Source organism: Gouania willdenowi, chromosome 9 (genome assembly GCF_900634775.1).
Source record: "Gouania willdenowi chromosome 9, fGouWil2.1, whole genome shotgun sequence".
Classification (NCBI taxonomy): domain Eukaryota; kingdom Metazoa; phylum Chordata; class Actinopteri; order Blenniiformes; family Gobiesocidae; genus Gouania; species Gouania willdenowi.
Window position 1 is genome coordinate 34285312 of NC_041052.1, and position 288358 is coordinate 34573669.

General features: G+C 36.5%; 11 protein-coding genes across 23 annotated transcripts in view; 7 read left to right on the plus strand and 4 right to left on the minus strand.

Annotated features, from left to right (window-relative positions):
* Positions 1-3896: 3896 nt before the first annotated feature.
* On the minus strand, positions 3897-14573 carry zcchc8 (zinc finger, CCHC domain containing 8). The gene is made up of 14 exons (XM_028457423.1): positions 14340-14573; positions 14227-14269; positions 14068-14142; positions 12048-12147; positions 11875-11952; positions 9070-9173; positions 8881-8946; positions 8736-8796; positions 8513-8643; positions 8280-8422; positions 7665-7774; positions 7403-7486; positions 7120-7231; positions 3897-4977 (listed from the first exon to the last, which is right to left on the minus strand). Exons 1-14 carry the CDS (start codon positions 14512-14514, stop codon positions 4085-4087), a joined length of 2175 nt encoding a protein of 724 aa, XP_028313224.1. The 5' UTR covers positions 14515-14573; the 3' UTR covers positions 3897-4084.
* Positions 14574-15643: 1070 nt separating this feature from the next.
* LOC114469958 (uncharacterized) lies at positions 15644-21263 on the plus strand. The gene is made up of 4 exons (XM_028457895.1): positions 15644-15884; positions 18947-19076; positions 19981-20114; positions 20204-21263. Exons 1-4 carry the CDS (start codon positions 15765-15767, stop codon positions 20948-20950), a joined length of 1131 nt encoding a protein of 376 aa, XP_028313696.1. The 5' UTR covers positions 15644-15764; the 3' UTR covers positions 20951-21263.
* Positions 21264-22787: 1524 nt separating this feature from the next.
* rsrc2 (arginine/serine-rich coiled-coil 2) lies at positions 22788-33191 on the minus strand. The gene is made up of 10 exons (XM_028457894.1): positions 33056-33191; positions 30462-30606; positions 30218-30258; positions 29182-29345; positions 27087-27221; positions 26865-26981; positions 26186-26271; positions 25831-26093; positions 23641-23730; positions 22788-23488 (listed from the first exon to the last, which is right to left on the minus strand). The coding sequence occupies exons 1-10, from the start codon at positions 33059-33061 to the stop codon at positions 23300-23302; spliced, it is 1236 nt and encodes a 411-aa protein (XP_028313695.1). The 5' UTR covers positions 33062-33191; the 3' UTR covers positions 22788-23299.
* Positions 33192-33964: 773 nt separating this feature from the next.
* On the plus strand, positions 33965-81512 carry kntc1 (kinetochore associated 1). The gene is made up of 61 exons (XM_028458297.1): positions 33965-34033; positions 35467-35632; positions 36875-36992; positions 37192-37307; positions 38330-38408; positions 40915-40992; positions 41074-41108; positions 41197-41298; positions 41646-41739; positions 42737-42789; positions 42865-42971; positions 43061-43115; positions 43196-43294; positions 44403-44446; positions 44534-44599; positions 45730-45805; positions 45957-46082; positions 46790-46956; positions 47034-47145; positions 47236-47379; positions 47463-47519; positions 48547-48618; positions 48736-48855; positions 49810-49953; positions 51302-51397; positions 51488-51591; positions 54975-55077; positions 55162-55296; positions 55383-55502; positions 56683-56755; positions 58043-58110; positions 58189-58490; positions 58564-58736; positions 61415-61515; positions 62811-62952; positions 63028-63084; positions 63183-63346; positions 63842-63946; positions 64043-64171; positions 64357-64473; positions 65225-65334; positions 67305-67524; positions 68537-68626; positions 68713-68878; positions 69985-70043; positions 70187-70403; positions 70498-70571; positions 70706-70916; positions 73207-73319; positions 73397-73455; positions 73547-73625; positions 74392-74516; positions 75923-76058; positions 77228-77323; positions 77471-77527; positions 77647-77701; positions 78721-78784; positions 79623-79752; positions 79845-79934; positions 81093-81247; positions 81362-81512. Exons 2-61 carry the CDS (start codon positions 35495-35497, stop codon positions 81450-81452), a joined length of 6588 nt encoding a protein of 2195 aa, XP_028314098.1. The 5' UTR covers positions 33965-34033; positions 35467-35494; the 3' UTR covers positions 81453-81512.
* A 4610-nt stretch (positions 81513-86122) lies between these two features.
* Positions 86123-140025, plus strand: hip1rb (huntingtin interacting protein 1 related b). The gene is made up of 32 exons (XM_028457035.1): positions 86123-86434; positions 110904-110967; positions 111055-111197; positions 113083-113139; positions 113205-113285; positions 113362-113438; positions 114551-114612; positions 116112-116252; positions 116335-116392; positions 117580-117655; positions 118571-118732; positions 118810-118865; positions 118939-119011; positions 122397-122580; positions 123501-123589; positions 123679-123795; positions 124407-124508; positions 125759-125953; positions 127650-127797; positions 127885-127971; positions 128082-128189; positions 129264-129400; positions 129638-129748; positions 130030-130088; positions 130316-130346; positions 131653-131715; positions 131802-131902; positions 133827-133932; positions 134998-135121; positions 135208-135269; positions 137849-138079; positions 139167-140025. The coding sequence occupies exons 1-32, from the start codon at positions 86342-86344 to the stop codon at positions 139173-139175; spliced, it is 3207 nt and encodes a 1068-aa protein (XP_028312836.1). The 5' UTR covers positions 86123-86341; the 3' UTR covers positions 139176-140025.
* A 1146-nt stretch (positions 140026-141171) lies between these two features.
* LOC114469492 (RILP-like protein 1) lies at positions 141172-151110 on the plus strand. Its single transcript, XM_028457036.1, has 8 exons — positions 141172-141620; positions 142812-142962; positions 144343-144461; positions 144551-144814; positions 146822-147010; positions 148094-148257; positions 148322-148414; positions 150285-151110. The coding sequence occupies exons 1-8, from the start codon at positions 141342-141344 to the stop codon at positions 150376-150378; spliced, it is 1353 nt and encodes a 450-aa protein (XP_028312837.1). The 5' UTR covers positions 141172-141341; the 3' UTR covers positions 150379-151110.
* A 1312-nt stretch (positions 151111-152422) lies between these two features.
* On the plus strand, positions 152423-159346 carry rilpl2 (Rab interacting lysosomal protein-like 2). 2 transcript variants are annotated; one of them, XM_028457456.1, is made up of 4 exons: positions 152423-152848; positions 154319-154467; positions 155931-156056; positions 158820-159346. In XM_028457456.1, exons 1-4 carry the CDS (start codon positions 152540-152542, stop codon positions 158839-158841), a joined length of 606 nt encoding a protein of 201 aa, XP_028313257.1. In that variant the 5' UTR covers positions 152423-152539; the 3' UTR covers positions 158842-159346. The 2 variants fall into 2 exon arrangements, with proteins under 2 accessions (XP_028313257.1, XP_028313256.1); XM_028457455.1 differs by having other exon boundaries at positions 154316-154467; positions 158820-159338.
* On the minus strand, positions 159184-167705 carry kmt5ab (lysine methyltransferase 5Ab). 2 transcript variants are annotated; one of them, XM_028457453.1, is made up of 8 exons: positions 167568-167705; positions 167310-167407; positions 165273-165420; positions 163935-164124; positions 163105-163192; positions 162938-162997; positions 161484-161674; positions 159184-159989 (listed from the first exon to the last, which is right to left on the minus strand). In XM_028457453.1, exons 1-8 carry the CDS (start codon positions 167575-167577, stop codon positions 159779-159781), a joined length of 996 nt encoding a protein of 331 aa, XP_028313254.1. In that variant the 5' UTR covers positions 167578-167705; the 3' UTR covers positions 159184-159778. The 2 variants fall into 2 exon arrangements, with proteins under 2 accessions (XP_028313254.1, XP_028313255.1); XM_028457454.1 differs by lacking the exon at positions 167310-167407 and having other exon boundaries at positions 167568-167680.
* A 1849-nt stretch (positions 167706-169554) lies between these two features.
* Positions 169555-172093, minus strand: mtrfr (mitochondrial translation release factor in rescue). The gene is made up of 2 exons (XM_028457978.1): positions 171674-172093; positions 169555-169827 (listed from the first exon to the last, which is right to left on the minus strand). Exons 1-2 carry the CDS (start codon positions 171938-171940, stop codon positions 169597-169599), a joined length of 498 nt encoding a protein of 165 aa, XP_028313779.1. The 5' UTR covers positions 171941-172093; the 3' UTR covers positions 169555-169596.
* Positions 172094-177623: 5530 nt separating this feature from the next.
* Positions 177624-185491, plus strand: LOC114470108 (ubiquitin carboxyl-terminal hydrolase 42-like). Its single transcript, XM_028458121.1, has 13 exons — positions 177624-177719; positions 177891-178017; positions 180478-180684; positions 180882-180992; positions 181809-181908; positions 182199-182266; positions 182557-182627; positions 182737-182819; positions 182916-183024; positions 183113-183253; positions 184038-184138; positions 184312-184450; positions 184553-185491. Exons 2-13 carry the CDS (start codon positions 177918-177920, stop codon positions 185489-185491), a joined length of 2169 nt encoding a protein of 722 aa, XP_028313922.1. The 5' UTR covers positions 177624-177719; positions 177891-177917.
* A 4624-nt stretch (positions 185492-190115) lies between these two features.
* The window catches only part of LOC114469240 (membrane-associated phosphatidylinositol transfer protein 2-like), a 108691-nt gene continuing 10448 nt past the window's right edge, over positions 190116-288358 (plus strand). For 2 of the 11 annotated variants that reach the window (XR_003674741.1, XM_028456529.1), the window contains exons 1-20: positions 190117-190706; positions 237643-237887; positions 248045-248259; positions 250672-250817; positions 252041-252274; positions 253845-254243; positions 260811-260906; positions 265085-265189; positions 266051-266115; positions 269322-269566; positions 270781-270970; positions 272017-272136; positions 272267-272478; positions 273540-273715; positions 275810-275980; positions 277731-277883; positions 281258-281422; positions 284818-285111; positions 285546-285694; positions 286407-286523. Coding sequence is in view for 10 of the 11 variants with exons in the window: in XM_028456529.1 (XP_028312330.1) it covers positions 237810-237887; positions 248045-248259; positions 250672-250817; positions 252041-252274; positions 253845-254243; positions 260811-260906; positions 265085-265189; positions 266051-266115; positions 269322-269566; positions 270781-270970; positions 272017-272136; positions 272267-272478; positions 273540-273715; positions 275810-275980; positions 277731-277883; positions 281258-281422; positions 284818-285111; positions 285546-285694; positions 286407-286523 (3330 nt within the window). In the remaining variant the exon portion in view is untranslated. Of the gene's footprint in view, positions 190707-237642; positions 237888-248044; positions 248260-250671; positions 250818-252040; positions 252275-253844; positions 254244-260810; positions 260907-265084; positions 265190-266050; positions 266116-269321; positions 269567-270780; positions 270971-272016; positions 272137-272266; positions 272479-273539; positions 273716-275809; positions 275981-277730; positions 277884-281257; positions 281423-284817; positions 285112-285545; positions 285695-286406; positions 286524-288358 lie in introns of all 11 variants that reach the window. The other 9 variants (XM_028456531.1, XM_028456533.1, XM_028456532.1 and 6 more) reach the window with 9 other exon arrangements.

Here is a 288358-nt window from a genome sequence, read left to right on the forward strand (position 1 = left end):
ACTACAAAGTTTTTTGGGTTTTTTTACATTTTTGGTTGGTGGTGTGCCTTGGGATTTTTTCCAATTAAAAGAAGTACCTTGGCTCAAAGAAGGTTGAAGTACCTTGGCTCAAAGAAGGTTGAAAAACCTTTATCTGATTAAAGATTAACGCAGCTTTAAATAGTTGTAGGGCCTATACTACAATTCTAGATGACCTCTTATTGTGCTCTTATTGTGCAACATTACTGATGGTAATCATGGATATGGACCCAGATCTATATAAACACTGGAAACAAAACTCAGACTGTGATTATTTTACGGAGACTGAATTAAATGTAGAAACCAAGAGTAAAAAAGGTCTGTCATTGATTCATTTCAATTGCTAGGTGGTGGGGTGATTAAGGATTACATTAAATTTAAATTCAAAGTGTTTATTGTCATATGTGCAGTTAGAAACACGTTTTCCTGTACAATGAAATTACTACCTTGCTTATGAACTAAGATATAATAATGTGTTTATACAAGTTAAATCTAACAGTGGAAAATACAACACTGCCAATAGAACTAACAACAGCTGGATTAACCTTGATGTAGAGACAAAACAAGCTGCAAACTTGTGTGTCCAAAAGAGACATTCCCGAGTGGTGACATTTATTTATTTTATTTATTTATTCAGTTTATTTCCGACATGGTTACATTCACTTCTCTTTTTTTGTACATGCCGAAAAAGGAGACGAGAGAAGCAGTTTGCTTATCCGGGTCCCGTCCCCTGTTTTACCATCGCAGATTTACATGGGTTTACATGTCTCTCTGGTCAAACATTCTTGATTTCTTCTGAACGTCCATCTGTAGTCAGTGTTGTCCTCTCTATCTTTGTTTGTGTTGGCTTTGTTCCCTGCCAGACGTTGTTAGCATTCCTCCAGTTCAAGAATAGTTCCTCTTTCGAAGGTGTTTGGAAGGTTTTTCCCTTTTCATCCACAATGTCACCTTGTTTTGTCTCTACATCAAGGGTAATCCAGCTGTTGTTAGTTCCATTGGCAGTGTTGTATCCTCCACTGTCTGATGATGGGATCAGATCCAACTTGTATAAACACATCACCACATCCCAGTTCACAAGCAAAGTAGTATTTTAATGTAATATATCTTAGTTCATAAGCGTGTTTCTAACTGCTGTTGTTAGTTTTATTGGCAGTGTTGTATTTTCCACTGTTAGATTTAACTTGTATAAACACATTACTATATCTTAGTTCATAAGCAAGGCAGTAATTTCATTGTATAAAAAAAAACGTGTTTCTAACTGCACATATGACAATAAACACTTTGAATTTAAATTTAATGTAATCCTTAATCACCCCACCACCTAGTAATTGAAATGAATAAATGACAGACCTTTTTTACTCTTGGTTTCACATTTAATTCGGTCTCCGTAAAATAATCACAGTCTGAGTTTTGTTTCCAGTGTTTATATAGATCTGGGTCCATATCCATGATTACCATCAGTAATGTTGTTGTTTAGGTGGATCCTTCGTATTTTCCCAAATTGTCCATCGTTTTGATAAGAACTGGTTTTCCGTCCTCTTCTTCCAGGATGTAAATCCTGCAGTTTTTTGACCACGTCTTCAAAATCTTTCCTTCTTTTTTTATTTGGCGTGCTTTCCATGCAATGCTTGCATTTTGTTTCGTCAGGTTTTCATTAATGTAAACCTTTGTTCCCTTGAGTTTATTTCTTTGCTTGATTATTTCTCCTTTGAATTTTATATTCGTGAAGGTTATTTTTACAGCTCTGTTATCATTTTTCTTTGGCAGGAGATGGCAGGAGTTGATGTTGTCAGGGTTCAGGACAATGTCCTTCGACTCCAGGTAGTCAATGACCTGTTGTTCAATCGATTTTGTTTCTTCGTCACTCCTGGGTTTTATCTTTAGGCCTGTGATGATGACATCTTTCTCTCTTTCCTTTAGTTCCAGCTGTTCAACCCTCGCGTTCAACAATTTTAACTCTTCAGCATTTCTTTCATTCTTTTCTTTCAGTACCTTTGTTTCGCTTTGTAGTCTTTCCAGTGAGTTTTCCAGCGTCTTTTCCAACGACTTTATCTCGGCAGATAGGTTTTGTAGACCCTCGCGTATCATCTCCTTGACCTCTTCCAAACCCGAATTGGGTTCTGAAGGGCCTCCCTGCGGTTTTTTCACCATTTTCCTTCAGTCTTGGGCCCAGTTTTTCAGGCTGTTCAGGCTGTTCAGCTGTAGCCAAGGTCGTGTTATCGGAGCAAAGGAAAACATGTCTGCTCTCACCAAAGACCAGAGAAGAATACTGTGTCGCATGAAAAGGGAAAAACCTTCCAAACACCTTTGAAAGAGGAACTATTCTTGAACTGGAGGAATGCTAACAACATCTGACAGGGAACAAGGCCAACACGAACAACGATAGAGAGGAGGAATAAAAAAATAAAATAAAAAAAAGACAACACTGACTACAGATGAGAATACACAAAAAAGGACTGTTCAGGACAACTCAAGAATGTTTGACCAGAGACATGTAAACCCATGTAAATTTGCGATGGTTAAACAGGGGACGGGACCCAGATAAGCAAACTGCTTCTCTCGTCTCCTTTTTTGGCATGTACAAAAAAAAAAAAAAAATGTAAAACAAAAAAGTGAATGTAACCATGTCGGAAATAAACTGAATACATTAAAAAAAATAAATAAATAAATAAATAACTTCCAGGATTTAATCAGTGTGTGCTGGACTACAAAGCTGGCTGGAGCTTAATCACCATAGAATTTATGCTGCACAGCTAAACTGGTCACGTCCAGGTTTTTCCCTGGCTTGGATGTTAGAGAGTCCTAAAGCCCCGCCTTTTTACCAATCAGATCTCTGAGAAAATAACCTGCCCATTGACAGAAGATCCTGGTTGGTGCAGATCTGACAGATTCTTTTAGGAAAGAAGATTATTAATGGATAAATGCAATGCTTTCATTTACTGATGACATCCTTTAGGAAAGATTTAGATTTATATCAAATGAACTGATCTACAGTCAGCTGATGAAGCCTGTGTGTCGATCCATGTCAATGGACGGCTGAAGTAATTTATTAATTAATTCACATGCTGACCACATCAGCACAACTATGCTATGTGTTCCCATCCCAGTGTGTGATAAATAGGTCTACTTGAATAGAACCACGTGTGTGCTGTAATAAAGTTTAACTCACAGCGATGTCTGTTTATCATCCAATGGATTAATATGAGTATTGTCACGCTGTTGCGCATTAACAATGTGAGCAGCTTCCTGCCTCAGTTATTTCATTCCAGCCTTTTCTGTACCAACAGTGTTATCTTTATTCTGAATTATGGATTTTAATCATTCATCAGTAAACTGGTCGGTATCAAGTTATGAAGTGGATCAGATCTGAGCGAGTATAAAAGCTCCGCCTCCTGGTTGCACTATTTCACTGTTGCTCTTCGCTGTCATCATGGATTTATATTCATTATATTTGTTTAAGATCATAAGCTGTTCCTCCATTCATTGTAAAGACACTCAGTCTGCCAGTTCTCTCCATTGATTGGTCAGAAGCTGCAATCTCCACCCCTTTCATGTGCACGCGCATGTACCGAGGCTGTAATCACTTGGTTTAAATTAGCATGTTTTGATCGACGTTTGTAGTAGAGCTTCTGTCTGAAAAGGAATGATTGGTTAGTTCAAGCCAGCTAACGGACATTAATCCACTCTAGATTCGTAGTATACGTCGCTTAAGTCCAATACATTAGTATGTTTTCATGATTGTTAATCTCTCTGCATTATCTTTCTATGGAATAGCAGTTTACCTAGTTTTTCCAACTAAAATAATCAAGTAAAAAAAATGATGCATTGATAGTTTGAATAAATCCAGACAAAAATAACTTGGAATTTATTGATCCAGAATTTTATTTGTGTTGCAGCCCCTAATTGGTATCCTCTAATCTGTTACAACTGGAATCTGTTTTTCAGTGTCATCTTAAGAAACTGTACAAAAAGACTCATAAGAAAAGATTAAAACAGAAAAAACAACAGAAAAAAACCCCAATAATTTTACGGTACTTTCCGTCTTGCCCCAACTCAACATGTGAAACTACTGTTTCTTCAAATTTCGAGGTGAGCATTTGAGTAAGTCTCTGATCCGCAGGTAGGTTCCTGTGGCTTCGGCCACTTCAGTGAACTCTGGCGTGTCTTCGAATGGAACGATGCCAGCTGCAAATTTACTGCGATGAGGAACACAACCTCCAACTTTAGAAAAATCTGAATCTGGACTCTTGGGTTTGTCATCCGATGATTTGATTGGATCCGGACTCTGTGGGGTGTCATCGAGCAGTTTCATTGGATCAGGGCTCTTGGGTTGGTCTTCTGGTGCTTTGATTGGATCAGGACTCTGTGGGGTGTCATTGAGGGATTTGATTGGTGCGGGGATCCCATTGCTGTAGTTTTCAGGTTTGACAGATTTAGGGCTCTGAGGGCTGTCCTCCTCCACTTTAATAGATGGGCTGTTTTGAGACAAAACCTCAGGATCTTCTCCACTTCCCCCGTCATTGGAGCTTTCTGTAGGCGTCGCTGTATCCACCATCTCTTCTCCGTCAATTTCTGAGTCAATTCGTGCTGGGGTGAAAACACTTGATGAGCTTCGTGCAGGCGTTCCCATTACAGGCGTCTCACAGTCACTACTAGAGGCTGTATCTGCATTATTTAGAGCAGCCCAGATTTGCCTCTGCTGCTCTTCCAGTTCCTCCAGTGTCATTTCATCCTCTGTTTCTTCTGACGTCTCATCGACTACCACGTACTTGGACCGCAGAGCTGGGGAGCCGTCATTAGGTGTGACTGGTGGTGTGCCTTTGGGCAGCGGGGGAGGCGTGGGTGTGGACGGGGGGGTGCCCCATGGTAAAGGTGGAGGTGAGGAGAAGCAGGAAGATCCAGGGGGCTGTGGAGGCTGGAACTGGAAGTCACTACATTGATCATATGATGTACCTGGATCTGAGTGGACGCACAATGAAAATAAATTAGAAAAGTGACAAAATGACACTAAAGTATTTAGCACGTGTCCATTGTCGACTTGTGTGAGGCGCAAAAACAATCCATCCAGTTACCCAACTCAACATCCATGTCTGAGCTGTGTTCAGAGTCAGATTTAACCTTCTTCTTGTGCTGGATGTCACTACATTAATCATATTGTGTACCTGGATCTGAGTGGACACACATTTAGGCCAAATTAGAAAGTGACACCAAACAATGTACATTTAGTAGGGGTGTAACGATTCGTTTTAGCAACAATTCCATTCAAATCACGATTCCATTCTAATAGCAAATGTATTCACATTTTATTTGAATAAAGTCCAATCAACACCTCAGTTTAAATTAACAGGATGTTGACTTTTCTGCTCTAATTTTCAATACTCAATAAGTTTTCAATAAAAAATACATGTTACGTTTACCCAACTCTTCTGCTTTGTTTTTTATACATAAAAAATTACAATATTAATATTTAAAATGAAGTGCAACAACATCTTTTCTAGTTAAATGAGCAGTGGTTGAACCTGATGCTTTTCATTTTAACATGATGGTGAGCCTGATGCTTCTGCAGAGCTAATGCTAACGAGCTAACGCTACATGTGCTGCTGCCGTGGACGCTGTCAGAAGGGCCTGGCGGAAGACAGTGTACACAGTGAGTGACTCCTTTAGAAGATCTGCGTCTATGTTCAAACCAAACATTAGACCCAAAGGTGGGACCATCCATCTCTCGCTCACAGGCCATGTGACCTCACAGACAGTAATGTCTTTAATATTGAAAGTGCTTTAAAAATACACCCATATAAAGTCCGCTGTGCTTAAATCCAACGCATTATTTCCTTGTATTGATACAATCGATTTTAGATCGATTAATGTCATCTGGAAGACCAACTTGTCGAGCACAGATTGATGTAGTTGGATCTTAGGAGTATATATTGATTAATCGATCTCAAGGACTAAGGCTGCATGATTTTGACAAAAAACCTAATTGTGATTTTTCTGACAGATACTGCAATTGCAATTCACGATTTAAAAAATATTTTATACATTTGAACACATGCATTTTTTATAGAAATAATCATTTTTTTCAGAAAATGTTAGTTTTGAACTCCTGTGAGAAAACAAAGTAAACAGTAATTACTCCCCCCCAATAATTAAACAAAAATGTATGTAAAAATTAAAGTAAGATACAATTAATAGGAAGATATAAGTTGTACTATCATGGATTATTTTGACTGCTCATTTTTAATTATTCATGTCATATAAAGATGTATGAGATCAGCAGCGTCACCCAATTTACCCTCAGGGATCAGTGGTTTACTGAATCTGATCAAGTTTATTAAGTTTTGAACAACTTAATTTAAATTAACCTAATTTAAATGATCATGATGACATCATTCCAGACCGTAATAATTAAACAAAAAACAACAACAACAGAACAACTTTTCCCACAGATGTTCTGTAGCTCTGATGAGATGTTTAAACACTGAGCAGGTGAAACTGATTAAAGCTGATCATGTTTTCACGGAGCGCAACAGACATGTTAAAATTAAGCGGGCACTGGTAGGCTCTGATTTAGGAGTCAATGATAATTTGCGTGGTTTTTTTTGTCAGTTTAGATGGAGTTTAAGTGGTGTTTGAAGTGGCCAGGATAAGAGTGTGATGAGGACGTCCTTTTCCTTACGGTGATGGCGTTTCAATCCAATTCTGTCCATTTCCGCATTCAACAGTAGATTCCGTTTTCATCGGTTGATTTTGTTAACGTGGATTCTATAGTGCCCTAGTGTAGTTGTTGTTAGCGCACTCAGAGACTCGCTGCAGCGCATACAAGCGTGTGTCTGGTAACCATATCTGAATGGCCAGCAGCCCAGGAAGGCGGTTCTCTGCAATTCTGATTAGTGAACATATATATCTCTCAAATGATGGAGATGTAAGAAAAAACCTCCAACATCTGAGGTTAGGTTATTGCAGTAGTGAAAACCTCAATATCAATGTGATTAAGGTTAATCTTTGAGCATTACAATGAATGAATCATTACACCCTTAGTATTTAGGTATTTAACACGTGTCTATTGTGGACTTGTGTGAGCAGCGTAAACGATCCAGTTACCTGATTCAATATCCATGTCAGAGCTGTGTTCAGAGCCAGATTTCATTTTCTTCTTGTGCTCCGAGCACGAGTCGGATTCCTGTCGCCTCTTGTTGGAGCTTGCACCTGGCGGCTTTACGGGGTGACACACAGGTAAAAAAGACTATTAAAAAAGATCACTGCTTCAGCTGAATGGCTAGTAGACAGTTGTATACTCATAGCTTTAACACAAAAAAGGACTGGCCGAGGCCTTTAACTATTTTAAAAAAATAACTCAAAACTGAAAAAGTTTGGAAATACATACCGAGGAAAAGGTGGACAAATAGGATGCATAGTTTTGCTTCATGTGGCTGATCTGCATTGGAACCGAACCGTAATGCATAAACTCCTGGATATTAGGAGCAAACAGAGACAAAGGGGCATATGTTAAAATATCCTACCTTAAAAACTAGAAAAACAAAGCTTGTGTTAAAGTAAAAGCTTACAAAAATCAAGATAATGTTTCATTTACTGACGTTCCTGAATACAACCAATATAAACCTCTTGTTTTTGCACTAACGTCTTACATCTTTCATTTTGTGCGGTGCAGCAACATTGAATCCAGGAAAATCCACCAGTTTGGAAATGTCGTAGGAAATGTTTTGCGACTCGTTTGTTGAACTACCGTTCGTTGGACCTGAAAAATAAAGAGAACACCTGGTTAATATCACTGCATTTCAAAATCTTTTACCTTTTTTAAGTTATTTGTTACATATAAGTGCTAGCATTAGCACAGGAATGGAGAACTGGCAGCCCAAGAGCTACATGTGCCTCTCTAGTTTTAGACTAATTTTGTTTAGCCCCCAAAGTAAATACACAAAATTAACATAAAAAACATAAAAAAATTATCAGTAAATACACAAAATGATCACACATTTCCACAAAACAACAAAAATACATAGAATGACAAAAAAATACAGAAAGACTCCAAATATATGTGAAACAACAAAAATGCACACAAACCCTTTGTTTTTACCTCTATTATTGCTTAGATTGGTCATTATTCTAAATTCTAATGTGTAAAATCAATTTTTAAAAGTTTGTTATTGAAATATATAATATTACCATGTGTGTTTGAATACAGATTTTCCCTTTTCATTATCCAAAAACACATTTTCATGAATATACTTCTTAAAATTTACTTTTTCCGTCATACAACGATAATCCAGAGTTTTCCATCTCGGCCTCCTTGAGCCATCCTGGTGGATATCCGAGCTGCCTCATGCGATAGATCAGAGGAGGGAGAGTGTGGTTGTCAATTCCCAGAGCTCTTAACAATTCCTCACTGTTAAAAACACAAGACAAGGCCCAGGGTTACACTCATTACACGCGTTTGGTAGGTCAGTTTTTTAGGTGTGGGAACCTAGATTCTTACCTAATGACTCCAGGCTTAAATTTAGCAAAGCGCTCCTCCACGAAGTCAGCATGGTAACGCTGGTTACTCGTCAGGTTGCTGCTCTGGTTGAACTCTTTTCTCCGCTCATTAATTGCAGCCATGTCTTTAGGCTGAAAAACAGAGCAAAAAGTCAAGGTGCAGGGGATGAATATGATTACTATGGTTTAAAGTGGGTTGAATTTAAAAGTGAATATAGTGTCACCTTTGGACAATCTCTGAGCTGATGACTGACAGAACCACAATTGAAACACATTGACTTTGGTCTGTGAAGAGAAATAAAAGCGTTACCCCACACAATGTCATGAAAAAACCCTCCAAAGACAAATCTTCATTGTTGCACATCCTACCGTTTCTCTTTCACTTCCATGTCCTGTCCGTCCGTTCCAATGACTTGGTTAAAAACCTGTAAATAGCTTTAGAACACTTAAGGAATTACAACTGTCAACACGCCAATAAAATCACATCTTCATTTTCCACACGTTCTCCTTTCTTGGAGGAGAAAACGCGGTCGATTTTGTTTCCTGATTGAAAGATACGTCGGCACATCCCAACCGTCGGTCAGCTGAGGATTTTCATTCACCAAAGGCTGCCCAAGTTTGTCAACACTGAAGGCAGTGAAATACAACACACTCCCCACCACCTGGAACAGATAAACAAGGAGCACACAATTAACATCTTTATCAGGGACATTTGTGCAACTCTCAGTTTACGACATGGACTCGACTTGGTTATTATGACCTGTAGAAGCATCAGAATGAGGAAGTGAATGAATGAGTGACTGAATGTGGCATGATGTGCCATGGTCCTATTTTAACCTGTGTGTCTGTGTGTGGTGGACAGGGTGGGTGTATTTTTTTACTTTGTTAAAGTACTTTGAGCTGCATCTTTTGGTATGAAAAGCACTTTTTTATAAATAAAGATTGATTTGATTTGATTGTTGGGGCCAAATATGCTGATCCCACTTTATTGGAATGACTGTGACTCAGTGGTAAGTCCAATAATAAAGGGTTGGGGGTTCGAATCCCGCTCTAGCCAATTAATTGTTGTTGCGTCCCTAGGCAAGGCACTTTACCCCGTATGATCATATGAATGTGGTGTGTGAGTGAGTGTTGGTGATGGTCGGAAGGGCCGACGACGCACTATGGCAGCCTTGCTTCAATCAGTCTACCCCAGGACAGCTGTGGCTACAATAGTAGCTTACCACCACTCAGTGTGGAGTGAAAGAATAATGCACATCAATGTTAAGTGCTTTGAGTGTCAAAGAAAAAGTGCTATATAAAATCCAATGCATTATTATTATTAATTATCACAGAGAATGATCAAAATGAACAATTGATGGTGAGTTCACACTGGTGGTGAATCCCGAAGGGTTTTTACCGCTTTAGAATTCTCGTGCCCGGAAAGTAGGATTGCACGATTATGGCCAAAATGATAATTTATTCATCATGTTAGGAAAAACATGTGTATTTTTAATTTAACTATGTTTTAAACAAACAATATAGGAACAGTTCAGAGTGCAAAAGAAAAGCTTTAAAGCAGAACTAAGTAACTTACGCTTAGCGCTCCCCCTAAAGGTCCCTTTTGGTTATGTCACCGTCTTAAAAACTCTGCACCCCCCGCTGCCTGCCCCACCCCACAGCTACATATGGACCTTTGCACTCCCAAGACGGTAGCAACCGATCACTGATAAATCTTAATACAACAGTGACACTAAGGGTGCTTTCACACATATAGTCCCATGTGACCAGTCTGAGGAAGAGAAACAAGTAAAATAAATGAATGATGTGGGAGTAATACGAAAGAGTGTGTGGAAGTGTGTGTGATGTGTTTGTTTGTGTGCTGACAAAGTTGCTCTGAAAATGGATGGATGGATGTGTGTGTGTGTGTGCTGGCTGATGGAGCGCTGGGTTGTGAGTGTGTGTGCATGCCTGTTGCCGTGACGACAGTGTGTGTGATTGCTGTGTGTTGCTGCTGAGCTGTCACTGCATGGAGTTGCTCCGTTCCTCAGACAAATGTCTTCTCTGCCTTTTTTTTTGCTGCTCCTCCATGATATAAGTTTGAGAAAAGCGAATTAATAGACAACAGTGAGCAGCCACGGGGCTGGTCATAATATAGCATTAGTTTGTATTAAGCTGCCACTGGGTTGGAGGCAGGAAAGCTGCAAGTGCGGTTTTCTGTCCATAGAAAGCAGGAGGAGATGAAATACCCCCCAATCACCACATAAACACTTATGTTACCCTCACAGGGACTATGAGAAGGATTTATTAAGGTGAAAAAGTTACTTAGTTTTGCTTTAAACAAGAATGATAATAAATACTATAAAATGTACCCAAGAATTAAACATTTTCTATGGGTTAACTAAAAATACACCATTACAGACTCAGAGTGCCACTCTTTGAAAACAATTACAGCTTATAAAGAAAAGTTAAGAACATTTGGCTTAAACCTACAAATTTTGAGCAAGAAACACCAGCCTGTCACCATTGTATGTCATGAGTGTCTGCTGGATCAATTAATTAATGAATTAATACTAACTAATTAGTACTTACTGTATGTCGATCAATTTATAAGGGCGTGTCGACACGTGCAACATGAGCGCCCTCCCCACTTCAAAACACCCCTAAAACTCAAGTTTTCTCAACAGGCTGTTGTGTGTTCTTCCGGCTTTGTAATTCTGAAAATCCTATCCACACTGTACCATCCGTGTTATAGTGCATCAAAAAAAAAAATCTGTCATTTTGGGGCGTTTCAACAAGTATGTTGTGAACCCAAACCGAGAAAAACTAAGGCGATTAAATTATCAACTGTTCCCCACCCTTTCGGGCCGAGTCCTGGACTACACTGATGTGGAAACACCCATAGATTGGTCTCCAACACAGTAGAGCAGCAGATTATTAAAAAAAATTGTTTACTTTGGTATAAAAGCATGAAATTTGGCACAAATACTCTCTAAGGGCCAATATTTTGGAAAGATGGCCGCCATTGCTATTTAATGGTTATTATAAAAACAAAAAATGCTCGGATCGGAACAAACGAGGTGTCAGCGGAATGGTCTGGCCGCCATCTTGAAATTTTGAGTTGCCAATGCCTTTTTCCAAAATAGTGGCCCTTACAGAATATCTGTGCCAAGTTTCATGCTTTTAAACCAAAGTGAACGATCCTCTTGAAATATGCAATTAATCTGCTGCACTACAGTGTTAAATATAAGCTGTGGAAAAATGAGAGAACTCTAAAAGCCTAAAAAGGTCTGTGTGCTCGAAAAAAAAAAAAAAAAACGCATCATCTCGTCTGTAAAAAATAAAATAAAAAATGATGATGCAAACATGAAAGCAGGAACTCACTTTAAAGGCTTCAGTTGTAGTTTGGACAGAGCTGGCCGCCTGCTGCGGGGGATCCTCTTCCAGAGCAAAGGCTGAAGGCTTCAAGTTAAAATACAATATTTAAGGTTATTTTTTTCTTTTTAAAAATGAATGTTTATATACTACTTTACATAAGATTAATGCAAAGTAAAAACCTGAGGTTTTATGTGAAAGGAGGATGTCTTCATGCTTCCTGGTTTTTGGTGCTGCAATATCACGCTGCAGATACAGTCCTCGATTTCTTGACGGCACTGCCTGTAAGGGGAGAAATCAATCAATGGTGAGGAAGTCACATCCTGTAGTTATAGAAAATATCATTTACTGATCAGCCATAACATTAAGACCATCTCCTTCTTAGCCTGAGGTCAATATCTCTGAAAACCTCAAAAGTTTGTGGTGGTATTTAAAAAAAAATGAAATATTCCCAAACCATCTAGCATTGTGACTGGGTTGATCATCCAGTGGGGAAAAAAGCCACTACAATCAGGTTAACCAGGCTGTTATATGAGAGACACAATCAGTCTGTAATACTTGGTTTAGTGTTACTAGGGTAGTTAAATTACCTTTCCCACAGACATACAGTAGTTCTGTCAGAACATTCCTCAAGCTTTACAAATCATTAGACCCCCTTTTCACAGCACTTCAGAATCAGAAATACATTATTTATCCAATAATTAATACAAAAACAAAAATAAACAGTAGAAGAAAGAGAAAGGAAAACCTAGATGATTAAGTAAAATACTGTTAATTAAGTATTAAATACACGTGCACACATTACAGTACAATTTTTTTTTAAATAAGATAAATAATAATAGAAATATACACATGGGGTACTCCAATTATTTTCTTTAATTAAAATAAAAAATTCTTATTAGCATCATATAGTGTATGGTTAAAGTAATCATTTCTGAAAAAATCGTACGTCTGCGTGCTGTCTGTGCCTTATAATTAAGTATTTTAGTTAATAAAACCACGGAAGACAGAATCTTGGCCGTCACCCCTTCCAGCTCCTTCTAGACAGGTGATCTAATGTTCCATTTCCCTATATTGTGTGTGCATCCTTTTGCGTTTTACCAGTAGTGCACGTTCAGCTCTCATGTGCGATTTTGTGCACTTCCAGACAGGAGGAGACTGGGAGGGATTATCAGAGTGGGGGGGCGAGATTTACTGTTTGAATTCAGCCATGCACCTCTGTCATGGTTCAAGATTCAAGCAGTGCAGCTTCAACTCAAAAGCAATGAAACAAACTGTCACAGTGACAGGAATTAGTTTATGGAATGTACTGCAGAAAGAAACCAAGAAAAAACATTAAATAACATCAAATCCACAATGTTAAATAAGTAGGAAAATTATATTTTAATATAAATAATATGATATTACACATTTGATTTGAGCAAACATGAAAACGATGGCTTTGTTTATTTTACATTTTCTTCTCTCTTTTTGTGAATATTGTAAATACGGCACATAAAAATAAATGCTTAAAAATATCTATAAATATTTAGAAGGTTGAATATTAATAGACTGATCCAAAGGTATTGAAAAGCAACAAAGGGGCAGATACTATAAGAGTAATCTTCTCCTCCGTTGTTGAGGAAAATTTAAAGTTTTTGTAAGAATTTTGAGTTTTATCAACTGTTTAACATTAAAAATTAGTCTCCTAAAGGCCAAATTGATGTGGACCCCAGGCCATGAGTTTGACACATGTGAGATAAGCGTATATGATCAAAAACGTGCATAAAGCCTTTGTTCTTTTCTGTTTAATGCTTAGCTTACCCATTAAACACTTGTAAAAGTAGATTAAAAACTCTTTTTTTTGCAACATTTTATGGTTACATGTCGATGCCAACTTTCAGTGTATCTGTTCGTTTTTATGTTGTGTTATCTACTTAATGAGGATCATTTTTGTGTACATGTTGAGATTTTATTCTGAATTTGTATACTGTTTTTTATTTGCAAGTGATTGTTGAGGTGACTTGTTCTTGACTGTGAAGCACATTGTGTTGCCTCTTGATTTATACAGTGGGGCAAAAAATGATTTAGTCAGCCACTAATTGCAAGTTCTCCCACTTAAAAAGATGGGAGGCCTGTAATTTTCATCATAGGTATACCTCAAAATGCAAAAACGAAACTGATTTACATAACTGACAGGAATGAGGAAATCAAGTCACTTACTTTGAAATAGTGTTGTTGGTAAACAGAATCTGAAGGAGGGGACCGTCAGTGTTTACGTCATCAATAGTGATCCCGCTGTTAGAAGCCAGACATTAACGTCAGTTGACGTAGACAATTTAGGGTTAACATGACTAACAATGTATTATTATTATTATCTACCTGGGACGTATCAGCGTCTTCAGCTTCTTCCTCAAAAGGTTATGTAAGATTGCATTCAGGGAAATAACGCACAGTGATAAACACAGCACAAAGAAATGAAAATGAAAGGATATTTTGCTCGGTGAGTCTCTGAATGTGGTCTTCGCACTCCTCCAGCCGGTCTCGGGACTCATTAGGATCTTTTTGCCCCGGTTCATCTTCCGTGAAGCGGATGTGTGTATTCGCAGGAGCAGTAAAATCATCAAGCTGCTCAAAAAGCTCAGAATCTCCAAAATCAACCTCCGCCATGTCTGAAGCTTTCTTCTTCTTCTTTATGGGGTTTATTGGAAGTTTGCACTCAGTTATAGGTGCATTACCGCCATCTACTGGTTACAAAAGTGACCGAGAGGCTTTTTTAAAAAATTTATTTCCGCCTTCAAATTCTTTAATCCTTGCCGCGGTGCACCATGGGAACTCAGAGGTCAGGCATCAGGCGACGTAATCACGTCACGGAACGTAAACATAATTTTAGCCCAGGGTTTGGTTTTACAGGTTAATCAACGTAAATTATGTTTTCTAATCATATAAACATTGATTTCTGGTCATTTCAAAAATATTCAATTTGGCATTATCTTGTTTGTTAGTTAAAAAAAAAACAAAAAAAAAAAAACGTACGTTTTCCAATAAATAAAAAGTATTTTTTTCTCTTCCTTTGCACAGAACTGATGTTATTAAAGATATTAAACTTATCTGGACATGATATTTGTGTTTGCTTATAAGGCTAAAAAAATATATTTTAAAGTTTTAAATAATATCTAAATTTTTTGGACTCTAATACAGTTTGGTCAGATTTGGTTTGAAAAAAAAAGATGAAAATAGAGATTTCTTTTTTTGAAAGCATCAGTTTAATTTTGGAAAATATTTATTCATAAATGTAAAATTCTAAATGTGTTAAAAATATATATATTTTTTAATAATTTATAGTTATTTCCTTTTAATCTTGCTCCTAAAATTTTCCACATTATTAGAAATTTGTCTTTAAAAGAGGTTATAATTTTGCTGGTGTTGTTTATTTTTTATTTTTTTGTAGATATATATTTAATGTCAATGAACACTGTAACTTAGCGATTTTACTCTCAGTATTTATATGTTCCTCCTATGGGTGCATTAATAATCACTTGTACCATTGTTAATTTTTAATCATAGGTTTTTGTCAAATAAATATTTTTAGATGACAATAACTAGACAATGACTAATTAACTAAAATATATTTGTATTAAAAACTGTCTCAAAACATAATTATATGTTTAATTAACTAATGAAAAAAATATTTTTTTAATGAAACTAAAACTATGACTTTAACTAATTTAAAAAATAAAAAAAAAAATGTCTGTCAAAATCTCTTGCCCTGCGAGACTGCGCTGAGGGAAACGTTAACCCACGGGCAGTTTCTGTCCTGTTTTCCTCCAGCATGGCCTAATATTACTGCGGATTCACAACTTTTGTGTTTGTACAGACACTTTCCTGTTTAAAGAGCAGTTCAGTCTGTACTTGTGAACATGTCAGGTGTTCTTAGTCCTCTATTAACCTTCCCACAATGTGAAGGAGGCTCACGGACCCTTCGTTTCATTTACCTGGTCAATTCATCCTCCTTCAGTCTGACTGAGGGTCCCCATAAGGTGAGTGAGCCCCTATATACTCACACACCTGGCTCTATAGTAGCAGGAACCACAAATCTATATGAGGACTATAGTTGGATTTCAAATATGCCCCAATTTAAGTTTTTCATGGCTGGGAACTGAAGTGCTGTTTCTATTTCACTTTGCCCTAATTTTAACACTTTCATTTCTATATAGCAGGCGGTTCTCAACCTGGGGTCAGGACCCCTTTTGGGTTCGCGTGGCACTGGGAGGGGGTCGCCAGGTGCCTTCAAGAAACTATGAATATTTTTTGAACAACTTGAGTCCATTTTTACTTATATTTACCATTTTTCTGCAACTACATCAAACTTGCCCTATTGCCCATTGTTCTCGTAGGAGTTCTTTTTATTATTTTTCCTTCCGCTACTCCTCTGTCTTAGAACTCCTCCTAGGCTATTAATGCAGCACTAATGACACAAACTGTATGTCATCTCATAAGAGCAATGTGAAGGATGTGCAGTCGATCTTTTTTGGAGCCAAAATGTCAAGGTCAAGGTTGCGTCAAAGTGTCAAAAACCAAAATTTTCTACATCTCGATGAAAATTTTTTCATACAAGTTTGATGCTTACGTTTATGAAAAACTCATCTCAAGTGGAGTATTTTATTTAAAGCAGTGGCTATCTGTACGGTTACCGTTTGAACATACCAACATTCTATCCATACGCAGCGCCCCTATTTGGCCAGTTGAGGTCACGTGACTAAGACTAAACCTTACCCTAAACCCTAAACCTGACCCTAACTCTAAGAATTGTGGCGATATTGGGTTATAACCTAACCATAACCTTGAGACGCTACGTACTTGTACTTTGGTAACCATACCAATAGCACCGGGGGTTGTCCGTACGGCAGCCGTACAAATAGACACTTTCTTTATTTAATTGGACTGAAGCTGTACGACCGACCAGTAAAAAGATCGGTAGGGGTCAAAATTCATGACGTCACAAAAAAAAACAGCCTAAAAAATACTTTTTTCCCGATAACTTGGCCACAAATTGAGATGCAATGCTCAGACTGGTACCATTGAACAACATTTCCTTTCAACATGTGACCTTCACCTTTGCTCAAGGTCATATTTAAGGTCATGGTCAGTCTTCTGTTTTTCCTGCATTATTACTTTCAATATCATTAATAAAAAGAACAAACTTGTCAACAAATCTAGAGACAGGTTGTCATTTTTGCCATTTTTTTCCATTGCCAAATACGTATTTGCCTTGCGAATACAGGTTTTGCCTAGTTTAACCTATTTTTGTCACTTTTTCTTTCATTTATTCCACTTTCAAGACATTTTCAGCACTCATAAACCCTTTTCACCACTTTTTCCACCTAATGTTGCATATGTTGACCCATTATTGTAACTTTTAACCTCTTTTAAACATATTTTATGCTTATTTGTACCAATTTAACCACATTCACATTTGTCATGCCCATAATTTTGCCAGTTTAACTTTTTAAATTACATTGTGTGTGATACTGTGTTTAACCATTTCAGGTACACTGAGGGTCCCCGGTATCTGGGGCCTTTATTTTTATTTACTTGTGCAATAAAATGGCAATTTCAACTTATTTTGTTGTATTCAAATTTGAATTTTTGGTCTTAAAGAATATCCTAGGTGTAAAACATGAAGTCCCAGATATTAGTAACTCCAGGATCTCTGACTTCAAAAGTCCTAAAATTTGAAATATATATATATATATACATATATATATATATATATATATATATATATATATATATATATATATATATATATATATATATATATATATATATATTATAAGGAGCACCGGTTTGTTGTTGTTGTTGTTGTTGTTGTTGTTGTTAATAATAATAATAATAAGATGCATTAAGCGAAACAAAATAGTCAGATACTGTAAGTCAAACTTTATTCAACTCATTAACAATAATTCTCAACAATGTTCAGGTTTAACACAAAATATAGAACATTACACTCACTTTTTCAGTTCAGTATGTTGAAGCACAGTACTGGTACATATCACTCCGTGAGGCGCCTGACTACGGTAGCCCTAAAGCGCCAAAAATCCATCAAGTGGTGCAGCTTCATAGTTTACCAAAGTTGTACTAAAACGTTTTGACATATTCATTTCATACATAAGGCGCACCTGATTATAAGGCGCACTGTCGATTTTTGAGAAAATTAAAGGATTTTAAGTGCGCCTTATAGTCCAAAAAATACGGTATTTGGAAAAAAACAACAACAAAAAGAACACATACAGATGGTTTACCCTTCTTTAGTATGGCTACTTGTTGTTTCCATTAAGAACAGCATGCTGGTAAATTACTACCATGGTCCATCCTGATGATTTAGGAGAAAATATTCTAAAGCATTTACAACTTTTTGTTATTAACCATGTTTGTATTCCATTGGTCGAGAATTGTTGTTAAAACTGCAGACAAAAGATGGCGAACAAAGCGGGTTACCTTCTAGCATTTGCTGACATTTTACGGTTACAGTTTCATCATCGTTAGGGTGATACAATCAGTATTTACTAGAAAAACTAAGGCATAAACTGAAGTGTGAATTTCATAAATGTATATTCATGAATATATTTACTTTGTTAAAGTCTGTGTTAAGCAGAGATAAATGTGTGTTATGAGTTTGTTACACCACAGAAACGTGTCATTGACCACTGAGCCAAATTAAGTATATAAACTTAGGTCTCAAAATCATGGAAAAACAAGAGAGAGAGAGCAGTGTGAAAGTGGCTCCAGTGCTCGGATCAGGCCAAACGAGGTGTCAGCAGAAAGGTCTGCTCCGCCCGAGTCTGAAAAAGTGCATCCCTCCCGGGTAGAGCCAGAACTGCGCGCGCTAGAGGCAAAACACATAATCGCGGTGCAAAAAAAGTGTTTATTTCATGAAAAATGTGGCGCCTGAGTCCGAATATGTGGTTAGTTTTCTACTAGGGATCAAATTGCGCCCCCTGGAGGCCCAGCAACTTTGTTGTGCTTCAGCAGCAGGGTCTGGAGTATGCTAATGATATTTCCATGAATATTTAATCATGTGACTGTTCTCTGTTGTCAGGACGGTGTGATGCCTCTCTATCTGGGAGCTGATCTCCTTTCCAACACCGAGATCCGCACAGAGAACCATCCCAGATTCCACGCTAAATTTGCTAAGAGAGGTCTTGCCACAAAAGTAGAATTTTCTTCAGGTAAATGCACACATGGATGTACATGCACAGCATATCACCTTTTGGCTTTTTTTTACATTTGAGTAACGCTGTCATAAGCATGAATAAGGTGTCATGAAGGCAGTCATTAAGTGGCGTTCACTAAATTATGACACCTTTGGAGCTATGTTGCCATTTTTTGGAGGGATCTATTGGAGTTTTTGTAAGTCCTGTAGGAGATCCGTAATCTTATTAATGTAGTGGTCCTTTAAAATACTGGTAATCATTGTAGTGTGGGACCAATTTTTACTGTTTCTGAATAGGGTTAGGGGTTAGGGTAACAAAGGGTTAGGGGTTAGGGTAACAAAGGGTTGGGGTAACGAATGACACTTATAATAGCCTTTAACGACACCTTCATTCATGCTAATGACAGGTGTCATGTCATAATAATGTCAGCCTTTATGCATAAAACTTCAAGTAAATTGTTACCCAGTTTTTCTAAGTGACAATATTTTAAATGCGACAAAAGAAATACATGTGAATGAAAATTATATAAAAACATATTGAAATTTTTGTTAACAAATAAAAACAAAATAATGTTCATATGGGATGAAATCCAATCAGAACTAGATTTAATTTTTGAAAGGTATCCAGTCAAAACTACTGGTACTTTAGTTGTGTGGAAGGTGGGACAGAACGGTAAATGATCCAATAGATTATTACGATCAATGTGTAAAACCACATCAGCCGTCTCACTAATGTGTGTGTATTTACAAACATTATAACATTAATACCATCTCATATCAGGTTGATCAATTATATTTGAATCTTTGAAAAAATGCATCAACTCTTTGAAAAAATGCATCAACTCTTACTCTTTTTATTTTAATCGACTATATTTGTAAAAGATTTAGTCGACTGAAATCTTAATCTCAATTTGTTGCAGCGTTCCGGTTCCAAGGATTAAAAGTGCCAGTTTCAAACAACAGCCTGTGGTTTTACAGCATTCAGGGACTTTTCCGTGTTGCTTTTGAGATGTTCAGCAAGCAAGAGCAGTTGGCAGTGATGGAGAAATTCCAGGTAATTCTGAGTCCTTAATACGGTATATTTTCGGTATTTATTTACCGAGTACAAGGCAGCATTTGCTCTGGACTGCTTTTTCCCCGCAGGATATTTGGAAATCCCACATAAATGATGGCCCTCTGAGCTCAAGTTACAGCCTTAATGTTCAGCTGGACGCGCGCAACACAACAACACAGACTGAAGTTCCACAGCTGAATGATTCCCACATTGAAAAGACATCTATGGAAGCTGGTGGCAGTGACGTATCAGCTGATGTATCTGCAGATCATGATTACTGTTCTTCGAAGGAGGACAAAGAACAACCACTCGTATCAGTTTTTAGACAAAAACTGCGTAGTTTGGATGAGCGACTCTCATGTGAACCTCCAGGTGGCACTGAGCTGCTGGACACCATCTCACTGCTTCTGGACATCACCAGTCAGTTTCTGGATGGAACTCTAGAAGAAAAGGCTGTGAGTGAAGCTGTGCTGGTGCTGTTGAAGGCTAAAGACTGGACAAGTGTGTACACCAGCTCTCTGCTAACCTGTGTAGCACGTTGGCTAGGTCAGCAGTTCCACGCAGCGTACAGCAGCATCAGTGAGAGGGTGGAGGGGTTCAAAGTGCAGCACATAGAGCGGATCAGTGACCTACCTCCTGCTGAGGAACTGGCCTCAGAGCTGTTCCCTGAGGCCATGCAGAAGCTGCTGCTCCACTGGATGGGGCTCAGCGACGACTCCACCCTGGAGAAGAGACGCAGCGAGTATCCCATTCTGCTCCTCATCCTAGAGTTCACCAACCACAACCTCATCACTGGGGTCGCCCATGTGCTCTACTCCAGCCTTATATGCAAATAAAAATTCTTCCCCTAGCCGTAGGAAAATTCTAGTATTGGATGAAGATGAGACTGGAGGAATCATTTGTAGCTTTGAAATAAAACTGTAAAAACTGATTTTCAATTTTTTGTGTATGTTATGTGACGTTAGACTAGGGTAACCAGACGTCCCGATTTACAGACTTAAGTCCCGTGTCCCAGTCGATTTCCCCCAAACCATTGATTTGTCCCGTTTTTCACAAGTTCAGTCCCGTTTGTCTCGTTTATTAAGACATCGTCTGTTGCCGCTGACAGAAAAGACCCTAAAAGCAGCAGCGCATTTCGCTTTAATAAAAATGTGATCTCTGTGGACTGTGAGCTGTCAATCCCAACAGTTGCAATGGTAGCGCTTGCAATATAAACTAATTAAAAAGCTCAAAAGTCTTCCACGAGTTTTTGATTATTCAAAACAGTTTCATGTTTTTTTTTTTTTTTTTTTTAACAAATGGCCACTTTTAATTTCAGCCGTTGCAATAACACATTTCATCCAAAAGAAAGAAATAACAAATGTCTTATGTGACCTTTTTTAATTACAAATAAAAGCATACGCAAATTATTTCTGTTGAAAATCTGTCGTCTTCTTTGGTTAAATTACTGTCCCAGGTTTGAGTTTTAAAAATCTGGTCAGATTAGGACAGAAACCGTCCTATTTATCTACCATTGATCTGAGTTGATAAAGCTACACAGTCTGTCAATCAGTCTGCATTCTTTGAAGATGAACTACTGACCATCATCCAGCGCAGGTCTTAGCAGCACTGTCATGCACACTCTCATATGTCACCGTTGTGCCATCAGTGATGATGCGTAAATTACACATCTGATCTGCTGATTCTGGCCAGACACGAGACTTTGACGGTCTAAACATCGAGAGAAAGGAGATCAATGGAGCAGTGAGTCTGAAGCGATATCGATCCATGGTCATATCCATCTCTGCGCACAGTGAACCTCTTTTTCTCACACACACATACACAACTGGAGCCTTTTGTTAATCTCTGCCGTGTTTTCTGTCCACATTTATTGCAGCAATGATCTCTGTGTTTGCACCTCCTTCTCAGTTGTACTATTTTTCCGTACTAAAATCATCACTGCAAACAATTCCAGATTTAATGAACCGCATTGCTCTCCCTAAATATTTGCATTTCCTCCTACCATATTTTTGCTCCCCCTGGGAGATCTGCCTACTATGCATATTCTTCAGAGGGACACGCTCTAAATGAATTGAGGGCGCATTGGGAAGCGCACCTCACGCACACTCTTGATCCCCTGCCCTTTGTACTCCTTAACACGTGGAGTGACGTTTGCACACGTTTTAATACCACTAAACCTTTTGTGAAACCACCTCTAAGTGTAGTCAATACGTTGGCCCTCATATGGGGGGAGATTGGTCTCAAATTATTCACAAATAGATCCTCATTCAACAACTTGTGTCGTACAACAGGACCAACGTGTGATTCATTAAACTTTCGTATCTGATCAATCCCAGCGTACAAACGATCGGGTGTTGATAAATGCGCCGACTGTATTTGATCGTCATTAACTTGTTACGCTCTTAAATCTTGACTGAGGTCTAAAAAGAAAAGAAGCGTTTCCAAGATCTAAGGTAATTTTAAAAAGATGTTTTGAATCTGTAAATTAAAAAAAATAAATTACTAAACATTACAGACAACCCTATTTGAATTCTGGGTGACCACAACCCCAACGTTGAAAAACACTGGTATAAATGCAAGGAAAAATGCGTTTTTAAACACTGAAAAAGTTGTTAATGGACCCACATAATATACAGTATATATTTCTTTTTTAAACAAAATTGAAATAAAACGTTTCAACACAAAACTAGTTTATTTCAAGAACACTTGAAACATGTTATTATTACACGTGGGTGCTTTAGTGCACCACCAAGAACCAAAGGTATAAACAGCTCATGTTACGTTTCTCAGTCTAAGGAGAACCATCAACAGGGCACGCTACATTGGCTTCTGATGCTTTTTACTCAGTGGATGTAAACAATGTTTACTTTTATCCAAATGATGTGTTTAAGCTCCACAACAATCCAATATATGCTCCAGTTGTCCTTTTGTTTGAAAAAGCTACCACATGAATGGACACGATGATCTGGTTAAATCCAGCATTAATCAGTCAGAGCGATACCTCCATCTTCAAAGATGTACAGATTAACAAACGCCAAGAGAAACTCAGCGTCCAAATATTCACACGACGATGTTCCGATATGTCACACTTCCATAAATAAATTACAGCTTGAAAGCAACATCCATGCAAGCTGGAGGGCTGGCAATAAACGAGGAGTCTAAAGACCAGGTGGGTGTTGATGGAACTACATGGAGTCCATTCCACGTGAGAACGAGGAGGAGAAGCCCAGGCCCATCCCCCGCTGGGTGTGTGTCTGAGAGCGAGCCATCTCATACTGGACGTCAAGGTTCCTGAACATCTCCTCTTGTTTCTGTAGAGTCCTCAAACCTTCATCATTAATGGGTTTAGAAGCTGCTTCTTCTTCCTCCTCTCCCTGAAAAACATACAAAAAACTTACAAAATTAAGAGAGTGACTGAAACCATTTTAAAGATTGACTTGTTTATTAATAATAATGTATCCTTTATCAATCACTGTAGTGAAATTCTCTCCCTGCATTTTAACCATTTTTCCTGAGGTGTACTCACTTTGATCCCCATTAGCTTTCGAAATTTCACATTTTGGTCCTTGTTTCCAAAGTTTAGCTTCTCCCACAGCTCAGCTGTCTGGGACTTGTCCTGAAATGTACAAAAATTGGTTAGATACAATATACTCTAGCATTAAAATACTGTACATAACACATGACAAAATGGCACATTTAGCAACACTCCTTATATACAGTCAGGGACGAAAGTATTGCCACCCCTGGAATTTTTCCAGAAATTACACCATTTCTCCCAGAAATAGTTACGATTACAAATGTTTTTGATATACAGTACATGTGTTTATTTGCTTTATGTGCATTGAAAAAAAAAAAAAAACTGTCACAGTCTGAGTTTCAACATTTTACACAAAACAAAAAAGACAAAATTTTTGGCACCCTTTTAAAACTGGATAAAACATTTTAATTCAAGCATGGTATGCTTATTTAAATTCACCTGGAGCAGGTAACAGGGGCTGACAATAAAGAAATCACACCTGAAACCAGTTATAATGTATAAATGTTGACTCAACCTTTGTGTGTGTGTGTGTGTGTCACACTAAGCATGGAGAAGAGAAAGAAGAGCCGAGAACTTTCTGAGGACTTAAAACGCAAAACTGTGGAAAAATATGAACAATCTCAAGGATACAAGACCATCTACAGACATTCAATTTATTTTTTCCACTGTGCGAAATATCATAAAGACGTTTATAACCAATAGAACTGTGGTTAATCTCCCTGGAAGAGAAAAATTGAGGAAAGAATTAATGATGCACCGATCGATCGGTGCCTATTTCCCTTATTTTGGGGGATCGGCCGATCCTTGCATATGAAACCGATCTTTTTCACCAATCTTTTCTACCTCTGCTAAAGTGTTAAAGTCAGCCACTGTCCTCTTCTGCTGAGTTGACCGACAGGCACGCCCACCAGCTCATGTGTGCATGTGTGAGCTTATGCTGCGTTCACACCGGATGCGTCAGGAAATGTCCATACGTCCAGTTTACATACAAAGTCAATGGATAGATGCGTCCCAGATGCGAAATCTTTCCTGTGCGGCGGGGCGGTGTGATCCGCACGTCAAGTGAGTTGGCCGTGGGAGCGCGCTCCCGGTTTTACGCATATCTGCAAGAGTTGAAAATATATACGCAGCATAACAACAACAGCTGGAGCAGTTCGTCAGTTTTACACAAAAAAAGAGAGCAAAGGATCACACTCTAATTCTTGTAACGCGGAAATAAGCCTTGGTGGAGCTGTAAACAAAACGCTACCTCATTCACCATTTAAGAAACCACCACACCGTTCATTATGCAGCATTTGAAGCTAGAAATCAACCCTCCACTAATGAACAAGTGACCGTAATAAGTGTGAGAACAACTAACCTGTGTCATATTCATTCTGTCATTACACGTTGACTTATGGAAACGTTACACATGATGCACTTTATTATTTCTGTAGAATGTTTGACTTTTAGCTTTTATCCTGTAGTTGTAAGTTATTTTTAGAATAATAATATTTTTACATTTAAATATCCACAAAGCTGCTGCATTTGGACATTTTTCATTTTTGCACTACAAGAAAACTTAAAACTCAGGACACTTTATTGGTCGTTTAAGTTGTTTTGTTTGTTTGTTCTGTAGATTATTATTATATCACCTACCCCAAACCCTGTGATTTTCTTTATTTCTAAAACCAAAATACTGCTGTGCACTTTATTTTTGTCAAAAAGCTCCAAACAGGTCTGCAGTAGAACCTGTTGGACAAGTTTAGTTTGCTTTAAAAATGTGAAAAATGAAAGACTATAGGAACTGATATATTTTAGTGTTTTGGACCATCAGGCCTTTAAAAAAAAAAAAAAAACAGTGCACCCCTAGAAAAAAATGTAATCCAGGATAGTTAGAATGATGAATAAACATGCTCAGTCAACTTCCACACAATTACAGACTCATTGTGCAAAAGTGTCAGCTCAGACCATACGTCGTCATCTGAATTAAAAGCAGCGCTATGGCAGGAGGCCAAGGAAAAAAAAGTCAGACTGGAGTTTGCAAACATGTACACCAAAAACATTTGCAATTGAAACTATTTCGGGGAGAATTTGTATATTTATATATACATATCTATATATATATATCTATATATATATATATATATATATATATATATATATATAAATATACTGTATATAAGATGATAAACATACCCCCTCCTTCTTCCCCTGCCATAGCTTCTTCCTCTTTTTCTCTTGCTCAGCAAACTTCATTGGGTTTACGGCGGACGCGTTGTAATAACTGGGGACAGCGATTCCAGTCTCTGCCAGGGTCTTTGCTTGTAAAGCTGCCATCTGCGCTGCCATGGCGATCTGTGGCGTCACCTGCGTTCCTGAAGCAAGCAGTGCTGCCACGTTAAGGACAGGGTTTGAAGACCCAGCCACCGCAGCTGCTGCTGCTGCAATAGGAGCTGCAACTGGTAAACAAAAAAATGTAATCAATCATATGTTAGTAAATGTTCACACCCACCATCATGTGTGAAGTTAAAATGAGGCAGCTTTTCCTTACCTGCAGCGATGTCCTGCGGTTGCAGATGCTTTTTCTCCAGAATTTCCTTCTCCTTCTGCTCCTGTAATTTCTTTGCTCTCTCTAACCTAGAAACACAGTTAAGCTGATTATCCAATATAAATTCAATTATTTCTTTGCTTTCTGTGTGTGTTATGCTAAAATACAAAATGAAAAATACTTAACAACAAAAAATACTAACTCTTTCTTTATCAACACTGAGTAGTTTTTTTTATTTTTAGACTTGCATAAAAGGATTAGGTAAGTGTGACTGGAGCTGATTATCCGTTTGGTTGTTTCACTTTTTGGCTCCTTTTGTCTATGCACTAGGTTCCCAAAGTGGGGTACGTGAAAGAAAATTAAAAACAAAGTGACAACATTGGAAACTAGAATATAAATAAATCGAGTGACAATTCTGAATAAGATGTTTTATTGTGTGCTTACAAATTATCATTTATGTTTAGATATTATTCCTCAACAGGATAGGTCAAATTCAGGGACAAATTTCACTGTAGAGCTACACTGTATATGGCATCACATCATTGAGTCTTTTAAGTGTGCAGGAGTAGGGGGTACATGGGTTCAGGTTAAATGTCTGAAGGGGTACGGGACTGTGAAAAGTTTGGAACACACTGATCTTGATTAGAAAACCACTGTGTGGCGTGCATTCTGAGGGCCACACCTTCTCGCCAGCGCCTCTTGTGCATCCATGGCTGTGTTACGACCCCTGAACGCAGGTGGATTAGCAGACCTGCTCCTACTCCTTCTGTGTACTTTTTCAGGTCTTTTCTTTCTTTCTCTGTGGAATTACCAACATAAAACACATTAAGGACACATGGTTTGTATCGAGGAAGGCCAAAGACAAAAAAAAAAAAGTTTTTGCTTGGTTAAAAATGTAAATCACCTGCTTTTACTGCGACTCCTGCTGTGGTGACGGTGTTTGGTTCGTGAGCCTGAACGAGAGCGAGCTTTCTTCTTCTTTATGTCTCGGCTGCGTGAGCGAGATCGCCGCTTGTCTCGGCTTCTGCTGCGATGTCGTCTGAGGGTAAAAAGTTGCAGCAGAGTTTCAAAATCTACATCCCGATATTCCACTGATCTCCTTTTAAGACTGTATTTAAGCCAGATGACTAGAAGTGTGCCAATACATCGATTATTAGATTAGTTGCGATATGACGCATGACGATTAGATTATGATTCATAAATGTCAAAAAACAATTGTTTTACATAATAACTAAATGACTCGTTGCAGGGCAGAATTAAAGTTAAAGACGCGGATGCCACTTGGACACCTGAAGGAATGGACCAGGGGCCTTGTCTACAAATGTCGAGCAGAGGAGGGAGGTGGTGGGGTTGTCAATTGACATATTGAAAAAAGGACTTCAAATCACTTCTAGAGCGCTTTAATACAAAAGTGTTTTATACTGAGTCACATTTACCTGCTCCACATTCCCACAGCCTGATTGATGCTCAGATGAAGGACAGCGAGACAAACATTAAGCCTGATGTGCGCGATCAGAACGTCACTCCCAAAAAGAAGGGTTGTCTGTTATGTTGCTCTCTCTCTGCCTAATATTGTTACTCAGTCAGGGACATATTTTGCAATTATCACTATCATCATTATTAAATATTATCATTATCTTTAGTAGTAGTAGTATTTTCAATCTCTTCCTACTTCTTAACACACCCTTATATAGTCAACTATTAAGCCAACTGTGTGTGTCTATATTAATTCAGGTATCTTCACTGTTGTAAGTACATTTTATTTATAAAGCGCTTTTCACAGATAAAAATCACAAAGTGCTGAACAAACATTTCAGTTACATCCCATCCAAAGAAACATGAAAAGACAATCACATATAACATGGGAAGACAAGAACGGGAAAACTGTGGGTTCGCCCCGTATTTAGATGAAAAGTGGGAGAACAACAGGAGTGGTGGTGAAGGGGAAAAAGCGGGTTTTAAACTGACTTCTCTATTGAGGAGGAAAGTATAAAACAAGGAAAATACCTCCTCAACATACATGCACCACGTTGAATCATCTCCATCATACATGATGCTGTCGGTCTAATAATGTTAGAAATCTCTTCTTTCCTGTGCGTGCAGTGGTAAGAGCAGTAGCTTTTTCTGATCATGCTGAGGGAAACCCCAGCGCCAATCTCATTTCAATATGATTTACATACGTAAATGTGGGCGTGGACAGGGAGGGGGTTTATGTGTGTGCACGTCCATGCTGATTCGGGTTTTCGAAGGATAGGTATGTGGAACCAGTCTTACGCACAGATTCATACATCTGAATTTTTACGAGTGTACGTCTGTCTCTGAATTGAGTCGTACGTTTATTTTGCGCCATTTGTCACGTCTTTGTACATGAAACCCTGGTCCTTTTCTTACACAAGAACTTGAAAGTTTACCATCCTGAGACTGAAGACAGTAATGATGAGTAGCTGTACATTTGCCTCTGCTTACAGTCCCTGGCATGATTTAATTATTCATTGTGTTCCTTTATCCATCCAGCTTTTATTTAAAAACCCAAATTCTACAAGTTCCAAAATTGTAGGTTTTATGTTTTTAAAGCTGCTTTGATTGTGCATAGCAAAATGTTTAGTCTCTTGTTGGATTTATGCTGCTCATTGAGGATTTAGTTTGGAGTGTAGTTATTTTTACTGAATAAGCTACTATTTTTTTCTTTTGTAATATGATTAATGTTGAATTTGGTGATTTGACATAAATAAAAGATACTAAGGTTACTTTAATTCATGGATACTGACACAAATACCTTGTTTAGAAGTATGAAGTAGTCACAAAGTGAGAAAAAAAATGCAACAAAAATCATGATAATCATAAATATTGTGAATTCGTTGAATAATCGAATCTTAGCACCCTGAATCGTAATCAAATCGTGAGGTTCCTTAGATGGCACACCTCTACAGTTGACCAACATCACTGAAATGCTTTGTTTTGTTTTTTAGCTTACGAGGTTACGCAGTAGCCGTACGAACCTCTCTTTGGAGTGAGACCTGGACAAGCTTCGGCCCCTTGAGGATTTTTTCTCCTTCCGCCTCCATCGCTCCTCTCCGTTCTCCGACGTCAGTCTGTCGTGATCCAGCGGCTCTTCAGTTTTTCTGTACGACTTTGGCGGCTTCTCGGAGTCCCTCCTTCGTGCCTGTTTTAAGAAGAAGTTGTCTCTTTCAGGAAAATAGTGCAACAAAAAGAGTTAGTACCACAGCTCATAGCAGGATGTCCGACAAGTTCATAAAAAAGAAACCTTGTCACTCAGAACCATCTGCAAATGTGTCACTGTCAAAAGCAACAATTGCAACACAATGGGCCTTTATAGGAAATTGTCTCTAATTACTTTACATTGATCCCAAACAAAAATTCATCAATATTAATTTTTTCCTCTCATGATGTGCACATGCAAAACCTTTAAAAAAAATTGTTCACTTCTCTCTGCATTTTTGTTACTTTGAATTTTGGCCCACAGAATAGTCTTACTTGGGAACTTACGGTACACTTTCTCATCAGTTTCTGCTACATTTATTTACATCACTTATGCCCATTCCGAGCTGCAAGAGATGCACGTGTTATTCTACCAACACAATATGAGACAAATAGGAGTTTGAATGGCAGATAGTTACCTGTCAGAGTAGTAGACATATTATTTTGCTATGTCAGCAGGGTCCTCTGTTCAGTCTCTTCGTGCATTAGCACGCTGAGTATGATTTATTGTAGAAATGTTATCATGTGATCTACACACAAGATTTTAACAAAATAAAAGAAAAAAAAACTACTCTTCACCATTTCATTTGGCTACATTTACTAACAAATATCCAAGGACTTAAACTTCCTCTGAGACATAAGAAGAAGAGAAGGACTCTTTTTATGAGAGTACCTTCCGTCCATTTATTTACTGCTACAAAAAACATAGTTACTAAAATACTCACCTTCACTTAAGACAAACTAAAAACCCTCACCTAAGACCTAAGAAATAACTTTAAATGCATCTTAAATAACAAAAAACAATGTATTATTTACCTCTTTGCTCCTGCTGCGACTTCTTTTATATTTTCTGTCACCTAAAAACAACAATAAGAGGAAGTTGACGTAAAACCAGCTAGTAAATCAGATAAAAGGACAATGAGAAAAACACAAACATAATAATATAGACTATACTAAGAGTAACTTTTGTTGAAATAAATAATAAGATAAAAACTTAAAATTGTTTGTTTTTATTGCACAACATTCTAATGGTATTTGTGTCGTGTTGCTGAATACTAACGTTTTCTTTCTCTGGAACGTGATCTCGACCGAGAGTGATGGTGTTTGGAGCTTCTGGGCGAACGAGATGACTCCATGTTGCGTTTTTTTCTGTAATGAATTGGTGAGTTTGCCCTTCTCAGGTCAACGGAGTCGCTGTCGCTCTCCTAGAACAAAAAAAGAAATTATTAGTCGACTATAATATCAGGACTTGTACAAAACATCTTCTATTTTAATCAAGAACCACAAACCTACATCCACACACAGAACAATTGGGAACCATGAATATTAATAACAATATTAAATATGTTAGTTGATCAAATGTTTAACATAGCAGATGTTTTCGGTAATTTTGCCAACTGTTTTCTTTTTGCTTGTGACACATTTTGATGAATTTAATTATGCCAAATGTTGCTTGTATATATATCATTTGAGATTTCAGCAACTTTATTCTTGAATATTCTTTTTACACTGTGGTCGAGAATTACAGTTGCCTTTTCTCATTTATTAGAGGCTTTACAGTCCTTGTTTTAATTAGTAGTGTTTTGTTTATTTGTCTCGAATCATACTTTGGGTATTATAAGAATTTGTGTTTATGTACAGTATATATTCTGTGTATTATACAGTATATCGTTATTCTTTCATATATCGCTTGATGTCTCGGTTATCGGCACTAAAATCTTCTATTAACTTTTTATGAACCCCAATATCAACATCGGCCCTAAAAATCCCATATCGGCCAGACTCTACCTTTATTAGCCTACATCAAATTTACTCAATTACAATTTCAATTAGCATATCATTTAGCAACTGTAACTTACTGTCACTCACAACCTTAAAATGTTTCAAAACTCCTGATAGCAGTGAATTAATAATAATTTCAGAGAAGGGTTTGAAGGAGCCACAGGAGAAGAAACTGAGCCTATAGATTTGGAAGTTAAGGTAAGATGAGTTCAATTTGTGGATCAATAAATGGCATCCTGCTGTGGCTAGTCTTTACGTTGCCTTAGGGCTGCTCGATTATAGAAAAAAATAATAATTTTAGTCATAATTGAAATCACAATTATTCAAACAATTATTTGTCAACCTTGTGTTGGCCTGCAGGCTAGCTTTGGCTTTGAAAGGGGCGGGGCAGAGGGGAGGAGCTTGCATGTGCGAGGATTAAACAACCTAAAGTTAGTATTAATAACATGTGTGGCAAGCTTTATTATTTGTAGATGTTCAAAATTGTGGGTTTGTTTTATTTAGCGAATAAAACATGTTAAAAATAATAACAATAATTTTACTTTAGAAATAATCATTTTTTCTCGATCGTGTTATTTTTTGTAATCGTTGGGTGTAATAATAAAAATCGTAATCGAATTTCAATTCATTGAGCAGCCCTACTTTGCGTGCATTCATTTATGTGTCAACGGATGATTTAAATGTGAGGGGATTTTTTTTTACAACAGAGTATTAAGTGGGGTTGCACGATTATGGCCAAAAAAATAATCACAATTATTTTCATCAATATTGTAATCAAGATTATAATCACATTTATTAATCATGTTAGGGAAAAATCTGTTTTTTTTTTTTAATCACACTACTTTTAAACTCACAATGTGTGTACAGTTTACAGTGCAAATTTAAGCTTTAAAAAACAATTATTATTAATTATTAATACCCAATAATTTAAAATGTACCAAAGACTAACTGAATAAATACACTATTACAGAGTCCAGAGCCCATATTTTAAATGCAAATATTGCAGACTATCAAGTTAATTTCATCGTGGCAACCAAAATCGTAATCACGATTAAAATTTGTTAAATTGTGCAGCCCTAGTCTGTTAGTTTAAACTCTGTGCTTACTTGGGATTTATGCTTATTGCTTAATGTTCTACTAGATAACTTTCCTTAAAATAGTGTAACATTACCAAACCTTTACTTTTATTACGTTTGAGCAGTGAATAATACACTATACTTGCATGTACTCAGTGTATGTGTGTGAGACCATTTAACTATTAATTATTTATTCATTTGATTTGATGAAAATGGGCAAAAAAATATGAATATATAACTCTTCTTTTATTTCTTGTTATTTAAATACATGAAGATTGATTTATTGAAGTGTATATATTGATGATTATTTACTGTTCTGTAAGCCTTGAGTGATTTTCATGTTTTTAATTTCTAGGAGGCAATGTATCTGATTACGTTTCAATCATTGAAGAGATTTTGGTATAAGTAAGAATATTTTAATGTATAATAAAGCTGAATACCTTGTATCATCTCTGATTTTAGATGATCTCTTTAATCATTTTTATAAAGACAGAAATAATTTTAATTCTAAACCTTACGGTGAATAACAACAGACATATCTACCATATCGTATTTTATGACTACAAGGTATATTCTAGATAATGTCGAGTACTTTTTTTTAGTATGACGAGGTCGGCCCAAGTGTCCTCTTCATTGGAAATCAAAATATGGTTACCCTAGCTTATCAGTGCGAAGCTAAGCTAAGCTAACGCTATCCGCCATCTTTGAAAAAAACAACAAAGCCTGCATACCTAGACTTTTACACAACAAAATCACTGCAACTCATGCGTAAACCTTAATAAAAGCGATAACCTACCGACATTATTCAAAACTACGGCTCAAATCCGTGGCCCGTAGTTTAGTAGCGCAGAGAAAGACTGAGGAACGACGATTCGCTGCTGCTCAGACACGACTCTGGTCGAGGTGCACCGGGTTGCCAGATTGGACGCATCCTTCCCGTTCGCCAAGAAGAGAAACGTTCCAATGGAGAATTCCAGAAAAGTATTTTTGAATTAATATTGAACTTTAAAATGTAATGTATTGTATAATAATAATAATAATAATAATAATAATAATAATAATAATAATAATAATAATAATAATAATAATAATAATAATAATAATAATCCAATCCACATACCCAAGCAGCAAAACAAAACAAAACACAAATAAAAGTAAAAATAAAAAAACAGGGGTCATTCAACATACAGCATTAGAACTTTCTGTTTCATAATGTTTTCAATTACATCAATACATTTTTAAGAACAATTTTAAAAGCTTTAAAAAATTTGAGATTTTATATATATATATATACATATGCATAAAATGTTTGCCAAATAACATCAAACTGTTAAATAGAAATTCCATAATAAGTATAAATAACGATCGATTTTCCAAATTTGATCAAATCTGGCAACCAGCATCATTTTCAAGCGCCGAGCCCACCCTACACAATTTTATTCCCTCTTCAGTGTCTGTCAGGCGGCAAATATGCCATAAAGACGCATACTTTATTCAGTATGAAAACGTATTAGCTTACATTAGAAAATAAAATAACGAAGACAAGTATTGTATACGGTTTATATGTATTTATTCCTCTATCACCTCAATGAAACTAAGAGTGAAGTTAACCAAGTAAAAAAAAAAAAGGAAAAAAAAGCAGATGCCTGAAAGACAAAGCTGAGGAGTCACAATGACCTGATGACTAGCAGCAGGCTAACACGACCCGCCAAATTGTGAATCTGCGGAGTTATGTCGACTCTCTGAGTTAAACCTGTTATTTTATATCACAGAGGTGAGTAACTCATTTTATTTACGTATCATGTTCACAGACACGTTGTCCTGTCTGTTGCCAGTTTACGTCCAGTTTGAAGATGTTGTTATGAAAACATGAGGCAAGACCCGGTGTGGAGGCTGATGTTTGTGGTTTTGACCTAAATACCGTAACAACCAGAGGTGTAAGTTACTGATATATCCTAGTACTCAAGTAGAAGTACTGCTACTTGATTCAAATTGTACTCAAGTACAAGTGAGTCATACATAAAATACTCAAGTACCAGTAAAAAAGTAGCTCAATTAAATAGTACTCAAATAAATGTTACTAGTTACTTTCACCCCCTTACAGTAAACATCTCATGTATAAACTTAAAGAGGTAGTGACGAAATCTTGCATTATTTGAACTTAATTTATTTTCCATAAAGTATAAAGTAAAAGGTTTGTCAAAATGTACAATTCTTTTCTTTAAAATAAATAAATAAATAAGATAACCTCAATGAATTAAATAAATAAGTACAAACTCAGGCTCTAAGTAAAGCTACATTTATGAACTCTAAAACAGTGCCACGTCAAGTGTGCCGTGTGGGTAACAATATAATAAGTGCTAGAAATACACAAACTTCTAAACTACCGTTTCTGTCAAAGATCCTTAAGAAGGTGCTCTGTGATCAGCTAACCAAATAAGATCTGAGTCAGCGGATTTGTTGTGTGGAGTCCCTCAAGGCTCCGTTTTGGGTCCTATCTTATTTTTGTTGTATTTTTGTCTGTGAAGGGTGCTATAGAAATAAATGTTACTTACTTACTTACAAAAGTGACTCCAATAACACACAAAACTACAATAAAAATATTCAAAATGACTCCAAAAAATATACATTTCAGAAAAATGCACAAAATGACTACAAAAAAAATACACAAAATGACTCCAATAACATAAAAACACACAGTTACTCCAAAAAACGTACGTTATAGGGACGTACACAAAATGACAAAATAAAAAATACACAAAATGACTTAAATAACACAAAAAACTTAAATAAGAACAGACAAAATGACTCCAAAAAACATAAATTACAAAGAAGTACACAAAATAACAAAAAAAATAATTACACAAAATAACAAAAAAAATAATTACACAAAATTACTCCTAGAAACCACAAAATAAACCAAAGAAAGTGACTGCGTATTGATCACTAAGAAAAACATATGGATTATGTTCTATGTGAGACCATGAAACAAAAATAAAAAAAATAATCACAAAGCATAATAACTTACTCAGTAACAGTTGGGTGTAGAAATGTAGCACATTACTTTATTTATTTGAGAACATACTTAAGTACAAGTAAACTTACTGATTTACAAATAGTCAAAAAAGTACAAAGTACCCATAAAAGCAACTCAATTACAGTAACGTGAGTACTTGTAATCCATTACTTTCACCTCTCCTTGCTCAGATCCTGATTTGAATCCTGTTTCCAGACCATGTGGAGTGACGTGGACGTACTGACCAGTGATGACACCGGTACAGCCCGCTTTGACAGCGTCTCCAGACAGGAGACCGGCAGCGGCCTCTATCAAGTGGACACCCTGGTTAAGATCTCCACTGCCAACAAGGAAAAGGTAGTCATTGTTTGTCAGTGTGTGCTGCAGTTAAAGCCTGAGGTCTGTCCTCTGCACTGTATTTGTTGTGGAGGTTTTGAATGGAATGAGACAAAGTCAAGTTGTAGGGTTACAGGTCAGATGCGGACACAGGGTTTATTTTGTCAAAGGGTTTTTTTTTGGGGCAGACCGGTCTGGGATTCAAAGGTTTTAGAGTGCTTTCACACGTCTCTTTGCTCCGCACCATGCTTTGCTTCCTCGGATACTCCGGTCTCTTTGTGATATGTGAAAGGTCACTAGAACTCTGAGTCTGGTGTGGAGCAAACAAGCGAACTCTGGTTCTCTGAAAAATGTAGGTCTCGGTTTGGCTCAAGCGAAGCATGGTGCGGTCTTAAATTAACCATTGGAGAAAGTAACCAGGACGAAACATTGGACTTTACATTGAAACACAATTGTAACGGAGCAACTCCATCAGTGACAGCAGCAGCAGCCACTGTGCCACTGCTGCTGCTGCTACTCTGCATGCCTGCCGTCACGATACAGGCACAAGCACACACTCACAACCCAGTGCTCCAGCAGCAACACACACAAATATCCATCCGTCCCATCCCATTCATCCATTTTCAGAGTCGCTTTGTCAGCACACACAAAAACACGTCACATTTCCTCCCACATTTTTCTCCCACATCATTCATTTATTTCACTCATCTCTGTTTTCCCAAACTGTTCACATGATCAGCGATGGCTGCACATTGAGAGCAAATTGAGAGAAAAACATACAAAACCACAACAAAAATACACACAAAATATAATCTTGTGCTGCTGTTTTACACGTTTTACCCTGGTTGTTTTTTGTTTTTAAATGATGAAAGGATTGTATCCTATTTTCATTGTAGTTTTGTGTGTTTTTTTTTTATTTGTTATGTATATTTTTCTCCCATTTTTTGTGTTTTTGTTATTTTAATTGATTTTTTGTGTGCTTTTGGAGTCATTGCTTGTCGTTTTACATATTTTGTAGTTATTTTTGTGCACAGTTGTTGTCCTTTTGTCTTTTCTTCATGAATTCGGTGAGTTTTTGGTGCCATTTTGTGTATTTTTTTTTTTGTCATTTTGTTGTGCCATTATCTTGAACGCTGCACAAAATAAGACCATATGGCTTTCACACACAAAAAAAGAGCAAATATTTTATTAGATTCACACCATTTAGGTTTATTAAAAGTGTTTTGTAAGTGTTTTGACTGTTGTTTCATTTGGTTCTTGTAGGTGACAGATCCACATCTCTCCTCCTCCAACGGCTCAAACTGGAGTATTGTTGTCGCCGACAAAACAGTCATTTTATTTGACGAGAGCTTTCAGACGCTCCTTCTGCTGCTTCATTTTGGTAGGGAACTAACTATCAATATGAAGTGTTCTTCCTCTCAAATATGAAAAGATGTAAAATTTTTATCTGTTGCCAAATCAGCCTATTTACAAATTTGTTAGAATGAATCACAAGTTTAATGTTTAATGTTTAATGTTAAGTCATAGTCGTCCAGACGTAGATGTAATAACACTAAATGCTGCTTTGTTTTCTTTCTCAGAATCAGATGTTGATGCCGTCAGTGTTTGCAGAGGCAGAAAGTTTTTGGTGGTTTGTGAAAGAAATGGAAACCTTCATTTGGTCTATGTTCCATACAAGAAGATCCTTCTCACCAGGGTTTGAGCGTTTTTATGTCTTCATAGTGTTTTAGGATGGGGCGCCGATTGTAAAGTTGCGCATGCTAAAATAAACAGCAAATTTTTTCACAACATTTGGCAACAAACCATGTTTAAAAAAACATGTGAATTTGTTAATGTTACTTTTGACCAGATTTACAGCAATATTTGAGGAATTTGTGATATTTACTTTTCTTGTAAAAATATAATGCCAATGGTAAATGTAAATGTAAAATCTAAATGTTACATTTAAATGCCAAATGTTTAATGTGAATGTTAAATATAAGTCTTAAATGTTAAATCTAAATGTTAAATGTTAAATGTTCCATCTAAACCTTAAATCTAAATTTAAATGTTCAATATAAATCTTAATGTTCAATCTTAAATGTCGTGGATGAAGCTACATATTTAGCTAATATGAAAATTCACCGGAAGTACCCAAATAAAAGCTCATTGACAGAATGATAGATGGTATAGATTTAGATTTATCATCTAATATTTAAATTTAACATTTATATTTAATATTTAACATTGACGTTATATTTTTATGGTGAAAAAATATCACAAATAAAAAATATAAAATAATATAATTTTTATTTTTTATATATAAAAAATAAAAATATCACAAATTTTACAAAGTATTAAAAAAAATAGAATGGTATGTTGAGTTTTTTTTAGCTTGAACAACTTTTAAATTGGCGCCCCATATTTTATGGATAGATGACATTACTATAACTTATTGCTATAGCACAACTGCCTAAAGACTGCACATGATACAAATTGATAGTTCACTCTTACTTTGTGTATCATGGTTATTTGGCTTCAAATTAAACTGGCAGGGTTTGGGACCTTTGCACTAACAGTTGTTTTGTTTTTATATTTAAAATGGATATAGAAGTAATGAAGACATTAAAAGCACTAATGAAAAGGTTAAGAAAGTGTAGAGGCTTCTTTGTTTTTGTAACATGATTTTTTTTACAACTGTGTACCTTGTGTTTTTTTTGTCCTTTTTCTGTACTTTAGGCTTTAGTGGAAAAAACGTCTGCTGGAGATAAGAAGACTTATCACTCCCTGATCATTGATGAAGATGAGACTTCCTCAGGTTTAACGTCTGCTTCTTTTAAAGGGATCCTCCTTTGTTTTTACAAATGTGGCCTAAAACCTTTGAAATGTACGTATTAGAAGATCTATGCCTTACAAAACTCATAATTTTTTAACCATATTTATTGTAATAACTTCTAAAAATGTGACTACATTACAGTTTTAGCGCCTTTGTTCCGCCATCTTGAAATCACGTGATTGATTATGTCCCAAGCTTCCATTTGCCTGTAAACATTCAATCGTTTCCTATTGGAGTGAAGCATTCAGCCTGAGTTTTAAATCGTTTCGCAGCTTTTTAGATCACTTAGTAGCTTTTTAGCTCAAAATGCTAATTAGTGCTGCTTTTTGTTGCTCTAAATAATCAGGAAAATGTAAAGGTGTCGATGGAAACCTCTTGTTTGTTGAAAGAGGATTGTTGTTACAGTTGTAATTCTGAAAAAAATCTCTGACAGCAGGGGGCGAGAGTTCTAACTCTGTGGTTTGGTAGTAGACAATGAAGCAGAGAAGAAGAGCTCTCTGAGGGACCGTTAGGCTGTGTTGTAAATGTCATACTAACGTACTACTCATATTAAGTCTGACATCAAAATGAGTTTGCAGTGCGTTCACTTTAGATAGTATGGAAATATTAAGTATTACGAAAGAAATACACGGATGGATACTATATGGGGACATTTTTTAAGTATGCACAGTGGGCACACTAGTCATACTTTACCACCCCATGATGCATTTCAAGCGGTACGTAAAATGGTCCTAAGACCAAAAATAAGCCTGGGCGATTTGCTTAAAAAAATCTCTGATTTTTTTAAAGAAAAATTACAGTTTTGATTCGATTTTCGATTTTTTATTTTCCATGCACTTAAAATGACTGTATACATCAGATATATTGTCAAAAGTGCTGCGATTTCAAGCTTTAGGATTTAAGAGGACGAACTAACCCCCCCATTTGACTCGTATAAATCCACCACAGAGATGCAGTGAATCTCCAGGGGTCCTACAGGGCTCTACATCTTCCCTCCCCTAGCTTTGCTGTCACTCTTCAACATGTTTTTAATTTTCTCCCATGACAGCTCCTTCATATTTAAGAATTTCTCTGCCCCTTTCACGATTATCTTAATTTATTCCGTTTTCTATTTGGCCTAGTCAGTGCAATTGATCACCTATGCAATAAATAAGACTAACTTATCCAAAGTAATGTTCCACTGATATCCTCCTTTCTCTGATTGATCACCATTGTTAGTTTTTCCCCTCTCCTCTCTCTGCTCCTGCACTTTGTTTTGCTTCTGTTACAATGTTTCACATTACCTCTCTCTTCTTTTTTCCTTCTGTACTCTTTTCACTTTTTCAGCATAGCTGATGTCATTAAATCTTTTTACTTTCTCCACTTTCTCTGCTTTCTTCCTTATTTCACATTTTCTGTCCTTAACTTGGTGCTCCCCTCCACAGTTGCTACATTTGGGCTGCAATAACCTTCAATGCATTCCTCCAACTTGTGTTCCTCACTGTAATTTGGACATTTCTGGCTACGGTAACCCACAAGGACGGAACGAGAAAAGGTCTGAAAAAAATGTGATGAGAAAATTGATTCAATCGATTTTTTTTGCCCAGCCCTAACCAAAAATCAAACATCCCCCTTTCAAAACAAAAGCATATCTTTCTGTCTTCCATTACTTTTGTAAATAGGGCTCTTGTTTTGAAGTTTTGTCAGTAGCATAAAAGCGGTTCTCCAAAAATTTCCGAAATGTCTGCATGAAATGTGTGTGCGTGAGTTTTATGGATCAAATGAGCATGTTGATATTCTACTTGGTCACTTTCTCACTTAAAATGTTTTCAGAACTTTCAAAGTAAAGGTGGAGAATCAACAGAGATATTTAGTCGTATTGTAATTCAGGTTTTTATCGTTCATAGGTTCCAAATGCATCTTGGGAAACTTGCGTGTATACTTCAGTGGGAACGGTGAATTCTAATCATACTAATAGTAAACAGTATATACTCCTTGAGTGTGTAGTATGTTAATATACTCTCCCTTAAAAAGTGTGCGGCTGACACTCTGGTAGCTAAAGTTATCAAGTAAATCACAGACTATTGAAGGACTCCTACTTAAAAGGACTTCTATTCTTAAGGTTTGTGTGCGTGATCAACCAAAAGCAGCACAAATTAGAATTTTGACCTGAAAAAGCTGCTAAATGATCTAAAAAGCAGAGTGAATGCTTCATTCCAATAGAAAACAATTAGAAGTTTACAGGGAAATGGGGCCATGTGACATCATCAATCACGTGATTTCAAGATGGTGGAACACAGGCTCTTAAACGGTAAAGTAGTCCCATTAAAAAAAAAAAAAAAAAAAGTTCATAAATCGAATATGGCACATAATTCATTTTGTTTATCATAGATCTTCTGATAAGTAAATTTCAAAGGTTTTAGGCCACTTTGTAGAAACAGTGGAGGATCCCTTTAGGAAGTAGGTTTAAGTAAAGTGAGAGATCTGATGTGTGAGCGTTCATTGACAGGGATGTACCACATGTTCCTGCTCCTCAAAGATGGATTCTTCCACATGACAAACCTTGCTCTGGAGAAGATTGAGATAGGTATGAAAATATTAGATTTGAACCGTAGTTTCTTGCCTCTTTGTGCAAAACTTTGCTTTATTATTGGTTTTTCTTTTGCAGCCATTGAAAAAATGGATATGGGAGCTTTGAAAGAAGTAAGCTGCAGCCGCCTCAGTCTACTGCAATTCTACAATTAATCATACTATAGAAATGAAGTAAATGTGTCATTTGTATGTGTTTCAGCTCCAGTCTCTGATCAGAATCAACTTCAGCTCCTGTAAAGATGACGGCTACAGCACAGCAGTGATGGTCAACCTGGGCCATGATCGCCACCTCATGATTGGGGTAAGTCTGTATATCAGGGGTGTCAAACTCATTTTAGTTCAGTCGGCCTAATACGGAGCAGTTTGATCTAAAGTGGGCCACAGATTTTATGCAGGAAAATGAGTAATTTCAACATTATTGTGCCAAAGTTTGCACTTCTACGTATACATAAAATACAAAATATGTAAGAAACCAACCATATCGAGCAATAAGTGACAGATATCAGTCCCGACAGGATCTTCACTTTAAATTTCCTAGATTTTGTGACCAATTTCTATTTAATTAAGGGAAATGTTATGTCAAAATTTGAGGAATTTTGAAGGACTTCATGCTTCCTCAACTCATAACTTTCTGATCATCTTTCACAGGGAAGGAAAGAGAATATTGTTTCTAACTGGAAGATGGGTCCTTGTGAGTCTAAGATGTGTTTTGCCGACTCCATTGGAAGTGGCTTGATTCCTGGTAAAACTCTTTGTACATCCTACACATTGTTGGTCTAGATTAGTCATAGATCAGAGACGGGCAACTTTTATCACAGCAGCGGCTGCAAAAATGTGATTGTCCGAACGCAGGCCCACATTATTAACACAGTCATGTCAATGTTTAAAATAATGACCAATTGGAACATTATTACAGGAAACAACAAAGGTTTTTTTCTTTGTTTTTCTGTGTTATTGTTGTCATTTTGTGTGTTCTTGGAGTCATTATAGTGTTTTTTGGAGTTATTATGTATATATTTGTGTCCGGGAGTCATTTTGTGTATTTTTCTGCAATGTATCCTTTTTTGGGCATCAATTTGTGTATTTTTATTGCATTTTTGTGTGTTATTGGTGTCATTTTGTGTGTTTTTGTTGCCATTATGTGTGTTTTTCGACTAATTGTGTATTTTTGTTGTTTTGTATCTTTTTGGAGTCATTTTGTGTGTTTTTGGAGTTACCGGTATGTGTATTTTTGTTGTTGGTTTGTGTCTTGGAGTCATTTTGTGCATTTTTGTTGTCATTTTATTTTCTGCATTGTATCATTTTTTGGCATAATTTTGTGTATTTTGTTTGTAGTTTTGTGTTATTGGTGTCATTTTGTGTGTTTCTGGAGTCATAGTAGTTTAGTCATTTTGTGTGTTTTTGGAGTCATTTCTAGTGTATTCATTAATAATTTGCGTCTTTTTTGGAGTTATTTTGTGTATTTTTCTGCAATGTGTCTTTTTAGCATAATTTTGTGTATTTTCCTTAATGGTTTGTATCTTTTTGTCATTTTCTGTATTTCGCTGTCATTTTGTATGTTTAATTTATTTATTTTGTGCATTTGGGGGCTGCACAATAGTACATTGAGGGTCACATGTAGGCTATGGGCCGCCCATGTCTTTCATAGTTGATTACAAAATAATCTGTTAATTCACAACTCATAGAGGCAGGAGCATTTTCATAATTTATCTTTATCCTTTTTGTTTTTTTTTTAACAGGTGTTAGAAAAATGGTGGCTGCTGAAAATCAATTATATATTTTGGACACTGAAGTGAGTGCAGTCTTTATTATACAGAGAACTGAAGCACCCATGCTGGATTATTTCTAAATGTTTCTTTTCTCTCAGGATGTTCTCAGTCTCTGGGATTTGCATTTCCTCCTAATGATTCACTGCTGGCCGGATCTTCTCATTCATGACTTTGAACTCACTGTAGAGTGCGGCTCTACCTCCAGGTTTTAATTAACCCTGTTTTATGTTTTTAATACTTCAAAGATTTCATGGTTTTACAAAATGCGAAGAGTCTGTACTTGTTGTGTTAAAGCCAAGACAAAAGCAGCATGAAGATGATCTCTCTGATGAAGCAGGACAACAACCAGGTAGCAGAACAGAAAATAGAAAAAAAGAGACTTTTAAAGTTTCTGCTTTAAAGTCATCTTACTGCGCTTTGATTTTTCAGATTTGTTCACTTCAAATACGATCTCTGCCCACGATGGAGGTTTGCTACTCACTGGACATCTGCTCAGTGTCCTGCCTGGTCCAAAGCAAAATCAACATGGTGAGAAATTATCTTCTGACTAAGGCAGCACAGGATTCTCACCAGGAATTTTTCACAGTGTAGGGGGATTGCTTTGCGCATGAGCTAGCGCCACATACACATTTTTATAGGGGGGTTTGGGGGCATCCCCCCTGAAAATTTAGAAATGTATAACCCTCTGAAACACTTTTCTGCATTTTGAGGGCTACATTTTTGAAGTGAAGCTAAAGTTTCATTCATTTTATGTTTTTCTATTGTTTTATTTAGTTGATTGTTTTTGTTTAGATTATGAAGCGCACTGTTTATATTGGACGGTGATTATGGATTAAGTCCCAAACAGAGCTTTCATGCTTGAACTCACCTGGAGCGCCACGCAGCGTAGTAGTTTCCATCCAGTAAAATCCTACATTTCCCACAATAATTAGCACTTCTCTGTAGTCCATGTACTTTTTCTGGGACGTGTTTTAAAGTTTCAGTATTTTTTTAGCTCATCTCAGCTCATCTCTAAGCTTGTCTCCATATCTCCTGCTCTGTTTCACCAGGCGGTGAAATACAGGTCGTTGTTGCATCTAATGTGGGTCAATTTGAAAAATACATGCTCAGCAGTGTTTCATATGATACAGCAGACGCAGTCATAAAATCTGAGCTTTGTACTTGATTGGCCTGACGGAGTCCACAATGTCCGCCTGAGTTTGTTTGAGCCTTTACAAAGCGAAGGACGCACACAGGCAACATTGGGGCAGCTAAGTAGCTGCTGGGGTCCTCGGGTTCTTCAGGTAAAGGCAGGAGTTTCCAAGCATTTTGCCTGTATTAAATAGACAGTGCGGCTGACGTATGTGTTTTTGCTTATGCAGATTAAAAAACGAGTTTAAACAACTAATGCACGCCTGGAAGTCCCTTTTGTGGCTAAGTGTGCAACAAATATTACGACGGTAACTATTACAGAAGGAAAAAAAACCCTACGCTGTGTTTTAACCGACATCACACCGTAGGGGATCAAAATCACAGCGTAGGGGCCCCTAAACTCAACTGTGCTGGCGAGAACCCTGCAGCAGTTCCCATTGTTAGTATATTGGCATATGATTGTTATATATTATATATTTTTTACAGGCTTTTCTTTTAATTTCAGGATACAATTTATTTAGTTGAAGGTGTCAGTGAAAATTCTAAAAGGTAAAATGTGCCCAATCAAAACAATCTTCAGATTTCCACTTGGTTCGTCTATGTTCAGTAATTTTGTTTTTTTTTTTTTTGTTTAAGCAGTCAAGCAGAGCCAATCACTTCTGTTGTGGTCAGATGTTTCACAGAGGCTCTACCTGAGAACCGGTATTTCTGTTTATAATTTTACTCTTTCCTCTGAAGATACAAAGATGATGTGTGTGTGTGTGTGTGTGTTCTCAAAGGAGCATCTGTAATTCATGCTTTACAGTTAGATTTGATTGATTTGATTGATTGAATTATTTCGACTATGTAATTAACAACTTAAAAACAGTATAAAATAAAATACTGTTTTGTTGTTATTTCTTGATGGTAATGTATCTTGCATCTTCAAATTTTTACGCATCTCAGTTTACGTAAACTAAAAGTAGTAGGAAGAAGTATAAACTTATTGAACCCCAACCCTTTTTTCAAGATTTTTAAACCTAAACAGTGACAATTTACTAACAATTTGATAACTATACTGTGAATAAACATTCAATGCAATGTAATACTCACACACAAACCATGTAATAATAGTTTACATTAACCAAACCTCATTTTCAAATAATGTACCATATCCCGCAACCTTTTACTTCAAATTACAAGTGAGCACCATGTGCTCATTATTTATCAACAAATTTCTGTAGAATCGTTTCTTAATGCTCTTTTTTAAACAGAATTATACTTGGAATTATTTTAAACTCAGTCTCAGATGGTAATACAGAAACTTTTTTATTATTTTACGAACACTGCAAACTTTTAGATTTGATTTCCCTCTTAGATTATAACCTCCCTCTCTTTCATGAAACATTTTGTGGACATTTTTTGGTAACGGATCATTCCTTGCTTTATATTTACTATTCACTTGTGCTGTTTTATGCTCCACCAAGTAAAACAAATTCAGAATTTTTGATTTTAAAAACAAGTCATTTGTGTGAACCCCAAAATCAACATTATGAAGAGTTCTGATTGCTCTTTTCTGCAGAATGAAAATGATTGCAGTGAAGTTTTGTAGGTGTTTCCCCATGTCTCTGTACAGTAATCTAAATAAGGCAAAATGAGTGAATTATACAGAATGTTCTGATCCAGAACCCTAGATGCGTCTTTTCTGTTTGAACGTTGTAATTAAACACTTGTTTTCACTTGTATGAGAGTAAATGTGGTCAGTCAATAACCTTGGTGTTCAGGGTGTTTTTGAACAATGTTTTGAAGGCGTTAGGTTGGATTTGACTGACTTGAATTTCCTCTCCATGCAGACTCAGCAGACTTCTTCACAAACACATGTTTGAAGAGGCTGAAAAGTTTGCCATTACATTTGAGCTGGATTTAGAGGTAAGACTGTGAATTAGACATGTTTACTCCCTAACTCAACAAGGTGGAGCAGTTTAAAATAATAATGCAGGATAGAGCGCTACTATATATAAAGATTATTTATCATTATAGATTAATGGTTGCCACTTCTAACAGTCTTGCTCTGGTTCAGCTTGTGTACAAGGTGAAGCTGGATTTCATCCTGGAGCAGCTGGCCTCAGCCTCAGTCGGTGGATATGGACATGACGTGTGGGCGGAGCTAGTAGATGAGGCTAAAACCAACTTGATGAAGATAACAGTGAGTCTAAAATTCCTTTCAAACTTTGCAGTTCATAACGTTGACATCCGACACAACATTCAGTCAATCATGTTATGCTTTGAGCAGTGCTGGGACTCTACTGCGTTAATTGCTGTGCTTTGTGGGCACGATTTCAGTTTTTAAAAAAACACCAGATGGAAAACAAAACCCCAGTTGTGTGCGAATTGTGCAAGAAAAAGTTTGCCAATCACCATAGCCCTTCCACTTCAATGCTAAACATGTAGCAGATAGCACTGACAGTTCTAGTTCGAGCAGGCAATGTCTCCAATCCACACTGGACAAGATCACAGGGTTCAGAGGCAAAATGATTAAGTCCATGAATGACAAATGAACAAAGTCAGTGGATAAATGATTGTAGTGTAATGTTCTGTATGAAGTGCTGGTTTTTTTTATACACAAAAACACATTTGTTTTAGAAAGTTTACAAAAAATCCTGAAAAGCATGAATATAGCTTAGTTAAATTTAAGTTTGTGCTTTGTGAACAATGTAATCATAATATTTTTTATTCAAATTACACATTATGTTAGGCTCAGCATAGGAATATTGTACAATTGAATCAGATAAATAATAAATTAATTAGAAGACGCTGAAGAAGAATAGATTCAATTAATCCAACAAGAACAAATCATTTTTCTTTGCTGGTATGGGATCGGGACACCCTTAGTTACTTCTTATGTGTTTTCAGGACGCACAGTACGTGGTGGACTATTGCCTGAAAGCTCCCTGGCCGACCTTTGAGATGGCCATGAAGATGTTAAACCACGCTTCGTCTCGATATTCGTGCATGCAAACCCAAGAAGCTATGGCTAGGCTGGCAACGTTCTACAGCCTGCACGGATCAGAAAACTTTAAGTAAGGTCAACGTTTGAGAAATGAGTGTTGTGTTAAAGTGTGTTTGATTCTCTTTCATCCTGCTGTGTTGTGTACAGTGCAATAGCCTGGATTGAGTTCCTGAACAACTCGGATAGTTTTGGAGAAGTTTTGACTCATCTTAGAGACGGAGATATGAGGGGCGCTCAACTCCTTTGGCTTAGAAACGAGGTGCGAAACTGTCAAAATATTTTCATCCACTCAGTATTTAAACATTATATAAGCATGAGGCTTAATGAACTTGTTTTTGTTTCATAACAGGGACAGATCGCTGCAGAGTTTGACGAGAACAAACTGGAAACCTTACTCAGCGCTATTCCTCTGGACCTGTCGTCCCGAGACTTGGGCCCCTGGTTCAGGAAAGTTTTGGTTCCTTTCGTGAGAAGAGTTCTTCCAAGAGGCCAGGTGGGACTCCTCCTTCTTCTCTCATCTATGAACACGTCTACATCATAGAACTAGGAGTGATGTAAATGTAAATGCCTCCACAGAGAGTTCTGGCTAAATGGCTTTGGCAGAAGGCGAGAGACTTGGAGCTCACAGAAAAGGTAAATATTAACAAGTGATGATAATAATAAATTGTGAAGAGGTTGAGATATTTTCATTATTGCATGTACTGTTTTATGTATTTTAAAGGAGCAAAGGACAGGATTTGTGGAAACCTAAACATAAAATAAAGTATTTTAAATGCTAATGGTTGATGAAGTGTTCAAACCCTAAAAGAATGAGCCCACACACATTTCTCCCTATTGTCTTGAACAGAGTGTGTGATGGATTTTGTTCAGCAATTACGGGCCCAAATTTCTCGCGTGGTTCTGCAGACATGACGTCACGTGATGCTGATGCGCATTCTCAATGGCTTGGAGACTAAAAGAAGGTGGAACAAACTACTGTTTGGTTCCACGGAGTTCTTGCAGTTAGAGTGCGGATCTTGCCGCATTCTTTTGTCCTAGCCCGACCCGAAACCGACAGTTACAACCTAATTTTTTCCTCATACAAATTACATACTTACGTTTGTTTTACTGGCAAGTCCATTTTTAATGACAAACAACTGATAATGTCAACATCAGATGAGCTCACGGAGTAACAAGCAAACGTCAAACACAAATGGGTGTGCATTGCGCGCAAGAGATCCAGTCGATCTATTTACATAATCCATGTTGTTGTGCAGAAAAGGATTGTGGCGTCAAAGTTGTTCTCTGCTCAATAGTCCTGCAGCGCTGAACCTGTGCCCACAGCTCCTCCTGCTACAGCAGGAACGGAAGAACACTATGTGACTGAACCTGACCACCAGTTTTAAATATCTGACCGAACCCGACCCGACTCGTTGGGTTCCATTGGGCTTTGGTCGGGTATCCATCCTCTACTTTCAGTAAACAGTCACGTGAACAGCGAGTAAATAAAAAGCCGTGTCACAGCATCAGCTGCTCTGTTGTGAAGAGTTTACGTGCCAACCTGGCTGATGGCTGCAGTTACACTAACGGCCGTCATGTTACTATGGAGTTTGTTTTCTTGATCCTGCCCCATGCTCTTTTAATTGTATATCTTGAGGAGTCATAACGTATTGTCTTTCAGGATTCTTGGCCACAGAATGGGTTGGACCTTGCAGTTCTTGGGGTGCCCTCCCTGTGGACATGGCTGATATCTGTAAGATTAATCAATATTCCCCAATAAAGTAACACATTATTGTATTATCATCTGTTTATTTTCTTACTATATTTTAGTTTAAAATAAAATATTTGTTTTTTTTCCCATGCATTTCAGGATGACAGTAGCTCTAGAGAAGAGGTGGAGAACCTGAAGTCTCTCGTATCGCATCTTCATCAGTTGCTGGATCTCCATCAGAAATACAACTGCAAGCTTTCACTCTCAGTCTTTGAGAAGGTGTGTGATTTAGCAAGTTTTCTTTTGTATTACATTTATTTATTTATTTCATTTATTTATTTATTTATTCAGTTTATTTTTCGACATGGGTACATTCACTTTCACATTTACATTTTATTTATGTATTTATTTTTTTTGTACATGCCGAAAAAGGAGACGAGAGAAGCAGTTTGCTTATCCAAGTCCCGTCCCCTGTTTTGTACACAGAAAATTTACATCAAAACTTGTCTATCTGGTCAAACATTCTTAGGTTGTTCTGAACACAATATCATTTCATTTTATTTTTTTTTTATTATTCTATTGCATTATGCCTGCTCACCCAGTGTATATTGTTAAAGATAGTTCTAGACCAGGGGTTCTCAACTGGTTTCACCCTTGGTCCCACATTTTACTACAACCAACCAAATTTTGTTTTTCAAAAATAGTTGTTGAAAACACATTTAATTTTTTTTAAAACATAAATCTATATATTTTCCTGTGCAACATACATTTGACAGCATATTTGTCAAAAGAAGTCCAACATGAGAGACATTAAGTTTTTTTTTTTTTTTTGACCAGATGTCCACGACCCACCAATTGAGAATTGCTGTTCTAGACAATATTAATATATTTTAAGGCAACATGAAATTAATGTTAATAGGTGAAATTTTAAGGAATTAGATATTTTTTTTAATAGTTTTAATTTAGTTTATATAGTTTTATACAGTAGTAGTACGAGCCAGTGTTACGCAAGTGCAACATGCTTGTTGGGTTTATCGATATAAATGTGTAGATATTATTATTATGTCATTTATTCTATTATTTTGTTATTTCTTACTTCATGTGAAGTTGGTTGGAAATTGTCATTAGGCTAATAGTTACTTGTTTGTAGAAAAAGGCATATCTTGTCATGTAAATAAGTTGAGCGATGTTTATGTGCAGAGTTCACAACGTCACTTTTGTTTGTTTAAAAAGGGCAATATTTCTAGCGTGGCCTTTTTCATGCTGGACAAAGTGCTGGCTCCGCAGCTGATCGCTGCCACGGTGGAAAACGCCATTGTGCCCTACACGCAGGAGCACAACATTCCTTTTGATGAGCTGCTTCTACAGTACATCAAGGTAACAATTAAAGTCTTTACAAGGCTCAATGAGGGGAATTAATTGTTTCTCAATTCATCAATATCATAAAGATGTTCAGAGTTCTGATGGTTCATGTCTCTTTAGCCGGGTTTTCTCAACCTGGGGTCAGGACCCCATTTGGGGCCGCCAGATACCTTCAAGAAACCTAGAATATTTCTTGAACAATTTGAGCCTATTTTTGCTTATTTTTACCCTTTTTCTGCCACTTCACCAAACTTGCCATATTTTAACCTATTTTCATCACTTTTTGCATTTTTGCTACATTACTCTCATTTCTGCCACTTCTCCATCAAATTTCTAAGCTTTTTTCTACAAATTTTTTCCACATTTTCAGCACTTATAAACCCTTTCCACCACTTTTCGCACATAAAGTCGCAGATGTTGACCAATTATTGTCAGTTTTAACCTCTTTTCACCATGTTTCATGCTATTTCTGACAATTTAACCGCATTCACGATTTGTCATGCTCATTATTTGCCAGTTGAAGCTAATTGTTCAGACTAATTTACAATATCCCCCTGCCCCCATTTCTGCCACTTTGAAGCCAATACTGACACTTTGAGCCCTTTTTACTACTTTTTCTGTCTGTTTTTGGCCACTCTAATTTGCAACTTTTAACCAATTTTGGTTGTTTTAAAATCCCATTTCACCACATTTTCCACAATTTTTGGTCACTTTTAACCCATTTTATTTCAGATTAAAACAAGAATTTACATCTTTAAGATGACTATAAACTATGGCACAAAATAAATAATAAAAGTCTGAAAAGGTTGAGAACCACTGCTATTTAGGACACTCATTTTAATATCCAGAAAGCCTGACAATGGTACAATACAAACTGCCGACTGCCCGAAAGATGCCACAAAAAAAGGAATTTGGGGGAGGAAAAAGAACTTTAGCAGCAGGGAAGTTAAAATACTTTTAAATCAAATCAAACACAGAAACATTTTTAAATTTTAGAGTGTCAGTACCGGCACAGCAAGAACAGAGCATTGGCAAAATGTGTGCAATGCTATGAATTTAAAAACACTTTCTTTAAAAGTATATGATAATAAAAGTTAGTCTATATCATGTGGGTTTTTTGTTGTTAAATCATGTTATTGTTCATTGGATAAACATTTAGGCTATGATGTTTTTATCTTATTACGAGAGTTCTGAACCACTCTTAGAATTTTCTCTTACCTCAGAGAATTTGTAAGATAAGAAAACATTGAAGAATCCCAAAAATAAAGTTACAAAAGATTTTTCTCGTTATTTAGTTTTTCATATTGCTTCTTCTTGCATGAGGCCCAGTGTTTTTTCTGTTTTCCATTCCGAATGTGACTAGGATCTGCTGCAGCGCTGCAGTTCTCGGACAACAACACTGTTCACTGAGTGGGAGGCCAAAGCGGTGGCTGTGCTCAATTGTATGACGGATGCGGATGTAAGTACTGTTGCAGCCAAACTGGCTTGTTCTGAGCATTTATAAATGCAAACTATTAAGTTGTGGTTCTGTTGTTGTTTCTCCTTGCAGCTGAAGGTGGATGCTGTCCTGGAGATCATGCAGAAAGCTGTGGTGCCGTGGAGCAGCGTGGTAGAAAAGCTGGTTCAACAGTACCTGGAAATGGACGGGCCAAAGTAGGTTAATGCAGGAAAACATGTTGTTACAAGATTACAATTAAATTTATCAGATGCTTTTATTACAAAGCAACGTTTAACACGAGCTGTTTAACATCCCACAGTGGTGACCCGGGTTGGATTAGAACCGGTGACCGTCCGATTACAAGCCCTGTTAGAGCCCCATATGTAACAACAACCACAAATGTAACGAGAACCTCTGAAACCCGAAATGTAATAGCTCATCACGATACTATTCACGATATGCATGTCATGATACGTTATATCCCGATACTAAATACGATAGTCATCACAACGTATCACAATATCAATAACTACAAATTTCAAGTACAAAATAAAATAAATAAAATGAATTGAGGTGTGAGATAGTTTAACAAGGTCTGATGCGGTTCACTGACACCTAGTGACTGGGCGTTTACGTGCTATGCATATGTTGATGCAAATACATTTTTTTGTTAAGAAATGTAACAAGATGCTGAACTTTCTTTCATTATTACATTATGGGGCAGGTGAAACATTTTTTCCCTAATAGTGTAATCATTTTATTACATTATAGTGAGTCAGTGATTTATGGATTAAATGCTTCAGTGTAGAGAGTGGTATCATAAAAAAATGCATATGTGTAAATATATATATATATATATATATATATATATTAGGGATACAGCGATATCTAAATTTCACGATTCAGTATAATTATGGTATTAACCTCACGGCACAACATATATTGTGATATTGTAGGAAAGCTCACGGTTCTACAGGACGGCACACAGTTGGCAGCTATGCTAACAATAACAAGAATGATTACCATTGAGAAATTGTCTGTTCACCATTTTGACACTATTTATTGTCATACAAATATATATATTTGCTTATTTATAAATTGAATACTGCCTACTATCAGATAAAACCATCAACTAACCGGGCCAAACGGGTCATCACTGCGTGTCGGGAGGAGGGGGGGTACAAAATACCCCCAGCCTGTGAGCCAGATAGCAAAATAATAGGTGACATGTAGGAGGTAGCAGCGCACATTTGGATAAGAGATCATCTATGCTCAACAGAGCTCAGAGGGAGAGAGGAAAGGAGTTTATGAGACAGAAAATGGCGCTACGTACAGAGTTGACGTTCCCAGCAGCGCACAGCAGTGCACAGTCGACCAGAGCATGTGTGGAATTCATGGATAATGTGGCGATGCTGAGATAAAACCATAAAAAAAACAGGGCAAGCAGTGACACTGTATGTCGGGGAGGAAGAGGAAGTTGCGTGTGTGCAGACTGACGGGAGAGAAAGTTGGAGGAACGCCAAAATACAGTAAGAAATCCATTCAACTCTGACATAGATAGTGTCAGAGTTGTCACTAAAGCAAAAAAAAAAAAGCTTTAAAGGGGGCATATCATGCTAAATCCACTTTTTTAGCCCTTAAATGCATTTTGATGTATATTTAGAATGTTTAGAAGTACAAAAGTTCAAATTAGTCTCTTCAGGTGCTCCGTTGATATCTTTATATTCTGTTTTGGTCATATTTTTCAATCTTTTTCATTTTTTCGATTCTCTATTATGTTTATTTGAACAATGACGTCACAGTATTTGCAGCGAAGCTGCCAAATTAGGACATCGACTCCAGGCCCAACACTTTGAGCAATCCGCCATTTTTATTTCTCGCTGCGATTTTCTAGTCCAAGCTCAAGGATGCCGAAGTTACGAGAGGAGAAATCAAAATGTTCGGTTGTTGGATGTACAACCCACACACTTCATTACACTGTCTCCCAGCATCAGAACCTTTTTGAAGTGCCTGGTTGAGTTTTATTTTTAATGGAAATGTACCCACATCTGTGGGTAAGGTCATTTTTGTTTGCGCGAAGCACTTCAAGGATGACTGCTTCAGCAACCTCCACCAGTATAAAGAAGGTTTTGTCGAAAGACTTAGTCTGATTGAGGGGTCAATTCCTTCTATCTTTGGAGACGACGAACAGAGCACTTCGGTAAGCTGTAAATAACGCTAAAAAGTGTGCACCGTCTTCAGAGTTCATATGTTAGCGCTGTGTGCTCGTTTTAGATCATTGATGATATGGCCTACGTGATATAATTTAAGTCTAAAGTTTTCATTAGTCATTTCATTTTGCTGTTTTTGTCTTTGAAAAGACTGTGTTAAAATGCATTTCGTGACGTTAGCTTGGCGCTAGCGTTAGCTCAGTGCTTGTGTTAGCTCATTTGTTAGGGTTCTGCAGGTTCATCATCTTCATTTAATTAGTATTTTTTATTTTTTTCAATAGTTTTACAAGAAAAACAATAATGGGTCAAAGTCAGTGGAGAAAAGTGCCACAAAGACCCTTTTATTAATAACTAGCAGCACAAAAACAACATTTTGTGTCACTTTTGACTTTTTCCTTCATTAAGGCTGAAATGTGATTAAATTATGTAGTGTTGCTTTTTTCAGGGCAGCTCTGAGTTGTTGAAAGTAGTTTTTAAAGTAAATCACATTCAGGACACTGTCTCTTTAAGAATGTGTAAACAGCCCCGTGAGCTTCAGCAGCAGCAGATCTCTGCTACAGCACAGTGACAGAGAGTTAGTTATAGAAAAGAAACACATGCAGTGTTTTCTCAAACATATTTCAGTGCTTTAACACTCACAACTGATGGAGTTTAACAGACAGACAGACATCTGCACTCAGCCTCTGACAGACAGTCGCTAACACGGAGTAAGCAGCAGAGCTAACTCTGTGTCTGTGCACTGGGGGGGAGGAGGAGCGGAGCGTACTTCTGCCCTGTTTAAGCGCTTAATTAATCCTAATTAATGTCTGTAATGCTGACATGCTGACTAGAAGATGGTATGATTTGGCAGAGAAAAAAACCATTGGATGTTCTGTGTATGGACCACAGACATATGACGCAGACACGGCACCGCAAGGGTTAAAATGTGAACTACAGACGGTTCTACGATCTCCGTGATTTGGGAGATTGTTGTCATGTTGAAATCCTTAACGATCTAATATCATATCGCACACCCTTTATATATATATATATATATATATTTCATATAAAAAAAGTTTATGTATATAAAAAAAAAAGGCAAAAACTTTTTGCATTTTGTGCTCATCATCTTGTTACATCATTGACCAGTTGTAAGATTTTGGGTTCTGTCATATATTTTTGTTAATTACATTTCAAGCTAAGCACTTTTGTTACATTATTGACCAGTTACTACATTTTGGGTTTTATTAAAACACTTTTTTTAATAACAATTCGTGTCTTGTTACATTTCGAGCTCTAACAAGCCCACTTTCTTACCTGTTACACCACCATTGCCTGTTGTGCTTAGTGTTAGTCATGCTTGACTAAAGACATCTATAATCAGCTGAATGTGAACATTACATCTTTAGGCAGGAGCTTTTAAAGGAGAGCTACTGTCTGATGGAGATCAGGAAGCTTCTCAGGGGCTACGGCATCAGTAACTTTAACCTCTCCACCAGCACTCAGGTCATGGTAAGAATACTGTTCTCATTGTTCTACTACCTATTTATCAATGTTACTGCATGTAAACTAACATTTAAATCACTGAATTCACAGAGGCTTATCAGATACATCCTGAAGCAGGACTTACCAATGTCCCTGGAGGACTCTCTGACGTTAGCCGAAGCTTACAAGCTGCCAATATCCCAAATAAATTACCTCTACCTGATCCAGTTGAGCAGCCACGGGAAGGTACTGGTACTTCCTCCTGCACATGGACTATGTTGGAGCTCAAAGTCAGAGGTGTTCATCACTGAGTCTCTTTTGTCTGCTTTTAGATCGAGGAGATCCTCTGTGTCCTGAAGAAGCTGTCCTCTGCAGAAGCCGAGTGTGTCATTGAACGTCTCACAGCGTGGGCTCGACTGCAGCTGGAGGACAAAGACCACATATCTGAGGAGGTGGGCAGAGGATGTGTGTTTAATAAAGTTCTGAGCTCATCAGAGCAGTGACCAAACTCGACCCAAGCTCGACAGGCAATAACATATTTATGTCTGAGCTGCTGACACAGTTAAAAACTCTTTCTCTTTTGCATATTAATGACTCATTTATATTTGCTTGTGTGGAAAACCCGCTTTTATTAAGCAGCAATTGAAGCTTTTAACATTTTGACATTCAGAAATGTAAATAAGAGAATAATCAGTGCGCACATTAAAGGTTACCTGTAGTGGAAATGTACAGTATATAAGAAAAAACGTGTTTAATGTATTACCGATAAACAAAATATGTGCACCTTTTTTTTTTTTTTTTTTTTAAAAAGAAAAACCACCATAGTATATAGTCATTTTAAAGATGTCAATCCTTGTTTTTATCAGAAATAAAATGAGTTAAAAGTGACCTAAAATTGTGGAAAAGATGGTGAAATGGGATTTTGTAAACCACAGAACAATGAGTTTAAATTGGGAAAAATAAGCATGAAATGCGGTGGAAAGAGGTTAAAAGTGACAATAATGGGTCAACATATGTGACATTAGGTGGGAAAAATGGTGGAAAGGGTTTATAAGTGCTGAAAGTGGAAAAGAATCTGCAGAAACTACATTGAAATTTGATGTTGAAGTGGCAAAAATGGGAGTAATGTAGCAAAAATGCATTAAAAAGAGCAACAATATGGCAAGAAAAAGAGATGAAAATAGGTTGAAATTGGAATTGTTGGTGTAGTAGCAGAAAAAGGGTAATGATAAGAAAAATTGGGCTCAAATTGTTCAAAAATATTCTTAATTTCTTGAAGGTGTCTTGCGACCCCAAATGGGGTCCTAACCACAAGGTTGACAACCCCTGCTCTACCTGTCCATTAGTCAACAAACTGATTGTTTACGATGTAGTCAAAAACAAACTTGCGAGCAGCATTTTCAACAATTGTTTGTGAGTAAGAACAACTTGTGGTTGACATACAGTACATGTACGTTTTTAAAATGTGAGTTGTGTGGTTATATAAGAAGCTTTAAAACGAGTCTGTTATATTGCTAATGTTTCATTTCTTGTTTCAAACTGTCATTAAATATTTAATTCTGGTCAAAACATCACATTAACATGAGAACACAATTGTTTTTTTTTTTGTCTGCATCAAATTGTCTTCAACAGCACAAGAAACACCAGATGGTAATAACTCAGGTGATGGTGGAGGCTTTGAAATACCTGCAAATCATCAAAAGGGGTAAGTATTTTTATTTTAAAGATTAGATCAGTGTCATGGTCCTACCATCAAACATTAATGTAACTGAGGTATTTAGTTGATTATCAAATTTAAGGTGTAATTTTTTGATGCAATTTCGGGACTCATTAGTGCCATCTAGCGTTTGTAACTTTCTACTGGTTTGAACTAGCTGGATGGCATTGGGTATAAAATTTTGGAATAACAGCTGAAACTGCACAATATGTGCCACTTTTGGCTTTTACTCCTATTAGGGACAGCACGTGTGAGTGAGTTCTGTAGTGTGGCTTGTTTAGGGGAAGGTCTGTGTTTTGACACACTCGGAAATCCATCTAACTGAGTTTTTCGTGCTGTTCTGAGAAATAGCTAAACCAGCGACTCTTAAAACAAGTTTTTTTTAATACTAAATGAATTATAAAATAGCAATATTATCACGTTGTGGTGATGTGTACCCAAATGCAGAGATAGATGGAAACAGCAGGCAGAGAGAATGTTGGTGATTCCAGTCCATATTTATTATCAAAAATCCAAAAACGCAGCATGAAGAAACCAGGAGCAGGAAACAAAACGCAGCAGGACATGAGGAGGGTAACAAGGGTTACATTGACAACAAACCAGCAAACATTCTGTGTCCAAGCACTCAGCTAAATAGTGCACGAGGCCTGATTGGCTGTCAAATCCTATTTTCGTATACTACGTTTTTTCAAAATTACAACAAAAATATTAATCATTATGTATATCATCATAAAGTTTAGTTCCAGATATCTCAGTATCAGTATCTCACTCCCCAATACATACTGGGAGTTCAATTTTTTTCTCTGCTCATAGTTACTGTTATCTTTAATCATAAATTGTTTGCCAGAACTTTTTTTTTAAAAAACCTGCAACTTCTTTTAAATAATTCTTCAAATTACTTAAAAAAATGTTCTGAAGTACAAGATCCTTGAGTTACTAATATCTGTAAAGTTTTACTCCTGAGATATTCCAAGTGAATTATAGACATTGTTTCAATTTTGAGAATCCAAACTTGAGAACAAAAAATGTGTAAATTCTGGGTTAGGACGCTTTCAGAAATCTATCTAACTGTGATTTTCATGCTGTTCTGAGAAGTAGCTAAAGCAGCAACACCTAAAACGAGTATTTTAGCACAAAATAATCTCTAAAAAAGAAGAAGATTTTCTGTAATATATCTTGATTCACGATATATTGCCCAGGCCTATGTTGCACACAATAGATCAAACATCTCTGATTATACACGTGATAATTCACGATGTTTTCTGTCCTGTGCAGATGACCCTCTGAAGAGCCTGGAGTGTGAGAACAACCTCGACATGTTCAAGGCCATTGCTCATCTACAGGTGAGTTTTTTTCTTTCTGTTGTTTTTCATTTTTTCTTTGGTTTGTTTTCTAACCTCCAGTCTTTTCTGCTTCTTTAGGAGGACTTTGACGTGTTCTTCACCCCCTTTAATTACGAGGATCCGATCATCCGTAAGCAGATCCAGGAGCGTCACATCACTGCCTACGAAAACACACGTTACCGCCATTCGTCAGCGAAGAAATCCGTGACCACCCCTGTTGTAGCGAATGATCCAGATGGAAAGACTAAGACCATCTCCACAGAAGCTGGTTTACGTCGCCTCGGCAGACAGCTGCAGCGCACTGAGCAGGAGCTTTGGTCTGATTTGGCCCTGAGAGCTTTGGGGGCGGGCAAGGTGGACAAAGCCCTGAAGATCCTGAGGTTTGCATCTGTGGATGAAGAAAGGGTGGGAAAGCATTGTAACTGCTCACTGATTTTTATTTTGTTTTTTCAGTGAACTGTATGAGCACCACTACAACAGCAGCACAGGGAGGGTTTTGTTCACTGCCGCCAAGATGTTGTGCCAGATGCTGGAGGCAGATGTGCCCATGGTGCTTCCAGAGGGAATGGACTTACCAGCAGTCATTCATGATCTGGCCTGTCAAGCAATCACTGTTTGTGACTCAGGTAAAAGAATAGTGTGAGAAAGAAGTATTTGAGCATTTTTTTGATCTGTCGTGTGAGAAACGCAACATTTTATTACTTTATTCCTGTTTTCTGTCATTTTTTTTGTTTTGTTTTTTTTGGTTTAGTTGCTGACAAGGTTGTGAAAATGTGACCTCTGTCAGACTCGAGTATGAATAATTTACAGCCTTGATGTAACATGATTAGGGGTGGGAACCTCTGGGTACCTCACGATACGATACAAAGCTCACGATAACGATTATCTCACGATATGACAATACTGCGATTATCAATATATTGGTCAAAAATCAATCTACGATAATCTATAACATGACAAGAAAAAATAAAGATTAAGTGAAAAAATACAATTTGTATTTTATATCTCTGAAAGACAATAAATTGAAAAAGTGTCCTATGAACAGTGACACTATTTTAGTGCAACATTTTTGTAAACAAGTGTCAACATACCAATCTAAACGAATAAGTATCTCCAATAGTGCTTTTTGTAAACAAAGAATCGGGTCTTTCTTACCAATGACACCATTATAGTGCAATATTCCAGTAAATAATATATTGTTCCTTCAACAAACAGTGACAAACTTTGTGAAGATGTACCTGCACATTTTAGTGAAAAAGCAGAAATGGTTTTGAAAATAATAAAATAAATCTTAAATCCCCAAAAGGGGATTTAAGATTCCACCGTAACCACTATGGTTACGGTGGAGCAGCAGGTAAGGAGGTGTGCTTGGGAGCATAGGGTCAGGGGTTCCAATCCAAGTCATATTTTTTGATGTCTTTTTTGGACTGCCGACTACTTTACATTAAAAGTAAATAAAAATGATGCGATGTCAAGTGGCCGTCGCTGTGTTTATAGCCACTGTAGCGGGAGGGCTGTACACTTCCCCAACTTACTAGGGCCGAATGAAATTGAAAGGGTGTATGTTACAAAGTTTTTGGGAATCAATATTGACAATAAGTTAAATTGGAAAGCACACTTAAATACACTAAAGACAAAAATTTCCAAACTTATTGCCATACTGTATAAAATAAAAACCTCTGTGAATCAAAATGCATTATATATACTGTACAATTCCCTCATCCTTCCATACCTTAGCTATTGTGTGGAAATATGGGGGAATACCTATAAAACTAATATACAACCCATCTTCTTATTACAAAAGAAAGCAATTAGAGTGATCAGCCATTCAGAATACCTTGCTCCAACAAATCCACTTTTTATTAGATTAAATATCTTAAAATTGCATGATCTTGTTGATGTCTACACAGCAGTTGTGATGTACAAGGCTCACAATCTCATGCTTCCTCACTGTTTACAAAAGATGTTTCAAACTAGAGAATCAAGATATAACCTCAGAGGAACTGATCTGCTACAAAAACCCATGGCGAAGAGTAATACTAAGAGGAGGTGTTTATCAGTCAAAGGAGTTGATCTGTGGAACGGTCTACCTACACAACTTAAGGGCTCCAAAACTATTCATGCGTTTAAGAAAATGTACAAGTTAAATATTATAGAGAAGTATAGAACACTTGAATGAAACATTAGAAAAGAAGTTGATCGAGGATGCTTAATATAATTTTGATTGTTGAAGTTTATGTTTTGTGCTTACATGTTACCATCGTTGGTATGAGAGAAACTGTATAATTATGTCACCTTTGGACATACAGTAGTGTTTCAGTTGTATAAGGGGTTAGGCAAAATAAGTCTTGACTTCAGCCTTAACCCCTTTCGGTCAGGCATCAATTAGCGGTTGATATTCTTAATGTATACTTATTTATTTTTTTTTTTCCTGTCGTGTAATGTGTGGAATCTTTGAATGACCTAAGATCTGGATGTTCACAATGACCGAAATAAACTAACTAACTAACTAACTAACTAACTAAAAGTGGAATACACCTTTTCAATTCTAATTATATTTTGAGTGAACTCATCCTTTAGAAACTCAGTAAGTTGATCATATAAACCGTAAGTACAAGTGGTTCTGTCTATGATAAATGCTGTAAACCTACAGCTGTAGATGAAGTGATCAGCCCTCTCTATGCAGCAGCCCTCCCAGCCCTTTACTGCAGTGTTTCCCAAAGTGTGGGGCGCGCCCTTCTGGTGGGGAATGGAGAAATGACAGGTGGGGTGTGACAAACGGGAGAAAGTTTTCAATTTCATGCCAATTTTCTTGTATGTCTTTTTTTTTTTTTTTAAAGCTTTTTGGCACAGATCGCAAACAATGTTATTACCTGTATTTTTGACTACTGCACTTTTAAATTAGTTTTTATGCAGGTGATTAATTTAATTTAGTTTTTGATTTGTTATGAAATATGATGTTACTTGTTCCCTGTTCAATAAATTTGAAAATGTGTTATTTATCAGGATGATTTGGGTGGCAATGGGCTCAGATGGGGCTTGAAAGTTCACCTTCATTCAAAGTGTGGAATACCCAAATATGTTTGAGAACCACTGCTTTAATGACATTTGGAGGAAATGTGACCAACTGTGGACTGAAGTTGCTAGAAAATTTTAGACCTCACATGAGATTATAGCCCAGGTTGGATTTCGGGGGAAAAAGATTTTATTCTGTCATTATTGGTCAAGGTTTGAACAATTTTAGCCAATCATTTTGAATATTGTCTAAGTTGATCATGAGAATGAATATAAATGTGTTTTGCAGATCTTCTGTTGGACTGCTTGGAGCTTTGCAAGTGCACCAGGATAGCGATGGACGTCTATCATCAGTGTCAGTTATCTGACAACTTTGACTTCATGGCTAAGGTCAGTGAATTAAATTAAAGCCGCTCGGAACAATCTTTTTTCATCAGACAAAGACAAAGTTTAAGCTTCATAGGTCAATAAAAACCATTTACTTCAAAAAAATACTGTAAATTCCTCCAGAAAATCAGTTTTCATCTCTACTGTGGACACTTGGTTCATTGGCATTTTCGGAAAAGTTTTGCACATTGTATTGTGGGATGTGGAGTCAGTCCTGTAAACGGATTCACAGAAATGTTTTTTCCTTCATTCTAACTGTGAAGTAACAGGGTGATGTGATATCACTGGGAATACTGGGAACAAACTTGGACAAAAATGGAGTAAGGAAAATCACTGTCCTCGTTGTCAGGCAAAGAAAAAAATATCATCCCTAGCAGCTATAATTAACTCTGCTTTTTAATATTTTGTTTTTCAATTGTTGCAAATCATTGACTGCACAAATTTCAGAAACCCAAATCCAGAAAGGCATAACTTCAATAATAGAAGTTATGCTATCGAAAACTCACCAGCCAGATTTTTTACTAAAAGCCAAGATAAGATTTTCTTCCTCTACTAATTGATTATTAGTTTCACAATCCCTTATTATCTATTTTGTACAACCACCTCACCATCTCAGACAACCTGAGTCCTTATGATGCACTGCATCACCGACCAAACAAGGGTTAAAACACTCAAAGATTTTTTTTTTAAGTACAAACTAAAACCACTTTTTTCTGCTAAATCTATATATGATTAGGTATGAAGTAATGTAGTTTATTGATCCTAGTCCCACTATTTACATTTTAGTTGAAGTATTTAAATTGAGTGTTTTTAGTTGTAAAATGTAAGAGTGACTGCCCTCTATGGGTGGAACACTGCTATTGCAATTGAATTTTGCTATTGGCTGAGTTTAAATCAGTGACATCACTAACTGTCACTGTTGGCCCTGCCCCTCCTATAAAAGACGGGAGGAGGGACTTGGTTTCTTCCTTTCACAGCCCTCAGCATTGATGGACAGCGTGGCTGTTGTGACTGGGCGTGTCTTAACTACTCTAGGAACAACATCCGTAATCAAGGCATTTTTTAATTTCCCCTTAGTGACAGGTCAGCAAAAACCAGGGGGTTTATTTACACTTTAACAGCAATGTTTAATCTATTTATTCACATTATATAATTTAATTAGTCCTACTTTGTGTTCTTGTTTTATTGTAACATGAGTAACGTTACAAGTCTTTAACGTTAGTTGTGTCTTTTGCTGCTGTGAAAAAATTTGTGGCTGCTTTAGTCAGATTGTCTTTACACGTTGTGTTGTGTTACAGGATTTTAACTTGACAGGGAAGGATTCCTTCTCTCAGTGGATTTTTCAGGACGTGTTTAATGAGGACTGCATCGTTCTGGACCCAATGTCGGTACTTCCTGTGCAGTATGAAATCACCAACTGTCTGCTGCCGGTTGCTCCAGGTACAACGATGCCTCATTGTTTCCTTTCAGAATCAAGAGCTGACTCATCCCTCTCATTTCTTCTTAAACCTGCAGAGACTAAATTGTACCCCCTGGACTGTTCCTGTCTGTCACACTGCTCTTTTGATAATGGTGAGTAAATATGTAGCCTGATGCCTCATCCACATTCTGTTTGTCCTGAAATTATCTATTTTAAAGTTTGTCTTGTGTTCATGTTGGATTAAATACAGGATCAAACTACCTGCCGCCTCTCCTCGGCCCCATAACCAACATGTTGCAGATGTTACAGGAGTGCACACAGCTGGAGTTAACCCTCAGAGTGCTGGTCAACTCATACGGCAGCTGCTTACAGCACGTCACCTCCAACATCATGGACCTGAAGCTCAGCGTACAGGTTGGTGCTCGTCTTTGGCCCCGTTTACACAGCAATGTTTTCTAGTGAAAACGCAAAAAAAATGTGCGTTTCTCCTATCTGTTTACATGGCAACTGCGTTTTGGAGCTTTGGAACTTTTTAAAAACTTTTTAAAAACAGGCTCCAGAGTGGAAGTTTGTGAAAACGCCTCCCTCTCCGAAACAGGGAACCGATACTTTCTGTGTCATGGGCATGTTCTGAGGCTGCAGAGCTTCAGTGCAGAATGTAACTGAACTTCTCAAACAAAGTGTTGATTTACTTCACCTCTTTTCTTTTGTAAATGGGAGGAGGCAGGGAGATCCTGCTGCCCATTGCCATTTCTTCAACATAGTTCCCTACCTAACCCAACCCTCTACTCATTTTTTCTTTTCCCTTAACTTCTCTATCCTTTACCTTTCCTTGTTGCTCTTCCTCATATTCATCTTTAATCCTCTTTAAATTCAGCTGGTTGTGAAAAAACATCCCTTTTCTTTCAGCTGTATGATGCACAGGAGCTAAAGAAGTATAACAAATGCCTGAGCGACCTGCGGAATAAAACCACATTATGTCTTAATGCTGTGGCTGTGGCGCTTTTGAACAAGGTAACGTCTGTGAACTTTGTCTGTAGGGAGTTTTTTTTTTTTTTTTTTTTTTTTTACAGATTCGTTTGATCTGATTATAAATTACTGTTTCTGCAGGTTTTTAATTGGAGAGTGGTGGATTGTGATTTGGCCATCGGTCTCTGTACGCTCCTCCCTAAAGCAGAGGTCCTGAAAATACTGTGGAAAGTGATTGACAACACTTGGCAGAACTATGATAAAATATTGGTATGCAATAATATCAGTTAAAAGTCATTTCTGTTATTTAAACTGCAAAATGGGAGGTAAAAGTTGATCTAACTGAGATTTAGTACTGTAAAGGTCACAGACAGACAGGGGATACTTTTATATTGCTGTAAATTAATTTTTTTCAAATTGTTTTCAATAATTAAAGAGGTGTGTTGTTATTTCAGGCTGTGGCCAAGGTCGGGGCAAACCTCTGTTCCTTGTACAATGAGCCAGAAGAACAAAGGAAGTTTCTGTCTGTCATCACTGACGCTGAATGGGGAATCAAGCTGGGAAAACTGGAGGTAAGGAAGAGAAAACTGATTTTAAAACATGTAGATGAACAGTTTAAACTCAAAGGTTTGAGGCATATTGAAATTGTATTCTGTAATACAGAAGAGGATTACGGTCAATTTTGATGGAGAAAATAATTTTGGGCAAATCAAGACTAAAGTCGAAATGTCGAGAATAACGTTGAAACTTCGAGAAAATTTTTTAAATATAATGGTGAGATTAAAGTTGAAAAGACAAGATTAAACAGGAAATTTCGAAAATAAAGTCAAAGGTTTGGAAGCTGACTAAGGCCAATTCATCCCAATGTTTTGACTTTATTCTTGATTTGTTCAAAATTATTTTCTCCATCACAATTGGGCCCAATCTGCTTTTGTACTGTACTTTACTTTATCAGTATTTAGTTTGTAGATAAGTTGTTTTGCGTCCCTTATTTTGGCAGTGTTTTAGTCTCTCTTTTGAAAAAATTTTTTTTAACTATATTTGGAAAATTATGAAGTACAATTTTAAAGGGATTGAACCTCCATAAAGAACTTAGAATAGGACACACACACACACACACACACACACACCATCTCCAGCCAGCATTCCTATTACCATAATGTTGTTTCTGAATGTGTGGTGTATTAAAAATGATCTGCGTTCCTCTGTATCGATTGCGGCTCCTGTCGTAACATCGTCAATACAACTGTTGGTAATTTGGAAAAAGAAAACATAAAAGTGTGTGTGTGTGTGTGTGTGTGTGTTTTCTCTACTGTGTGTCAGATATCAATTCAGCCAGTGTTTAGGAAGCAGCCTGAGATGAAGAGCAGCCTGATCCCTGATTTGGTGAAGAACAGCCGCATCACCCCAGACATCATCCTTCAGTACTGCAGGTCGGCTCACAAACAATCAATTCTGAAAATAATTAACATTTGTTACGTTCATTTAGATAATAATCAGATATCTACATCTAATCATTGTACATGTTGAGAAGTGCTGCAAAATAAACACATCATTTGATTAATGCACAATGGACATAATCTACCAGAGAAATAAATGAAAACAGATATGTTAATTTAAGGATTTAAATCAAATCGTTCACCCTTTAAAATGCATCTTTGTCATACACAGTTAACTTGTGGCAAAATGCAATTTCACCCTTTCCATGTGTAAAGCGTTGTGGTGACCGTCTTATATCTCCCTCTGGATGCAATTTACAGTATTTTAAGCTATTGCGTTAGTTCGTGGCCATACCAGCCTGTCATTGCCCGATCCTGTTAGATCATGGAAGCTAAGCAGGTCTGGGCCTGGTTAGTAGTGGGAGACCACTGAGAATTCCAGGTGCCACAGTGGGGTGGCAGTCGCTGCAGTGGTATCTGTCATTGTGTCCTTGGGCAAGGCACTTCACCTACATTGCCTAGTATGAACGTAGTGTGTGAGTGAGTGTTGGTGGTGGTTGGAGGGTCCAATGGCGCACTATGGCAGCCTCGCTTCTGTCAGTCTGCCCCAGGGCAGCTGTGGCTACAACAGTAGTTTGCCACTACTAAGTGTGGAGTGAAAGAATAATGCCTTAATTCTGTAAAAGCGTCTTTGAGTGTCTATGATAAAGCGCTATATAAAATTGATGCATTATTATTATTAATCCTTGTCCTCATAAACCTACATTTTGCCACAAAGATCATGTTTCTACATCTAACAGAACCAAACTTATGGTAAGATTTCTCTACCTTTCTCTAAGCACAATTTACAGTATTTTAAGATGTATTATTGAATTTCTTGATTCTGAAAACTTATAGTTCACCACTGAGATCCTGCTTCTATGTCAAATGGAACCAAAGTTATGACAAAATATCCAAATTGGCAATACGGATGGTGGCCATCTTGGATTTTTTTGATTTTGAGTGGGAACCATTGGTTTGCCAGCGTGGATCCCATTGAAAATAGATTCAGCATACCCATGTATACATTTTCATGCTTTCTTCCAGAAGGGAAGTTTTTGACATATCTGCTGGGCTACATAGTGTGTGTTGCCTAATGCATGTGTTTCAGTGGCGGCTGATGGTCTTTCATGCAGGGGAAGCTCATTTTCTGCCTACTTCAGAAAATGTATCTGTTTATTCAAATGTGAATTCTAGTAGAATTCACATTTTGTTGTCAACAAAGCTGCGCGCTGGAGTGTGAGTGTTTGGTCAAAAGTCTCACAACACAAGCAGTAACAGTCTCCACAAACACCAAAAACAGACACTAGGTTTGTCAGAAGTTAATTCGCTATGAGAGGATCAGCAAAGTCTCCGTGTCAACACAGAGCGACGGACTGAAATATTTGAAAAACCCGCCTGTGTGCTTACAACGTCATACTCTCTGATTGGCTCATTTCGCTGTCAATCAAAATTGAATTAGCCTGAGACAGATCATCCAATCATCATCCATTATTCCAGCGTCCGGAACAGACAGATCCAGCCCACTGCTCCATAGACCTCCTGTGAAGCCCGGCGTCCGATGGGCGGGACTAAGTGCGTCATAACCGAGCATTTATCCAATGAGCGTCTAGTTTGACTGCAGTGGATCAACCCCTAAATCCTGTCCCATTGAAGTCAATTGAAGCTAAACTTCACCACTGTTTATTAACACTGTGACGCTGCGGTAATGAATGAAGAACGTCACGCTGTCACTGTCAGTTTCCTGTTATAAGAAGCTGATTCTGAACTAAACATACATGTGTTCTGTCATATATTTAGTCAATGAAATGTACACACAACACTACATATTTGACCACTGATTGTAGGGGAAGCTGAGGTTCCCTTGTAGTCTTAAAGCATCCGCCACTGATGTGTTTCCATGTTTTTTGGTCTTCTTGGTACAGTGCGTTTTGTTTGGACCGTGACAGAGTGATCATCCAGTACATCTCCACCTTTCTACTGGTCCAGGAGGGTGAGGAAGAGGAGGAATGTGATCTGGGCTCTGGTAAAGAAGCATTGCAGCCTCTGGGTAATGCTGACGTACTGGAGCGAGTCCTGCAGATCATCCCATTGTTGCACAGCACCAGTGAGCTCACAGAAACTCTCTGTGCCTCCATGTTTAAGGTTAAACATACTTTTTCACACCCACATATTGTTTTTTCTTGAATATTTTACACCAGAGATGGGCAACTTTTATCACAGCGGGGGCCACAGAAATCTGATTGTCTGCTCTGAGGTTTAGATTATTAACATTCACATCAGTATTTAGAATAATGAGCAATCTGAGCATTAATACAGGACTTTGTTTTTGGCTTTAGGTTTTAATCATTGTGTTTTTGTATTTTTTTGTGTTCTTATTGTAATTTTTTTATTTTCTTTTTCTGAATTTTTGCTGTCATTTTGTGTTATTTTTAGTCATTATGTATGTTTATGTTGTTTTGTGTTCTTATTGTTATTTTTTGTATTTTATTGTTTTCTGAATTTTTGTTGTCATTTTGTGTGTTTTTTTTTAGAAATTATGTATGTTTATGTTGTTTTAAATGTGATCTTATTGTCATTTTGTGTATTTTTTTGTCATTTTCATAATTTCTGTTGTCGATGTGTTTGTTTTAGGAATGATTTTCAGTATTTAGTTTTTTTGGTGTGTTTTTTGGCATTTTGTGTAATTTTATGCATTTCGATTTCATTTTATGTGTTTTTTTTTTGTATTTTTGTGTGTTCTTATTGTAATTGTTGGTATTTAGTTTTTTTATTTTCTGAACTTTTGTTGTCATTTTGTGTGTTATTTTAGTCAGTATGTATGTTTATGTTGTTTTGAGTCTTTTTATTGTAATTTTGTGTATTTTTCTGTTACTTTCCGAATTTCTGTTGTCGATTTGTGCGCTTTAGGAGTGATTTTCAGTATTTAGTTTTTTGGTGTGTTTTTGGAATTTTGTGTAATTTTCTGCATTTAGCCTTCATTGTGTGTTTTTTTTTTTTGTTATTTTGTGTATTATATTGGGGTTCATATTCCTTCCAACTTCTTGAAATCCCCCAGTTTTTGGGGGGCTGCACAAAATTAGGCCGACTAAGCCACGAGTTGCTCATGTCTGTCTTAGACCGACGGACGCACCTTTACTTTGCTCCTCTCATGCAGCTCAGCCCTTATAACTACGAGAGGATAGAAGTGGTGCTGACCGTCATACGAGCTGCAGACGAGAATGTGACCGACTTTTCTGTCAGTCAGGTAAACTAAACTCATTCACATTGGGATATGTCCACTCAATAGATAGATGAATGGTCTCAAACGTATAACACTGTGTTTAAATCCAGGCATTGGCCCTCCTTCAGCATCTGAAGTCTTACAAACGAGTGTGTCCTCCCTCAGACGTTGAGAGCTTGTTCCTCTTTGAAAACGGCCTCATGTCAAACTCACTGTCTAAAATCAGACTTCCCTTCCACCTGCTCATACAGACCAAACACTACTGGAAGATCATCAGTGAGTTACTGATTTGTTTTATTTTCATTTTTTATTTTAAGAAATTATTCACAAGTGTTCAGATTTTTAAGTTCAAGTACTAAGTGCTGGGAAGTTTTTTAAACAAATATTCCCAATTTTGGATGACCTCAAAAGTAAATATCGTTGTTATATATTTAACAAGCAAATTTCTTTTTTTTTTTATTTGATCATTTTTGCCCTTTTTGCAAACATTTCATTCACTTTTATCTGAAACAATCACTGAAACTGTAGAACCAGCATCCTTTAAAAGCCGACTTTTGTGGTTTTAACAGTTTTTTTTCAACAGTTGTGCAATATGTATTGTAAGTTGACACCGGTTTTTTTTTTTTTTTTTTTTTTTTACAGTTCTGCTTGTTCTAAAACTGTGCAATCATATTTCTATATTATAACAAAAAAAATACAATCCACTTTTACTTTTAGCAGAATGAAAAGGCAGTTGCTTGCTTAACATCTTGGAAAATTGTGGCAGAAATAGTTTAATAACTACAGCATCATTTTCAAACGTGTTTTTTATTAGCAACACGCCTGGTGAAATGGGATTTTAAAAATCACAGAAATTGGTTAAAAGTTGCCATAAATGGACAGAAAGTGTCAATATTTTCTTAAAAGTAGCAGAAATTAAAGGAACAATTGGTTTAAACTGGCAAATAACGGGCATGACAAATCGTGAGTGTGGTTAAATATGGTGAAAAGAGGTTAAAAGTGACAAACTTATGCAACATCAGGCGGGACAAGTGGTGGAAAGGGTTTATAAGTGTCAAAAATGTTTTGAAAGTAGAACAAATGTGCAGAAAAGGCATTGAAATTTGATGGAGAACTCAGAAATGGGAATAATGTAGCAAAAATGCATTAAAAGGAGCAAAAATATGACAAGAAAAAGTGATTAAAATAGGTTAAAATATCGCAAGTTTGGTGTATTTGCAGAAAAGGTAAAAATAAGAAAAAATAGTCTCCATTTGTTAAAAACTTTGTTTTTTTTGAAGGTATCTGGCGACCCCAAGGTTAAGAACCCTTGACGTAGAGAACAGACTTTCACAGATCAAACGAGTGAATGAGTCCTAATTAAAACATTTTCCTTTCTTTAGCTCCTGAGCTCAGTGAGGAGACTTTCCCAACGCTTCTTCTAATCAGCAAACTGATGAAGGTAAAACACACAGGTTAATTACACCGCTATGTGTCCGGTCTATTAAATAAAATGGGAATATTTTGTGTTTATTTTATCTTTAGAGGTTTAACCACAGAATTCTCCTGGGTACTTCATCTACTCTTTCTCTCTTCTATCTTCAGGTCAGCCTTGATAAGTTGTACATGTCAGCAGCAAACCATGTGTTTGAGAAGAAGATCAAGCCGTTATTATTAGAACAAAGGAAAAAGGCTCAGAACCACAGTTACAACAGGGAGACTTTCAAGAAGGCCAAGACCATGATGAAGTTCATTCACTGCATCCAGAACCCAGAGCTGGCTGCAGCCACTGCTCACAGTATAACCCAGGAGCTTCCGCCAGGTCTGGTCTGAGCTGCACATCCAGCTTCACACTGTGACTGGTACTGGTACTGGTTTGGTTCCATTCATCTGTGTGTTTCTGGCTTCCTCTGCAGGACACGAGAAGACACAGTCCCTCAGGTTCTGCTTGGCTCTTGGAGAAGCATGGCTCAAGGATTCTAAACTTGAGGTTCGTGTTTGGGGATTTTCTTTTTTTAGCATTCTTTATTTTGCATTTTAATAAAAAAGAATAAATAAATAAAGGCCTAACACACACAAGCTGTGCATCGGCTGTTTATTCACATTAGGTCTGATCTTGAGCAGGAAGCAGCAAGAAACAGAGGCGAGACCTTCCTGTCCAAGCTGAGGCTGCAGTTCCAGCGTTCTGCCACTGAGAACACACTCATCTCCAATAGGCTGAGCAGCCCAGAGCACCTGAAACTGACGGGGCTGCCGACTCGGCTCATAGCAGCTCTGTACGAGCACTGCAGCGTGGAGCAGCGCTTCAGAGAACCAGGAGGTCAAACCTATTCAGGTGAGCCACCACCAGCGCTTACTATGACGTGTGCTATTTAGGAACGTACTTTATTGATCTCACTGATTTAATGCTTTGAAACAGAACTTTGGTTTTACAAAGACTTCATTATTTTGATATTTTTATTAAACTACGCTAATTATTAGATTTTATTTTATTTTTTTTTCATTGTAAATTACATTATTATTTGTATTGTTTTACTGCTGTGAATTTTTAAAAATAATTTTCATTAAAACGTTTTATTATTCTTTCAGCAAATCATTTACTAATTATAATTTATTAGAGATGCACAATATTGGATATTTGGCTGATATGTCATCATTTTACACATACGTAGAGTTTTCAGGGGCAGGAGCACTGCTTTTCATTACATTCTTCTCGAAATAACTACAGCCTGGCCTGCGGAACATCTCCTCACCAAGTGGCACGTATCACGTTCCCAAGAATTCAGGCAACTCAGTTTCGCAGAGTAAAACAAATCAAAATGTGCAACGTAAAATCATCATCTACGTTATATTACCCTTAAACGATATATCATATGACTATTTTTCGATAAATTTAGAAATTACCCCCCCATACAGAGTAATGGACCCCATTCATATATTGGTATGTGTCAATGATTCGATACCACCAACTGTCGCAATATTTGACTCACAAACCAATGAGAAAACAACCTAAATGGAAATTGCCGAAAAAAGAGCCCACCCGCCTCAGGCCCCTAATCAAATTGTGCGAGGCATAATCGTAATCTACGTTTAATTACCTTTGAAACGATATATCACAAGACTATGTTCTCATAAATTTGGAAATTTCTGGAAATGGGGAGCGGGCCCCTGGGCCCCAAATCGGGCTCCGAGCGTCGATGCGTACACATCCATAGATTATAGCTACCAAATTTCAGCCTGATTCGTTTATGAATAACAGAGGAGTAGTGATTTTAACTAGTGTGCACAACAACAAGAAGAAGAACAAAGTGAGTGGCGTTTTTGAGTCCAGTAGCTCGGCAAGAATCTCAAACTCCGCCTATGGTTTTTACAACTCATTTGGCCAATTATTGAAACCAGTATTTTCCCCCTCACACCTAAATGCAGAGATCATCTAGTTTGTGTAGTGAAATTTACAAACAGAATTATTCTATAAACTCTTTATCATGTTGGCCTGCTGTCAAACACATTCAACAATAGTTGAAAAAGATGTAGCATTAAGAAATATTCCTTGTGCAAAATAAGAAAAATACTTGAACTTAAAGATTTGATACGTGAATCATGTCATATTTATTCATGACAACAAAGCAGTTAGCCTATCCGAAGAAAAATACTTACTTACATTTTGTTTTTGAGTGGTAAAAATTACAGTTTTACAAGATCCAAGCTTTCAATGTCATAGCTGTATCTGAAATCAAACCGTTCAGAAATTGTTAAATTTAGTAAATAATTCTACTTTGAGATAGTTGAGTGCCTTTTACCTCCGTTGATTTACAAGCACTCCTGCAGTCTGCTTCACACACATTATGGCTACACTTAGTCCCGCCTCTCCACGGGTGATGAGGCGTCTACTTATCATGTCTATGGGTTGATCAAGGCAGCAAAGCCTGTTTCTTTAGCGGTTAAATGGCCTATTTCCGATACTGAATTTTAAAGCCAATATCTTCTGATACAGATAACTTACCGATATCGTTCACCACTTGTATTAATAGTAGGAGTGTGACGACATCTTGATACGGCAATATATCGCGACATTATTTCTCTCGATCGATTATCGATATACTCGCGCTAAGTATCGAATTTTTCTTTTTTCTTTTTTTTCAAAACCTTTTCTGCTTTTTCACTAAAATGTGCAGGTACGTCTTCACAGAAATTTTGTCACTGTTGAAGGAACCAAAATGTTGTTTACTGGAATATTGCACTATAATGGTGTCACTGGTAAGAAAGACCCTAGTTTTTGTTTACAGAAAGCACTATTGGAGATACTTGTTTGTTTACATTGGTATGTTGACACTTTTTTACAGAAATGTTCACTAAAATAGTGGCACTGTTCATAGGACACTTTCTCAATTTATTGTCTTTCAGAGATATAAAAATTGTATTTTTCACTTTTCTTGTTATGTCATAGATTATTATTGATTGATTTCTGACCAATATATCGATAATAGCAGTATCATCATATCGTGAGATAATTGTTATTGTGAGCTTTGTATCTCGTATCGTGAGGTACCCAGGGTTTCCCACCCCTAATTGATAGTTTGTATTTTATCTTCATTCTGGATTTTTTTTTTCTTTCTATGGAGCAGACATTCACGCTGCAGTGAAGGAAATCGCTACCATCAACAATGTGGATCTTGTGAAAATTCGCAACATCATGTTGGAGAAGTGGATCTGCAAAACAGGCCTCGCTGTCACCAAGGTAAGTCAGACACAGAGTCTCCATTTACCTTCTTTAGAGTTTCTGAACAAAACCATCCTGTTCTTCTGCACCTGTAGGAAGCCAGTAATAATCCAGACTGTGTGAGCAACGTTGAGGAGGATCCAGACCTCATGAGGTACTTCTCACACCTAATTAAGGCGTGTAAAAGAACAACGCAGCTTTGCTTAATGTATTCATGCTGGTTTGTTTCTGTTGGATTGCCACAGGGTTGTGTACATGCTTCAGTCGTGTCCCATGGAAGATGCTGTCCTTCTACTAAACTCCATCCTGTCTGCTGAGACCTGGGTATGTTTCAGGGTTAATTGTAATTGTGTGGTTCATCATTAATTACAATTATGACTTCATTAAAATTGTAATCATAATTGAAAAAAAAAAAACTGTTGCTGTTGTAATCATATTTGAATTGTAATTGAGTTTAGATAATTGACTTTGTAATTTTGATTGGCAGGGGAATTTCTATAAAAACTGTCAATTACAATTTAAATAAACATTGACCTGGAGAACTACTTGACAGTTCGATGGCTTACACATATGTAATTAACAATTATTGAAATATGTTTGATATCAACTTTTCCCACTACCTGTCACTTCTCGAGGGTCATTTTACTGTTTAAAATAATATAAATCGAGGGCTATACTGACATAAAAAAACGCCCACACCAAAGCTATTAATACCAATATTTTCATGGAAAAGGAACCAAGAGAAAAACAAATTAGATGATATATAACAATTTTAGTGTATTTTACAGCTGATTTAAGACATAGGTCAGAACTGACCCATTACCATAAGAGATGCTAACAGAAAGCTAACACAAGAGGAAGGTTAACTTTTTTGAGGTTATTTATTTTAGGCTCAGTCATGATCATTTTTATTGAACTTTAGTAATTGAGAATGTAATTGGAATTGACTTTCTGAGGATAAAAAATATATTGTAATTTAATTGTAATTGAAAAAAAATGCTGGTGACTGTAATTGTAATTGAATTGTACTTGAAAACATCATTGTAACTGAGAAATGTAATTGACCCCAGCCGTGGTATCTGCTCTACAGCCCCTCAGCACTTCAGGGCCTCGTCTGACCTTCTGCCACAGAACTCGAGTGCTACTTTGCCTCGTCCGACTCGCTGACGGAGCCACTTTGGAGGCTCAGCTGCAGATCCCTCGCACCAAAATCCCGTAAGACAGCCCCCACCTCATCACTGTCCTGTACCCCTTCAGACATTTAACCTAAGCCATGTATACTTAAAAACATAATAATGTAAAGTGTATATAATAAAAAACTAATAATAATCTATAATATATCATTGCAACATACAAGACATGACAAAAACTATATATATACACATGATACACAGAGATAATGCAGTACATACACAGTACAATGAGACAATAGGTAAAAAGTGGATATTTACGAATGATGGACAATGTTTTGTAATTCCTGTGAAATGGATTCAGTGCAGTAGATACATTTTTTTATTTCTTCAGTGACACAGATATCGTAATGTATCATGCATGAAATTTCTTGCAATATATTGATTATTGCAGAATCGCTGTATTGTGATATTATCGTAATCGTGGCCAAAAATATCGTGACAGTATCGTATCGCGAGGTACCTGGCGAACACATCTAAAATGTGAAATTGTTTTTGATTTTAGTCGTGGTAACTCTCACACGCCTGTTGTCATTGATCACTCCCAAGTGCAAATTGTTGAGGAGTGCAAAAAACACATCACAGCCAAAGAAAGGAGACCTCTGAACAAGGTCTGTGAACTGTCTGTTCTGGAAGCTCTTTATGATTGCAAACTCTTGAATCAAGCTCTGAGAATCATCAATGGCTCTTCTGGTACTGGCCAGCCTGGTAAAGCCATGTTCCAGCTCATTTGTTGAGATGCAGGACATCTTGCCACATTAGCAGCTTCTTCCCACAAGCTGTTATTAGGCTGAACAAAGCACTTTGTTTTATTGCTTTATTGTTGTATTGTTTTAAGTATGTGGGTTTTTATCGCCTCGCCTCATTGTGTCAAATGTTTCCCTTCGAAATTTTACTGTGTTAATATTTGTCTATTTTGGTGTTTGTTGTTGCTGTCTCTGGTGCATACTGGTGTATTTTTGCACAAATATTACAATGTGGTTTCTTTTACTGCAAATGGCAAATAAATTGAACTTCAACTTGATACCCAGCACTATAAACTATCTGGATAGTAATATATCTATTTTTTGGGAAAATTAATGTACCAAACATTTGTTGATTGAACAAATCAGTGTTTGCAATGTTTGGCTGAATTTCATATTTGTGATTTTTTTTTTTTAAATTTATTTTATGACATTGTTTCTCTGTCTTAGGCTGCATGAGGGGGACTAATGTGTAATTTGTGGCAAAGCATGGAGGCTCCTGACTGCTGGTTGATTTATCTTCTAGTTTCCAATGTTTGGCATGCTGTTTTAAATTTCTATTCATGTACCCCTGTGACAATTTGCGTACCAAACTTTGGGAACCTAGGCTGGCTGTAGAGACTGAGATATGAGCTGTCCAACCACATGATGAGCTCAACTACACTAATGTGATCTATTTTTCTTACAGTTACTACCTGAAGTGCTACATCTTCGTCACTCAACTGGAGGCCTTAAACATCCCGTACACTGTGCAATCCTTCGTCAACAGCCCCAAAGAGGGTTTGGTTAAAGGGCTGTGGAAAAACCACAGTCATGAACCACAGGTACGAAACCTTCTACTGGATTACAAATGGTTTTTTTAAAATTTTTTATTTATTTTTTTATTTATTCAGTTTATTTCCGACATGGTTGCATTCACAGAGGTTTTGTTATTCCCTTTTATTTTTTTTATTTTTTTTGTCCATGCCGAAAAAGGAGACGAGAGAAGCAGTTTGCTTATCCAAGTCCCGTCCCCTGTTTTGAACACAGAAAATTTACATCAAAGCTTGTCTCTCTGGTCAAACAGTCTTAGGTTGTTCTGAACACAATTTCATTTTTTTTAATTTTTTTGGCCTTTTTTATGTAGAATTTATTCTCTTCTGTAGTCAGTGTTGTCTTTTTTTCATTCCTCCTCCTCTCCATCGTTGTTCGTGTCGTCCTTGTTCTCTGCAGATTTCATCCCCAGACGTTGTTTGCGTTCCTCCAATTCAAAAGAAAAGTTCATCTTTTTTGAAGTTTCTTGTTATCTTCAGATAGATTTCTTAGCATACGAAGGGTTAGAAAGGCACATACCCCCATCATTAGCAGGCCAATGATCATGACCCCTAACAGGTAGAGGTCCTCCACATCTTCCACTGAGAGGATTGACAGGCACAGCATTTGGGTTTTTCCCTTTCCATCCATGACGTAACCACTTGGTAATGTCTCTTTTGGACACGCTGGTTCGTGTTGTTGTGATCTTCTGTTCGTGAAGATTGAGTCGATTGTGTTCAATGACCAGTTGATAAGTTCCATCTCGTTGATGTGTTGATCTCGTATTCGTGTAAGAATGTGTTCCGAGTTTTTTCTTTATATCTAGTCAAGTTTGCAGCTTGTTTTGTCTCTACATCAAGGTTATTCCAGCTGTTGATAGCTCTATTGACAGTGCTGTATTTCCCAATGTTAGATTTAACCCTTTCTTGTATAAACACATTACTATGTCTTAGTTCATAAGCAGTTTGTTTGTATGTGAAACGTTTTTGTATTTGATATGGGAGTGTTTTAAGTGAGGCCCTAAATGCGAGAATTTGTGTGTTGTCGTGTATGATTTCTTGCAGTTTTAGGTATTTGGCCTTTTCAAATAGTTCGTTTGTGTGTGCGTTGTGTGGTGCTTTATATATATTGAGGCAAAATAATTTATGTTACCTGTGCACTTTACTGTGTGGACTAAAATGAATCCTCTTCCTCTCCTCAGGCTGTGCGGCTGATTGCAGACTTATGCCTGGAGTACCAGGTCTACGACCCTCAGCTGTGGAACAGTTTGCTTCAGAGGCTGCACGGCTTCAACTTAGTAATGAAACATCTTTCTACCACAGAGCCTCAGAATGTTTTCCTAAAAAGTATTTTCTGTACGGAGTTTAAGTGCAGAAGATTGTGTCCCTGTTTAAATGTTTAATAAACCTGGATTTTAAATGCCCATTTTCCTTTATTTTCCCAGATCAGCCACCTGCAGAAGGTGCTAGATGCCATAATGGCTGTGCCCGCTTTGTGGGAGGTATTTCACCATTTTTAAATTACAAATGGCTGCTTATGTTCTTTTGTTACAGCTGTTTAACTATATTTATTGTTGAATTTTGTTATAAAATATTAATTATAATAATTTTTTTTCTAAAGATGTCTTCTCTCAGTATGAGCTGGAGGACCATAACAGTGGGATCATCAAGCAAAGGTATTAACACTTCCCTCATTTGTCAAGATTTGATTGCATTTGGACGTGATACCTAAACAAGATAATTAGTTTAGTGATCATTTAGGGGAGGGGTTTCAATCTCATTTTTGCTCTGGGGTCAAATATGGAGCAGTATGAGCTCAAAAAAGCTACTTTAACATTAATGTGCATTTTTTCGCACTTCCACACATAACTGACATGCAAAGTATGTAAAGCGCCTACAATTATTATTATTTGTGCTATAGTGTAGTCATCTTAAAGATATAAATTCTTGTTTTAATCAGAAATTAAATGGGTTAAAAAAAGTGACCAAAAATGGTGAAAAATCCACAGAAATTGGTTAGAAGTTGCAAATTAGAGTGGCCAAAAACAGACAGAAAAAGTGGTAAAAAGGGTCAATATTTGAACAATTAGTTTAAACTGGCAAAAATGGGCATGCCAAATCGTGAATGTGGTTAAAATTGGCAAAAATTACAATAATGGGTCAACAAATGTTGGAAAAGTGGTGGAAAGGGTTTATAAGTGCTGAAAATATCTTGAAATTAAGAAATATGTGCAGAAAAGGCATTGAAATGTGATGGCGAAGTGGCAGAAATGGGAATAATGTAGCAAAAATACATTAAAAGGAGCAAAAATATGGCAAGAAGAAGTGACGAAAATAGGTTAAAATATGGCAAGTTAGATGTAGTTGTAAAAATAATCAAAAACAATATTCTTTGTTTCTTGAAGGGATCTGGTGACCCCCTCCCAGTGTCCCAAGGTTGAGAACCCTTGAGTTAGGGTATAAATTTTTGTTAGTCACTTATTTAATTTTAGCAGCTTTTTACCCTCCCTAAATATCTGTGTTTAGCGGTCAGCTACCAACCAAGAACCAATGCGCATTCTAGGCCTTGTTAAAATGTTTCATAGGCAATTATTGGTTTAAAGTGTTTCAAATGATCAATAACTTTAATGTTTCTGTGTTGCTACAAAATGTAGCATTGACTGTTGGTGACCTTGTGTGTTTTTCTTATTTACAGTTTGTCTGCCTCTGGATTCGTGTGAACTAGAAAACCTCTACAGATCCTTTGTTCTCCTCACTAAGTACGTTCTCACTGCAGCTGAACCAATGTTAGGGACGGACGTGTGTGCAACAGATGAAACGTTTCATCATTCAAAATCAATCAAAGAATCAAAAACCTCTGTAGGCACTTACTTGTGCAGCGCAAACCAAGGTTGGAGTCAATTACAAAATTAAATTACAATTACATCTATCCATATTTAATTACAATTTCGTTGACCAACTTTTTTTCCCAATTACAATTAGAATTACCTTGAAACTCAATTACAATTATGTTCTCAGTTACATTAATCACAATTACTGAACCTTTAATAAAAAAAAACAAAAAACTTACTCTTCTTCTTGTTTTAGCTTTGTGTTAGCATATCTTATGATAATGTGTCAGTTTAGGCCCATGTCTTAAACTAGCTGTAAAATACGCTAAAAATATTATCTATCATCTAATGTTGGTCTTTTTTGTATCAATATACCCCTCAATTTTATTTTTGTTAAATGGTAAAGTGATCCTCAAGAGAACTGACAGGTAGCGAAAAGCTTGATATGATGATATGATTTGTGTTTAATTAAATTGTAAATGATTTTTTATAGAGTTTCCATGCCAATTACAAAGTAAATTATCTGAACTCAATGACGATTACAACAATTAAGATTACAATTATAATTATGTCATAATTGTAATTAATTATGCAATTACAATTAGATTTGATCCCAACCCTGGTACAAACTGTTAATTGGTGTAAAACAAAGATTATTATAGTCCAGCAGCAGAGACAAACGGACGTGTTTTTTATTCTGCTTTGTTTTTGTCTGATTCTTTATGATTTTACAGTAACTGTCCTGCTATTTATTGACCCTCTCCAGGTGTCCTTTTCTGCTGAGTCTGGACCTGCGAGCGATCGCCAGTGACTTTGAAAAGGTGGACCTGCATGCTTTTGCACTGGGAGCTCTGTGTCTCATTCCCTGCGTAAAGACCAGGGAGCGTGAGATAAAGGCGAGTACAACACGTTGGTATAGCACGGGATTGGTACAACATGGGTTTGATGCTCCGGTTCTGATCAGTCGCTGCTTTTTGCTGCTTCACAGGCTTTCCTGTCTGCCACTAACTTGGTGACTGTCCTCAGTCAGGTGGACGAACTCATGGATACGGGTGAACTGGCTGGAATCCCTTCAAAGGTCAGGTTTAGCTCCAATGTTAATGTAAACTAGTTAGGGCGTCATGTTGGCTCGTTTGATCCACTGCGTACAGAAGAATCTCTTGGTTCTTTTTACTTTTAAAGTTTTATAAGACAACACACACGCAGACACACACTGACTCTGATAAATTATGCAAACTATGCAAATCAATGATTGAAATATTCATGTATATTGTGCATCTTTTTATAGTTTCCACCATTTTTGTTGATAATTTTTGCAGAGGGATCATGTCTAGGGATGGGTACCTTCAACATTTGTACCGATACTTGGTGCCTAATCATTATCGGTACATTATCAGCAAAATAATTTTTTGCATTTGTGATAATATCGCAATATAATAGGACAATATTTTCTAACCCCAAAGGCTGTGATTTGACTGGTCACATGACTTGCAAGGAGGTATTGAGAGAAGTCAACGCTGCACAATCGCCCCAGGCTCGACAGACGCTGACTCTGCAGAACAATAAAAAGCCCTCTAGAAATTAAGGGTGCAAGAAAAAATTGATATATTGAGATATTTCACAGCGTAATTATTGTATTGATCCAAAGAATTGATTTGATTACACTTTATTTTAATAAAACATCCTGGGCACTTTTATAGATTTATGTGGTTACTATTTTTTTAAGATCAGAATTTGTTGTTGAAGCAATAGTTGAAGAATGTAATTTGACAGTTTGATAAACATACCACTTGTTTTTGATATTGGTCCTTGAATTACTGTTCGTTACCATTTACTTGTTCTCACGAGTTTAAGAAAATGAAATACATTGTATTTCATACTATTTTGTACATGTAAAGGTGAAATTTGTAATTTTTGATATCACTATATATCGCGATGTATATCATATTGTTTAGTATCGGGATGTATCGTATCGTCAGATTCATGGCAATGCACACCCCTACTAAAAATGGACCAATCAATTAATCGGCTGCATGATTGATCAGGCTCTAACTTGTGCTTTAAAGAGTGGACTCAGGGTGCTGTGCCCCCACCCTGTTTCTCCTGTTGTCCCAAAAAGAAGCAGGAAGCCACCGTGACTACTTAATTAGAGTTTTGCTGAGTCATGGTTATTGCTGACCCAATTTTTTTCCATTTCTTTCAGTGTTTCTTTTTTTTTTGTTTTTTGATCCCACAGGTCAGGGAAGCTGTTTTGAACTTCATCTGCCTCCAAGGTCTGCACTCCACTGTGTTGAACAGCAAACACTCTGACCTCCTCAGGGACTTCGTTCTGTCCAGTGGCAAACCGGAAGCCGTGAAGGAATTTGTCGACTCGTTGATCAGCGAGAATCGGTGAGAGATGATTCTTTTCTTTCACTGTAAAGTTCTATATCAAACTGTATTTCACATCTGCTGGAGTGTGTTGGATAAATGTGTCCCGTGTGTTTCTTTAAATGTGATCTGCAGTCAGGATGAAGCTGACAAAGTGGAACGAAAGTTTAGGAGCCTGCAGCACGTGAAAAAGGAAAATGCTTATACAGAGAAGTTGAAAGGCTAACAGGTTTAGTTTGAATTCTGTAAAACATTGTCTTGTGCCACACTTTAAAATATCAGCTTCTGCACCATCTTTGTATTTATGTGATCAAAACGAAACATGTCTTTAATTAGTCTTTCTGGCTTTTTGTAATCTGGAATAAAGTTTGGAGATAAACGCCATCAGTCTCTGCATTTGTATTGATAAGCATTGTTATTGCTATACTATTTATCTTTAGATCAATTGAATAAACTCTGGATTCTTCACTGAGTGATTCTGCATTGATCTTTACCAAAAAACAGTGAATATTTTGTCAGTTTTTCCTTACATTTTTTGTTTTCTGACTCTCTTGAATGAGAGCTTAAATGGAGTGAAAACCGGAGACTTTATGAACAAACTCCATTGTTGAGAAGAAACTATTTATATCCTCTTTATGAAGCTTTAACCCAGCCTAAATGTTTAAGAATCTGAGGCCAGCACAATATCATGGGAAACAGCTGTGGAATAAAGTCTACAGTAGTTATAGGCAAAGTAAAAACAGACTCCAAAACAAACAAAATAAAAAATAAATTAACAATATGGCAACAAACACTAAACGAGAGAAAAATATATAATACGCCAGCAATAATACACAAAAATGACAAAAAAAAAAACATTATGACAACAAACATTCACAAAATGACAGAAACATACAAAATGACAACAAACGCAAAATGAGAGAAATTGGCAAAATGGCAACAAAAAATACACAAAAAGGAAGAAAAAAAACAAAAATTACTTCAAACTACGATACCTTAAAAACACATTATGACAACAAAAATTCACAAAATGAGATAAAAAATATACAGTAAGACATCAAAAACACACCTAATAAAATATGCAAAATGGCAACACAAAATGACAAAAAAAACCCAACTTAAAATTACTCCAAAACACAAACTGACAGAAAAATATGCAATACAACAAGAAAAATACACAAAAGCTTAAATATTGGGCATTTATGTGTCATATTGTGTTTTTGATCATAAAACACAACAAATGACTCAAAAAAAGCTGAAAAGACAGAAAAACACACAAAATGACAGAAAAACATGCACAATGATGGAAAAATATGCAAAATGACTCCAAAAATACAAAATGGTGACAAAAAAATACACAAAATGAATCCCAAAACAACAACAAACACACAAAATGAGAAGAAAAAAAAATGCAAAATGACAACAAAAACACACAAACCCTTTTAATATTCTAAATGCTGACATGAATGTTGATAACGTGACTCTAGGATCAAACAATCCCATTTTGTGGCCCTCCTGTGATAAAAGTTGCTCATCTTTGTTCCAATAGTGTAAGTCCTGAGAGTAACAGTATTGTCCTGCTAATTAAGATTGTTAAATCACTGAGAATATTTCCAACTCCCAGAGTTTGCATGTTCTCCCTGAAGCGTGCATTGCTCCAGATACAGGTTCTCTACTATTCTGAATTGTGTGTGTTATGTTGCCTCTGTGGGGCATCGTTGCTTTACTCAACCTGTTCCAGGTTTCAATGTCCTGTGATTCAGCACCTCTGTGTTATTAAATATAGTTTATTAAGAAATAAACTGCACTGTGGTGGAAAGCAATGAAGACAAATCACTGCATTTTATTAAATACTGTGCATAGATGGCACAGTGATGGCAAATTTGGGGTTTTAAACTAAATGATTATTGATTTACACACTATTCTCATTAACTATCAATACTTTGTTCATGCCATTTTTCTTTTATTAAAAGATGTTGGTATTTTTAATCTTTACTTGACCTAACATTACCTAACAGAGATTGTAAAGATATAACAGACTAGTATAGTTAGTAATCTCATCCTCCACACTGTTTAACACCATATTTATTAGTGTTATCCAATGAACATGTCAAAACATTACTCAACTTATTGATTTAAATAGACAGGGTTTTTCTGTTTGAGCTGTTTTTAAGTACAACCCACAAGTGACTCAACTCACAGATATTGTGGCATGACTGGCAAAAAAAACAGGAAAAGGCTAAGCCAAAATTCAAAAATAGCCAAAGCATGAAGAAAAATTAAACAAAATTGCGTGTGTGAAACCAGCAGATTTTCACAACCCAGTACAAAAAAAAAAAATAAGGTTTTCTTTGAGTAATTGCAGGACTTAATTGTTAACTTTTTTTTTTCTTTTCAAATAAAGCATCCACTTGTGTTTATTTATAGCACTGACTTTAACTTTGTTAATGTGTGAGTAAACAGTTTGTGCTCAGGCAGGACAGAAAAATGTAATTGAGCCAGTTTGGCCTGCGGGTCAGACTGGTCCCTTTTCTCCACTTCATTATCCTGTTGTTCCATCAGCCTCAGTGACTCCTTCACCTTCATACCTGGGAACAAAACATGGTGGTTCCTGCTCCACCCACAGCAACTGACAGGAAAATCCAGTCCTACAGCCTGGAAGAGGACTGACACAGTCTGACAAGACAGTAAGTGTTAAAGGGATACTTCACTGTTTTTACTAGTGTGGCCTAAAACCTTTGATATAGTTAGTTAGATAGGATAGATTAGACTTTAATTTATCTAACAATGGAGAAATACACATGTCATAGCTGCCAAACACAGAAAGCAAGAAAGTTAAATACAAATACAGACGGGGAGAAAAAATAAACAATAACAAATAAAATAAAAAACATATGGCTCAAAATAAAATGTAAATGTATAAATTATTACATTTGCACCATATTAATTGAATTGCCTTTTAAAAATGGGACTACTTTACTGTTTTAAAACTTGTGTTCCGCCATCTTGAAATCACATGATTGATGATGTCACATGGCTCCACTCCCTGTAAACATTGCATTGTTTCCTGTTGGAGTGAAACATTCAGCCTGATTTTTAGATAATTTAGCAGCTTTTTAGGTCAAAATGAACTTGTGCTGCATTTATTGGCTCTAAATAATAAGGAAAACTTAAAGTTGCAGATGTAAACCTCTTTAGTTTACAGAAAGAATAAAAACAATTGTGACCAGAAAAAAAATCTATGACCACAGGGGGCGTGACAGTTCCAACTCTGTGGTTTGGTAGTTGAGAATGAAGCAGAGAAGAAGAGCTCTCCTAAGGGACCTTTACTCTCCAGTGTGCTGACACGCTCTGGTGGATGAAGTTAGAAAGTAAAATTAGACAGATGAAGGACTCCAACCCAAAAAGACTTCAGTTCTCAGGTTTTTTGTGTCTTCAACAGTCCATGATGACAGGACTCTAACTTCAGCCATCAGAACATCAGCTGTGCACTGTTTAAGGGAGAGAAGGATCTTATACTACTTTAAATCTAATGCTGCAGCAAATTATAATGATGCTGCAGTGCTTTTTGTGTGTCCTGAGTCTTTAGGTAGATTTGTCTCTGGCTGAAGCTTTAGTATAATTTATAATTTGTGGCTGTAAAAAAAATTCAGACTTTTCTACATAACACTAGTCATATGGTTTTTATGAAAAGCACGAGACTTTAACCCCATGGTCATTTATTCCATTACAGAGGTTAATTAGGGGCTTGTGGGATACGATTTGGGTTGATGGGATTATTTCAAACAGGATTTCATAAGGAGGTTGAAAACTTGTGGAAAATTAAAAAAAAAACTTAAAGGAAATGTAAACAACCATATCTGTTTCCTGTGGAAATTCTTATAATCTCCCTCCATCTCCTGTTATCCTGTGATTTATCAGTGCAACCTTTAGTACATCCATAAATATCTGGGTTCAACCTTGCTTGCTCATGCATGGGTTTATTATTTATATTTAATTATACACTATATTTCTTTCTTATTTCCCTGCAGCTCCTGAGCTGTTTCTCTGATGCACTCATTCCTAATCTTGTCCATTTTTTGAGAGCGAGGTTCCCAAATCGAGCCTGCTGACATTTGAACACATAACATAGAAAAGTGGGTACACTGTTCATTGACTATACCGACACGGTAAGAGGGACACAGAACAGAAAAAGAAAGAAAAAAGAGTTTGTGTGTGTTTTCATTTTGTCTGCTTTGGTAGTCGTTTTCATGTATTTTCAGGTTTTTTTGTGTATAATTGTCCTTTGTGTGTTTTTGTGTAAATTTGTACATGTTGTAATTTTGCAGTTTTATGTGTTTTTGTTGCATATATATATATATATATATATATATATTTATTTATTTATTTATTTATTTTTTCAATTTCTTCCTACACCTTTTTCAAACAGAATCTGGTTTTGAAAGGTAGTAGAAAAAATTTTGTAATAGTTATTTGCAATTGCTTACTATCATATATATATATTTTTATTTTTGTTAATATATATATATATATATATATATATATATATATATGTGTGTGTGTGTGTGTGTGTGTGTGTGTCTGTGTGTTTTCTTCATTAAAATTTGAAATAAACTATTAAACGAATCAGGGGTACATGGGATCAAAAAAAAAGTTGAGAAACACTGCTTTCCATTAAATTAAACTTTCAAACAGAGAATGTAAAATAATAAACACAAACAGAGGAAAATTATTAACAAATAAGACACATAGTAAAATAACAGTCAACGGTCCTGGCTGATGTTGGTTTTAATGAGATGTAATTATAGTAGAAACCTCACCTGTCCTGATGATGATTATCATGATTCTGCCCTCTACCTAGTGGGCGGGGCCTTTGACGTCACTTAGACGCGCGCCTCTGATTGGCTGTGGGTGTTTCCTCTGTGAGCCTCTCTCTCGCAGCGATGAGGCGGCAGCAACCCGCTGATGTCCGCGGTGTCCACTCCCCTCTCAGCCCGGGATTCATCTAGAGGAGAGGAGAAGGCCAGGAACCGAGTGAGGGCCCTGCCGTGGACCACAAGGAGGAAGAGGACCCAGTATTACCGACTGTCTCTGGAGTACAGGACCAGGTAGAGGATGAACAGCATACGGCAGGTGCCCACTCGGGTGAAGTCGAGGCGGACGGAGGTCAGCCTCGGAGCCGAGAGGGAACATTTTGACAAACAGCAGGTAAAAAAACACACACACACACAAAAACAGCAACAACAGTTTTTCTGTGAGGACGCAACATGAATTTAAACGTCACTGAAAAACGTGGAGCGTCACTGAAAAACAGGCCAATGAAGCCAACAAACGAGCCACCATTTAAATGTCCATTTAAAACACCTTTTATCGTTAGGAACTGCGTGTTTATCGATAATTTTATTTTTTAGATGTCAGTACCTTCATAGAATTAGTGAATTAACTAAATACAATGCATGTGATTGTGAAACAAAACACTAGACCCCTGTGGTTTCAAAGCTGAGGCTCGCGGGCCAAGTTTGGATCGTCAAATGATGTTATGAGAATATAATGGGTGTTCCGATCTGTTATTAATATCAGTTATCTACAGTGATGTCTTAATGCCACATTAAAGTAAAATACAAATCTGGGCACTATGAGATTAAAGTTGTAATATTTTGAGAATAAATTAGTAAATGTATGTATAACAGCGCTATTTTATGAGATTGAAGTTGTAATATTTTGAGAATAAAATTGAATTACAAACAGGATCTCGTCTCAATTTTAATTTCGCAATATTACAACTTTTATCTAACAAAATTACAACTTTATTCTCCTAAATTTATGACTTTATTCTCAAATGTTACAACTTTGACCTTGTAGTGCTCAGATTTATTTTTATTTTTCCATTACCCTAATATGATGTCGTAGATGTTGATCCTATATCTTCAAAGAAACTAGTATCAGATTATATCGGCTGCATCTAAAGTCTAAGATCTATGTTCTGTTTTGGTTTTATTTAGGTTATTCTTTGGTCTTCCTAAATATTTTTTGGTTTATTTGATTCAGTTGTAGAATATTTGTATGTCTAAGATTAAAATGTATGTAACCCACTGGTCAATAATGAATCAGTGTGTTGCAGAGTATTGTTCTGAGTAATATCACGTGATCTAGCCTTTTCAGTCATTCCACACTACAAAATACGGGTCATTCTATGTGATTTCAACAAATGGCCCTTCGCACTTAGGTCTACAAAAAATTCTGACATTTTTACAAAATGTTTCGTGATTATTCAATAGACACGCTGTACATTTTTAGTTTGATCGGATCTAATACTTTTTGAGATATGGACAATTTATTGATGGGGTATGTGTCCATTTTCACATAGGAAACTGAAACGTGGTATAGTAATACAGCGCCACCTACTCTCTCAGAATATACAAAATATCTAATATACATCCTATCTGGTGGACAGAAGAAAAGAAGTTTGTGTGTTTGGGTCAGGAACATATTTGGGTCTTCAGTATATAATGCATATGCCTCAGCTCCCTGTAATTTGATCAGCTTAGAGCTATGAACATAGACTGTTCACATCACTACTGATAAGTCACATATATGCATTGGTTCTTGGGTGACATGCTCTTGAAATCCCATAAAAGACTTTCTTTTTTTTTTTTTTTTTACAAATCTGATCTCTGTTTTAATTTATAGTATAAAGATTTAGGGTTCGGCAAAAAATCGATTTAAGTGATTTATTGAATTTGTAGATGAAAAGTATTTTTATTTTGCAAATTTGAGTTTTAAAAAAAAGGAAAGAAAAGAAAAAAAATGTACATTTAAAAAAAAAAAAAAATGTATATATATATATATATATATATAATTTTTTTGTTTCCCACCACAGTTTTTTCAGACTTTTTCGCGTTTCGTCCTTGTGGGTTACTGTAGCGCGATGTGAGCCAGCCCCCCTCTTTGTGTACATGTGTTTACCCTTTGAGTAGACTATATGTGTGCCACAGGCATGTTTGATTTTTTTATTCACACTATGCTGAGAGGCTAAGAGAAGAGTTTTGGGATTGTTTGTGCATTTTAACTCTTGAGAACAATCACAGCAATAAATCTGCACTTTTGACAATATATCTGATGTCTGCAGTCATTTTTAATTGCATTGAAGAAAAAAAAAATGAAATCGAAACTCGAATTTTTCTTTAAAAAATCAGATTCTTTTTTTAAGGCAAAATCATCCAGCCCTATAAAGATTAGAAGTGTGACAGTATCTCGATACGGCGATATATCGCAACATTTTTCCGCACGATCAATTATCGATATGCTCCCGCTAAGTATCGATTTTTTTTTAATTAAAAAAATTTCAAAAAACTTTTCTGCTTTTTCACTAAAATGTGCAGGTACGTCTTTACTGCATTATTGCACTATAATGGTGTCACTGGTAAGACGGACCCAATTTTTTGTTTACAGAAAGCACTATTGAAGATACTTATTCGTTTACATTGGTATGTTGACTCTTATTTACAGAAATGTTGCACTAAAATAGTGTCACTGTACATAGGACACTTTTTCAATTTATTGTCTTTCAGAGATATAAAATAAAAATTGTATTTTTTCACTTAATCTTTCTTTTCTAGTTTTGTTATAGATTATTGTAGATTGATTTCTGACCAATATATCGATAATTGCAGCATCGTCATATCGTGAGATAATCGTTATCGTGAGCTTTGTATCGTGTATCGTATAGTGAGGTACCCAGAGGTTACCACCCCTAATAAAGATTACTCTTTTTTGGGATATAAAACAATTTTTCTTTGTGCAACTTCATTTTTTTTTTATTTTGACCCCAACTTTGAGCTTATTTTATCAATATTGAAAATCCTTTATGTGGTCATTGTAGCTAACCTCTGTGTCTTATAATCATTTATTGTTTAATTGTTTTTCAACTGTACATCCCCTTATGAAATGATTTGTTTTAACTGTGTTGGTTGAAAGTAATCGGATGTATGTGGTTACATTATGAGTTTAGGATGTTGACTTAGTCAACATTTAACTACAGTTATTGATCACAAGACAAAACAACTTATTGTTGCCTGTAAGTTTATCTCTGACGGAGAACCTCTATTGGCAACGTTGGGCACAATGAATATCTTACTTTAATCAAATGGAAGGTTGCACTTTGCGTTACATCAATTGTAGAAGTTTTTTTTTCAAGGATTATATGCAATAATTTTTCTTGTCCTGCCTGAGCAGAGGATTGTATGTGGCTGCTGGACTGTCCTGTGGTAGAATGCACAGTCACACTACTCATTCCTGTGGGAGGTCTGTCCATCAGCAGCAGCAGAACTAGCCTGATCTAGTTCTTCCTGTTCAACCACCCATACCTCTATTCTAGGCATCTCTTTCACAACCTTTACTCATCATCAGTAATACCTCAGTGTCTTTTGAGTGTGTGTGTGTGCTCAGATGGCTCTCGGGTTATTCTTCCTCATGCAACAACAGGTGCTTTGTGGTTCACTTTACTGTATCTGCACCTCTTTAAAGTGAACCAGTGGCACACATTATTGTCAAAGCCCAGGGTTTCAAATGAAGCTGTAGCCTAGTCAAGTAACTTGAGTCAAATGAGGTTGAGTAACCAAACAACGTACTTGGGTGTCCAGACTTACAGCAGCAGCAGTACTTTATCTTCCATGAGCTGGGTGTGTTTATCTGTCAATTACCACATTTACATGGGAGCTTTAATTCCTCTTTAAAGCGGAATAAAAGTTAATTCCTCTTTAACCTGACCCTGTAAACACTTAATTCCTAATGCTAATTTAATTCTAAATTAAATTTATTTCCAAATTAGGTGGCTGGTTTATTCCATTTTTAATTCCGAATTAAATAATTCCTCTTTCTTGTAAACTGTTAACAACACTTAATTACGCTTTAAGTTAATTCCAGTTGTTCTGTGCATGTGCAGTGATGATGCGCTGGGTGACGACATAATCCAACATGGCGGCCCATAATAAAGCCGACATTATTTAATAAGAGCCCTAAAAAACATGGATATAATGAAAAAAGGGGATGGACGGAGGCACATTAACACGGACACATGGACTTATCACACACATGGAGATCAGCAAACGGAACAGGCTTCATCGGACGGGTGATACCAAAACCCGTAGACGGAGTAAATGCGTCCCCATACTGCTGCACAGGCTGTAATATCACCAAGTTTATCATTGTACCTGTTGTTACTGTCATGGGCAACAGTTCCAACTCTGGTCATAGATCCATTTTTTGGGTCACAACTGTTTTTATTCTGTTTCTGTAAACTAGAGAGGGTTATATCAGCATCTTTAACTTTTCTTTTCATCTTTGGGTCTGGAACATGTTTGGGCCTTCAGTAAATAACTTAGCATATGCCTCAGCTCACTGTAAATTGATCAGCTTTGAGCTATGAACATAGACTGTTCATATCACTAATGATTAGTCGCATATATGCATTGATTCTTAGGTGACAGTTCCTTGAAATCCAACAAAATATGTGTGGGAATGTAAGCAAAAAATCTGATCTCTGTTTCCATTTGTAGTATGAAGTTTTAAGTGTGTTAAATATGCAGAATAATTAAGAATCGGGAAAGGGGCAAATGCTTTTTCACTGCACTGTATGTCTAAGCTGATTCTAAATCAATGGCTAACGTATACACTAGGGGTGGGGGCTGATCCACTGTCTCTCTCAGAAGACCCCCTTCATTGGTAGAGGAACTATGACACAGCTTTCCCCCAACGAGCCAAATTATCTAAACACTACCGATGCATCCCTGGTACTAGTGTTGCAGCGGAAAAAGTATTCTCTACCGCTGGAGCTATTGTGACAGCACAGCAAAGTAATCTCAGTCCAGAACACATAGATCAACTTCTTTTTCTGCAAAACAACCTACCGGTAGATGTTCCTGATGGACAGTGATCCCACATGGACAATTATGGACTGTGTAATCCTACGCACCAAGCCTAAGATGTGTCCAACCTTATGTTATTTGTTGAGAAATCACACAAAATACCAGTTAAAGTTTGCAGTGCTATTTGTACAATTTTATTTAAGAAATAACACCAGTTTCATTGTTGTGTATTTTGAAATGGGCACCTTATGAGGGAGAAAAGGGCAGCCAGCCTAAGCTTTTATTTAGGCAATTATATTTATGCGTCTATAAGTTATTTCTTGTACAGTAAGTAAGTTTTTATTTGTTTAGCATGAATAAATGTTGCCTTTTGTTTTAAGTTTGCCTTTGTGTGATTACATCATTGGAATCAGTTTATTTAAAATTATCTTATACAAACTGATGTTTTGATGCCCTTATTTTCCTTAACACCCTATGCATTGTATCAATTTTTTAATCGAGAACCGGTTAAAACGAGAAACGATTTTGAATCGAATCGTGACATTAAGAATCAAATCGAATCGCGAGACACCCAGAGATTCACATTTCTAGTATATACTGTTCTTTTTGGGTAGACTGCAGTGTTGAATGAATAAACTCACTCAGGCAAAGCTTTTGTAAAAGCAAGTATTTGTTCCGAATGACTGACGGACTAGTAAATGTTTAAGATATTCAGGAAGGAATAACGGACTCAGATTTTAAGCAGAAGAAAATCCTTAAATATCAACTCTACTAATTTAGGAGCTCCGATTTTCCTTTTCAAAATTTACCCAATTTCATTTTAGGGTTTACCCATTTCCATGTCATGTTACACTTTTCCATTTTTTTTTTCTCTTATCATCTTTTCCTGATGATTTTACTAGCTATTAAATTGTATATGCTTCAGCCAATTTATAGGAGAGTTGCACATAAATCACACGAGATTACGCAGCAAAATGATTAACATCCGCTCGTAACAATTCAGTCATGCATTTTGGGGGAAAAATACCTTTGAAATGTGTGACATGATCCCAAAACTATGTTTTTGATACCTTTAATTACTGCAAACTGGTGCATCACCCTCAATTTTTGCACAAGGTAAAATGATCACCAGTTGAACTAATACACCAACAGCTAAACACGTCTTTGTATCAGTGCCTTTAAAACCCTTCAGATGAAGCTCTATATTCCTTTTCAGTCACAGGATAGCATGATTACTAGTTAAATTGTAACACGTAGTGTAATGTTTTATATGTGAAATCAGACATTTTGGTCCCTTTGCTACACTTTTTAGACATTCATTCATTCACACATTTTCTGGGGTTAAACACTTAACAATAAAAACAGTGCAGTGGATTTTTGTAAACTATAGATACTGTAATCTGTCAAGTCTGAGCTTAGCATTTGTGAATTACAGAAGTTACTATCAATACTATCAATATTACTGTTAATGGTAAATGGACTTGGACGACCGTGGCTCAGGTGGTAGTGGGTCGTCTTCTGATCGAGAGGTTGGGGGTTCGATCCCAGTACCTGACTATGTGTCGAAGTGTCCTTGGGCAAGACACTGAACCCTAAGTTGCTCCCAGTGGTCGACTAGCGCCTTGCATGGCAGTCCTGTCCCACTGGTGTGTGAATGTGAGAGTGATTGGGTGAATGAGCTGATATGTAAAGCGCTTTGAGACTGCTTCAGTGTGGTGATAAAGCGCTATATAAAATCAAGTCTATTTACCACTTTTATTACTGTTAATACTACTAGGTCCATTCCAGTGTCGTGGAAGACAATGGCCACAGTTACATGATGTTTTTAAATTCTGAATTAATTATTCCTAATTAAATAATTAGTCAGTGTAAATGTCTGCATTGTTAATGCCTCTGTCCATCCACTTATTTCATTATCTCCATATCTTCTAAGGCACTCATTAAATAAATATTTTCGGCTCGAGTCCAGCTTGCTTCGGGCGACCATCTTGGATTATGTCATCACCAGCGCGTCATTGCGACATAATGAGCATGCGCAGATTGACCGGAATTCATTTAAAGCAGAATTATATTTATACATTGCAAGATCAAGGAATTATTCCATTCAGAATGGAAATCAGAATAAACCAGCCACTTAATTTGCATTTAAGTTTAATTCGGAATGACCATTTTCTTTCGGAATTAGGTGTTTAACAGTTCAGTTTATAGAGGATTTAATTTTTATTCTGAATTAAAGGGGAATTAAAGGTGTCATGTAAATGTGGCCAATGTAATTTCAAATGTATTTTTACCTTTGTTTGCATCTTAGTAAGCTCAGTAGTAGGCCGAAGCTATATTTATGTAGATAAAAAATGTAGTTAGTCAAACTATGTGAAAGTATATGTAAAGTCTTTCCTTAGAAAATGTAACCACTGAATAGATATAAACGCACACTCCTGGCTGGTGTCTGCAAAGGTAAACCATTAGAAAAGCAGCTGACCAGTGCTCAGCTCACACTATAAGTCAGAGAAGCAGTTGTTCATATCCGTTTCCTGTCATGTCTTTGAACTACAGGAAATATGCAAAGTCTGTGTTTTTGTATTAATTGTTAAAACCAGTCAGAAATGATACTTATTGCAACTAAGCAAGTGGATTTATAGCACGCCTATTATTATAGCATGCTATGGGTGCACATGTGCTTGGGCATCAGTAGGTTTGGTTCAGCATGCTACTTCTTTTGAGTTATTGCCTAGCGGTCCAGGACCTCCTTAAAAAGAGGATTGGAATCTCAGATGGACTTGATAACCTTTATGATGAACTATATAGAAGAACAAACATTTTTAAAAAGTTGTTAACACATATATCTTTGACATCTGTATTCAAATCAAACATGATTGTTGACCTTCCCCTAAACAAGTCACACTACAGAACTCACTCGCACGTCCTGTCCCTTAGAGGAGAAAAAGCCAAAAGTGGCACATATTGTGCACATATTGAAATATGAGTTTTGGCCCATATCGCCCAGCCCTATGAGTGCCAATGCCGTCTTTGAGCCAAAGGATGTTTAACTGATTATTTCCACCAGGCCTGGATCTTTCAGAGAAACGTTTTTTCCAATTTTCTGTGAGTCCTGGTTCTCTGGAGTGTAAAACACCCTGTGCTCACTGCTGATAAATCTTATCTTGTAGCTGGATTTCCTGTATTTGTTACTGTGTTAGTTTTTTTAATAGATTGATAGACTGGCATCCTACCCAGGTTGGCTTTGCACCCTAAATAAACTGAGATACGCTTCTGTCACCTGTGCATAAATAGATTGATTATAAACGATATTGTACAATTATATTTTGTGACTTCTTAATTAAAAAAACATTGTTTTATCCAGCAGTAAAAGCAACATATAAAACAGGCTTATTTAAGCTTTAAATGTCATTATAAAGAGAACCTGATTATCATTGCATGCAATCTACTGCAAACTCCACTGAGCCATTACTGGTAAAGTAACTGTTCAAACACAGACTAATGAAGTAATGTAGGTGTTTTATAGTGTCTGATTTCTTTGAATTCCTCCCACAGTGACATAATCTTGGTCTGATAAGTGAGTGTGTCAGCATGTGCTTCATTGTCTGTTTTAGAGATTTCACAGCAGCAGGGCCATGTTGTTATTAAGATGTAATCTGGTTCAAAACTTTTCGGATTTTGGAATCTGTATTTTTGTTTTTCAGGATCACGTCATCTGTCGTAATTTTATCCCATTTGTTCAAAGCTACGTTGGATTGTATCAGTCTGATTAAATTCTATCTCTAAAAGGACATTTTGTTTACAGACGCATCCAAAAATCATTGTCCAAAATTAGTTTGACTATGACATCACTTACTCCCTTATTGCTCAGGCACAAGGACATTCTGCTTTGTTGCAAAATTCCACAGAAGAAGAAAAAGGCTGAAGGTTTACTTTTTGTTTCAAGGTTGAATTTTTAAGTTTGAATTTCAATTCAATTCAATTCAACTTGATTTATAATAGCACAAACTTCAACAGTAGTCATCTTGAAGCACTATCAAAATATAAAATTCATAAGAAAAAGAAATCAATGCAATTTAAAGCATATGGAATGTATATTTGCTTTTTTCCCCTTCTTTTTTATAAGGCAGATATTAGCTGATTTAACCGACATTGGTTAATATGTAATATTGCCCACAGCTCCTGTAAAACTCATTTGCTGCGTGAAGATTTTGTTGCTTTGCTCTTGTCTGCGCTGCCCTCTGCTTTTTCTAATTTCTCATTGTGTTTACAGTTTAAATTAACAGTGTTGTACTGTTTTGTCTTAAATCAAATTAAATTGAATAATATTTTGGGTATTGTTAAAATTCAGGTTTCTCACCAGGAATTTTTCACAATATAGGGAGCGCTACCGGGGCGGAAAATTTTGAAATGTATAACTCTCTGAGGGCTAAATTTAGCAAAGTAAAGCTAAAGTTCAGTTTGGTTTTGTTGTTTTTTCAATCTCTGTTCTAGCCTTACTTTAAACCTAAATGTTATTTGTTGAATTGGTGAAGGTAATGATGAATGTAGTTAGAGAGTTACTCATGCTTGGTATATAATATAGACAGTGGTGTGAAAAAGTGTTTGACCCCTTCCTGATTTCTTACTTCCACACTTCAATGTTTCAGATCATCAAATAAATGTAAACATTAGTCAAAGATAACACAGCTAAACACAAAATGCAGTTTGAAAAAGTGCTTTCCCACAGCTCCTGTAAAAACATAACTGTGGTTGATCACACCTGAGTTCAATTTCTGTAGCCACACCCAGGCCTGATTACTGCACACTTGTTCTCAATCTAGAAATCACTTAAGTAGGACCTATCTGACAAAGTGAAGTAGACCAAAAGATCCTCAAAAGCTATAGACATCAAGCCAAGATCCAAAGACATTCAGGAACAAATGAGAAATAAAAGCAGTCTATAAGAATCTATCAGTCTGGAAAATGTTATAAAGCCATTTCTAAAGCTTTGGGACTCCAGCGAACCACAGTGAGAGCCATTATCCACAAATGGCGAAAACACAGAACAGTGGTTAACTTTCCCAGGAGTGGATGGCCGACCAGAATTACCCAAAGAGCGCAGCGACGACTCCACAAAAGACCCGACAACAACCTCTAAAGAACTGCAGGCATCACTTTCCTCAGTTAAGGTCAGTGTTCATCACTCCACCATAAGAAAGAGACTGGGCAAAAATGGCAGAGTTCCAAGACCAAAACCACTGCTAAGCAAAAAGAACATTAAGGCTCATCTCATTTTGCCAGAAAACATCTTGATGATCCCCAAGACTTTTGGGAAAATATTCTGTGGAGTGACGAGACAAAAGTTGAACTTTTTGAAAGGTCTGTGGCCCATTAGTAACACCCCATTTCAGAAAAAGAACATCATACCAACAGTAAAATATGGTGGCGGTAGTGTGATGGTCTGGGGCTGTTTTGCTGCTTCAGGACCTGTAAGACTTGCTGTGATAAATGGAAGCATGAATTCGGCTGTCTCCCAAAAAATCCTGAAGGAGAATGTCCGGCCATCTGTTTGTGACTTTAAGCTGAAGCCAACTTGGGTTCTACAGCAGGACAATGATCCAAGACACACCAGCAAGTCCACCTCTGAATGGCTGAAGAAAAACAAAATGAAGACTTTGGAGTGACCCAGTCAAAGTCCTGAACTCAATTCTATTGAGATACTGTGGCATGACCTTAAAAAGGCTGCACATGCTTGAAAACCCTCCAATGTGGATGAATTACAATTCTGCAAAGATGAGTGGGCCAAAATCCCTCCACAGCGTTGTAAAACACTCATTGCAAGTTATCGCTAACACTTGAATGCAGTAGTTGCTGCTAAGGGGGGCCCAACTAGTTATTAGGTTTAGGGGGCAAACATTTTTTCACATAGGGCCATGTAGCTTTGGATTCTTTTCTTTCTCATGAATAAAACCCTTAACTGCATTTTGTGTTTACATGTGTTATCTTTGACTAATGTTTAAATTTGTTTGATCTGAAACATTTAAATGTGGAAAACATGCAAAAAAGTAAGAAATCTGGAAGGGGGTAAACTTTTTTTCACACCACTGTATATGTAGGTGTCCTCCACTAATAAATACTCAGAGACACTGTAGCTCCACATCTCCTCATTGAGTTTCTTTGGCCTGCTGCTGACTCATCAGTGCATCGACTGACATTCACTCTCTGGCTTCACTGCTCATTGTTGACCTCCCTACCAAGGTAAAATGTCTTACACAGCATCCTGTGTGTGTGTGCGCTGTAATATTTGCTTTCCCTCACTCCTGTTGCCTGGGTGAGCACCCATGAGGGGGGATGGGAGTAGCAGTGGGTAAACACAGCTCCCGCAGAGTGGAAGTCAGTGCAGTCAGAATGAAAAGCCCTTTAGTTCTGTTGTGTTCTCACGTTAATAGATTTCTGTTAATAAATTCCCTTGTTCAGGTGTTTAAGAAATGTTAGCACCGCCATTGTTTTCATTATTAAACGTCACCAACACAAAGTGACGAAGTGAACACTCCCGTAAGGCTGAGAACCTGTTTACAAAACACGTGTTACGACTTCCTGTTATACCTGTGTGTTTAAACTAACAATAGAGTGAATGTTAAGCTCTTACACATGATGTAATCATCAGTTAGTGTACCTATGATAATGTTCTCGCCTGAGATTTAACTATTTTTACCCTTGTCATGCACATCTTGTGAGTCACAAAGGCACTCAACAGCATGGCTGCTAAATGACAGCTCATCTCTACTACTGCAGTCAGACTGAGCCACACCTAATTTGATTTACAAAGTTTCATTATGTCTATTTAAATTTTCTTTCAGCAGACACCTTCAATCTTTTACAATTAAGAGCTTAAGATCTGTCCTTTGTTTAAATTGATTTTATGCTTAGTTTTTTACTACGTTTGTAATTATTTGTAAAATGTCTGCTTTGTAAGGAATTAAAAATGTAAGGCTTAAAAAGTTTAACCTTGCAGAATGAATGCCTACCAGCCATTTGTGTGTAGACTAATCAATAATAACGTTATGGCTATCAGCTTAATGATTTCTAGCTAACCCTTTCCAGTCAAAAGCTCTGGCCCGACCTTGAAGGTATTCTGAAGTAGTTCAGTTGAAGCTTCTATGGACTGGACTAGTAATGCAGCAGAAATTAGGCCACCAAAGATTTTGGCCCAAAAGGGCATCTTTGGTTTTCATTTAATTGATTTCTTCTTTGAAGCAATGATATTAATTTATACATTTGCAATGATCAAACATTAGGGAGGTTGGTACACATTCATATAGCCAAGAATTTGACAATATTCATTTCGGTGCATCCTTAAACTGGACATTTATTTTTAACATATCACTTAAAATAAGATATCCTTTATTGATCCACAAGAGCAGTGTTTCTCAAATGGGGGTTTGTCAAACTGTGGGGTTTTATAATTATTTTTAGTAAAAAATGATCTTATCAAGATCATTCACATCATCTTTATAATGATTATGAATGGAAAAGGTAAACTGAATTGTGAAATTGTATTAAGAATATTTTTCTTTTCTTTATTTTTTATATTCTGTTTACATGTTTGAAATAAATAAATACAAGGGTCATTCTTGGTCCCACACCACACAGGAGATGACTGAAAATGATAAAAGTTCAGGAGGAAAAAAAAAAAACTTATTCATTCCACTTATTTACACAATGAGATTCTTTAAATAGTGTTATCACTCATTCATTCCATCATTATGCTCTACAGCAAAATGTTGGAGACAAGGCAGGTACTTGACCCAAAAAAGTTTGAGAACCACTGCCAAAGAGTGAAAGTCAGGGGTTAGTAAAAACACAAAGAACAATGCTAATACTCTGGACCAGTGACAGAAGACCAGGGACTGGTGTAGACACCAAATGACCTCAGTTTCAGGAAGAATATCCTGCTCTGGCAGCTTGTTAGTCAAAAGGCTTGGTTTGATACTGTTCAAAGCGTTGGAGAAGTCAAAGAGCATGACTCTATAGGACCTCCTGCACGCTTTGTGGGTGAGAAAGATGATGTATTCTAATAACAAATGAGCTGCTGGTACTCAAACTGCAGGGGGTCCAGGAAGTTGGATAGCCCTGGCCTCAGGTGATGAAGATTTAGCCCCTCAAAGGACTTCATGAAATGTGAGGTTAATGCCTTACAGGCTATAAACGCTGGTTGACTACAGGTCTGTATCTCACAGATATTGAGATTTAAAGGTCAATCTTTGTTCCTCTTACTCTTGTTTTAGTTTGGTTTTTTTATTGAAGGTTGAACAGGATTTGAACCTAGGCTTTCTCAGATCCTAATTTGTTTATGTAATGTAACCTATACATGGGTGTTCTACTCTCTGAAGCATGACTCTATGGTTCTGTTCGGATTCACACTTGCCAATTTTTGGAGCTTTCTACTTGTGATGTTGACTATTTTCCTATAGATCAGAAAAACAGATTTGAAGGCACTCTGAAAATCGTTTTTCCTTTACAATGCAAACTGTTTTAAGTCCTTATGCAACCATAATTCCTGCTTTGAAAAAAACCAAAATGTTGCCTATCATATCTCATCCATTTATACAACAAAGATCTTATTAATGCGGTTTTATTTGTTATAGTTGAACACTCTTATCACAGGAGCACACAGAGAAAATGTTTTATAAAAGTCAAGTCAAGAGCTAGACATTTTCATTTAACAGCCGCCACAGGCTGCAACAATTGAATTAAATTCATCAAATATATTATACACCACCACAAAATGAATCCTGAATCCGCGGCTGTATGCCCTATAGGTGCAAAAACAGAGATTGGGTCTCTTGTTCAAATGTTTTTGTCATTTAAATGAGTTTTGAAAAACTGTTAAGAATAGAGTTGGGAAAGTAATTGGTTCTGTGTTTGCTTTAAGTCCAAGGTTGATTAATTTATGTTACCTTTAAGTTTTGGATATAATGTCAGATTTGTTAAAATGTCTTTGATAGCAGCAATTAAGTATATTGCCTAAACATGGAAAAGTGTTGCACCTCCATGCTATAATATGTGATTAAATGAGCTGTCGTCTTGTATTGCGCCAGAGAAAAAAATGTACAATTTAAAGAAAAATCTGGGAGTGATTTTTTTTTGTGTATAAAAATGAGGTGGACTCATTATTTGATGAATTTTGGATTACTTGTGTATTTTTGTTGTTGCTATGTTTTTCATTTGTTTTTTTGTTTTTTTAATGCATATGCAAATGTCTTGTGTCTTATCTATGTGTCTATTGTTTTTTGGTTTATTTATTGTTTTCCCCTAATGTTGATACTGTATGTGGGGAATAAGGGGTGGGAGAGTGGTGGATTATTACATTTTCAGAACATGATTGTTTTTCTGTAAATACCTCTATAATTAATAAACAAGTTCGGATGAACTACGGCCGAGTCCGAGGAACGTCTCTACGCCGAATAATATTAAGTACCACTTTCCCGAGAATTCAGTCAAATGACATGGTTCTGCCGAGTAAAAAAAATAGAGCCCCCTGGTGCCCCCGTGGCACATCCAAAGTAATGGGCCCCATTCATATATTGGTATGTGTCAATGATTAGGTACCACCAACTGTTGCAATATTTGACTCACAAATAAATGAGAAAACAACTTAAATTGAAATTGCCGGAAAAAGGGCTAATCGAATTGTGTGAGACATAATCGTTATTTACGTTGAATTACCTTTGAAACGATATATCACACGTCTATGTTACCAAAAATTTGGAAATGACTGGAAATGAGGGGTGGGCATTTGGGCCCGATTTAAATAAACAACAATTATAAAAATGAGAAATCAACTTTTTTTTCTTAACTTTTGGGGACCCTTTGCCCCCCTGGGCCCCAAATTGTAAATCAGGCTCCGAGCGTTGATGCACACAAATCCATAGAATATTCCTACAAAATTTCAGCCTGATCCGTTCACGAATAACAGAGGAGTAGCGATTTTAACTAGTGTGCACCACAACAAGAACAACAACAAAGTGAGTGGTGTTTTGAGTTCGGTAGCTCAGCCTAAAAAATATGACTGGGGGGAAAAAAAAATCACGTGAATAGTAGTTTAAAGCTTTGTAAAATATACTTCATATCTCTAACACCTTATTTACTCTTAGTAAATGTCTGTTACTCTGTTCTGTCACTTGTGTATGTAGCTTAGCGTTCAGACATGTTAGCAGTGGTAATGCTATATGCAGCTAACGTCAGGGGTTACTGGTGTTGGTGTGTGTCTGATCTTGTCAGTTAGATCCCCTGCTGGGCTTCGTTGAATTAAGAAAGCTTTATGTTCAGTGTGTAGCATTGATGCTTTGACTCATTACCTCCACTTCCTTCTCCAAACCAAGAGGACATGGTGCTGAGTCTCAGAGCTGAGTTGATAAACAGTCGCTACGTTTGATGTGTGAGAGTAGCCATAAGTAGTCAAGGTGTGTCAGCAGTTCAGTGAGTATATAACTACTGTCAGTGCTTCCTGGTAATGGACCTTATGTCAGGGTTGAAGGATTAGTCCTGGGCTTTTCCTGCCTCTCACTCTTCCTCTCTGCTGGAGGGATTTACTGGCTCTTTGAACCAGACACAGCATCAGGTCGTTAGGCAGTTGCACAGATGACGGCGTCGGTATGTCTGCAGCAGCTCTCGGACCCATCTGCACCGTTAGTAAAACATTTGGCCTTCTGATATAACAGAAATGTGTCTATGCATTAGGCTTTGAGTTGTGTGTGCATCAGTGTGTGGTAGCTGAGTTAATTTACAGCATCATCCCTACTGATTAGTTAACTGGACAGTTTAAGTAAAACAAACAGTAATTGATTCGTTCGTAGTAATCTTTTTGCCATTTCAGTATTTACACGTTTGGAAGTTTATCTAATTATAATTATCATTGTTGCCTATTTTTTATGTTTACAACACATGGTAAAGTTAGCATATGAGGTTAATTGACTGCATTTCATGTCTCCAAAATCTGGCTTTTTGGGGCATCCAATTTGGCCCGCAGGAGAAGGTAAAAATTAGAGATAAAACATGAATTATTGTGTAAGTGCTTCACCTGCTCAGTGTTTGAACATCTCATCAGTGCTACAGAAGATCATTGGGGAAAAGTTGTCTGTTGTTGTGGAGGCGACCACCGATACCAGGGATTAGAGTCCTAAAAATTGTAGGTTCACGATAACGTGATAACTTCTAAAACTGTCAAATATTCTGGCCCTTAGTGGTGAAATAACTGATGCATCCTTGCGTCTATTTGTTTTTGTCTAATCATTATGGTCTGGAATTATGTCATCGGATAAATTGAAAATGTCATCAATTTAAATTAAGTTGATCAAAAGTAAACCATTGATCCCTGAGGGAGGTGACATTAATCCTGCTCTCATACATCTTTATATGGCATAAATAATCCGGTTTTCTTTTTTTTATTAATATTTTGTTTCCTCACAGGAGTGTGTTTTAATAGTATGATGTAATTTTCTGTAATTTTTGTAAATGTTAATGTACATTGTGAATATTTCACTGAAACTTGGTTTTAAGAAAATTGAGAATCAAATCAAAATTGTAATATCTGCCAGAAAAATCACACTAAAATCGTTCAGCTTCATAAGATATTATGAAGACCCTTCATTGTGGTTCAGTCTTTCCTACTATTCCCCTGCACTTACCCCGCGTGAACCAGGAACTGCCAGCTCATTTGTGAATGGAGGAGGTGGGAGTGTGTCTTAATAACTACCGTAGTCAGACTCAGGTCCAAAGACTCATTTTTCACCCATAGAAGCCCCTCAGTGCCGCTTTTATATTACGATGTGCATTCTTCTTCTTGTTTATATGTGGGTCATTCCAACAAATTTTCTGGATGTCTAAAAAAATTCAGAATTTATTACCAATTGTAGGAAACTGAAATTTGGTATAGTAACACAGAGTAGGTGGTACTGTCTCAGAATATATAAAAATATCTGCTCTACATTCTGGTGGACATGCCAGGCCCTCAAAATTGGAAAAAATAAAATACTGTGTATCAGTACAAGTGAGTTCTTGTAGTATGAACATGAGAGTACAAATATTTCCATCCTCATCTGGTTTATTTCATCATAAACAGTTAAAATTGAGTTATGTGTATTGGCTGGAAAACAAGATGAGAGCAGAGTGTACTGTGCTACCTACATACAAATTAAATGTCATTAAAAAATATACATTTTTGAGGATTCTACAGCTGTTTTTAGCTGACTATGTCCAGGCGTTCCCAAATGTGCCATTAGGAGTTTCCAATTGGCACATTTGGCACCACGGACAAGTTTGACAAAATAATTGACTGTGTTTGCTGTGATGTTGTCTTAGAATGGTTTATATGGTTAAAAATGTCATTTCAGTTTCCTATGTGATGTAGTTCCTGAGATATTGGAAGCTGAAATGGAAGAAAAACAGGGACAAATGAAAATTGCCACATGCACACCTCACTAAATTAGCCTTTTCTCAAAAAGTGTTCTTCCGATCAAACTGAAATTTACAGTGTGTCTATTGAATAATCACGGAACAATTGGTAAAAATTTCTGAATTTTCTTTTTTAGACCGAAGTGGGAAAATGACATGGAATGACTCCTGTGTGAATCTGCTCTGTTTCTAATGCACTAAAGATGCTTTAATAGTCTTCAATCGTTTTGTTTTGTTTGTTTTTGTAGGATGAGACACTAATGTCTATAAACAAGCATATCCTCACTAATGTGTACTATTACTGTTGTGGCTACACATTAAGGTCAATATTATGGACGGATTAGAAAATGAAAAAGATGCTGGGATTAAATGTTCCTGAATACTTGGGATTATTCTCTTATGTAATAGTGGCATTGCTGGATTGCCAAGCGCCAGAAAGAGTTTGAAAGGCTGACATTAGAGATTTTTACAAACAGTATGTGATTGTGTGACACTAAATCTTTACTTAAAACAAATGTGTTCTGCACTTGTCCTAATTAGTGTTAAATGACGACTCCAAGGTTTTGTTGAATATGAGTTTAAGGATCATAAACTGTAAAGGTAGAAGGTATATTTTATATTTGAACTCTTAGCAGACTGGGATGCCAGTAAAACAGGACACACCGTCCATTTAAAGCACAACTGAGCTTCAGAGGTGTCGCAGTAGTTTCTGTGCTATTTGCACATGGCCTTTAATGGTCATGTAAGAAGTTTTTTTTTTGTGGACAAATGATTATCTGTTCAGTGAAGTCCTAAGAGGAAACATTAGTGTGGGGCTGTTTAGATTTAGATCTAGGACTGATGTTATACATTCCTCTGCCATGTTTTCAGTCTAACAATTCCCTCAGGAATTTGAATTCTACTTCAAACTCAAATTGTATGCTTTAGATGGATGATGTGTGCATTCAAAGGTTTACACATACACTAAGGCAGGGTACTCACTTTACTTCAGGGGGCCACATATGAACTAGTTTATTTGCAAGTGGGCCCAAGCAGAAAAATACAGATTTTTTTTCTTCCTTTTGCCATGAAATGGCAATTTAAACATCTTTTGTTCTCAAGTTTGGATGTTTTAAAGTACCTGGACATGACCCCTCACCTAAACCTCAACCATTACCGCCTCCGCTTTCACGGCAAATTTAGGTAACTTAGAATTTAAAAGTTGATGTTTTTTTATTTTAAATCTGTTACCTGTGGTAATGTGATTGCCTCAATGTGAATGTGTTTGTGTGATTCTACACATGTAGACACATTTATAAGCCATTAAGAAATTAATGGTTTTTTATTTATTTATTTTTACACTGGGGTGGGTTCAAATAAGTTTTACTTTATCCCACTGCATTCCAGGCATTTACGTTTTCATTTTTTCTTAGGTGTCCCGATTTGATATTGATATCGGATATCGGTCCGATATCAGCCAGAAAATTTTCCGTTCCAGCACTTCTATCCATAGGTGACTGTGGTTCACACTCCAACAAAGTAACCTACTGTTGCTGACGATTGTTTTCTATTTGAGTAACATCACTTGATCAAGCCTTTTTGAACATTCCACACTACAAAATAATATATGATATCGCATCGAATCAATATCGGTTTCGGCCAATATGCAAGGCTGCAATATTGGTATCATATCGGAAATTAAAAAGTTAAATCGGACATCCCTATTTTTTTGTATCTTGTTTCAAAAGCCAGATACAGACTTGATTTGCATGGAATGTATTTCTTTTTTTTGTGCAACCTTTTTTGTGTTTGTTTTATTGCCTTGCTCGAAATAAATTAATTTAAAAAAAGAAGGATTAATTCAAAGAAGTTGCAAGTTAAAAAAAAAAGAAAAAAAGACTAGATGTTCAGGCAAATAATTTGTGATTAATGATGACAGTGTAACTATGAGCAGAGCAAAAATAAAAGTCCCAGTATATATTGGGCAGTGTCATTATTTTTTTTAATTGGGAAAGACTGAGATATCTGGAACTAAACTTTATAGTGATTTACATAATGATTCATATTTTTGTAGTATTTTTTAGGGATGTAACGATACACCCAACTCCCGATTCGATTCATGATACGATTCTCTCGCGATTTATTTTACAAAATGGGACTGTAGTCAAATGATGACTAAAAAATATTCCTTTATTTTTTTTTGGGAAAAAAAACTAAAAAATACTGTATTATTTTCCTTTTATTTTTCATTGTCAAAAGAATCCCTTGATAAACTATTCAAAACAATGCAATTTAACTAAAAACAAAATCTTGAATGAAATAAATAAAGGAATAATACAAATAAGGAAGAAGCCTATTAATTTAAATTCTGGTTCTATAGTAAACAATGCAAAACTGCATAATAGTTCTTTTTCTTTTTAAAAGTGCAACTGAAAATGTATTTTGTGCCTTAACGATTGGACTTAAAAAAAAAAAAAAAAAAGTCATTGCACTGATTTACGTCATATATATATGTTCGGACCAGCAAAGGGCGCTGGTAACCCAGTGGTCGGTTGGCATGCAGATATCCTTGCAGTGAAGAAGAGATGCTATGTGCTAGCAGACAGAGCTAATAAAAAAATGTGACTTTTACAGACATTCACGTAATATTACAGATATTCTTTTGGTGCTAAAGGGCTAAGGAATCATTTATGAACATGTTTAACAGTATAAGGCGGCCAGAAAGAAAGTAGTAGCAGATTCCGCCCGCCGGGTACACTGCTGGACAAGAGAAGGGATAAATATAAACAAAGTGCTGCAATTCAATTTTCAAAGTATCGATGTCAATCGCGATACCCATGAATCAATTTTTAACTGCCTTACGATTAATCGTTACATCCCTAGTATTTTTTAAAAACAGTGTATGAAAATAGGAACAAAATCCTACTGCAGGCCTGGAGTTTGACATTATATTTAGGTCAAATGCACATAGTTTAGTACTAGGTATGGGCAATGCTACACAAGCACATTTATTAAAGCATTCAGTGCCAGCCATTTTCAAAATTTCTACCTCCTCAGTGCTAGCCATTTTAAAGCATTTTGACAAATTTTTAAAGACCCACGGAATATTTTGTTCTATGACATTCTGAAAGATTAAAGTTTCTAATTTCCTCAGAAAAATAATTTTGTCTCTAGCTTGTTTTGTTCTTCTGTAATCAGCATTTGAATAGAGGCAAGTTTCACACAAATTGCCAGTTTGTGACAAAAAGCTGAGAAAAACTGCTTTTTCTGAAAAATCTATTAGTTACTTTGAAGTTATATATTTTTTTGCTTTAGGGACACCTCAACATTGTTTTTTTTTTTTTATAAAACTACAAAAACAACACTGAGACCGGGCTTCTGATGACAAAATTTTTGTTGAATGGATTTCTTACTGTATTTTGGCATTCCTCCAAGTCTCTGTCCTGTCATTCTCGACACACACAACTTCCTCTTCATCCCGGACATGCCGAGTCTCACAGCTTGCCCCGTTTTTTTGATCGTTTTATCTCACCATCACGACACTCTCAATAGTCCACTTAGGTTCCACACATGCTCTGGTCGAGTGTGAGCTGGTGGGAACTTCAGCATCAAGTTCCCACCACTCCAATAATATTTAATCATTATAATCATTATAAAAACACCACACACAATCTCACACAACTGTATTCTATACTTTCACTTTCTCAAATATAAATCTAGTTAAAATAAAAATCAGTACAAAAATATCTGAGCTTGTGCATATTGTTACATTGTGCATTGATACTGGCTACTTTGTATTTGTAACACACTATAACAAACATGATCAAAAAACTAATTTTGATATAAAAATGGGGTCATGAGTCACGACAAGAAAAATGTTGGGAACCACTGCATTAAACACTGGTCATTTACACATTTGCTGATTAATGATTTGTTTACAGGACAAAAAAGGAAATTCAACTTTAAAATGCCTGGAAAGTTTAAGGTTATGTGTTAATTGTTTTTAGGACTGAGTTCTGGATGGTTGGTGTCTGTGATGATGTAGGCTGTTGGTTGAGGAACAGGTTCCTAAGGGCTGTGGCTATGATTTGACTGTCTCAGTGTGATGACGGTGCTGTCATGTAATATGACCACAGTGAGTAGATTAAGTAGGGCGAGGCAGGGTTGAGGTCAATTTAAGCCTGGGTAAAAAAATCAATTTAATCGATTAATTGAATTTGATTAGATAAAAACTATTTTTATTTTGCAAATTCCAGTTTAAAAAAAAACGTGTTTTTTTTTTTTTTTTTTTTTGCTGAGATGCTAAAGGAAGAGTTTAATTATTTTTTTAATAGTATATGTTATAAAATATGTAGTTATCTGATTTCTTAATCAGAAAATTGAAGCTACTGTGAAGTTGCTGTTGCACTTTTGCTTAAACCAGGGTTAAAGCTTGAAATTGTTGAATGACAGATCCTCATTTATTTTATATTTATGCATTTTAACTTTTGAGGACAATCACAGCAATAAAGTTGCACTTTTGACAATATATCTGATGTCTGCAGTCATTTTTAAATGCATAAAAAAAACTAAAATCAAATCGAAAGTCGAATTTTTCTTTAAAAAATAGGAGAGTTTTTTTAAGGCAAAATCACCCAGCCCTAGGTCAATTATAATTTTATGGCAAATAATTAGAATAATTAGAATTGTTTTTTGTTTTTTTAATTGTTTCTGTTGTAATCGTAATTAAATTGTAATTGAGATCAAATAATTGACATTGTCATTGCCATGAAAATTCTATAAAAATTGTCAATTACAAAACTGTTCTACACATATATACAGTAGATAAGTATTAAAATATGTTTCATATCAAGCTTTTCCACATTTTACTATTTGAAAAAAAAAAAAAAAAATTAAGGTGTATACTGACACAAAAAACGCCCGCATCAAAATTATTAAAACCTATATTTTCATTGATTAGGAAACCTGACAACAAGGAAACTAATTGATAAGACAGGAAGGTTAACTTTTACTAGGTTATTTATTTCACGCTCAGTAATTGTGATTAATTTTAATTGAACTTTAGTAATTGAGAATGTAATTGTAATTCACTTTCTGCGGATAAAAACACAATCGTTATTTAATTGTAATTGGGAAAATCCTGGTAACTGTAATCATAATTGAATTGTAATTGAACATGGGTAATTGAAAATGTAATTGTAACTGAAAAATGGAATTGACCCCAACCCAGGGTTGAGGTGCCCACTGTCACTGACGAGGATTGAAACAGGAATTAAATGTGGATCCACACGTACGTTGCTTTTCTTATTCTGTAACGGTTGATGAACCTGCTGGACGTGTTAGAACAGCTCACTCTGTCTGTGAGCTCGTCACAGACGTTATCCCGTAAAAGTGGCTTTGTCTTTGTTGATCTGAGGAGTTGTAATTGTTAATGGCTGTGATACAAAGTCACCGGTGAATTTGTTAAACTTTCAAGAGCAGCTTTAATGAGAGCTTTAATAATTGATGCCAAACTTCTTTTTATGACCACGATTGTTCATATGTTAGAACTAGTTTAGCTTCATAAAATATAACTTGCAGTTCATCCGCATTAACCACATAAACCTCAGCCCACTGATGTGAACCAGGTATCTGTGCAACACAGTGCACGTTTTAGTTACTTTAGTCTCCAGTCTTTCATTTTTATTTTTGTAATTATTTTTTTTCTTTGTAAATGCAGACATGTATTACTATGGAAGAGGATTTTAAATCATATACTGTAGATATCTTTTTTGTCTTGATTTTTATTGTCTTATTTTTTATTATTATTGTTGTTGTTGTTGTTGTTGTTGTTGTTATTATTATTATTATTACTCCTAACTTTTTTGTTTCGAGTCCTGTTTTTTTTGTCATTTTTTTACTATTTTGGGAAGCCTGCAAGCTCCCCCATAAACCACAGGAGTTAGGCAGTATCAGGTGAAATTGAAAAAATAAATTAAAATAAATAACAGGACTTTAAGTCGAGACAAAAAACGATTAAGACTTTTTTTAAAAAAAAAAAAAAAAAAGATTAAGACTAAAAATTAATTCAAAAAGTTTCCTACAATTATATTTTTTCTTTCCATTCTGACATTAAATCATGTTTTTTTCTCTGTATATAATATAAACATACACACAAGAAGAAGAAAAAAACTTCAAACATTACATGAGAAACAGGAATGTAACTTTTTAGATCTAGAGATCATGAGCAGAAAAGTATCAAAACAAAAAACCCAAAAGCATAAGTTTGACTGGTTGATTACCTATTAAATTATCAATTTTAAACAGAATAAAATACTTTATCCACTTTAAAATGCTCAAATTGATGCTTTAGTATTTTATTTTGATAAATTCTGGTCATTGTACACGTTTCCCAATGTTGTAAAAAGAGATCCATTTTGAGCAGTGGCAGCTCCTGACAAATACATTTTTCAGGGGGGGGGCAACTGTACTAATGGTGGCTAAGGTGACCCGGTATATGGGAAAATTAAAAGGCAGCAAAACAGTTGCCACATCTTGTTAATTTCTGGTCAACTTACATAGCAATACCAAATGTAATGGCTGCAGGGAAAAGTTACATCCAGGAGTGTTTAACCAACAAAATTAACTTGGCTCTACAAATTTAAATCAACAGATATTGTGAACTGTCAATCACTTTACCTTTAAATATCTTTGAACATGGAAGAATATACTTGCTTTACCAAATTGGACAACATATAAGTCACAATCATTAAAAGTATTTATTTACAGTTCTTTAAAGTAGTTATTTTAATTACAAATAGTTTATATAAATCCATATAAAGGGGTAGTGCATTCAAATTGCTAAACATTGCACAAACAATACTGTATTTGCAGAAACAAACAGTAAATACAGTATATGTTATATATATGCTCACGTTAGGTATGACGAGAGCACGTTAGTGCGAGCCCTACCAGAACCCATAAGGAGTTTGTGAGAGCATTCTGGGTGATTTTCAATTTGCCTGAGATCGGCCAAAAGGGGCGGTACTTCATTGTGCACAGCCTTGCTCTGATTGGACAATGACGTAGAGAGCAGCTCAAACTGTCTAGAACTGTCACAGCCCTGTAACACTGTGGAAGAATACGATAGAAAAAAGAACTCATTTTTCCTCTTTGGTAGGGCATCGCCCTGATCGCCCTTAGGGAAAAACCGCCCATAATTTTGAGTTCAAAGGGGATTTCTTTTCCCATTCTTTCAAAGTGCAATCAGATATTGTTTGTTTGACTCCTGGACTCATTTAATTTGTCAGGAATTATCTGTTTTATTTGTTTTAACTTCCTGTTGTGTAAGTACGTGATCTGAATGTACACAAACTAATGTGTTTTTTTTCTTCTCTTTCTCTCTTTTCACCTTTTAGCTTAACAGCATCAGCAAAGCCATCACTTCCACTGAGACGCCAGTGAAGGAGAAACATGCCAGACGTATCCTTTTATGATCAGTCTGAACTGACTCCAGGTTTTGTTTTTTAATTTAGCATTAAAAGAGGTTTATCTTAACGACTGTAATAGGAATCATTCTGGGGACGCACAGGGAGAAGGGAGCGTTCACCTTCTGGTCCTACGCTCTGGGCTTCCCTCTGGCCAGCAGCTCCATCCTCAGCTGGAAGTTTTGCCACGTCCTGCACAAAGTTCTGCGAGACGGCCACCGCAATGTAAGAAATCCACCAGTCTTTGGGTTATTATGATACAGCAGATGCTGAGGTTTGAGACAGACATGTAGCTTGGTTATGGAGGGAGATTTGTCTCAATATTGATCAATCACAAAAAGTTTCTCTCATGATAAAAACATTTTCAATCAAAGAAAATTGTGTTTGAAAGCAAACAAATATTTGACACCCCAAAAAGAAATTGCATAAAAATACTTCTGAGGCAGATCTGTGACCACCAAAGTGATTTTCTCTTGCTATCCACACACTGTTGTTATTGTTTTCAGCCAAAAAACTGCACATTACAGTAAAACACATGACTTTATAAGCGGTATTGTGAGAGTCCATCGCCGCGCTGTGTTCATCCAACAGCAGCAGCCTCAAACACTCACCGGAGTTTTAAGCTGCTCATTAAGTTTCTTCTCTTCATCTTTAATGAATACAGGAATAGTGTATTTAAAGTGATAATCATTTGTTTATAACCTCAACCGTTGCGTCGCGTTGGGTCACAAACACCTGAGATCAAGTCAAAGGGGATACGATGTCTGCTCCCTGGGTGCCTACACTGCAGTGTTCACTGTGGAGGCGCTGCACCGGCAGCAGGCACTTCCTGGAGTGGGTGGTTCATCATGCTAGTGACGTCACTAGAATTTGAACCGCTCGTTTTTCAGAAGAGGGCAGAGAAGCAGCTCAGAGAGCAGGATTATTGAGGATATCTCAGAGATGCAGGAAGGAAACCCAATAATGCTTTGGGGGTGTTTTTGTTAAGGAATTAACATTGTAACAAAATTAAAAGCTCAAAAAAGTTGATTTGCATGATATAAGACCTTTAATGATAATGATGACAAAATGCAGTATACAAATTTTGTAACATAACAAACATGATCAAAAAATAATTCTAGGAAGAAAAAAAAAGTCTCAAGAGTCGCCAGAAATCACGATCCAAAAATGGTTGGGAACCAATGACAGTGTGTAATGGGCCATGTAGAAATAGTTTTTCAAACTAATGACTCATCTGGTTACTGATGGGAATGCTAGAATTTAAACACACCTGTATGATGAGTGCAGATGAGCTTTATGACCAGGATATTTAAACACACTGTAAAATGATGTCAAAGCAGATGGAGAGTCGCCGTGAGCTGATAAAGCAACTGTTTATCAGGGGTGTAAAGATTAATCAATCTAGATTGATTGATCAATTATTTTGTCAAATCAATCTAAAGTATAAACATCGATATCCATCGCCATTTTGCCTTCCGCTTTTATTTTGAAAGTCCCCCAAACGCTTGTTCGTTCAGAGCGCAGTGTTTCGTCTCCTGAGCAAGTTGATCGGTTATGTTTTTTTTAAGAACATAGTGAAAGAAACAACTGATCAAATCAATCAAATGGCATATGCTGCTTTAAGGCGTGTCCCTCATCGACTTCGAATGATTGCCTGACTTTACTCTGTTAAAGCACTGTGTGGGTTTGTTTGAAAACAAACGTTTTTGTTTCAGGACAAAAAAACTCTCCTTATATTGTGATGTCAAATAGCCAAGTTCTGGAAGATCTACTTTACTTGCCCTGACCTCTGTTTTTAAACGTTAGTTGGTGAAATCCTGTAAATTCCTTAAGCAGTCGGGCAATAAAGTTCTCAAAATGTATGAAAATTGTCTTTTTATTATTTAATGTGAAAAAAAAAACAGATGGTGGTAAATGGGTTCAAAATATTGTCTGATATCAATCGCAGGCCTCTAAATCAGATCATAATTGTATTGTGGCAGGCTTTGTGACATTGGCAAATATTGAATTATTGTTCTGAGAATCGATATCGTATCATATCGGAATTAAACAGTTGATTTACAGCCCTACTGTTTATCTCATTTAGAATCTGGTTTGTTAATTTTCTCAGGTACTACAAGACTGCATGAGGCATCATAGTTCCCTAGTAGAAGTTGGAAAACAATGGGTAAGTCATTCTGTTTACATTTGAAAAAACAAGTGCTTGATTCTCCCTTCTGCTGGTTTTTCCAGGGCCACCTCCATGACAGATATGGTCAGCTGGTAGCTATCTACACCAAGCTGCTCTGCACCAAAATGGAGTTTCATGCAAAGGTAGAAGCACGAGTTGTGGACCTGCAGTTAATGTTTTAAAATACACAAAAACCTTAACTATTAAACATCTTTACAGCATGCAGACATCCCACCTAATCTGGAGGTAACGGATGAAGTCCTGGAGCGCGCTGCAGGGACCGACATCAATAATGTGTGAGTTTCACTTTGTCTCATAGTGGAGGTGTAGGGCCTCCGATTTTCTGCTTCAAAATTCCGTTTTAGGGTTTATCCATTTCTGCATCACTTTGACTTTTTTGTTTAGTTTCCATTTCATCATCTTTCTCCGGAAGCGTATTGCATTCAGTTGAAGAAAAAAAATAATAATTTTTTGCTTAATAATTTTTTATAGTTTTTCAGACAGATTTTTTTCTGTTTTTCAGAGTAATTTTTTTTTTTCATTTTTCTGACTTATTTTTCAGTTTTTTTCAATTGTGTTTTTGGAATTATTGAGATAATTGAATATCCAGCGAGAATTTCCATCCTATGGCGACTCCTTGCTGCACGTTTCAGCTCTCTACCTCAACTGCACACCGTACGGATTCAGTATTTTCAGCAGTCTCCTGATTGTATATTGAGTGAACACATAGCCAGCCTGAATGCACTTCAAATGCATCATTTTATATCTATGGAACATGCCATATCTGTCCAACTGGTCCTGGAGAAACGTTGCTTTTACCTCAATCTGCATAGGCTTTCCTTCTGAACAACCGCAAAGTCCTCAGGTGCCTGCATAAAGTCCGTAGACTAATAGAAATGCCTTCAATATGGCTTAAATTGCTCCAAAAAACAGAAGAAAAATAAATAGCCCAGAAAACAAACCAAAAAATGTTATCATTCAGAAAAACCTGATTTTTTTTTTTTTTGTTTTTTTTTTTTTTTCCATGTGAATGCAATACGCTTCCATATCTTTCTCTGTTTAAATGACTTAACTGGCTATTAAACTTTCCAATATCACGGCAAACATTCTAAATAGGGTTAATAGAGTCAACTGCTGTTATTAATTTAACATTTTCTATGCTTCAGATGATTTACAAAAAACGGGACTTAAGCCACACATCCTGAGCCTTGTATTTAAAGAGAAATCTACCATGGAAATATGTGATATGGTCCCAAAACATGCATGTGAGGCATTTCCGTGTCATGTTGGGGCCCAATTTTAAATCTAGTCTTAGTCATAACGTAGATTCTATTTTTACCGCCCTGTTGTCTCGGAGCAGAGCCGTGTTCTTTGTTGTCTAACACCGGTATCCCCTTCACTCTTGCAGGTTCCAGCTCACCGTAGAGGTGTTTGATTACTTGGACTGTGAGCTGCGGCTGGCTGATACAGGTAAAAAAAAAAAAAAAAACTCCTCCTCCGCCCTTTTCCCCGCTCCTCGCTTGAGCAGCAGTCATGAGTGACTGCCCACTGACAAGATCTACTGCAGCACAAAGCTCCAATAACCCTAGAACACTATTGCTAAGATTAGTCACATCATTACTAATGCTGTTTAATTTTTACTCTATAATATACCCAATAAAAAATTATTAATGACAGAAATGACAAATTAGTGTTGGTTTTTTGTGTTTTCAACTATGCCATGCCTAAGAAAATGAGAGAAAAAACTACCAAGGATGGGACCCACCCATTTTTAGGAATTTGAGGCTTATCTGTGAAGGCATAGTCTCCATATGAATTTTCTTTGAAATCACCAATTTATGATGTGTTTTTACAACAACTGGACTAAATAAAGATAGCGTGGACAATTCAGGACAACTTTTAGTAAATTTATTCCATAGACGCAGTCAGTACAGTACATACAGGGTAGTAATGGAGGGTCATTATCACTATTACACCTGAACGTTTGCCTGTTGAAAAAAGCAGGCTTTGGAGTTGGAGAACATCCACACCTTCTAAAACATCAGCGAAGCTGCTGAAGCTACCCTGGAACCCTTCATGAAAATAATGTAAATATGTTTGCTCGGAGGAAAATCACCTGCCGATAATGTTCTAGGGTAACTTTTTACAGTTGACTCAGTTTTAACCTGTGCTTCCTTCTTTTTTTTTTATTTATCTGATGGGGAAATTCAGATGGTTTCATTGTAAATAGGACAAACCTCCCATAGGCTTTCTGGGTGTAGATCAAAACATCAACATCTGGCTATGCATCATATATCTGAGTTTTGGATGGAGAAGATTTTTTATTTTTTTTACCCGTGTATCTTTATACATGATTCTACAGGGAATTTATATGTTATTATTAATGTATACATGTAATTGGATGTGCCTTAAAGACAAGACAAAAACAATTATAGTATTTTGTTACCGGTACATTTTCTGGTTTACCCTTTTGGGTGTTTGCCTGGTTGTTGCTGTTTTCAGCTTTGTTTTACTCTTCTTTGTTCTTGTCTGTTTTGGGTTTTTGTTACCTGAACTTCACATATTCAAAAAGTAGGAAAAACTCTACAATGTTTTTACTGTACTGTGTTGGCTGGAATAATAAAACTAAGAAAAAACCACAAAAACTGCAACGTTTTTAACAAAGTCTGCTGCTCTCTTGTGACTGAAACAGTTTTACTGACATTTAACCTCTCTAAGAAAGAAACATGTAATCTAAACCCTACTATTCATTTAGCCTGTATTATGGAGCCATCTGTATTCTCCACAGTGTGCATTAAAGCACCATCTATTTAATGCATGGACCAGAAAAGGCCCGTGGTGCATTATTCAGTGAAGCTTTGAAATATTTCATAGCTCTCAATGGTGCATTGAAAAGATTAAAAAAGGTTTAGTTTAGTTCAGGGTTGCTCATGTGCACTGAATTCCCGTCTGTTTGACTCCTCCCACAGTGATTCGACAGCTCAACACATCCATCGCCATCTCCACTCTCACATCAGGCCAGTGTCGCCTGGCTCCTCTCATCCAGGTCATCCAGGACTGCAGTCATCTCTACCACTTCACCGTCAAGCTGCTATTCAAGCTGCACGCCTGTAAGGATGGCCAGCAGAAGTCTAGACGTCAATGTGAGGTAGCCTTGCTCCACATATATGTGAATCCTGTCATTATTTACAGGTCTCCCTGCTGACACGTTGCAAGGACATCGGGATCGTTTTCGTGAGCAGTTTCAAAGGTAACTGCTTAAATTTTTTTTTCTTCCTTTAAAGCACGTGTCAAACTCAAGGCTCAGGGTCCAAATTCAGCCCTTTAGAGCCGTGGTTCCCAGCTTGAAAATGTCAACCTGTACGTTTAACGCACACTAAATATCAATTTTGTGCATTACAATTATTGTATAGGAGAGTATGTATTTACCTCAATTTTTAGTAATGAGCATAACATGTTAGTAACAATTTAGTAGGATATTAAGGCCATGATATTGTTTATTTCATTAAAGCAGTTTATTGTCAACGGGTGGAAAAGCTTTACAATGTCTGAAATAGGTTTAAAAATGACTCAGCATGTTTGAAATAGATTCATCAATGTTTCCAAGTACCCCCTACAATGTGTTCACGTACCCTTAGGGGTACACGTACCCCTGGTTAGGAACCACTGCTTTAGAGCATCAAATTTGGCCCGCTCCAATAAGTCAAAATAATAAAAAAAAACATTAATTTTTTTAAAGTATCAACTAATTCAGTTGTAGATATCTCAGCCCCTCAAAATACAAAAATTCATTTGCAGAGCTCCGTTTTCCAGTTCTTATATCACATGACGGCAGGCATTTTTAATCTCAAATTGTTGAAAGAACTCAACTTTTCCAATATCTAGCAAATTTTATTTCACGAAATGTCCCCAAATTCCCCCAAATCAGGGAACTTTCAGTAAAGATCCTGCAGGAACTGATATACTCAAATTTTCAATTTCACGCCACTCTTCTTAAAAACCTTTCCTCATTGACAATAAAGATCATTAACACAAAACAAAACACTTACACACAAAGAAATTAATAATGAGAAGCCTGAAATGTAGCAGAAATTAAGAGCATTAAATTAATAGACTGCATTAGATATGCAACCGGGAACATACGTAAAGTTTAACTAAAGTGCAAAAATAATGATTAGGTCGGTATGTTGAGTGGATTTTGAAAATGTGTTATTTGTCAGGATTATTTTGGGGGCAATGTGTGCAGGTGAAAGTTCACCTTTCTTCAAAGTGGGAAATAATGCAAAATGGCCATAGTCTTGAAATTTGCCATAAAGGGAACCTTTGTAAGCTTTTCCAGAATTTGAATATTGATCTGCTGTAGAATGTGATGGATAGATTTTAAAAATGTGAGATGTAATTATTTTGCTTGATTTAAATGTCACTGTTGTTCTACAGCCTCAAGTCATTCTTCAATAAAGCCAGAGACATGCTGTACTTCAAAAGGCTGATCCAGATCCCCAGACTGCCCGATGTAAGTTTATAGAGATGTCTTTTTTTAACAGCCTCCAACTTGAAAATCAAGCTTATTTCCAGAAACTTAAGCTTTATATATGTTACTGTGTCAGGCCAACGTTGTAGCTACATGGACTGTAGCTCTCTGCGTCAACACAGACCACTACGCCATAACATTTTGTGTGCCTCCCAAAAATCCTGACTGGCGACACGATCCATAAGGGCTGTGATTGGTCTGCCCCAAACCTCGCCCCCGGTCATTGCCGTTTCCAGTCAACATCGCCATGTTTCAACTTTTTGTGGAGCGATAAGAGAGTTCACAGATTTTGTCAAAAAGAAAACTGAGGCAAACAAAAAGTGCCAGATTTTTCATTAATTCCTTTCATGGCTACAGGACACATGAAGCAACGCTAAATGGAGCCAATCACAGACGAAAGATGTGTGTTTTCTGCTAATATCGCTACTCTGCCTCGTCTCTGTACCTACAGTGTGTGTGTTTCATTAACGGTAAACAATGAGCGACATGCTGCAGAGGCTGCCGAAGGAGCATAGATGACATTTTGTCTAAAGTCTACAGCTCTGTTCATACGCTTACATTGTTTTGCATGTTGCCTATGTTTATATTGTCCAACAATACACACATGGTATTGGTTAGGTAGGTAAGTAATAATCCCGAAAGAAATTGCATTTTAAGAAGCTTAAACATTGTTAGCTGTGACCGGAAAATAAACAAGGGGTTTTTAATGCTCCTCTGAAACTTCACACAGCAACAACCCCCTAGCGGTATGGCGGCAAATTTGCTTAGCAATGCAGAAGTGCTGTTGGCCAACCTCTGCGTCACATCGACGCCATACCTACGGCCTAGGTTCTGATGTGTGCGCGTGCGTGCATGTGCAGCTTTAAACAAGGCTAACTTTCTGTAATTCTCTCTCAGTCCCCACCAAACTTCCTGCATGCAGCGTCTCTGGCCAAACACGTAAAGCCAGTGGTGGTGATTCCAGATGAGGATGAACCAGAGCAACAGGACGATGATGATGACGATGCTGAGCTTCTTATCGAGGTCAACGATGCTCCAACTTCCAGCGTTCAGCCGCAGGTAAAGCAGAGCAGATCTGACACGCTGCTGATATGATAGCATGACATGGTTTTGTCACATTTTCACATTTATTTTAGCAACTGGACATTTTCGATCAGGCCTTTGGACCTCCAAACGGTGGCTTTGATGACAGGTGAGCTCATCTTTTCTTCAGTGAGTCCTTCAGTGTGTGACCATGCAGTGATTATGGAATTCCTCACGTACAGGGACCTGCAGATTGAGAGCCTGAAGCGGGATCTGGAGTTGTTGCGAGCAGAGCTGGAGAGAGTCAAAGCTGAGGTGAGGTCTGGCTGCTGGATTTTAATAATACTGTAATAATAAAAATAATAATAGTATTATTAATAATAAATTAAAATTGTATAGCGCCTTTTTTTTTAAAAAAAAAAACACATTCAGACGCTTTACATTAGGGGTGCCAAACTCATTTTTGTTCAGGGGTCAGCAGTTTAATATCAAGTGGGCCACAGACTATATGCGAAACAAGTAATTTCAACATTATTGTTCCCTAGTTTGCACTTCTACGTAGACATAAAATACAAAATATCTAGGAAATCGACACTATCCAAGAATGTCATACATTTCAGTCCCAACAGGATCTTCACTTTAAATTTCCTAGATTTTGTGACCAATTTCTATTCAATTAAGGGAGATTTGTCATAATTTGAGGAAAATTGAAGGATTTTGTTGGAATTTTGTAGTTTGTTCAAATGCAATATAAGCACCAGGAAAACTGAGTCCCTGCAAATATTGTTGAGTTATATTTACACAATGATTTATGTTTTCTCTGTCATTTTAACTTTCTCCTGGGGACCGGGCCATGAGTTTGACACATGCTTTACAAGGAGAGAGAAAGAGTAGGTGCGTTGTTAGTGGGTGTTAAATGCCTGTTTGAAGAGAGAGGTTTTTAACTGTTGTTTGAAGGATTGTGGTGAGTCAGAGGCACGGATGTTTGGGGTAGAGAGTTCCAGAGGGTGGGGGGGGGGCGGCCTTGGACAAGGCTCTGGGTGGTAGAAAGGATTCTGTGTCCAATAAAGAGGTTTTGATTTTCTACGTGCAGAGGAATCTTAAACATGTGTTGGGCGGATGCTACTCAACACTTGTAGAATGTGGCACGTCCCAGAGCTATAGACCTTTGACGTCACCCAAACAAAAACAGCTTGTTTACTTCAGGGTCTTTAATCCAAGTCTTCTACTTTTAACCAGGTGGTGTTTTAAAAAGGTTGTATTCTATTTAGTCAAAAAAAAAACAATTGCATAGAGTGCTGCATGGGTTTGTTGAAGTTTAAAGATGCTTGAAAAATGTTGTGTTTCTCTGGTGCCAACATGTTTCAACCTTACACAAACATACCATTAAAACAGGAAACTCACAATATCATAAGGTTTTACAGTATAAAGTGGCTATTCATGGTAACTGCAACTCTCTGAAGATATTAGGCATTGAGCACATAAAAATTAAATCAGAGGAGGATTTGCTCCTACAAAGAGTCTTTTTGGATATATACATATACAATGTCCAGGTCTAAATGGGGAACTGGACTTCTCTTTTTTTTGTAGCTTTTCAGGGCCTTAATTAAATAATTGTTTAGAATTTATCATGTGACTATTAATCATGTGACCTGTTGAGAACCTTTAAATGAAGCAGCTTGGCAGCTGTTATTTTCTATTTGTTTGTTTTTCCAAACATCAGCTAGTCGCATACAACTGTATTGTAAACTTTTGTGTTCTCTTGTGTGATTAGTGTAGTAATTGAGTATCAGAATTAGTCTTCTCACTGAATTTTCATTGTGATTATCTTTTTCTAACTTATTTCTGTCACCAGAGATCTACTTCTAATTTAGTCAACAAGATTGAAAAGTATTTAATTTTGGTAGCCCTAGTTTGCTTTTCTGTTCCAGCAAACTTGAACTATAGTGATGATTGCTCACTGAGGCCACACTTTATAAATGACTGCATGGTCATAGTTATCAAAATCATGTTGGAATATTTGAACTATTAATTTGTGAAAGCGGATAACTTCGTTTTTATTCATTTTTAGAAGGAGTTATTTTCATGATTTTGTTCAGGTGATAGGAATCAAAGTTAAGCGGATATCACTTTTCAAAAGCTACTCAACTGTGATTCGACGCCCATAGCCTGAACAAAATCATAAAAAAAAGATAATTTACTGAAAATGTATAAAAACAGTTATCTGCTTTTGCAAAAGAACTCTATATTTGGCATTGCAAAATTAAATACATTCCACATCTGGACATATACTGTATTTATCTGCCTTGATATGGTTCACAATATCTTTCTAGGTTTAATGACTTCACTTTGGGTGGGACAATAGTGTAGGTATTGGTATTTCAGCCTCACAACAAAAAGGCCCTGGGTTAAGTTACTAGGGTGGGACTTATGTGGAGCCTGCAGCTCGGGTCTGAACCAGAACAAAGAAGTCAGAGCACATTAGTCTTTCCACTGGCTCCCAGTCAGCCTCAGAATAGACTTTAAAGTTCTGCTACTGGTGCATAAATGTATGAATGTGTTTGGTCCAGAATACATCAGTGAGATGTTAGTCAGGTCTGAACCCAGCAGGTCTCTCAGATCTATGGACACAGGTCAGATAGTGGAGCCCAGAGTTCAAAGATCTATGGACACAGGTCAGATAGTGGAGCCCAGAGTTCAAAGATCTATGGACACAGGTCAGATAGTGGAGCCCAGAGTTCTTAGTAAACATGGTGATGCTGCTTTTAGTTGTTATGCTGCAAAGAAGTGGAACAAACTAGGACTGGCCGATATATCAAGATTCATTATATATCAAGTTTTTCATTTTGGCGATATAGAAAATTACATGGTCTTTATTGAGAAATACTGTATATATATATATATATATATATGTGTGTGTTTTTTATAGCTTATTTTGTTTTAAAATACTTGTTTTAAGAGATGCTGCTTTCATGACTTCTCAGAACAGCATTAAAAGCACAGTTTGATAGATTGTTTAGTGTGTTCTAACCCAGACCTTCCCCTTAACAAGCCACACTACAGAACTCACTCACATGCTGTCCCTTAGAGGAGAAAAAGCCAAAAGAGGCACATATTGTGTAACTGTTTCTTAATAATTGTCTTTCTGGTCTGGTTAAAATGATCAATATTCATATTGTATATTGCCATTTTGATAAAAAAAATATTGAGATATATGAAATTTGGTCCATATCGCCCAGCCCTAGAATAAACTGTAGCAGAGCTGAAGTCAGCATCCAATGGGAACACTTTTAAATCCAAATTAAAGGCACTCTTTTTCTCTACTGCATATGACTGCGAGGGAGATTTTTAATCATATTATTGTTGATTTAATGGTTTTACTGCTGATTTTAATGTTCTTATTGATATTTAAGATATTGAAGGTTTTCTGTTGCACTTTTTGATCATGTAAAGCACATTGAATTACAAATACATTTGCCTTGCTGCTTGGATTTTGTTTTTTTGTTTTGTTTATTCAGTTTAGGTCATTTGTGTACCAAATTACTTGTAGGAGTGAATGGGGGCCGTGATGGGATTATTATGAGTTTTTCCTGCGGTCACATTTCGATCCATCCAGTCTGATCCAATCTATGCCAGCACTCTGCTACCCATACATAGTAAAGGACACTTAGCACAAAACTGTCTGTTGTTCTCTGTTAAGGCTCAGCGCTACATCACACAGCTCAAGTCTCAAATAAACAGTTTGGAGGCAGAGGTGGAAGAGCAGCGTGCACAGAAGCAACATGCACTAATGGAAAATGAACAGCTGCGCATGGAGCTGGAGGCGACTCGACGCAGAAACGCAGAACACGAAAGCCTACAGACCACCTTCTTTGAGGCAGACCGTAAGAGTACCAGCTAAGATTCTTCACCCAAACAAGGCTGATAGTTATGTAATGCTTATTTCAGACATGAACAATTTAAATCCCTAAAGAAAAAGGAAAATAAATGAAAATATTAAGAAAGCAATAAAATAACAAAAAAGTCACTATCATTGTTGTCTGTAACATTATGATTGTTTTTAATATTATAAATAACTAGTTGTAGTATTATATCATTGTCATCATTATTCCCAGCATCATGAACTCATCATTATCACATCATTGCCACAATTATAAATACTGTCCAGGGTCCCCATAGTCATGCAATTTCTGGAAAAATGATGGAATTTGAAAAAAAAAAACAATTTTCCTTTCTTGCAAAGTCATGGAATAATTTAACTGTTTTGGAAATATAGCCTATTTTATTTTAATGTTTAAAATCCAACCTTTGCTATTACAATGGGATGTTAAGGAATTCCCTTAACCCTGACACCTTGTGTTTTACATCACTTTGAATAAAAGTGTCTGCTAATTTCAATTTTAATCTTATAATTAAACAAAGTAGCACTTAGGTAGTTGTTGTTTAATGTTACATTCAATAGCTGATGCATCGTTATTTAAGAAATATTGCAAAATGGGTGTCAAAGGCAATTGTGCTATATGCTATATCATAGAAGTGATGGACACAACTTGCATTACCTGTACCACATTTTTGCTACTAACCATGACACACACACAGACCCCTGTCACAGTAGTACACTGAAAGGTCCACTCATTTTTGGTAGAATAGATCTTAGCGGATCAGAACTAAATCATGAAAAAAGTGTGGGAACCCTGACTTTCTCTATCAACTCAAATATTATATTATTAGTACATGACAAACCAAGCCCGAATTCACAACCATTATGATTTCGAAGCCTTCGTTCTCCATCGTATCTGTGCAGAAAAGGCCCAGGCCACCGAGCAGCGCTACAACAAGCTGAAGGAGAAGCACACGGAGCTGGTGGCGAGCCATGCTGAACTGCTCCGACAGGTACAGACAGCCCGCAGGCCTCATCATTCAATTATACACCATTGTCTGGCACTTAATGGTAAACACTAAATGTGCTAATATGGCGACAGAGTGCAGACACTGTGAAGATGCTGTCAGCGACTCAGCAGACCCAGGAGGAGGTGGAGAGGACCAAACACCAGCTGACATTTGAGATCAATCGGATTAAACAGGAGTCAGACATGAAGGTAACTGTGAACCAGGGTTGTGGTCAATTATAATTATGTCTTCAACTATCCATGTTCAATTACAACTTTATTATGATTACCGTCACCAGCATTTTTTCCTCAATTAACATTACATAACAATGATTTTTTGATCCTCAGAAAGTCAATTACTATTTATCACATTTACTGAGTTTGAAATTAATAACCCAATAAAAGTTAACCTTCCTCTTGTGTTAGCTTTTTGTTAGCATCTCTAATAATAACTGGTCTAAATCAGCTCTAAAATACACTAAAAACACTCATTTATTTCCTATCTATTGGTTACCTTGTTAGGCTTCCTAATCAATGAAAATATAGGTTTCAATATTTTTCGGTGTGGGCGTCTGAGCCTTTTTTGTGTCAGTAAACCCCTAGATTTATTTTTTTTATTTTGATATGATACACATTTTGATAATTAACTACATATTTTTAGAACTGTACATGGAACTGTAACACGGTTCCCCACTTTTGCGTTATATTGTGTTTGACAATTTGTATAGAATTTTCATGGCAATTACAATTGCAAAGTCAATTATATAAACTCAATTACAATGTAATTATGATGTTTGTACTAAGCTGTAATGTCCTTGTAGTTGGAGGAGCAGAAGTTTGAGATGGATAGGCTGAGGAGAGAGCTGGAGGAGAAGGTGGCAGAGATGACGCGGATCAAGGACAACATGCAGAACACTGAGAAGGTGAGTGTTTCAGTTTCAGTTCATTTGTTTCAGTCTAACAAAAGTCTTCAAACATAAATCACAATTTAAAAAAAATATAACAAGACTGAAACAGGCAGAAGCAAAAATGCTTCAATGCCCAACATAAATCATTACATTCAAGTTACCTTTCTCAAATAATACACACAAAAGAAATGGAAGCGTTTAACAAAATACATTTGAGTTGTCTTTTTCAAATAATGCATATATACATATATATATTTTATATACACAACATTTAACAAAGAACACTTTATACCAGGGGTGCCAAACTCATTTCATTCAGGGGTCGAATACGGAGCAGTTTAATCTGAAGTGGGCCGCAGATTATAGGCGATAAAATGAGCAATTTTGTCATTCATGTGCCTGAGTTTTCACTTCCACGTATAATAGTATTTAAAGTATGTAAGGCACCAACAATATCCAAGCAATAAGCAACAGATGGAAGTCCTTGCACAATCTTATGTTTTCTCGATTTTGTGACTAATTTTTATTCAATTTGGGGAAATTTTGGGGAATAATTTAAGGAAAAGTGTAGGATTTCGGAAAAAATTGAGAGTACTTACAGCAATATGAGATTAAAAACATTTCTACAGGTACAAATCTGTTTTGCAACAGACGTCTCGCAAAATGTGTTGCAAAACTCAAGCAGCTCAGATTCATACGAGAAAAGTAGTTTGGATCTGTAGTGGCAGATTCGAGAAGTTGTAACCGGAGAGTTGTGGTTGTAAACGATAATTTGCACGAGTATTAAAAATACATGCGAGTCTACACATTTGTGAATATTTTTCTGTGACTTCACATTCAGATCACGAATGTGTGAATATTTTCTTTGGGTTTTAATTTTAAATTTACAGGTTCGCATTTTTCTCAACATTTGCGAGATGAAATTAATTTCACGTGTGTGGATTTTTTATACACACGCTCACATCACATTCTATAATCGCTCTTATTTTGCAACGAATCTACCTTCATATTTTTTTTGCAATAAAACAATATCATTAACAATGGTCTTAAAAGGGATGCCCCAGAGTTCTACACAGTACGTCATATATGGGAATATCAAAATATAATGAGTTGTAAAATGTTGATGTCTGCTGCAGTAAAGACATGCAGCAAATTATTCCATGTTGCATTCAGAAGTATCTTCAGCATTATGTTGACATGCTCCAGACTGGATGGTAATCTTCCTCCTCTGACCCTTCATATTATTGCTCTCTCTGTTTCACCAGACGTCGGAGCAAATGAACAGCTCGATGACGGCTCTGCAGGCAGAGAAGGAGCGTTTGATGCGCTCTGTGAGCGAGAAGGACGCAGAGTTGTCGTCTTTGCGGCAGTCGACCCAAGTGCAGCAGTCGTCACTCCAGCAGGAGCGAGAGAAGAGCAGCAGGACACTGGAGGAGCTGCAGAACAAACTGCAGGAGAAGGTGAGTCAGGACAGATGAGCCTCCATCTTCTGTGAACTCAGTAGTTCACAAACAAAACTTTAAAACCAGGGGCGCACGGTGGATAAGTGGTTAGCACGTCTGCCTCACAGCAGGAAGGTCCTGGGTTCAAGCTCTGGAGTCCTTTCACTTGGGTCCTTTCTGTGTGGAGTTTGCATGTTCGCCCTGTACTGCATGGGTTTTTCCAGGTATTTTGGCTTCCTCACACAATCCAAAAACATGACTGTTAGGTTGATTGGAGTCTAGAAATTGCCCAAAGGAGTGAATGTGAGTGTGTTTGTTTGTCTGTGTGTTGCCCTGCGATGGACTAGCGCCCTGTCCAGGGTGTACCCCTGCCTAACACCCATTGTGAGCCGGAGATAGGCACTGGCAGACCTCTGCGACCCTGAAGTAGGGCAAAGTGGGTCAGAAACTTTAAAACCTGTCTGATGAGGGATAGTCAATTACTGCTGACTGATGCTCCAAATCAGGGTGGACCCTGGGTAGGGATGGAACCTTTCACATTTGAACCAATACTCAGTACCTGTGAATCGGTATCTGTACTCAACGGTACCAATTTTTGGTACATTTTTGTGTTAATAAATGGTAAATAATGAAATCTAAAAGGTTCTATGTTTAAAATAATGACAACACATTTTAACAAATGTGTCAAACTGTGTTGTTTTTGTTTGATTTTTAAATAATGCACAAATTGAAAAGCAGCATCTATATTTTTAGTATTTCATTTACATTTGTGCACATAGGTGGAAAACAATGTATGAATGGCAAAAATTCAGTTAATTATAGCTTGGTCTAAGCAGAGCGGCTGTGCCCGCTCTGATTCCGGAGTCTACGGCTCTGAAAGCCGAGTCAGCGTCTCTCGGTTACCCCTTTTTGGCCAAAAGAACCAAGTTTTCGTTCGCTGCTGTTGCTAGTGCCAGAGCTTAGTTGGTTCTAATCCTGTTTATTTTCGGACCTGTATGTGCCAAGGAGCCCGTTTCAGTTATCCCGCACGTGCACCCACAAAGTGAAGGGAGAGTCTGATCAGAGAGCGTTTAGGTTCCGAAACATGGTGATTTTACGTGAATCGGTACTCAAAAAAAGTGTGAATTCGGTTCCTATCCCTAACCCTGGGCGTGTCTCCAACCAATCACATGGTTAGAAAACAGAGACGATCACAGACACACTCACATGAACTTGGAGAGTCCAGGTGATTCATGCATCTTTTTCCAAATGTGAAAAGAAAGTTTCTTTAGAAAATACATGCAATGTGAAGGAGAACATGCAACATATGTTTGGGATCCTCAGGCTGTAGAGCAAAGTGTCCTGCCAAACCTTCATTCATTGGCCCTTTGACCAATGACACGCAGACTTGAATGAACAAACTACTTCACAAAAGATGCTGAACCATAACATTAAGTTTTAAAAACAGACAAAATGCTTTTTTTCTTATTTACAAGACTGGGCCAGTTGTCTTTGGATAAAATAGCAGACACTGTAATGTCAAAAAGAGCAAGGAAAGGAAAATTGGAAAACCAACATGTACTGTATATACTACTTAAAGGTCTATTAAATGAAGATTAGAGTGAAGCTGTTGTCTATTAAGTCTTTAAAAATGTAGAATAAATATAGAATGCTGCCATGCCAGCATATATACATGAATGTGATCTATTGCGTGTTTGTGTATGTATCTATGTAGTCACATCAAGAAGAACAAATGAAGAAGAAGCTTCTAGAAGAGCAGTTTGCTTTGCTACAAGGCACCATCACTGAAGCTGAAAACATCATCCAGGATGCTGTGGCCAAGCTGGACGACCCTCTGCATGTGCGCTGTACAAGCTCTCCAGGTCTGAACCTTTCTCTATCACTTAGAAGATAATATATAATTATATTAAACACCAACTAACAGACACTTTCATCTTTTTAAAACACAGATTACCTCATAAGTCGAGCAGAGGCGACGCTGGGCTCCATCGACAAAGTGAAGAAGGGTCACGCAGACTATCTGAGTAACATGGGGGGTGAGTGAGCGTCCTCCGCCTCTAATTTATGCTGAACCAGTGACTTTGTGATGCTGTCTGGTTAGTTTCTCATCATTATATTTGCATGTCTGGCTGCTCTCTGACTATAGACGCTGCAGGGCTGCTGAGGGCTCTGACCCAATTCTCCCACTTGGCTTCGGACACGATCGTCAACGGCAGCGCTACGGCCCACATGGCGCCCACTGACCACGCAGACCGTAAGGACGCACTTCCCGACACTGTTGTACTTTATCATTTTCTTACAGACCAAAATTGACCCCATAATCAACAAGTGCAGCGTTTGGTAAATGTTTTGAAAGTAAAAGATTATATTACTTGAAGGTTGTGGATTTGATCCCAAACCTTTTTTTTGTAGAGTTTGCAGCATGTTCTCCCAGAGTGTGCATGGATTTCCTGCATCAGTATTGATAATGATTGTAATGGTAATTATGTTAATAAAGGTTATATTAAAGGGTGCTTGTAGTGAATTTGAATTGCAAACTCCATCTCGGCCCATTTGCTCTAAAGGTGTAATCAAAACTATCCGGATTTTGAAATCCCGTTTTTTGCTATCCAGGACCACGTAATCTGTCTTAATTTTATCCCAGTTGTTCAAAGCAAAACAAACCTTTTAAGATTACCAAATCTGGATAATGAGTGCTCTAAATTAGACAGCATATCACACTGAAGGCTTATAGGTGTGTGTGTGTGTGTGTGTGTGAAAAAAAAAAAAAAAAATGTGTGGTAGAATAGCTGGTATGGGATCACTCTAATTGTAAATGTTTTAAGAAAAGAAAAAGGAAATTCCTTTAATAATAATATATAATATTTTGATTCCCATAAAAAAATAAGGAAAAAAAGCAAACATACATTCCATATGCTTCAAATTTCAACCATGAAGCCTTTTTCTTCTTTTGTGGAATTTTGCTACAAAGCAGAAAGTCCCTTCAGGTCACTTTTTGCGTCACAATACCTCATAATTAATTATTTAATTAACTCCCAGCTGCTCTAAAATAATTTATAAATAAAATAACCCAACAAAACCTCTAGTATTGGATATGATTTTTTAAATAAAGCTTGCAATTCAAATTCTCTACACTTCCTCTTTAATAATTATAATGAAAATAATAATTATAATTAACAATGTACTGTAGGAACTTTGATTTATGTGACGTGTTGGTTTTTCTATCAGCTACCATCTGCTGCCAATGCTGATTACAATAAATGCCTCTTTCTATTCATTCTTTATAGTGTGGTTTTGTCAGTGTTGTGTGGTCTTGTGTGTTCTTTAGGACTAACAGAGAACTGTAGAGACTGTGCCTCTCAGAGTCTGCAGTACCTGAAGGACCTGAAGTCCAAAGCCACGCTCCAGAAGGCGGACCCTGCTGCCATCAGAGCAGCTGTTCAAAAGATTCTGCGCTTGGGTCAGGTAGGTAGTAACTGACGTGATGTACTATTTGTTTCTGCATCTACATACATCAATTAGCTCTAACGTGATGACATGATTGTAACATTGCATACAGTCAGTATATGTTTTGGTCAAAAACAAAAAAATTCTGATATTAGGATTGAAATTTTTTTTACAAGGGTCGAGTTGTTTACATTTCTATTGCATATGTTTTTATTTTTAATCTGTTCAATCTTTCACCTCCTCTAATTCATTCAGGATTTGCGGCCGAAAGGCAGAGACATCGGTCAGGAGGAGCTTGGAGATCTGGTTGATAAGGAGATGGCTGCTACATCCGCTGCTATCGAGGAGGCCGTCCGTAGAATTGACGTAAATGTCCACGCTTACATACAAATATATGTGTAAAATAGTAATCCATCTGACAGGGTACATCCATAGTAGAAAAAGTCCAACATGCTACAAAACCACTGACTATTGAAGGAAACAAAACAAAACTTAAGCACACACTGAGGGAAACATGCTAACACCAGTGATGGCTTACTCTGCTCCACTACGCTGCTCTAGCTTCTTAATGCATTGTTTTGATTTGCTAATTATGCAAATATTCAATCTTCATTATTTTAGCTAAGATACATGTCAATTTTTTTTAGGAAATGATGAATCAAGCACGTAAAGACACGAGTGGAGTCAAACTGGAGGTCAATGAAAGGTCTGTTTAAAACTTACAAACTTTTGTTGTTGTGAAAGTGTGGATTGTACAATGTAAATGCACTTGGTTTTGACATCTCAGTCAGTGATGATATTGTTAAAGTAGAGTTCCTTTTGGACAAAGACAGATTTATGAAGCAGTGTCCACAATGTAATGGCACGTCACCTTCTTTGTGCCACTTTAACACCCTTTCTCATTTCTGCCTCTTCCTTGTTTTTAAACTGCAGAATCCTCTTCAGCTGCACAGACTTGATGAAGGTACTGCATTCATTTTAATTTCCTTTATTTATTTATTTATTTATTTAACATTAAAGAAAAAAAATTAAAGGTGCAAGTAGGGAACCAAGCCAAAGGGCTTGTATAAAAGTTCCACTTGTTTCAATAAACAAATACTGTACAATTTAAAATAAAGGCTAACAGAAATAAACACTTATAAAATCAGAAGACAAAATGCACAATCAATCTTTGATATACAGTAGACCCTCGTTTATCGCAGGGATTATGTTCTAAAAGTAACCCGCAATAGGTGAAATCTGCCAAGTAGTCAGCTTTAGTTTTTACAATTATTATACATGTTTTAAGACTGTAAAACCCCTCAGCACACACTTTATACACTTTTCTCAGACAGGAATTAATATTTCTCATGTTTAAACAATCTCAAAGTTCAAACCTTAGTAGATTTTAAAACATAAACCTGTTTTCAAACATACAGCACTTCAGAGTCACACTGCTCGTGATCAGACATTGATGCCGAATGCATTCAGAGTCTTTGTTGACAATGACGTCACATCAACACAGACACCAGTCTGTTCACCCATTTAACCGTGGAGTAGAAGCTGTGTGTGACCACCTGGAGCTGTATGACACTTCCTTTATAACCAGGACTAGACTAGGAAGGATTAGGTGTGGAGGAGAATCAGCGAGGAGGTGATAGTAGCAGGTAAAAGTTCTCTCTGTAGCACTGAGCTAGCATAGCATTAGCCGCTAATCACACCAGCTTTTTTCACTGGTGGTTTATGTTTGAGAGGAGAAAAAGGAGTGCAGCTCCTCGCTTCAGCAGGCAGTGAAACTCACCGTGTTGGATGTGTCGCTGGTGGGTGAACGCAGCATTAGCCAATCAGGACGCAGAACACAATGCACGTTCATAAGCTGTAAAAAAAATGCATCCAAAATTGCACTGCAAAAAAAATCAGCGAAACACAGAGGCCACGAAAGGTGAACCGCATTATAACGAGGGACTACTGTACTGTATGAGGAAATCTTATATATTGACAAGTACACAAAAATCAAGATCAAAAGACCAATGAAAATATTGAACAAAATACTAATTGAAAATCAAAAAAGAAATACAAAATGAAAACATATACAGTACATTCATGACACATAATACAAACATAGTTTCAATGCAAAAAAAAGAAAATATTTGATTGTTTCAAATGTACTTTTAGTTTTAATATTTTATATGTACATTGTATACTCATACATTCACATTGTGAAATAATGACCAAGTAAACACACTTGGTGTCTTATTGAGTCCATTTTCTCTGTCCTGCTCCTTCCTCAGGCCATCCGTATGCTGGTCATAGCGTCCACAGAGCTACAGAAGGAGATAGTGGAGAGTGGGAGGGTGAGTTACTCTGTTCTTATTCTAAATCCCACAAGCAGCTTTATCACTTTCAGGATCTTCAGTTGACTTTACTGTTGCTTTTTCAGGGTGCTGCCTCCATCAGGGAGTTTTATGCCAAAAACTCTCGCTGGACTGAGGGACTCATCTCTGCGTCTAAGGCTGTCGGATGGGGAGCAACAGAGCTGGTGTAAGTTCAGTGTTTTATGTAGGGTCAGTTCTTCTTGATCTTATAAATTAATTAACCCTCCTCTTACCCTTCGGGTCAATTTGACCCCATTCAATGTTTATCGTTCAAAAAATATTAGTTCACTTTATTTTTTTTGCTTTATATTCCATGACTTTCCCTAATTTGATGGGTACAATTGATTAACCATAGAATTATCATAATGATTTTTTTCAATGTGCTGAAATAAAAGTTTGCATGGCAGCCCTTTATCCAAATGATTCCTCATTGTGCTCTGTGTGTATTGCAATCTGCGTGCACTCTGTCTCGAAAAAGGTTTACTGTTGATGAGGTTTTGGAACAGCTCTTTCACAGTGAAAGTGACATAGAAGAGTTTGGTCCTCGTTTATTAAACTTGCGTGAAAACGACTTATGAAACATTCGCATATGACCAATCCCAGTGCACCAAGGATCGGGTGTTGATTAATGCTGCAGCTGAATTTGATCGTCATTAAGATGTTACGGCCTCAAATATTCCTGGTTAGGAGGCCCTACCCACTGAGGTCAAACAAATACTGGCAAAGGAATAAACGTTTCTGAGCTGAAAATCAACACCCTCACAGATGAGGTGAAGAAAAACACTTGCACTCCTCTATCCATGTGTGTGTTGCACGCTGGGTGAACCTATGCACTCCTGCCCTGTAGCAGCTGGGTTTATCGGTGCGTTTATCAAGTATTCCGTTAAAGGAAAGCAAAAAAGTGGTATCAGTAATAAAGTGGGCTTTCAAAAAATCATTTTATTTTGTTTTAATAATCTGTTTTGATCTGTTCTGAATGTGTGTCTGCTTATGTTTAAATAACAGCTGAGGCTTGTTTAATACTTTATTTTCAGTCTCAGTCACATTTTGCTGTGCTGCAGCACAGATCCACACACTCAGGTTTGCGTACACAGCCAGACCAGACAGGAAATCTGATCGTACCGTACGATCACGTCAGAATTGATTAATGCCGAAGCTTGCGGGAATTTGGTTGGACGCACGTCGTACGATCAGATGTGTACAATTTAAAAAAAAAAAAAAAAAAAAGGTGGCCAATGTACCTGAGACAGAGGACTTTATCGTGAATAACCCCAAATATTTTACGAAAAAAGAGATAGAAATAAGTAAATACTTATGTTCATATGTCACCATCATCAATCAATATGGTTCATTCTGTGAGAGTCATGAATGTGCACCTCAAATAAGAAAAAATTTGGGGAAAGATTTTCAACATCCACTAACTCTAAAACTGAAAGTTTGACCTGATGGTGGCACTGCAGGAAAGATCATATCATCACCACAACCAATAGGGTTCATACTCTAGTGGTCATTAATGTTGTCAGTAAAATTTAAAAGATTTGGATGAAAACTATTAAAGATAAATTAATTCTAATGTAAAACTTTGTCCTGATGGTGGCGCTAGAGAACAGGTCGAGGTTTCATTATCAAGAGATTATTTATGTGTTCAACAAATAAACAAAGTGTCTGACACAAAAACTTGGTCAATAATTTTCTGAAAATCATTTTCTGGAGGCAAATATTTCTGGGGTCAGATTGACCCTAAGGGTCAAATGTGTTAATAATATTTGAGGATAATAGGAGGGTTAATTACAATATGTTTGAAAATGAATTCACTGCAGTGAGAGAAAATCAGACATGAAAGTAGTTCCTTTTATTCGTTGTCCATGTTTCCTTATAATACTCATTAAAAATGTGGACATTCAAACATGCAGATGATTTAAGCTGCACAAAAATTTAAAATGTGAGTGCTGCAAGCAGCTACAATGTATTATTTCAATCAAATGCAGGTGTTTACAGTAAGTATTCCTTATCATGGATGGAATCCGCATTATGTGAAGAGTTTTTAGGTTTTGACCCAGGTTTGAAGTGTTTGTTTTTGTGTCTCACAGAGAATCTGCTGATAAAGTGGTTCTCCACACTGGCAAATACGAGGAGCTCATCGTCTGCTCGCATGAGATCGCAGCGAGTACGGCACAGCTCGTCGCCGCTTCAAAGGTATTCAAAGTATTATGGTATACAAACCTCTTTTACATTCATGAATATGGTAAAGATTAGACCAGACTAGGGCAACTAACAGCCCAGGGGCCACATGCAGCCCCAAAGTAAATGTATAAAATGACTCCAAAAACACAAAAAATGACAGTAAAATACACAAAATGTACTAAAAAAAAAAAAAAAAAAAAAAGAACAAAAATGACTACAAATGAGAAAAAAACCAGTACACAAAATGACTCCAAAAATCTGAAACACCCAAAATGCACAAAATGACTCCAAAAACACAAAAAATGACAGTAAAATACACAAAATGTACACAAAAGAACAACAAAATACCCAAAAATGACTCAAAATGACAAAAAAGTACACAAAATGACTTCAAAAACTTGAAAGAACCAAAATGCACAAAATGACTCCAAAACACACACAAAATGACAGTAAAATACACAAAATGTACTAAAAACAAAATACACAAAAATACCTAAAAATTACAAAACGCTATACAAAATGACTTCAGAAATCTGAAACGACACCCAAAATGACTCCAAAAACAAACGAAATGACAGCAAAATACACAAAAAGAACACATAAATACACAAAATCTACTCAAAAATTCCAAAACAACAACAAAAATACACAAAAATGACTTGAAATGACCAAAAAGTACACAAAATGACTCAAAAACACAAATTCTCTGTTCTTTCTTGGATTATTGCTCAAATATGTCCTTATTGTAAATACTAATTTGAAAATTAACAACGTGGCCCTTGGATCAATCATATTTTTGTGGCATCGACTCTGATAAAAGTTGCAGCACATAGAAATCATTTTTACTCTCAAATTGTTGAAGGAAACCACATTTTTCCAAAATCCTGCTCAATCTTCAAATTATTTACCATTAACACTACCTACATGTCACCTTTTGCTTGAATATTGTTGGTGCCTTGTATACATTTTTCAATTACAATTACAAATTCAATTATCCATGTTCAATTACAACTCAATTGTGATTACCGTACGTTGTATTGTGTGTCATCAGGTCTCACTCTCTACCTCTCTCACCAGGTTAAAGCAGATCGTAACAGTAAGAAGCTCACAGTTCTCCAGCAGGCGTCTCGTCACGTCAACGAGATGGCAGCGAAGGTGGTGGGATCAACACGAACAGGACAGGAGAACCTGGAGGAGAAAGGTCTCTGATGATCACGTTTGGTCTTTTTTGTATCCAAGGCGGTTACGATCTTAGAGGAGAATGATTGTGATGTTTTAATGTTGCAGATGCAATGGACTTCTCTGGGATGTCCCTCATCAAACTGAAGAAAGAAGAGATTGAGTCACAGGTACATTAATTAACTGGACTAAAGAAGATTAAATGTCTTAGTTTTATTCAGTGAATTATGTCCGAAGAATCAAATGTTGGGCTCATGTTCTCAGATATTTTATATTTAGCTTTAGCAGCTTGTTTCCTACTTTTGTAATTCTTTAGTTTCCTTTATAGATAATAACATCATTTGTACCTTACTTTTGAACTGGATGTGTTTAGAAAATGTTTGTTTGTTTCATTGTAATTGTTGAAAATAGTTTAGGGCAGGGGTCTGCAACCTTTACTCTCAAAAGAGCCATTTTGCCTAATCTCGCCTGGATTAAAGTCCTCCTGGAGCCAAAAAAAAAAAAACACATTCTCAATAAAGACAATACAGTGTTAAGATTCTATACAGTTAAAATAATATCAAATACTTGTATGAGTTAATGGATTTGAAGGGCTACAAAAAAATAACTTGAATTTGATGACATGTGAGAGATCATGTCGGTCAACACATGCTAATAACTAATTTCTTGCAACAAATCAAGCATGCATTCATTAAGCCGACATGTTGGCAATTAAATAAATCTTTTCCCACACAATTAAAATCTCTATTTTCTTCCAGAATAGTGTTTTTGTTGGGTTAGTTATCTTACCAGGGATTTAAAACTTAAGGTTTGCCACAGGTGCAGGAAAGTTGATGGTCTGTAGATGTTGCAGGAGGTGAAGTAGGATGGTAGCAAAGTTATTGCACAATGTGATTAATTTTTAGGGTAACCAATTCTTTTATCATAATTTTATTTTAAGTTATTGTCATTAATCATCAATACCATATTTTTTTAAACGCTACAAGGAGCCATTGCAAAAGAGTCAAAGAGCCACATGTGGCTCCAGAGCCGCAGGTTGCAGACCCCTGGTTTAGGGTGACCATATGTTTGGATTTACCCGGACATGTCCTCTTTTCACGTCTTGTACGGACCCAAGGGCAGCTGTGGCTACAATAGTAGCTTACCACCACTAAATGTGGTTGAAAGTATAATGCAACGTAAAGTACTTTAGGTGTCCAAAAAGGTGCTATGTAAATCCAATGCATTATTATTATTATTTTATAAACTCATCAAAATGTCTGGGTTTCCCAGGGACCCTGAACGCATCTGAGGAACACATTAATTTAAAACACCATAACTCAACGAATATTTGCTCTATCAAACAAATTATGTAATTGTGTGTCTGAAGTCGTTTTGTCTTTTATTGTTTTTGTAGTCGTTTTGTGTGTTAAAGTGGTTGTTTAGTGTGTCTGTTGTCATTTTGTGTGTTTTATGAATATTTTTTTGGAATTGTTTCTTTTCTTCTTTTTACTTTTTGTACTTTTCTTGCCATTTTGTGCATTTTGCTGTTTTGTGTATTATGTTCTTTATATAACTTCCAACTTTCTGAAAGCTAATGAGTTGCTCTTTACAGCCAGTATCACGTTATTCCGGTAATTTTACTCATATATGACAGAATTATTAAAGATGTTGCTTTGTTTTTACAAAATCTTCACAGACGAGGTAAAGAAAAGAGACTAAAATGGTAAATGGACTTGATTTATATAGCGCTTTATCACCACACTGAAGCAGTCTCAAAGCACTTTACATATCAGCTCATTCACCCAATCACTCTCACAGTCACACACAAGACTGCCATGCAAGGCGCTAGTCGACCACTGGGAGCAACTTAGGGTTCAGTGTCTTGCCCAAGGACACTTCGACACATAGTCAGGTACTGGGATCGAACCCCCAACCTCTCGATCAGAAGACGACCCTCTACCACCTGAGCCACGGTCGCCCTAAAGTCCAAGATGGATTGAAAGAGACTTAATACTGGTGGATTTAATAAAAAAAAAAGTTTAGCAAAAATATCCTCCTGGATGATAAAACCTCCATGGAGGTTCAGAGAGGGATTTGAAAACAAAGGAGATAATGGGAGAACCTTAGAATGTAGGAAGTTAAGGTAAATTTTCTATCATATGGTCTAGACCTCATCACCTCCCAGTCTTAACGTTCACAGTTATTTATTAAAGTGCATATTATTTACTATTCTCTAGTTTAAAAAAAAATAATAATTTCGAAGAGATGTTTCACATTGTCTCAATGACAGAGATTATAAGAAGGTATACAGTACATGAGATATTTCAAGGACAGATTGTTATAATGCATAATAAAAGGGGTTGAGTTCAGTCATTTCTTTAAGTTTTTGTTATAAAGAGAGAAATTGTTTTTTAATTAATAGATTTTTTTAACCTTATGTACAATAACAACTTATTTATCTATTGTATTATCTTAATTAATGTTACCATAAGTAGTTTCCCCCTGGTATAAATAAAATACTTCTGTTTCTGATATTGTATTTTGCCGTTACATAATAAATTAAAAAGAAAAGTGTCCTCGTTATTAGAAATCAAAATATGGTTACCCTAAAATAGTTCATACACAGTGATATTATGTTGTTTAAGGACAATAAAAGATTTGATCTTTAACATCTAAAAGGTAGAATATCTGTTATCTGATCTGCTCCAAAGTGTGACAGAGACACAAAGACTGAACGTGACTTTTCTGACTGTTCCACATCCCTCAGGTTAAAGTTCTGGAGCTGGAATCTCAGCTGGAGAATGAGCGAATGCGTCTTGGTGAGCTGAGGAAGCAGCACTACGGCCTGGCTGGCGTTCCCCTCGTCGATGTGTTGGATGCAAACAGCGGAACGTCATCCCCCAATAATTCAGCCTCCATGTCACCAAACCTCAACAAGCCTGCGCTGAGGAAGAAACCTGTACTGGCCCAGAAACCCACTATCCCACCCAAGAATATGGTACAGTCTACTAACTGTCCAACAGTTATTATATGTGAAAATACTGTAAATGTAGATATAAATTTGGTTAAAATATATAGGGTTTCTACTCTGTGACATCAACTATCATACTTAGGCGTCTACTTACTTCACTAGAACAGAACTTTATTATCTTTCTTACAACGGTACGAAGCACCAGGAGGTCAGTGAAGGGGTCACTCCACCAACCGGCCTTTAAAATAAACAATCGTCTTCTATTTCAGTGGTTCTCAACTTTTTTAGCTCGCGACATTCCAAAATAAAGGTTCCAGAGACCGGGGACCCCCACTGTACCTGAAGGTGGTTGAACACAGACATGAACATTCTAGAACAGTCATGTGGAGACAGGGCCATCTATAAGGGGGAATAAAGGGGAGAGCTTTTTGGGGCCCATTTATGAAGTCAGCAAAATGATGGTCCATTGTTCTATGAATCTGTGATTTATTTATTCATCTGAATAATATTCACTGTTATCCAGGAAGTGTATTATTATTTGCTCCATAGTATGTAGTCATCTTAAAGATGTAAATCCTTGTTTTAATCAGAAATAAAATGGGTTAAAAGTGACCAAAAATGAGGGGAAAGGTGATGAAATGGGATTTTAAAAACCACAGAAATTGCTTAGATGTTGCAAATTAGAGTGGGCAAAAACGGACAGAAAAATGATTCAAAGTGTTAATATTGATTTATTGCCGAAATGGGGGAAAGTAGGAATAATTAGTTAAAACTGGCAATTCATTGGCATGACAAATCATGAATGTGATTAAATTGCCCAAAAAAAAGTATGAAATATGGTGAAAAGTGAGAATAATGGGTCAACATATGTGACATTAGGTGGAAAAGTGGTGGAAAGAGTTTACAAGTGCTGAAAATGTCTTGAAAGTGGAAAACATATGCAGGAATCTGCACCTTAAGTTCTTTAGAAGAAGCTGAAAAAGTGGAAGAGAAGATAAAGTTCTGCAGATGAAACTCGCTCACAATACATTTTCACACCTGTCTCACACCTGAAGCGCAGAATGGAAATGTAAAAACATGAAACATAAAATGTCTTTTCCTCTCTGTGTTGCAGTTTAAGTAACTACCTGAGCAGAACATGGAAAGTGAAGGAAGGATGGATGGTGAAAAGAAAAAAAGCAGCATCCTTTTGGAACAATGGCTTAGTGACAATCATCTTGTGATTTTTCTTTCCTTTGTTCGTTCCTTTGCTTTTTCTCTTTACCAAAACGGACTTTTACGGCCTGAATTTTAACCCTGGTTACCTGTCAGGTCTTCACCTTTGACCCTCTCACACATCATGGAAGAAGACTCTTTTAAATAAAAAACAACAGTAAAGGATATTTCGATTGTAATTGTATTTTTTTGTATTTTAATGCTCTAAATAATAATTTCTCTTAATAAAGCTATGTTTTCTTGCTGCTGCAGCACATCCTGTATTTATCACTCGTCAATCTGACATTGATGTGTTTAATGTAGTGAGCTTTATATGGAAAACTGGCAGACGATGATATGTGTGTTCATGTTGCTACGGATACTTTAGCTCCTCCTACTTTGCCTTCATGATGACCAGTGTTCATAAAGAGTTTTTCTTTATCAACAGTGCAAAACTGTCTCCAAGGCCTTGACGCACGCTGAATACATAGTAATTTAATGATTTTAAAACAACAACCTATCGGTGTCCTTATTAATGCTTCTTTTAGGCTGAATATGGAGATTTGGGGTTAGTTCTTGCACATTATTGAGGTGTTGTTGGTTCTCTTCATGTCTGAGAGCTTTTCTTACTTGGTCTTTGCTTCTGCAATGTTCTCTGTGTCTGTATGAAATGACTTTATATGCTTAAATCTATTAATATATTTTAGTAAAGCTACTGGTGGTTTCAACCTGTAAGAACTGTAAATGTCTGACCAATAAACAATACATGTTTGAATAAATCTGGTATCTCACTTGTTGTTTTCAGCTTCCATTTACAAACCTATCAGCGCTGGCCTCTATATGAATGGAGTTAATCAAACGTATGAGGATGTGCTGTGGTATCTGCTATAACAACCCAGTATAATAGAAGCATCCTACCAGCTGTTTGATATAGATTAGTGATGAGCAACTTCTATCACAGTGGGTGATCTGAGGACCACATTATCAATATTCATGTCAGCATTTAGAATAATGATCATTATGAAAATGAATACAGAACATAATAGAGCGTTTGTGTATTGTTGTTGTCATTGTGTACATTTTCCAGTCATTTCTGTTTCTTTTTCTTAATGTTTTATTTATTTATTATTATTACACAGAATTTTCTGTCACTTGGTGTGTTCTGTGTTTTTGGAGTCATTGTTTACTTGTCATTTTGTGTGATCTTAAGTATTTTTGTGTGTGATGAGTAATTTTTGGGGGGGTTTTGTATATTTTTCATTTTTTTGTGTGTTTCTTGTTTTTGGTTAAAAGTTGCAAACAACAGTGGCCAAAATTAGACAGAAAAAGTGATAAAAAAAAAAAAAAAGTTCAAACTGTCAATATTGGGATAATATTTAAAAAGTAGGGACAATTAGTTTAAACTGGCAAATAATGGACATGACTAATAGTGAATGTGTTAAATTAACCAAAAAATAAGGTGGTAAGAGATTAAAAGTGACAATGATGGGTCAACGTATGTGACATAAGGTGGGAAAGTGGTGGAAAGAGTTTATAAGTGCTGAAAATGTCTTGAAAGTGTAAAAAATTTCCATAAAAGACATTGAAATTTGAAGTGGCAGAAATGGGAGTAATGTAGCAAAAACATTTTGCATTTAGATTCAAATGTAACATATAGATTTCATATTTAACATTTACATTTAGATTTTACATTGACGTATTTTTATGAGAACAACTATTGCTGTAAATCTGGTTAATAAAAAAAGTATCATTAGAAAATTCGCATACGTTTCTTAAACGAGGTTTGTTGCTAAAAAAAAAAAAAAAAAAAAAAAAAAAGTTAGCAAAAAGTTGCTGTTTACTTTAGCATGCACAACTTTACAATCGGCGCCTGGCGCTTCATAGTCGTTATTAATGACCGTGGGAGTGGGTATGTTCGACATTTTCTCGTGTTAGTGAACGCAGCACAGGAAGAGGTCGTATTGAACTGTAAACAAACTGGAACCAGTTCTGCCACTGTTCGCCGTGGTGTGGGTTCACTGGGCTGGACCTCCAGTAGTGAAGCAGAAACCAGCGGCTGAATGTGAGCCGTGGACCCGCAAGAGGAGGCCTGGACATGGACAAGGCTCTGGACAGACCCGCGGCGGAGCTCACGGTCATGGACGTGTACGACATCGCTTCGGCGCTGGGGCAGGAGTTTGAGAGGGTCATAGACCGGTACGACTGTGAGGCCCTGGTCGGAGTGGTTCCCCGGGTGGTCCGGGTACTGGAACTGTTGGAGGCCCTGGTGAGCCGCGGGACCGCCGGGCAGGAGGTCGAGGGGCTGCGGGCAGAAGTGGACCGACTGAGGAGGGAGAGGAACGACCGATATGAGCAGGAGAGGAAGCACCAGGAGGTCAGTGAAGGAGTCACTACAGTGAATCTGTGATAATAACTTAGGGCTGGGCGATAAGCCTGGACAATGTTATCGTGATATGTGTTTCATATCAGACGATATCGATAATTAGTGACTAGTTTTAATTTTATTAATTAATACAGCTATGGACGAAAACTGTCAAATAAACAAACTAAAATATTGAATCATACAAAATGATGATGGTGATGAAATGGGATTTTTTTTAAACTTGTAAATTAAAGTGACCAACAACTGACATAAATAGTGGTAAAAAGGGTTTGAAGCGTCAGTATTGGCTTAAAAGTGGCAGAAAAAATGTATGAACAATTAGTTTAACTTGGCAAATAATGGGCATGACAAATTGTGAATGTTATTATACTGGCAAAAATATGCATGAAATATAGTGTTAAGAGGTTAAAAGTGACAATAATGGGTATATTTGACATTAGGTGAGTAAAGTGATGGAAAGGGTTTATAAGTGCTGAAAATTGGCAAGAAAAAGTGATGAAAATAGGTTAAAAATAAATGTGGCAAGTTTGGTATTAAAAATGTTAGTAATTGATCTTTTGAAATTTAAGAATCAATTCAAAATCGTGAATAATAACGTCGAGATGAATCGATTATCTTTTTTTTTAATACTGAAAGCACCAGTTAAGATCAAAGATTGATTTTACATACTTTTTTTTTTTTTTTTTTTTAAACTTTTTGAAATGCACTTTTTGATGAGTTTATCTGGAATTTGAGGATTAAAAATTGCCTTTTTATTCTTAGATTATCATGTTTATTTATTGGTTTTTTTCTGTTATAAATTCAGTAAAAAGTGTTGAATATTTCTAATTTTCTGCTGCTTTACTTTTCTTTTTTAATCTCAGTCTCAAACTGCTCCATATTTTTATTTTAGGTTTGAACAACTTTCTGTAAATCTACTGATTCAAGTTTCATTAATTCTTTCCTTCTATCTTACACGATTTTCTCTGATCCCTGAAAAAACAACAACACTTTGCTGACAACAAACGAGTGTACATATAACATGTTGTTACCTCTCGCAAAACGCCTTTATTTGTTTTGGTTTTTTTTTACCTTAAATAAATTCCCTTTAAACAAATACGAAACAATCTAAACAAACACCCATGAATGAATCCTTTTTTTTCTTCTTCTTCTTCTTCTTCTTCTTTTTTATTTTGTGCCCAGGAGCTGGAGCTGGTGGAAGACGTGTGGAAAGGTGAAGTCCAGGACCTACTTTCTCAAATCTCTCAGCTTCAGGCAGAGAACCAGAGGCTGTTGGTTAATCTGGCCCTAAAAGAGTCGCCCATCACAGAGGAGGACCTGCAAAAACAACAGGGTGGGTTTATTTACAACAGATTACGAACCGTCTCTTTATATTAAACATTATTTTTTAATGTGTTTTTATGTACAGCACAAAGTTGTCCAGTCATCCATAATGATTTGCACATGATGACATGACTCAGAATAAAAAGGCCATCTACTAAATCCTGCACGTGTATATTCAGATATGAAAGTAGGCTGGAGACTATTTTAAAGACGGACCAAAATATCAACACTGTGTGAAGCCCAATGGCTGCTGCAGCTCCACTTCCTGCCTCCCTCACCCTGACACGCTATTTATTTAGTGCAATGTTCCCTCACACAGGTCTTTGACAGTAAATTTGATTTAAAAAAAGTAAAATACTTTTTCTGTCTTTTCACATCAGAGCAGACTTTATTTCTGACCCTATCTCAAGTGAGCCACAGGTTTTATTCTGGAAAACGAGTAATTTCAACATTATTATGCCATAGTTTACACTTCTACGTATACATAGAATACAAAATAGTCCACGATATGGTGGTCGATCATGGAATAAGAATAATTAACAATCTCAGCATTAATACAGGAAAAAATGAAGGTTTTTGTCTGTCTTTGTTGCTGTTTTGTTTTAGTTTTTTTATGTCAATATGTGTGTGTATGTTGTGGGTTTTTATGTGCTATGATTGCTATGATGGTTTGTTTTCAGTGTCATTCATGTGTATTTCTGGTGCTGTTTTGTGTGTTTTTGATGTAGTTTTGTGTGTATTTCAGTTATTTTTGTGTATACTTGAAGCCCTGTTTTTTTAGAGTTTTTTTTTTTAATTTGTGCATTTTTGTTATTTCTGCTGTTTTGTATATTTCTGGTGCCATTTTGTGTGTTTTTGATGTAGTTTTGTGTATGTTCTGGCCCGCTAGAGCTTTTACTACGACCTGTGGGACGATTTTGGTCGAGGTTAAAGTTACAGAAAAATAATGAAAATTATTATTACAATGTAATATTTGATGTTTATTTATTTCATTTCCACTAAAGTCCCAAATTCATTGAATTTATCTGATATACATGGACATTTGAAATCTGTTTATGCACATTATTTTAAGGATTTACACACATTTTTACACAAAAAATTCACATAGACATTTCTATATATAAAATATGTGTATATATGTTGTGGTTTTGTATGTTATGATTTCATTCCTTTTTAGTGTCATTCATGTGTATTTCTTGTACCGTTTTGTGTGTTTTTGATGTAGTTTTGTGTATTTTTCAATTATTTTTGTGTATACTTGAAGCCCTCTTTTATATTTTTTGAGTAAATTTGTGCATTTTAGTTTTTTGTTGTTTTTGTACTTTTCTTGTGTTTTTGTAGTTATTTTTGCGGTTTTGTTGTGTAATTTTGTGTTCTGTTTTGACTGCAGGAATGTCAGAGAAGGAGAGACAAGTGATGAAGAAGTTAAAAGACTTGGTGGACAAACAGAGAGATGAAATCCGAGCTAAAGACCGCCAGCTGAGAGTCAGAAACGATGATGTAGAAGCTGTAAATCTTCCTGTTTCCTAGAAAAACTAAATCAAATATTTTTGATTAGATTTATTAAAATAATTTCCTAACCTTTTCATCTTGAACAGCTCCAGATGCAGCAGCATCGACTGATGAGGATGAACCAGGACCTTCTTCACAGGGCGGGAGTGATGGAGGCTCAGGCTAAAACGCTGACTCGGCAGAAAGCCGAGCTGGAGGCTACGGCTCAGGCTCTGCATCAGGAGCTCAGCTCTTTGCAGACGGAGGTCTCCGCCCTCAGGAACGAGCTCAGAGAGATGGAGCTGGAGAGAGAGGTCGGTGAAATGACTCGCTTCCACGTTTCATCATCACCGGCATCTCCATCACTCACGGTGAGAAAGAAACATCTAGAACATCTAATGATGTTTAAAGGGATCCTTCACTGTTTTAATAAATGTGGCCTAAAACCTTTGAAATGTCCTTATTAGAAGATCCATGCCTAACAAAAGGCATTCATTTGCACCATATTCTTTTTATTCACTTTTAAAAGTGGGACTACTTTACCGCTGTCTGTAAACATCCCATTGTTTCCTATTGGACTGAAACATTCAGCCAGCCTTTTAGATCATTTAGCAGCTTTTTCAGTCAAAATGCCAATTCTTGCTGCTTTTTGTTGCTCTAAAATTTCTAAATCAGTGTTTCTCAACTGGGGGGTGCGTGTAGTCCTCGGAGTACGCAATAGCACTACAGGAAGCACTTGAGAGAAAGTGGAAAATTAAGAAACGAAAACATAAAATATGATGTTTTATGATGTTTATTTAAGTTAAAAATGATAATTGTAATGTTGACGATGAAAATGATGATCATGAACATGAACTGAAAATACAAGGGTCAATCTTGGTCCTACACCAGGTGGGAGATGACCAGAAATGACAAAAGCTATAGAAGTACATTCATTCAGGAAGCACTAAATACTGTTTTATTCCACTTATTTACAATGGGATTTTTTCAAATGTGTGTTATCACTCATTTATTCCATCATTAAGCTCTACAGTTAAATGTTGAAGTCAGACAAAGGGGGTACTTGGATTCAGAAATAAGAGAAAAGGGGTACTTGAGCCATAAAAGTTTGAGAACCACTGGTTTAAATAATCAAGAAATGTTAAAGATGCCAATGTAAACCTTTTTTGTTTATCAAAAGAGGATAAAAACAGCTGTGACCGAAGATAATCTGTTACCACAGGGGGGCGACAGTTCCAACTCTCTGGCTTGGTAGTAAAGAATGAAGCAGAGAAGAAGAGCTCTCCTAAGGGGCCTTAACTCTCCCTTAAACAGCACGCTTACACGCTCTGGTGGCTCATGTTAGCGAGTAAATCACGGACTGTTGAAGACGCACAAACCCTAAGAATAGGGTGGGAGTCCTTCAACTGTCCGTGATTTACTCGCTAACTTCAGCCATCAAAGCATGTCAGCGCACTGTTTAAGTGAGAGTAAAAGGTCCCTTAGGCGAGCTCTTCTTCTCTGCTTTATTGTCTACTGCAAAACCGCAGAGTTGAAACTGTTGCCCCCTGTGGTCACAGTTCTTCTGTAAACAAAAGAAGGTTACATCAGCATCTTTAACATTTGCTGATTATTTAGAGCAGGGCTGTCAAACTCATTTTAGTTCAGGGGCCAAATATGGACCAGTTCGAACTCACGGTAGCAGCAGGTTTAAGGCAATACTTAACAAAACATTAATGTTCCCCAAGTTTGCACTAATTTTAACTAATTAGACATAAAGTATGGAAGGTATCAACAATATCTAAGCAATAATTGACAGATTTGATTGATTTCATTTTTTAACCATTTTTTATTTAATTTGTTGTGTGGAATAATTTGAGAAAAATTGCTGGATTTTAGAAAAAAGTTCTTTAAACAACAATTTGCAACTGAATTGTTTGGTAATGTACACGATGAATAATTTTTTCTCTGTCATTTTCACTTTCTCCTGCGGGCCAAATTGGATGCTCCGAAGGCCTAGATTTGGCCCCCGGGCCTTGAGTTTGACAAAAAAAACCAGCACAAATTGGCATTTTGATCTAAAAAGCTTCTAAATGATTTTAAAATTAGGCTGAATGCTTCTCTCCAATAGAAAACAATGGGATGTTTACAGGCAGTGGGGCCGTGTGACGTAATCAATCACATGATTTCAAGATGGTAAAACACAGGCTCTAAAACTGTAAAGTAGTCCCATTTTTTAAAAGTTAATAAAACATATATTGTGCAAAATAATGTGTTTTGATAGGCAGATATCCTCTAATAGGTACATTTCAAAGGTTTTTGGCCACATATGTAAAAACAGTGGAGGATCCCTTTAAGGGAGACGTCTCATAATCATTTCAAATGTTTTTCACCAACAGCCCACAGCAGCTTCAACCTCAACGTGTTTAAAACCAAAGTCCGTGTGGGCCGAGTGTGAAGAAGATCCTGACTTTTTAAAAACCTGCTTCGAGCGCGACAAGAGTCTTTTAATCCTGCCACAGACGGTCAGCGGAGAGAGGGTTGAGGAAGAGGAGGATGAAGAGGAAGAAACTACAGCATTATCACAGGTACCATGTTTTACCCTCACCTATAATGGACATAAACATGTTTTCGTTTTTGCATCTTTACTTGCATTATCATTTATTGCAGTGGTTTTCACTTTTTTTTTGGTTATTTTCCACTTTGAACTAAGGTGAACTTTCAAGCCCCACCTGTATTGAACCAACAGGGAACAAGTAACATCATATTTCATAATAAATCAAACACTAAGTTAAACTAATTACTTGCATTAAAAAAAAAAAAAAAAACTAATTTAAAAAAAGCAGTAGTCAAAAATAGTTTTTACAACCTGTGCCAAAAAGAAAGTAACATCATGTTTCATAATGAAAGTAAAATTTTTCATGAATAAATTAATACTCAAAAACGAATATAAATCACTTGGAAATGTTGTTTTATATCAATTTTTCACTTATCCGACAAACATTTGAGTCGATATGCCATATATCAAAAATGATCATTCAGTTCTATATTTTCTATTAAAATGAACTTTTTTTTTATTATTCCACTAAGACTTTAAGAAGATTAGCATGAAATTTAAAATCTCCTTGTTTGTCACGCCCCACCTGTCATATCTCCATTCCCCACTAGGGGGCCACACCCCACATTTGAAGAAGCACTGATTTATTGTCACTCCTTGGGTTTTTTTAATGTAATTGTTTAGTTTTCATCTCATTTCATTTCTTGGTTTATTTAACAGGGACAGTGTACATTAAAACCAATACTGAAAACAAAAGGTTATTTTTTATCTGTAGTTCCTGGACAGAATGTTCAATTGTCACCCTAAAAGAATACAATGTACACAAATGACAGGAAATAAATGATTAAATATACAGTGAAAACTACATAATAACATAACGATTCCATTTACATATAAAAACAAATGTATTTGAGAGGAGGAACAAACGAGTTCATAAAATACAACATTAAAAAGTCACAAAGAGATGCACACGTTAGTGTTGGCATGACTGGTGTGAGATGAGCCAGTGTTTGAGGTGTGATTTAAACAGACTGTATGTGTGTGTTTAGCTTTTTCATTCTTTCTTGCTCTCCACATCTCTGGAGAAATGCAGAATGTTCTGTTTGCACCATAGAAAGTTCCACCAGCTGCTGATCCAGAGGAGGAGATGGACGACGCAGAGGAAGAGTCAAACCACGCTCGCTTCACCCTGGAGGAGCTGCGTGACGTCCTCCAGGAGAGAAACGACCTCAAAGCTCAGCTGTTCCTGCTGCAGGAGGAGCTGCTTTATTATAAAAGGTACAACTGAGCATCACACAGCCTGGATGCAAACGTCAACTTGTGTTTTCTCCTTTTCCCTCAGTGAGGACTACGAGGACAGCATCGTCTCCAGTGTCTGCACCCCCCCTCCTCCATCAGCCCCACTTCATCAGTCTGAGTCTGGAATCAAACGCCTGTGAGTAACACATTCAGGGGTTTCAAACTACAGACCCACTAGTGCAGTGGTTCTCAACCTTTTCAGACCGCGACCCTCCAAAATAAAGGTTCCAGAGAGCGGGGATCCCCACTGTAGCTGTAGGTGGTTGAATGCAGACATGAACATTCTAGAACAGTCATGTAGCGACAGGACCATCTATTAGGGGGAATAAAGGGGAGAGATTTTTGGGGTCCATCCATAAAATCAGCAAAATGATGGTCCATTGTTCTATGAATCTGTGATAACCACATTTATTTATTTATCTGAATAATATCAACTGTTATCCAGAAGTTTATTATTATTTGTGCTATATTACATAGTCATCTTAAAGATGTAAATCCTTTTTTTAATCAGAAATAAAATGGGTTAAAAGTGACCAAAAATGGTGGAAAAGGTGGTGAAATTAGATTTTAAAAACCACAGAAATTGGTAAATTAGAGTGGCCAAAAACGGACAGATTAAGTGGTAAAAAGGGTTCAAAGTGTCAATATTGGAACAATTAGTTTATACTGGCAAATAACGGGCAAGAAAAATGATGAATGTGGTTAAATTGCCAAAAATAAGCATGAAATATGGTGAAAAGAGGTTAAAAGTTACAATAAATTAATGTGTGCGACATTAGGTGGAAAAGTGGTGGAAAGGGTTTATAAGTGTCAAAAATGTCCTGAAAGTGGGGAAAAGTGCAGAATTGATGTTTGATGTAAAAGTGGCAGAAATGGCAGTAATGTAGCAAAAATGCATTAAAAGGAGCAAAAATATGGCAAGAAAAAGTGATGAAAATATGTTAAAATATGGCAAGTTTGGTACAGAAAAAGGGTAAAAATAACCAAAAATGGGCTCAAATTGTTCCAAAACCCCCTCCAGTGTCTCGCGACCCCAACCTTTAGAATCCCTAAACTAGAGCTTTGACTTTGGCCTGTGGGAGGAGTTTGTTTGAGGTAAAAGTTACAGAAAAATCAGGAATGAAAACTACTATTACTAAGTGGTTTTTATTTATTTCAGTTCCACTTAAAGACGTCACTTATTTAATCTTAGCCAATAGCAAAATTAAATTACAATAGCCAGCATTCAACCCATAGAGGGCAGCCACTCTGATATTTTACAACTGAAAACGCTAAATTTAAATATTTAGACTAAAATGTGAGAGTGGGAATGGGATTAATAAACTACATTACTTCTTACCTAATCATAGATGTAGACGGTGGACTTACACTTTTATCCCTGTTTTTGTAAATCATCTGTAGCACATTAAAAAATAAATAACAGTAGTATGAACACTATTTAGCATGTCTGCTATGATTTTGGAAAGTTTAATCGTCAGTGAAATCATCTAAATAGGAAAAGATGATATAACGGAAAGAAAACCTAGTTCAGTGCCCATAGGAAGTATGTATGTATTGCTATAGAAAAGTGGGAGGTTTATTGTTTAACACTGTAATATAGGCGTGTCTGCGTGCGTGTGCATCTAGTTGACTAAATTAACTGTGCAGAGCATAATATTTAGCACTGTAATATAGGCTACATATATATAGATATATAGTGAAAGCCTATTTTTATGTTATTTATTATTTTTACTCACCTTAGTTACCAACGTTGCTCACTGAGGACACCTGCTGGTCAATATTTACAGGGTGTTTTTTTAGGATATTAGATCCACCTTAGTCGTTTTTAAAAGCCCTTTGTGCAGTCACTCCTGTAGATTCTACGCAGATTTCAACTTATCCTGAGTTACCATGACTACCTGTCAACATTGAGCAAACAAAATCAAGAATTTTTGTAGTGAATTGAACAAATCTTGAAAACTCGGGCAGAATGATGTTCACATTGTTCTTTTTGTTTCCCTGCACAGGATCTTCACAGCTGTGATGCCAATGGTGGCTGCTGGTCTGCTCGCTGATGATCCCACACTGCTGCCCATACGAAGACTCGTCTCATTTGTGTGATATATTATTTATAATTCTAACATATACGTCCTCATATTTTTTAACCTGTCAATCTAACATTTATTTATTAAATTATTGGTGAATGGCTATGTGTGTGTTGTTTGTTTTATGGCAAAAGCTCTCTTGTGTTTTACAGATTTATGAGACATTGTTTTTTTGTTGTTAAAATGCTTTATTCATCCTTTAAATATTACATTTCAGACGACAAGTTGTCCTTCAACTTTTTAATAATTTTAACCATCATCTTCAGTCATTCTGTAGACTTGGAAAACTGGCACTCAGTGCTGTATTGAAAGCTTTTTCCTCTCCTTGTTTTTGCTGCCACAAAACTCATTTTAGACACTTGATGTCTTTTTATTGTGGTTGGTTTTGTTTAATTCTGATGGAAAATTCATTGTTAAGGTTAATGATCATGTTTCAAAGAGTCAGGCGTTAAAAACACATGTGGAATAACATGTTGGGCGAGAGTTCTGTGTGAAGTTTACAGTTAAACCCTGTTTTGTCCGTCAGATTTCAATTAATGTCCTCAAACAAATGTATTAGACTTTAACAGACATTTATTCTCTCACTAAAACTAATTCTATAAAATGTTCAAGGTTTTTGCTTCAGTGTAATCGCCTCCATCTCATTTTTGTGGTCGAGTCAAAACTTGTTTTTAAACCTCCAGGAAAACTGTCTTCCACTGTAAATTGCCTGTAATGGAATTTTCAAAATAAAGTTTTATTTTTCTTCTTTTATCGTATTTTTTACGCCATGTCATGAAGTAGAATGGATTTCATTAGTGTGCAGATATTTGTAATTATGACACGCAAAAATGGTCAAAACATAAAATGGGTCGATGTAAAAACGACTTGTATATGCTTGTAAAAGTGGAATCTAAGTGTACAAATTTAAATTAATCCTAATTGTATTTATCCTGTGATCATTGCAATAACTATTCAGGCACATGCAAAGAAAAATATGACCATTAAATATAATATTTACATACATTATGATGCCTGTAATGGCTGAAATCCTTCATATACTGTATTTACGTATAGTGACCCATAGGCGCCAAAATCAGACCAAAAGGAAACGCAAACAAATCCTAATTTAACCAATCTTACTCGACTAAAGAAAGAACTCTTAAGGACACATCGAAAGTGATCAGCAGACGCCTCTGAGGAAGACTGGCAGTTGACAGTTGAAACATGTCAGGAGATCAGAGTAAATTTACTGAAAAAAAGTAATCTGAATAAAAGAAACCTTAATATATTATTTAAAATCTTAGTCATTTAGTAAAACTAGACTATAGGTAAAATAAACCTGATGACTCCATTTTGACTTAAACCAAGTTGCATTTTAAAAGTGTGGAAACATGTTTCTGCCTCAAAAAAAAAAAAAAAAAAATTATCATTACAGCAAGTCATAATTATGAGTTAGTAAAATCATAGTTATGAAAAAGAAAGTCATAATTATGGAATAGAAAGTCAGAATTAGTAAAGTCATAATTATAAGTTATAAGTTAGACTTTACTAACTCATAAGTATGCCTTTTTATCTCATAATTGTGACTTTCTCAAAATCCTGACTTTTTAATCTCATAATTATGGCTTTTTATCTCATAGTTATGATTTTTTTCTCATAAATATGGCTTTCTATCTCATAGTTATGACTTTCTAACTCATAATTATGGCTTTATATCTCTTAATTATGGCTTTCTATCTCATAGTTATGACTTTCTAGCTCGTAATTATGGCTTTATATCTCATAAATATGGCTTTCTATCTCATAATTATGGCTTTCTATCTCATAATTATGAATCGTAGTGTTTGGTTTTTTTTGTGATAGAAACTGGTTTCCATCACAAAAGTCTGACTAAAACTAAATCAAATTTTGCTGTCAGAATGAAGTGAACCCTGGTCTCACCTGTGTATCTATAAATTGCTGTGTGGAGTGAACGCTCTTGATCAGGAGATTATCTTTGTCACTCACCTGTCACTAGGATACTGAGCTGGCCACTCCCCCACGTACCACGGAGGCCTGTGATTGGTGGATCAGAGAATAGGAAGTGTTGCTGCTCTGAGACTGTAGTCGGTTACCTTCGCCCAGAGTTGGAGAAAAACCTAGAGTTTCTCGGACTGAAGCTTAGAAGCTCCAAGTTCAGTTTGTGTGAAGGGTTTATGTCACTTTTCCTCATGGATTTAAACGAAGAGTCGTCCCCAGCTTTGGCTTTTGAGAAGGACGCGTTTGAGCTGACGGTGGAGGATGTTTATGACATCTCTTATGTGATCGGAAGGGACCTGTTGAAGATCAGCAGCGCCGGTGAGGAAGTGTCCGACCTGCAGTTCAGGATAGTCCGAGTCCTGGAGATGTTTGAGACCCTGGTGAACAAGTACAACCTTTCTCTGGAGGAGCTGAAAATGGAGCGGGACAATCTGAAGAGTGAACTACAGCGGATCATCCAGGACGGATCCTCTCAGCACAGCACGGTAAAGACTACTGATATATCCTAGTACTCAGGTACAAGTCCTACATAAAGTACTCAGGTACAAGTCCTACATAAAATACTCAGGTACAAGTCCTACATAAAGTACTCAGATACAAGTCCTACATAAAATACTCAGGTACAAGTCCCACATAAAGTACTCAGGTACAAGTCCCGCATAAAATACTCAGGTACAAGTCCCGCATAAAATACTCAGGTACAAGTCCCGCATAAAATACTCAGGTACAAGTCCCGCATAAAGTACTCAGGTACAAGTCCCGCATAAAGTACTCAGGTACAAGTCCCGCATAAAGTACTCAGGTACAAGTCCCGCATAAAGTACTCAGGTACAAGTCCCGCATAAAGTACTCAGGTACAAGTCCCGCATAAAGTACTCAGGTACAAGTCCCGCATAAAGTACTCAGGTACAAGTCCCGCATAAAATACTCAGGTACAAGTCCCGCATAAAGTACTCAGGTACAAGTCCCGCATAAAGTACTCAGGTACAAGTCCCGCATAAAGTACTCAGGTACAAGTCCCGCATAAAGTACTCAGGTACAAGTCCCGCATAAAGTACTCAGGTACAAGTCCCGCATAAAGTACTCAGGTACAAGTCCCGCATAAAGTACTCAGGTACAAGTCCCGCATAAAGTACTCAGGTACAAGTCCCGCATAAAGTACTCAGGTACAAGTCCCGCATAAAGTACTCAGGTACAAGTCCCGCATAAAGTACTCAGGTACAAGTCCCGCATAAAGTACTCAGGTACAAGTCCCGCATAAAGTACTCAGGTACAAGTCCCGCATAAAGTACTCAGGTACAAGTCCCGCATAAAGTACTCAGGTACAAGTCCCGCATAAAGTACTCAGGTACAAGTCCCGCATAAAGTACTCAGGTACAAGTCCCACATAAAACAAAATTGTAATTCATGAGTTTGGAAGTTACATGAAGCCTAAAAAAACACACAAAAACCCAGAAACACAGAAAAAACAGCAAAATTGCCCACAATGACAGAAAAATATACTCGCACGCGCGCAGTTTTTGTGTGCGCGCACCACGATGTGTTTGTGTGCGCGCGCACCACGATATGTTTGTGTGCGCGCGCACCACGATGTGTTTGTGTGCGCGCTCACCACGATGTGTTTGTGTGCGCGCTCACCACGATGTGTTTGTGTGCGCGCTCACCACGATGTGTTTGTGTGCGCGCTCACCACGATGTGTTTGTGTGCAGCCGCACGGGTGATTGTGTTTGTGTGCAGCCGCACGGGTGATTGTGTTTGTGTGCAGCCGCACGGGTGATTGTGTTTGTGTGCGCGCGCACAAGTGTTATTGTGTGTGCGCACAGGTATTTGATACAATGTTGTTGTGTTCATGTTTGAAATCAAATTAAATCAATCAAGCAATCAATCAGATGGCATCTTACTGTCTTCATTGTGTGTGTGTATGTTGTGTGTGTTGTGTTTTGTTTTGCAGCAGACTGCAGGACCCAATCAGTTGGTGGTGGACCTAACGGACCCCAACAGGCCCCGCTTCACCATGCAGGAGCTGAAGGAGGTTCTACAGGAGAGGAACCAGTTAAAGGCTCAGCTCTTGGTGGCTCAGGAGGAACTGCAGCTGTACAAGAGGTACCAGAAACAGGATTAGTGAGGGTTCTACCTAACAATGGATGGAATAATAGATACAGCGCACACATCACAAAACAGGAACAGTTGGTTTATACATCACAGTGAGTCAGAGCGTGTCTTCTGCTGAACATTTTTGTACATAAAGATGTGTGTCTTTGGCCTAATGTTTATTATCACCAAACTTACTGCAGTTGAAGTCCATACATTAGTTCAAAATTTTCTGCTTTTATAGCCTTTGCTCGTGAGAATTGGCTTTATATTTGTGGTATGTGATTTTTGGAGAAAAGTGACTGGGACTTAAGAGGTTAAGTTAGGATATGTTTCTCAAATTGGGGTATGTGTACCCCTAGGGGTACACGATGGCAGTACAGGGCGTACTTGAGAGAGAGAGAGGCTGTGTCCGAATAGTCCCTCCTATCTCCTTTCCTATCCACTTTTCCTTAACCCTGTGATGTCATCCACAGGTGTAAAGAGAGGAGTTAGTAAAAGGCTATCACTTTTGTTTTGACAATCAGACGCACTTCCACTAAGTGACTTTTTTTTTACTAGGTGATGTAATAATCAGATGGCCATGAAGGTTAGTGACGTCTGCCGAGGTGAAAAAACTACAAATTCCTAAAAAAAAAATTGACCAAAAGCACATTTATGACACTTTCCGCTGATATAATCTCAAAAATTGCAAGGTTTAAATGTAAATCAAAGGAAAAGAGGCTACGAAGAACAAAAGTGAAACTAAAAGAACGTCACATTACACTCACCTTCCAATGTCTGATTTCTTATTCTTGAACCACAGAGTGTCTGTTTTATGTCAGTTATAATCTGATAATATGTCTACATATCATAATATATGGTGTATACTCCCAGCACCAAAATAGGAAAACGAAAAACACTGTAAACACCATGTTCATATTGTCTTAGGAGTCTCTCTTTGAACATTATTTTAAACTGAAATACATTCAAATTGCTCTTTATATCGCTATGTATAGAATTCCACATTTTGAGTCCAACAACAGAAATTCACATCTGCTTTTTTGATCTATGAGCCCTAAAGTGTTTTTATTTGTTTAGAAAAAAAATCCGTCCAGCTGCTTTAATTAACAAGTAAAAACAAAGTCACCTTAGTGGATTAGCTACTGGCTAACTGCTAATTCATGCTTTTGCTTTCACACCAGAGGTTTTCTGCTGTATTTTATCAACCACAGCATGAATAATGTGGTTTTTGGTTGGATTAGTTTGTTTTTAATGTTTAACAAAACCGTCATTGTGCTTCAATCATTGATTTTCTTTGCCTGATTTATTCAGACTATGGATGGATATTTTAAAGCTTCAGATGACTCAGAACGTAACGAAGATCCTAAAGTTTATCACGTATCGCTTTCAAACAGTGACGCTTTTTTGGAAAGCACCTATGTTATCACTGTATGTCATTTACTTTTCCTTTTGCCTGTGTAATTGTTTTGCAGTGGTATTCTCCCAGCAGCGGAGCCGCCCATGGTGGAGGTGGATTTAAATGATCCAACAACAACAGAACTCACTCAGGCCTCAACAATAAATGACAGGAAAGAAGAGAAAACAACCATAGGCAAAATGTGAGTAACATCCATACTGTTTTATTTCATATGTACTGTAGGCCAGTTGTCGCTGTCCCACAATGCTAAACAAGAGTTTGCAGCTGCAGCTTTATGATCGGGGGTGGGAGAGAGTTCCCTGGGACCGTCTCCAGTCTAACCATTAACTTGTGATCTGATGAAATCATGCTGATGTTGTGGATGCCTGTGACTGGAGACATGCTGTCTTTCTCAGGAATTACAGCCTTGTTATAACCTATTACACACTGATCAGCAGAAGTGAAAGTAATGGATTACAAGTTCTCACGTTAATGCAAATAAGTTGCTTTTATGGGTATTATTTCTAAATCAGAAATGTTACTTGTACTTAAGTATGTTTTAAAAGAAGAAAAGTATCATTGTTACAATCAACCGTTACTGAGTAAATTATATATTTTTGTTTTAAAATGATCAATGAACATTGTAAACCTACAAAAAAATTAAATGACCAGACAACAATCAAATGCATCACATCATAGCCTACCAATCAGACTAACGCACGGCGCCAAAACCGCATTGAATGCTGGTTATTTTCAGTTCTAGGGCCTATATTACGAAGCCAGATAATTATATCCTGCATTTATCTCCGTTAGCGCGCTTCACCTAACATTATCCGTCCGACAGAAGCTGTCCAAAAATCTCGATTACAACTCGCTAAATTAAGCGAGGTGATTTCAGCCTGGCTATGTGTGCCCTCTTATGACAGAGGTGGGGATTACAGCGTCAGACCAATCACAAATATGGAGGAACTGGAGAGCAATTCATGTCACAATTGAGGAATAATTCTTTAAAAATATGAAGTAATAAAATCCATAATTCAGACCAAAAACAACACTGTTGCTGCAGTAAAAGCAGGAAGTAATTAATGCAGGAATTGATGAGTGTTAATGCTTAAATTAGTGAGATTATAAACAGACATTCTGATCAGTTTAACTTTCTCTTTTACCTTGTCTGTGGCTCTGATGCTTCGTTCATACAGATCAACCTAAATCATATGGTGGAATAAATTTATGATTTATATTATCTTACAGGACTGAGGCTCTTTGCATTACCCCAGAATACATGAATTAATTAAATTATTAATATATTGGTCTGAAAGCGACCGATGCCCACAAGCTTTATCACTTATTTTACTTAATCCATCAGATAAAAATCTCCTATAGGATGTCATCAGTAAATGAAAGGATAAATATTCTCTCTACTGTCAGCATCACATCAGTTCCACACAGACATGTTTACACAATGATTAGGGGTGTCCCGATCCGATATTGATGTTAGATATCGGTCCGATATCAGCCAGAAAATGAATATTGGATTTTATCGGACTGCATCTAAAATCGCCGATATCATAACCGATATAATTTATTTTTTTATTTATTTCATTCAATTGTAGAATACTGTAGTTATTATGTTGAAGGTTAAATGTATGTAACCAACTGGTTAATAATAAATGGGTCAGTTTTTCTCATACCTACTGTTGCTGACTATTGGTCTCTGTTTGAGTACCAATAGATCTTGATCAAGTCTTTTCTAACATTCCACACTACAAAATAAGTTAATGTATGATTCGTGCTGATATCGCATGGATCCATATTGGTATCGGCCAATACTCAAGGCTGCAATATCGGTATTGGATTGAAAGTGAAAAAGTTTAATCGGGACATCCTTATCAATGATCCTCCATTCATTGGGCAGGTCGTTTTCTAAGAGAACCGATTGGTCAGGAGGCGGGACTTTAGTACTCACTCAGATCTTATTTAGAACAAAACCAGCATCCGAATAGTCCCTCCTATCTCCATTCCTATCCACTCTTCTTTTACCCCCAGAAGTGTTTAAGTGGTGGCCATGATAAAAGAGCGTTCGAATTTTCTTTAAGCTGAGGAAAGGAAGCGCGGCCGTCAGATTATTATGTCACCGAGTGGAAATGCGTCTGATCGTTAAAACAAACGTGATCACCTTTTCTAAACTCTTCCTAACACCGTACAATCCCTAGACATAATCCACGGGGTATGGAAAAGTGCATAAGAAAGGAGATTGGAGGGACTATTTGGACGCAGCCCTGGTCATGACCAGGTTAGTCGCTCAGCCTAAGTTACCATGGTGATTTAGCTCCGTAAGACATTAGCCAGCTTTGTAGTCCAGCACACACTGATTAAAGCTTCGTAGTATAGGCCTTTGGAGTTCATAAAATGTAGCTATACTTTGAGCCTTATCATTTTTCTTATTTTGAATAGAATTCCTTGGTGTTATTTTATTTAAAAATATACATTTTATTATTGGAAAATAAATTAAGTTCCAATTGTTTCTACATGAGATATATGTATATAAAGGAACCGTGGCAAGATTTATGACCAAAAATAAATGTGGGGGGTAAAAGTAACTGGTAACTTTTACTTTGAGTACTATTTAATTGAGTTACTTGAGTACAATTTCAATCAAGTAACAGTACTTCTACTTGAGTAGAATATATCAGTACTCTTTCCACCTCTGCTGATCAGCCACAACTTTATGATCAGATAATGTGAATTAACACTTAAAATTTGCTTTTCAACTTAACTCACAATTTTAAAAATATACCTGTATGTCATAAATCCTCTGATTGTCTGAGGTTGAAACTGCAGCGTTTGTTATTGACTCCATAAACAGGTTAACAAACCTGTCATGTCATGTGACTTTAACTTCAGGGAAAGTTTCACGCATTACATTTGCTTTTTAACCTGACTCAGAATTTTCTTCTCTTTGCAGATTTTCCTTCAGGCGGAAATGAGACGTTGGTATCGCACAATAATAATACCACTTTTAGATTGTCTTTATTTTGTTTTTTTTTATACTACATGCATTTGTTGACTTAACAAGCATATTTTGTACTGATGGTTTTTAAATTTACAGTAGCAGTTAAAAGAAACTGTGTGGAGGAAAACTGGAAGTATTTTCTATTCTAAATAGTATTGAATGTCACTTTAAATGAAGGTATTTAGTGATATTATGTATATACATAAAAAAAAAATGCTAACTCAATGTAAAACACATTTTGCTTACATTGTGATAAAAATAAATGTTCTTAATGCTGAGTCATAGAAACATGTTTTTCCACCTGATGTCCTTTTCCGCCCAATTTTAAACCATTTCTAAACCCAGTAACAATCGTTATATTAGAAGGAATAACTTACATTTAAACATGTTTTTTCTTAGTGAGTCACACAAGCTACAATGGTTTTCATTGGTAACATAAAATTGACAAATCATGTTAACTCCTGTACAATATACCTTTTTAAATACAATGCAACAGCCTGGAGACTCATTGTGTTTTTATTCCTCTGGTGTATTTTATTAAAGAAAATATAGTCTCATCTCTGGCCAGTATTTCATGTTATGGCCTTTTTTTTTTTTTTTTTTTGGGGATAAATGATGGCACAGAATAATAGTTTCAACCACAAACTAACAAAATAGCACTTTTCTTCTAATATTAGTACTGTATGGTCAGGATGTTCTGTTTAAATCCTTTTTTGTCTCTTTACTGTATTTAATTCCTACCATTATACAACATAATAACTTATAAAAATCAGAAACATTTCAATAGTCATATTTACTGTAAAGTAGTCAAGAAAAAAATAAAACCATGATTAAAAACCCTCTTTTCCCTAAAGTAACAGCATTTAAAGCAAGACACTACAGTCTGCTATTGTTCACCTATGGAGTCTGTTTCAGTGTTTGAGCCATGGGTGAGCCAGGACGGAGGCTTTACTGCGATCACCGTAGTCGTAGAGCAGCTCCTCCTCTGCTGCGATGTCCCTGGACGCCACCAGGATGAGGTGAGGAGTGCCATCGATGGGGTGGAGTCGAGTGTGACAGTTTCCATTTTTACTGTGGTTGATCAGCCTCCCCAAACGGCTGCTTTCCCTTGTAGCGTCCACACTGGAACAAGATTCAACACACGGTTACTCCCACTGTACACACACTTCACAGGAAGAGACTGTCCACTAAACAGGGTTTCTATGTGAGTGGTAAATAGGCCTGGGCAATATCAAGATTTACTTTTTTGACGATTAAAATATTGCAACATTTATTTCTTTGTTAATTTTGTATTAAAATACTCATATTTAGATGGATTTCAAATTCTGAATGCGTCCTAACTCAGACCTTCTACTAAACAAGCCCCACTACAGAACTCACTCACACATGCTCTCCCTTACAAGTGAAAAAGCCAAAAGTAGCACATATTGTACAGCTGTTTGTTAATAAATGTGTCTCTGTGGCATTTTGCTTCTGCAAATTTAACCCTGAATTGTTTTTCTGGTAGGACTTTGAGTTAAAAATAGCAAGATTTATATTGTATATTGCCATTTTGGGAAAAAATGTCAAGATATGAGTTTAGGTGCATATCGCCCAGCCCTAATTGTAATTAATATGCTTTAATGTAAGGACTCCAATTTTGCAGGATTGCAAAAAAAAAAAAAAAAACACGGAAGAAAAAACAGACTTTGCTTCCTGAAACAAAAATGCAATATGAAAAGAAACGGCCTCACATGCAATATCAACCATTGACACGCACATTTTCACCGTAAACAGTTGTGCAAAGTGACGGAAATGTCAATTCTTGCGCATTCTTCTTTATTTATCATATTAGTGGCTCCTCTCGTAAATACACGTATCTTTTTATTTTCTTTGTATCTTGCGCCACAAGAGTTGTCTCTTTTATTGTTCTATTTTTCTATTATTCTAGTTTATGTTAACATATGACACGATATGACAGAGTTCACCTCCAGAAACAAAAATTGCTATTTGACAGACTAAACACTCATCGACATATTGGGACAATATCAGACACTTACACACATTTTTCCTCCGTAAAACAGGTCGTCTAATATGTAGCAACTTAAGTTAATTGACAGATGTCAATTTTGACAAATACAGTGAAGAAATATGACTACAACAGATAAGTCCACTAACCGTATTAAGCATGTTTGGCACAATTTTATGAAATTGAAAAGCCTGTAATGACATCTGGCTTTATTTAATGTTATGTACAGAGTGGCCATTGGGACAGATCGGCAGAAACGCATTAATCAAATGTAACTTACCTCCACTATAGTTTTAAATTAAACACTTTTTAAAACTACCTGCTTTACAGGTATCTCAGATAGAATAGAAGTAATTGATTCACAATGTAAGTATAGGGTGGCACATTTCATTAGCTACTTTTTTAATAACATGCCGTTTGTAATTACTGTTTACCGAGAAAAAAAATATTTGCCAGTAATAAATATAGCAATAAAAATCTACATTTTATCTGTTTTCACCTAAATAATGACTTATTAAAAACCTACAAAAACTGGGAGATTGAAGTTGCAGATCTTCATCCAACCTGCTAGCTCACAGAATATTTACACCATTATTTTCCAGACTTACCAGTAAGTCTTGGACTGGTATTGGAAGTAGTACATGTAGCAGCCTGTGTCAGGGTCCTGAGCGTACTGGGCCTCTCTGGTTTTAGCCTCAGCGAGCTCCAGCAGGTCTCCGTGATACTCCACCACAAAATCTCCTTTCCTGAAGCCGTCTATAGCGAATATGCCCCTACCCTTTCCCTCCATGTGTTTCACCTGTTCAGGTACAAATGCATAACACATAGATAAGGTCAGTGATATTGATACTAAAGACGTGCATTGCCATGAATCTGACAATATGATGCACGATACAACACAATATATCCTGTTTCAAAATATGATATATATTATATATATACAAATTCCACCTTTACAAGTACAAAATATTTTGTAAGACAATGTATTTCATTTTTTTTTAAACTTGCAAATGGTAACTAACTGTAGTTAAAATACCAATATAAAAAAACAAGTGGTTGTTTATCAAATTGTCAAATTACATTTTTCAAAAAAAGTTCAACTTTTGCTTCGGATTCTGACACCTAGTGACCGGGCGTTTACATGCTATGCATATGTTAGCGCTATTAATGGTTTTTTCATTAAAAAACATGATTGAAAAAAAATTATTTGGACATTTTTGGATCGATATGATAATCGTGTGGTGAAATACCATGATAATAATAAGTATGTAATTAAAACATAAGCTACACTGTTTAGAAAACATGACTCAAGTTAAGTGTAGAGTTGGGTATCGGTTGGGTTTTATCCGATACCGGTGCCTACTCGGTATTGTTTAAATGGTTCTGGTACTTTTCAAAAAATTAAACCGTATACACTTTGTCAAAATACAATACTCTTATTTTCAGGGCCAAATTGAGCACAGTATTACCGTAAATAATATATATACAAGTAACATATGGAAATAATAAACAAAAACATTTAAATAACATCAAATAAAACAACATTGTATTGAACTATATAATACTGGAGATGAGTATTGTTACCATGATTTTATTTGTCAATAATCATTAATAGCAAAAAAACTCTTTATTTCAATATATTTTTTAAATCTATAGGGAGCCATTTCAAAAGAGTCAAAGAGCCACTGGTTGCAGTAAACCCCTGAACTAGCCAATCTGTTGCACTCCTGTGTAAATGCAAAACTGTGCCTTTTAAATCTGGTGTTAAAGATTTTGTCTACAAACAACTTGTTATGAGCTTAATATTAAACAAAGTTAGGGGTGGACCGAAATGTTTGTACTTATTCGATCTGGTTACTACCGTTTAAGTCAAAACCGGTGCCATATTGGTACTGGGTTTCAGTACCCAACCCTAGTTAAGTGTGGGATGTTTTCCAAAGCGGGATAACTCAAAAACAATTGGAGATACAAAGACAAAACCCTTTTATTTATATCAGATGCTGCAAAAAGAAAATACTAACAATAATTTATTACCAATTGTTTTAAGAAACAATGTTTATACCTGCATTCCTTCTTCAACACCAGTTTTAATCAGCTCATCGATGAATTTGTGCTCTTCGTTCTGCAAAGACATCAAAATTGCATTTATAAAACACATATTTGCTCAGCAGCTGCAGTTTATACATATTTGTGCTTCTATTAGATTAAATCACAGGTGAGCACACAAACCTTTAACTCTGACTTAGTCTTTCTGTTGCTGCGCCTGATTGGATAATAGTCCGTGACCTTCCTATTATTGGAAGCTTTATTCTCCATCCTAAAAAAAGATTGATTAAACAGGTTATAAAAAGGTAGGGCTGGGCAATATATCGAGGTTCAAGATACCAGAAGTACTTTATTTATCCCAGGGGGGAATTCCTTATGTCATAGACACGAGAAATATTACAAATGAAAAGAATAAACACTAAAATGTACATAATTAAGTTAAAAACTGTTAATTAAATAAGGATTAAATACAAGTGCACACATTACAATAGTAAAAATAAAATAGGATAAAGGTAAAATACAAATGTACAAATATATATATCGAGTTTTCTGTTTTGGCGATATAAAAAATTTCATATATTCCAATATATATATACACACCAGCATTATAGCTTATTTCATATTAAAAATGTTAAAATACAGCATAAAAAGCACAGTTAGATGGATTACTGAGTACGTCCCAACCCAGACCTTCCCCTAAACAAGCCACACTACAGAACTCACCCACACGTGCTGTCCCTTATAGGAGTAAAAAAAAAAAAACAAACGTTTCATATTGTGCACCTCTTTTTTAATAAATGTACCTGTGTGGCATTTTGCATCAGCAAATTTAACCCTGAATTGTCTACCCGGGTCAGACTTTATTTGAATTCAAAATATCAATTTATATCACATCACCATTTTGAGAAAAAAACATTGAGATATGAGTTTTGGTCCATATCTCCCAGCCCAACAAAAAGGTTGTACATATTTGATGCTCTCGTTTGTCTTGTAATTTAACGACTTTCACTCACTTTTTTGGTTCCGGTTTACGAGCAGCTCGACGTCCCGACTTAGAAGCTGAAACTTTGCCCTGAGTTGCTGATTCGACGTCTGCACTCGACTGTTTTGGCTCATTTTGGTCTGTGGTTAGGTCTTTTTTTAAATGTTTGGGCTTCTGCTGCCGGCGGTCCAAACTCTCACATTTCACTTCATTTGGCAACTCTGTAAGGAGGGGAAAAATATGGCATGAAATGACATTTGGCCCAATATGACGCTGCCGCACGATTGTGGGAGCGGTGCTGCTCGAGAGGCATGGTTAAAATGTGTCATAAGATGTGTGAACAACTGAAGCCATTCACACACACACACACTGCTTCAGTGGCACAGAATGTGACTAACAAGCAGGTCAACAGTTCAACAGCTGGGAAAGTAAAAAGTACCAACGCAGCATTTAAAATCTACGGAAGAAGACTAGGGCCAATTTTAATGGAGAAATGTATTTTGGACAAATCAAGAGTAAAATCGAAACGAGGAGATTAAACTTGAAACGTCAAGTTCAAAGTCGATTAAAGTTTACATTTTGAGAATAAAATTGAAATGCTGAGATTAAAGTTGAAATGTCGAGATTAAAGTTGAAATTTCAAGAATAAAGTAAAAATGTTGAGATCAAAGTTGAAATTAATCGAGATTAAGTTTAAATTAATCAAGATTAAGTTTAAATTAATCAAGATTAAGTTTAAATTTTGAGAATAAAATTTAAATGCCGAGATTAAAATTTAAATAAATTGGGATTAAGTTGAAATTAAACAAGATTAATTTGAAATTTTGAGAATGACATTGAAATATGATGTCGAGATTCAAGTCGAAAAGTAGTTTCCATAATTTCACTCAGATTGTATTTTGAGTTTTTTTTCTAAATTTCAACTTTAATCTCGACATTTTGACTTTATTCTCGATTTGTCCAAAATTATTTTCTCCTTCAAAAGTGGCCCTAATCCACTTCCCTACAATATAGAAAATTTGACTGATTAATTACAATTCCTCAGCTGTAAAATGAAATTGTTAAAAATGAATTAAAGATTTATTAAAAATGTATAAAATGGTAGAATTTGTAAAAAATTATTAATAATAATATACAACAAGATCCTGTCCTTTTTTCCTCTTCCATTGCAAATTATTGACATTTAAACCTATTATGAAAGATTGTAGGTAATGGATGGATTTTAGATCTCAACATTATATTTCAACTTTATTCTCAAAATTTCGACTTTATTCTTGATTTGCCCACAATTATTTTCTCCATCAAAATTGGCCCTAATCCGCTTCCGTAAGAATCCGTCCATCTAGAGTTAGTGAAAAGTGACCATTACCTTTTTTCAGTCTGGATGAGTCTAGATTGGAGCCCCCCAGATCGTTTGCTTCTTGGATCAACATGCTGGAGGCGTTGCTCAGAGGAGATCTGGGTTTGTTTGGGCTCTGGAAAGTCTGAAGAATGGACTGCACTTTATCAGCAAAGTCCTGCATGAGTAAATATAGAGTTTAGGTGAATATTAATAGTAATAGATTACACTTCTCAGTGTAACGGGAATGGAAACCACATGACGTTTACTAGTCTCTGTCATGTGATCTCTAATATTGTTAATGCTAGAATACCATTTATTACTAAGAATCAAACAATAACTCTTTTCCAGTTTCATCTGTTTCATATAAAAGATTTCAGGAAGTTAAATGATGTAAAATGCTTTAATAAGGGAATCCCAACTAGAAACAGCTCAAACAAACGTGGGATGCAAATCTGCTTTTCATTCATTGTCAAACCATTAACTCCATATTTAACACTTGCTCATGGGTAATGGCTAATATTAATTTTGGGATTATTGCTCTGATGATGGCTGGGATGGTTCTAGACACCGTTCACATTTAATTATCTTATTTTCAGCTAAATGTGTTTGGTATTCATATTTTTAAACCCTATTCATGTCATAATGTTGAATTCAGCAGTTTGGCTGATTCATTACTTTAAAAAAAAAAGAAAGTATGGTAGATTACAAATATTCAATTAATTACCCAATTCCATTCAATTCTGCACTTTTTAGACATTACATTTTTGATCATGTTTGTGATATAGTGTTACAAGTAGCACTGCAGTGACGAGATGCCCTAGCTCAGATATTTTTATACTGTTTTTTTTTTTTTTTTTGTTTAACTAGATGTATATTTGAGGAAGTGAAAGTACCGTATAAAATACAGTTGCTTAAGATTGTGTGACAATGTTTTAATTTGAAAAAGCATAATAGTTTAAAAAATAAACTTTTATTATTTAATGACTAATTATTACATTTTTATACTGGATTTATGTTTGAGGAAGTGAAAGTATAGAATGCAGCTGTTTGAGATTGTATGTGGCATTTTAATTTGAAAAAGAATTACAAAAACAATATTTTTCATTATTATTTAATGACTAATTATTAGTTTTGTACACTTTTTTTAAACTAGATTTATATTTGAAGAAGTGAAAGTATATAATACAGCTGTATGGGATTCTGTGTGGCATTTTAATTTGAAAAAGAATACTTTTAATAATAATATATCATATTATGACTAATTATTATATTTTTTTATCTATTTTTTCCGACTAGATTTATATTTAATGAAGTACAAGTGTAGAATAAAGTTGGGTGAGATATTGCGTGTGGTGTTTTAATTTGAAAAATACTTAAAAAAATTACAAAAATATTTTTATTATTTAATGACTAATTTTTTATATTGTATTTTTTTTCTCTAGATTTATATTTGTGGAAGTAAGAGTATAGAATACTGTTGTATGCGATTGTGTGTGGCATTTTAATTTGAAAAAGAATACTTTTAAAAATTACAAAAATATATTTTTCATTATTATTTAATGACTAATTATTAATTTTTTACACTTTTTAAACTAGATTTATATTTGAGAAAGTGAAAGTGTAGAATACAGTTGTATGCGATTGTGTGTGGCATTTTAATTTGAAAAAAAATACTTTAAAAATTACAACAAAAAAAAATATTATTATGACTAAATATTACATTTTTTTAAATGGATTCTTTTCCAACTGGATTTATATTTGAGGAAGTAAAATTATAGAATAAAGTTGGTTGAGATATTTCGTGTGGTGTTTTAATTTGAAAAATAATCTTATATAAAAACCTATTTTAATCAGATTTACTAGACATTTCAGGCGACCACATATGGGCTCATGACCCCACGGTTGAAAAACATTGAGTTAGAAGTTTCCTCCAACAACGTGCTTGTGTTTCATTCACACAGCTGCACTAAATCACGGTTAATTACCTGTACACGTGGACCATAGCTTTATTAGACCACACACACATACATAATACACATGTTTGGACTATTCTATTGAATCTACCTTATTGGTCACAGGTTTGTTCTCCTTTGTCTCGGTTTGTGAGCTCAGTGTTTTAAGTTCGGTGGACTCTTCAGGCATTTTCACCACATTTTTCTTCCCTTCAGAAGAACAAACAACACGTGTAAGCGCTGCTGGCCATTTAAACACTTCAATACAGTCATGTTTAACAAGGTCTAATGATGAAAAATAATGAAGAGAAATACAAATTTTCCTGCTTCACAGCGCCTCCTGCAGCTCGTATAAAAAGGAAGAATTTACCTTTTGCCATTTCACTTTTCAGAAAATCATCCAGAAAGCTGCAAGGAGTCGTCCTCTTTGTTTAAAAACAAAGCACTTAATGTGTTCCCTCTGTTCCAAACTCAGAATAAAGCACAAGCGTCTGTGTGAATGGGTCACTAGATCTGTGGAAGATTTAAAAAGATGAGGCGGAACTGCTCATTGGCTGCGTTCTCCAAATGGGCGGGACATAACACGGAAGCTAGCCCAGCGCTCTTTTTTTTTTTTTTTTTATTTATTTTTTATTGACTACTAAAAATGTACTACAGGTCAGAAGGGCGCATCATAAAAATGTACAGAAAGAGGACAGTCAAGAATCACATATACACAATTGAAAGAGAAAAATAAAGATAAAATAAATAAGAGTAAATCAGTAATCATTGCATTTCAAAAATACCATTGTATATTGTCACGGTTTGGATGCTTTTTTGTTGTATGAATAAGGGATATAGTTGTGATGTATTCTTTAAATTCACACAGAAAGTTTACAAAGAGGGGAGTAGATTTTTTGGAACTTACATTTGTGAATATAGAATTAACCATATAAAATGATCAAGTTTACAATGAAATCAACTGCGTTTTTCTCATCTTCAAAATACATAATGACACATTTACAGTTAAATTGAATATTATTAATCTTACGTTTTAAGTAATTTTCCATTTGAGATGAAAAAACGAATTGAGTGAATACAGTAGTAAAATACATGTGAGAGGGGTTCTGGTTCGTTATTACAAAAACTGCATTCATAGGTGTCTAAAAATTTGGAGAAAGACAAATTGGATGGATAAATATTGTGTAAGATTTTAATATGATGAAGCTAGCCTAGCTCTCTCTCCTTGGCCCTTTACGTGTGACGTCAGGAGTCATGGGGTCATTTGTGACAGAGCCATATAGAATTTTGGACACTAACAATGAATGCAGTTTTTCCAATAACGAACCAGAATCTCTCACACATTTATTTTATTATTACTGTTTTCATTCAATTGGTTTCTGGGCTCAAATGGAAAATTACTTAAAATGCAGGATTAATAATATTCAATATAATTGTAAATGTATCACTATGTATTTTGAAGATAAGAATAACGAGGTTGATTTCATTGTAAACCTGTTAAAATTTTGATAGGGGTGGGAACCTTTGGGTACCTCACGATATGATATGATGCACTATACAAAGCTCACGTTAACGATTATCTCACGATTATCTCACGATATGACGATACTGCGATTATCGATATATTGGTCAGAAATCAATCTACGATAATCTATGACACACCAAGAAAAAAAATATTAAGTAAAAATTTTTTATTTTTATTTCATATCTCTGAAAGACAATAAGTTGGATAATGAATTAACCACAATTTTATTAATGAAGGTCTTGAATCGATTTTTAAATGAACAAAAATAGATGTTTTACATTTTCCAAATTATAACACAAACCAGATGAGTCCTCTTAAAGTTCATACTTCAATTACAATGTACAATATTAAATGTGTTGTAAGGTGTTACAATAATTCATGAGCTTACTGATATTTAATGGTAGCTCAATAATCGATCGATAATCTCCATTAATAGAAATTTGTTTGTAATTAGAACTGCACTCCTTTTATCTAAATTAAGTTGGGAGAAAGCCGTCTTCTTGTACGTAACATATTTCTGGTATACTTTAGGTTACAAGAAAATCTCCAAAGATATCTTAACATAAACTATTGACTTTAAATGTAAGAACAAAGAACTGTTTTATATTTAGATGTAGCTCTAAAAATGAGATAAAACTTTTATTTAAAAAGCTAGTCGCGAGAAACAGTTACTATTTCAAAAGCAGCAAATAAAACTACAATAAAATCACGCCTACATCCAAACACAGTTTTTTGATTGACATTTTGATCAGTATTGTATAATATTTTAAAATAAGAATACTACAAACTGTTGCCTACTTGCCTCGTGAATAAATCAGCATTAATCTGTTTTAAAGAATGGTTTGTTCAAGTGTTTATTCCTTACACAAACATTTTACAGAGATTTTTCTCCTGGTTTCAAATCCTGAGCCAATGCTTCTTTGAATTGTCTTTTTCTCTCCAGATTCTCGTTCACCTTTCTCCTTTTTTCTTGCTTCTTCACCACAGATTCTTTCTTCTTCACAACAACTTCACTGAGTTCTCCTTTATGGAAAATATCAAGTTTCTCTCTCATGATGTCCCGGGCACGTTTCCGGTTAATATCCACAGACCTAGTCTGATGGCACTGTAAGGAGCACAAGAATAAACAAACATTGATTAATAAGTATGTGTAGATTTAATACAAATCTTAAAAAGGAGGAATGTGAATAGCCGTATTGTGAAGTTATTGTGTTAAAGGTGTAAGAAAAAAGTAAATTTGGTGATATATCACGATATTTCACCGCACCATTATCGTATTGATAAAAAAAAGTCCAAATCAATATTTTTAATCATTTTTTTTTTAACAAAAAAAAAAAAATTTAATTGCACTATCATATGCTCCTCAATGCATTTTAGATGGAAGTTGATTACACTTTATTTTCATAAAACATACTAGGTACTTTTATAGATGTATGTGGTTTTTTTTTAATGTATTTTTGATGTTGGAACACTTGCTCCTCCACTCATGGTAATTACATGTCATTATTGTAACTAATGAACAAAGCCATGAAGGGAAAACTGAAGGCATTAAAGCAGAAGTTCCCAAATTTTTTGAGATCGTGACCCCATTTTGACCCTACAGATATTTTTTTCTAGAATTACTTTTTGATCATGTTTGTTATACTGTATTACAAATACAGAGAGAGAAGCCAGAATCAGTGAGCCAGCTCAGATATTCTATTCGTGTAATAGCATTAACTTAACGGCTAGAGCTGAAATGGGCTCATCCGTAAACGGTCGCATTTTAGAGTCCTTGGAGTCGCTGTTAGATTTCATATAAACGGGAAGAGATTCAAATTCTGATGTAGCTGGTTATGATTTACAGTCCGCATAAACAGGACTGAATCATAACATAATCTGATCGCTAGAGCGAACATGGGCTTGTCTGTAAACGGTCGCATTTTCTGGTTCAATGAACAGGTAGAGATTCAAATTCTGATGTAGCTGGTTATGATTCAGTCCTGTTTATGCGGACTGTAAATCATAACATAACCTAACCACTAGAGCGGACATGGGCTCGTCTTTGAACGGTCGCATTTACAGACCTTGGAGTTGCTGTTAGCTTACCAATAAACGGAAAGAGATTCGTCACCTTTACAATAAGTATTGACTAGGCCACTGGGAGTGAGACCCAAGGCCAAGGCAGGCTGACTTGATAATACTGTATCATGTTTTTCTGCAGTCAGTGCCTTCTCCTCTCCCTTCTCAATTTCAGGTGTTGTGAAGCTGATGATGGCAGTTCCTGATCTGTGGTTCATGGCTCAACTAGTCTGAGACACTCTGATGTTCTATATATCTATCCTGTTCTGTTGGTCCTTCTGTCTACCAACCCCAACCAGTCAACGCAGATGGCTGCCACCTCTGAACCTGGTTCAAACGGAGATTTCTTCCTGTTAAAAGGGAGTCGTTTCTTCCCACTGTCGCTAAATGCTTGTTCATGTGGATCTTGTTGGGTTTTCTCTTTCTTATTATGAATTTTATGTTTTTATAAGCGCTTTGAGATAACTGTTGTAAATTGCGCTATACAAATAAAGTTGAATTGAATTGAGTTCTTTAAATGACCTGCATTAAAGAGAGTCTGTTTGAGTGAAGGCAAGTTTTAATGAGGTGATTAGCTGTTGGGGGGTTGTCTATTTCTCTAGAGTGAGTTTTGAACTTCTAGAGGTTGTTTTTATTTTTTCAATTCTCTGCTGTTTGTAGGCCGTGTGACAGCAGAGATTTGAAATCAAACAACGAAAAATTGAAAGCTATAATCGTAAAAACTATTAGTGTTACTAAAATAGTAGCTGCCTGTATTTTAAGTAACAGGTTCTGGTCAAACCACATTATAGAAGTCTTAGGTTAAAACTGCCCCCCCCCCCAAAAAAATTAAAATGGACTGTATTCTGCTTTATTTTTCACTCATCCCTAACACACTGGTGTAGAGTTACCTTCACAACTATCCCAGTGGGGATGTGCTTTAACACAACACAGTTGCTGGTTTTGTTAGTGGCCTGTCCTCCAGGTCCTGATCCCCTCACAAACTGCTCTTCCAGCTGCTCCTCGTCCAAAGCAGGGAACTCCACCTGGTCCTTCTTCCCTGCAGCGGGGACGGCAGCCTGAGCCCCGGGGAGCGGTAATAGCAGAGGGGGGTCTCCAGGACAGGCTCTCCACAGCAGCCGAGAAGACCACAAACGAGCCGAGCGCAGACATAACATGACACTAGCTCTGTGTGTCAGCCTAGAGAGGAAAGCCTTCTATTTGCCGAAATAGCAGGAAAAGCAATAACCAATTGTTGTATTAAAATGTATTTACTCTCGCTCCGTAGTGTCCGCTGCTTGTTTACTGTGCTCTGATTGGTTGTTGCCCGTACTGCAACCGGTCAACCAATCAGAAGTGGGCGCATTCTTCTTCGTTGGTGTAATTGAATTCTGGGCTGTACTCTTCTTCTACGGCCGTACGTTTACAGTACTTAGCACAGACAGCGCCACTTGTGTTTAGTGTTTTTGCCTAACTTACGGACTTATACTTGAAATATACTTAGATTTGACAAACAAACCAATGTGATATTATCGACTTGGTTGTGGTAATTCGCTTTTTGACAAACAATTGTAGGCTCCATGTGAAAAAAGTTTTATTGATGCACAAAGTCTATACTGCACTGATAGGGCTGTACACTCATTTTCATAAGCAATGCCACTTTAACTTCAAAATATACTTTTAATTTAAAAGACTTCTTTTAAGTATGCCACTTTCATTTTGGCACCAGTTAGTTTGTCGACAGAGGTTAGATTTACCCAAATAGTATTTATTAATATCATAATATATCATACCTTGGTTGCGTTTAGACAATTTGTGTAATTATCAGGTAAAATAATAATGGAATCATGCAGTATGTAATAGCCTTTGTGGTTAATTTCATTCAAAAGACAGTTTGAAATACAGGAAAGAGGCAATAGACAAGGACAACTCTGGAGGCAGGTATATATTTATTTTATACAATAATGAATAAAAATAAAAGCTGAATTCCTGCTGTGAAACCGCTGACGTTACTACGTCCTGAGAGAGACACATAAAAACAGACATTAGCATGCATGCAGATAGAGCACTAAAATATCTGATAGACTGTACTTATTTCACTTTTTACCTGGTAAAAAATATTTATTTTTTAGCATTTCATGCCAATATCATACCATCTCTTAAAGTGAGCACCACCTACCAACTGAGCGATGTGCCTTCTTTCTACGGCTTTATTTTTCTATCCCTTGACAAAATTCCTTCACTTCAATGTAAAACATTATCACTGCATGGTTGACAGAAGGACTGGTAACACATAAAAATGGTACATTCACTAACACTGGTATTCCTAAATTAAGGTGACAACTACTTGGATTTGTAAATAATTAAAATAACAAAAAAAAAAAAAAAAAAAACATAATTCCTGGTTATTTTTTCCCTTAGAGTTTTATTGGGCTTTATTTACCGGAAACACATGGAAACCAGTTGTATTTTATTTTTATTTTTTTGTATTTTATTATTATTATTATTTAAAAGGTTATCTAATTCAGATGTTGCCTGCGTATATGTTCATAATAACAGTAACTATGCACAATAATAAAATATTTATGAACTTGTAAATATGCAGTAGGAATTGAAAGATGTCTAAAATAAAGTTGTTACTAGTCACAATTATATTTTAGATGTTGGAAAAGCAATTCCAGATATCTAAAATTACATTCTCAATAGTTACAATACCAAGCTGACATATCAGTAATTTAATTCTGACTAGTCAGAAGTGAATTTCAGACATCTACAATTCAATTTATATCTGAAAAGTAAAAACAATTGTAGATATCTACAATTATCACATTATGACTAGTGAGAATAGAATTGTATATATCAACAATTAGAATTGCAATTAGTCAAAAATAAATAATATTATGAATATGCGGACTTGGAATTACAACATGTCAAAATTGAATTATAGATATCTACAATTACAAGTGCGGCTACTTATTAAATGTTAAAACGGCTTGCCATACGACATGACTTTCTTACTTCCATCTAAGTTTTTTACAGATCCTGGCCGGAAAATATGATTGATGACTAACAATAATCTATCTATCTATCTATCTATCTATCTATCTATCTATCTATCTATCTATCTATCTATCTATCTATCTATCTATCTATCTATCTATCTATCTATCTATCTATCAATAAAGAAAGGAACCTCTGTCTGTCAATCAATCAATCTTTTATTTCTAAAGCGCCAAATCATAACCAATGGTATCTCAAGACACTTTACAGTAGAGCAGTCTTAAGGACGGACTCTTCATTTTATGGATACACACATATGCATATATATATTATATACGTATATACACATACATATGTATCCCACACCCAACATGAATTCATCATCTGTGTCTATGTCTGTGTGTGTCTTCCACAAATATCTTTGCGAATCAGTGTCAGATTGGCCTGAGACTTTCAACATGGCTGCTGCTTGGTTCAAGGGTGTGCAACGTCGAATTTCTTTGGACTGCAATGATACCATTTAGGGCTGGGGGATATATCGAGTTCTTAGAAAATATTGATATATTTAGTTAGGAGATATAGCATAGGACTATATCGTGATATCAATATAATTCACGTAACATTAAAAGTTTCTTCTGTAGAGCTGCCAGTATGCCTTTTTTCTCCTCTTCCTGTCTATCCTAACCCCGCTCCGCCTCTCTCCCGCTCTGTCCCTCTGAGTGAAACTCAACACACACACACACACTGACAAAACTCCCACCACCTTCACTCGCTCACCACTGCAGCGACAACATTACAGACAGAGTTTATTGCAGCTTTAATTTTGATTGTACTTTTGAAGCAGCAGCTCGACAGTAACACACTGTTTGACTTTGCTCCACGGAGCAGAAAAGAGAGCAGTGAAAGGAAGGAGAAAAGAGATAGAAGGCCGTACTTTGGTCAATCAAAGCCAGCGGTTAATTCAACAGCTGTTCTATTTCCACTATTCAGGACGTTGAGTGAAAAAATGTACTTTATAATGATCCGTGCATCATTCGTAAAGCTCTTCTGCTTCACGCCCTGCTGAAGCCTGTTCTGTTTGCTGACATCCGTGTGTGTGTGTGTGTGTGTGTCATTTGCCAATATTAAACTGAATCCTGTAAATAGCAACACGTACTTCCTACGGGCACTGCACTAGTATCATTTAAAATACAAGAGTAGTACTGGGCAGAGCTGATTCTTTTTGTCCACAGCTAGCCTGCAGCCAGCGAGTATGCAGCGAGCTACTAGCTAGCAGCAGCAGCACGTTATACAGCTTCTAATGAATCCCCTTAACGCATTCATTACTCTTTAACCACATAACATACAAGAACACCAGAAACATTTATATATTCATCCCTCCAGCTGCTGGCTTCCATACTAGTTAGACGGTGGCTATGCGTACGTAGCCGTATCAATATACCAGCATTCTATCCGTACGTAGCGCTCCTCATTGGCCAGTTTAGGTGACATGATTAAGACACTACGTACTTGACTTGCTAGTAATACGTAGATTCCTAAACTATGTTACGACATGCTACGTATTTATGAATTGTTGGGATATTTATACGTAGCGCCCCTCATTGGCCAGTACTTCTGTTTGCTATTAATACGTATATTCCTAAACTACATTGCGGACTAACTAACCCTAACCCTAAGAGGAAAGCCTCGGTTCCGGTTCCACCTCGTAGTTGACTGGAAGTGTGTTATTTATTTTATCATTTCATTCTCTTATGATTTTTAATCATTTCTCCTTTTTTCATTATTTAGATTTAATTTAAAAAAAATTAGCACTGAGTTTTATTGTTTCCTTCCTTGGGCCTGGTAGAGGAGTTAAGCTACAGATGTATCCATTTTTTTAATCTATATTTGTATGTGTATGTATATTTCTTATTAATAATTTTATTTATATATATATTTTACTCATATTATAAACTTGTTTAGAACTAAAGAAAACTTGAATTATATACCCGAACAGAAGCGGCCTTCCTCGGGTGTAGAAATCGCTCCACCCGGTGGAACAGGGTTATGCATGCTTTTCCCTTTCTATTTTTTTATATTGTGTACTTTATGATCCAGTTTTACCCGCTTCCACCCAGAGAAACACCCTGGGACCACTGCTCCTTCCTCCGGACAGGTTTGGGTTGCCAGATTGGTTTCTTGACCTCCAAATTTAAATGTTTTAATATACTTTTACAAAGTTCCTTCTCCAGGGAGGAAACAATGTAATACTTTTTATTTTAATTTTGATTAATTTTAATTTAAATTCATTTTAAAATGTTATAAAATTAAATATTGATGGGGTTTAGGGCCACATTAACATGCCTTCAATTAACTTCTTAAAGGGCTCAAGGTCAAGGAATACCATCCAACAGGACGGGGCCTGTAGGAGGGGAATACGGTGGGGGGGGGAGTCTTCCTCCCCTAAAGGCCTTTTATTGTAAATATCCGAGTTGTGTTATTTTTTTTTACAAATTCTTCTCTTACAGCTGCCCTTGGACATCCCTGACCCTTCCCTTACCCTAAAACCTAACCCTAACCTCTACCCCCTTTTAATTTACCCCCCCCCCCTTTTTTTTTTAAATTTAAAACCCCATACCCAAACCCTAACTTTTACCCCCTTTAATTCAAAACCTATCCCCTCCGCCTCCCCCTTCCCCTAAAACCTGTCGTTACCCATGGCCCTAACCCTAAACCACTCCCACTTTCATGAATTGTTTTGATTATCCATCTATTTCTTTTTTTTTTTTTAACTATTTTTATTTTATTTTTAGTTATTAATTTCTAAATGTTATATTTTTAATACATTTTTAATTCTGAATTATACATTTTTACAGTTTCATTTTTAATATTATTAATTTCAATTATTTAGGGTATTTTATGAGTTCTTATTGTTTGTGTGGTGATCATCCTTTTATCAATTTTACTGTGGTTTGTATTTGTGGGACAGTGTATCCTTATAGGGGCCGCTTTCATTTTTTTAGTCTTATTCTTTAAGGTCTTTTCAAAACGCAGGGTGTCTAAATGTTATATTTATATTTATTTCCTTTAGTTTTGTTTGTTTTTTTCCCCATAGAAGGCAAATGTCCTAATAAAACATTCATCATTTTTTAGCAAACCTTAAGACCAAAGGGAAGAAAATAGAAAAGATGATGAGGATGACTCACCTGGGGGCGTGGCTAACCCAACCTTTAACTACGTTACGGACAAACTAACCCCAACCCCTCACCCTAACCATCTGAAGTGGAAGTAAAGCTGGCCCCCCACCCCTCGCAAAACTCTGTGAAAATGGTCTCAATCGTTCGTGCTGGTTTGTGCTAAAAGAATTATCATTTGTGCTGCTTTCGTTTTTAAGATATAACAAGTTTATTATAAGATGATGACGTCACTCAGCCCCCCACAATGTCCAAATCGAACAAAAAGGGTCTCAATTGTTGGTGCTGGTTTGTGCTGAAAGAATTATCATGAGTGCTGCTTTAGTTTTTAAAACATTAAATAAATCATATTTGAGAAGGAGTGTATGTGTGCGCGTGCTCGAGCGCGAGGTGGACTTCGCGCGCACCCGTGCAGCAGCAGCAGCAGCAATGGTGCATCTTAAAAGTCTTAAAAACGAAAGCAGCACAAACGATAATTTTTTCTGCACAAACCAGCACTAACTGAGACCATTTTAACAGAGTTTTGTGTGGGGTGGGGGGCCAGCTTCACGTATCGCTTGTTCAGCCATTTTTTCTTTTAATTTGAATGTACGGAATGGTCACATGACTTCCGGTAACGCCATAGGCCACGCTCGAATAGTACATGAGGTTGTTTCCACGACTACGTATATATAGTCACTTTGAGCTAGCTATGACGTCAGACTTTAGACTGAAGAAATGCTTTGATGTATTGTTCCTAATGAGAAAACTGACAAATATCACCTCTGAGGAAAACTTGAAACATGTAAGGAGATAAACATTTCCTGTAAAAACTTTTCTGGATAAGCAAAACCTTAACATATATTTATTTATTAATTTAATTGATTTTAAATAATATCAAATGGCAACAGAGTGAAAACAATATTCTAAAGATATACACTTGTGTCTTTTTATATTCAACGCCCACCCCTGACAGATCTTCAGAAAATTGTGACTTTTGGCGATGGGTCCTGTTTTGCTGAGTGACCGTCAACAACAGACGCCTCCAGGACGCTGCCTGGACGCAAATCCACCCTCTGGTGTGGAAAAGCCAAATGAGCAAGGTTTGAGGAACAGCTGCTTTTAGTAGTGCTTTTATGGATGTGTCTTGACTGGCTGCAGGGTTGGGGGCAATTACATTTTTCAGTGACAATTACATTTTCAATTATCCATGTTCAATTACAATAAATTACGATTGCAGTGACCAGCATTTTTTTTTCTCCAATTTCAATTAAATAATAGTTTGTTTTTTTCAGAAAGTCAATTAAAATTACGTTCTTTATTACTTAAGTTCAATTGCAATTAATCAAAAGTACTGAGCCTGAAATAAACAAGCTAATAAAAGTTCACCGTCCTCTTGTGTTAGCTTTTTGTTGGCATCTCTTATAATAAATATATCAGCTGTAAAATACACTAAAAACACATATTTATCATCTAAATTTCTTTCCTATTTATTGGTTTCCTTGTTAGGCTTCTTTATCAATAGGTTTTAATATTTTTAGTGTGGGCGTCTGAGACTTTTTAGTGTCAGTACCCCTTGATTTCAATTATTTGAATTTGTAAAATGTGGGAAAGCATGATATAAAACATAATTTGATAATAATTAACTAAATACAGTATGTGTAGAACTGTATATAGAACTGTAACATGGTTCCACAGTTTTGCATTGAATTATATTCGACAATTTTTATAGAAATGTAATCACAATTACATTTACAAAGTCAATTATCTGACTTTAATTACGATTATGACAGCAACATATTTTTAAAATTACAATTACAATTATATTTACTGCATAATAGTAATTCATTATCAATTAATGCAATAAACTTTTAAAAATGGAGTTTCTGCGTACATGCTCTATAGCGAGGGTCACCAACACGTGCCCGCGGGTTCCAGGTAGCCCACATGGACCATGTGAGGGGCCCTCAGGAACTCTAGTCACCAATGAGCTGCATCTAAAATCTGATTTACTTTCCAGGATTCAAACTCACAAAGATAAATACATACAGTATGTTATTAGACTGATAACACTAATACTAATAATATTAGTACTTAGAATGAAATACTGCTGATAAGGATTTTGTTTTAAATTAACCACCTTTAAATGTTTATTTTCTCTGAAACATTGGTACAAATGTTTTTAAGCGTAGCAGAGATTTGGTGTATGGTCAGCAGGGTTGGGGTCAACTATAATTGCAATTGCATAATTGATAATTCATTACAATTATGGCGTAATTATAATCATACTTGTATTGGTCATTTTTTTTCTTTTTTGTATTCTGTTTTTTAATGTATTGCACTGTTTTCATTATTATTATGTTTTTATTGTAAAGGGTCCTTGGGTGGCCTGAAAGGGCTTTTAATTAAAATGAATTATTATTATAATTGGCATGAAAATTCAAAAAAATTGTCAATTATAATTGAATGCAAAACTGGTTCTATGTACATTCATATGGAGATAACAGTTATTAAAATGTGTTTCTTATCAAGCTCTCCTACATTTTTCCATTTAAAAAAACTATTAAAACCTACATTTTCATTGATTAGGAACCCTAACAATGTAACCAATAGATGGGAAAGAAATTACATGATAAATATTTGTTTTTAGTGTATTTTACAGATGATTTAGGACCCGTCATCATAAGAGATGCTAACAGAAAGCTAGCACAAGAGGAAGGTTAACTTTTATTATTTATTTCAGGTGCGTAGGACCCTGATGTAATGCACCTCGTTTTTATTGTTATTTTTCTTATAGAGAAAATGATCGCATTTTTGAGGGCCTAAACACGTTCAAAAACTCATAAAAAATTTTACGCACTTTAGGACCGGGGAAAATTTTGATATTTTGGGGGAATTGCACATGTGAATGTCAAAATAACCCAATAGCACCCCTTTGAAAATTGTATTGGCTCCCAGCTTGGACTGATGACATCTTCACAGTGTAATTTCTACGAAATTTTGTAGAATTCTGACATAATTCTCAGTGTACTGAAGTAGAAGTACTTCATTCTCAGTGTACTGAAGTACTAGTACTTCAGTACACTGAGAATGATGTCAGAGAATGATGCCACATACAACAGGGTTCTCACCAGGAATTTTTCACAGCATAGGGGGATCAGGTGGCGCGCGAGCGAGTAAATTGTAATTCCACCTTTAATTGTAATTGAATTTTAGTAATTGAGAAAGTAATTATAATTGTCTTTCTGAGGATAAAAAAATTGTAATTTAATTGTAATTGGAAAAAAAGCGAGTAGCTGTAATGGTAATTGAATTGTAATTGAACAAGGGTAATTGAAAATGTAATTGTAACTGAAAAGTGGAATTGATTCCAACTCTGATGGTCAATGGTATGTTATATATGATATATTTTAGTGAAAATAGTGCACTGTAGTGTCATGTAGCTGCTTTCAATTATAGCTAAAGATAGATGGTGGTATGCACTTAAATCAGTTTGAAATCCTAAAATATTGCTTGAAAAAGTTGAATGTAATTTAATTATTACATGTGCTTTGTGTGTTCAGCCAATGACTCGGATGATGGCGTTGAATTGCTCCAGCAGGTCCTGTTCGATCCTAAATGGCTCCTCCTAAAATGGCCCCAGATCTATTCAATCGGTGCAGGTCTGATGAACATGGGGAACACCTGCTTCCTCAACTCAGCTCTTCAATGCCTTACCTACACACCACCATTGACAAATTATTTGCTGACCCGGGAGCACGCCATGATATGTAATTTTCTGATTTACTATTATTTGACTATTTTTAAATTTTTTATTGCAAGCTCACAAATTTACAGTAATATCCAGTTTTTAGTCACTTTATTAACTTCTGCACCATTGCTGATCAGTTTTGATATATCTGTGAGCTCCTTTCCAGGTTAATTCCTCTAATGCTGAGAATTTGCTCATTTTTTTTTACTTGTGTAGGTGGTGAGCAAGGGTTCTGTATGATGTGTATCATGCAAAACCACATCATTGAGGTTTTTGCCAGATCGGGGGAAGTCATCAGGCCTGAAAATGTGACCAAAAATCTCAGAAGTAAGTGACTCCAGCAAAGCAATCATATTAAAGCTTTGCCTTGCATGCACTTTTTACCTTAGTTTAATTAATCTTAAATAAGGGTTGGGTTAAATTATAATTGCATAATTGGTAATAGATTACAATTATGTAATTATATCTGTAAATGTAGTTGAAATAATCTTTTGCTGTTGTAATTGAATTGTAATTGAGTTCAGATAATTGACTTTGTATTTGTAATTGCCACGAAAATTCTTCAAAAATTGTAAATTACAATTTAACGCTAAACTGGGGAACCATGTTACAGTTCAATGCACAGTTCTACACATATGTAGTTAACAATATTAACACGTATATTTTCATTGATTAGGAAGCCTAACAAGATAACCAAGAGATAGGAAATAAATTAAATGATAGACATTTGTTTTTAGTGTATTTTACAGATGATTTAGGACCTGTTATCATAACAGATGCTAACAGAAAACACAAGAAAGGATAACTTTTATTAGGTTATTTTTTCAGCTCAGTAATTGATTAACTGTAATTGAACTGTAGTAATTGAGAATGTAATTGCAATTGACTTTCTGATGATAAAAAAAATTGTAATTGAATTGTAATTGGAAAAAATTGCTGGTCACTGTAATTGAAATGAAATTCCAATTGAACATGGGTAATTGAAAATGTAATTATAACTGAAAAATGTAATTGACCCCAACCCTGGACTCCAGTAAAGCTATAATACTGAAGCTTGTACCATAGTTTAATTAATCCTTATCAAACTTAACTTTTCTTGTGTTTAGCTTTACTAAGATGTTTTTTTTTTTTCTCCAATTGCAGATATTGCAAATCACTTCTGCCCTGGAAGACAGGAGGATGCCCATGAGTTTCTGCAATACACAATAGGTGCTATGCAAAAGTCCTGCTTAGCTGGAAAAAAGTAAGTTTCATTCAACTGTCCAGCATAGAGCAGGGAAATAACAAGGTTTAAGATTACACTTGAGTCACATAAAGTCATTATTTTGGAAAGTCAATAAAAACAAATGTCTGTCATTGTGGCAACAAAAGAACAACATTCTACTTTAAGGGTCCGTATGTCTGTATGTCTTTTTCTCACTTGTTATCTCACTTGCATTGCAACAGTTAACATTTTAGTTGACTAATTCTCAGTGAGAAAGTGTATCAAGTCACGTGTTGTTAATTCTTGTTTGACACCATCTTTTGTGACAGACTGGACGTTCAAACGCAGGGGACTGCGTTCATCCATCAAGTATTTGGCGGCTCTCTGCGGTCTAGAGGTACGATACTTGTTAGTTCAGTCAAGATCACTTTAGTCAAATAGCTTTATATAGCTTGCATTTAAAAACCAAGCATAGAATATGATCAGCTGGATGATTAACTGATTAGGGGATGAATGCTGTCTGTTGTTATCAGCTACTGACAGATGAAGGGGCGGGACTAGTTTGACTTCCGTGCCTGTCTGAACTAACACGATGCTCAATTTTTTTCATACTCCAACATATTGTTTGTGTTCTCGTAGCTTGACTCAACTATATACATGACAATGATTTCTGTTTCCTTTCTTTAGTGAAATGTTTAAACTGCGAAGCAGTTTCGGATGCATTTGATCCATTCCTGGATATTACTCTGGATATTCAGGTAATTGGTCTTTTTTTGTTTGATCGTTGTATTTTATCTAATTCACGTTTAAAGATTTGTTCATCGGAACATGATTGGCTAAAAAGTGTTATTTGTTCTTCCCATGCAGACAGTTCCCAGTGTGTTCGAGGCTTTGAAGCAGTTTGTCAAACCAGAGCAGCTGGGTGGTGACAATACGTACAAGTGCAGAAAGTCAGTGAATGATTCTTTACCAAATGTCTGCTTTTTCCTCTCATAATCATAGTTGTTTTCCAGCAAACTGATGAAACAATTATTTCCTTCCATTAGCTGCCAAAAAATGGTCACTGCCACAAAGACATTCACCATTCACCACAGCTCCAACGTGCTCATCCTCTGCCTCAAGCGATTTACTTACATGGAATTAAAGATCATAAAGGTATCCTCACTATTTGCAAATAGACGATTATCTAATGTATTCTGTTGGTTTTTGACTGCTTTTAATTCCTGTTGTGTTTGATAACCAGAACGTGAATTACTCGGAGCACTTGAAGCTAAATTCCTTCATGTCTGAGTCTGAAGGAGAGCCTGAGCTCTATAACCTGTACGCTGTACTGGTTCACAATGGACTCAGCTGTCATCACGGACACTACTTGTGCTATGTTAAGGTACTGACAGTGTTTTTTTACCTGCTAGCCTATCACAGTACTGGTCTTTACTGAGCACATTAAGGCAGATCAGCTGCTAAGCCTGAAACAGGCCAGAACAGAAACAGTGGCCCGGGGGTCAAATTTAATGTGGCCCCCAAAGGAAACATACAATATGACAGAAAAATACACAAAACAAAAGCAAGAATACATTAAAAAATACAAAGAATTACCACATTGCAGGAAACTACAGTAAAATACAAGAGAAAAACACAGAAAATACTCCAAAAGCACAGTAAACGACAACAGTAATACACAAAATTACACTGAACAAAAATATAAACGCAACACTTTTGTTTTTGCTCCCATTTTTCATGAGTAATGACCCAATAAAATGCAAAATGACAGCACAAATACACAATGTGACTAAAAAAAAAACATATTTTACAGAAAAAATACACACATGGACTATAGAAATGCACAAAATGCCTCACAATGACCAAGATAAAAAACATACACAGAATGACATAAAAACACAAAATTACAGTAAAAACTATTTGTTCTTTCCTGTATTAATGCTCAGATCGCTCATTATTTTAAATGCTGACATGAATGTTGATCACGTTGCCCTCCGATCAAACAAACACATTTTTTTGGCTCCACTGTGATAAAAGTTGCCTACCTCTGGGCTAGGATGTGAACTCATAAACCACACAAAGAGCAGCTTTGAGTGTGTTGTCTGTGCTGAAAAGTGTTGCTTGTGTTACTGTCATTAGAGACTTACAGCTGATTGTGTGTTTTACAGGCTAGTAACGGCCAGTGGTATAAGATGGACGACTATTCAGTGACTTTAAGTGACATCACTACTGTCCTCAAACAAGAGGCCTATCTTCTTTTCTACATCAAGTAAGTAAATCATTAATAATAAATCATTTGAAAAATAAATAGTTTTAAAACTATTTTAAAATTTTCAAATTAGTAGTTTTGATAGGGGGAAAAATCCTGTAAAACTTTGAATTTGGGACTATTATTTCCTTGAAAAATGTGGTTGAAAACAAGGTTGCCATGTTTGTTCACAGGTCCGTTGATGTTAAGCATAACCCTGGGATCTCTGGTCAAGCGCCCCCACAGCCTGTGGTTAAACCACCAATCAACACCACTGTCCAGCACATCAAAAAGGGCTTCATTGGCCTTCAGCCGCCTCCACACACGACCAAGGTACTGTCAAATCTGCCATCCCAGTATTAAAATGTCACTCAAGATGAAAGCGAGTTTGCATTTTTTGAAAACCCAGTTTTGGTGTCCTTCATATTTCTTTAGAACACTCTTCATGTAAACTGGAATGGATCATTGAGGGACGATCCGTCCTCCAGTTCCAAGCCCAGCACCAGCTGCAGTACAGCAGGAAAACCAGTTCACAGACTGGGTTCTTCTTCCTTCCACTCGACCAGACAACCCACAGTAGTTCCTGATCAGGACAAATTGCAGCAACGTCCATCTAACTTCACGTCTTGCTGTACTGGAGCGCGCCACATTGTAAAAGGAAATAGATTAACAGACCAGGAGGATTCTGGTTTTGGGGACAAGCCCTGTTTGCCCAATAGTGACCTGAAGTGGAGCAACAGCTCCGGAAATGGTTCTGACGTTTCTCGGAAAACTATGAATGCTAAAAAAAGCCAGCACCTCTCCATTCCTGACACTACAGCGTTAACTTCACAAAAAATTCTGGATGTCGTTCCAACAACCTTCATTGCGACTTCCAACCAGTCGCTTACTGCAAAGTCTCACTCTGCAGCTTGTAAAGAGGCTCCTGCTTTCTCGTCTGGAAGTCAAAGGACAGCGACCGCATCCACCCAGATGGAAGAATGCTTTCAGAGCTTCACCGACAATGTCACCAACCGGCAATACAGGCACAGATTGTCCTCTCGAGAAAAGCACAGCGACAGACGATGTTCCGACAGAGATTACATGAGACAATACAGAGACCGATATCACAAACACGACCCCAACAGAAATTGTCATCTGCACAAGCACTGCAGCCAAAGTCTTCACAAACCACATTCATCCAGGGGCCGCTTTCTCCAGTTTGAACACGATCACAGAGAGCGAGAGGCCGAGCATTGCATGGAGATTAAAAGGCACCACCCACAAAATGGTGGCCACTGGTCAATTACAGATCAGAGAAGAGAAGCAGTAACACCTCTCACGGTGGCTTTAAAGCCGAGCGTCTTGAGTGACCAAGGACTGAAGCAGAGCTAAAGACCACTACCATTTTAGAATTGCTAAATTCAATAAAATGTAGTTTAAAAATATCTGAGCATTCTGGCTACTCTGTATGTGTATGACAGTACAACAAACATGATAGAAACTATTCTTGAAAACATTTCTTTAGGGTCGTCAAAAGTTGTTGATATCAAAATGGCGTCACGATTAATAAAAGATTGGGAACCACTGCCACTGTCAGGCTCATAAGAATGAGATCACTGGGGTATAAAATGTATGAGTTTGACTTTTATGAATTGTTTTGATGATCCATCTATTTCTTTCTTTATTTAACTATTTAATTTATTTTTTTAATTTTTAATTATTAATATCTAAATTTTATATTTTTTAATACATTTTTAATTATTAATATCTAAATTTTATATTTTTTAATACATTTTTAATTATTATTATCTAAATTTTATATTTTTTAATACATTTTTAATTTTTAATTCTGAATTTTTACATTTTCATTTTTAATATTAATTTTAATTATTTAGGGTATTTTATATTTCATTTAAATGTTTATTTACATTAAAAAGAAGATTTAGTATTCGCTGAGGAGTGCAGCCTTGTTTAGTGAAAGAAATTGATTAATATACAGGTAAAGGAACATGATGCAAATAAACCTCTGCCTCCAGCTGACTCTAATGATATTAAATCAATGTAAAACAGAACAAAAATACACAAAGTAAAATTAGTGAATGGATAAATCAAAACAAGGCACTCACGCTAAACAAAAGAAATCAATGAAACACAAACCAAAAACAAGACACAACTTTATATGAATACATTTCCCAGAAAACCTCCAGCGGTCATGATTTAAGAGATTATTTTCTCATTGTTTTTTTTGTTTTCCTGCAGCAGAAGTGTTAATAACTATGGAACCCTGTTTCCGCCACTATGAAAATAAAATACAAATCACCACGGCAAGTCATAATTATGAGATAGTAAAGTCATAATTAAGAGAAAGAAGAAATAAAGTCATAATTATGAGATTGAAAGTTGTAATTATGAGATTGAAAGTTGTAATTATGAGATTGAAAGTCATAATTATGAAAAAAGGAGAAATAAAGTCATTATTTTCAGAAAGAAAGCCATAATAGAAAGTCATGATTATGAGATAGAAAGTCATGATTATGAGATAGAAAGTCATGATTATGAGATTGAAAGTCATAATTACGAAATTGAAAGTCATAATTTTGAGATAGAAAGTCATATTTATGAGATAGGAAAAAGAAAGTCATAAATTTGAGATAGAAAATCATAATTATGAGATAGAAACAGGATTTGCAGCAGTCTACCGACACTGACTATTTCCATTCTTATTTACACTTTTAATAATAATAATAATAACATATTTTTGGATGTTTATTCAGTTCTTAGAATTCAACACATGCAGGTTCATAGTGCAGAAAATAGTGGAAGTACATAAATAAGTCTTTATTGCAGAATGATTCCGTCATTTTTTTATGTTTCTTTGAAAATATACATTAATAATAATTTTCTCATAATTATGACTTTGTAGTTCAAATTTATGAGTTTCTTTCTCATAATTATGACTTTCTTTCTCATAGTTGGGACTTTCTATCACACAATTATGACTTTCTCATTATTATGACTTCACTAACGCATAATATGACTTGCTAAAATAATTTTTTTAATTATTTAGTGGCGGAAACAATGGTTGAAGTGGTAGCTTTTTTTTTTTTTTTTTTAAAAACTGGAAACCCATTTATTTATGTTTTATTGCCTCAAACACAACATAGAGTGAAGTACAACATGTAATCTCTTATTTCTGGGGTGTCAAACTCATTTTAGTTCAGGGGCCAAATATGGAGCAGTTTGATCTGAAGTGGGCCACAGATTTAATGTGAAAAAACAAGTAATTTCAACATTAACGTGGCCTAGTTTACACTTTTGCTAATACATAAAATACTGAATATGTAAGAAACCGACGATGTCCAAACAATAAGTGACAGATCATTTTCAACAAGGTCTTCACTTTAAATTTCCTAGATTTTGTGACCAATTTCTATTTAATTAAGAAAAATATTATGTAATAATTTAAGGAAAATTTAAGAATTTTGGAAGAATTTGTTGTTTTTTCAACAGTTTACCATTAATAAATGATTGCAATTATGCAATATAAGCACCGGGAAAACTTCGAGCCCCTGCAAATATTGATAATATTATTTATTTACACAATGATTCATGTTTTCTCTGTCATTTTTACTTTCTCCTGTGGGCTGAAGTTGGCCCCCGAGCCACAAGTTTGGACATTAAATTTACAAGCATCATTTAGAAAATTATATTTCTTATTGATAATTAAAAAAAACAAAGAGTTAGACAGCTATTCCAGTTTTTTTTTTTTAATATAATGTAGGCTACATATGACACATGTCATCTTTTTTGAAAATCACGTTGATTTATGATTACAAACTGAATCATCCCTGCAGGGTTAAGAAACACTCTTAACATGGAATTCATGTGTAAAAAAAAATACCATTAAGTATTGCTGACTGTTGACAGTTTTATTTAGGCCTGTTATTGATTGAGTGAAACGGATCCAGTATAAATTTTAACCATATGCACTGCTGTCTGTAGGGGGCGCTCTACTATCAATATTATTAAAACTATGGCTTTGTCAAGTTACTTGTTGTAACAATGTGGACAGGAAATATATTACCTCCTCAGTAGCAAAATATAATAATTAATACATGCTCATTCATTGATTTACCCTGTAGTAATAATAATAATAATAATAATAGTAATAACAATAATAATAATATCAATTAACTGTTGGAAAATCTAATAAATTTACGATACATTGCCATTTTCAAATTTTTATTTATTTTTATTTTTTACTGATGTCGTCATATGTTAACACTACATGTAGTGTAGTACACATTCATGTGAAGTTGAAATAAATGTCAGAGCAGCTGACTGACTTGAAGAAAGTGTATAATTCACCTTTTGATTTTGGATAAGGAACATACGGAAATTACAATTACAATATATATACAATATGTATATATACAATATGTAATACTGGTTGATAATGATATTGTTTTTGTTTTTTTAACCGATATTGAAAAACCAAGTGTAGTTGTTTGAGACATGTTAAAAACAAATGTGGCATCTTTTCCATTACTGAGGTTGAATATTTTTTTCCACCGATAATCATTCAGAAGATGTATATATTGGTATCGGTAATAGTGGGAATTGGAAATTTAGTTTTCGACAATATTGTCATATCAGATATTGAAAAAAGGCTAATCAAACATCCATAAAAATAAAGAAATTAATGTTATGCTAATAATTGTTACTATCAAATACAAATCACAATACAAATCAAATCAGCACCCAAGTATCGTGATTAAATTCAAATTAAGAGAAAAGCAGATCGACCCAGCCCTAACAATAAAAAATAATAATAATTTTATTTGATTCATTTATTTTTGAACATGTAAAAACAAAGAATACATATAAAATGAAAAGAATGTCACAAAACAAGCTATTTTATTAATTTCCAAAACAAGTAAAAAACACAAAGTAAGAAGATTTCAATAAAACATTTACACGTTCAAAGAAGGAGTATACCGGAATAAGTCTGATTTATTTAACCCTGACCCCTCTAGAGTTGATAAATGTAGCTGCTTAGAGCCTGAGAATTTGCTTTATACAATTTTGATCTTAATTCATTGGTGTTATTTTAATAATAAAAAATTGTGTATTTTGACAAACCTTTTATTTTATACAGATGCCTTTGTGGAAAATAAATTAAGTTCCAATTGTGCAAGATTTGATCTCTTCCTTTTTAAGTTTATATATGAGATGTTTACTGTATGTAAGAGAACCGTGGTACGATTTATTACCAAAAATATATGTGAGGGGTGAAAGTAACTAGTAACTTTTACCTTGAGTACTATTTCATTAAGCTACTTTTTACTTATACTTGAGTATTTTATGTATGCATTACTTGTACTTGAGTAGATATATCAGTAGTCTTGCACCAGAGGTGAAAGTAACAGATTAAAGATGGAGACCTCACCTATATTAACATTACGTAATATAATAATAATAATAATAATAATAATAATAATAATAATAATAATAATAATAATAATAATAATAATAACTTACTTTGAGTACTACTTAATTAAGTTATGTTTTACTTGTACTTGGATATTTTATATATGACTTACTTTTTCTTGTACTTGAGTACAGTTTCAATCCAGTAACAGTACTTGTACTTCAGCAGGATATATCAGTACTATTTACACCTCTGCCTGCGACCCTGAAAGTGTGGAGGTGGTAGATTTTTGTCTTTATTATAAAAAAAAAAAAAAAAAAATCACTTTGATTAAAAAAAAAAAAAAAAAAAAAAAAACTTTTGTCGAAATGAAATCATTTGGGTCTCAAATATTTATTTATTTTGGGGGGGGGGGGGGGGGGGGGGGTTTAAAGTGTTGTGTTTTTTGTTTGATTGATTCACAAAAGACAAATCTACCTCCATAGAAAAGGAGCAAGCAAGTCCGGATAAAATGGATAAAGAATTTCTCGCGCCAGACTTGGGAGAGTCGAGCTCTTATTTTGAAGGCATACCGGAACAGGGAGCCACATCACCAGGTAACTTCTGTGTGTTTGTGTCGGTGCACTAGTAGAGAACAGTGAAGTCCTGTGGCGGTTCAGACTATTGAGCGGTGACAACTTACGGCTGTTCTTCATCTGGTTTTACTGCTGGTTCCGGTCACTGTGGCTGTGAGAGGAGGAGGCGGAGGAGGAGGCTGAACATTTTACTCACACTCACACCGGACGAGCCCAGCCTCTGCTCATACCACTGTTAGCTTTACATTCAAGGACATTTTAGCGCTGTCGTTGCCACTTTGGCCTTGTCTGTCGGCGGGAACCGGAGCTGCGATGTGTTTACATGTCAACACGGAGAGGAACGGCCACAGAGGCTGATGTGGCGCATCTCCGGCACCGATGATGTTCCTACTCTGCGTGTCATCTTTACACGCCTTTACACACCCGCCGCCGCTGCCTGACAGTCGGACACTACAGAGGAAACCCACCGCTGACTTTTAATAATGCGGTTTGGTGTCAGGGTGTGAGCAGCAGCTTCTCCTCCTCCAGTGGCCGCGGACACCCGGCCAACCCGCGGCGGTGGTACTCCGAGGACCCCCCGAGGTGCACCACTGTGCTCCAGGTATGTGATGAGTGCTGCGAGCCATCAGTTTGTCCTTACCGTGCATGTTGCTAGGTAACTGACGGTGCTAGGTTTACTCCAGTTCAACTGTGATCATCTCTACAGATATGCTTCCTCACATTGAGCATTTAATAGGGCTGTGCATTGACATGAACCTGGATACGATTCACGATTTGCATGTTACGATACCAGATACCAGAGGTGTAAAGAGTACTGATATATCGTACTGAAGTAGAAGTACTGTTACTTGATTAAAATTGTGCTTAAGTACAAATATAAATAAAGCCCTATTCACACCGAGGGACCACATGTAATAAATAAATGACCCCCCAATGTCTGCGTTTTATGTGGCGCATTCGCACGGGATAACCTAAGCCTGAGATTTTTTATTTTTTTTTGCTGAAATTTACGGACATCTGAAAACGTGAAACTGTGTGAGTTGATGTTAATACAACTTTGCAGGCTTTTGACCACAGCTCGGTGATGTGTTACTGCTAGCGCTAGCCAGCTGTATTAAATAGAAAAGAAAAACAGAAAAGAAAACATTCTTCCCGCACAGCGCAAAGCATAAAGTGATCCACCATTTGCTTCTCTTAGTGCTCCTTTTCTTCAGCCTTCTTTTTTTTGTGGGTTGATAAAGTTTTGGTGGTAAATAAACATGCGTCCCGGTGTCACGGTCTGTGTTTACCTTGTACTGAGATCGATTATGAGCATACAGTATTTACGCACACTATCGGAAAAATAATTTTTGCTAAATAATAATAATAATTCAGTTTTGTTTATTTCTGTTTGTTTAAGTTATGTTAGGGTTCAGGTTGCATGCGCACATATAAGCTCATAATCGATCTCAGTACGAGGTAAACACAGACACCGGAAACAAAACAACGCGTAATCATGCATCAGTTCCCGCCCATTTTTGTCCAAATTACAGAGATGCCTATTTGCATTGGATTAGTATTATTTGAGGACCTCGGAGTTCAACAAAATATAGTAGGTAATTTGCGTTGGAATTTTTACTTTACAAATTACTGATGTGGCCGATTTGCACGGGATTAGCATCACAGACATTCTCCGAAATTATGACAAATAGCATGTGGTCCCAAGGTAAAACTAATCCCGTGCGAATAGGGCTTAAGTGATACATAAAATACTCAAGTACAGTTCCCCCACGTTCTTGTCCTCCCATGTTTTATGTGATTGTCTCACGTTTCTTTGAACAGGATGTAAGTGAAATGTTTGTTCAGCACTTTGTGATATTTACTGTATCTGTGAAAAGCACTTCATAAATAAAATGTACTTACTTACAAGTAAAAAAGTAGCTCAACTAAATAGTACTCAAAGTAAAAGTTACTAGCTACTTTCATCCCCCACGTTTATGTTTGGTAATAAATCTTTTGCCACTGTTCCCTTGCATACAGTAAACATCTAATGTAAAAACTTAAAAAGGAAAAGACCAAATCTTGCTCAATTGCAACTTATTTTATTTTCCTCAAAGGCCTCTGTATAAAATATAAGGTTTGTCAAAATGTATCATTCTTCTCAAAATAAAATACCACAATTTAATTCAATTCAAAATAAAATTCTCAGGCTCTAAGTATAGTTACATTTATGAACTCTAAAACTGAGAAAATAATGCGTTACGCTTAATCTGATTGGTCGGCTATGATGTGACGCATTTTGATTGTTGTCTGGTCATTTCATTTTTTGTAGTTTTGCTTTTTGAGTACATTTCTAAATCAGTAATTTTACTTGTACTTAAGTACGTTTTAAAAGAAGTAATTTGTTATATTTCTACACCTGACCATTACTGAGAAAATTATAATTTTCTGGTTTTAAAATGATCAAAATGATACCAATAAAAGCAACTCAAATATCAACGTAAATACTTGTAATCCATTACTTTCACCTCTGCCCGATACTAAACAATACAATATGCATCACAATATCAATAATTACAAATTTCACTGGCCGATACCGATATTGATCCAATACGATATCAGCTCAAATATACATACTTTTATTACTTATTTTGTAGTGTGGAATGTTAGAAAAGGCTTGATTAAGTGATGTTACTCAAACAGAGAACAATAGTCAGCAACAGTAGGTATGAGAAAAACTGACCCATTTGTTATTAACCAGTTGGTTACATACATTTTAACCTTCAACATAATATCTACGGTATTCTACAATTAAATAAATATGATATATCTCGGAGATTTTAGAAATTTTTTAGTTTTCTAGCTGATATCGGACCGATATATGATATCAATATCGGATCGGGACAGCCCTAAATTCAAGTACAAATATGAAAAACAAGTAGTATGTTTATCAAACTGTGAAATTACATTTTTCTAAAATGTTTTAACTTTTGCTTCTATTACAGATTCTGATTCTGTTAAGTTCTTAAATTATTTGTACAACAGCCCAGTATGTTTTATGAAAATAAAGTCCAACCAACTTCTAATCTAAAATGCGTTGAGGAGTGAGGTAGTTAAACAAGGTCTGATGTGTTTTCTTTTTTTTTTTTCCCCAACACCATTAAAAAAATTGATTTGGAAATTTTTTTGGATTGATCCGATAATTGCGTGGTGAAATATCGCGATATATTGCCGAAACGATTTTTTTCTTACACTCTTAATATTAATATCATTTGATAAGTTTTTTTTTACCTGCCCATCAATCATGTTTACACTAACTTTATTTCCCTTCTAATGTGACATTTATATACATTTTTACTACCTATTTCAGGGTTTTTCAACCTTAGGGTTGGGACCACCTATGGGGTCACCTGGAGTTTAAATGGGGTCACCTGAAATGTCTAGTAATTAATAAAAAAAAATGACTGACTGATTTTTTTCAAATTAAAGCACAATGTTACAAGAACTGTATTTCATTTTAGAAAAAAATGTCTTTGGGGTCACCAGAAACTCTCGATACCAAAATAAGGTCATGATCCCAAAAGGTTTGGGATCGTGATCGGGGGCTCTATTTTTAATGTCTAATGTTGTCTTCGTCGCACCCTGTCTCTGTTTTAATAGACTGTGAAAATATCTTTCAGGCTACAGTTTCAAAGCAGAAGCAGCACAGTGCAGTCATACTCAAGTGTGAGTGTCATGTATTTAGCTTTAGGTGTGTTGCTGTAAAGAAAAGAAAATAAATCCAGCATTTCATCAACATGAACACAGGAAATTAGTACATGTGCATTACATACTTCACCACCCTGTGATGAAGCCAATATATCAAGATTCAAGACATATTGAGATTTTGTATTTTGGCGATATGGAAAAATACAGTATTGCCTATATCGATATATTTTTATTTTATAGCTTATTTTGTATTAAAATACTTGCTTTTAGGTGTCGTTGCTTTTGCTTCTTCTCAGAACAGCATGTAAAGCTCAGTTAGATGGATCACTGAGTGTGTCCTAACCCAGACCTTCCCCTATATAAACCACACTACAGAACTCACTCACACGTGCTGTCCCAAATTGGAGAAAAAGCCAAAAGTGTCACATATTGTGCAGCTGTTTGTTAATAAATGTCCCAGTCCCATTATGTGTTTTTTTTCCTCCTTTTGTGTATTTTTTTTGTCCTTTGTACTGTTTTTGTTTTTTGTTTCTGTATTTTTTGGTATGCACTGTATGTTGTTCTTTGATGTTTGTTGTCCCATTGTGTATTTTTACTCCTTTTGTGTCTTTTGCTGTCATTTTGTTTATTTTTGTTCTTTAATGATCTTTTTGTATCCTTTTTTTGTTGTCCTTTTGTGTATTTTTCTGTTTATTTGTACGTTGTTGAAAGTTTTTTGTTGTTGTTTTTTTAATGTATTTTTGTTGTCCCATTATGCATTTTTTTTTCTTCTCATTTTGTGTATTTTGTTGTCCTCTGTACTGTTGTTGTTCTTTTGTGTATTTTTCGGGAATTTTTGTATGTCTCTCTCTCAGTTGTTTTGTTTATTTTTTGGTACGTATGTTGTTCTTGGATTTTTGTTGTCCCATTGTGTTGTTTTTTCACCTGTTGTGTCTTTCTTTCTACATTTTTTTTGTGTATTTTTGTTCTTTTATGTACTTTTGTTGTCCCAAATGTGCATTTATTTCTCCTTTTGTGTATTTTGTTGTCCTATTAAGTATTTGTGTTGTTCTTTTGTGTATTTATCTGTTAATCTGTGTTTTTGTTGTAATGTGTATTTTTCGCTGTTTGTGATACACGCACAAGTTTTTTTTTCAAAGCACCGATGTTGTTTTACCGTATGTGGCATTTTGCATCAGCAAATTCAACTCCCTGCCACAAAGTGTGGAAGCCAAGGGGGATAAAGGTTTGAGCTTCGTCCGGCCTTCCAAGTTAAGTGGAAACTTTTCTCAGAAACTGTTTAAGATAGATAACTAAACTTGGTGTGTGGCTTCAGGGTATCAATACCTTAATGGAGTTCAAAAATGAGATGCGCGTAATTATTTTTTTGAGAGTTATTGCCCTTGTTCCATTTTTTTTTGGCGGGGGATGTTGTTTGAATTAAAGTTATTGAGATTTATGTCGTATATTCATAAATGTGTCTGTGTGGTATTTTGCATCAGTAAATTTAACCTAGAATTGTCTTTCTGGTCAAACTTTAGTCATTGAGTTAAAAATGTAAAGGTTTATATTGTTTATCATCATTTTTGAAAGAAAATTATTATTTTGTCCACATTGCCCAGCCCTAGTCTCCAGAGATGCCTCCATTCCTCACATCGAGTATTTACATCATCTGATAAGTTTTTTTTTTTTTTTTTTTCTAACCTGCTCATCAATCATGTTTACACTAACTTTACTTCCTTTCTCATGTGATGTTTATATACATTTTTACTGCCTGGTTTATGCCATGCCACACACATTGAGGAGCTCTATTAATGTCTAATATTGTCATCACACCCTGTCTCTGTTTTAATCGACTGTCTGTAAACATATCTGATATCAGGCTACAGTTTCAAGCACCTTCAGGCTTTTCTTAGAAGCGCAGGGCAGTCATGCTTGGGCCGGACGATATGGAGCAAAATACAATATAAATCTCAATATTTTTAGCTCAATACAGTCTAACCAGAAAGACAATTCTAGGTTCAATTTGCTGATGAAAAATGCCACACAGGCACATTTATTAAAAAAACACATGTGCAACTTTTGGCTTTTCTCCTCTAAGGGACAGCATGTGTGAGTGAGTTCTGTAGTGTGACTTGTTTAGTGGTAGGTCTGGGTTAGGATGCACTCAGTAATCCATCTAACTGAGCTTTACACGCTGTTCTCAGAAGAAGCAAAAGCAGTGACACCTAAAAGTGAGCGTTTTAATACAAAATAAGCTGTAAAATAAAAAAAAAATATCAATATAGGCGATTTTGTAATTTTCTGTATCGACAAAATAGAAAACTCAATATAACCTGAATCTCAACATATTGCCCAGGTCAAAGTAGGTCTGCACAATTAATCAAATTTTAATCAAGATCACGATTTTGGTTACCGTGATTAAATTAACCTGATCGTCAGCAACATATACATGTATAATACAGGCTAGTCTGCACTCTGTAATAGTGTATTTATTCAGTTAGCCTTTGGTACATTTTACATTTTTGGGTAAATTTTTTTAGTCATTTTTTTATTATAATAATTATCTAAAGCTTAATTTTGCACTGTAAACTGTACACATATTGATTGTTTAAAAGTATTTTAATAAAAACATTTAGTTTTATTAACTAATGTTTTGATTTGCAATTTATAACATACAAACAAAATAAAAATAAACTAAAAATAATAATTTAACAAAGGGTAAACATAAAAACAGTTTTTTTTGGTGTTTTTTTTACCAAATATGATAAAGCAAATTCCATATCTTTTAATTTAAGAAGTTGTAGAACACTGGTACATGGAAACAAGTTCAATCTGTTACCTTTGAACACCTGGAGAATTTAGCACTCATTATATATACAATTTGTAAATAAAATGCTTTAAGAAAAAAAAAAGCGCAAATGCACAATTAAACTTAGAGCAGCTTTGAGTTTAACATTTTTAAAAAAACTTAACCATAAAACTCAGGGTCCCGCTTTACAAATCTACCAAAATTTTGTTTCTTTTTACGGCGTGGCGTGATTTTAGAAGGTTTTAAAAGTAACAAGCTCATTTTTTTTAAATGCAAGGAGTAAAAAGAACAGATATTTGTTTAAAACAAGTAAGGAGTAAAAGTAAAAAGTCGCCCCAAAAAAAAAAAAACCCAAGTAAAGTACAAATACCAGAAAAAAAATGACTTACCGTATTTTTCGGACTATAAGGTGCACCGGATTTTAAGGCGCACTATCAATGAATGGACCTAACTGGGTCTATTTTAATACATAAGGCGCACCGGACTATAAGGCGCACCGGTTTGTTATTATTAATATTATTATTATTAAGACGCATTAAGCAAAATAAAATAGTCAGATGAGTCAAACTTTATTCAACTCATTAACAATAACTCTCAACATTGTTCAGGTTTAACACATAAAATACAGAACAATACACTCATTTTTTCAGTTCAGTATGTTGAAGCGCAGTAGTTAATTTCATACATAAGGCGCACCTGATTATAAGGCGCACTGTCAATTTTTGAGAAAATTAAAGGATTTTAAGTGCGCCTTATAGTCCGAAAAATATGGTAAGTACAGTAACAAAGAATTTGTACTTTTTTTTACTTGTCACCTGTGTGCGTATGTGCGTTATCGTATGGCGAGTAATAGTTCAGTGGAGGAAGCATGTGGAAGGGCTTCATCAGCTACATTGTCATTTGCTTTGTTAAAGCTGCTGGAAACACTATTTATTGTTATTAGATGAAGATAGTGTAGACCTCATTGATCAATGAAAGAACATATTTTCTTCTAAAAATCATATAAAGGGTTAAAATTGTCGCTTGAAAGTTTGTTCTGATCTCCACTGTAAACACTTCGACATTTTGAAAAAGTTTGGTGCATTGCATTGTGGGATGTGGGGGTACCATAGACGGATGCATAGAAGTGTTTTCACTTGAACTTGACTTTGCAGGGCCTGTGCAAGTCATGAGTCGGCGCTGAGTCAAGGGTGAAAGCTAATCCATCATTGCTTTAGCTGCAGATGTTTGTTCACATCACCTTGGGCCTAATTACAAAATACTGAGAGAGGATGAGCTGGAGGTGGAAGCTCTAAAAGTTCAAGAGATACTTCAGTTAACACAAAGTGAGTGACAGGTCACTGCATGCCACAGAAAGAGCTGTGTAGTCAGCGTAAATAAATAACACAGAGAGAATGTCTGCCCAGTGTCTCTCTGTTGTGGTTTAGTAGAACGTATAGGGGCTGTGTTACTTAGGTAATTTATAAAGTGGTTCTGTAAGTATTCATTTTGACAAGATTCAATTCAATTCAACTTTATTTGTAAAGAGCAAAATACAACAAAGTAATCTCAATGTGCTTATCAAAATATAAAATTCATAAGAAACAAAAAACCCAACGAGATCCACATGAACAAGCATTTAGCGACAAGGAAGAAACAACTCCCTCTTAACAGGAAGAAATCTCCGTTAGAACCAGGTTCAGAGGTGGCAGCCATCTGCGTCGACTGGTTGGGTTAGTGGACAGAAGGACCGACATAACAGGATAGAGAGAGAGAACATCAGAGTGTCCCAGACTAGTTGAGCCATGAGCCACAGATCAGGAACTGCCATCATCAGCTTCACAACACCTGAAACAGAGAGAAGGGAGAGGAGAAGGCACTGACTGCAGAAAAACATGATACAGTATTATCAAGTCAGCCTGCCTTGGCCTTGGCCCTCACTCCCAATGGCCTAGTCAATACTTATTATAAAGGTGACAAATCTCTTCCTGTTTATTGGTAAGCTAACAGCGTCTACAAGGTCTATAAATGTGACCATTCACAGACGAGCCCATGTCCGCTCTAGCGGTTGTGTTATGATTCAGTCCTGTTTATGCGGCCTGTAAATCATAACCAGCTACATCATAATTTGAATCTCTTCCTGTTTATTGAACCAGCAAATGTGGCCATTTACAGACAAGCCCATGTCTGCTCTAGCAATTAGATTATGTTATGATTCAGTCCTGTTTAGATCCTTGAAGATCCTTTCAACGCATGCGCGAAACGCGTCTATATCTGGTCGACCCTGATATTTATAAAGAATTAGAAATTTATGTTTTGAATTCCGATTTATTTTGGTTTTTATGAATGATTTTGTGATGATCAGTTACATTCAGAATTCACCCAGTGACTGTGAAGTGGTGAGGAACTATGTGTTGAGAAGGTGGTGTTCTATTTCATCCTTACTGACCGCCAGAGGCGGAGCTTAAAGCACTGGATGTTCCATCTTGCGCATGCGCAGGTCGAGTAATTATATCAACAAAGTCACCTGTGACCCCTGGATGACCCGGAGAGTCTATATCTACCAGTGTCATCAGGTGATCTGTTCCTTCTATCTTCTCGCGATTGCGGATAACGATAGCAGGTTGGTTGTTGCTATTCACAGCTTGGCGCTTGTAGCTTCGGAACCGTAAGGTTGGCGCTTTGAGTGTTCTCGTCCGCTAGAAGCTGCGACTCGCTGTTTTTCCTTAAGTGGGGCTGGGACTTAGTGACCAGCTTACCAGGGGCTGCCTGAGGTGGTGAGTACCGTACACTTTGATGTCATCGGCGGTGTTTCGCCTTGTGATTGTGTGCTGGTTCAGACTCGGTAGCTCCGCGGCTACGCCGCTGTCTCTTTTCAGTGATTAAATGGCTACGGTTAATCTGCTGTGTTGTATGCTGCTCTGTTAGCATCGTTTGCGGACCTCCCAGCACGTTGCTGCTAAGCGGCGGCCAGTGTTGAGTGTGTCATCGCCGCGCAGTGTGCACGCTGCGTTTGTGGTGTTGCTCCAGTTAGATTCACTGGGAGCACAGTTAGATCACTCCAGGCCAGTGCGCACGCTGGCCTGAGTGAAGTTCCTTCATTGAAGCCGCTGCAGCTCGGCGGTTATCAATATAACTATTATTAATTTAATTATTATTGTATATAATTGATATAATTATCATAATAACTATTATTCATAATAGTTGTTATTCATATTATAATAATTTGTGTACTTATTATTCATATAATAATTTGTGTAATTGTTATTCATATAATAATAATTTGTGTAATTGTTATTCATATAATATTATTAATAAAAATTAATAATATTAATTACTATTAGGAAGAATTGGAGAAGAATGGACTGCCATTTGTGTATCTCCTGCGTGGCCCCCCTTCAGGCAGAGGACGGTCACGATCAGTGTCCTGCTTGCCTGGGCATTGACCACCTAAGAGAGGTGGTGTTCGGTAATCCGTGCATGAACTGCAGTTTTATGCCTCATGCACTGCGACTCTCCAGGTTGGCTGAGGCTGAGGGCACAATAGACCTGCCCTCTTCAGGTAGAGCCACCGGCGTTGCTAAGCGTGCCGGCACAGCGTCTGGCGATCCTCCTCGGAAGACGAGGAAGGTTGATGCTCTGGCTAATAAGGTGGATGCTCTCACCACCGAGTTTGCTCAGATTAAGGCCATCTTGCTTAACCTACAGGCAGAGCCCGGTGCGCCAGCCTTCGCGGCTAACCCTGTTGCAGGTCCATCCAACCTTCAGGAGGAGGATGCGCTGTCCACGGCAGCATCATGTACCCTGTTTGGTGACGCTGACGGGGATGGGCATGGGGAGCTTGCCTCACAGGCTTCTCATGCATTTTCAGAGGGTTCTAGTAGGACCTCTTCTCTAGGTTCAGAGTCCAGCAGTGGCACTGTGCAGCCGGCAATGCGCACGGCCTTGACACGCCTTGGGTTGGATGAAGCCCCGGTCCCTACCCGAACGGCAAATGCTTTTTTCAGCCAGGCCCCCAACACCTTGGCCTTTGTGGTGCCTTCCTCTGACCCGTACATGGCGGAGCTCCACAGATGCTGGCCTGACTCGAGGGTTCTCTCCCATCATACAACCGATGGCAGGGCTCTGGCAGCCATGCATGATGCTGGCAGCTATGGCTTGGAACAGCTAGCTCCAGTAGAGCCTGCTATTGCAGCCCTGATAGTTTCCCCAGGTGAGGCTGTGAGACCGGATGCACGCTGCCCCTGGCCTCAGTGCAGATTGACTGACGATCTTCTGACTCGCAGTTATAACATTGCTGCCCGAATGGGACGGTTAGGTAATTCTTTGTCACACCTGGTACTGGCTTTGTCGAGTACCTTGCAGGATTCCGGGGGGGAGCCTGCAGCTCAGTCCCTCAGCGATGCCTCATTGCAGACATTCACATTTATGACCAGGGAGCTAGGCAGGCTAATGTCAACGATAATGCTGGCTCGGCGCCAGGTCTGGCTCGCACAGTCCCCTCTATCTGAGCCATGTCGCAGAACACTGCGTTCTCTTCCGGTTGTGCCGGGCCGGACCTTTGGCCCAGTGGCATTGCAGGCCTTGGAGCGTAGCGTGCAGGTTGGCCAAGCAAGGCAGCAGTTTGCCAGTTTGCCCCAGGCTCCCCCTGCCCCTCCTAGGCAGGGACATTTGGCAGGTATGGGTGCAGATCGCTCGTACCTACGGCCGACTGCTCGTCCGTCTGGGCAGCCCAGGGGCCTGCACATCACAGTGCCAGGAAATCGGCAACGCCGTGCAGCCACACGTCCATCTGCTCAGGGGCCAAGGGGTTCTGCACCAAGTCGCCGCCCCCCCAGAGCCCCAAGGGGCAAGGGGGCGGAACCTGAACCTCAGGAGCCGGTCGTCAGACTCTTTTCCCAAGAGCAGCTCCGCTGCTGGGAAGAGCAGACCACAGACCCTTGGGTGGTGTCCACGCTATCCAGAGGTTACACATTACAGTTCTGACGCCGGCCCCCTACATTCAGCGGGATCAAACGCACTGTGCTCAGAGATCCCCCTAGGGTGAGACGCCCTGGTGCATACCTGGCCAGACGGCCTACTTTATGCATTTCCTCCACTCCCCCTCATACCAGCAACGCTTCACAGGGCCCAGAAAGGTGGTCTCCGCCTGCTTCTGGTTGCCCCATGCTGGCCAGGAAGACCATGGTTCCCGCTGTTGCTCAAACTGCTGCGGGGGACACCGTGGCGTCTTCCGGAGAGGAAAGACCTCCTGTCTCAGGTCAACGGCCGCATATGGCACCCGAGTCCGGGGCGTCTGAGGCTGTTCTTGTGGCCCCTATAGTCGTGGACCCACTTTTGGCGTCCTGCGATAGGGCGGTTGCCCACACAATTTTGAACTGTCAAGCACCATCCACCAGGGCGCTTTACGCTAACAGGTGGAGGCTGTTTGTGGAGTGGTGTCACACTCACAACGAGGTGCCGGGAGCATGTTCAGTGGTGGCAATACTGCGTTTCCTGCAGTCAGTTTTTGACAAAAACAGGACTACTTCCACCCTCAGGGTGTATGTGGCTGCTATCTCGGCCAATCATACAAAGGTGGATGGCCAGACAGTGGGATCACATTATCTGGTCAAGCAGTTTTTGAAAGGGACTCAGAGACTCAGACCACGTCGGGTCTATGGGTCGCCATCATGGGACTTGCAAGTTGTCCTTCAGTCCCTTTCCCAGCTGCCCTTTGAGCCACTGGGACACACTGATTTGAAGTGGCTGTCTCTCAAGACGGCCTTTCTTCTTGCTGTGGCAACGGAGAAACGTGTGGGGGAGCTGCATGCGCTGTCATTGAGCCAGGCATGTCTCCGCTGGAAGGCTGATGGCTCTGGGGTGAGTCTCAGGCCAAATCCTTCGTTTTTGCCCAAGCGGCTGCCCCCTCATCATGTGAACCAGCCTATCGAGTTGGCTGCCTTCAGTCCTCCGGGCTCCTCTGGGGGGAATGGCGAGCCGTCAACACTGTTGTGCCCCGTGTGGGCGCTTAAGGCTTACATGGAGGCGACAGCTAGCCTACGAACGACAGACTGCCTTTTCGTCTGCCTTGGAGGCTGTAGAAAGGGAACCGCACTTTCTAAACAGAGACTCTCTCACTGGGTAGTGGAGGTCATTCAGTATGCCTATAGTGTACTGAACATCCCGGTGCCTCTACTAGAGGCATGGCCGCATCGTGGGCCGCCTTGAGGGGCATTCCCCTGCAGGACATCTGTGTTGCAGCTACCTGGTCCTCATCATGCACCTTTGGACGTTTCTACAAGGTGAACGTTGCTGGTGTCCAGCCTATGGCAATGGCCATGCTGTCCACAGCTTCAGGCCTTGAGTAGGTGAGGATTCTTTCGTGACCTTTCCGGTATAAGTCATCCAGTGCTTTAAGCACCGCCTCTGGCGGTCAGTAATGATGAAATAGAACGAGAGTTACGTATGTAACTACGGTTCTATGAATCCTGGATGACCGCCAGAGCATCCTGTCACTCAGGATCCTTGTGACCTCGCGAGAAGATTTTGACAGAAACAGATCACCTGATGACACCGGTAGATATAGACTCTCCGGGTCATCCAGGGGTCACAGGTGACTTTGTTGATATAATTACTCGACCTGCGCGAGATGGAACATCCAGTGCTTTAAGCACCGCCTCTGGCGGTCATCCAGGATTCATAGAACCGTAGTTACATACGTAACTCTCGTTTCCGGCTGGATGTATTTTGGTGTGACTCAGTGAGTGCACTGTGATGTTAGAGGGCTATAGAGAAGTGTGGTGAATAGAGAATAAAGTTTGGAGTTCCTTGCTGAACACACCGCCTCTGACCCCCATTCATCAGCTCTACATTATCGAGAGAGTGGCTTGGCTTTATTTGCGCCTTGGCGCCGTTTCTTGATTCACTTGGACGAGAGTCGCTTTAAGCGCGACTTCTGTCTCTCCCGTGCCCAGTTTGAAGGCCTGCTGACCCGCATCGGTGCTCGCATCTCCTACCAGGACCCCAACTACAGGTGCTCTATTTCAGCAGAAGAGCACCTGTCCGTCTGTCGCCGGTTAGTGTTTTTTTTTTTCATTATTCTGAATTAGTCACGGTTGGGAAAAGCTCCTGTTTGGTCGACACGCCGCGTTATGTCCCAAAAGTTTAACAATCCCAACTCCAGCGTCGCACGTCAAAAGCTTGAAATCTCAAAATGCGCAGCGTTTGCTGCGCGTAAAGCTTCAAAATGCGGCACAGCGGGACCTCCGACGCTCCCTAGAAGCACGTCCACCATATATTGTCTATGTAAACATGACGCTGTTTGGTGTGAACGTGCCATAAAAGTAAATTAAATTTTCTTGTCAAAATTAACACTAATCACCTCTACAGTGATGATGTCAGAATTCTGCCTAATTTCATAGAAGTTCCACAGTTGTCATCAGTCCCAGCTGGAAGCAAGTACAATTTTCAAGGGGGTGCTATTGACTCATTTGCAATTCCACCAAAATATCACATTTTTCGCCAGACCTAATATGCTTTCAATTTTTTTTGAGTTTTTGAACGTGTTTAGGCCTTCAAAAATGCAATCACTTTTTTGTAACAATAATAATAATGAAAATAAAAAAAGTGCTCGGGCCCTAAATATCAGGCAGATGTAAGTCATTTCTTTCAGGATGTAGTTTTATAAACACCGTTAACATGTTATTGAACGTGCTTTGGGGTGAAATGTTGGTGACTAACAGGTTTCTCACTGATGACTTGAAGAAGAGCTACTCATTGCTGGAGCTGATGTTTCTGTCTGAGCTGCAGTTGCTGAAGTGTTGCTCTGACAAGGCAGAGTGCTTCAAATGAAGGCCATTGATAACAGCATCACTCATGGCCCACAATCCACTGCTTCCTTCCTCTCCACATGACCTCTATGATTTTCTGAACTTTTTGCTGTTGTTGTGAGTGTTAGAGCTCGAGGAGCTCGAGATAATCTTCACTTAACCAGTTTTTCAATGTTGGATCTCCCACCTCCAGCAGACACACCCACATGTACTGAATGTGGCACTGGGGCAGGGCTGGTTGGAATATGCAAATAACGTGATTGTCTCTATGGAGACGTCTGAGGTTTTAGAAATATTTGTTTGTTGCTTTAAATAAACCCCTAAAACTCACCCTCATGCATAGCACATTTTACTTTTAAGTTTGCAAACCTACTTTTTTGCTGTGTATTCCAATATTATTTCTTAAACTCAAGCACCCATCCCTCTGTTTCAGGGGTGTCAAACTCATTTTAGTAAAGGAGACAAATACTCAAGTGGGACACAGATTTTATGCTGGAAAACGAGTCATTTTCACATTATTGTGCCCTAGTTTACACTTCTACAGATACATAAAATACAAAATATGTAAGAAACTGACAATATCCAAGCAATAAGTGACGGATATCAGTCCCAACAGAATCTCCACTTTAAATTTTCTACATTTTGTGGCCAATTTCTAATAAATTCAGGGAAATATTATGTCATAACTTGAGGAAAATTGAAGGATTTTGTAAGAATTTTGAGTTTTTCTACAGTTTAGCATTAAAAATGACTGCAATCATGCGATAAAAGCAACGGGAAAACTGTGAGCCCCAGCAAATATTCTTGAGTTTCATTCACGCAATGATTCATGTTTTCTCTGTCATTTTCACTTTCTCCTGCGGGCCGGATTAGATGCTCCAAAGGGCCAGATTTGGTCCCCGGGCCATGAGTTTGATACATGTGCTCTATTTATTACATAAGTGTTAAGTCTTTTTTTGGACTGATTCCGGTTCCTAAGTGAACGTTCTTTTCATTTAACACTTGAATTGTTGGTGAATACCCTTGATGTGTGAAAAACAGACAGATATGGTTCAGAAAATCTCTTAAGACGACTGGCAAGAGCTGACGGATTTCACACCTATTCTAGCTCTCTTGATTCAAATACATTAGGTGCATATCTGTACTTATGGGAGTAAGAAGGCTACGAAAAACTCTGATATATCTGAAATAAACAAAATCATAGCAAGAACACACAAAATAACATAAATCCCCCAAATGACAGCAAGAACACACACAATAATAATAAAAAAATGCATAAAATGACTCAAAACACACACAAAATTACACAAAATGAAAAATACACAAACCAATAACAAAACTAAGAGAGGCTATATTACTTGGGTAAGATATACAGTGGTTCTGTAAATAGGTTCAAACTAAGACCAGTGGCCCAAAAATCCTACAGAAATTGTAATTTGAGAAGTTGGTAGAAATATAAACTCCAAAATTGTACATCAAAATTAGAATAAAAAAAAGTTGCATTGCCAAGTAGTTTTTAAACAATACATGGAATGTGACTTGGTGGATGGTGCGAAAAACAAAACAAAAAACAAACAAACCAAAAAAGCACAAAATATCAACAGAAGTAACCAAGTAACATAAAAATACAAAAGATTCCAAAAATGATTAATAAAACACAAAATGACCCCAAAAACACACAGATAAACAACAAAAATACGAAAATGACTCCCAACAAAAAAACTAGATAATGACAGAAAAATAAACAAAATCACAGCAAAAACACACAGGAGAAACTGCAGAAGGACAAAATACCAACAGAATTGCACAAAATGACATGAAATACACAAAATAACAACAAAAATACAAAAATGACTCTTATTCAAGTTTAAGTTAAGTTCGGCCAGCCGATCGATCGGTGCAAACACTCACCAGAGCTGCTACGTTGCTTTCTTGTCATCCGCACATATTCTGACCACAGAACTAGTTAATTTAAAACAATAGTGCACTGTTTTATCCAACCGCTGCGTTGCATTGAGTCACAAACACGTCGGATCATGTCAAAGAAATGAGGTGATATAACGGATACTAAAAGTGGAACTGCTCCTTGGGTGCTACACTGTCGCTGCCCACTGCTCCTCAGGGAGGGATTAAACACAGAGAACACATTTTGTGTATGAAGCTTTACATATATTACAATAAAGTATAATGTATATTCTATATTAAACTGCAGTGTTTGTTTTAGCTGTGAGGTAATTTGAGAGGGAGGAGCTCACATTCTTATAAGGTAGGAGGAGCAAGGATTGTCAGGAGGAGGAGTTTCCGTGATGTGACAACGTGAGAAAAATCCAACTCGCCCGTTTGGAGCTGACATTTTACAAAATGTGGAATAACAAGGGAGGGAGAAAACCGAACTTTTTCAACTTTGTCCCTCTGAATGAGACTAAAGAGATGTATATCACTGTAGCAAAACCATTATAAAGTGATTTTTTTTTCATAATACTGCACCTTTACGAAAAAGCAAGTGCTACATGTTGAAACCTTTCCTACCTTTTTAAGTTACTGCTAGTTTTCCTTCTTACTATTCCTTCTTCCTATCTTACCCTTTAATTAAAGTGAAACCGTGAAAATGTAATATTTAGGAAGTGTATATCAAACCGGTTGCCCTTCAGATCGTTCAGTAGCTTTGAAGCAGCTCATGGTTTTAGAAAGGTTGGTGACCCCTTGTGTAAATCCTTTATAAGTTACTTTCTGGGAATCTTGATTAGTTGCTTTGGGATCACTAATGTATATGTGCCTGTAGGGCTTCAAGATTTGAAATAGTTCTTTAGTGAAGATTTGTATTTGTTAATTTGGTTTTTGATTGATGATGTAATTTAACCTTTGTCCGTGCACTTTTGATCCGTTGACAACCTCCTGCTGGCTGCATGAAGAACATCATAAATATCTGTTATATGTCTGAGTGACGGTGTAGTGGAAAATTCCTGAGAGAGGAGCCGGTGTGTGCATGGCCCAGCCCTGTTGGAGTATTTATTTATAGTACAGTGTGGCTCTGTATTTCTCTGCTTCTTACATCTTCTCACATGTGACAAATCTGCATTTCTGCAAGAGCATTTCCACTTGGCTTCAGGGAACCCGATGCTAACAAGTAATACGTGACAACAAAGCATGCAGCTGTTGAGTAACAGCACATTAGTCAAGGGAACGCACACTTCCTGTCTCTAAAAAAAGTGAAGATTACGTATGTAGTAGCTCGCCACGGCTGTACTGTTTCAGCCGTTTATCAGATAAGACGGTTGCAAAGAAATACAGGAAACAAACCAGCTCCAGTCAGCATTAAATGTGGATCTTTGCAGACTGATCATTATTTTTTTCTCACACTATTTATTGCCATTTTTCCATTTTTTCTTTGTCTTGTGCTGCTACTTTTTTTTCTTGTCTTGCAAAATCAACTAAAAACCTGCAGGAAGTGTTGAGCAACGTTGGCCGTTATGTGTAGCTTCCTTCTAACGCGCATCTGTTGTTTGTTATTAAGGAAATGGAGGGCCGACATCTCTATGCTTTCCTTGTAGGCTGTTGTGAGGGTGTTGTGTCAGGTCTAATGCTCTTCCTATTACAGTAGAGGCCGACTGATTAATAGATGCAGCCGATTAATTAGGCTGATTTTATCTGTCACAGATTAAATGGTCAATAGCCTTGACTATTATTTGGTCGGGCTCTAATATGTAACTGATGTATTAACCTTTTTGCTGCGTGGAGATTTTGTGCTTTCTGCAATTATAAGCTGACACTTTTGAATTGTTTACAGGAGGGGTTCTCAACCCATTTCTGCTATTTTTAAGTCGACAATGACAGTTCAAGCCCCTTTACCACTTTTTCTGTTCATTTTTGGCCACTCTAATTTGGAATTTTTAAGCTATTTCTGGTTTTTAAAATCCCATTTCATTACCTTTTCCATCATTTTTTTCACTTTAAAACCATGTTATTTCTGATTAAAACAAGGATTTATATCTTTAAGATGAATATATACTATGGCACAAATAATACTAAACTTCCTCTATAACAGTGGATATTATCCAGATGAATAAATAAATGTGGTTATCACAGATTCATAAAACAATGAACCATCATTTTGCCGACTTTATGGATGGACCCCATAAAGCTCTCCCCTTTATTCCCCCTTATAGATGGCCCTGTCTCCATATGACTGTTCTAGAATGTTCATGTTTGTGTTCAACCACCTTCAGGTACAGTGGGGGGGGGGTCCTCGGTCTCTGGGACCTTTAATTTGGGGGTCGCGGTCTGAAAAGGTTGAGAACCACTGGTTTACGTTCACATTTTCCTTATTTGATTTATTAATGTTTACTCTGTGAGATTTGAGCAACTTTATTTTTGAATATCTTTTTACATTGTGTTCGGGAAATACAGTTTGCACAAGTTTTCCTTTTCTTGTTAATCAGTGGCTTTACAGTTCATATAATGATGGTGTTACTGAACTTCCACATTTTAATTTAGTAGTGTTTTTCTTATTTATCTTTTGTCTGACTCATATTCATGGTATTATAAGTATTTGTGTTTATGTACAGTATATATCCTATGTATATAAATGTTCTTATTATATATTTATATATATATCAACTTTCAACTGATATATCGGTTATCGGCAGATACATTGGACATTGCCTTTTAAAAAACCTCTATCGGTTTCAGCATCGTTCACCCTAAAAATATAAATTAAAAATATCAGTTGTGCTCTACTTTCTATTATATAGCTCTATTCAAGTCAAGTTTTAAGTTCTTCTTTAAACATTATAGAGTAACGTAATGCATATGGTGCATTACATATGTTGGGTTGGTATTTCTAAGTAATCTCTATTATGTCAAAATGGCGCCTCTAAATAGCATCTTACTCAGGACGATTAAACATTGAGTACAGACTCAGATTTTCCATTTATATATACCCATAATATACCCATTTCAACATCAGTTTACCCATTTAATTTCCATGTTTTGATGACTTTACTGGCTAATAAACTTCCTGAAATTGTACCAATCATGCTAAATATGGTTACTCGAATCAATCACCGTTAATTTTTTACATTTCTATGCTACAGATGACTTACTAGAGCCAGGAGGGTTGCACTGAAATGACACAATTGCGGTTTAGTCTGTGTCAATTTCCATTTCAAGTCCCACGCAGCTGTGATTATGTAGAGTGAGGTTTTAGACAACAGTATAAGTGAAATTTGTTTTAGTACACTTGTTAGACTTTCAGTTACCTGTTTTTTGAGGAAAAATATTGTAAATGGGTGATATTGTCCCAAAACAGTCATGTGAGGTATTTTTGTGTCATATTTTTGCCGGATTTCGAATGCTTTTTATGTTAAAAAATAAAAAATAAAGACACAAAAGGTCTTTGTATCTGTGATGGTTCTTAGTCATCCAGGTCAGGTTGGTTCTGGTATTTTAGTTGAAGCAACTAGACTTAAAGTTTTGTTTGAAGATGTTTCACCTCTCTTCCAAGATGCTTCTTCAGTAAATGTTAATAATCTTGATGATCTTTCAGAAATAAATAGTGTAAATTAGGTGTAGATGTTTTGGAAGTAAGACGAAACAGATTTATAATATTTTTTTTTATGGACATATCTTCGCCCAAGCGGGTTTTCCTTTAGTTGTGTCACAAAGTGCATTTCAAAGTGTCTGTTTACCATAAGGTGTTGAAAACTGTGTTGCAGTTCTAATTTATTTTGTGTCAGAGGACACCAGGAAGTGGCAACCTGATTAGAAAGCGCCGTCAGCATTGGTGTCAAACATGTGACGTTCGATGAAGCGATTGGGTTTTTTTCTGTTTGGGAAAAGACTGAGACTTAGCAATGAGCAATGACAGTCCAGTTTAGTCATGATATATCTGACTTCCACTTAGAATTAGAGTGAGAGATTATGATTGAGACTTATTGTACAGAACTAGATTGTTTAGTCACTGCATAAACTGGTCCTCATGGTTAATAATTCCCACAAGTTCTTTTTGTTTTCTTTTTGAATAATATGATAAGGTTTTATATGTTCAGACAACTTTTTTTCAGGAAATTTACTTTGATCTCATGACATGTTTCAACTGTCAACTGCAGGTCTTCTTCAGAGGCATCTGCTGCTAGCTTTGATGTTTCCTTGACTTCCGCGTAGTAATTCCAGCATTTCTTTTTGTTTTCTCTTTGAATGATATGTTAATGTTTTATTTATTCAGACAACTGTTTCTCAGGAAATTTACTTTGATCTCCTGACATTTTTCGACTGTCAACTGCCAGTCTTTTTTAGAGGTTTCTGCTGAATCTGATCACTTTGATGTTTCCTTGACTTTGATGTAATAATTCCAGCAAGTTCTTTTTGTCTTCTTAATATGTTAAGGTTATATTTAGTCTGACAACTGTTTTTCAGGAAATTTACTTTGATCTCCGGACATGTTTCAACTGTCAACTGCAGGTCTTCTTCAGAGGCATCTGCTGATCACTTTGATGTTTCCTTGACTTTCGCATATTAATTCCAACATTTTCTTTTTGTCTTCTTTTTGAATAATATGTTAAGGTTTAATTTATTCAGACAACTGTTTTTCAGGAAATTTACTTTGATCTCCTCAGATGTTTCAACTGTCAACTGCCAGTCTTCTTCAGAGGTGTCTGCTGATCGCTTTGTTTCCTTGACTTCCGTGTAATAATTCCATCAAGTTGTTTTTGTCTTCTTTTTGAATAATATGTTAAGTGATGTTAAGTGTAGTCAGCTTCCAAACAGTTCCCCTAAATAATACCATTCATTTCATCATCATTATTGTCATAATTATTGTTATTGTTCTTGTGAATGATTATAAAAGTCTTTAGACTATAGAAAACAGTTAGGGTTTGGGTCATGAATTTCATTATTAAACCAAAGCATTTTTCAAGAACAGTTGATGATGGAAAATTGTGTTTTCACTGCACATTCAGCTCCTCCACAGCTGAGTGTTTTAAAACAAAGCTAGTGGTGTTTAATGCTGGTGTTGACAGGGACAACACAGGGACAACAGAGGTACAACCTGTCCCCGTGCATCCCTAATGAGCCAGCTGTGCTGTGCCGTGCTGTGCTGTGGTGTGGCACATCATTGCTGATACTCTGACAGTGATGCATCGTGGGAAAGGAGACTAACAAACTGCATTCCCCTTCCCGTTAGACTCCGAGGGCGTGCTTGAACTAAGGCTGGGCAATATATTGAGATTCAAGATATATCGAGTTTTTTATTTGGGCGATATAGACAGTTACATTATTGCCTATAATGATGTATTTTTTTAATTTTATAGCTTATTTTATATTAGAATACTCATTTTAGCAGTCGCTGCTCTCGCTACATCTCAAAACAATATGAAAAGCACAGTTAGATGATCACTGAGTGCGTCCTAAGCCACACCTTCATCTAAACAAGCCACACTCCAGAACTCACTCCCACGTGCTGTCCTTTATAGTGGCACATAATGTACAGCTGCTTGTTAATAAATGTGTATTTTTGGTAATTTTGGATGTCTTTCTGAGTCGTTTTGTGTATTTTTTGGCATATACTGTATGTTCTTGGATTTATGTTGTTCCATTGTGCATTTTTTCTCCCTTTCTATCTTTTTGAGTATTTCTCCATTTATTTGTACATTTTTGTAGGTTTATTTTTGTTATTTTATGTATTTTTTGTTGTCCCATTGTGCATTTTTTGTCTTTTTGTATCATTTTTTCTTGTCCTTTTGTGTATTTCTCCATTTATTTGTATGTTGTTGAAAGTTTTTTTTTTTGTTCTTTTATGTATTTTTGTTGTCCCATTGTGCATTTTTTTTCTCATTTCGTGTATTTTCTTGTCTGTATTGTTGTTGTTCTTTTGTCTATTTTGGATGTCTTTCTGAGTCGTTTTGTGTATTTTTTGGTATGTATGTTCTTGGATTTTTGTTGTTGATTTTATTCCTCTTTTTTGTTCTTTTGTGCATTTCTCCATTTATTTGTATGTTTTTTTGTGTATATTTTGTTGCTCTTTTATATTGTTTTGTTTCTCCTTTTGTGTATTTTGTTGTCCTATTAAGTATTTGTGTTGTTCTTTGGTGTATTTCTCTATTAATTTGTGTTCTTGTTGTAATTTTGTGTATTTTTTGCTGTCATTTTGTGCATTTACTTTTGGGGCCACTAGTTGGTTAGTGTGTTATTTTAGACTGTGTGGCATTTTGCATCAGCAAATTTAAACCTGAATGGTCTTCCTGGTAGCACTTTATTTTATTTAAAATTATTGAGATTTATATCGTATATCGCCATTTTGAAAAAAAAATATTGAAATATGGATTTTGCTCCATATTGCCCAGCTCTAGTTTGAATTTCGAAGATTGCAAGACTTTTTAAAGCACTTATTGAAACTCATTAAAGGCAGAATAAAATCTGTCATATGCAGTCTTTTTTTTCTTCTTTTAAGTCATTGCAATATGCAGTAGGCTTATGGCCAAAGTAAAATCAAGACAGCTTCTCACACACACACACACCCTCCCTTCCAGGAAACGTCTTGGATCCTAGAAGGTTCAGTCTCTGCGAGGCATAGTTAATGTGATAGCTAATCTAATCTGCGAGAAACAAGAAAAGCCACTTCATTAAAAAAAAATCTGCAGCTTTGTGAACTTTGCTCTCTTTTATACTCTTCAGTTTTTAATTGTGAGGCAATCACCGACTGCCGTGCTCTTTAAGTGTCTCTTTTGAATGAGCCTCAGCATTATTTATTTAACCCGACATCAACGTGGAACGTATGTGGTGGTTTATATGCGTTATATGTGATTTGTCCTGCTCTTATTCTACCCGCAGCACTCTGAGTCACATGCATCATGTAAAACGAAAGCGACAGCATAGCTTCATGTCACTTTACCCATACTGTCTTTTCTTTTCCACTGCACACAGACACCTGATTTCTCTGAGCCTAAAAATAGGCTCCAGCAGACCCTCACTACCCCTCCTCGCTTCTTCCTTTTTTCACTCTCACTGTGTATGCTTTGATAAGAGGTCCCACAGACTAATATCCAGGTCTCCACAGAGAAAATTATCACAATCTAAATAACGGACATGACAAATCGTGAATACACTGAAATAGAAGAATATAAGCTTTTTTGTCATTGTACAAGATATACATACAACGAAATTAAGGAACGAATGTGTTTAAATTGGCAAAAATAAGCATGCAATATGTTGGAAACAGGTTAAAAGTGACAAGAATGGGGTCAACATAGTCGACATTAGGTGGGAAAATTTGGTTGAAAGAGTTTATAAGTGCCGAAAATGTCTTGAAAGTGGAAAAAAGGCATTGAAATTTGTTTGAGAAGTGTCAGAAATGGGAGTAATGTAGCAAAAATTCCCTTTAAAAAGAGCAAAAATATGGCAATAAAAAGTGATGAAAATACGTTAAAATATGTCATGTTTGATGTAGTTGCAGAAAGCGGGTAAAAATAAGTAAAAATGAGCTCAAATTGTTTAGAAAATAATGAGAAGCCCTGCTCTAGACAGAGTTCTGCTCTAGACAAAGTGGGCTCATGATGATAATACAATATTTTTGGAAAGGGAAAAAACAAAAAAAAAGTTTTTAGATGACTTTAATTCTGGGAATACTTCCTTACTTACTCTGGGTATAACCTTCTCAATAGGAATAGCAAATATAAATATGGAGATATGTTTGAGAATCAGGCTGCTGTAGAACACTGTTGAGGTGATTGGTGGCAGAGAGGAACAGAGACCCTTATTCTAAGAGACAGAGCTTCTTTATTTACGCTGCTTCTTTTACAGGAGGATTTCTATCCCTGGTTTTTCCACAAAGCCTTTAGCCTGACCTCAGCGCCTATTGAAATGTTAGCCAAAGTCATAAGACCTGGAGCATCTTTGAAACGTGGCCTTTTATGGTCAACAAAAGGGAGAGCTTCACTCTTTGGTCCCTGGTAGAACACGTTTGGGGAAAGCTCCATGTATTTGCACTTAAGGTGTCCTATATAAGGGCAGCTGTTTGCTTCATCTGTATTTGTGTTTAAATAATTTGCGACATAAACATGGAGTTAGGTGAACTAATAGTTCAGTAATCTGGATTCTTATGGCTAGTGTTTCAAAACCAAGACGACACAAAACAAACAGCAAATAAGAAGCAATTATCAAATGGTTTTGCAGAGAATTGAAAACAAAGCGGAGTTTCATGCGCATTAAACTCCACTTTGTTTTCAATTCGCTGCAAAACCATTTAACAATTGCTTACTTTGAAAAGCTCGACCAGTGGTTCTAAACTTTTTCAGCCCGCGACCCTCCAAAATAAAGGTTTCAGAGACCGGGGATCCCCACTGTAGCTGAAGGTGGTTGAACACCGACATGAACATTGAAGAACAGTCATGTGGAGACAGGGCCATCTATAAGGGGGAATAAATGGTAGAGCTTTTTGGGGTCCATCCATAAAGTCAGCAAAATGATGGTCCATTGTTCTATGAATCTGTGATAACCACATTTATTTATTTATCTAAATATTATTCACTGTTATCCAGGATGTTTATTAGTATTTGCCCAATAGCATATACTCATCTTAAAGATGTAAATCATTGTTTTAATCGGAAATAAATGGGTTAAAAGTGACCAAAAATGGTGGAAAAGGTGGTGAAAAGGGATTTTAAAAACCACACCGAAATTGGTTAAAAGTTGCAAATAAGAGTGGCCAAAACAACGGACGGAAAAAATGGTAAAAAGGTTCAAAATGTGGAACAATTTGTTTAAACTGGCAAATAATGTGCATGACAAATCATGAATAGACTGGAATGGAAGAATATAAGCTTTTTTGTTGTCATTGTACAAGATATACATCAAAATTAAGGAGCGAATGTGATTAAATTGGAAAAAAATAAGCATGAAATTTGGGTAAAAGTGACAATAATGGGTCAATATATCCGACATTTGGTGGAAAAAGTGGTGGAAAGGGTTTATAAATGCCCAAAATGTCTTGGAAGTGGAAAAAATGTGCAGAAACTGCATTGAAATTTGATATAGAAGTGGCAGAAATGGGAGTAATGTAGCAAAAATACATTAAAAGGAGCCAAATTATGGCAAGAAAAATTTATGAAAATGGGTTAAAATATGGCAAGTATGGTGTAGTTGTAGAAAAAGGGTAAAAATAAGCAAAAATGGGCTCAAATTGTTCAGAAAATATTCTTAATTTTTTTTTAAGGCATCTGGTGACCGCTTCCCAGTGTCTTGCGACCCCAATTGGGGTCCAGGCCCCAAGGTTGAGAACACTGGCTCTTTACAGAGTTCACGATACGATGAATAAAAATGGGCTCACAATAACGATATGATATTTTTAGAAAGGGAAAAAGACAAAAAAAGAAAGGCTTTTATTTGATTTTAACTCTGGGAATACTTACCTACTTACTCTGGGTATAACCTTTTCAACTCAGTAGGAATAGCAAATATAAATATGGAGATAAATTTGAATCAAGCAGCATTATTAGCTGCTGTAAAAAGCTGTTGAGGTGCTTGTTGGAACAGAAACGGACTAAAGTGAAAGTGGAAACTGGAGAAACAAGAGAAAGTATCAGCCGGCAGCGCCTGGGCTCCACTTTCCTCGTAACGCTGACCTCATCCTGGCAACCAATGAGAAAGGGGTCCGCTGTGTCTCCATGGTAACCGCCAGTTCGAGCAACGATGGGCAAGAAAGAAAATACTTTTTGGCCTAAGGCAAAATGTCCTAAGTTTACTGAATCTAATCTATTCTTTTCATTGATATATTACTGTATTTAAATTATGTTTGTTGGCCAATTACAAATGGTTCAGGACGTTTTTATTCTATTTAATTTATTTTAAATTGTACAGAGTGCGTTCTGCTTGTATTTATGTGTTGCTATCGTCTTATGCATATAAAAAGTAACTGCTGTTCTCTGTCCCACACACTTCCTGTAGGACATCCATTGTTTGGTATATATTATATACCAAAATGTGGAAAATAAACATGTTTCAATAGGGAGGCTTATATTTTCTCTTTAGTACCAATTACAACCCAGTTTGATCTCAGTCCACTCTAGTATTTCATTTGGAGAATTGTTTAAATTGCATCATTTTTGGGGGGAAGTTTTATGACTATTTTTGAGAATTTGAGGAAAAAAAATTGAATTATATCAATATATTTGTGAAATCCTTTAAAAAAATGAGAGTAGAAAGATTGCAAGCGTCCGTATATACAGTATGAGGTAGATTCATTGAATTTGTAAGTGATAACAACAAAAATCCTCCCGTGGGCAGAATAGAAAGCTTTTAGCGGGCTAGATCTGGCCTGCGGGCCTCGAGTTTTTCAACCATGGGGTCGTGACCCCATGTGGGGTCACCTGAAATATCCAATAATATTAAAAAATTATATTTTTATATTTTACATTTTTCTTAAATGGATTTATTTTTTTTTTAATTCATTTGCACAGTACACAATACATAATTTAATGATGCAAGGATTTGTATTTGTAATTATGTGCAGTGCATGTAATTATGTGCATTTCTGTGATTGCAACCATGTCGGAAATGAACTGAATAAATAAAATAAAAATAAAAATGTACATTACAAAATAATGTCCCCAAGTTTCCCATTGAGCCCTTAAAGAATGAAAAGAGTAAAAGAATAATAGTATAAAACAATAGAATAGACAAACTAATAAAAATTATTAAAACATTTTTAGAGAAAGAATGTCTCTGGGATCGCCAAAAATTTGTGATAAACTAATGCTGCATGATTATGGCCAAAATGATAATGACAATTAGTTTTGATCAATACTGTAATCATGATAATGATCACAATTATTTATCATATTAGGGAAAAATCTGTGTTTTCATTGCACTACTTTTAAACAAACAATATGTGTAAAATTAAGCTTTAAAATTGAATTTTTAATCATTTAAAATGTATCAAAGGCTAAGTGAATAAATACACTATTACAGAGTGCAGAGCCCATATTTTAAATGTAAATATTGCCAACGATCATGTTAATTTTATCGTGGCAACCGAAATCGAGATCATGATTAAAATTTGATTAATTGTGCAGTACTAATATAAACATGGGGTCACGACAAGGAAAAGGTTTGGAACCACTGCTGTATTCAAGTTTTTTTTATTTAGAGTCTGTATTAGTAACTGTGAAACCATTGCATTTCTTCTGTTCTGTGGGTCACATGAGTTCCTGAATGGAATATGAGGAAATTGTGGCGCTTAGTCTTTTTTCTAATAGCTGGAGTTCTGAAAGCCTGTTGGCGCTCAGCAGGGGTAGGATGGTGGTAGATCCTCATTTAACCTCGATTAACTGATTAATCCAAGTGTGATTTGCATATAAGGTCATCTAATTTTGGATGTCATAATGAAGCATCGTGTTGATTGGAGCTAGTAGGATTTGCATGTAACAGTTGGCCTGCTGAGGCAGAGCACAACAATGGCTCCAATTATGAGAGGAGCTTTAAAGATCTCGTCAGTCACTCGATACCACATTTATTTATGTCCGGTTTTAATTACAGTCTACTGGGCTTTCACTCTCAAACACTTGGTCATATCCGTTGGAGGATTTAGTGAGATTTACTGTTCTGCTTGAAACCAAATTTAATATTATACGTTATACAACTTTTAAAAATATGTGTCTCACAAAATGAAGTTCGCTTATTTTGTATGATGTTAGGCTCTTTGTGTGGATCTCACACCACTACTTTTTTAAAAAATGAATAAATAAAGAAATCTGTTTTTTGATTTTTGAGAAGCACATTCATAATGAAACATAGCACACTTATCACACCATCGCTTCATTAGTTCCTGTTCAATTTGTAGTTAGAATGGTGTTGCTTGTTTTAAAAGCCAATATACAAATATTAAAAAAAAGTTAAAAAAAAACAACCGAATTTCATTTCAAGGTACCCCCTCCCTTTTTTATTTATTTTTTTCATTTTTATTTTGTTATTTAATTAAACATATATATATATATATATATATATATACACAGCTTTGCCCATTATTGCTTATTATTATTGTTTATTAGCATTTTTTTTAAGCTGAACAAACATAGTTAGTTTCTATGCTAACCCACTCTACCTATTATACCCCACCACAAAGAGTGAAGGGGGATATAGGTTTGAGCTCCGTCTGTCCGAGTCAAAGGATACTTTTCTCAGAAACTGTTTAAGATACGATAACCAAATTTGGTGTGTGGCTTCAGGGTATCAATACCTTGAGAGAGTTTGAAAATTAGAAGCGCGCAATATTTTTTTTCCGGAGTTATTGCCCCTGTTCGATTTTCTTTTTACTCTGTTCAAGGTTTCTTCTAAGGGGGAAGCTTTTTGCAGAAACCGTTTAAGATACGATAGCCAAATTTGGTCTTGATGGAGTTCGAAAATGAGAAGTTCTCAATTGTTTTTTCCGGAGTTATTGCCCTTGTTTCGTTTTTTCTACTCAGTTTGAGGTTTAAGATATGATAACCAAATTTGGTGTGTGGCTTCAGGGTATTAATACCTTGATGGAGTTGGAAAATGAGAAGTGTGCAATTATTTCTTCCCGAGTTATTGCCCTTGTTTTGTTTTTTACTCTGTTTGAGGTATCTTCACAGGGGACAGCTTTTCTTAGAAAACGTTTACGATAGTTAGTAATTTTATATTCTGATGTGATAATATTTTCTCATGTATACATCTAAGTTCTTAGATTTAGGATATTTAGGAAAAGGTTGTGAGTAATAGCGAGAACCAATCTGGCGGGGGATGTTGATGACTCTCCTCTTATTGATTAATCTATTTTATTACTCATGCCACAAATGTTGGCATGATAGCCCTATTTTACAGTGTAAAATACACATTTCCCCTGGTTGTGTTAATTTTTTTGTTTGTCTTATTAAATCAAGCCTGGAAATGTAATCAGTTTAACATTAACATCCTCTCTTAGTTAAGACATTTTTAATGTGTTCAATTTCATTGTGATTTTTGTTGTTCGTTAGGGTTTTACTGTCACTGTTAATTTTAATAACACTTTTAATTACAATAATTTTAATTTTTTTAATGTGGTTGCACTTGAATGGATCCTGATCATTTTTGTTGTATTAATTTCAAGTTTTATTTAAAATTACTGTTATTACTTTTATTTTGCTAAATCAAAAGATGACAATTCTGTTTGGTTTGTAACAGCAGAAACACCTGTATCTCATCACGCGAGCCTCAATATGCCTTTAAAATTCCCTCCAGACTTTAAAAAAGTGAATCTATTGTCAATTTGTATTAATGACCAAAATGGTTTTCAACTTCATTGAAGTCATTGTGATTGGGCTTTTTTTTGTAAGCTGAGTTTATCTTTGGTTCTAAAGTGTTTTTTTACCCAAACTATGATAAAACATATTTGTCAATAAAATTAAGTGACATTTTAGTGTTAAACTTTTAAGGTATATTTGTGTTTTTCAGCAAAGTACTGCCTTGGCACTGCCTTGTGTACATATATTTTATTTTGGGCATTGCTTTTTGTTATATTTTGGACCTTCCTATGTCATACTGGTGTAGACCAGATATGGGCAACTTGCAGCCCTAGATCTAAATTTTGTCCTGCCCCCAAAAGTAAATACAATAAAATGAATCCAAAAATGCACAAAATGACTCCAAAAACCATCCAAAATAACAGAATTACATCCAAAATGAAAACAAAAATATGCAAAAGGTTAACTAAAAAAATGCAAAAAACAAACAAACAAAAAAGCCTCGAAAAACAATCAAAAATACACAAATAGACTTCAAAAACTCTAAAGATAACAATAAAAACCCTCAAAACAACAAGAAAAATAAACAGAATTATTACTTTTTTAAACACACAAAATGGCAAATTAAACCCTTTCTTTTCCCTGAATTAATGCTTAGGTTGGTCATTATTTAAAGGCTTCCAAACTTACAAAAAGTTCATCTATTGTCAAGTTTGTATTAGTGACCAAAATGGTAATAAACTTTATATATAAAATGAATCCAAAAATGTACAAAATGCCTCCAAAAAACATTCAAAATTACAGAAAGATATACAAAATGAAAACAAAAATATACAAAACGATAAATGAAAAACACAAAACAGTAGGGGTGTCCCGATCCGATATTGATATCGGATATCGATCCGATATCAGCCAGAAAACAAATATCGGACTTTATTTGACTGCATCTAAAATCTCTGATATAAGTGCTCTGATAAGATTTTGTTGTTTTTGTCCCCGCCCTCAGTTGTTGCCACCATATACTGACAGTAAAAAATAACTGAATTGAACTTGAATTGTCGACTATTGTTCTCTGTTTGTGTAACATCACATGATCAAGGTTTTTCTAACATTCCACACTACAAAATAAGTAATAAAAGTCTGTATGATTTGTGCTGATATCGGATCGGATATCAGTATTGTATCGGAAGTGAAAAAGTTGTATCGGGACATCCTTACAAAAAAGCCTCCAAAACCACACAAAAATATGCAGATTATCAAAAATGACAACAGAAACACACAAATTAACATAAAAATAAAAGAACCCTACAAAAAAGCAAATCCAACACTTTTTTCCCCTGAATTAATGCTTGAATTGGTAATTATTCTAAATACTAACAATATTTTTGATAATGTGGCTCTCGGATCAGACAATAGCTGAGTGTGATAAAAGTTGGCCAGCTCTGGTGTAGACAATGTTGCTGGTCTTTAATACAAGGTTTCTGTAAAGAGGACAAGAACAAAGGAGGAGACACACACACACACACACACACACACACTGAAGGTTATGCCCATGTGGTGTCAAGTATTTTTAACTTCTCACTTGCACTGAAATGATGAGAACAAGGACAGGTTGTGTAGAAATGACAAGTACGGCACTCGCTTTACTGTATATTTCTGAATCAGTCATTTTACTTGAATGTTTTAAAAGATATAAAGTAATTCATTACATTTCTACACCCAACCGTTACTGAGTAAATTATTATTATTTTGTTATAAAATCATCAACGCACATTGTGAAACTACAAAAAAATGAAATGACCAGACAACAATTAAATGCAGCACATCATAACCAACCAATCAGATTAAATGTAAATTAATGCACGGTGCCAAAAAAGCATTAGATGGAGGTTATTTTCTCAGTTTTAGAGTTCATAAATGTAGCTATACTTAGATCCTGAGAATTGTTTTTATTTTTAATTGAATTAATTGGTGTTATTTTATTTTAAAAATAATTCTACATTTTGACAAACCTTTTATTTTATACAGATGCCTTTGTAGAAAATAAATGAAGATCCAATTGTGGTAGATTTGGTTTCTTCCTTTTTAAGTTTATACATGAGATGTTTACTGTATGCAAGGGAACCGTGGAAAGATTTATTACCAAAAATAAAGGTGGGGGGTTAAAGTAACTAGTTACTTTACTTTGAGTACTATTTAATTGAGCTACTTTTTACTTGTACTTTAGTATTTTATGTATGACTTACTTGTACTTCAGTACAATTTCAACTAAGTAACAGTACTTCTAATTGAGTAGGATATATGAGTACTATTTACACCTCTGATTGTTTCCTAAATTGCGCTCTTAGAATTATTCAATCCTAATATGCTCCACCTTTATCTCTGGGTTTTATTAGTTCAGCCTCAGTTTTGGAAGCCTGCTGCTGACTAAATAATGGCTCATTCACATCCCCCCCCCTTTGCTTTTTCCTTTCTTTGTACTGGGCATTGTTTGGCGTAGCATATGACAAATCCTGACCACTTTTTGAATATGAATGAAGTGTAAATGTTTGCTCACCCTTTTGTTGCTCTTTTGGAGCGACAGCAAAGGCGGAGCACAAAGTTGTTTACTATACACGCCACGGCACCTGGATTCTGGACAGATATGTTTCCATTGGAGTATCCAGGGGTGGAAAATAAGATAACAGGGTAAAATGTTTGACCAACACAATTTCATTCAATGGTGATGATAAAAAAGGATGGAAGATGGCATATGATATTCTTTCTATAGCCTTAAGGCAGGGGCGTCAAACTCATTGTAGTTCAGGGGCCAAATACAGAGTAGTTTGATCTCAAGTGGGTCACAGATTTTATGCTGGAAAACGAGTCATTTCAACATTATTGTGCCCTAGTTTGCACTTGTACGTGTACATGAAATGTAAAATATGTAAGAAACCCATCAAATAGGTGACAGATATCAGTCAAAACAGGGACTTTATATTTCCTAGATTTGTGACCAATTCCTATTTAATTAAAGGAAGTAATATGTAGTAATTTGATGAAAATTGAAACATTTGTAAGAATTTTGAGTTTTTTCAACAGTTTAACATTAAAAATGACTGCCATCATGTGATATAAGCATGAGGGAAACTGTGAGCACCTGCAGATGTTGTTGGGTTTCATTTACACAATGATTCATTTTTACTTTCTTTTGTGGGCTGGATCGGATCCTCCAAATGGCCGGATTTGGCCCCCGGGCCATGTGTTTGACACATCTACCCTAAGAAATACAAAAACACTTAGAAATATCCAAGAGAAAATCCTTTAAGTATCCTCTAATGCAGAGGCGTCAAACTCATTTTAGTTCAAGGCCAAATATGGAGCAGTTTCATTTTAACTATGATGAATTCATGTTGGGTGTGGGATACATATGTATGTGTATATACGTATATATGCATATGTGTGTATCCATAAAATGAAGAGTCCGTCCTTAAGACTGCTCTACTGTAAAGTGCCTTGAGATACCATTGGTTATGATTTGGCGCTATACAAATAAAGATTGATTGATTGATTGAACTAGGCCACAGATTTTATGCTGGAAAACGAGTAATTTCCACAATATTGTGCCATAGGTTGCACTTCTATGTATACGTAAAATACAAAATATGTATTGTAATGTAATATCCAAGGAATAAGTGACTTTAACTTTAAATTTCTTGGATATTATTGACCATTTTTTATTTAATTAAAGGTATTGTGGACGATGTTTAAAAAAGAAACGCCCTCTCCACATTTTGAAAAAAAAGCGCAAGCGCAACACGCCTACGTGTGCGGGAGAGCGTGCACGAGCCCCGTTTTCCTCGTGCACAGCTCCGTTTACAAGTTGGTGTGGACATCGGTCAGACAAGCTTACCTTACAAAAGAAGATTTGCACTTTTCCCACTATGTCAGACTCGCCACCGGTAAGTGAAAATCCATTTTCAAAGGACCCGGTGCGCACCGGGCACGAGCACGTACGACGGCCTTTCGTAAACATGATTGAAAATTAGGAGGACCAATAGGCTTGATGATCCACCTGGAAGCTAAACATCGTCTACAATACCTTTAAGTAAAATTTGAGGAAAATTAAAAAAATTTATAAGAATTTTGAGTTTTTTTTAGGGGTGCACCGATTGCAATTTTCTGCCCGATCACCGATTTTTTTTTTTTTTAAAGCCTGACCTGCCGATTCCGATTTTTGCGAACTTGATTTTTATTTTTTGAGAGCATACACCTTGAATATTGCAATCTTATTTTATTGTAAAACATTGAACAATATTCACAAAACAATACAAACATGTTGTTTTAACTGTACATGAGGTTGTTATCTCAAATGTAGATTAAAAGTTTAGAACATTGCTGTTCAAAATACTAAATTATATAATTACATAAGTTACTTTAGTCTTTAATTTTTAAAATTTTAAAAACAAACCAAACTTGTCCAACAGGTTCCACTGCAGACCTGTTTTCAGCTCTTTGCCAAAAATAAAGTGCACAGCAGTATTTTGGTTTTACAAATAAAAAAAAATCACATGGTTTGGTGTAGATCCTGAAATAATAATCTACAGAACAAACTAAAAAAACATCTTAAACGACCAATAAAGTGTCCTGAGTTTTAAAGTCCCTTGTACAGCAAAAATAATAAAATGTCCAAATGCAGCAGCTTTGTGGATATTTAAATGTGAAAATATGATTCTATAAATAATGTTTCCATAAGTCAACGTGTAATGACAATATGAACATGACACAGGTTAGTTGTTCTCACTCTTATTACAGTCACTTATACATTAGTGGAAGGTTTTTATTCATGTAAAAAGCCATGAACGCCATCATTTTCTTCATAGTTGCTTTGCTCTTTTCACTGATCATAAGCTTTAACAGCAGTCCACTGGCTGTTTGGTCTGTTAGCTTTAGCATTAGCTTGATTTCTAGCTTCAAATGCTCCACACTTTGCGGTGTGGTGGTGTCTTATAGTGAATGAGGTTAGCATTTTGTTTGCAGCTCCATGAGGACTTATTTCCATGTTACAGGAATTACAAATTGTGATCCTTTGCTCTGTTTTTTTTGTTTGCTACTGCCGAACTGTGGACATGCTAAGCTAACCGTGCCTCCGTGACTGTTGTTGTTCTCCTGTGTAGCAGAGAGGCATGTGCAGCACGCACATTCAGAAAAGATCGGTGCATCCTTAGTTTTTTTCAACAGTTTAACATTAATAAGTGACTGCAATCATGCGATATAAGCACCAGGATAACTGTGAGCCACTGCAAATATTGTTGAGTTTCATTTACACAATGATTCACGTTTTCTTTGTCATTTTTAATTTCTCCTGTGGGCCTAATTGGATGCTCCAAGGCCCCCGAGCCTTGAGTTTGACACATGTGCCTTTAGGGCTGCAGATTACGTGGGGTGTGAATGATTTTCTGCCGACGCCAAATAAATGGTTTATCTCCCTTGTACCTTTGATAAGTGTCTTTAATCCTTTACGTTATTGGAAACTTTGCCAGACACAAAAATCCAATCACTGTAGAGTGTGGACGAAAAAAAATGGCAATTTTCTCTTAATGTTATTTGAAATATCATTTATTGACTTGGTCATCAGAGATGGGTCGTAAACTGTCTCGTTCTTCCTGTGTAGTGTACACAGCCAGGCACAAATTGCATTGTATTAAGCCATTTGACATTTTAACAGGATTGGTGGCCAATTCCATTACCTCTATCAGGGGTTTCTGCTGCAGAATAAAGCTTTTGTTTTGCAGCGGTTGCCATGGTTGTAGGCTATCTTAAATATCAAGTCAACACTGTAAGCCTGAGCTGTGATATTTTAAGCTGTGGGGGTGAAATTTCCACTTGTGTTTTTAAAAGGGTCTCGTCTCCCTCAGTAATGAAGTAAATCCCGACTCGGCCATCCCACTAAACCTTTGGGATTTCATACTTTATTTCTCATTCACATGTGTAGGTACAAGCTAGGACACAGTAATGTTAAAATTGTTCATTTTCCCACCTAAAGTCTCCAGCTCACTTAAAGCTGCAGTATATAAGTTTTTTTGGGGTGATTTGGTCAACAATCCATAATAACCCTTGAGCAAAGTGTTCTGAGAGGACTCTGTATTTGAGCTTTGGAAATGGGGGAAGTGGTTGTTTCTAGGGATGTCCCGTTACAACTTTTTCACTTCCGATATGATACCGATATTGCCGCCTTGCATATCGGCCGATACCGAAGTTGATCCGATACGATATCAGCACGAATCACACATACTTTTATTACTTATTTTGTAGTGTGGAATGTTAGAAAAGATTTGATCAAGTGATGTTACTCAAACAGAAAACAATAGTCAGCAACAGTAGGTTACTTTGTTGGAGTGACAACCACAGTCACCTATGGATAGAAGTGCTGGAGTGGAACATTTTATCGGAGAGCTTATATCGGTGATTTTAGATGCAGTTCGATAAAATCCAATATTCGCTCTCTGGCTGATATCGGACCAATATCAATATCGGATCGGGACACCTCTAGTTGTTTCTATACAAGGCTCACAATTGTACATACTAGAGATGTAACGATTAATCGTAAGGCAGTTAAAAATCGATTCATAGGTACCACGGTTCACATCGATGCTCTGAAAATTGAATCGCAGTACTTTTTTTAAACAGCAGAGGGCGCTATATATTTATCCTTCCAGAAGTGGACGTGACGGGCGGAATCTGCTACTATTTTCTTTCTGGCCGCCATTTACTGTTAAACATGCTCATAAATGATTCTTTACTTCTTTAGCACCAAAAGAATATCTGTAAAAGTCACGTTTTTCTATTAGCTCTGTCTGCTAGCGTAGCTTCTCTTCTTCACTGCATGCCAACCGACTACTGGGTTACCAGCGCCCTCTGCTGGTCTAAACAAATATTTGACGTAAATACAGTAAAATGACTGTTTTTTTTTTTTTTTTAAAGTCCAATTGTTAAGGCACAAAATACATTTTCAGTTGCACAGTTCCTTTTCTCTTTAAAAACTGAATTTTGTGTCTTAACAATTGTACTTTAAAACAAATCTCATATCAAAAAAATAATATAAATAAACAAACTGTGGTTTTCATTCTCACTCTCTTGTTTCTCCCTTTCCTCTCTGTGCTCCTCTCACCTTGGATTTCACATGTTTTTTTTCTTTCTCACCTCTTTCATTTTGTCTTGGGGAAGCCAAAATGCTTCCACACTTCTGATTTAAAACACGGTGGTGCGTCCTGAATTTCAAATTCTAAATAAATAGCGCCCTCTGCTGTTTAAAAAAAAAAACAAATATATATATATTTTTTTTACTGCTATTCAATTTCAGAGTATCGCTGTGAACCGTGACACATTTCAATCGATTTTTAAGTGCCTTACAGTTAATCTTTACATCCCTATTAGATTCAGTTTGTGCATTTATTTTTGGGGGCCGGACAAATTTGATTGAGGGCCACGTGTGGCCCTCGAGCCACCAGTTGCCCATGTCTGGTTTTCAGTATACCCCGATCTTGTGGCACTATGCATCGTGTTTTGAGAGAATATAGAAATTAATTGAGAATATCTGAAAGATGATCTCATTAAGCTTTCAAATGGAACATAGGAAAAAGAAGGTTACGCTTTTTATTCAGTATTTGATGACTTATTAAACCTTCAGGAATGTACAGCATTATACACGTTAGTGTGTGTGATCCTGTTATAGGCTGGCACAGTTTCATCAGGCTGTAAAAATGTTCAGTGGGAATCTTCATTGTGGAAAACAGGAGCAGAGAAATGGAAGGTAGCTTTGTGATGAGCGCTGTGCATTGGCGCGCGCTGCTATTGCGTCATAGCCTAGAGGGGGGCAGAGACAGTATTTTTAGAAGGGAATGAGCATATTCTCTGAGCAAACAACGTCAAGCACTCTGCGTGCGTATGCTTGGAGTATTGTGACCAGGCTATTTTTAAGCTTTCAGTGTGAGTGCTTTTTTTGGCTTTTTTTTTTCTGGGTCAAGCGTGGTGCCAGGACTCTTTCGAGACTGGATCATGGTCCAGTGCTGTGCCCATTATCTGCATCGGTCACAGAGGGAAGAAGCAGAGAATCACTGGCTCAAAGTAATTAGGAGCAAATCTTTTTCAGGGAGCTTTTGTATCTGCTGTACCACTTTAAATGAAGCACACACGGTTGTGTTGATCAAACTAACAGACTCTGCGAATAAGCTCATAATATTTGGTCACATCACAAGTGGGGCATTGTAAATAGGATTTATTACACTTTTTATTTATTTATTTTAGTAATAAAATACAATAAAACCTCTTAAGGTAATATTAGGGTTAGGGTTGATGAGAAATATTGTATTAAAAGTTTCCTACATTTTCCTGCTATACATATGTACACGCTAGGGTTGGGGTAAATTACATTTTTTTTTATTACAATTACACCATCAATTACCCATGTTCAATTACGATTACGGTGAGCAGCATTTTTTCCAATTACAATTAAAATTACAATTATTATTTTCCTCCTGAAAGTCAATTACAATTACAGTCTCAATTCCTAAAGTTAAATTACAATTAATCCCAATTACTCAGCCTGAAATAAATAACCCCCTAAAACGTATCCTTTCTTCTGCGTTAGCTTTCTTTTGGCATCTCTTATGGCAGTGTTTCTCAAATGGGGGTATGATTTAATTATTTTGATCATGCAAATGACAACTTAAAAACAGTAAAAAGAAAAAAAAAAAACAACAAACAACTAAATTAACATAAAGAAATAACAACAAAAGAGTATCTTGCATCTTCAAATTCTTAAGAGTGGTAAATTAACAAAAGAAAGCTTTAAAAACACCAAGTTTTATATTGTTTATTTTTAGTTAAAAATGGTCATATTATGGATGATGATGGAAATGATCTTGATTAGAACATGAACTGAAAATACAAGCGTGAGATGACTGGAATTTTTATTTTAAGTTTTTATCATTTCCGGTCCGGAAATGATAAAAACTATGGAAATAAATTTATTCAGGAGGCACTAAATACAGTTTATTTCCACTTATTTACCAAATGGGATTTTTTATAATGTGGTGTATCACTCGTTTATTACATCATTGTGCTCTATAGTTGTTTTTTTCATAGTTTTCTGAGCAAAATGTTGCAGTCGAGAAAAGGGGTTACTTTGTTTGAGAACTATTGTCTTATGATAATCAGTCAGTTTTAATCCATGTCTTAAATCAGCTGTAAAATACACTAAAAAAAAATTATCGATCATGCAATTTGGTTATCTTGTTAGGCTTCCTAATCAATGAAAATATTGGTATTAATATTTTTGGTGTGCATGTCTAAGCATTCTTTCTGCCGATATACCCCTCGATTTAAAACGTTTTTTTAAATAATAAAATGATCCTCAAGAGAATTAAAAGATAGTGGGAAAAGTTTATATGAAACATATTTTAATAATTGTTCAGTTCGTACAGTATGTGTAAGCCATCAAACTGTAACATGGTTCCATACATTTGGGTTTAAATTATAAATGACTGTTTTTATAGAATTTTCATGCCAATTCTAATTAAAAAGTCAATTATCTGAACTCAATTACAATTAAATGACAATTACAACAGCAGCGGATTTTTACAATTACAATTACTGTTAGAATTCCATCATAATTGTAATTAATTATCAAGTTATATTTTTATACATACAAATATAATTTACCCCAACTCAACCATTTTTTATTTATTTATTTGTTTGTTTCGAGCAGGGACAAGAAAAGAAAAACAAAAAGAAACAAAAAACTATTTGCGTACAATTAAACACCAACAGAGAAAACAATCAGAGATGTTCATAATAATATATACGATCCATGTACACTTATAATTGCAATAATATGTTTACTCGATTTTAATCCACACTTGCTGATTATGGTCCTGAAGTCCACATTTTTTTTAAAGGGTACCTGTTGTGAATTTTAATATCCAGCTCTATCAAAAGATTCTATAAAATACTAGAGGTTTAGTCTGGTTATTTAAAAAAGAAAAGTCTATTATTCCCCAAGCAAAAATCTGACACTCATATCCAACTTCCCTTAATGCAATTAGTCATTCTAGGAAAACTGAACTGATTTTAAATTAAAAAATGAACCCATCTTGTGTATAAAATCAAAGACAGTAAACATTCAGATGACTGTGGACTTTTAATAGATGATGCAACAGGGATAAAGATGAGCTTTGCTGCATCTGTGCCATCAGGGAGACAAATCTGTTGCACCAGCTGGACTTACAAAGGCACAGTTTGGGTTAGCACTTGAAGCGTGTTCTGCTGGTGCCAGGATTATTAGAGGGAACTAGACGAGCTTAAACACAGTGCAACAAGGGCCGATAACTCAATAAGTTAAAGCTAAATAAGAAAATAACGTCTGTCCTAATTTCAGTGACATGTGTGTGGTTGGTTTATCTAATCCATTAGTGGTGTGTAGACGATGAAGTTACATTGCATAATGTGGTCTGAGCTGTGAGATCTGTCTTTATTTGCTTCTATTAACTGTTTGTTTAATGAAAAGGTACGAAATTGTTGTGAAAAGATAATGAATCCCTCTGCTGTGCTGCTTTACGTACAGTCAGATCTTAACACATTTATTATGATGGGTTACAATAGCTATGGAATTCAAGCAAGTTCATTTTGAATATGTTCAGGTTTTCTTTTGTTCAGACAACTTTTTTCAGGAAATTGCTTTGAAATCACTTTGCTCTCCTGACATGTTTCGACAACTGCCAGTCTTCCTCAGAGGCGTCTGCTGACCGCTTTGCTGTGTCTTTGTGTGTTCTTTCTGGGCTTCTTTTCTTGAAAAAAGTTGTCTGAAAAAAAAAGAAAACCTTAGCATACAATAGGTATGAACATTTTCTTCCAAAACAAAGACAGTAAAATTGTTCTGCGGTTTTGTCTGACCACCGATTTTCCGTTTCAAAATTTCCCATTTCTGCATTTATTTTCTCATCTTTCCCTAAATCATATGAAAACATGCTAAATAGGATTAAGTGAGTCAACCACTGTTATTGATTTTACATTTTATAGGTTTCAGATTATTTATTTTAGTCAAAGGCTGTGTTCGAAATTGCATACTAATGTACTACTCATACTAAGTCAGACGTCAAAATGAGTATGTAGTGCTTTCACTTTAGGTAGTATAGAAAGATTGAGTACTTGAAAAATACCCAGATGTATACTGGGTATTTTTTATGTGTGCACGGTGAGCACACTAGTCATACTCAATCGATCCATGATGCATTGCGAGCAGAATGTAAAATGGTTCTGGGACCGCTGTCACGGACTGTGTTTACCTCGTACTGAGATCGATTATGAGCATGTGCACTACCGGCAAATGAATTTTTGCTAGTTCCGCTGTGATTTTTGCTAGTTCCGCTGTGCTGAGTGAGTGACAATCTCAGTCAACAACTTGACTAAAGTAATAGTGTTTCATGCAGCAATCTCAATACGAATAGGAATAGTTTATTATATTGCAATAAATAACAGTTAACCTAATGTAACTTTACAATAATAAGCTGTTGTATTCATATAAATCATTGGTTGATTTTTTTATTGATCGTCGACTGATGTGATGTTTGAAGCGTTTTTTTAAAATCAATAAAACAATCTCTTATGTATTGCTCATGGCAATTCCAGCGCGGGTACATCGCAGTATGTAGCAGTCACATACTGAGATTGTAAGACAATCTTTTCAAAATAAAAGCATCTCTTCTAGTTTAGTTAGTCAGTTTTGAACCCTTTTGTAAATGGGGCTCTTGTTTTGAAGTTAACTGAAAGTTTTGTCAGTAGCACAATGGAGGGTCTCTGAAAATCTCTGAAATGTTGACATGAAATGTGTATACGTGAGTTTCATGGATCAAATGAGCACATGTTGATATTCTACTTGGTCACTTTCTCACTTAAAATGTTTCCATAACTTTCAAAGGTGGAGAATCAAAGGACATATTTGGCCTCAGTGTGATTCAGGTTTATTATGTTGTAGGTTCTAAATGCATCTTGGGAAACTTGGAAGTATACTTAAGTGGGAATGCTCATCATCCTAATCCTACTTATAGTTTATAGTAGACAGTATATACTCCTTAAATATGTAGTGTGTAGTACGTTGGTATGCGATTTCAAACACAGCCTTAGTCTTTCGACTAAAATTCTACTTAGTTTTAGTAAAAATGTTTCAGTTTCAGTTATAGTCTAGTTTTAGTCAACTAAATGATATTCAGATTATAGTCGACTAAATCTGTTACACATATAGTGGACTACAATATAAAGCATAAGTGTTTATGCAATTTTTAAAGATACATTTTTTTAAAATGTATTTATTCATTTATTTATCATGGACAATCAAACATCATTGCCTCAGGAACATATATAGTATATGGGGTTTCTACTAACTCAGGCTAATTAGCGGATTTGTCCCTGACCTGGCTTTTACTATAACATCATAAAACACTTTAAAACAAGAAGTACAACTTACACAAAACAAACGATACAGACATCATAAAAAGTAACAGAAAAAAGAAGAAAAAAAGGAGATAAAAACACTAGTGCTTTTGTCCCTGTTTAAGACAATGTTTTACATGAACATTGAACTGCTTTAAAACTGTCTACGATTTGATTTGTGGTGGGAGGGAGTTCTAGAAATGTGCTCCTTTAACTGATATGAATGATTGACTAAATGCAGTTTAACGCACTGGAACTCCACTGTTCTGCTCAGCTGCTCCCCTAGTGGCTCCCCCTGGTAGTTTTTTATTTTAATTTAAATGTTTTTTTTTTTTTTTAAATAATAGTGACATGTATTATAGTTCAAACTTTTAAAAACGAGCTTTATAAATGAGAATTTAGCATTTATCAATCGGATATGGGATAGTATTAATGTTTGTAAATACACAGTAAGATTTGATGTGATCAATGCATAAGATCACAATTGGATTTCGTTCCGTGGTTTTGTTTTTATTAGTCGACAAAAATTTAAATATGTTTCGACTGCCCACTCTTTTAATATCTTCCCTCTTATAATGTTTTTCTTACCCTTCCTTAGGGAGGGCTGGTGATGGTCACAATTAGTCAATAATAAAACATGTTTATTTCATTGCGATAATAAAACATGCATAACTACATGTAGTTTTAACCTTTGACAGCATGTACAGATGAGGTAAAAAAAATAAATAAATATATATCTATATAAAGGGTGTAAGAAAAAATCAATTCTGCGATATATTGCGATATTTCACGGCACGATTATCGTATCGATCTAAAAAAGGTCCAAATCAATTTTGTTTTATAACAAAAAAAAATATTTATTGGTGCTAACATATGCATAGCACGTAAATGCCCGGTCACTGTGTGTCAGTGAACCACATCAGACCTTGTAAAACTACCTCACTCCTCAGTGTATTTTAGCTGGAAGTTGATTTCACTTTACTTTCATGAAACATACTGGACACTTTTATAGATGTATGTGGTTACTTTTTTATTAAGAATTTAAAAACCGAATCAGAATCTAGAAGCAAAAGTTAAACGTTTTTGAAAAATGTATCGTAATTTGACCGTTTAATAAACTTACCACTTGTTTTTGATATTGGTACTTGAATTACAGTTGGTTAAAATGTACTTGTTCTTGCAAGTTTAAAAAAGTGAAATAAATTGTATTTCATTCCATTTTGTACTTGTAAAGGTTAAATTTCTAATTATTGACGGCGCAATATATTGCAATGTATATTGTATTGTTTAGTATCCGGATAAATTGTATCATGACATGCAAATCGTGAATCGTTTCTTCAGATTTATGGCAATACACACCTAATTTATATATAAACAATTAATTGTTTTTAATCACACGACTTCCATAATTAACTCATGATTAATTGCCTATTGTGTATCTGTTCTGATTGTACATTAAAAGGATTTTTTTCAACTTTATAATACTCTTACAAACATTGGAGTAGACCAATATGTTGACATTATGCAAAAATATTTATCAATGCAACATTTAAAACTCAGCCCAACAGGAATCATCAAATGGGAAAATTAACATGATAGACAGTTTAGTGCCCAACTCAACATTTGGAAAGAATTATTGAACATCCAGCTTTCAAAGAGCTTAAAATAAATAAATGATCCTTCTGCATCACAGCAGACATTTTCAATTCGTCATCTAAACGTACCACATCAAAGCAAATAGAACACAGAATGTTTGTGCCTAACCACCTCACATGGGTAGAAATAAAACAAAACACAAAATCATCCCTTACTACAAAGTCGGCTCAACATAGGGTGTTACAAAAACAATTAAAACAAAGAAATTGTGCCAGTAACAGCTCTCATATTGTATTCAGCAAAGTCTGTGTAACCCTGCCTTATCTTTTCCCATCCTATTCTTAACAAAATGAACAAAACCAAAGAGCTACTACTGTATATATGTGGGTTGTCCACATGACTGGTTTCTTAGCACTGTGCCGGTTCCTCAAACACACAAGCATGTTTACATTTTCAGACGACAGGGCAGCTCTCTTCTTCTGAACAACATGCCCAGATATCAGATCAATATCATTATCAGTCGATATGCAAGGCTGCAATATCGTTATCATATTGGAAATGATAAAGTTGTATCGGGAAATCCCTAGTTGATATGAAACACATTTTAATAATCATTAACTACGTATGTGTGAGTCATAAAACTGTAACAAGGTTCTACGGGTTTGCATTTAATTAAACCTTAATTGACAGTTTTTATAGAATTTCCATGCCAATTACAATTACAGTCAATTGTCTGAAATTAATTTACAATATAAATATGATTACAACAGCAACAGATTTTTTCAATTATATTTACACTTATAATTACGTCATTATTGTAATTAATGATCAGTTATGTGATTACAACCTTGCTGCTCGGGCCAACATTGAACAACAACAACAACAACAACAACAACAACAACAACAACAACAACAACAACGGCACACGTTAGTGCCTCACTCTGAGCCTCACTAACACTAACGCTGGTGTTTCTCTGGAGGAGAAGTAACACAGCAGGAACGTTGTTGGGATTATTAGAGACCATGGCCACGTTCCATAGCCTGATCCAGTCACTGTGAAAGGTCAGATATGAGCGAATGTTAGGGTTACGCAATACTGAGCAGTGACAGTTAGATAGTCAAACACAGGCCAAACCAAGATGGTGTTTTTACCTTTAAAAGATCCTTTTAACTATTTCTAAATGACAATTTTAACCCTGAAAGCCACATTTGTTTGTTTTTTTAATCCTGCAATAACATGCAAATACAAGAAACACCACAATCTAATTTAGAATTTAGTTTTATTGCTATATATTTATCCACTTTAAGGATTTTTTATAAAGTTTTGATTAAGAAAATAAATAATTGTGTACTATATTCTTATATCTTGTACGAGCAGAGTTGAAAGTAACAGATTACAAGTACTCACATTACTGTAATTGAGTTGCTTTTATGGGTACTTGTAGTTTTTTGAGTATATTTCTAAATTAGTAATTTTACTTGTACTTAAGTATTTTTTAAAAGAAGGGAAGTAATTTGTTACATTTCTACACCCAACCATTACTGAGTATTTTTCTTTTTTTTAATTTCCGTTTAATGGGTACATTGAACATAATCCATATGTTCCTAGTCACGTAATTTCTGATCCATGTTAACAATAGTATATATCTATGTTTTTCAACCCAATTCAAGTGTTTTCATCAGATCTTCTGCATTATTTCATAGAGGGTTCAGCTGTAAATTACATTTCTTTTAGGAAATGCATTTTTTTTCTAGTTTTGAATTGAATTCATTGGTGTTATTTTATTTAAAAATAATTGTGTGTGTGTGTACTACAGACACATGATTGTGTGCATTACTGTCTGTTTCTGTGCTCAGCTCTGTGCTGTCTGAGTGGGCGTGTCTTACTGCTACATCAGTAACGCCCATAATCAAAGCATTTTTTGAATTTCTCTCCTAGTGGCAGCTCAGCAGAAAGCAGGTTTTTAGTCTTTAAATGTGCTTTATAGATGAACTGTTTTTTAAAAAAAAATCTGATTAATTGATTAATCGATTAATTTATTGGCCGATTAATAAAAATAAACAAAAATCGTTGGTTGCAGCTCTACTAGTTGGTATATTAAAAATTTATAAAATGCGCAATTTAATACAATTAGTTTTTCTGAGATGCAACTTTTTAAAGCATGTTCTCATTCTTTTTGCTGATCTCCTCCACAGATATTCTTACCTTATCTGACACCTGATGATATTTTTTTAAGATGAACTCCCACTACTGTACAGTCATGTAGTGGCTCAGCTCTGCAGAGGTGTTCTTCTTCTTACCTTAGCGGTCAAAGTCGACTGCTGAAACTCACGCCACCCACACGTCGTGCATGTATAGCCCACACACCTACCTCTATCTGCCCCAGTGTTTGAAAAACAAGGCTTTATGTTCCTCTAAGGCTGCTATTTGTGAAACCTCGATCACGCACGGGGGCTTCTTAGATGTTATGTAATGCTCCCCGTTTCACTGTTAATCCCACTTATGCCGAGTGAGCCCCCACCATGTGACAAATTTAAGGTTGAGGGTTGGGACTGTGGCTGTTGAGGCATGGGTGCCCCCCCCGGCCCTACATGCATAGAATGCGCAGTGGCCTGTGTATAAGAAGGAAAAGTTATCCTAAGAAGTGCTTTACTTGGACGTGCGATGCTGGATGGAAACACGGCGTTGATGCTGCTCCAGGGTACCAAGGCTGGGATTAAATATACAGTAACTACTCCAGTATTTGACCTGGATGACACTCATCCAGCTCTCATTTTCATCTACGCGTGAGATTAGTTTTTTTTCCTCTCATCTCGGCACATGCACCACCAGCTAAAAATATGGCTTCTTGACCACTGATTATGCTCACACTCACAGCCTTTTATTTGATTTTATTCACATTTTTGTACATTGTAAGTGTGGATTAACTATTTTGTTTTGAATTGTGTTGTAGTTGTATTTTACTGTGAGTTTTTTAAGCCAGGCTTGGTTTTACTTTGTTTTATTAGTAATAATTTTGGTATTTTGTCATACCTGCTCTCTTTTGTCGTTTTGGTGTATTCTCTCTATATTTTAATAACTTTTTACATTTTAAGTTGCCTTTTAAAATCTGGCCAGGGACACCAGATGAAGACTAGCCTTTTTTGCTAGCTATGGCTGCAAAATTAAAATCAAAAGATTAATTTTGCACTGGTAACTGTTCATATAAAGTTTTTTTTTTTTTAAATTAATACAAAAGAAATACAGATTTTTCCTCAACATGATGAATAATTGTCATTATAATCATGATTACAATATTGATAAAAAAAAAAAAATCATGATTATCATTTTGGCCATAATCATACATTCAGCCTGTCTGTTTATTATTGGGCATTGTCCCTTTTACATAATCAATTAATTCAAATTTAAATCTGCAAAATGGTTTGTTATCATATGGTGATTTTACGAGTGAGTGGTTTTGCTGATTGATTATGAAAGCTTTATTAAATGTTGAGTGATTTTGGTCCTTTTTTATGATGTAAATATCAAACAACTTCTAAATGACAAATTTAACCCTTTTTTTTAATCCTGCAATTAAATGCAAATACAAGAAACACCTCAAACTAATTTAGTATTTAGTTTTTATTGCTAAATATTTATCAACTTTAAGGATTTTTTAAAAAGTTTTGATTTGTTTTCTTGTATCTTGTACTTGTTGTTATATTAAGAAAATAGAATATTAGCATTTTAATAGGGTTTCAATTCTCCATGTTCTATTACAACTCAATTGTGATTACAGTGATTACAATTACAACTAAAATCACAGTTCATATTCAAATCTGCAAAATAGTCTTTTGTCACATGCTGATTTTATGAGTGAGTGAGTTTGCTAATAATTAATGTTGAAAGCTTTGATAAATGTTGAATGATTTTGGTCTTGAAATCCATGTTTTTAATACGACCTAATGTTTTTTACTTTCTTCTCTTTCTCATAGGAATCATCAACAAGGTCTTCAGCTGGTGATTTGACCCCGTCACACATAGGAGTGCGAGGAGTTTGTTCTCTCCCCTCTCCCCCACTTCCCTTCACTCCCTTCTTCCCCCCTTTTCTTGCTTGTAAATCTTTTCCCTGATCTTCTTTTCCTCCCGTCAAAGAGTCATCATGCTTATCAAGGAGTACCGCATCCCCATGCCCATGAGTGTGGATGAATACCGCATTGCCCAGCTCTACATGATTCAGGTGAGGTGAAACCTTCACAGGTCATGGAAAGCTTTTACCAAAACACACATGCAATGAGAAACAAAAGACACACACACACACACACACACACACACAGCCACAGCCCATCAGCCTTGAATTCCTACTTTATCACGCTTTCAAAAAAAAAAAAAATCTGAATTAAAGGGGCAGTATTGTGAAAAATTAACTTTACAATGATTTTGCTATAGCGATATACATCCCTTTAGCCTCATTCAGAGTGCCAAAGTTGAAAAAGTTCTGTTTCCTCCCTCCCTTGTTATTCCACATTTTGTAAAAATTCAGCTCCAAACGGGCCAGTTGGATTTTTCTCGTGTTGTGACGTCACAACCTGGAAATTCCTCCTTCTGACAATCCTGGCTCCACCTACCCTACATCAGAATGTGAGGTCCTCCCTCTCAAACTACCTCACAGGTAAAACAAACAACGGCAGGTTGATATTACAGTTAATATCTTTACGTTCAGTTTATAGATAATCCAGTATAGAGATAAATCAAAGAGTACTCACAATCAGTTCCACTTTTAGTAGCCGTTATACCACCTTGTTTCGCCTTTGTGGGATGATCTTACGTGTTTGTGACCCAATGTGACGCAGCGGTCGGACAAAACAATGGACTATCACCTTAAATTGAATATTCCTGCGACCAGAATAGGTGCAGATGATAAGAAAGTGGCGTAGCAGCTCATGTGAGCTTTTGAAACGGCTGACTCAGCTATTAGCTGAGTTTACTTCCCTACAGTGTAGCTCGAGCGGTCACAATCATTTCCATATTTAGTAGCCGTTATACCACCGCATATCGTTTTTATGGGATGATCTGATGTGTTTTTGACCCAATGTGACGCAGCAGTTGGACAAAACAATAGACTATTGTCTGAAATGGACTAGTTCTGTGGTCAGTAGAGGTGAGGAGGAGAAGGAAGACTGTTAACGATTTACTGCTGCTGTGATATACACACGCTGGAGCAGTGTTTGTGTATGTATGCACATGCATGAAGGCCCAAAAAAACAGCCTGTTTTTCGGAGCGCTCTGAAAGTGAATTTTCAGAGGCTAAAACTATAGAAAACAGGCGAGTTTGGGAAAATATACCTCAAATACTATGTTGTTGGGGTTCTTAGAACAAATGGAGATGGGTGAAAAATAGCATAATACTGGACCTTTAAAACTCCATTTGTCTGAATAATAGATATTTATTAAATAATTAATGTATTTACATATGCATTTGATGTGATTTACCATCTTGTTTTTAATAAATGAAGCAGATGATTAACAATAGCTGTACTTAGTGTAGTAGTCATGTCCTTTTTTTTTCCAAACAGCATAAATGAAAAATCATGGTTTTATTTTAATTTTCTTAACATTAAAGATATTGCGTTCATACATTCTAGTTCTGTTATAAGTGCATCCTGATATGAAATAAATTCAGTGAATCATGAGAAATAGAAAATGTTTTTTCTTTACATTTTATTGATAAAGAGCTGTGTAACTGTTCTAAAATATGTTATTGTAAATTGTACATTATTTTTTATGACATTTGAAGAACAGTCCCATTTTTATTTTATTTTTTATTTATTTATTTATTTTTCAAAAAACTTTTTTGACCCTTTTTAAAAAAGCACTTTTTTTCAAAAGGACGTACAGCAGATTAAGTTTGGAACCACTGCCTTCATTGATAATTGTAGATTCTGCAATTTTTGAAAAGGATGTGTAATTCTAAATTTTGAAACAACCCTTACCTGAACTTATTTTAGAACAATACACTGAATCACAAGGCTTTACAGAACGGCATGCTATTGTAGACTCATCATGTAAGGTTACAACGTGGTTTTTTATAATAATATGTTTTGATCTAACGCTGGCCGGTCTGAGGCATGAAGCTCCAGGGCTGAAAATGAGTCCCACGTCTGCTTTTTACACAGCTACTAAAAAAGCAGGAACCAGGACACAATGAGGGAACATAAACACAGGAATCGTTCCAGGTGTACGACGCTGGCTGGCTGCTTCGATTATGAAACGATTGGTCACACGGTCTGTGACGCGCGTGGAACAAAGACGCTTGTGTGCTGATAGATCTCCTAATTTAAACTCTTTAACACCGTTTCCATCCATCACAGGCTGCACGCGTCTACAGGAAGGAGGGGAGGGGGCGTTGCTCGGGTTTAATGACAAAGCACGTGGATGTATTACATCACACGTGTCAAACTCAAGTAGAGGGAGAGAAAAATTAACAAATGAAACCATTAAAAATATGGGGTTTTATAATGTTTGATTTTAGTTCAGAAATAAAAATGATGACCTGCAACTCAAAAAATGACAACAAAAACGTACAAAATAAGAGAAAAATATACTGAATAATAAAAAGAAAAGACAAACAACAACAAAATACACAAAATGACACCAAAAACACACACACACACACACTAAGTGAGAAAAATACTTACTATTGCCAGCAACACACAAAATAACACTAAAAACACACACACTAAGAGATAATATTAATTACCACACTACGAAATACACAAAAATTACAGCGAAACATACAAAACGACATAAGAAACAACCAAAAACACACACTGAGAGAGAATAATTGAAACACACAAAAATGACGACAAAAACACATAAAATAAGAGATATACTGAATTAAAAAAAGACAAACAACATCAAAATACACAAAATGACACCAAAAACACAAAAAAATGGTCCAATAAATACTGTTTCATTTCACTTATTTACAAAATTCGATTCTTTAAAAAGTGTTTTATCATTCCATCATTATGCTCTGAAGTTGTTTTTTCACAGAATTCTGAGCAAAAAGTAGTAGTCGGACATAAGGAGGGTACTTGCATTCAAAAGTACTCAAAAGGTTTGAGAACCACTGGTGTAAATCACCAACTATGTCAGTTGTAGATATCTGTCCCTCCAAATACAATTTCAAAGAAACTACACATTTGTTCCAGGGCTCATAGTTCTCCCATGATTATATCACATGATGGCAGTCATTTTGAACTTCAAATTGTTGTGTTCTCTTTTTTTTTCACCAGCCCTCCCTAAGGAAGGGTAAGAAACACTTTATTAAAGGGAGAATATAAAAAGAGAGGGCAGTGTTACACATGTTTGTTCTCTTAATTCTTTCAAAATCCTACAATTTTCTGCAAATTATTCCCCCAACTTTTTCCAAAATTATATAAAAAATGGCCACAAAATCAAGGAAATGTAAGCACCTGCAGGGACTTTTATCTGTCACTTATTGCTTGGGAATTGTTGGTGCTTTACATACCGTACTTTAAATACTATTATAGGTGGAAGTGCAAACTGGGGCACATTAATGATAAAATTACTTGTTTCAGAGCCTATAATCTGCAGCCCACTTGAGATTAAATTGGTCCGTATTCGATCCCTGAATCAAGATGACTTTGACACCCCTGTGTTACGTTGTAAACACTGTGAGCGTTTTGTCTATGTGAAGAGTTGAATAAACCCATGCCACATGACCTCACAGGTCACGTGATGTACGGCCCTCCGCCATGATGGAAGAACAAGCCACCGCAGGAAACATTTACGCTTTTGCGCTGTCTTTGGGTCTTCTAACATGGCTGGGACTGGAGTATACTAAACTAAACTAAATTAACTAAATTGTTGTGTTTGCATTGATCTAAGTGTGCAGATCTATTTTTCACACAAATTTATGTCATCAATAAAATAGCTCAGATCTGGAAAACCAGCATTTCACACTCATGTTACAGATTCATTTTGAAAAATTAGCTTTCTTACCCTGGATTTAACCATTATGACTAAAAGCAGCTACGTCACAAATCCAGCCACAAACACACTGGTTGTAAGCTTCCAGTCCCTTGAAACTTTTCATGTGGTCCATTGTGTATGAGCTAGATGTAAAGACGAGGTAGTTCACAATGTCAGGATAAGTCACTCCTGGGAAATAAGAAAGATCTTTATTCCATTTAATTGTCAACAGCAACATTGTAGGGGTCATCAGAGTCAGTTTCTCCTTGTACCGACTTCTCTCAGCTTCTGGTAGAGTGTCAACATAATCCGTGGCCTCCGACATATTGAGGTAAAACGGAGACGACCTTCGACAATCGTTTAGCACATAGGCTGCTTTCAATAAGTCAAATCGGGCCGTCATCTTCCAAGATGGCGCTGGGTCAATGTGCCGTGGCGTCAGTCGTAAGGGTCTGTTTGTCAAACCACAACTTCAGAGCTGCTGTTGGCGAGTAGACGGGGGTTAATTATACAGCTTTAGCTCCTTATAGCTTCCTGTGTGCATAAAGGCGGATTTATTTAATCCAGCGGTACTGCCAGGTGCAGTGACAAACATAGTTTTGCAAGAGCGATATTTACTGCTGTTTAAAAATGTTATGGTATCTGAGTGCGTTTTTCAGTTTAAACAGTTTATTCCTCACGAGAACATGCAGATGTTAACCTGTAAACATTTAGCGATTATTTGCTGCAGGATTATGCAGTGTGTACTTTAAGTGGCAGTTTAACAGTTTGCTGATGAGCACGCTAAATGGTACTGGTCCAGAGGTCTAGCTGGGTTCAGAATTCTTGTACTCAAGTAGTTTAAGCAGCCTTAGTATATCAAAGCAGCTGGAGACAACATTTTTTTCATATAAACAGATAGTGGAGGCCTCATAGATCAATAAATTGCTCAAAAAAAGATGTAAAAGGTTGAAATTGTGGTGCAAAAGTTTGCTTTGATCACCTCTGTAAACACTCAACGCATTAAAGTGTTTTTGTTTTTCGTTCTTGACACCATTTTTGTTCTAAAATTCACGGTATTCCTCATGATATCACCTCATATCACCTCACTCTGCAAGAAATTACATTTTATTTGGATTTGGATCTTTCCTGGTAAACCCCAAAATAAACATCCGCGATTGTTTTGCCACAATATTCCGTCCATGAAAACACCCAAAATTTTTTGGGAAGTCAGTTTGGCAGAGTTTTGGGGGTCAAACGCAAGAAATCATGATAAAAATGAAGTAAAAACACTTCTATGCATTCTTTTACGACACTCAACATTGCACAATGCAATACGCCAAACTTTTTCGAAAATGTTGATAAATGAAATGTTTTTAGTGGAGATTAAAACAAACGTTCGAGCAACAATTCATTTTTTTTTTTTTTTTAAATGAAATGATCTTCGTTTTATTGATCTATGAGGCCTTGACACTATGGATGAAAAATGTCTTCTCCAGCAGCTTTAAACCAAAGCTATTTGTAGCATAATTATGGTAAGTCAAACAGTCTTATCTAAGAGTGCCAATTATAATAATATTAATAATAATAATACATTTTATTTATAAGCATTTTTCTAAATACTCAAAGGCAGTTTACAGTCGTTAAAACAATTACATAGAAGTCAAAGAAGAAACTAACAATAAAAAAGGAAAATACAGGACAATAATAAGTTAAAAGCTTGTTTAAAAAGTTGAGTTTACCCACTGGTACCTAATGGTTTTGTTACTTTGTAAAACCATTAGGTCATGGTGCCATTGCATGAGGCTTTAATCATAATTTTACCAGAGGCCTCTCCTTCCAGAACCAGTCTTACAATGAAAATAATGAGTATTTATGTGGCAAACTGTTTGAATATGATACCCACCCACGTTCAAAACACAAACAACAACTCTTTTAACTGGTACTGCTTAATGCTACAAGAAAAGCTTTCATGTACATCATCACTGTAGTGGTGTCTGCAGATATAATGGTGGATTTCTCAAACGTGTTTATTGTTTTGTTGTTCCCTTCAAATGTTTTTCTTCATTGCACCAATCAGGCAGGTAATCTAGTTGTTCTGTAGCTGATAGAAAGCATGACTCAGCGGACATGCCCCAGAGCGAGAAGACAATTGAGGACAGCGCCAACTTGTCACTGCATGACACGTGTACCTACATTCTCTGAACTGTGCAAGCTGCTGGAGAGGAAACTATGCCCTATACACACAATCTCCATTTTTCATAAAGCAGATATTTGCACAAATGAGTCTGAATCTGACAATATAAATCCTGTTCATGGGTTTAATTTGTGTACTGTTTGTTCTTTGGTTATTCCATTTTTAAACTAAATCACAATAACAAATAAACAGTGTGGTTATTTTGTTTTACTCACTTAAAACCAAAACAGAAATACAAGAAAATCAAAAATGTGATAAGCAGTGTTTTCTGTTTTAAACTTAAAATAATAATTGTGAAATCTTGTTCTGTTTGTGAGATATTTGGATATTTACAGGCAAATTAGAGCGAGACTTTTAACACAATAGGACTGCTTAGGATTAATTTCAGCAGTTTTCTGGTTCTGCTCCTGTTTTCATGCAGTCTGTGGATGTTTCAGTAAAAAGCTACTCACGTTTTAAGTTTTGTTTGTGGTGTTATGGTCCAAATAGTATCCAAATAAACTGGTGACTGACTATCAACTGTGAGGAACAATAGATGTTAGAACTTCTAGCATTTGAAACTTTTACAAAAACAATTACACAGATATTTATTTTACACGTTACAATACCGCTAGACACTAACGGCAGCCGTCAACGCAGACGGAAGTTGATCACAAGAAACGAGGAGCACCAGTAGATTCATTACACCACGTCTGGTATTTAATCTCATATCATGTGCAGGTTTTACATAACATCCTTTTTTTTAAAAAAAAAAATTAATTAATGTATTAATAACATTTCAATTCACCTGGTCATCAATATTGTGACTAATGCGTTGCTCTTTTTTTGTCCAGGAGTAAAAGTCTGCCCCCGTCTGTGGGTCCCCTCTGTATGCTGAGCTTAAAACATGAAGTTCCCCTTAAATATCCAAATATCACACAAACAAGATTTAATTTTAAAACAGGAAAATGCTGCTTGTCAGAATCCGTGTACCCTTCGTTCTTTGGTTATTCTGTTTTTAAACTAAATCCAAATAACAAATAAAAGGTGTGGATATTTTGTTTTACTGACTTAAAACCAAAACAGATACACAGAAAAATCAAAAACCAGACAAGCAGCATTTTTCTGTTTTAAAATTATATCTTGTTCTGTTTGTGAGATATTTGGATATTTACGGGGAAACTGTGACGAGAGCTTCATATTTTAATCTCACTACACAGAGGGGACCCACAGACAGGGTCAACATCCGTCTGTGTTGATGGCTGCCATTAGTGGCTAGCGGTAATAAAACGTACAAAATAAATATTTTTACTACCCTCAAAAAAGCTGTGTAATTGTTTTTTGCAAAAATATCAAATCGTCAAAGTTCTAACATCTATTGTTCCTCACATCAGCCTCAGAGTCGATAGTCAGTCACCAGTTTATTTGGATACTATTTGAACCGTAACAAAATACAAACACCTTGTTTGTTTTTTTTTATTTGGTTCTAAAACGGAATAACCAAAAAACAAACCTTCTACGGATTAGGTTTACACTATGTTTTAATCCTTTGAGAACTATAGTTAACAAGGAATCCTTACTTTACTGACCCGTGGTTACCTTCCCTCATGACTTCGACTTTTATGCACAGCTCGATGCTGTATGGCTTCGGTCGCCATGGAAACGATGACATAAGCAGCATGCCGGTGGTCAGGCTTTGTTCACAAGAAAAAAGTGAATGAAAAGAGCAAATGGAGGAAAGACAGGCTGCAAAAGGAGGGATCGGAAGACATGAGTGAGGGGGTGGAAGGAAAGAGAATGGCTACCCTTCTTCACTGCTGTATGTTAGTTACCATGGCAACCGCAGCAGCATGTAGCCTACGATGCATCCACCGTGGAAGTCTTATAGAAAGATCTTGGTCATAACTGCAGGTGGTAATATTATTTTTGGGGTATATGGTGAAGCAATAAGTAAGTTTGGAACGTGGGAGACGTAACATTTGAGCTGTTTTTTTAATGTGTCTAGACTCTGATCTAGTAAAGCATCTATGGCGTTAAGCAATGTGCAGCTTTGTGAACAGAAAACATGCCACGCTAACTTGATAGCTTGAGGAAATCACCAGGAAATGAGTTCTATCCTGTCAGAGCAGACATCCAAACATTTACAGTTGACATCAGGGTTGAGGTCAATTATAATTGTAGAATTTTTCAGTTATAATTGAAAGAATCTGTTGCTGTTGTAATTATAATTGAATTGTAATTGAGTTCAGATCATTTACTTTGTAATTGTCACGGAAATTCGATCATAACTGTCTTTTACAATTAAATTAAACAAAAACCTGTGGAACCATGTTACAGTTCTATGTCTTACACATACATAGTTAACAAATATGTTTCATATCAACTTTTCATCATTTTACCATATTTAAAAAATTGAAATCGAGGGGTTTACTGACAGAAAAAATAAATTCATAAATAATGGCTTAGATCTAAAGAGCGCTTTTTTCGAGGAGACTCAAAGTGCATACAGAAACCATTATTCATTCGCACCAGTCATATCAGTGGTGGAAAGCTACAATGCAGCCACAGCTGCACTGGGGCATACTGGCAGAAGTGTGGCTGCCTTTTCGCGCCCACGGCCCCTCTGACCACCACCAACATTAATGCACAATTCATACGAGCCAATGTGGGTAAAGTGCCTTGCCCAAGGACACAGTGACAATGTCCTAGTTAGGGCGGGATTCGAACCACCAACCCTTCGGTTATTTGATGACCCACTCTACCACTGATCCATCGTCATAGCCATTTTACAGCTGATTTAAGACATGGGTCAAAACTGGTCGGTGATCATAAGAGATGCTAACAGAAAGCTAACACAAGAGGAAGGTTACGTTTCATGGGCTTATTTATTAAAGGCTCAGTAATTGTGATTAATTGTAATTTAACTTTAGTAATTGAGAATGTAATTGACTTTCAGGGGAAAAATAACAATTGTAATTTTAATTGTAATTGGAGAAATGCCGATCAACGTAATCGTAATTGAGTTGTAATTGAACATAGATAATTGAAGACTGTAATTGTAATTTATAAGTAATTGACCCCAGCCCTTTTTTTTTTAAAGAACCTTTCGCTACATAAAGCGATGCCTTCTAGCATTTGGATTAAAAATAGCAGCGTTCACAGCAACATTGATTTTCCCGTCTTCCGGTGACTGCTCCATTGTTATGGTTAGAGCTGGTGTGCTGTGGTGTCTGCACTGTGTCTCGGCCTGTATCCTGGCTGTTGATAGCAGGGTGGGTTTTTAATGAATGGCCTGTCAGAGCTAATGCTCTGCTGACTGCTGGATGTGTCATGGCTTCCTCCCTTCCTGCTCATGTGATTCACCAGCTTGCTTACATCTTCTTCCAGGAACATTTCCGTCTGCTTATTATGTTGTTCCTGCACAGCTCCATTAAACTTTCAGCTACACGCGTTGTGCAAAGACTAAGCAACTGCTGATGAAGCCGATAAAAATAATCAATCAGTCATCATCGCTGGCATTTATGGTTGTTTTTGCTGTCGTGAGCACTTGGACTTTACACTGCTGCACTGATTTTGCAACAGTCACCATCGCCGCCTTCTTTCAACAGCTTCACATTCCTGTCGCTGTAACTCGTATTACCTTGCTCTGAATTCACCCAACCCACATCTTCCTCTGTGCACCTGGAATGTAACTATGGAAAAGGTGTGGCTTCATGAGCTGGTTTTTTTAAGCGTCCTTTGATTTGCAATTCAGACTTGGCAGAGCTTCCAGAAAGTTATCAAATGTGTCCTGGCCTACTGTTTAGCGTTTGCACTAGCCCTGGGCAATATATCGAGATTCAAAAATATTTCGGGTTTTCTATTTTGGCGATATAGAAAATTACAATATCGAATATCACATTTTTATTTTTGGTTTATGACTTTTTTTGTATTAAAATACTTGTTTTATGAGTCGCTGCTATCACTACTTCTCAGACTAGCATGAAAAGCACAGTTAGATGGATTGCTGAGTGCATCCTAACCCAGACCTTCCCCTAAACAAGCCACACTACAGAACTCACTCACACGTGCTGTCCCTTAGAGCAGTGTTTCTCAAACTTTTTGGGCTCAAGTACCCCCTTTCTCTTATTTTTGAATCCAAGTACCCCCTTTATCCGTCTACAACATTTAGCTTAGAATACAGCTACTTTTCTATCCAAAAGACTAGGATTTTCATCTTCCATGTGTTTCTTTGTTCCGCTCAGAAAAAGAGTCGAGAGGAGAGCTGTGGTGAAGGCAGTGCGGTGGAGATCCTGGAGAATAAGCCCTACACAGATGGACCGGGTGGAATAGGACAGTACACACACAAAGTCTACCACATCGGCATGCACATCCCCAGCTGGTTCCGGTCCATCCTTCCCAAAGCTGCTCTGAGAGTGGAGGAGGAGTCATGGAACGCTTATCCTTACACTCGCACCAGGTGAGCTTCACTCGAGGGTTGCATTCATACCCTGTTAGTGACTATACGTGTCTCTAGAAACTTCAGTGATCAGTGAAATATAACGTAAATACTGAAACTACTGCAACTTGTGTACTTTATACTGCATGTCTTTACCTCATTAACATTTAAAGTGTAAGTGTTGACCTGCTACTAGGGGGGAAATTTAAAGAAATGCCTTGATTACGGGCGTGGCTCCTAGAGTAGTTAAGACACGTCCACTGACAGCAGCCCAGCCCCCACAGCACTGCTTAGTTCCGCATGGAGCTTTCAATCAATGCTCACTGAGGGCTGTGAGAGGAGGAAACCTAGCCCCTCCTACCATTTTTTATAGGAGGGGGCGGGGCCAACAGTGATCTAATCTCAGCCAATAGCAAAATTAAATTGTAATAACTGGCATTCAACCCATAGAGAGCAGTCACACTGACATTTTACAACTAAAAATGCTAAATTTAAATACTTTGTCTAAAATGTGAAAGGTGAGACTAATAGGAAATAGGCTAACATAAGATGCAACTCCAAATCCAACTAATAATTGTAGTGCAAACATTTGTTTCAATTGAGGCTATTTCACAAGAAATTTTCTTGCATTTTTAACCAAATTATTGAGTTAGTTTTTTAGTGCAAACCATAAATTCCATGAACTCTCTCTTTGAGGTCTCCTAGCCGTATAGAAATAATAAAAGCATCACTGCCTGCTCTCACAGTGTTAATTCGCAGACTGTCACGTCCATATGTGTCCAGCAGAGACTCGCAGCTGTTACACGTCTATGGCTTTTTATTCTCAGCGTCTGACCGCTTGTCTGCATGGGGTCTGACAAACTCAGAGACGTGAAGGTGGTGAAAGAGGAGAGGATGTGCCCTTGAATGTTCCGCCAGTGTATTGATAGACCCCAAGCATGTGGTATACCAACATCTATTCAGCAAGTGACAGTTTTGCTGCAGATACAACAGATGGAGCTCGGCTCTCATCTTCCCTTTGCTAAGCAGTCAGAAGGGGGTTGTTTTCTTTCAAAAAGTTGCTCCACCCTTAGAAATAACACCAAAAACACTTTAGATTATATGCACGAAAAGAAACTCCATCAATAACACAAAATGACTGTAAAAAACATACAAAGCTAAAGAACACACAAAAGGACAACAATAATAAACAACAAAAATACATAAAATGACAAAAAAAAACATACAAAGCTTCTAGAAATACATAAAAATGACTCCAAAAACATGCAAAACAAAAACACAAAATAAGATCAAATGAAACAAAATTTCAACGAAAATACACAAAATGCATCCAAAAACACAACAAACAACAACGCAAAAACACACAATCCCTTTTTTTTAATGTGTGGCCTTCAAATTATAAAAAAATATGCAGAAAAAGAAACCCCTGCAAAAAAAAAATGCAAAACTTCCACAAAAACACAAAATGAGAGGAAACAAAATGCATCCAAAAACACAACAAACAACACAAAAACACACAATCTCTCTCTTTTTGTTTTTGATGAGTTAATGCTCCAGCAAAAACACAAAATGACTCCAAAAACATACAAAGTTAAACAACACACAAAAGGGCAATGTTAATAAACAAAAGAAAAACAAAAAAAGTGCAGCTTCAGCGTGTGTGTTTATCACAACAGCAGCAGTAAATCATTAACAGTCACTTCCTTCTCCTCCTTACTCATCTCTGACCACAGGAAAAGTCAATTTAAGATGATAGTTCATTGTTTTGTCCGACCGCTGCATTGCATTGGGTCACAAACACGTCAGATCATCCCATAAAGGCGATATAAGGTGGTATAACGGCTACTAAAAGTGGAACTGTTGAGTGCACTTTGGTTTATCTATATACTGGATTATCTCTATAATGAATGTCAAGATATTAACTGTAATATCAACTTACCATTTGTTTTACCTGTGAGGTAGTTTGAGAGGGAGGAGCTCAGATTCTTATGTGGGGTAGGAGGAGCCAGGATTGTCAGGAAGAGGAGTTTCTGCGTTGTGACATCACAACACGAGAAAAATCAAACTTGCCCGGTTGGAGCTGACTTTTAAAAATGTGGAATAACAAGGGAGGGAGAAAACTTTTTAACTTTGGCCCTCTGAATGAGGCTAAAGGAATGTATATCATTGGAGCAAAACCATTACAAAGGGATTTTTTTCATAATACTGCCCCTTTAAGATAAACTGCTTTGTATTTGGCCCCTGAACTAAAATTAGTTTGACACTCCAGCTCCAAGGCATCAGAGCGTGGCCTCGGTGCATTGGATCTCGCAACAAATTGGAAAAAAAAAAAAAAAAACTTTTTAATAGAAAAACCTGATGCATCTACTTGCCGAATAAATGAATAATGTATTTTTAACATAATAATTTGTTCTTTCTTTGTTTCCGTTAAAGTGGTTATTATTACACCTCTTTTAGATACACCTGTCCTTTTGTTGAGAAGTTCTCCATTGACATCGAGACGTACTACAAACCTGACACAGGCAACCAAGTGGATGTTTTCAACATGTCTGCAGCAGATACGAGACAGAGGAGTATTGGTGAGATCATCACTTTTTAACCTGTGTGACACACTCTGTGTTTCACGATCTGTATCTTCTGTTTAATACAGTCAGTGCATGAGGCCCACTTGTGGCAGTTTTATGCTATAGCAGGGGTGCCCAATCCTGGTCCTCGAGGGCCACTATCCAGCATGTTTTAGATGTTTCCCTCTTCCAACACACCTGATTCAAATGATTAGGATCGTTATCAGGCTTCTGCAGAGCTTGATGATGAGTTGATCATTTGAATCAGGTGTGTTGGAAGAAGGAAACATCTAAAACATGCTGGATAGTGGCCCTTGAGGACCAGGATTGGGCACCCCTGATATATATATTTGTATTCAAGACACTCTGATAATAATGACTGCATATTAGGGCTGGGCGATATGGACCAAAACTCATATCTCGATATTTTCTCCCAAAATGGCGATGTACAATATGAATCTCGATATTTTTGCAAAATGCCACACAGGCACATTTATTAAAAAAGAGGCGCACAATATGTGCCACTTTTGGCTTCTTCTCCTATAAGAGACAGCATGTGTGAGTGAGTTCTGTAGTAGGGGTTGTTTAGGGGAAGGTCTAGGTTAGGATGCACTCAGAAATCAATAACTGTGTTTTTAATGCTGTTCTGAGACGTAGTATTTTAATACAAAATAAGCTATTTAATTTTCTATATTGCCAAAATAGAAAACTCGATATATGCTTTCTGAATCTCTATATTGCTCAGCCATACTGCATATTTTTAATTGCAAAAAATATGAAAGATCATAAAAACGTTTTTCTTTGTGTTTATTTGATTCCTATTCAGGACATTATGATAAAATGATTGTATATTGTTAATATAGGCTACAAAGTTAAAAAAAAAAATTCAAACATTTATGGTTGGTGGTGTGCCTTGGGTTTTTTCTTATGAAAAGATGTACCTTGGCTCCAAAACAGTAGAAAAATGCTGATTAATGAGCAGGTGATGGGTTAAACTCTTATCAGTGCAGCGTTTGTTATGGTGTTGAATAATCCCTCGTGTTCTGCGTCTTAAGTTCAGTTACAGTAAGAATGTTGAGCTATTAAGCACAAGCCCGTACACGCTCTTACCACACCCACTGGTACACACAGTGTTACACCATTAGTTCAATCATTTCTACAATGCATTCATTCAAAAACCTTCAATAAACGTCCTTTTCCCCTTTCATTGTAAACTGTTTTTTTTTTTTTTTTTGCAGATCCAATTGACATAGTGACAGATCCCATCACTCCACATGAGTACAAAGCTGAAGAAGACCCCCGACTGTACAAATCAGTGAAAACACAGAGGGGTCCTCTGCAAGACGACTGGATAGAAGAATACAACAATAACCCAGGGCTGACCCCCATTATGTGTGCCTACAAACTCTGCAAGGTGGAGTTTCGCTACTGGGGCATGCAGTCCAAAATAGAGCGCTTCATTCATGATGTTGGTGAGTTAACGGTCACATGCGCTTAAAGCTGCTAGGGAAGATCATTTTTAAATGGCATTCTAAAGTACTTCTCATACTAACTCTGAAATCAAAATGAGCGTGTAGTGCGTTCACATTTGATAGTATGGAAAGATTGAGTATGTAAGAAATACCCAGATTAGGGTTTGGCGATTTTGCCAAAAACAAAAGTCTCAGATTTTTTTAAGAAAAATTTGAGTTTCGATTTGATTTTTCTTTTCAATACACTTAAAAATGACTGCAGACATCAGATATATTGTCAAAAGTGCAACTTTGTTGCTGTGATTGTTCTCAAGAGTTAAAATGCATAAACAATCCCAAAATATAAAATAAATGAGGATCTGTCATTCAACAATTTCAAGCTTTAACCCTGGTTTAAGCAAAAGTGCAACAGTAACTTCACAGTAGCTTCAATTTTCTGATTAAGAAATCAGATAACTACATATTTTATAACATATAACATTACTATTAAAAATAATGAACTCTTCCCTTTGCATCTCAGCATAGTGGGAATTAAAAATTGAACATGCCTGTGGCACACATATAGCCTACTCAAAGGGTAAACAAAGAGGGGGCTGGCTCACATTGCGCTACGGTAACCCACAAGGACGGAACGTGAAAAAGTCTGAAAAAACTCTGGTGGGGAAAAAAATTAAAAAAAACACCTAAATATTTTTTTTTTTTAAATTTGAAAAATAGTTTTTATCTACAAATTTGATTTATTTTTTGCCCAGCCCTAACCCAGATGTATACTATATGGGGACATTTCCTTAGTATACACGATGGGCACTAATATAAAATCGTCCTGGGACATCCCTTTGTTTTTTTTGGTTTTTTTGTTTGTTTTTTTTTTTTTTTTTTAATTGTAAGTTTACAAAGGGTGACATTCAACACAATTTGACAGAGAAAATAATAAAGTAAATGGATGCCCGTGGTCTTTATGAGTCCTCTTTCTTAAAACAAAACTCAGAGAGAAAAAAATTAAATAAAATAGAATAAACCTGGAAGAACCAAGAATATATATTTTTTCCTTTGAGGTTCAAAGGAAGAAAACACAAACCTGAGGGACCATGTTACGGTTCTACACATACGTAGTTTATAATTATTAAAATATGTTTCAGATCTAGTTTTCCCACTACTTTTCCTGTCAGTTCTCTTGAGGATAATTTTATTATTTAAAAAATAAATAAATTTAGGGATATAGAATTTTTTTGTGTGTGTATTTTACAGCCGATATAAGACATGGGTCAAACTGAGCCATTATCATAAGAGATGCTAACAGAAAGCTAACACAAGATGAAGGTTATGTTTTATGGGCTAATTTATTAAAGGCTCAGTAATTGTGATTAATTGTAATGAAAATTTAGTAATTGAGAACCTTATTGTTATTGACTTTTAGGGGAAATGCAGGTCAACGTAATTGTAATTGAGTTGTAATTGAACATGGATAATTGAAGAGGTAAATATCGTTGGAAAATGTAATTAATACCAAACCTGGGGGAAAGTATACATTTTAAATGTGCATATTTTTCTCTTTCTGTTTGGTTCCCAGGCCTGAGAAAAGTGATGGTTCGTGCCCACCGGCAGGCCTGGTGCTGGCAGGACGAGTGGTACGGTCTGACCATGGAGGACATCAGAGAACTGGAGCTGGAGACGCAGTTGGCTTTAGCTAGGAAGATGGCCCAGTTCTGCCAGGCAGAGGAGGCCACCGAGGCTAACGGAGGCGCTTCGTCTCCAGACAAAAACCAGGAGGTGAAAGAGGCGATCAGTTCCATCGAAGCCGAGGAAGTGGTTGAACGTCCGGGTGGAGACACGCTGCAACCGCGGGGCGTGCTTACCAAGCAGTGGTCCACCTCCTCTCGCTCCTCCCGCTCGTCTAAGAGAGGAGGTGAGGAGCATGAAACCTTATCACCACTTGTGACTGTGTGTGAACCTGGCACTGGTTTGAAAGGTAAAAAAAACCACATGTGGCCCTCTGTCAAATTTTGACACGCCCCCAAAATTAAATGCAAGAAATGAAACCAAAAACACAAAAATTACTCTAAAAAACAAACAAAGTTAAAGAACTTACAAAAGGACAACGATAATAAACAAAAGAAAAACCAAAATACATAAAATTACAAAAAGAAAAACATACTAAACTTCCACAAATACGTCAAATGACTTAAACACACAAAATAACAACAAAAACACAAAATTAGAGTAAATAAAGCAACATTTCAACAAAAATACACAAATTGCATCCAAAAACACAACGGATAACAACACAAAAACACATAATACCTGTGTTAATGGTCAGATTGGTCATTATTCTAAGGGGGTATGCTACGAATCTAGATTACCTGTTATCGTGCTAACTTCCAGGATTTAATCAGTGTGTGCTGTCCTACAAAGCTTGTTGGAGCTTTATCACTATGGCAATTAATGCTGAACGGCTAACCTGGTCGGCAGCTGGTTTTGCTCTGGCTTGGATGTTAGCAAGTCCTAAAGCCCCGCCTCCTGACCAGTCAGATCAGAAAATGACCTGCCCATTGTTAGATGATCCTGGTTGGTCCAAATCTGACAGCTGAGTTTATAAAGAAGATTATTAGCAATTATAAATGCAATCCTTTCATTTACCAATGACATCCTTTAGGAAAGATATAAATTTATATCTGATGGACTGATCTATAGTCAGCTGATGAAGCCTGTGTGCGCGGACGGCTGAAGTCATTATACAATTAACAATTAATACATAATTCATTCATTCATACGCTTGGGCTGACATTATCAGCAGGAACTTGCACAATGTGCTCTCATTCCAGTGTGTGTGATAGATATCTACTTGAATAGAAACACGTGTGTGCTGTAATAAAGTTAAACTGCAGCGCGCTGTCCGTTTATCATCCAATGGATTAATTTAATAAATAATCTTGCGCTGTTACGCATTCACAGTGTCAGCACTTTCCTGCCTGGGTTGTTTCATTCCTGCCTTTTCTGTACCAACATTGTTGTCTTTGGTCTGAATTATGGATTTTAATCATTCATCATTTTAAACTTCAGCAACCTGGTCGGTACCAAGTTATGAAGTGGATCAGATCTGTGCGAGTATAAAAGCTCCGCCTCCTGCTGTGCGCTGCACTAACAGTCTGGCTCTTCCTTGTCATTATAGATTTATAGTTATTGTAAAGATGCTCGCTCTGCCAGTTCTCTCCATTGATTGGTCAGATGCTGCAATCTCCTCCCCCTTCATGTGCACGCACACGTAGCGAGGCTGTAATCACTTGGCTTCTATTAGCATGTTGTGATTATAGGTGATCGACTGTCGTAGGACAGCTTCTGTCTGACAGGAGATTAATCCAATCTAGATTTGTAGTATACGCCCTAAATGCTGACATGTGTGGCCCTCAGATTAGACAGAGTGGTGCCTTTGTGCATTGGATTTGCTTGTCAAACACATAAAATAAAAATAAAAAACATTTAAAAAAAAAAATAAAAAAAACCTGATGTACAGTATCTACTTGAGCAAGTAATGCACGTATAACTCTTAAACCACAATCATTCATAAAGTGCTGAGCTTCCTGTACTTTCCAGCTTCCTTTTATTTATTAAAAGCAAGTAGACCTAAGAAGAACTGCGGCAAAGCTGCAATCTTCTTTGTGTACAACTTTACCTTTAAACCACAAAGCACCATTACTGCTCACTGTGGAACTAAAAGTGCTTCACTCCTAATGTGTCCCATTCTTTCAAGACTTTTGGGCTACGGCTAAAGTGATAAAAGGGCAGAATAACAGATCATTCTCAGACTCCAGCCCTTAAACTAGTTTTATTCTTCCTACTTTTTCCCAAAACGTTTTCATTCTATGTGGCAGCGCTCATTGTCCTGCTGAAATTGGCTGCTGCCAACCCATTACCAGTACACACTGTGGCCCAGTGCCATCTGTTCCCCACCAGAGTAACAACAACACATGGATTTGGCTGCTCACATTTATCTGTAGTCCAGTTCTAAAGCTCTCTATCCCTGTGTTGATGCTTAGGATTTGGACAAAGCTTCACAGTATGAAACTAAGGCACTGGACTGTGTATTGTGTTTGTTTTTTTTTTTGTTTTTTTTTTTATCAGAGCAGCTTAAATTTTCTAAACATAAGAGTTTTAGTCACTCATTTTGTGGCTCACGCTCCCCACATTAATCAGTAATGTAAATTTGCATAATTTAATCATACTATTGCATGACTTAAGTGCTTTTTTAAATGACTGAAGCTTATTTTGACAAACTGAGACAGCAGTGGTTTGGGAGATTGTGTTTACTTAGTTTACTTTAGTTTTCCTCACATTTGTTAATATACTGTTATCCAGGAAGTGTATTATTATTTCGGCCATAGTATTTAGTCAACTATGGGATGGCCGAGTGGTATAAAGTGCCTGACTCAAGAATTCTTCCTTCCTCTGCCGTAGGTTTGAATTCCACTTTTGTCATATATATTTTTTAATTTTAACATATTTAACATGGCAAATTCCATGTTAGGGTATTTCCTGGGTTAGGGTTCGGGCTAAAGGAAAAGGGTTAGCGGGGTATCTAAAAATAAATATGAGCTAAAATAAAAATGACGAAACTTCAAGTTACGTGGTGCACCTATCACGTCACCTAAACTGGCCATAGAGGGGCGCTGCGTTCATACATTTCCGTATCAATAGCCACGGCTTTTAAAAAAAACCCATAAATTGGTTAAAAGTTGTAAATTACAGTGGCTGAAAACAGAGAGAAAAAGTGATAAAGAGCATTCAAAGTGTCAATATTGGCTTAAAAGTGTCAGAAGACAAAAATTAAATTGGCAAAATAAGCATGAAATATGGTAAAAAGAGGTTAAAAGTGACAATAATGGGTCAACATATGTGAAATTAGGTGGAAAAAGTGGTGGAAAGGGTTTATAAGTGCTGAAAATGTCTTGAAAGTGGAACAAATGTGCAGAAATTTGAGGGAGAAATGGGAGTAATGTAGCAAAAATGCATTAAAAGGAGCAAAAAATATGGCAAAAAAGTGATGAAAAAGGTTAAAATATGGCAAGTTTGATGTATTTGCAGATAAAGGGTTAAAATAAGCGAAATAAGCTGAAATTGCCCTGCGATGGACTGGCGCCCTGTCCAGGGTGTACCCCTGCCTAACGCACATTGAGAGCTGGAGATGGACCCCTGCAACCCTGAAAAAAAGGAACAAGCGGGTCGGAAAAATGGATGGATAAATGGGCTCAAATTGTTCAAAAAATGTTCCTCATTTCTTGAAGGCATCTGGTGACCCCCTCCCAGTGTCTCGTGACCACAAATGAGGTCCTAACCCAATGGTTGAGAACCCCTGAAGTAAGCCCAGATATATATAAATCTTAGCCACTACTTAAATGTTTTTAGCTGGATTTCTAAACACATTAAATCAATTTAAGAAACACTTTGACTCTACCATTCAGTAGGTTTTTGGTTGTTGTTTTAATGTGTTTTGATGTTGAATGAAAACAGAAACCAACACCATCCTCTCCTCTCAAACCATTCGCTGTTGGTTTTTAAAACAAACCTGCTGGTGTTAGTTCAAACAATATCTTTGAAATATTTGGGGTTTTAAACTGATATCCAAATATTGCTTCTGTTACATTTTGCTCAGGTTCAGCCACACTAACTAACTAAGTAACTACAGCTGCAGTCCAGGTTAACTTGTCTGAGCTCTTTGTTATTTTTAGACACACTTTTGCCATCCAACCACACGCCCAATTGCACTCTGCTCACATGTCAATACGTCTTCAGGCTCGCACTTACTGTAGCCACCACCACCACCACACGAGCCCCTACTCCCACACAGTTCACCATCTGTAACTCCCTCCTCTGCTTCCTTCCTGGGATATTTTTAGCATTTATTTATTTGCTGACATCACAAACCAGAGGAAGCTGGACAGAAGCCTTCTCTCTCTCTCCAACACTGCTTGTTTCTGTCTGCACATTAACAACTACCACAGCCCCTCCCCCATTAGTCCTTCATTATAATAAACCAGGCATTGATTATAGACGTGCGCTAAGCAGAGGTGATGACAAGTACTCACGTTACTGTAATTGAGTTGCTTTTATGGGTACTTGTACTTTTTTTGCATATTTCTAAATCAGTAATTTTACTTGTACTGTAGGTACGTTTTAAAAGCAGTAAAGTAATTTGCTACATTTCTACACCCAACCGTTACTGAGTAAATTATTATTTTTGGTGAATTTTTTTTATTTCTGTTTTTAGGTCTCTTCATAAAAGGTTTATGAATGTACATTGATCATAATCCATATGTTGTTAGTCGTGCCATTTCTGATAAACACCCAGCCTTTCTATGGTTCAGGTTGTGGTTTTTCCCTATTATGTTGTTACACACATGGTACATTTGGCATGGCACTGTTTTAGAATTCATAAATGTAGCTATACTTAGAGCTTGAGATTTGTATTTTATTTTATTTTTTAATTGAATTCATTGGTGTTATTTCATTTAAAAAATGATTTTGCACATTTTGACAAACCTTTTATTTCATACAGATGGATGGAAAATAAATTAGGTTCCAATTATGTTCCAGTTTTTAAGTTTGTTTATTTATTTATTTTTGTTTATTTTGAATGAACGGATAAAAAATAGATGCAAATGAAAACGAATAAACAAATCTCAACAGAAATCACTATAAATACATGAGATGTTTACTGTATGCAACGGAACCATGGCAAGATTTATTACCTAAAATAAAAGTAGGGAGTGAAAGTATATTTTACCTTGAGTACTATTTAATTGAGCTACTTTTTACTTGTACTTGAGTATGACTTACTTGTACTTGAGTACAATTTCAATCAAGTAACAGTACTTCTACTTAAGTAGGATATATTAGTACTCTTTATTCCTCTGACGATAAGCAGGGTTGGGATCAATTATAATTGTAATTGTGTATTTCGTAATTAATTAAAATTATGACATAATTATTATTTAAATCATAATTGAAAAAAATATGTTGCTGTTATTGTAATTGAATTGTAATTGAGTTCAGATAATTGGCTTTGTAATTGCAATTGTCATGAGCATTTTATAAAAACTGTCTTTTACAATGTAATTAAATGCAAAACTGGGAAACTATTATTCACAATTATTGACATATGTTTTATAGTAACTCACTCAGTGCCATTGACGAGATAACTCGTCATTTGCGTTTTTTCACGGGGATTACTAGAAAACACCCTGGTGGAGGTCCCTCATCAATATCTAAGCTGTGGGGTGATGTAGTGACCAACTGTGCCCTGAAGATGGCAGCAGTACACCTTTAGATGAGAGATTAGCCACTGATGCTACCTTTAGCTAAGGAGGAAGAAGCAGGAATGAGTGAGATTATGGCACTATGAAGTGATATTGTGACGTATCCAGTAGCTCACAGCTCCACATACTAACACAGAACATGTGTGGACCTGAGTGGAATATTGATAATGTTGAGATGGTGAGATGTTTTCTCAGCTTTTTGCTCTGAAACTGAAGATTTGTGTAAAACTTGCTCTATTCAACAGCTGATTACAAAAGAAGGAAACAAGCCAGAAACAAATTTTCATTATAATTTTTTGGATGAAAGTAGAGGCTTCAATCTTTCAGAATCTGGTGTCAGATTTCAGATAGTCATAGTAGAAAATGTTCTGTAGGTCTTTAAAATCAGTCAAAATGCTCAAAAACGGCTGGCACTGAGGGGGGTAGAAAATCTGAAAATGGCTGGCACTGAATGAGTTAAGTTTAACTGTTAGTTCTCTTGAGGATCAATATACCATTTAAAAAAATGAATTAAGGGCTATACTGACAGAAAAAAGGCTCATACACCCACACCAAAAATATGAATACTAATATTTTTATTGACCTGGAAGCCTAACAACATAACCTAGAGATGAGAAACTAATTGGATGATAGTTCATATATTTAAGTGTATTTAAGGTCAAAACTGATCTGTCGTCATAAGAGAACACAAGAGGAAGGTTACGTTTTATGGGCTTATTTAATAAAAGCTCAGTAATTGTGATTAATTGCAATTGAACTTTAGTAATCGAGAATATAATTGACTTTCAGCTGGAAAATAATATTTGGGATTTTGATTGTAATTGGAAAAAATGTTGGTTACCGTAATCGTAATTGAGTTGTAATTGAACATGGATAATTAAAGACGTAATTGAAAAATGTAATTGACCTTAACCCTGGGTGAAAGTATAAAAAATAAATATGCATATTTTCCTGAAATTAGCATTCGTTAACAATAGCTCGTCATTACTCTTCACACACAACACCCCTGACCACCAACAGTCCATCTGTGATGAAGTAATGGACCAAAAAGACTGTTGCATGTTTATATAACACTGTAAGTGTCGGGGATGCTGCAATATTTCTTTGTTGGACATTGTGTCGTGTGTGTGTGCGTGTGCGGAAGAGAAACAAAGACAGAACAAAACACATGTCTAAGAATAACACTGATTTTTTTTTTTCTTCTGCTTTTGTGTTTATTATGTCAGTGAGTCCATCACGTCACAGCCTGTCTGAGTGGAGGATGCAGAGCATAGCCCGAGACTCGGACGACAGCTCGGACGAGGAGTTCTTTGACGCTCACGGTAACGCCCCTTTTGGTTTTTTTAACTTAACGCTGGAAAGTTGCATCAAACCATTTGCTGTGCTTAGTTTTTCCAGAGACCTGCGTTTCCTCCTCAATCCCTTCAATCACCCTGCATGCATGTTTTTGACCACAGATCAGTTCTTAGGCTTCCCAGATACCCAGCATGCTTTGGGGCTGCAACTGAAATAAGTGGTTGTGGTGAAACCCTCCCTTGGCTGAGGACGCCGGCCACGTGTTTCGTCCTGACGTCAAGTTCAGAATCAGTCGTCATTTTCACCGAAACACTTCAGTTTGTGTTGCACTGGAATCCACTTATGAAATAAACAATCCCTCTACTACCTCTACAGTAGCTCAGTGAACCCTTACCTGGTTGGTCTGAATAATGAAGTAATAAAACTGAATGTTGTCATATGTCAGTCCACTCCTGATGATTTTACTGCACACATTGACCTCCTTCAAATGTTTAACCGTTGTGGTCTCGACTCTCTCGACGTAAGTAAGTGGAACAAAGTAATCTCAATGAATGCACATTGATACGTGGAAACTTTTCATATGTTATCCACCTCGTGTGTGTGTGTGTGGCTGTTTTTCACTGCATGTGTTTATTCAGAAGGGCTGGGCGATATGGACCAAACCTCATATCTCGATATTATTTCTAAAAAATGGCGATATACGATCTCAATATTTTGAAACACGATACAGGATGGTGGGAACATTTTACCTTTACATCTTAACCTCATTTTTTCCAAATTTAGAGCAATGTGGACCGAAACTCAGCTCTCAATGTTTTTGCTCAAAATTGCAATATATGATATAAATCTCGATTTATAAAGAAAAGTCTGACCAGAAAGACCATTCTGGGTGAAATTTGCTGATAGAAAATGCCACACAGGCACAATTAAAAACAAACATTTTTTCTCCTTTAAGGGACAGCACGTGTGAGTGAGATACGTGGTGTGGCTTGTTTAGGGGAAGGTCTGGGTTAGGTTGTACTCAGAAATACATCAAACTGTGCTTTTCATGCTTTTCTGAGAAGTAGAGAAAGAAACTACTCTTAAAACAAGTCAATACAAAATAAGCTATTACAAATATATATCGATATAGGCAATATTATAATTTTCTATATCCTCAAAATTAAAAAAAAAACTTGATATATATTGAATCTTGATATATTGCCCAGCCCTAGCAGTAAGAAATGAAAGAATTGATTAAAATAATTGCAGCATTCACATAAATGAGTTTACATGACATTCTGTCTCACTGACAGTCAAAATAGATTCATATTATTTTCAATTATTGCTTCACTTCACACACAACCGACTGAAATAAGCAATTATTAGGGGTGGGACCATACACGCATTTCACGATACAATACGAGAGAGAATATTGGGCTCCAGATAACGATACGAGATTTTTAAAAAAGCAACAGACAAAAAAATTGCAGTTAAAATTATACGATACATCTAATCTTGTGACATTTTAATATTGTGATATCTTGCTGCACGATAGATATCGTCCCACCTTTACCAATTATTTATTTCTGTTAAATTCAATTCAACTTTTTTTTATATAGCGCAAATTACAACAATAGTCATCTTAAAGTGCTATCAAAATATACATTTTTTTTTAGAAAAAAAACAACAAATTCCACATGAACATGCATCAGCTACAATGGGGAAAATAAATAATAATGAATTTGGATTCATTCTCACCCTGTATTTTGGCCACAATAAGACCAGATTGTCATGCATATAGGAAACAAAACCGTCCATTGATATCCATAGAGCTATTTCGAGACCCGCTTGTTCCTGTTTTTCATGGTCACAGGGGACTACCGGTGCCTGGATTAATATCTAACAATATTTAAAGAAACCGGTAATACAAATCAGAGTTAAAGTTGACCCTTAGCTGCTGGAATATGAGTGAACAGCCACATTTTAGAATTTTTTTTTAAAGATTGTTCATTTAACAGAGCAGTAAACACAGCATATAAACAGGTTAAAGAAATGTTATCATTACTCGTCATTTTACAAGTAGTCAAAAAAACATAAACAACACCATCCATCAGTGATAATAACAATAGCGGAATCAAGGATTTAAACATTGCTTATAACTACTGTATATGATGCCATATTTTGACATTGTGAAAGCAGATGTAGATCATTAAAACATTCATTTATCAGGCTCAATAAAACTACAGCATCCACGTTTAAACACAATTGTTCTCAATGCGGATTAAATTTAAGCCAGCGAATGATTAACGGTGAGGAAGATGTGATTGAGAGAGGTAAACAAGTTGGAATTAAATTTAAATTCTTCTTTTTTTTGTGTTGATTATCTAACCCAGGGGTCATTTGGCTCTTTGACTCTTTTTTACAACGGCTCCCTATAGCTCTAAATAAAATATGAAATAGAGTTGTAATTTTCTTACGAAGGCTATTAATGATTAATGACAACTCATATCATGATATAACAATTTGTTAATCTAAAAATAAATCATGTTGTGCAATGACTCAGCACCTTCCTACTTCACCTCCTGCAACATCTACAGACCATGAACTTTCCTGCACCTGTGGTTAACCTTAAGTTTTAAATCCCTGGTAAGATAATGAAACCAACAAAAACACTATTCTGGAAGAAAATAGAGATTTTAATTGTGTGGTGACAGATTCATTTAACCACCAATGTGCTGGTTAAATAGGCATGCTTTATGTGTGGCAAGAAATGAGCAATTAGCATGTGTTGATCACATGATCATGTGTTATCAAATACAAGTTACTTTTTGTTTCCCTTTAAATACATTAACTGAAAGAAAATCTTTATATAACATTGTGTTCATGTAAACTGAGATGTGTAAGAATTTGAAGATGCAAAATACTGTTTTGCTATTTCTTGATGTTAATTTATTTTATTTTATTTTAAACTGTTTTTAAGTTTCCATTTGCATGATCAATATAAATTAAATCAAATATTATTCTATATAATTTTAACTGTATAGAATTTAATACACTGTATTGTCTGAATTGAGAAGGTATTTTTTTGGCTCCAGAAGGACTTTAATCCAAGTGCGATGAGGTAAAATGGTTCCTTTGAGAGTAAAGGTTGCAGACCCCTGACATAACCAGATGAAAGCCTCATTAAGTCAGTTTGAATTAAACGAGATTTCCTGAATACATTCAACAATATTTGAATGTCGTGTGTGAGTCCAGCTTCTTATTGGTTTACAAGAATATCAATGAAGTTATTTGCATTAGTCTTGAAGAGTAACCCCTTTAACTGCTGAATTCCCTGGGAATTAAAACCAAAACATGTTTTTGGTATATGCCAACTATGCAGATTTCATTTATTCATTCATTTGGACAGCATACAAATACATGGAGTTATAGAAACTGAGATGTTTGTACCAGATACAGCTTATTTTCATCTGGAGTCCTTTGGGGGAATGTACAAGTTATGTACATTCTACCGGTTAAAAAGTTAAATAATCATAAATATCATTTTAACATTGCTAATAGATACAATAAAACTTCTAGTTGGAATTCAACTCAGTCATATAAGTCAATCATACAGCAAAATTAATGAATAATTCCCTTACAAGGAAGAAAATATTTCAAGAACCCCACTCAAAATACTCATGTTAATTAAACACCATTTGGTGCCATTTGTAGACCTAAATGCTATAGGAATTATCTATTCTTTGAACATTTCAACTTAAATATTATTATATAATAATACATTTAAGTATAAATTAATTTAAAGACCACCTTAACTAGTCTTATATACTGTATAACATAAAATGTGTTTATTGTAATGCCAATATAAACAAAATATGTGCACATGTATTTGAAAATGCACAATTGTATATCCATTGAGACAGCCATTGCACTTCAGTGGTCCAGCGGTGCATCATATCCACTATTCATAGACTGTACATGTAAAGTATGTTTTATTGGTGAATTGATCCCCATATGTAGGTAATATCTACTTGTGTAAGGATACGATATGGATAACGGGTTTTTTTTATTATTATTTCTCGGACCGCAGTTTGAGAATCACTGCTTTACAGTAACGCTTTTCTTCTTGGAAAGGCGATTTTGTATTTACAACCCTATGAAATGTCTCAGTTAGTTAGTAGTTATCTTATGCTGATGTTTTTCTTTCTTGTTGCTCTCACAGAGGATCTGTCAGATGGGGAGGAAGTTTTCCCAAAGGAGATCACCAAGTGGAACTCCAACGAACTCATGGATAAGATTGAAGCTGCTGACACAGAGGAGACCTCTGGTATGACGCAAACTCATGATTGTTTTCCATTCTTTTTTTCATGTGATACACCAGTGTTTCTCAAATGGGGGTACGTGATGACACTACTTGAGAGAGAAAGAAAAATTAATAAATGAAATATGAGGTTTTATAATGTTTTTGTTAAACATGATACTCGTAATTGAATATTACCAGCAACTCACAAAATGACCACAAAATAAGAGAAAAATATACTAAATAATAAAAACAAGCAAACAACAAAATGACACCAAATGAGGAAAAAAATACACAAGATCACTACACTGGGAAATAATTATTTAAATAACATCAACAACAATCAAAAGCGACAACAAAAACGTACAAAATAAGAGAAAAATATACTGAATAATAAAAAGAACAGAGAAACAACAACAAAATGACACCAAAAAACACAGAAAATGGCATAAAAACCATAAAATGATGTTATAAATGATCTTGATTAGAACATGAACTGAAAATACAAAGATCAGTCATGGTCCCACATCAGGAGGGAGATGAACGTAAATGATAAAATAGAAAAGAATGTTTTTATTGTCATCATATACAAGGTACAATGAAATCAAAAACTATAGAAATCTACTCAGGAGGCACTAAATACTCTTTCATTCCATTTCTTTACAAAACATGATCATTTAAAATGTGTTATCACTCATTTATTTCATCATTATGCTCTATAGTTGTTTTTTTTTTACAGAATTCTGAGCAAAATGTTGTAGTCGGACAAAAGGGGGTACTTAGATTCAAAAGTAAGAGAAAGGGGTACTTGGGTCAAAAAAGTTTGAGAACCACTGTGATACGTAATAAGAAGAGCGTTTGAGTAACTTGTTTGTTTTTTAAACCCAGGTGAGCTGTTAAAGGAGATGGCGGTGGACTACGAAAGAGCAACGAGTGAGGAAAGACTGGATGAGGTATGAGAGCAGACAATCTAAGCAAGTGTGAAACGGACTTTTTACACAAAGTTAGGTTTTTGGCATAATTTGTCCTCCTTAACTGAAATAAAGCAAAGTTTGAGGGCTTTAGAGCATTTTATTAAAGAAATGAAGCTTTTCTTTTTTCTTTTTGATGATGAAATCTTCAAAGGATCAAAGGAGGGTTGATTGTCCCTGAGCCTCTCTGTCCTCTTGTGTTCAGATGTGTGGCTCTCTTAGTGGCCAAGCAGATAGTTCTCCCATTCCCACCATCACAATAACAAGGCACCAGTCAGTAAGTAGACCTTTAAACCCCCCCACCCCCCTCCCCTAGACTTCTGCAGCTCCACAGAGACCTTACCGCTCCCGTCCTTTCCCTTGCATTTGCCCAAACCCCAATCCGTGTGTACAACAACAACCCTCCATGTTCAACTTCCCCCTAATCATAGCTGTTACTGTACATTACATGTACTTCCAAAGCTCTTGTGGAAATGTGTGGTTTTGAATCCATCATATATGAATCGTCCAAAACTACTCATTTTGAGTTGTCCTCAGGAAGCATGATGGTTGCTTGTTAGTTAAGCAGTTGTGCAGGTTGGTTCCCTTTATGGTCCCTACTAAGTTTTGACCAGATGAACAAGGTGGTGATCCATTTTCCAGTTGTGATTCCTTTGTTACCTGGTAAGCATGCTGCCTGTAGTCAGTTTGTAATAGGCTATATTAAAGCTGCTGGACACGATCATTATTTGTATCAAATGAAGACAAAGGCTGTGTTCGAAATTGCATATTAACGTACAATACGCTACACACTCAATGAGTAAATACTGTCAAGTTTTCCAAGATCCATCTCCAACCTAGAACGACAAAAATCACACTGAGGCTAAATATCTCCACCTTTGAAATTTCTGAAAACGTTTGAAGTGAAAAAGTGACCAAGTAGAATATCAACGTGTGCTCATTTGATCCATAAAACTTAGATTTCATGTTGACATTTCTGAGATGTTCAGAGACCCTCCATTGTGCTACAGACAAAACTTCATGTTAACCTCAAAACAAGAGCCCTATTTATTAGAGTTGAAGACAAGAAGAGATGCTTTTGTTTTGAGAAGGGGATGTTTGATTTTTAGCTTGAAGCCGGTCCCAGTTGAGTATGACTAGTGTGCCCACCGTGCATACTTGCATAAATGTCCCCATATAGTATACATCTGGGTATTTCTCACATACTCTATCTCTTCATACCATCTAATTGGAACGCACTACATTGATTTTGACGTCAGATGACTGAGTAGAACATTAGTATGATATTTACAACACAGACATAGTGTAGGGCTCAGAGATCATTTGCTCAATAAAAAATGTGAAAGGTTGAAATTGGTGCTCAAAATTTTGTTTTTATCTCCCCTGTAAACACTCAGTTTATTGAAATTGTCTGAAAACTTTTGTGCATTGCATTGTGGGATGTGGAGTCCTGTAGACGGATTCATAGAAGTGTTTTGATGGTGTCAAGAAAATCACTGGCCTTCTTGTCTGGCAAAGAAACAGAACGATTCACATTAACAATAAAGTAAAAACATTTTTATGTATCAGTCTACGGCAGTGGTTCTCAACCTTTTCAGCTCGCAACCCAATAACCAAAATAAAGGTCCCAGAGACCAAGGACCCCCACCTGAAGGTGGTTGAACACAATCATGAACATTGAAGAACAGTCATGTGGAGACAGGACCATGTATAAGGGGGAATAAAGGGGAGAGATTTTTGGGGTCCATCCATAAAGTCAGCAAAATGATGGTCCATTGTTCTATGAATCTGGGACAACCACATTTATTTATTCATCTGAATAATATCCACTGTTATCCAGGATTATTATTATTATTTGTGCCATAGCATATAGTCATCTTAAAGATGTAAATTCTTGTTTTAATCAGAAATAAAATGTGTAAAAATTGGTGGAAAAGGTGGTGAAATGGGATTTTAAAAACCACAGAAATTGCAAATTAGTGTTAAACAATTAGTTTAAACCGACAAATAATGGGCGTGACAAATCGTGAATATGAAATATTATGAAAGAGGTTGAAAGTGACAATAATGGGTCAACACATGCAACAATAGGTGGAAAAGTGGTGGAAAGGGTTTATAAGTGCTGAAAATGTCTTGAAAGTGGAAAAATGTGCACAACAAGTGGCAATATTGGCTTAAAAGTGAAGAAAATGTTTGGAGGGGGTAATGTAATTTAAAAGTAGTAACAGTTACTTTAAATAGGCAAATAATGGGCATGAAAAATTGTTAATGTGGAAAAGTGATAGAAAGGAATACTAAAAATGTCTTGAAAGTGAAAAACGTGCAGAAAAGCCATTTAAATTTGATGGAGAAGTGGCAAAAATGGGAGTAATGTAGCAAAAATGCATTAAAAGGAGCAAAAAGAGTTCTTTATTTTATCCATAGTTTATAGTCATCTTAAAGATATAAATTTGTGTTTTAATCAGAAAAAAATGGGTTAAAAGTGACCATAATAATGGTGGTGAAATGGGATTTTAAAAACCACAGAAATTGTTTAAAAGTCGCAAATTAGAGTGGCCAAAAATGGACAGAAAAAGTGGGGAAAAGGGTTCAAACTGTCAATATTGGAACAATTAGTGGGAACAATTACCGGTAGTTTAAACTGGCAAATAATGGGCATAACAACTGGTGAATGATGTTAAATTGACAAAAATAAACATGAAATATGGTAATAAGAGGTTAAAAGTGACATATGCGACAATAAGTAGGAAAGGTGGTGGAAAGCATTCAGTACTGAAAATGTATTGAAAGTGGGAAGAAATGCAAAAAAGGCATTGAAATTTGATGGAGAAGTGGCAAAAAGGAGAGTAATGAACAATAATGCATTGAAAGGTGCAAAAAGTGATGAAAACAGGTTAAAATATGGCAAGTTTGGTGTAGTTGTAGAAAAAGGGTAAAAATAAGCGAACCCTGGTCTACAGGACTCCACATCCCACAATGGAATGCAAAAAACCTTTCTGACAATGTCAATAAAAGAGTGTTTACAGTGGAGATCAAAACAAACTTTTGAGCAGCAATTTCAACCTTTTCCATCTTTGTTTTCAGAGCAAATTCTGAGTTATTTTTTTTAAGAAGATCGTCTCCAGCAGCTTAAAACTTTCTCAGAGTTCATCTGCATTGTTGTGTGATTGTATTTTCTGTATTTGTAGGAGAGTTCGTTGCAGCAGGGCTTACAGCCTTCAAAGATCCACGTTCTGCTCCTGGTGCTGCACGGAGGAAACATCCTGGATACGGGCGGTGGAGAGCAGAGCAGCAAACAGGCCGACGTCAACACCATTAATAATGTCTTTGACACAGTGATGCGTGTTCACTACCCCGCCGCTTTGGGACGCATCGCCATCCGACTCGTGCCCTGCCCCGCCATCTGTGCCGAGGCCTTTTCCCTAATGTCCAAGTAAGGAGAATCACGTGCAATGTGCTGAATGATAGATATACATACTGTACGTCATAGTAATGAACTGTAACAGCCAGGGTTGGGCTCAATTACATTTTCAATTATCCATGTTTAGTTACAACTCAACTACGAAGATCTGCATTTTTTCCAATTACAATTAAATTAAAATTATTTTTTATCCTCACAAAGTCAATAAAACTAGAATATTTACATTTCCTGCAGAATATGCAAGCTGGCCCGCGTCACACTTTATTAGCTTAGCATTAGTTAGCATTAGCCAGCATTAGTATTAACTAGCATTAGCATAAGTTAGCTAGTATTAGCATAGCATTAGAATTAGCATTTGCTACCATTAGGTAGCATTAGCATTAACCAACATTAGCATAGGTTAGCTAGTATTAGCATAGCATTAGAATTAGCATTTGCTACCATTAGCTAGTATTAGCATAGCATTAAAATTAGCAATAGATACCATTAGCATAGCATTTGACATTAACCTAGCTTTAACCTAACGTTAGCATTAATTTAATGTTAGCCTTAGTTTAGCATTAGCCTAGCAATAGCATTAACCTAGCATTAGCCTAACATTAGCACTAACCTAGCATTAGTCTAGCGTTAGCATTAACCTAGCAATAGCATTAGCCTAACATTAGCACTAACCTAGCATTAGTCTAGCGTTAGCATTAACCTAGCAATAGCATTAGCCTACCAATAGCACTCCTACATCCTCACTAATTCTTACAATTAATCACAATTACTGAGCCTGAAATACATAACCTAATAAAAGTTAACCTCCTTCTTGTGTTAGCTTTAGTTAGCATTAGTATCTCTCATGATAACGGGTGCTTAATCAGCTGTAAAATACAAAAAAAAAAAAATATTCCCCAGTTTTGCTTTAAATTATAATTGAAAATTAATTTTTATAGAATTTTCATGGCAATTACAATCACAAAGTCAATTATGTGAACTCAATTACAATTTAATTACGATAATGATAATGAAATATTTTTTTAATTACAATTATAATTATGCCATAATTGTTATTAATTACCCGATTATAATTATAATTGACCCAAACCCTGGTGACAGGCGTCTGCTTGTAATGGACGACATCCATGGACAGTTGTCCCTTTCTTCACACTAAGCCATGGTTAGTGTGAGACTGGGTTTTGTCCTCATAATGACATCCGTTCTGTTGTGGTTTGTTGGCTCAGCCTGAACCCCTACAGCTACGATGAGGGTTGCCTGTCCAGCAGCCAGGACCACATCCCACTGGCAGCGCTGCCTCTTCTGGCCACCTCAGCGCCACAGTATCAAGACGCTGTCGCCACGGTGATAGTCCGAGCCAATCAGGTGTACACTGACTTTATAAAGTCACTGGATGGAGCTACGTTCTCTGGCCAGGTCAGTGATGTGTGGAAACAAGTCGTGCTGGAAGCTGTTTATTTGTTTTTTGGGATTATTTATTTTCTTCAGTTTTGTAATGTTTATTCCTCTATAGCAGGGATGGTCAATTTTCATCAAAAATGTGATCTGGTTTTCTTGTTTTTTTGTGAGTTTTTGGTCATTTTGTCTTTTTAGAGACATTTCTTGTATTTTTCTGTCATTTCTTTAATTTTTGTTGACAATTTCAGTCATTATGTTTGTTTTTATTATTTTGTGTGTTCTTCTCTTTTCTTGTAATTTTTTGTGTATTTTTGGAATTTTCTTGTCAGCTTTTGTTCTTACTTTTTATATTCTTGGTGACAATATGTGCATTTCGCTTTTGTAGTTATTTGTGTATTTTTCAGCCATTTCTAAAAAAAAATGGCTGAAAATTGTCAACAAAAATTGTCATTTTTGTTGACAATTTCTGTTTTTTCAGTCATTATGTTTGTTTTGTATTATTTTGTGTATTTCTCTGTCATTTTGTGCAATTTAGTTGGCATTAGTATGTGTCTGTTGTTTTATGTGTGACTTTTTAAGTCATTTTCACTGTTCAAGTGATTGTTTTGTTACTGTTGTCATTTTGTCTATTTTTAGTCATTAGTCATTTGTGTGATTTTGGAATCTTCATGTCTGCTTTTGGTGTCACTTTTTGTATTCTGTTTGACATTATGTGCATTTTGCTTCTTCCAACTTCTTGAATTATAATTTTTAGGGACTGTAGCCCCCGGGCCGCCAGTTACCCATGTCTGCTCTATAGTTTTAAACATTTTCAGTTCTTTGATTCTAAAAAACAGAATTGAGCTCATAAAATTGATTTTTAAAGCTTGAAGCAATGTGTAAACCAAAGATAATAGAAAGACTTTTTAAAGAACTACTTGTTTCCGTTTATTGAAATGCCATTGCTGTTATTATTTCTGATGGGTCGTTTCCAGCTTCATTCATTCCCTTCATTTGCTGTAAAGTGTTGTAGGATATCAGAATGTGAGTTCTCAACACGATTTTCTGACCTCTGACCTTTGTAGGTGTGTCTTATTGGTGACTGTGTGGGAGGAATCCTGGGGTTTGATGCCCTTTGCAGCAGCAATCAGACGGTCAACGAAAGCCAGAACAGCAGCCGCAGAGGCAGCGTCATCAGTGTTCAGGTATAGGATGTCACATATATGGTGCTGGGAAACCAGTTTTGAACTCTTCATGAACTCTAATTCTCATGTTTCATACATTAAACGTTCCCATTAAAGGACAGTTTGGGTGTTTGTACAATTTTTCCTGTAGGACCAGGACCTCCTCTCTCCTGGCATCATCGTAAACTGTGGACACGGATCAGCATCTCCAACCTTGGAAGGAAGCCGCCACCTCAGTCGCAGCAATATCGACATTCCTCGATCTTCCAGCGACGACCCAAAGCGTCAGCTGATACGGAAGCGAAGCGACTCGTCCACGTACGAGCTGGACACCATCAAACAACACCAGGCTTTCCTCTCCAGGTGTGTGAGAACTTCTACCGCAGTGTTTGTCAAATGGGGGTACGCAATGGCACTACAGGGGGTACTTGAGAGAGAGAGAGAGAGAGAGAGAGGAAAATTAACAAATGAAAGAATTAAAAATATGGTGTTTTACAATGATTATTTTTATTTAAAAATGATAATCACTACAAAATACACAAAAGTAACAGAAACACACAAAATGACACCAAAAACACAAACACTGGGATAGAATCATTTAAATGATACCAACAACAGACAAAAACAACAGCAAAAACACATAAGATAAAAGAAAAATATACTGAGTAATAAAAAGAACAGACATCACAACAACAAAATACACAAAATTACACCAACAACACACAAAAAGACACACTAAATGAGAGTAAAATACACAAGATCTCTACAAAATACACAAAAATAACTGAGAAATATACAAAACGACATAAGAAACAACCAAACGACACCAAAAACACACACACTGAGAGAGAAAAATGTAAATAATACCAACAACACACAAAACATATACTGAATAATTTAAAAAAAAAGGCAAACATCAACAAAATACACATATTACACACAAAATGATGATGGAAATTATCTTGATTAGAACATGAACTGAAAATACTAGAGTCAGTGTTGGTTTCACCTCAGGAGGGAGATGACCGTAAATTATATAAACTATAGAACTAAATCTATTTAGGAGGCACTAAATACTTTCTTTCCACTTATTTACTAAATGAGATTCTTTAAAATGTTTTATCACTCATTCATTCCATTATTATGCTTTATAGTTGTTTTTTCACAGAATTCTGAGCAAAATGTAGTAGTCGGACATAAGAGGGTACTTGGATTCAAAAGTAAGAGAAAGGCAGACTTTAGAAACATTATTTAAAAAATAAATAAATATATATATATATATATATATATATATATATGAATAGAAACAAACTTTAAACTTAAGAGAACCACTAGAGCCTCTACCTGCACTCACTGCCTTTTAGCTTTACTGCCCAATTTATTATTTCCGTTCAACACTTGAATGTGACTTGATGTGTTTGTAGCTTACACTCCAGCGTGTTGAGGAGCGACGCCGTCTCACGCCGATCCAGCAGCAGCACGATGCTGGACGGAAGCTCTCTAGGGAAGTTTGACTTTGAAGTGACAGACTTTTTCCTCTTCGGCTCCCCCCTGGGTTTGGTCCTGGCTTTGAGGAAAACCGTGATCCCAATGCTCGATGGTAAGTCATGGTTAAATGTTTTATGAACACACAAATGGTTGATTCGCATTCAATCTGTATAGAGAGGGTTTTAGCTAACATTTCTCATTTGAATGATGATGTTATCCTCATAACTGCTAGAGGTATTCAACAACAAATAATAATAATTTAGAAAATATCTAAACAAAATTAGCTACACTTATAGAAACAAGCTAACAGAGGTTCATTTATTGATTATAGGGTTGCAAAGAGGTAGAAAACTTAAGGTAATTTTTCACTGGAACACAATATTTTGTAAATATTCCTAAGAAAAATATGAATTTGGAGCAGCTTTTAAATAAATGATGATGATGTTTTAGATGACACTAAAATATATTTTCCCCAACATCACTGCTAAAGCAGAACTAAGTAAACTTTTTCACCTTAGTAAATCCTTCTCATAGTCCCTGTGAGGGTAATACAAGTGTTTTTGGGGTGATTTGGGGATCTTTAACCCCCCCCCCACTTGCAACTTTCCTGCCTCCGACCCAGTGGCAAGACATACTGCTTTACGGCCGCCCAATACAAGCTAATGCTAGATTATGACCAGCCCAGTGGCTGCAAAAGGTTGTCTATGAATTCACTTTTCTCAAACTTATATCCTGGTGGAGCAGCAAAAAATGGCAGAGAAGACCTTTGTCTGAGGAACGGAGCAACTCCATGCAGTGACAGCTCAGCAGCAGCACGCAGCAATCACATACACTGTCGTCGCGGCAACAGGCACGCGCACACTCACAACCCAGCACTCCATTAGGCAGCACACACATAAATATCCATCCATCCATCCATTTTCAGAGGCGCTTTGTCAGCACACAAACAAACACATCACACACACTTCCACACTCCCTTCCGTATTACTCCCACATCATTCATTTATTTTACTTGTCTCTCTTCCTCAGACTGTTCACATGGTCACATGGGACTATATGTGTGAAAGCACCTTTAGTGTCACTGTTGTATTAGGATTTTTCAGTGATCGGTTGCTACTGTTTTGGGAGAGCAAAGGTGTGCTTGTAGCTGTGGGGTGGGGCAGGCAGCGGGGGGGGTGTGGAGTTTTTACGACAGTGACATAACCAAAAGAGATCTTTAGGGGGAGCGCTAAGCGCAAGTTACTTCGGTCTGCTTTAAGAGAAAATCTTCAATTTTAACAATTTTCTGTTAATACCTATGGAAAGATTCTGGTAATTTTGCAACCCTTGTTCAAATGTTATGTTCCCTAATTGTATTGTTTTTTTAATTGATGCTGGTATTTATGTTTGGATATGATACAGCTTTCTAAAATTGCTCCCAATTTCTTGTTAATTCCACGAAATATTTATCCATGAAAATTTATATTTTTTGAAAACTCCTGAGCTTCAGCTCTAGTTGAAATTTATCAGAAGTTTTCTGCCCACTTTGCAATCCTAATTGAGTGTAAAATATAATAGTTGAAATTTTAAAAGTGCTATAGGTATAATTCCCATGGAAAGATTCACGTTTGAAAATTTCAGGAAATTTTCTCTAATTGTATTTTTTGTAATTGATGCGAGCATTTATGTGTGGATATGATGCAGCTTTTTAAAATTACTCACAATTTCCGGCTAATTCTGATCAATAATTCCCAATGAAAAATTTATGGTTTTTGAAAATTCCCAGAATTCCTGAACTTCAGCTCAAGTGGAAACTTACCGGAAATATTTTGCCCACTTTGAAATCCCAATTGAGTGTAAAATATAATAGTTGAATTTAAAAAAATGTAGCTTGAAGTGTGAATCAGCATCATGATTAAATGTGTCAAATTCAACACCTTTTAAAAATAAAAAAAATAGAAAATCAATTCAAAATTATTAACAACCTAATTTTTTTAATTCTTAAACTCCAGAAAAAACTTAGAAATAAATAATAAAAGTTTATACATTTTTCATTATTCAACTTTATTTAAGATTGAGTGAAAATCTCAAAGACAGTAAAGGAAAAAGGAAAGAACATTTCTTAAATCACATTCCATTGCAGTCAGATTCTGCTTATTTGTTTAGAGTTTTTTAGATGTTGGTATTGAGTGTAATACACACTCTCTGTGCTGTCCTCTCTCCTCAGTGGCCCAGCTGAGGCCGGCCTGTCAGCAGGTCTATAACTTATTTCATCCAGCTGATCCTTCAGCTTCCCGTCTGGAGCCTCTGCTGGAGAGGAAGTTTCACCTGCTCCCTCCCTTCAACGTGCCCCGTTACCAACGCTTTCCCCTCGGAGACGGGAACTCTGCCCTTCTGGGTGAGTCTTTGGTACAATGATATGGAAAATCCATTTTATTACCAGTAATTAATCATGTATTCAATGTTCAAGTTGGCATTAAGCCCAGACTGAACCATTTATTCAGTGAAAACTTGAATTGAATGTTTTTCTTCTCACTCCTAAAATAAGAGCTCCCACATTAATAGAATAAACACCATTTCCAAGAAAGAAATGTAGCATTTTTATCATGTTTGTGCAGTAGTTTGTTTATTTATCCCAAGGTGATCACATTGGTTACTCTTCAACTCTTCATTATAATAAATTACATTAGAGAGCCTCAGCAAACCTTACGTATGACTTGGAATCTAATGGAAAATCACATTAATGTAAACATAATACATATTTAGACTTTATGGGAGAAAGAAAAATGTGGCCACAGGGGTTTCCAGTAACACCAGAGCTGATTAAAGAGATTTATGATGACCATTGTTAAGTTTGAGACTGCAAAAGTTTGTCTTAATTCTCCATGCTCAGGCAATGCTGCTTCCATTGGTCAACAAGGTACTATGTATTAAATACAGTTACACATTTTACACAAGTAAAGTAACTACTTTTATCACAAATGCTTTATTATTCTCCTCCCTACAGATCCTTAAACCACCCAAGAAAGCTTTATTCAGGTTGATAAAGGAAACACGCAAGTTCATTTGTATTTCTATATTAAAAGAATGATAAAAAAAAATTATCAATATCCAACTTTGAAACCAACAGCTCCTTGCAGAGTACATGCTGTGTATTTCATTGAAAGCTCTTACTGCAATGTTACAGAATTTCTCAATAAAATTCATTATTTACTCCTCTTTTTTTGTTTATGTAAAGCGATGCATGCAAGCTGCAACTTCTGACTTGTGATGCCTGGTAGGAAGGATGACATCATTTCTAGGAATAGTACTTAAGCATGATTTGTCTTTAAAATGTACCGCAAAATGCACAAAGTACACAAAACAATTCCCAAAAGACACAAAGTGACTCATTAAACATAAAGTGACAAAGACGGACACTAAAACCACTTAAACAAACAAAATGACTACAAAAACACACAAAAAACAAAACATTACAAAATAGCTTCAAAGACACACAAACTGTTAACAAAATTACACAAAATGACTTGAAAACAGGAAAAAAATACAGAGTGACCCCACAAATGCACAAATCGACAACAAAAATGCAGAAAATGACAGAAAAACACACTGAATTAAAACAAGAATACAAAAAAATAGCTAAAACACACAAAATGACTAAAAACAAAGAAAACATCAAAACCACAGACAAAGACCAAACCCTTTTCCCCCCTGTGTTAATGCTCAGATTGGTAATTATTCTAATTGCTGACGTGAATGTGGATCATGTGACCCTCCGATCAGATACACTCACTTATTGTTGCCCATCTCTGATGTAAGGTGTGTCACGGTTTTACCACATGTGGCCATTCTATGATAATTCCAGGTAAGAAGCGTCTGAATAAATACCAATACGCATAAGTCAGAAACCAGCAGTACGCCCCAAACCGTGGCCTCTCGTCCACGCAGGGTTTGACTTTATCCTGTGTCACATTCACATGTTCTCGTTTGTTTTTGTGTCCTCCTTGTCCTCCTTGTCTCCTTCTTTCCTTCCTTGGTTTTCTGTCCTTATCTCTGCACACCTGGCTCTCTTCTCTCTGAAACCACACCTCTACTTTCATCCCTCCCTCCCCCCACCCCTCCCTCCCCCCACCCGCCTCCCTCTGTAGTGGAGACAGTCCAGAGCAACGCTCAGCTGCTGCTTGACAGCGGGCCCCCCCTGTCCCTTCGCTGTCAGGAGACCATCAGTGAGACCTGCATTCCTGTGCCTGTGCTAAACTGGCAGGAGAATTCCCTAAAAGCCACACCTGCCACTATGGAGTGTGTGTAGCCTCTCCCATTCACACTGTCTGTGCTCACCCTTCACGTTCTGTTTCTCCATGTCTTTCATTCAGTCGTGTCTGAGGTCATCTGTTTATTTTCCTCCATCTACCACATGATCTGTCTGAGTATTCCCATTGCAGTTGTTTTAAAGGTTTATTTTAAAAGCAGAGCAGTTTTAAAACTTTCCATACACTCTTTGTAGGAGCTTTAAATGGATTTCCAAACTTAACTCCAGCCTTTCCGTTTTCCCCTGGAGTTTTTTTTTTTTAATAACACCTTACTTGAAGTTTTATACATAGCGGTAATGGCTGACATTATGCTGTCATTATTATGACGTGACACCTGTCATTAGTATGAATAAGGTGTCATGATGGCTGTCATTAGATGTCGTTCATTACCCTAACCCTACCCCTATTCCAAACTAAATGGCCCAGAACTGTTCAGGGGGTTTCATCTAGAGAAAATTACCAATGCACCCTAACTTTAACCCTACCTAACCCCACTAGATCCCTCCTCCTAACCCAAAAAATTCCAACATAGCTCCAAAGGTAATTCATATTTAGCAATTTAGCAAAAGGTGTCATAACTTAGCGAACAATACTTTTTGACACCTTATTAATGCTAATAATAATGACAGCGTAATGTCAGCCTTATGTATAAAACTTCAAATATTGTGTGACAATTTTTTTTCTATATAGGGTCATTCCATGTCATTTCACAAATGGCCCATGCACTTCGGTCTTAAAAGAATTTGACATTTTTAACAAATGTTTCGTGATTATTCAACAGGCACACTATAAATATTTAGTTTGATTGGATTGGATGCTTTTTAAGATATGGTCAATTTTAGTGAGGGGGGTTTGTGTGGATTTTTGCACGTCCTTATCTTTCTTCCATTTTCAGGTTCCAATATCTCAGGAACTACATCACATAGGAAACTGTAATTTGATATAGTAATATAGCTCAACCTACTTTCTCAGAATATACAAAATATCTGCTATACATCCTATCTGGTGGACATGCCAGCTCCTCAAAGTTGGAAAAAATTTGTTAACAAAAAAATTCTAAATGATTATAAGACACAGAGGCAAGCTACAATGGCCTCATGTAAAGGATTTTCAATATCCGCGAGTGCTGAAATAACCCAGAAGAAGAATTGTTTTACATCTGAAGAAAGAGTAACCTTTAGCCAATAAATTAAAGCAGATCACATTTGTTCCTACATTTCCACATGCAGTTATGAGCTAATGAAAATAGTAAAAAAAAAGTATTTTGTTGTATTTCAAGAGACGGTCACCCAATAACCAATGCATATATGTGACTAATCATTAGTGATGTGAACAGTCTATGTTCATAGCTCTAAGCTGATCAAATTACAGGGAGCTGAGGCATATGCTAAGTTGTTTACTGAAGTACCAAATATGTTCCAGACCCAAATTCCGACAAACCTTTTTTCAATTTTGAGGAGCTGGCATGTCCACCAGATAGGACATATAGCAGATATCTTATATATTCTGAGAGAGTAGGTGGAGCTGTATTACTATACCACATTTCAGTTTCCTATGTGGTGTAATTTTTGAGATATTGGAAGATGAAAATGGAAGAAAAATAAGGACGCACAAAAATCGACACATACCCACCTCACTAAATTGTCCATATCTCAAAAATGTACAGTATGCCAATTGAATAATCACAAAACAATTGGTTAGATAATCTGAATTTTTTGAGACCGAAGTGTGTGGGATGTCCTGAAAATTAGTTGAAATGACATGTACGCCCCAATTCCTAAACCCACCACAATGACGTTAGACAAGACAAGCAGAAATAAAAGATGGTTGGATGGATGGGTCACAAGCAGAGTATGGAAAATTATCTGTATATTTGGGTCTCTTGAAGTTGTCTTTAAAATTTTTGATTGACATTTGGTTTCAAATGTGCAAATAAAGGAAGAAAACAAATTTAATTCAGTGCCACAAAATTACTAAAACAGAAAAGTAGAGAGATGAATGAAGAATATCTTCCCTCTCATCCCAAATTAACCTACTATAGTGCTATTAACCAACAATATTAGTTACCGTACCACATGTGTAAAATGATGCAATGCAATGGAAATACTTCCATCATCCAATTATTTAGCATGACTGTAGAAGTGTTTTGGAGGATGGGTGTGTTGTCATTTTTGGTGTGTGTTTCTCTTGATTTTGTAATCTGAATTAAACTGAGTGGTTATTCATGTAAACATCATGCTATTTGTTAGCTCAGTGGATATGAAGCTATGTCCATGGACCTTGTAGTGTGAGGTTCTCCAACAGCATTTAAAGCTACTGGAGATGATCACTTTTTTTATAAATCCATAGTGTAAGCCTCATAGATCAATTAATCAAAGATTGTTTGCTCAGAAAAAAAAGCTGGATGCATAGAAGGGTTTTTACTTCATTTCTACTGTGATTTGTTGTGTTTGCACCAAAAACTCTGCCTAAGTGACTTCCCAACACATTTCTGGTGTTTTCATTGAAAGTTGTTACTGTACCTGAAGGTGGTAGAACACAGACATGAATATTGAAGAACAGTCATGTGGAGACAGGGCCATCAATGAGGTGGAATAAAGGGGAGAGATTTTTGGGGCCCATCCATAAAGTCAGCAAAATGATGGTCCATTGTTCTATGAATCTGTGATAACCACATTTATTTATTCATCTGAATAATATCCACTGTTATCCATGAAGTCTATGGTGAAAAGAGGTTAAAAGTGACAATAATTGGTCAACATATGTGACATTAGGTGGAAAAAATAGTGGGAAGGGTTTAAAAGTAACGTGAATGTATTGAAATTGAGCAAAAATTGCAGAAAAGTTGCAGGAAAAGGGTAAAAATGGGCTGAAATTGTTCAAAAAATATTCTTGGTTTTTTGAAAGCATCTGGCGAGACCCTCCCAGTGTCTCACGACCGACCCCAAGGTTGAGAACCACTGGTCTACGGGACTCCACATCCCACAATACAATGCGTGAAATTGTTTCAATTAAACCTTTTACATTTGTTCTTCGAGCAACTGATCTTTGATTTATTGATCTATGAGTCTCACACAATGGATTTATCTGATGGGAAAAAAATGATTATCTCCAGCAGCTTTAACTAACAAAGCAGTAAAAAAAGGAGTTCTATAACATATTAATACATGTTTGTCATTGCTCACTTTGTGTTTTATGTGCGTTTGTGCTAGCTGTGTTGGCAGGTCAAAGAAGTCAGTCATTGTCCTGCATGTGGCTGCCTTCTCTGAACCCATGCTGCCTGATGTCATTCTTCTCTTGTGCCCTCCCCCCTGTTGTTACCTGTGTCTCTGTTTAATCCGATCTCCTTGTTTGGGCTCTAATAGCGGATGTTGTTCAGTCTCATGGTGGTGTCTTCATGGACAGTTCGTACCCCTCCTCCCCTGTAACGGGCCCCCTCTGGCGGGGCCAGCGGAGGGCCAGTGAGGTCAGCATTGCCAGCCAGGTCTCAGGAATGGCAGACAGTTACACTGCCACCAACATAGCCAACAGTAAGTGTTCTCACTCCCGACCGCTTTTCTTTCTCACCAACACTTTATCAGATACTTCCCCAACGAAACGTTTCCTTCATTTATCTCTCCCTGACGTCACTCAAACACCCCCCTCACCCTAAAGCCCAACCCCAGCAGGCAGGTACACGTGAAACAAGCTCCACCCCCCCTCAGGGCAACACGTGGAAGGTGCTTCTTCTTTTTTTAAATTCATGTATAAATTCAACTGCAGATAAGATGGAAGATGTGAGGAATTATGAAGGTAGATATGTTGCAAAATGAGAGTGTTTGTAGAATGTGATGTGAGCTTGTGTATAAAGAAATGCACACATAAGTGAAATGAATTTCATAGGTAGACAAGAGATAATAAGGAAGGCTATAGCAGTAACTTAAAAAGGTAAGAAATGTTGAGGTTTCAAGTATATGCAACACTTTTTTTCTCCTAATTTGTGCAATTGTTTTTAATTTCCATTAAATTTTACAGAAAATGCACCTTGCATTTATATATCATATCATATATAACATACCACTGCAACATTTAAAAACATTTGTTTCAGTGAAAATAAACATTTAAAGATGGTTATTTAACAATAAAACTTTATCAGTAGTATTTAACTTTAACTTTAACTAACTACATCTCTCATATGTATTTATCTTTGTGAGTTTGAATCCTGGAAAGTAAATCAGATTTTAGTAGAATAGAGCTCCAGAGGGCCCTTCAAATGGTCCACGCGGGCTACCTGGTGCTCGCAGACACCGTGTTGGTGACCCCTTTTATAGACTGATATTTACACAAATAAAATAACAGCTGCAAACTTGTAATCCAGCATTTACTCACATGTTTTTTTATTATCCGTGCCTATTATCTGCCACTACAGAATCTGCGCTGCTTGAGTTTTGCAACACATTTTGCAGAGGTTGGGAATCAAAGTATTTAGTATTTAAGGCACCGACATTATCCAGGTAGTGTCTATATTTGTAATTAATAATTTGGAGAAATATTGTCAATCTTTTTCTACGAGCATGGGAAAAGTGCCAACCCCTGCAAATATTGTAGGGTTTCATTGAATTTGTCTATTTGCCATTTAGGTGAATAATTGTAAAATTCTACTTCCAAATAATTTTATTGAAGTGTATTATTTTGCATAGATTCCAATTTTATGTTTAGATTTAAAATGACTCCCAATTTATGCTTAATTTCCATAAATAATTCCCATAAAAAAATTCTATTTTTTGAATATTGCCAAAATTCCTGAGTTTAAGTTCTCGTGGAAATTTGCTAGATATTTTATGCCCCTTTGCAACCTTACTGAGATATTCACCACTAAATTATTTGGTCTTTTACACTGTTTTCTCAGCCATTTTTACTTTCCCGTGCAGGCCGATTTGGATGTTTCAAAGGGACGGATTTAGCCCCCGGGCCTTGAGTTTGACACGTGCTGTAGAGGTAGAGATTTTTAGAAAAGTAGTTTGTAATCAGATTGTAGAAGTTGTAACCGCTTGTTTTGGTTGTAAACGATAAGTTTTCAGCTGTCATTTTATTTGTGTAAATATCAGTCTACGCATTTGTGAATATTTTTTTCTGCAACTTCACTTTCAGGTCACGCGTGTGTGATTATTTTCTTTGGGTTTAAATTTGAACTCTACAGGTTCATCATTTGTGAGATGAAATGAATTTCACGTGTGTGGAAGTAAACATTTTTACATACAAGTTCACGTTTTTTTCCTTCAAGCTCTCCTATTATGCAACATATATACCTTTAGAAAGAATAGCCAGTTTAGCACCACTTTTCTCTGTGTGTCCCAGTGTGTAAATGTAAATGCAATGACATGGGCTGCATTTATCTGATACTGTACTGCATGACATGTGGACACCTGCCCTCCTCTGCCATGTGTGCATCGTCCACTCCCTACAACAGTGTTTACTGAGATAATCTCTGTTTCCTCTTCGTTTTGTCGTCTTTCAAAGTCGGTCCTCATCCTCACGCTGTCACTCAGGTTATCTGGACATTTATCTGTAAATCATATTCCTGTCTTGAAAGCTGTAGCTGCTCTTTTACAAACCCAAGAGGCCGTAAACTAATAAAAACTGTATTTCTACTCCTGCATCAGCAGATCAGCCAAACCAAACACAAAGCCTAACCCTGACTTTTGTTCCTGATTGTTATTGTGAGCATTTTTTAAAAATGGCCCACGCACTTTGGTCTAAAAAATTCAGAAACTTTTACCAATTGTTTCATGATTATTCAATAAACACACTGTATATTTTTAGTTTGATTGGATGAACACTTTTTGAGATATGGACAATTTAGTGAGGGGGGTATGTGTTGATTTTTGCTCATCCTTATTTTTGTTCCATTTTCAGCTTCCAGTATCTCAAGAACTCCATCACATAAGAAACTGAAATTTGGCATAGTAATACGGCTCCACCTACTCTCTCAGAATAGACAAAAACTGAATAAAGAACAAATGATTATAAAACACAGAGGCTAGCTACAATGTCCTCATGTAAAGGATTTTCAATATCGGCGAGTGGTGAAAAAGCCCCAAAGTTGGGGTCCGAAATAAAAATGGAAAATTTGCAAATAGAAAAATTGTTTTATATCCCAAGAAAGACTAATCTTTATACTTTTACTGTATCAGATGTTTTCTTACATTACCACATGCAGTTGTGAGCCAATGAAAATAGTAAGAAAAAAGAATTTTTTCGGATTTGAAGAGCGTGTCACCCAACAACCAATGTATGTATGTGACTAATCATTAGTGATGTGAACAGTCTATGTACATAGCTCTAAGCTGATCAAATTACAGGAAGCTGAGGCATATGCTAAGTTGTTTACTGAAGGCCCAAACATGTTCCAGACCCAAATACACAAACCTTTTTTTAATTTTGAGGAGCTGGCATGTCCACCAGATAGGAGGTATAGCAGATATTTTTGTGTTTTCTGAGAGAGTAGGTGGAGCTGTATTACTATACCACATTTCAGTTTCCTATGTGATGTAGTTCCTGAGATATTGGAAGCTGAAAATGGAAGAAAAATAAGGACGGACGACAATCGACATACTGTACCCCCCTCACTAAATTGGCCATTTCTCATAAAGTATTCATCCAATCAAAAACTAAAAAATTACAGAGTGCCCATTGAATAATCGCAAACAATTGGTCAAAATCTCTGAATTTTTTTAGACCAAAGTGTGTGGGATGTCCTGAAAATTAGTTGAAATTACATAAAATGACCTTTCTCTTACTTGTGTCCTGTGTATGTTGTATTGCTGGTTCTCAAACTGAGGTGATCATGAGGCAGGAAATGAGGTCCATAATAGGGAGAATATTACTAACATGAGAATGTTTTGTATCATGTTTGTATCTTGTTTCTCTTCATCTCGTCCTGTAGCCGACTCGTGCGACAATAACCAAACCAAAACATTAGGTCTTTTGTCCCAACTCGCCCTCTCGTCACAAAACAAATTCTTCCTGAAAAGTCCTCCCAAGTCTCGAAAAAAGCGAGGCGAAGTCGCCGAGGCAGCAGATGTTCCTGATGCAGAAGCGGTGATGGAGCTGAACAGTGACACAGATGTTAGTGACGGCCTGAGTCCCATAGAGAAGCACCAGAACTGCCTGTCAGCGGGGCTGGAGTGTGCTATAAGTGATCTGGTGTCTCTGGACTCCCAGGCTGAAGTGGACCAAGGTACTCATTTTAAACAGAAGATTTCTGAATTCAGCATCGGGTGGCAGGTCTTTTCTCTCTACTGAAACTCACGGGTGCTCTATGGAAAAGACTTTTTGCCTACTTTATGAATGTAGTCATTGGCAGGGATGAGGAATGTCACCAATCTTGATCTTGCGCTTTGTATTTCAATCTCTAACCTGCTCAATTTCTCATAAATAACTATCTTGTTTAATCATAGCTCCGTACTAACCCTCTCCTCCTTTTTTCTGCGATAATCCAGCCCTTGTTTTTTCAAAGCCTTCCTCTTCTTCTGTAGAGCTTCTAGGGTTCCTGGTGATTGTTCCATCTTTTTACAGATGGGTTGCACAAGGATGTGGCATTATACTCACCCTAATCTCACGCTCTCAGATTTATCTCATATCAAACCCACCTTCTTTATCCCACTTCATCAGTTGCAGCACGTTGGTGGGGAACAAAGCGGCTAGACTTTGCTCTTTACTGCCCCGACGCTCTCACCGCGTTCCCTACGGTTGCTCTGCCGCACCTTTTCCACGCGTCGTACTGGGAGTCCACGGACGTCGTGTCTTTTCTCCTGAGACAGGTGAGTTAGCTGCATCACACCTGGTCACTCAGGGCCTGGTAGAGCCCGAAATATAACAAGACCAGAATTGTTATTCAAAAAAATCTAGGAAAAACCAGAAATTATGTGACCAAAGTGCTGAGCCCAAAACATGAAAAAGTGACCAAAAACGTCAAGGTTCTATAAAAGTATAAAAGGCTTTATATATATATATATATATATATATATATATATATATCCTACACACACATATTTACGCATATGCATTTGCGTATGATACTACTCTCTACATTGAAGCAATAAGCCCTTTAATCCATAAATCATTGACTCACTCTATAATGCAATACAGTTATTATACTATTAGGGGAAAAATGTTTTGCCTGCCCCATAATGTGTAAAAACTTTTTGCCTTTTTTATATATATGTGTGTATATATATATATGAAGGTAAGAAAAAAAAGTTACCAAAAATGTCACATATACACAATCAATAAGCCCTTTAATCCATCAATTATTCACTCACTCTATGATGTAATATAATTATTATACTATTAGGCGAAAATAATTTGCCTGCCCCATAGTGTAATACCAAAAACTTTTTCATTACTTTTTGGATCTTATTACATTTATTTTTATAACAATTTCGTTCTTGTTACATTTCGGGTTGTTGTTTGGCTCTAATATGGCCTCTTCACGTATTACTGAAGATTAATCTGTGAAATATAACCATTTAGGTCATGAGGCACGATAACTCCAGTATTCTAGAGCTCGATGGGAAAGAAGTGTCTGAGTTCACTCCCTCAAAGCCACGAGAAAAGTGGCTACGCAAGAGGACGCATGTTAAGATCAGGGTGGGTGTTTTATTTATTTTTATTTTTATTTAAATGCCATTTGAGGTGCAAAGGTTTGTTTGAAATGCTGTACAAGTAAAGTTTGATTTGATTTAGCTGAATATAGAGGGTTTTCACGGCGCGTCATCAACCCGGAAGTCGCCATTTTGGAGATAAGCAGCAGGTTTACAAACAGCACACACAAACAAAAAAATCCTGAATTTTGAGAGGAAATGGTGAACTATTGCTGTGTTTTTGGCTGTATTAATCAGTCAGACCGTGAAAAACATGGAGTTTTATAGACTGCCAAAAGTTATAACAGATCAGGGAGTCTGTCTGTCTGCATTTTATAGTCAGTAGTTCTACATCAGGAGAGCAGTGACATGAGACTAGCTCATCGTTGTTGCACCAGTTGTTACTGATGTATATGCAAACACTGCCGCCCTCATCTCCCGTCTTACATTTAAATCCAGCTTCAGGTTCAGTTTGATCTCCGGGGAGCGGACATTAGAACGCAGGATGGAAGGAAGAAGCGTTCTCTGAGGATTAGCTTTTAGCTTGGTTGCTAGCCCCGCTCCTGCTTCAGATCACACCGCTTACGTCTCCTCCGCTGGCGGACACCGCTGGTACGAGGCTCCGCTGCTTCCTAGGCCGCTGGATGTAGTCGGCGTGGCAATCCGAGGATCGAGGTCCAGAGTAGTCACATCTAACGGACTATAACTGTTTGATTTCCCTAAATCTAAGATTGCCTGGTGGTCGTATACTATTTTAGAGTAACTACGCTGTAGGTTCACTGTGAAATTATTAGAACAGTCTGAGTTATCTGCTGATATATATTGATTGCTAACGCGAGCCTCTGCAGCCGCAGTCGACCTTCAAATTTCTACAACTTTTAAGGTCTTCCGCTGTGTATTGGCTTGGTGAAATCCAGGTAGTGGATGATATCAGGATACATAAAAGACGGAAGACTCTCCGGGTCGTCGGTGATCCAAAAAGAGGAAGCCGACTGTATGGATCTGCACCACTAATAAAAAAGTGTCTTTTCCAAATATCGTGCCAAATTCCTGCAGACCAAGTCCTTCCCTGCATGCCTTTGCATCTATAATGCTTTTTGAGGAGCTTTTCTGTAATTTATTCATCGCAGACTACACCCCCGTGAGCCTCCAACATGTAGTGTCATCATCCGCTTACCTCCAACATGGCCGCGCATCCGGGTTACTGCCCAGAAAGTGACATCAGTGAAAACCATCTATATGTCAGTCTTCTTAAAACTCGCCACTTGGGTTCCATTTAAAGCTGCTGGAGACAATAATTTTTTATCCGATAAAGACATACTGTAGGCCTCATGGATGAATTAATCAACGATCATTTGCTCAAAAAAAAAGACGCAAAAGGTTGAAATTGCTGCGTCAAAGTTTGTTTTGAGCTCCACTTTACATTTTTGGGAAATATATTGCATTGTGGGATGTGGAGCTCCATAGATGGATACAAAGAAGTGTTGTTACTTAATTCTTACTGTGGTTTCTTGTGTTTTTTCACCAAACAAGAAAGACATTTTTTGTTCTTGTCACTTTGGCAGAGTTTTTGGGGCAAACACAAGAAATCACATTAAGAATTAAATCAAAACATTTCCCTGTATTTGTCTACAGGACTCCACATCCCACAATGCAATGCACAAAAAATTTTCGACAATTTCATTAAATGTCAATCCTAACCATTCACATCTATTTTTGAGCAAATGATTTTCAATTTATTGATTTATGAGGCCTACACTATGGCTGTGTTCAAAAGAGCACAATGACAGACTACACTACAAACTCAATGAGTACATACTGTCCCACTGAAGTATACTTCCA

Coding starts and splice junctions, on each gene's coding strand:
- zcchc8 (XM_028457423.1), bottom strand. CDS start 14,514: ATGGCGGAGGTTGATTTTGGAGATTCTGAGCTTTTTGAGCAGCTTGAT. Junction 8,947..9,069: donor GACGGTTGGGATGTGCCGAC/GTATCTTTCAAT, acceptor AGTGTTCTAAAG/CTATTTACAGGTTTTTAACC. Junction 8,423..8,512: donor TTTAAGCCTGGAGTCATTAG/GTAAGAATCTAG, acceptor TGTTTTTAACAG/TGAGGAATTGTTAAGAGCTC.
- LOC114469958 (XM_028457895.1), top strand. CDS start 15,765: ATGTCAGGTGTTCTTAGTCCTCTATTAACCTTCCCACAATGTGAAGGA. Junction 15,885..18,946: donor TGACTGAGGGTCCCCATAAG/GTGAGTGAGCCC, acceptor CTCTGTTGTCAG/GACGGTGTGATGCCTCTCTA. Junction 20,115..20,203: donor CAGTGATGGAGAAATTCCAG/GTAATTCTGAGT, acceptor TTTTCCCCGCAG/GATATTTGGAAATCCCACAT.
- rsrc2 (XM_028457894.1), bottom strand. Junction 26,982..27,086: donor AGGAGTCGCAGTAAAAGCAG/GTGATTTACATT, acceptor GTAATTCCACAG/AGAAAGAAAGAAAAGACCTG. Junction 26,272..26,864: donor CAAGAGGCGCTGGCGAGAAG/GTGTGGCCCTCA, acceptor CTGTGTTTCTAG/GTTAGAGAGAGCAAAGAAAT.
- kntc1 (XM_028458297.1), top strand. CDS start 35,495: ATGTGGAGTGACGTGGACGTACTGACCAGTGATGACACCGGTACAGCC. Junction 41,299..41,645: donor ATCGCCACCTCATGATTGGG/GTAAGTCTGTAT, acceptor CATCTTTCACAG/GGAAGGAAAGAGAATATTGT. Junction 74,517..75,922: donor ATCCCTCGCACCAAAATCCC/GTAAGACAGCCC, acceptor TTTTTCTTACAG/TTACTACCTGAAGTGCTACA.
- hip1rb (XM_028457035.1), top strand. CDS start 86,342: ATGAACAGCATACGGCAGGTGCCCACTCGGGTGAAGTCGAGGCGGACG. Junction 86,435..110,903: donor AACATTTTGACAAACAGCAG/GTAAAAAAACAC, acceptor TTCACCTTTTAG/CTTAACAGCATCAGCAAAGC. Junction 113,140..113,204: donor TAGAAGTTGGAAAACAATGG/GTAAGTCATTCT, acceptor TGGTTTTTCCAG/GGCCACCTCCATGACAGATA.
- LOC114469492 (XM_028457036.1), top strand. CDS start 141,342: ATGGACAAGGCTCTGGACAGACCCGCGGCGGAGCTCACGGTCATGGAC. Junction 142,963..144,342: donor GGACCTGCAAAAACAACAGG/GTGGGTTTATTT, acceptor TTTTGACTGCAG/GAATGTCAGAGAAGGAGAGA. Junction 144,462..144,550: donor GAAACGATGATGTAGAAGCT/GTAAATCTTCCT, acceptor CATCTTGAACAG/CTCCAGATGCAGCAGCATCG.
- rilpl2 (XM_028457455.1), top strand. CDS start 152,540: ATGTCACTTTTCCTCATGGATTTAAACGAAGAGTCGTCCCCAGCTTTG. Junction 152,849..154,315: donor GATCCTCTCAGCACAGCACG/GTAAAGACTACT, acceptor TTTGTTTTGCAG/CAGACTGCAGGACCCAATCA. Junction 156,057..158,819: donor AAAACAACCATAGGCAAAAT/GTGAGTAACATC, acceptor TTCTCTTTGCAG/ATTTTCCTTCAGGCGGAAAT.
- kmt5ab (XM_028457453.1), bottom strand. Junction 165,421..167,309: donor ACAAACCTGTGACCAATAAG/GTAGATTCAATA, acceptor TTACTCATGCAG/GACTTTGCTGATAAAGTGCA. Junction 163,193..163,934: donor CGTAAACCGGAACCAAAAAA/GTGAGTGAAAGT, acceptor ATCTTTTTTTAG/GATGGAGAATAAAGCTTCCA.
- mtrfr (XM_028457978.1), bottom strand. CDS start 171,940: ATGTTATGTCTGCGCTCGGCTCGTTTGTGGTCTTCTCGGCTGCTGTGG. Junction 169,828..171,673: donor CCACTGGGATAGTTGTGAAG/GTAACTCTACAC, acceptor TGCTCCTTACAG/TGCCATCAGACTAGGTCTGT.
- LOC114470108 (XM_028458121.1), top strand. CDS start 177,918: ATGGGTCCTGTTTTGCTGAGTGACCGTCAACAACAGACGCCTCCAGGA. Junction 182,267..182,556: donor CGGCTCTCTGCGGTCTAGAG/GTACGATACTTG, acceptor TCCTTTCTTTAG/TGAAATGTTTAAACTGCGAA. Junction 182,820..182,915: donor AATACGTACAAGTGCAGAAA/GTCAGTGAATGA, acceptor TCCTTCCATTAG/CTGCCAAAAAATGGTCACTG.